General features: G+C 45.3%; 2 protein-coding genes across 2 annotated transcripts; both read left to right on the forward strand.

The window, feature by feature from the left end:
* Window positions 1-3613: 3613 nt before the first annotated feature.
* On the forward strand, window positions 3614-74144 carry slc17a8 (solute carrier family 17 member 8). Its single transcript, XM_060839211.1, has 12 exons — window positions 3614-3814; window positions 15809-16064; window positions 18964-19082; window positions 36856-36970; window positions 39877-39964; window positions 48989-49075; window positions 51973-52115; window positions 56258-56407; window positions 59524-59656; window positions 65977-66087; window positions 67702-67829; window positions 73703-74144. Exons 1-12 carry the CDS (start codon window positions 3714-3716, stop codon window positions 74054-74056), a joined length of 1785 nt encoding a protein of 594 aa, XP_060695194.1. The 5' UTR covers window positions 3614-3713; the 3' UTR covers window positions 74057-74144.
* A 47585-nt stretch (window positions 74145-121729) lies between these two features.
* nr1h4 (nuclear receptor subfamily 1, group H, member 4) lies at window positions 121730-207199 on the forward strand. The gene is made up of 9 exons (XM_060840040.1): window positions 121730-122087; window positions 150962-151102; window positions 160466-160477; window positions 163785-163918; window positions 167259-167357; window positions 169389-169488; window positions 170780-170926; window positions 189714-189827; window positions 206961-207199. Exons 1-9 carry the CDS (start codon window positions 121730-121732, stop codon window positions 207197-207199), a joined length of 1344 nt encoding a protein of 447 aa, XP_060696023.1.
* Window positions 207200-255746: the final 48547 nt, after the last annotated feature.

Raw genomic sequence — 255746 nt, forward strand, 5'->3', positions numbered from 1 at the left:
ATCTCCTTGAGTCACCTCCTGTCACACTTTGCTTGATTAGCCTCCTCTGAAGGTGTTTGGGAGGCTTCAGAAGGTTAAATGTAAGTTGTTGAAAGGTTAATACTTTCTGACTTTGTGATCTGGAGAAAATGTTGGGTTAGATCGGAGGAAAAGATACCAGTGGAAAACCTTTGATTTATTTTAATTTCTTCTTCACGTCATCAGAACTTGATTGAAATAAAGAACCTCCTTGTCAGGGTAGATACGGACAGGCTGTTTTCCTCCTGTCTGTGTCATAGAGTCATACAGCACAGAAAAAGACCCTTTGATCCAACCAGTCCATGCCGACCATAATTCCAAACTAAACTAGTCCCACTTGGCCCATATCTCTCTAAACCTTTTCTATTCTATTGGTGGGCGGCACGGTGGCACAGTGGTTAGCACTGCTGCCTCACAGCGCCTGAGACCCGGGTTCAATTCCTGACTCAGGCGACTGACTGTGTGGAGTTTGCACGTTCTCCCCGTGTCTGCGTGGGTTTCCTCCGGGTGCTCCGGTTTCCTCCCACAGTCCAAAGATGTGCGGGTCAGGTGAATTGGCCATGCTAAATTGCCCGTAGTGTTAGGTAAGGGGTAAATGTAGGGGTATGGGTGGGTTTCGCTTCGGCGGGTTGGTGTGGACTTGTTGGGCCGAAGGGCCTGTTTCCACACTGTAAGTCTAATCTAAAAAAAAATTCCTGTACTTATCCAAATGTCTTTTAAACACTGTCACTGTACCGGCATCCACCACTTCCTCTGGAAGTTAATTCCACACATGAACCACCCTTTGTATAAATATGATATCCCTTGTGTCTTTCTTAAATATCTCTCCTCTCACCTTAAGAACATGTACCCTAGCCTTGAAGTCTCCCACTTTAGGGAAGAGATACCTGCTATTCACAGTATCTGTGCCCCTCATGATCTTCGAAATCTGTAAGAGATCACCACTCAACCTTCTATGCTCCAGCGAAAAACGTCCCAGTCTAACTCCCCTTTCCTTATACCTCATATCCTCCATTCCTGGCAACATGCTGGTAAATCTCTGCTGAACCCTTACTTTAATAATATCCTTCCTGTAACAGGGAGAACTGGACACAGTATTCCAAAAGAGGCCCCACCAATGTCCTGTACAACCTCATCGTAACTTCCCAACTCCCAGACTCAAATGATTGAACAATGAAGGCGAGCATGCTAAAGCTTCTTAACCACCCTATCTATATGTGACGTAAATTTCAAAGAATTTTGTACTGAATCCCTAGGTCTCTTTGTCCTATAACACTTCCCAAGGCTCTCCTTTTCACTGTATCAATCCTGTCCTTGTTTGTTTTAACAAAAATGAAACACTCCACATTTAACCAAATTAAACTCCATTTGCTCCTCTTCAGCTCCTTGTGCCAATTGGTCAAGATTTCTTTGTAATCTTAGATAACCTTCTTCTCTGTTATATTGTTCAGCAGGCAAGTAATCCATTCCTGATGAAGGGTTCGTGCCCGATACATCGATTCTCCTGCTCCACGGATGCTGCCTGACCTGCTGCGCTTTTCCAGCAACACACTCTTGACTCTGATCTCCAGCATCTGCAGTCCTCACTTGTTCCTTTGCAAATAGTCCTGCCCAGTAGCTTTTCCAGACTCAAATTCCACTTATAGGAATCTTGAACTCATGATCACTGCTTAAAAATTAGGGGGCTGTGCATTTAAAACAGAGGTAACCTCCGTGACTACTTGGTCAGGTCAACGTCCCCTGAACAACCCACCCTCCCCTCCTGGCACCTTCCCCTGCCACCGCAGGAAATGCAAACCCTGCGCCTACACCTCCCCCCTCACCCCCATCCAAGGCCCAAAGGAGCCTTCTGCATCTATCAGAGTTTTACCTGCACATCCACCAATATCATTTACTGTATCCATTGCTCCTGGTGCGGTCTCCTCTGCATTGGAGGGACTGGACGCCTTCTTGCAGAGCGCTTTAGGGAAAATCTCCAGGGCCTCTGCACCAATCAACCCCACTGGTCAGTGGCAAACATTTCAACTCCCCCTCCCACACTGCTAGAGACATGCCTCCTCCATTGCCGCTCCCTCACCACCCGACACCTGGAGGAAGAACGCCTCATCTTCCACCTTGGAACACTTCAACCCCAGGGCATCAATGTGGACTTCACCAGTTTCCTCATTTCCCTTCCCCCCACCTTAGCCCAGTTCCAACCTGCCAGCTCAGCACCATTCTCATGACCTGTCCTACCTGTCAGTCTTCCGTCCCACCTATCGCCTCCACCCTCCTCTCTGACCTATCACCTTCATCTCCACCTCCATCCACCTATGCACTCTCAGCTACCTTCTCCCATCTCTCCACCCCGGAGACTCCCAGCCTCATTCCTGGTGAAGGGCTTTTTCCTGAAATATTGATTTTCCTGCTCCTCGGATGCTGCCTGACCTGCTGCGCTTTTCCAGCACCACTCTAATCTTGACTCTGATCTCCAGCATCTGCAGTCCTCACTTTTACCTAGTTATTTTTCTGTTCAGTCTTTGGAGCTCTCTTCCTGACAAATTGGTAGTGGCAGAGTTTTGGAATATTCATAAGGTAGAGGTAGATAGATATTCCATAAGCGAAAGGGTGGGCAAGAATATAGAGCCGAGGTTACAATCAAGTGAACCGTGATCTCATTGAATGGTGAAGCAAGCTAGAGGGGCTGAATGGCCTCCTCTCCTTGTTTATCTTTAGACAAGCTTAGAACAATCAAATGGAAATACAAATGATCAAATTCACCAGCAATGTTCACAATCCAGACAATTGCAGGCTGGTTTAGAAGTAAAGGGATAAATACCAGCAAGAATTAATTTAATAACTTTCCCGAAGATGTTCGGAAACATTTTGTTTGATAGATTTCTAAAACGGAATATATAAACGTTGTATTCTGTAGATTCAAAAGATTTTCATACAATGTTGTCGCTGGCTGAGTTTATTTTTAATAGAAATGTTGTATAAAGTAAGGGGATTTTGAGGACCGAAGCATTATCATCTAACAGTTAATTGCTGAGAGAGGCTTTGAAGTCAATGAGATTAACAATGCTCTAAGTTCTGAAAGATTCTATTTAAAAAGCTTTTTAACACAGAGTTTCCACCCTCACGATCAGTTACAGGCACAATAAGGCAAGGTTGCTCGCATTAGACCAGAGGCTGCGTCATTCAGAGTGACTACAAAGCTGTCAATTTTTAATAAACTCATCCTTCCTTCTCTCTCTCTCTTTCTCTCTCTCTCTCTCTCTCTCTCTCTGGCTTGTGAACCATTTGAACAGGTAGCTGGAGCTCCTGCTGGTCACAGCTCAGTGGAAATTGGATTGTGTGGTACACTGATGTCACTGACGGTTTGATGGTTTCGGAGAGTGCACACCCAGTCACCCTCCCTGTGTGAGGACAGCAACACATCTCCCAGGAGCACCAAGGACTGAACGATGGATGATCAAACCCACATCCGCTCTCCTCTCTAGATACGTTTGGTCGCTCAGGATTCTTACTACAAGAGAGACAGAGAGAAGAGAAAGAGCAAACTCTCTCAATAAAGACGGGGAATCTCTAACTTCTGTTCAGGGCGACCATGAACCAGGTGTGGATGGTGATGTCCCTGGTCTGATAGGTCCTGACAGAATCTAACTCGTGGAAGACAAAAACGGGGCTAGATACCCCTCTACAGCCAGAGAAAGATGCCCTTCAAAGGATTTGGCACTCTGAAGGAGACTTTCTTCCAACCAGTCAAAGAGGAAACTAAACACAGCGTGGGAGACACTCTGGGGCATATTCAAAGGTATTTTGTTTTGCATTCAATCCTTAATATTGAAATTGTGGGTGGGGATGCCGGAGGGTCTGTCATGTCAAGTTAGTACTGCCCCCAGGCTCTGGGCTGAGCAGGGAGTTCACTACAGCTGGACGGATGAAGCCTGTGTGTGACCTTACTCACTGAAAGGGGATGTGATGGAAGATTGAGTCGGGGGAACAAAACCGAGTGGGTCACAATCTGACCGGGAATGTAAAATCAACCACATTTATTAAACGTTAGTACAAAGACAAAAACGCAGACAGGTTGATCTTACCTGTGAACCTTTCTTTAAAGAAAGTGCCCTGCAATAAAAAAAACATGAGTTCTGATTAATATTATGCTTTCTTATGATTTTTATTTTTAAAACTGAATCAATCTGGGCAGGTCCCTGAGTTTATTTATTTTAAACAAGAAGTGGACGATTGGAGTTAACTTGGTTCAGTTTTACAAAATTAAATAGATTTTCTTTGAAATGAAACTAGTTTGGGAGAATATCTTCAATAATATAAAACAGTTAATCACATCCCGTTAGCATTATGGAATTGACAAGTTTGATAAGATTTCTTGAGATATCACTTGGAGACCTCCCCAACCCTCCCAGTCCCACATTGCAAACTGAAACAATATTTAACATTGTTCATCCGTCATTAATAAAATGTTAGTCCAGCACCTTCATGTTGAAAAAAAAAGGATTGCTGAGTAATGTTACAAAAGAGGAGATTTTGTTAAGATGCTGCAAGGAAGGTTTACCGTTCTGGGATGACACTGTCCATTGTTAGGCAGCAGAATCTTTAATAGATTCCTTTCAGAGAAAGATTTCAATGGCAGGAATTGTCCAGATTTTATCTCCGACCAACATGTCATTAAGCTGGAAAGACACAGTGAGACTCGATTGCAAACAGTCTCATTTAGGAAGTATGAATTAGAAATCCAGCTGAATTGAACGCTCTTTATCGCTGTCACTAACTGGAAACCATCGGCTGCCACCCGATACAGAGGGATATATAAATGCAGCCCCAGTGCAGTTTAGAATGGAACAACATCACAATAATAAAGGAACCTTAATTTGCAATGATTTGCCGAGGTGTTGGTACTTGACAGTGCTTTTGAAGTGCAGCTTTTTAAACCACGAGCGAGTGTTTACTAATTTGAGAATCTGCCATAATTAATGTTGGTTTTACAGATGTATTTATCTTACAGCTTGAATTAAACTGTTTGTGCTGTGCAAGGTAATCCTTTTCAAAAGGATGGTTTATGAATGAACAATAAATGCATTAATAAAATTGAAATGATTGCTTATTCCTAAAATATGCTCTGATATTTAAACATCTTTGACTGCTGTAATTACTGCTCCATGGCTTCGGCTATCCACATTCCCCACTTTCCTCGATTGCACTAAAGTCACATTCACCTATTACCTCTGGGGCTCATGGATCGACCCCCTGAAAGCCTGGAAGTTTAAAAATCTTCAAACAGGAACAGAAAATGCTGGAGAAACCCAGCAAGTCTGGCAACACCTTTGGAGAGAGAAACAGTTAACGTTTGGAGTCCAGAGACCATTCTTCAGAACACCCTGAGTTTCTCCAGCACACTCTGTTATTCTTTCAGATTTCCAGCATCCACAGATCTTGGCTAAATTTAAGAATTCTCACCTCCATTCTGATATCTATGGTCTCCATCCGCCCCACGACCCGCTAAGATAGCTGTACTCCTTCAAACTTGACTTCCTGAACATCCCTGACCTTAATCAGTCCACCGTTAGTGGCTGCCTCGCTCTCAGCCTCTGGATTACCCTCCCTAAATCTCTTAGCCTCCCTCCCTACTCTCTTTTATTCAGGAACCTCCCAAAAACCTATTATGGTGACTGAGCTTTCGCTCACTCACTCTCCCGTTCATCCAATGGGGGCTTGGTGTCAAATTGTGTCTGATAAAACTCACCTTGAAACATCTCGGGAAATTTTTACTGGGCTCAAGGTGCTGGGTAAATGAAGCGTGTGGTTTGTTAAGAATGTGTAAGCTGGAATGTTTTATGTCAAGTGACTGAGACTGCGCTGGAATAAATCTGGTGCAATTTCTCAATGTGATCTCTTCAATCTGGGAATGTGATACATTCTTGAAACCTGCTGCAGCCTCTGCTATTCATCATTTACACTGGGTTAGGTGTCAGCCCTCTGTGTTCTCATTCAAAAGTCGCTTTCCAACAATTTGAGCTACTCACCCAGCTTTACACCCACAGTGATCCTCCCGAGGGAGTGCTGCACAATTCAAGGTTTTTTTTTCTCTCTCTCTCAGAGCAGTTGTTAAACCGAGGCCGCGCCTGTCCTGTCAGGTATTTGTAAAAGATCCCATGACGCTATTGTCTTGGTCAATAGTTATCCCTCAATCAACATCACCTGTATCAGGAGAAACTTCTTCAGCCAGAGAGTGGTAAATCTGTGGAATTCGTTGCCACAGAAGGCCAGGTCATTGAGTGTATTTAAGACGGAGATAGATAGGTTCTTGATTGTCGAGGGGATCAAGGGTTACAGGGAGAAAGCGAGAAAATGGGGTTGAGAAACTTATCAGCCAGGATTAAATGGCGGAGCAGACCCGATGGGCTGAATTGCCTAATTTCTGCTCCTATGTCTTATGGGACTTATGGTTATCAAGTTGCTGTCTTGTGGGAGTTTGCACAATGTGGCTACCATGTGTCCTACCTCTTTGCAATGATTAAACAATAAAAATATTTCAGTGACTGCAAAGTGCTATGGAGTGGCACAACATGTTATCGAAATTCAAGTTCCTTCATTGACTGTAGCTCAGTCTTTGGAAGCGTCAAAAAGACATTGACAATAAGCACAATGCTGAACTATTACAGATCACAGAGCCATCGTTAGTTCATTGGATTAAAACTGCAGTGCCTTAAGGAGTGGGGTTCCATTTTCCTTTCACCCGCAGGTTCTGAATTTGATTACAAGATGACCCACTACAGTCAGGGAGCCTTCCCTCATCAGGGGTTAAGGACCTCCTTCCACCCCCACCACAAAATTGTTTACAGAGCCAGGGCACAGGGAAAGATATTGATCAACTGGCAAGGATTTGACGAATGAGATATAATGTACAAAAATGTGGAATTGTCCAGTTTAGCAGGAAGAGTAAAAAAGAAGCATATTATCTAAACAGAGATTGTGGAGCTCTGAGATGCAAAGGGAACTGGGTGTACAAGTGTATGAATAAAAAAAAGGTCAGTTTGCAAGTTAAGCAAGTAATTAAGAAAGCTAATAGAATGTGATTGCTCATTGCAAGGGAAATAGAATACAAAGCAGTGAGGTTTACAGTTCTACACAGCACGGGTGTGACCACATCTGGAGTACTGCACACAGTATTGATCACCATATTCAAGGAAGGATGTAAATGTGTTGAAGATAGCTCAAGGATGGTTTATTCAACTGAGACCTGGAATGTAGAGGAGAGGCTGGACAGACCAGGCTGGTATCTGCTAGAGTTTAGAAAAGTGAGGGGTGACTTGATTGAAACGTAAGATCCTGAAGAATCTTGACCAGCATTCCCTCTAAGTTGCATGGTTGCATACACATCAGTACTCTTACAGAATACTGAATGGCCTGGACAGAGTGGATGTTGGGAAGATGCTTCCATTGGTAGGAGAAACTAGGACCCGAGGGCACAGCCTTAGAGTAAAGGGAAGACCCTTTAGAATGGAGATAAGGAGAAACTTCGTCAGCCAGAGTGTGGGGAATCTGTGGAATGCATTTCCACAGAAGGCTGTGGAGGCTGGGTAATTGAGGATATTTATGAATGAGATAGATAGGTTCTTGATTGTCAAAGAGATCAAATATTACAGGGAGAAAGCAGGAGAATGGAGTTGAGAAACTTATCAGAGTCAAGAGTGTGGTGCTGGAAAAGCACAGCAGGTCAGGTAGCATCCGAGGAGCAGGAGAATCAGGAATCCCAATGAAGGGCTTACACCCGAAATGTTGATTCTCCTGCTCCTTGGATGCTGCCTGATCTGATGTGCTTTTCCAGCACCACACTCTCAACTCTGATCTCCAGCATCTGCAGCCCTGGCTTTCTCCTCCTCCCTGAGAAACTTATCAGCCAAGATTGAATGGTGGAGGAGACCTGACGGGCTGAATGGCCTAATTTCTATTCCTACGTCTTATGGTCTTATGTTCCACACACGGCGATCAGCATTGACACGTCAAACATGGAGAAGCCTTCGATTCTGGAAGTCGCTGCCATCCATGGGATTTGGAGGCCCATGCAGCTGGAGGGAATATGAGAAGGAATGTTGGTCTATACCGGGTGGATTTGGAGAAGATGTTTATTCCTGTGGGAGAAGCTAAAGCTAGAGGTCACTGTTTAAAAATAAGGGGTCACCCTTTTCAAACAGAGATAATGAGAATTTTTTTTCCTCATACAGGATTGTAAATCCTTGGATCTCTCTTTATGAAAAGGCAGTGGTAGCTGAGTCCTTGAGTCTTTCTAAGGCACAGTTCAATAGATTCTTAATGAGCAAGGGGAATAAAAGGTATCGGAAATTGGTGAGAATGCACATGAGGCTAGGATTACTGTGGTGAGTAACTCCCCTCCTGACTCCCCAAAGCCTGTCCACCATCTACAAGGCGCAAGTCAGGAGTGTGATGGAATACTCCTCACTTGCCTGGATGGGGGCAGCTCCAACAACACTCAAGAAGCTTGACACCATCTAGGACAAAGCAGCTGCTTGATTGGCACCACACATCTGCCATTGCTCAGTAGCAGCAGTGTGCACTATCTACAAGATGCATTGCAGAAATTCACCAAAGGTCCTCAGACAGCACCTTCCAAACCCACGACCGCTTCCATCTAGAAGGACAAGGGCAGCAGATACATGGGAACACCACCCCCCTGCAAGTTCCCCTCAAGGCCACTCACCACCTTGGCTTGGAAATATACCACCGTTCCTTCGCTGTCGTTAGGTCAAAATCCTGGAATTCCCTCCCTCAGGGCATTGTGGGTCTAACTACAGCACATGGACTGCAGCGGTTCAAGAAGGCAGCTCACCCCCACCTTCTCAAGGGGCAACTAGGGATGGGGCACTAAATGCTGGACCCAGGTAGTAACACCCATATGCCACGAATGAGTAAAAGAAAACTTCATCTTAACCGTGGGCCTGTGTAATTTCTCTTCACTCTGTGTCTGAATGATGGTGGCATGGTGATAATGTCACGGGATTAGTAATCCAGTCTGCTGTGCTAGAAGCTCTGGGAATATGGGATCAAATCCTATCATGGGAACTGGTGGAATTTAAAATCAATGAATAAAATGTGGAATGTAAAGCACTTCCTGTGATGATGACCATAACAGCTGTCATTGTAGTAAATATCTGCCTCACGATTGTAAGGAGATGTACGTACCCGGGTCTAGCCTTCCTGGGTCTCCAGGTATGACCAAAATTTGGAGAGCTCCTTTAAAAAGCCAACATAAGGATTTTAAAAAAGTTATTATTTATTATACACCATGTAACTGCAAGATAGAGGAGCAGAAGGAGGCCACTCGGCCCATCATGTCTGCTCCACCATTCAACCATGGCTGATATGTTTCTCAAACCCATTCTCCTGCCTTCCCCCATACCCATTAATTCCCTTACCAATCAAGAATCTCTGTCTTAAATACATTCAGTGACTCGGCCTTGGCAGCAGCGATGAGTTCCACAGATTCACTACCATCTTCATTGGATGTGGGACATGGCTGTCCAGACCAATGTTTATTGCCTGATCCTAATTTGACCAGAGGGACTGAAGAGACAGCCACATTGCTGTGGGTCTGCAGTCCCAGGTAGCGCAGATAAGGATGGCAGGTTTCCTTTGCTGAAGGATATTAGTGAGCCAGGTGGGTTTTTAGATGTTATATTGCTACCATTAGGCTCGTGTTTTTTTTTACAGAAACATTTGAACTTGATGATCTGCCATGGTGGGATTTGAACCCATGTCCCCAGAACATAAGTCTGGTGCTCTAGATGACTAGGCTGGTGACGTAACTGCTGCGCCACTACTTCCCTCCTAAGGAATAGTGGGCTGAGTGGCCTCCTTCTGTGTGGTAATGTTCCAAAAACATATTGCAATGATCAAATGGTGGTGCCCTGCTAGGTGGAAATGTGAAAGGTTGAGTGCCCTCTGTTATCTGCAATTGTCTTGTGATCTGACTTGGACATATATGGGGAGAGATATATATGTGAGGGAAAGGGGAGCATTTCCACTGAGTATTATCAAAGAGAGGGGTTTACAATTCATTACACATGAGGCATGGATGGAATTATTTCCCCAGCACAATGGAACGTAATAAAAAGTAGCTATATCACTGGGAAAAAAAAATCACTAAAACCTCTTTGAAGATATGATTTGGAGATGCCGGTGTTGGACTGGGGTGTACAAAATTAAAAATCACACAACACCAGGTTATAGTCCAACAGGTTTAATTGGAAGCACACTAGCTTTCGGAGGGACGCTCCTTCATCAGGTGATAGTGGAGGGCTCAATCGTAACACAGAATTTATAGCAAAAATTTGCTGTGTGATGTAACTGAAATTATACATCGAAAAATTGATTGTCTATTAAGCCTTTCATCTGTTAGAATACAGTGATATCACAGATGAAAGGCTTAACAGACAATCAATTTTTCAATGTATAATTTCAGTTACATCACACTGCAAATTTTTGCTATAAATTCTGTGTTACAATCGAGCCCTCCACAGTCACCTGATGAAGGAGCGTCACTCCGAAAGCTAGTGTGCTTCCAATTAAACCTGTTGGACTATAACCTGGTGTTGTGTGATTTTTAACTTTGAACATATGCATTCACACAAGATTACAAATGGCCTCAGCACAGTCCCAAAGTGCATCTCAATCAATAAATTCAGTTGTCCTTTAAAATGCTGTCACTGTTGTGATGTGAGGAAACTTGGCTGAGAATGTACATTTGATGAATTCTCACTAACATCAGTGAGGGGAATAGCTGGATCATTCCTTTTTGATAGAGGTGTAAATATTGCTGAGCACTTTAGGAAAACTTCCAGGTCAGCTGGGATCGAACTAGCAGGATTTCATTTCAACATCTCCAAAGCACAGGCACAGACTCACAGGCATTCTTCCAGAAAACTGCAGAAATCCAAGGCCAGTGTTGGAGGGGGAAGGGGGTAGAGGTGGGGGTGTCAGGGGTGGAGGGGTTTGGAAGACTGCATGCCTCAGTCTTAAATAAACCCCACGGAGAGTCTCAGGAGCATGCTCTCAAGTGATGACATGAGGACTTGTAAGAGGAAAGTGTACAAAGCATCTTTGCAAGAAATAAGAGAAGGCCGTTCAGGCCGTCAATTCAATTAGATTACCGTGGGTCTGTACTTCAGCTCCATCTAGTTGAAAGGATGTCCAGTCATGACTCACACTGAAGAGCATTAGAGCATCTCTCAAAGGATTTTGATGTGGAAGTGAATTCAGATACAGAGTTACGGGGAGATAAAAAGATTTCTTTGAAATTGTTCACTCATGAGATGTGCAAGGACCATTGTCTATTCCCATCCCTAGTTGACCCTTGAGAAGGTGGGGGTGAGCTGCCTTCTTGAACCACTGCAATCCATGTGCTGTAGGTAGCCCTTCGGGAGGGAAAGGAACTTGACCCAGTGACAGTGAAGGGACGGAGATATATTTCCACGTCAGGATGGTGAGTGGCTTGGAGGGGAATTGCAGATGAGAGTGTTCCCATTTATCTGCTGTCTTTGTCCCTTTGAAGGGAAGTGGTCGTGGGTTTGGAAGGTGATGCTGAGGATCTTTGGTGAGTTTGTGCAGTGTGTCTTGTAGATGGCACACACTGCTGCGACTGAGTGTCAGTGGTGGAGTAAAAAATGAGGTCTGCAGATGCTGGAGATCACAGCTGCAAATGTGTTGCTGGTCAAAGCACAGCAGGTTAGGCAGCATCTCAGGAATAGAGAATTCGACGTTTCGAGCATCACACTTGTGGTTGTAAATGGTGGACAGATTTTGAGGAGTCAGGAGGTGAGTTATCCACTGCAGGGCTCCCACACTCTGACCTGCTCTTGTAGCCTCTGCATTTATATGGCATGGGAGTTGAACTTCTGGCCAATGATAACTGCCAGGATGTTGATAGTGACAGATTCATTGATGGTAATGCCATTGAATGTCAAGATGCAATGGTTAGATTCCCTGTTTTTTGAGATGGGCATTGCCTTGCACTTGTGTGGCATGAATATTACTTACCACTTGTCAGCCTAAGCCTGGATGGTGTCTAGATTTTGCTGCATTTGGACATGGAATGCAAAGAAATGAAATGAAAGCAAAGACACTGGTATAGGAACAAATAGAGATGGATATAGATGGAGATAGAGATTCAGAAAGATACAGATAGGAAGAAGGAGACAGAGGCAGAAAGGAGTTCTAAGAGAAGTAAATCCTGAAAGGGAGATAGAATGTTAAAGGCAGAAGTGTAGGTGGACAATGGTGGGGAAGTGTAATTTCCAATTATTGCTGTCCCTAAAAATACTTAAAGCATTTTTAAAAATGTTTTATCTGGCATACAGGTTTATAAGTCCCCAGAGCCTGATGAGGTGTATCCGAGGTTGATATCGGAGGTAAGGGAGATTACTGGGGCCCTGATGGCGATATTTAATTCTTTACTGGCCACAGGTTAAATGCCAGATGACTGGAGGATAGCTAATGTGGCTCCTTTGTTCAAGAAGGGCAGTAGGAACAGGCCAGGTAATTACAGAGCAGGTAGTCCGACAGCAGGGGGAGGGACATTATTGGAAAATATTCTGAAGAACAGGATTAATCAGTACTTGGAAAAGCAGGGATTGATCAGGAATAGTCAGCACAGATTTGTTAGAGGGAGATCCTGTCTGACTAATTTAATTGAGTTTTTTGAAGAGGTGATTAAATATATTGGAAGCCGTGCAGTTGATGTAGTTTACATAGAGTTTCAGTAAGGCCTTGGACAAGGCCTATCAATGAAGGCTGGTCCAAAGGTAAGAGCCCATGGGATCCAAAGGAAGTTGGCAAACTGGAATCAAAATTGGCTTCCAAGTAGGAGGCAAAGGATGATGGTGGAGGGATGTTTCTGTGATTGGAAGCTGCTGACCGGTGGTGTACCACAGGGATCAGTGCTGGGACCCTTGTTGTTTGTAACAACTTGAGTGTGAATGTATAAAGTTTAATTAGTCAGTTTGCAGCTGACTCATAAATTAGTGGTGTTGCTGATAGTGAGGAGGATGAGGCTACAATCTGATGTGGATCAGCTGGTAAACTGGGCAGAGCAATGGCAGGTGGCATTTAATCCCAATTCATGTGAGGTGATGCATTACTAAGGGAGGGTGTAGGACCATTCAATGCAGCCATTTTGGCGTGAGTGATTCAGCGCAGCCATTCTGGTGCGGCCGGTTTGGCGCAGCCATTTTGGTGTGGCCATTTTGGCGCAGCCATTTTGGTGTGGCCGGTTTGGTGCAGCCCATTTAGGCGCAGGACTGTTTTGGCGCAGTTCATATTTATTCCTTTTCAGGCTTAGTTAAAAGCATTAATGAATGCAACAAAAAGAAAAATAATGTTTATCCTCTTTATTAAAAATGTCAAATAGAAAATAAAAATAAAAGAAATAAGGTAAATACGAAAAATCTAAAATATGGCATTTATTCAAAATTATGGGCAGTTTCAGCAGCCCGTTTCTTTTCTTTGAAATGATGGTATCTCTTCGCACCTTAGATGCCGAAGCTGCATGCGAATGTTCATTAATTTGTTTCACTAGGTCACCATTTATAACGTGAATGTCCTTCTTCTCACATCTCCAAAACTTTGTTATCAGCAGCATATCTATCAAATACGTATATATAGCCGTCATATGAGCACTTTTCCTTTCCACGTTTTGACAACAAAATTGTTGATGGCATTTTAATGGGTTTTATTTTAGTTTAATAATAACTACAAACTATTGAATAACTACAAAACAGTTCTGCGCCTAAATGGGTCTGCGCCAAACCAGCCACGCCAAATCACTCACGCCAAAATGGTTGCGCTGAATGGTCCCACTCTGACTAAAGGAAGGGCTTATACACACAATTGTTGGTTCCTAGAGAGTACTGAGGAACAAAGGCTGAGGGGAGAATCTGATTGAAGTAGGCCTAGATAGGTTTGATCATGAGAATCTGTTCCCCATGGCAGATATGTCTAAGATCAGAGGCGTAAGTATAAGGTGATAAGCAAGTGGTTTAGAGGAGAAAGGTTTTCCACCCAGAGGGTGGTAGTAACATGGACCATGCTGCTTGAGAGGGTGGTGAAGGCAGATACTGTCATAACATTGAAGCAGCATCTGATGAGCAATTAAACTGCCAGAGCACAGTGGGCAATGGAGCAAGTGCAGGTCAATGGGATTAGTGTAGTTTGTGGTCAGCATAGATATGATGGGCCAAAGGGCGGCTTGAACATGACTTCACGGAGAGTTTATCAACAGCGCTGGGCAAGAAGATCCCCTTCACATTGTCTCAGGAGCTGTGCAGGTGATATTCCAGAGTCGAGAGTGTGGTGCTGGAAAAGCACAGCAGATCAGGCAGCATCTGAGGAGCAAGAGAATCAGGATTCCAGATGAAGGGCTTTTTCCCGAAACATCAATTTCCCTGCTTCTCTGATGCTGCCTGACCTGCTGTGCTTTTCCAGCACCATACTCTCGACTCTGATAACTCCAGCATCTGCAGTCCTCACTGTCGCCGAGGTGATATCACAAACCCACTTTAGTCCAGTGTGTCATTACAGTTTCCAAAGCCACATCCTAACGACTGTATCACGTATCGTACTGGACAGTTACATTATTGAACAAATTAGAATTCCATGGAAAGACCAGCTTAAGACATTTGTGGGAGCAAATCGAGATATTTCTTTGCAAGCTGCCTCTCATTTCTTCATACACAGGAAGACTTCCATCTTCACAATGTGAAATTTTCCATCATTTAATTCATTCTTTCACAGAATGACCATGTCATTGACAATGGCTGGCACTTTTGCTCTTGAACAGAGTGCTTTGCTCAGCTGTTGTAGGGAGCAGTTAAGAATCAGTCACATTACCGTGGGTCTGGAGTCACGTGTAGGCCAGAACAGCAGATTTCTTTCCCTAAAGGATTTTAGTGAACCGGCTGGGTCTTTCTTACAATTGATGACCATTACCCAGATGAGTTTCCAATTTCAAATTTATTAATGGAATTGAAGGTTTCCCATCTGCCATGATGGGATTTGAACCCATGACTTCCGGGGATTAACCCTGGGTTCTGGATGACTAGTCCAGTGACATGGCCACTATGACACTGCCTCCTTCATAAGAGGGGCTGAATGACCTCCTTCTGTGTGGTATTCCCACAATGCCACTGTCTCCTCCCTATAGATGTGCTGACATTTCAAAGGTTTGTGATCTCTCTCATCCCTCTCACCGTTTGGAGTACTATGTCCGGTTCTGGTCGCCCTGCTACAGGAAGGAAGTTATTAAACTGGAGGGGGGTGCAAAAAGGAGTTACAAGGATGTTACCGAGACTGAAGGGTTTGAGTTATAGGGGGAGACTGGATAAGCTGGGACTTTCATCCCTGGACCATCAGGGGCTGTAGGATGACCTTGTAAAGGTTTATTAAATCAAGTGGGGCATTGGCCTTTTCCCTAGAGTAGGGGAGGTTTAAGGTGAGAGGGGAAAGAGGATCAACTTTTTTCAAGCAGAGAGTGGTGCATGTAGGGAACGAGCTGCCAGAGGAAGTGGCGGAGGCTGGTACAATTATAACATTTAAAAGGCATCTGGATGGGTACATGAATAGGAAGGGTTTGGAGGGATATAGGCCAAACGCAGGGAAATGGGGCTAGTTCAGTTTAAGAAACCTGGTCAGCATGGACCAGTTGGACCAAAGGATCTGTTTGCGTGCTGTATGACTCTATGACTCTCTACGACTCCCCTCTCCCCACCCCCCGTAGAGCTGTGGATGGCACAAATGTGGAGAAAGAGGAAGACATTGAGTTGAATGAAGATGGCCAGCCGGTGAAGAGGGTGGTCCTGAAGCAGCCATTGTGTGACTGCTACTGCTTCGGAATGCCCAAGCGATATATCATTGCCATCATGAGTGGACTCGGATTCTGCATCTCCTTCGGCATCCGGTGCAACCTGGGCGTGGCAATCGTGGAAATGGTCAACAACAACACAGTCTACGTGAACGGCAAGGCCGAGATTGAGGTAGGTGCTGTACAAACTGAGCTCTCCTTTTATCTATCCATTTATTCGCAAGATGTGGGCGCTGCTGACTAGTCCCACATTCATTGTCCTCCTGAAGTGGCCTTAAGAAGGTGCTGGAGAGCTGCCACTGTAGCCAGCAAAGGGAGAAGAGTGGGAAATCAGGGAATCATTGTTTTCTGGATTAGGCCATGTTTCTGTCTGGAGGAGCCTTACCCTTCAGTCAGTGTCTGTGGATCCTCAGACAGGTGCTGGGCAGGAGTTCTTTGTGTCATTGAATTTGTTTCACATCCCTCTGATTGATGGCACCCCCAACTGAGGGACAAAGAGACATCCTTCTCACAGATTGAAGAGTCATCCAGAGTTACCAGAGCAGATCAGCTACCAACAAGGAGCAGGAATAGATCATTCAACACCCCCTCCCCCCATTCAATAAGGTCCTCTTATTCCCACCAACCCTGACAACCTTTCACCCCCTTGATTAACAAGATAATCACCAGCACTGCCTTATCAAAACCCGAGAGAGTATAATTTCAGAATGGGAGATTGGCCATTTAAGACAGAAATGAGGAGGAATTAGTTCTCTGATAGGGTAGTGAATCTGTGAGAATCTTTACAGCAGAGAGCCAGAGGGGGTGGTGGGTCATTAAGTATATCCAAGGCTGAGGTAGTAAGAGTTACAAGGATAAAGCAAGAGAGTGGAGTTGATAATGATCAGATCAGCCGTGACCTCGTTGAATGCTGGAGCAGACTGATGGGCTGAATGGCCTACTTATGCTCTTATATCTCACGGTCTTATGGTCTGAAGCTTTCCACCACCTTTTCCTTGCAGGCCTTTCCAAAGACTCGTGACCCTCTGAGAGATAAAAGTTTAATTGGGAGACCCCTGAATTTTAAAGTGTGCCCCCACAACTCCAGCTAGAGATTCCCTGCGGCTACACCCGTCCCCTTCTCTCAGCGAGACTGACGTTCCTTTGACTCTCGAAGTCAAGGATACATTTAAGAGGAAGTGAGATAAGTACATGGAGGAGAAATGAAAAGAGGGATTTGCTGAGATAAACTAACATTAGCAGAGATTTGTATGAAGAATTAATCTTGATTCTCAGACATTTCAGAGAGCAGTTAAGAATTAACCACCTTGCTGTGCTTTGAGAGTCACAGTGGGTAAGGATGACAGGTTTGCTGAAGAGGACAGTAACGGATGGCTTTTAACAACCTCCTATATTGTTCACTTTTTAGTTATGGTAGTACATTAAGTTTAGAATTCCTTGGAGGTCTAGTGGGGTTTGAACTCAGATCCTTAGACTACTAGCCCAGCGATTTACCCACTAAACCATCACACCCTTGCTATACCTGTGGCAATGGAACAACAACACTTCTAAGAACACCTCACAAAACTTCCAGTGGGTTGGGAAATTGAGTTCAATGCTCTGGGCCTTGAGGACATGGCTGGCTGTGTCATACAAACAAGGAAAAACACAGGAGATAGTGAGGACTGCAGACGCTGGGGATCAGAGTCAGAATGGGTGGCGCTGGAAACGCACAGCACACCAGGCAGCACCTGAGGAGCAGGAGTCGACATTTTGAACATTCCTGATGAAGAGCTCATGCTCGAATCATCGCCTCTCCCCCCCCTCGGCTGCTGCCTGACCAGCTGTGCTTTGCCAGCACCATGCTTTTTGACAAGGATCAAGTGTAGACCCACTTTGCCCTTTGAGTCTACTCCGTGATTCAATAAAATCAGGGCTGATCTGATTTTAACCTCAACTCTACATTCCTACATACCTCAGATCATCTTTCAACCCCTTGGTCATCAAAGATCTACCATTGTCTTTCAGGGAGGGAAGACTCAGAGCACTCTGAGGGATGATGGAGACAAAGGTTCTCACTGCTTGAAGAAGGTTCCTACTCACTCATATCCTTCCCCAGCCCACACCCAGAATAGAAACAAGCTCAGCAAGTGTCCGAGAATCCAACCATCTGCAAGTTTCCCTTCGATAATTATAGTGTTTCTATATTTCTAGAGATGTTGGGAAGTGAGCTATGATCACCTTGAATGGAAAAGCAGCCTTGATGGGCTGAATGGCCTATTCCTGCCTCTATTTTCTGCTTTGCTAAGTCACCCACCATCAGACTTGGCATTACATTCCCTGTTGTTGCATCAATATCCTGGATGCCCCTCTGGGTGCAGTTACTAGACACGGGGCGAAGGGTCTATGATGTTACACTTGAAGCTCACCATCACCTTCACAAGGGAATTAGCGATGGGCATTTAATGCTGGTCTGGATCTCATCTGCAGAACAAATTAAGAAAAAGGGAATTAAATATCTTTGACAGGTTGTTTCTGGAGGATATCTGAACTCATTCTCGATGTAACATGTGTAGGAAGTGATTCAGGCAATCTAATTTGTACCCTGTAATAGTGATTTCACAAAGGGGGACTCTGTCATGCAGTAAATATGAGAAAACAGGCATATTATCTCACCACACGCTTGCAGACATTCAGAGACATTAAAACCATCTCCCCCCCCACCCCCCCATCCTGCGAAATCCCAAATATTTATGCCCAGGTGTGTGTGTAAACTGAAATGGACAGGAATAGGATTGGCAGCACCGCTTTCAAGTTGGCTAAATCTTTAATTCATTTACTTTAGCTTTAATGAGATTTGCTGAAATGTTGGAGGAATTACAGGATGCCTGTTGGGAGTTGTTGTGTTTTAACTAGAAGAGGCTGTGGATGAGCAGCTGTTTGATGGCGAAATGAAGCTCTTTGGTTCTGCTGTAGATTACGCCGACAAAAAGCCTGCTTCAAACGATGATCTAATTAAATAGAATAATATTGTGAGCTGATTTGACAAGGGCCACAGTAATTCTCTCTCATTCTGCTCTCTCTCGTTCCAGAAACCTCAATTCAACTGGAATCCTGAGACAGTGGGGCTGATTCACGGCTCCTTTTTCTGGGGTTATATTGTGACTCAAATCCCAGGGGGCTTTATCTCTAATAAGTTTGCTGCAAACAGGTAAGAACTTTAAGCACTAAAGAACTCAATAGGCCTTTCGGTCCCTCGAATCTGGTAAAAACGAGGACTGCAGATGCTGGAAACCCAAGTCTGGATTAGAGTGTTGCTGGAAAAGCACAGCAGGTTAGGCAGCATCCGAGGAGCAGGAAAATCAACATTTTGGGCAAAAGCCCTTTTTTTTTGCCCCCTGAATGCTGCCTGACCTGCTGTGCCCTTCCAGCACCACCCTAATCCAAGCCCCTCGAACCTGTTCTGTCATCCAATCAGGACATGATTGATCCACCTCATCTCTGCTACCCTGTGTCATTCTCATCCCTTGGTAAAGGAGCATTGTTCCTGCTCTAGTAATCCAGAGACACCAATAATATTCAAAATTCCCAGGTTTATATCCCATTGCAGCCAGATGGTGGAATTTGAATTAAATTTAAAAATTGGAATTGAAAGTCTAACAATAACCATTGAACCTTTATGTCATAAAACTTCAGCTGGTTCACTAATGTCCTTCAGGGAAGGAAATCTGCCATCCTTACCTGGTCTGGTCTACATGTGGCTCCAGACCCACATGTTGGGATTGAAGGGCAATTCAGGATGGACAACAATTTCAAATTCTGGCTCAACCAGCAACGCCCACATAAATGATCAACTAAAAATATCTTGGGCTTTTCAGAATGTCCAAACATCCATTAGTCCCAGGCTTGAAGCATTCAATCACTGAACATTCACAACCCACCGATGTGCATAGAATTCCAAAGGCAAAGCAAAGATGTTTCTCCCCATCTTAGCCCCTCACTGTCAGTTTCTCCCCCGTGACATACGTTATGAAATTTAATGAGTTGGAATTATTAGATTGTGCTTGCAGAAAGCTAGGAGAGAGTCAAAGGGCCAAATGGTCTCCTGTGCTGTGACCTTTGATCATTCATTTTGATGGGTAATAAGTTCAGGGCTGAAAATAGCACAATTCATGGCACATCTGAGTAAAAACAATTTGCATTTATACAGTTCCCATCATGACCACATCTAGAGCGCTGTGAGCTGTTTTGATGCAGGTAGTATCATACAGCACGGAAACAGACCCTTTAGTCCAACCAGTCCATGCCAAACATATTCTCAAACTAAACTAGTCCCATCTGCCTCCTCCTGGATTATAGCACTTCAAACTTGTCCTATTTATGAACTTGTCCAAATCTCTTTTAAATATTCTAATTGCACCCATATCCACCACTTCCTCAGGAAATTTATTCCACACACGAACAAACTTCTATGTAAAAAAAAATTGTCCCTCATGTCTTTTTTAAATCTCTCTCCTCTCACCTTAAAAATGTGCCCCGTGGTCTTGAAATCTCCCACCCTAGGGAAAAGATAACTACCGTTAACTCTATCTATACCCCCCTCAACTATTTTATAAACCTCTATCAAGTTACCTCACAACCTCCTACACTCCAGTGAAAAAAATCCAGACTTTCTTTCTAACTCAAACCTTCCAAACCCAACAACATCCTGGTCAATCTTGTCTGAGCTTAATAATATCCTTCGTATAACTGGGCGACCAGAACAATATTCCAGAAGAGGCCTCACCAATGTCCTGTACAACCCCAACATGACGTCTCAACTGCTGTACTCAAAGCACTGAGCAATGAAGGCAAGCATGCCAAACACCTTTTTAACCACCCTGTCTATATGTGACGCAAACTTCCAAAGAATTATGTGCCTGAACCCCAGGTCCCTCTGTTCTACACCACTACCCAAAGCCCTACTATTAATTGTATAAGCCCTACCCCTGTTAATTTTACCAAAATGCAATACCTCGCATTTATCCAGATTGCACTCCATCTGCCATTTTCCAGCCCATTGATCCATTTGATCAAGATCCCTTTGTAATTTTAGAAAACCTGCTTCACTGTCTACTATGCCACCCATTTTGGTGTGATTTGCAAACTTGCTAACCATGCCTTCAATATTTAAGGAACTGGTTTTTATTGTTCATTCACATGATGAGGGCGTCACTGGGTGGGCCAGCATTTATTGTCCATCCCTAATTACCCAGACAGCAATTAAGAGTCAGCCACATTGCTGTGGGTCTGGAGTCACATGTAGGCCAGACCAGGTAAGGATGGCAGTTTCCTTCCCTGAAGTGTAATAGTGAACCAGATGGATTTTTCCAGCAATTGATTCATGGTCATTGTTAGACTCTTAATTCCAGGTTTAAAAAAAATAAATTCAAATTCCACCATCTGCCATGGTGGGATTAGAACCTGGGACCCTAGATGTTACTGGGTCTATGGATTAACAGTCTAGCAATAAAGCCACTTGGTCATTGTCTACCCATTTTGTTTCAATTTGTTGGAGGCAGTTCAGAGAAATTTTACAAGGATGATCCCTGGGATGGAGGGATTGTCTTACGAACAAAGAATGAACAGGTTGGGACTGTACTCACTGGAGTTCAGAAGAATGAGAGGTAATCTCATTGGGGCTTGACAGGGTCAATGCTGAGAGGATGTTTCCCCTCCTGGGAGGGTCTAGGAGCAGGGACACAGTCTCTGAATAAAGGGGCACCAATTTCGACTGAGATGAGTTACTCAAGTTCTGTGCAACTAAATGACTATCTGATCACCCAATCACTGTCAAGTTATTGCTCATGTTGTCTACCTGAGAAGGTGATGGAGGCAGCATCTGGACGAATACTTAAAATGCCAGGGCACGGTCAGATCTGGACCATGTGCAGGTCAATGGGATTAGTATAGATTGGTATTTGATGGTCAGCACAGATATGGTGGGCTGAAGGGCCTTTCTATGCTCTATTGCTCCATGACCATATGTTTTGATTATCTGTTGGGGTTGGAGGAGAGTTTCCTCGAACTCTTTCCCTCTTGATGAGATTTTGCCTCTTTGGTGGATGCCATTTCAGTGGTTGAGGAAGTTGAGAGTGTGGAAAAACACAGCAGGTCAGGCAGCATCCGAGGAGCAGGAGAATCGATGTTTCGGGCATAAGCCCTTCATCAGGAAGTGTCTACTATTCCATTCAAATCTCAGTTCAAGCATGGCACCAACTGAATGTTACAGCAAAATCAAATTAACATCTGCAATGACAAAGTTCTGCGCTTCTTCCACGATGAATATTACCTGTGTGAGAGAAAGAGAACACTGAGAGTAGATCTGGGCACCACACCTTAGGGCGGATATATCTATCTTGGAGGGAGTACAATGTGGATTTACAAGAATGAAAGTTTGACTTCAGGGGTTAAATTATGAGGAGAGATGATAAAAATTAGGCCTGTTTTCTCTAGAATTTAAAGGTTAAGGGGTGATCTGATTGAAGACTCCAAAATATTAGCAAGAAAAGACAAGCATTTATTACAAAAGGACATGATTAGAGGAGTAAGGAAGAGTTGTTACAATTATATAAGGTGTTGGTGAGACTACATCAGGAGTCCAGTATTGGTCTCCTAACTTGAGGGAGGATGTGGTGGGCCTGGAGACAGTTCAGAGGAGGTTCACAAGGTTGATTCCAGGGATGAAAGGGCTGTGGTATGAGGAGCGGTTGAACAGCTGTGGCTTGTACTCACTGGGGTTCAGAAGAATAAGGGCGATCTGACTGAGGTATATCAAACGCTACAGGGGATTCATAAGATGAACGTTGAACAGATGTTTCCCCTATGGGACAGTCTTGAACAAGAGGTATTAAATATAGAGTGAGAGGAATTAGGTTCCATACTGAGATATGGAGAACCTACTTCCCTCAGGGGGTTGTGAATCTGTGGAACCCACTGCTCCAGAGCACAGGGGAGGCAGATTCAACCCAAAGGTACAAGAAAGAAATAGGTATATTTCTGAAGTAAAGCAGGATAAAAGGTGATGGGGAAAATGCAAGAAGGTGGAATTAAGGCCAGGACAAGATCAGCCATGACCATGTTAAATGGTGGTGCAAACTCAAAGGGCTGAACTACGGAGGCAATAGCTTACTGGTATTATCACTGGACTGTTAATCTAGAAACCCAAGGAATGTTCTAGGGGCCTGGGTTCAAATCCTACCACAGCAGATAGATGAATTCAAGTTAAAAAAAATTGGATGAAGAGTCTAATGATGACCATAAATCCATTGCTGATTATCAGGAAAATAACCCATCTGGTTCACTAATGTCTGTTAGGGAAGAAAGCTGCCATCTTTACCTGGTCTGGTCTACATGTGACTCCAGACCCACTGTAATGTGGTTGACATCTAACTGGGTGATAAGTGATGCCCACATCCTGTGAACTCTGGCTCCTCGTTCCCATGTGAAGGTCAATGTGGCATAATCCCACAAACCATGCGAATGAACACTTTGTCTGACTTTGAGTAGTGTTAATTGAATGGTAAATATTAATTAGAGTGTGGGTAAAACTTTTCTATCCTTCCTCAAAATGGTGTCTGTAAATAGTAAATACAGTTGGGGGAGGCACAGAGCACCTTGGTTGAAATGGTAGGCAACAGTGCAGCACTCCCTCAGAGTGTCAGCTGTGTTGTAAAACAGAGATGAGGAAACTTGCCTCAGAGGGTTGTGAATTTTTAGAAAATCCTTCCTCAAGGTCAGAGGTCACACAACACCAGGTTATAGTCCAACAGGTTTATTTGAAACCACAAGCTTGTGGGGCGTTGCTCCTTCGACTGGTGAAGATTCTGAAAGCTTGTGGTTTCAAATAAACCTGTTGGACTATAACCTGGTGTCGTGTGACCTCTGACCTTGTCCACCCCAATTCAACAGCGGCACCTCCACATCGTGGCCTTCCTCAAAAGATAGTGGGTAAAGAATCTTTCAATATTTTTAAGACAGAGGCAGATAGATTCATAGTGATAAAGGGGCTCAGAGAGGTGAAAGAATATCAGGGCTGTGCATGTATGTAGAGTTGAGGTCAAGATCCAATCAACCACGATCTGATTGAACAGGCTTGAAGGGCCGAATGACCTACTCTTGTTTCTTGCTCATAAGCTCAGCCACTTTTATCAGCCCAAGTCATAGGAGTGGTGCTTTCAGATTGGAAATTCACCTTGTGCTCTCATAATCGGTTTTATTATAGAGTAAGAATTCACAGCCTCGTGAATTTGAGTGAGTCTGTGCTCCATCTCTGATAATACAGACACTGAAGAAAAATCTCTCCAGCTGTCGTGTAGAAAAGACATCATTTTCCTCCAAACCAATAAACAATCTGTGAAAACATGAAAGCCTTTTGCGTCTGATCGCATATTTCACTGTAAAATATATCGCATTACTTATTTTAGTCCCTGACATGTAGAGGGGATGGCAAAACATGATATTAGCTCTTAAGGTTTTACGGTGCAGGCTATTGTTGGCAAATGGATTAAATTTTAAAGGCACATTCTTGTGCACACACACACACACAAAGAGGAGAGGAAATATCTGCACGCGTGCACAGGGATAATTTATTAACAGTGGTTTTTCTTTGTCAAGTGATACATCCATTGTAATGAGATCTGCGAGAGAGTGAGACGCGCAGTCAGTACAGTTAATTATTTATGCTGTTTCAACTGTACTCACAATATCAGATTAGGCAATATTCAGCTGCTATTCTAGGTCACTTCAAACAATGCAGAACTTGCAAATAATCTTGGGATGTCCTGAAGCTCTACATGTGCAGGCTGAGGTAAATTTTCCAAAATGTGCAAATTAAAACCCACAAAAGGTTAGAAATGATCAGCAAATCAGCGGAGAGAAAAGTCAATGAATTCAGATGGAAGCAACACGAGAGATTGGTGGCGAGACTCAGGAGTGTCTGTGGACTGAAGATTGGTTCCTTCACTAATGTGACATGTGCCTTCCCTCTTAATTATATACACCTCAATCAGGCCCTCTCTCAACCGTCACTTCCCCAAGAGAAACTACCCCAGAGTCTCCAATCTTTCCTTGTTGCTCAGATTCTCCAGCCCGGGGAGTGTCCTGGTAAATCTCCTCTGCACTCTCTCCAGTGCAGTAACATCCATCCTGTAATGTCTAGATTAGAGTGGTAATGTGCTGGCCAGAACTGCACACAGGATTCCAGATGCACTCTTACCAGCATTTTACACAGTTCAAACATAGACTCCTTGATCTTGTATTCGACTCCTGAGCTAATAGAGTTTCCCATATGTGTCTGTAACCACCTTATCTGCCAGTCCTGATATATTCAGGGATCAGAGGTTGCGCACATCAAAGCCCTTCTGATCTGAAAGCAAAAGGTGCTGCAGATCGCAGTGGTTCAGGCAGCATCCATGGGGACAGACGTGGCCACATTAGCTCTAATGAAGACACACCTAGACTTGAAACATTAGCTTGCTTTTTCTCCACGGATACTGCCTTACCTGCTGCAATCTTCAACATTGTTGGTTTCAGATCAACTTCTAGCATCTGCAGTAGTTTGCTCCAATAAAGTCCCTCTGACCTTCAGTACATTCCAGGATCCCGTTATTCAGAGTGTTGTTGACGCCCCCCGTCCCTCCAAGAGCGTCCCCTCACACCGTTCCAGGCTGAACTGTGTTTGCCACAGCTCTGTCCAGTCAGCAAGTCTGTGTTATCCTCCTGCAGTGCACAGCTGTTGTCCTCACTATTTACTGATTCTACATCATCTGGGAACTTCTTCATCGGAGCCCCTACGTTTTATGTAGGTTGTAGATACTACAGAGTAGACAGGGAACGGCTGTGTCCACTTGTAAAATAAACAAGAACAAGAGGGTGTGGATTTAAAGTGATGGGACAAAGAAAACTTTCTCACCCAGCGAGTCGCTAGGGTCTGTGATGCACAGCCTGGGAATGTGCTGGAGGCTGGTTCCGTTGAAGCATTCAAGAGGCAATAGGTTTTTTTTGGGTAGTAATGGTGTGCAGGGATATGGGGAAATGACAGCAGATTGGATAGAGTATGTGCCAGCACGATGGGCCAAATAGCCTCCCTCTGCACTGTTGTAATGTTGTGGTTCTGAGACAGTTCAGTCCGAAGCATTCAGATACACCACAAGCAGCAAGCTGTACAGAGCCACACTGGAAACACACTTCCAGTCACACTAACGTCCAAGCACTTTCCCAGCTTCACAGCGTAGATGCCTTGGGGTGAAGCTCAATATTCCACTCGCCTTTTTGATTGCTGTTTCTACCTCACTGCTGGGTTTTAATAATTTGTGCTTTCGCGAGCAAGTAATTCTGAAACTGACCCCATTAGGCCATAAGACCATCAGAAACAGGAACAGGAGTAGGCTATTCAGTCCCTCGGGCCTGCTCCACCACTCAGTAGGATCGTGGCTGATCCAACATTCCTCATGTCCACTCTCCTGCCCTTTCCCTGTAACCCGTGATTCCCCAACTGATCAGGAATCTCGCTGTCTCAGCCTTAAACGTAGACAAGGACTCTGCCCCCGCAGCTCTCTGTGGGAGGGAGTTCCAAAGACTCACAACTCTCTGAGAGAGGACATTCCTCCTCATCTCAGCCTTAAATTGGTGTCCCTTTATTCTGGACTCTGCCCTCTGGTCCTAAACTCGCCCAGGAGGAGAGACATCCTCTCAGCATTGACCCTGTCAAGCCCCTTGAGAATCTGATATGTCTCAGTGAGATCACCTCTCATTTTTCTAAACTCCAGTCAGTAAAATCCCAACCTGATTAACCTTTGCTGATAAGAAATGGCCAGTTGGTTTCACCCATTAACACTTTATTCTGTTGTCATGCTGTTTATGTTTCTTTGCCCCACCTAACATTTGTTTACTTCGACTGTCTGGGAATAATACAGCGAAAAGAAGACCATTCAGCTCATCAAATCTGTACTGGCCTTTTCAAAGAGCTGCTCCCATTCTTTACCTTTCCCCCTATCTCTGCCATTATTTTGCCGACAAACGTTTACCCTTCTAAAGGTTCCTATTGAGACTGTATTCACCACGCCACCAGGAAGCCCGTTCCAAATCCGAGATAAACGTTGCTTAGCAAAGGCTTTACCTCTAGACACCTCTTTATTTTGGAAATCACCTTAGATCTATGGCCCCCCTCGCCCATCCCTCCCCTCCCCAGTTATTGACCCTTCGAGCATTGGAAATAGGTTTTGTTTATTTATTTTGAGTTTATTTACTTGTGTTTAAACCTGAGAAGGGCTCATGCCCGAAACGTTGACTCTCCTGCTCCTTGGATGCTGCCTGACCTGATGTGCTTTTCCAGCAACACATTTTCAGTTGTGTTCAAACCCCTCATGATTGTCGACACATCCGGCAAATCTCTCCTCCGACTTTCTGTTGGGAGCAGGCCAACCCCAGTTTCTCCGGTCAACCTCAATCCAGTTCCCTCTTCCCTCAAACCTTTCCAGTGAATCCCCTCTGCACGATCGCTGAACCTTTCCTAAAGGGTACTGTGCAGGAATGAGCATGGTGATTCAGTGGTTAGCACTGTTGCCTTGCAACGCCAGGGACCTGGGTTCAATTCCAGCTTCAGGTGACTGTTTTGGTTCTGTTCGCCGAGCTGGGAATTTGTGTTGCAGACGTTTCGTCCCCTGTCTAGGTAACATCCTCAGTGCTTGGGAGCCTCCTGTGATATCACTATAAATGCCGGAGGAAAGATCACAGAAGCGCTTCACAGGAGGCTCCCAAGCACTGAGGATGTCACCTAGACAGGGGACAAAACGTCTGCAACACAAATTCCCAGCTCGGCGAACAGAACCACAACAACGAGCACCCGAGCTACAAATCTTCTCCCAAACTCCCAAACACCTTCAGGTGATAGTCTGTGTGGAGTTTGCATCTTCTTCCTGTGTCTGTGCAGGCTTCCTCTGGGTGCTCCACTTTCCTCCCACAATCCAAGGATGTGAGGGTCAGGTGAATTGGCCGTGCTAAATTGCCCGTAGTGTAGGTTATTAGTCAGGAGTAAATATGAAATAGGGAATGGGTCTGGGTGGGTTACTCTTCGGAGGTTCAGTGAGGAGGTGTTTGGCTGAAGGGCCTGTTTCCACACTGCAGGGATTCTAATCAATTTATCGTAACATTTCCCGATTTTGGAATCTCTCTGTTTATAAAATTCAGGATCCCATGTTAATGTTTTGTTCAGCCTGAAAGATGTCTAAGGTTTCTCTCAGTCGTCTCATGTAGATGTTACTTAGTCTCATTTGCACTTGTGTGGTGAATACTCATATCAACACAGACTATGAGTCAGTAAGGACTGCAGATGCTGGAAACCAGAGTCAATAGATATGGAGCTGGAAAAGCACAGTAGGTCAGGCAGCATCAGAGGAGCAGGGAAGTCAACGTTTTGGGCTGGGACCCTTTGTCAGGACTGAGTTCAACTGAAATGTCGACTCTTCTGCCCCTTGGATGCTGCCTGACCCACTGTGCTCTTCCAGCTCCACATCAATTGACACAGACTGCAATGCGCTGATAAAGAATGAAAGACTGAGAACTCATTCCGATCTCAGTTGCCCTGTGCTCTCTGACTTATACAGAGGAACCTTGATTATCCAGGCGAGATGAGCCGACACTGTTTCGTTCGGATAATTGATTATTCAGATAATCGATTTTAGCTTAAACAGGGGAAGCCATACTGATCTAATGCTGTGCTCTACTGAAGAATTTGTTTAAATCTATAATTTTAGTGGGTCTGCCATTTAAACAAACTAATCTTTGCAGTCGGCAAATTACAGGTTAAAATGAGAAGAGCTAAACCCTTACCATAAAACCCCAGCATGAAACAAGGTCCCGAATTGATTCGATGATCGCAAGACTATTGACAGTATCAGTTTCTGGGAATTCAGTCTCAGGATAGACAGACAACAGCCCCGCCTCATGTGTGCGTTTACGTTCTCAGCCTTTTTTAAAATAATAAATGGCCCGGTAACGTGCCGGGAATACTGTAAAATCCTTACTTTTACAAAGGGCTGTGTAACAACCCTTACCGTAAAAATATCCAGTCGCTGTTGCTTGAGGTGCTTGTGTGCCTTTGTTTTGCCAGTGTTTTTACATCTTCTTCAGTACAGGTAAATCAATACACTCATCTCTTTGATGTAACGTTTTTGGGGGACCTTGAAATCATCTTCAGATAATCCGATAGTCGGATAATCGATATTGGGATAATGGAGGTTCCTCAGTATTGGGTCCTGATGAATTAAGTGGTGCCAGGGGATATGGGAGCAGAGAAAGACCAGGTTTCTCTGCTGTTCACTAACCTCACGGCTGACCTGTTTGCGTTTCAGATACCACATTCCCATCAACCCTTCAATAACTCTGATTAGAACTGGTGTAGCACAGATGGGCCAAATGGCCTCCTTCAGTAACAATTCTGGGACCCTTGATTCCTCTGTCCATTGAAAATTTATCTACCTCCAATTTACAAGTATTCACATCGAATGCCTTTGAAAAAACAGTTTCAAAGTCATCACACCCTCTGACAGAAAAAAGTTCTCCTCATTTCAAGCTAATCCCTAATTTGAAAACAGTGCCCCCTTAGTTTTGTATTCATCTAGAAGAGGAAACATCCAACTTGTTAAGATTGTATTCACTTCAATCAGTTCATGCCTCAATGTCTAAACTCCAGGGGAGACAAGCCCATTGTGTCCAACCGTTCCTCATCAAACAGACCACTCATTCCAGTTATCGATCCAGTAAACCTCCCCGAACCATCTCCAATATACTTATATCCTTCACTAGTTTTGAGAAGTTTTGTAGCTCCGGTTGAGGTTCTGGATATAAGTTGAGGTTCTGGATGCAAAATACTGCTGATCCTAGAAATCAAACAAACACAGAGAATTCTGGATAAGCTCAACAGGTGGCACGGTGGCACAGTGGTTAGCACTGATGCCTCACAGCGCCTGTAGACCCGGGTTCAATTCCCGACTCAGGCGACTGACTGTGTGGAGTTTGCACGTTCTCCCCGTGTCTGCGTGGGTTTCCTCCGGGTGCTCCGGTTTCCTCCCACAGTCACAAAGATGTGCGGGTCAGGTGAATTGGCCATGCTAAATTGCCCATAGTGTTAGGTAAGGGGTAATGTAGGGGTATGGGTGGGTTACGCTTCGGCGGGTCGGTGTGGACTTGTTGGGCCGAAGGGCCTGTTTCCACACTGTAAATCTAATCTAATAATCTAATCTAAGGTCTGGCAACATCTGTGGAGAGAGGAACACAACTATCATTTTAATGTTAACTCATTCTCACCCACTTAGTCCTATTATCACATGGGTTACTCTCAGCACAGGGTCGAGAGTGTGGTGCTGGAAAAGCACAGCAGGTCAGACAGCATCCAAGTAGTAGGAGGATTGATGTTTCAGGCAAAAACCCTTCATCAGGAATGGACTTTCAGCACAGCCTACCTGCTTCCTATTAGCCTTCTTGGTAATGGGCTATACTGACATCTTGTGACTCATGCAGTAGAACAGCTCAGAATTATGCAGTCATTCTCCGTTTAAATCATGCTGTGCTTTTTCAATCTCCCTGCTCAAGTGAGTAACCTCCTTTTTCCCCACATTTTACAGTAACTGCCAGATTTTCATGAACTCACTCAACCTATCTGTACCTCAATGTCTCAATTTTAAAATCCTTATCCTTGTTTTTACAATCCCTCAGGGTCTTGTTCCTCTCTCTGTGCCCACCCCCACAACCCTCGGAATGAATAGCTCTCCTCCAATTCTCTCTCCTCTATTTCTGCTTTTAACTCCTTCCCCATCAGCGCCTGCCTCTGGAGGCTGAGGACTCTCAACTCTGTAATTCCCTTCCTAAACATCTCTGCCCACCCCCACCCTCCTCTTGTAAGACAGTCTTTAAAACCTACTGCTGACCAAGATTCTGTAGTAAAATCTTTTGAGGTTCAATATCAACTTTGATTGATGACAGGCCTATGGAGCAGCTCGGGATGTTATCATGTCAAAGGCAGTATATAAATGCAAATTGTGCAAGTTTGTTATAAATCCATTATACTCAATATCCAGAATTCAGCAACAACACTGCCCTGCTTTGGAATTTTTTGAGCTATTCAGTTACGTTGATTGTTTAAAATTTGAGGTTGATTATTTTTGCAAACGCCTGTAACATGGTGAAGCATATCTTGCCATAGCCACTAGATGGCACTGCTCACAGAGAAAGCCCAGGGAATGCACAGTTAATGGGCTCCACAATGTCTTTGAAGACACATTCATTGAGACCAGGATTAAGCAGCCCATGCCCAAGAGAAATGGTGAATGGACTCCCCCACTGACCTCATCAGATAGATTTTTGCTTGCGCTGGTGACATAATAGCTCAGTGGTCAGCACTGCTGCCTCACAGTGCCAGGGACCTGGGTTCAATCCCACTTTCAGGCAACCATGTGGAGTATGCACATTCTCCCTGAATCTGTGTGGGTTTCCTCCGGGTGCTCTGGTTTCCTTCCATAGTCCAAAGATGTGCAGGTTAGATGGATTGACCATGGGAAAGTACTGAAAATGTGATGCTGGGAAAGCGCAGCAGGTCAGGCAGCATCCAAGGAGCAGGAGAATCGATGTTTCAGGCACGAGCCCTTCCTGAAGAAGGGCTCATGCCCGAAACGTCGAATTTCCTGCTCCTTGGATGCTGCCTGACCTGCTGCGCTTTTCCAGCAACACATTTTCAGCTCTGATCTCCAGCATCTGCAGACCTCACTTTCTCCATGGGAAAGTACCCATATTGTCCAGGATATGTAAGCTAGGTAGATTAGCCTTGGGAAGTCTCTGGGTGGGATGCACTTTAAAGAGGTGGTGTGGACTGAATGGGTTGAATGGTCTGCTTCCACACTGTAGGAATTCCTTGACTTGGATTGGTTGGATTTCTGAGCCTAGATTAGAGTGGTGCCGGAAAAGCACAGCAGGTCAGGCAGCGTCCAAGGAGATTTTCCTGCTCCTCGGATGCTGCCTGACCTGCTGTGCTTTTCCAGCACCACTCTAATCTAGACTCTGGTTTCCAGCATCTGCAGTCCTTGTTTTTATCTTGGTTGGATTTATGCCAAGGTTAAAGATGATAAAGACACCATAGATCCATTCTCTCTTTAGAGAGAGAATGTAAGTCATGGTTGAACCTGAAGGTCTCCATGCCTCAGGTCTCTACTGGTAAGCAGAGAGCTTCTGGATTTGCCCCCAGGATGGTCCAAACACATATCTGTGCTCTGTTTGAAGTGCCCCCCCTCACCCCCAACCCCCACCCCATCACCGTATCCCATTCCTTTCACCTTCATGCACTTACCTGGCTTTTTGAATTCATCTTACACCCTGTGGCAGTGAATTCCACTTCCTTCCCATTCTCTGAATAAAGGATTATTTCCAGAATTCCCTATTGGAGTTATTCATCAGCATCTTCCGCCAATGAAACCTTTGTATTAGACCTTATCAAAAATAGAACTAACCTCTCAGGACCTCACTTACCAAACCCTTGTGTTACATTCACGATCTCAATCAGGTGACCCTCAGAACTTCCCCTTTCTAGTTAGAAATCAGCATTATATATTGTTAATATATCTGCTTGGGGGCTTGTGAGAACACCTCTTGAAGCCGGACCTACAGACTCCAAACAAGGGGTCCCAGTGCTGTGTGACTGCAATTATAGTGACCATAAAACCCCTCTGAAATGGGACATGGTCGTTAGAATTTCCCAGTTCCACTTCTGTGTTTAATGCCATATCTCTAACTGGGCAGGTGCTGACATAATGTAATGACCTCATTGCATATATATTTGAATTCATATCACTTCTGGGGTCCAGTTGTCAGTAGAATTATTTATTGGCAGAAAAAGCCTTATGTTTATGTCCAGGAAGGTGCTATGTTCAGTACAATGTATGAGTCCCTTATGTATTGACGGAGTTCAGAATTGGGTATAAATTTATCAATGTTAGGTAAGAGCTGCAGAATGGATACATTGGGCTTGAGTATAACTCAATCAAAACTCGTTTATCTTGGGTTAACATTAATCCCATGGTATCCATTAGATGTCCCATCAACACAGAAATGAACCCATTCCCAGAATGTGCTGGCTAGTATTAGCGAGAGTCTGACACACATTTTCACTGATGTGTGCCGAATGTATAAGTCTTACAGATGACCTTCTTAAACATATAAGATTCTAAGGGGGCTTGGCATGGTAGATACAGGGAAGGTATTTCATCTTGTGGGAGAGAATCGGAACAGACAGCATCATCCCAGAGATGGGGAGGAATGTTTTCACCCAGAGGGGAGTGGAGTTCTTTGCCACAGGGGGTGTTGAGGCTGGGTCATTACGTACATTCAGGACTGAGACAGATCGTGTTTTAATCAACAAGGGAGTCAAAGGTTAAGGGGAAAAGGGAGGAAAGCGGAGCTGAGGATGAACAGATGAGCCACAATCTCATTGAATATTGGAGCAGATATGATGGGCTGAATGGCCCACATCTTGCAGTGTAATGGTAAATATTGCTCTCTTTCTCTCAGCTGAAGGCAACATTGGAAAAGCAGCTGAGAATGAAATTTGTAATTCATTCATTCATTTCAGATTTATTTTGAACATTTTCTTAAGAGACTCTGCTCACTGTGTGCCAGATACTGTGGATGTGTGTCCTGAATCCCTCCCTGGGGGGTGTTTAAAACACGGTTCACCCTGCGATGATTTTTCATTGATGGTAAGTGGGTGTGACCTCATTTAACAGCTGGGCAAGGACAGCATGGAGCTAAGAGTTAACCCATTGTTTTCCTTCAAGTATACTTGTCACAGATGCCATTCCCTCACCTTTACTGATGGGACCTCCCTTACTGACCAGGGTCTGAAAGTGAACCAGACTGCTCACAACACTGGGCTGGTATTGGACCCTGAGGTTAATTTGGAGAAAGTGAGGACTGCAGATGCTGGACAGTCAGTCGAAAAGTGTGGTGCTGGAAAAGCATATCAGGTCAGGCATCATCCAAGGAGCAGGAGAGTCGATGTTTTGGGCATGAGCCCTGATGAAGGACTTTGACTGAAATGTCAACTCTCCCACTCTTCGGATGCTGCCTGACCTGCTGTGTTTTTCCTGTGCCACACTTTTTGACCCTGAGGTTAATTTACTGACCTATCCGTGTCATCACTGATTCCTACATCTGTAACAGTACACTGCCCTGTGCTGGCCCAGCCACTCCCTTTGATTTCTCGGGATTTGATGGTTACACATTTCTGGGGGGGAAGATTCTGAGACCAGTTTTGTGAAACTGGGAATAAACTCAAACAATGCTGGGGAAACTCTGCAGGTCTTATGAGGAAAGGCTGAGAGACTTGAACCTGGTTCTCATTGGCAAGAAGAAGGTTAAGAGGGGATTTGATACAGACATACAAGGTAATCAGAGGTTTAGGTAGGGTGGACAGTGAAAGTCTTTTTCCTAGGATGATGATGTCAGCTTGTACGCAAGGGCATAACTACAAATGGAGAGGGTGATAGATTTAAGACAGATGTCAGAGGCAGGTTCTTTACTCAGAGAGTGGTAAGGGCATGGAATGCCCTGCCTGCTAATGTAGTTGGCTCAGCCACATAGGGAGATTTAAACAATCCTTAGATAAGCCCATGGATGATTTTGGGATAGTGTAGGGGAACGAGCTGAGAATAGTTCACGCGTTGGCGCGACATTGAGGTCGAAGGGCCTGTTCTGCGCTGTATTGTTCTATGTTCTCGGTCTGGCAGTGTCTGTGGAGAGAGGAAGCAAGGTAACGTTTTGAGTGTAGTGAACCAATCTTCAGATCCTTTCTTGAAGAAGGACACTGCCGGTCAATTGGAGATTTCAAGGCTGGGTCATAGAATGTGAGATGAGGCCATTTGGCCTATTGAGTCCACACCCTCCTTCCGAAAAGTATCCCACCCAGCCCCACACCCTCACATTTTCCATGGCTACTCCACCCCAGACACTGTAAAGCAATTTCCCAAGGCCAATCCACCAAACTTGCACAAAGGGTCAGTTAGACTCACAACGTCAGCTCTTTTCTCTCCTTACAGATGCTGCCAGACCTGCTGAGATTTTCCAGCATTTTCTCTTTTGCACATCTTTGGACTGTGGGAGGAAACCCATGCAGACCATGGGAGAACATGCAAACCTAGTCACCTCAGGGTGGAATCGAACCGGGATCCCTGGTACTGTGGGTTAGCCGTGCTAACCACTGACACACCATTTTCAGCTTCCTTTTGCCTGTCAAAGCAAGGAGTCGAGTTAGAAATTAGCCATTATCTGATTGAGAGATAGAATAGGTTTGAGGGGCTGAATGGCCTCCTATGTCTGCTCCCCTTGTTCCTCCAGCTGATAGGATTCTGAGAGTGAGACCTGGAACAATCCTGGGCCCATTGTCATGGACCGAGTCCAGAGCCCAGTCCAAACCACTTGGGGTTTTAATGGAGGGGGAATGGGGAAGGGTCAGGTGACAAACCTTCTCTCAGGTTGGGGGGCGTTGGCAATTTGAATTTGACAATGATGCTGCATGTTTCCTGTTGTAACCTTTCATTCAGATTGAAGCCCAGGATGGGGATCTCTGGGGTTTTTTGCGCTGCTTGTGGGTGGAGAGAAATTGGAATGGTGCCATGCCCCCCTCTCATCCCCAGCTTCTCCCATGTCTCCCGTGAGGGAACGCCCCAGTCCAGGATCCAAGGGGCATCCCAGACACAATTGCACTGGCGATTGCACATCCCTGGCACTGTGAACCACAACCCCCCTTGTCTGAAGAGTTGGCACTGCCCTCATGCTCCAATAACACTAACTAGGCTCCTCACCTGCAGTCTCTATATAGTGTTTCCCTGCCAACTGAGTGTGGAGATCAAGGACACAGACTGTGAAGTAGAACAGAGAGGAGGGGAGGGGGATCAAATCCCCTTTTTCTTGCTCGCCAAACCTGCCCCAATCAAAATCTGGGCTTTTGGTCATTCCACCATCAGCGCACTGACCTGCAAAGCATCACTACCCTGGGGTGTGAGGAAGCTGAATTCGTATCGAGATAAAGTCACAAGCTAATTCCAGTCCCTTCAATCTGAACTAATAATACCATCAGCTTTCAACTGTTTCACCAACAATCTGCACATTAAAGTGAAAAGATCAATGAACAATGATATTGGATGGTGCTTTATATGGGGCACAGTTATTAGTGAAGCTTATACTCAGAGCGAACCTTAACAACAATGACTGATTCTGAAATCATGGACTGAGAGTAACGTGGATTTCGCAGCTGCTCCTGAGATTCAGATTTAACTCTCAATTTACTTCCAAGAGATGTTTGCAGGGATATGGACCAAGCACAGGCAGATGGGGCTAGCTTGTGGTCAGCATGAAGTGGTTGGGCTGAAGGGTCTGTTTCCAAGCTGTCTAACTCTACGGCTTTACAACCGATGTTCTCAGAAAGTGTCAGACCAGACACAAAACGTTACATCTCTTTCTGTCTCCCCAGATGCTGCCAGGTCCAGCAATTTCGGATTCTGTTTCAGATGTTCAGCATCTGTAGTGTTTTTCTTTCACGCTGACGATGATCTAACTCCTGTTACATTTGATGATTCTTCAGACACTTCCAGGATAGATGGGGAAAGGTTGTTTCTCCCTGTGGGAGAAGCACCTCAGAATATTGGGTCACCTTCTGATGACAGCAACGAGGAGGAATCGTTGCTCTCAGAGGGTAGGCAATCTGTGAAGTTCTTGACCACAGAGGTTTGGGTCATTAAGTATATTCAAGGCTGAGATAGATTTAAAATCAAGGGCTTTAGGAAAAAAGTGGATTTTCAGGTCAGCCATTGAATGGTACAGCAGACTTGATGGGCTAGATGGTCTATTTCTGCTCCTATGTCTTATGGTCTGATGGTCTTGCTTACGATTTTTAATCCTAGAGTTTTCGGAGCTGCGATCTTCCTGACATCCACATTGAACATGCTCATTCCATCCGCAGCAAGAATACACTTTGGCTGTGTCCTGTTTGTGAGGATACTCCAGGGTCTCGTGGAGGTAGGTACTCTAACTCAACTTAAAAACAGCCAGGCATTGTGATGATAAAACATTGTCCTTTCAGTGAGACAGCTCAGGGGCATGGATGACTGAGGTTTCTCTTGGTGAACTATGACTTTTCCTAGTCCCCTCCTCCTCTGCCATTTCAATTTCAAAAAAATGAGAAGCCTAGAATGAAATTTCCCTTGACTTGTGTTGACATTCAAATGCCAAACTTAGTGCCCCTTCCTGTCTGGTGCTGTTGGCGATATTCACTTACATCTCCTGGGGATATTCACTTACATCTCCAATGGATAATGGACTGAATGGAGAAAGAGTAGGGACAAGAAGACAATAATGGGTCTGTCGGAGAACTAGTACATTGCAATGGGCTGAATGGCCTCCTTTACTGTAACCTCATTGATCCAAGAACTACCCAAAGTTGGGCTTCCTCTGAAACTTACAGCTAGGTTATCAGACTGTTTGGAGGCTCCAGAGACAGGGCTCCATGTTTCAGGAGGAGCTAACTTCACATTGTGGATCATAGGATGAGCTTATAATGATATCCCACTCCCTCCCTGCCCCTCCCGAGAGCTGGGCTGAAGACCGAGCACAAACAAAATTCTGAAGAAGGGTCACTGGACTGGATACATTAACTCTGTTTCTCTCTGTCAGACTGGGCAGCACGGTGGCTCAGTGGTTAGCACCGCTGCCTCACAGCGCCAGGGCCCAGGTCCAATTCCAGCCTCGGGCGACTATCTGTGTGGAGTTTGCACATTCTTCCTGTGTATGTGTGGGTTTTCTCTGGGTGCTCCGGTTTCCTTCCACAGTCTAAAGTGTGCAGGTCAGGTGAATTGGCCGCGCTAAATTGCCCATTGTGTTAGGCGCATCATTTGGAGGGTAATGTGTCTGGGTGGGTTGCACTTTGGAGATTTGGTGTGGACTTGTTGGGCCGAAGGGCCTGTTTCCACACTGGAGGGAATCTAATCTCAAATTCATCACCTGCTGAGTTTCTCCAGCAATTTCTGTTTCTGTGTGTCACGTAGGAAGATGGTTGTGGTTGCTGGAGGTCTGTCATCTCATCTACAGGAGTTCTTCAGGGTAGTGTCCTAGGCCCAACCATCTTCAGCTGCTTCATCAATGACTTTCCCTCCATCATAAGGTGCGGGGGAGGGGTGGGTGCATAGTCACTGATGATTGCACAAAGTTCAAAAAGTAACTCACCTCCTGACTCTCCAAAGCCTGCCCACCATCTACACGGCATGAGTCAGGAGTGTGATGGGATACTCCCCACTTGCCTAGTTGAACACAGCCCCAACAACACTCAAAAGGCTTGACATGAGGATGAAGCAGCCCACTTGATTGGCACCATATCTGCCACCGTTAGTACCAGTGCACAGAGGCAACAATGCATTCTATATTCAAAATGTATTGTGGTATCTCACCAAGGCTCCTTTGATAGCACCTTCCAAATGTGCTGCCTCCACCATCTAGAATGAGAAGGGCAATAGATGCTCAGGAACAAGCGGCACTGCTGCCTCACAGCACCAAGGACCCAGGTTCGATTCCAGCCTTGGGTGACTGTTTGTATGGAGTTTGCACATTCTCCCCGTGTTTGTGTGGGTTTCCTCTGGGTGCTCCGGTTTCCTCCCACAGTCCAAAGATGTGCAGGTTAGGTGAATTGGCTGTACCTTTCCAAAATGCAGCATATTCTGTGCTTTTTAAATAAGATTCAGTCATGGGTTGTGGGTGTCAGCCAGCAGGGTCATCATTTATCGGCCATCGTTTGAGAAGGTGGTGATGAACTTCTGTGGAATTTGTTGCCTCCACACAGATGACATCCCGTCCAAGGCTTTGATTCGTTCTGGGCTGACTCAATGCCTTCTGTATGACCAGGTTTCCTTGTAGCTTAAAGTGTCAATCACACTGAAAGCTACAATCTATGCAAGTTGCAATAGTCCTTCAACAAACTACATTCAATCTTAATTCTTGGGATGTGGACATTTCAGGTCAGGCCTGCATTTATTGACCATCCTAACCATCCTTGAGTACTGAGATCCCTTCTTGAACCTTCCCGGTACATGTGACATAGTTACACGCTGTACTCTTGGGAAGGGAATTCCACGATTTTGACCCTAATTTATGTCCAATTCAGGATGGTGTGTAATTTTTCTCTGTTACTGGGAGTTCTTGTTAGTCCTCAGCTGCAGTACTGCATGTGCTGTGGGTACCACATTATAGGAAAATGTGAACACATTGGAGAAAAGGAATTTGCAGGAATGATTCCAGGGATGAGGAATTTCAGTGAAGATGATAGAGTCAAAGAGTTGTACAGCACCGAAACAGACCCTTTGGTCCAACCAGTCCTTGCTGGTCATAATCCCAAACAAAACTAGTCCCACCTGCCTGCTCCTGGCCCATATCCCTCCAAACTTTTCCTATTCATGGAAGGATTAAAGAATTTGGGACTGTTCTCCCTTGGAGAGAAGAGGAGATTTGATGGAGGTTTTCAAAATCATGAGCTGGGCTAGACAGGGCAGATAATGAAAAGCTGCTCCTGCAAGAATGAGAGGGCACGGACTTAAAGTGATGTGCAAGTGAAATAAGGGCGATGTGAGAAAATTAAAAGTTCACTCAGCGATAAGTGAGCGTCTGGAATGCACTGCCTAGGGATGTGGGGGAGGTAGGTTCACCTGAGACAGTCAGTGGGGACATTGGATGACTATTTGGATAAAAACAGTATGCTGTGGAGATAAAGCAGGAGATTGTCACAAGGTGATGCTGCCTACCTAATCAGCTGCACAGGCACAATGGGCCGAATGGCCTCCTTTTGCACTGTTCCAATTCTGCGCTTCAGTGATATTGTTCTAATGATTACTGTGCTCCATTTCCAAAAGGGATATGAATGGTCCATTGTTTCTCTACAGGGAGTCACCTACCCAGCATGTCACGGGCTTTGGAGCATGTGGGCCCCACCACTTGAACGGAGTCGATTGGCTACGACGTCATTCTGTGGTCAGTGTCAGTATTCTTACTGTCTCTGTGTCAGAAGCCAAGCTCTTGCCTCCTCATTAGCAACGGTGTACTGAATATGGCATGCTGTAACCAGTGTTAGAGAAATGGTAGGCTACGTAGGTTGTTAAATTCAGCCTCGGAAGGTTTTCCATGAGTTTTAAACTGTATAATGCTGATTCTTAATGAGAATCGAAGAATTATTTGCCAGTGATGAATATACCACAAGTTTGTGAGACTTTAGTTTGGGTTTGGAGTCTTTGTGGAGATCAGCAAAAGGGATAGACTGGCTCTGTCATTCTCGACCTTGGCTGATCTTTGATCTCAATGCCACTCTTCCCCCCCCCTACTATCCTCCTTGATATCTTTAATAGCTAGACATTTATTGGCCTTTTTCTTGAATGTGGTCAATGACTGAATGTCCAAAGCTCTTCAGGTTAGAGAATTCCAAAGTTACACAGCTTTGACTGAAGACCTTTTTAACCCATATCAGCCCGAAATGGTTAACCTTTCCTTTCAAAGTAATACCCCTCTAAACCGAGAGTCTCTCTCCTGGGGAAACAGTGTCTACTCTCTCAAGCCCTTGAAGGATTTTATTAATTTCAGTGTAGGCCAGCTGTAGACAATTCAGCTCCTCAAGCCTGCCCTCCACCTTTCTAGATCGTAGCTGATCATTGACCTCATTTTCTGCACCATCCGTACCCTCTGGAGGTGATTGGTTTAGCTCAGTTGGCTGGATTGTTGGTTTACAGTGTAGGGTGATGCCAACAGCGTGGGTTAATTTCCCATTACCAGTTTGAGGTTACCATTAAGGACTCTCCTTCTCAACCTCTTTCCTCACCTGAGGTCTGGTGGCCCTCAGGTTAAATCGCCACCAGTCACTTCTCTCTAATGAGAGAGCAGCCCCTCTGGTCTGGTATGACTATGGTAACACAACAGCACTGTAGAAGTTTATCACAGCCAGTCCCTGGGTTTTGTTTGTGAGACCATTTGCTAGCTGGATGACAATGCAGGCCAATATAAAATAGCTGTTTGTAAGTGCAGGCCACAGTTATATGTAAGACCCCCTCTGTTTGGAATTGCTTTTGCGAATGTTTGTAAGTCAGGGATTCCCCCTGTACTTTTCATCTGGCACTTACTCAATGATTGTGTGTTTATGGTACACCCCAGGGGAGAGAATTCCAAAGATTCGCTACCGTCTCATCGATTAGTCACAGAGTCATAAAGGTCTACAACGTGGAAACAGGCCATTCAGCCCAAACTGTACCTGCTGCCCAGTTTTCACAATTTAAGCTAGTCCTATTTGCCTGCGTTTGGTCAATACCTCCCCATAACTGTACCACCCATTTACCTGTCCAAATGTTTCTTAAATGTCAAAATTTATACTCGTTTCCACCACTACCCTAACAACCCATTCCTGACACTCACCACCCTCTGTAAGAAACAAATCTCCCCTCTGGACTCTTTCGGATCTCTTCCCTCTCACCATAATAACCCTATGCCCTCTAGTTTTAGACTCCCCACCATTGGGAAAAGCTGTTGGTTATCTACAAAATCTCGTGATTTTGTAGACCTCTAAAAGGTCACTACCACTTAGTCTCCTAAACTCCAGGGGAAAAACGTCCTAGCCTAACCAACCTCTCCCAAGAACTCAAACATTCCAGTCCAAATAGGATCCTTTTATATCCCTGTTATAGTAGGGCTGCCGGAGTTGCACACAGTATTCCAAATGTGGCCTCACCAATGTTTTGTACATGCTCCAACTAGACATCCCAACTACTGTACTCAGTGCTCTGACCAATGAAAGCCAGCATGCCACAACCTCTTCACCATCCTATCTAACAGGGACTCCATTTTCAAGGAGCTATGAACCTGTACCCCTGAATCTCTTTGTTCAATAACACTCCCCTAACATTGGTTTGATCCATTAAAATGCAACGCCTCACATTTACCTAAATTAACATGCCATTCTGCAGAATTCATCGACAATGCTAAAGAATGTAGGATGCAATCTCCAGGCTCCCTTGAAGAGGATTAAAATACAGAAGTTGGAGGAAGGTGGACAGTAATGAGATCATGATGTGACAGAGACATCGCCATCATGTGGTCGAGTCGGTCGTGACCGAGCTGAGAGAAAAGAAAGTCCATCCCAGAGCACAATCCACTTACCTTAAGTCAAGATGACTCTTAGAGCAGACCCTCTGACCGTGCGGCGCCCCCTCAGCACTGACCCTCCGACAGTGCGGCGTCCCCTCAGCACTGACCATCTGACAGTGTGGCGCCCCCTCAGTACTGACCCTCCGACAGTGTGGCACTCCCTCAGTACTGACCCTCTGACGGTGCGGCACTTCCTCAGTACTGACCCTCCGACAGTGTGGCACTCCCTCAGTACTGACCCTCCAACAGTGCGGCGCTCCCTCAGCACTGACCCTCTGGCAGTGTGGCACTCTCTCATTGACCCTCTGACAGTGCGGCACTCCATCAGCAATGACCCTCCGACAGTGCGGCACTCCCTCAGTACTGACCCTCCAACAGTACGGTGCTCCCTCAGTACTTGCCTCTGCTTCACTTTAGAATCATAGAAACCCTACGTGTGGAACGAGGCCATTTGGCCCATTGAAACTGCACCGACCTTTCCAAGAACATCCTACCTTGTCCCCACAGCAAGTCACGGCTGCTCCCTTAACAGTCAACTGTTGGTACTAACAGTTTGAGGGAATTATGAGGGTTAATTGCAACGGTACTCAGAGTTTACCAAAATGCAACCTGTCGGGAGGGAAGTTTAGTTTTGGAGCTTTGAGCGAAATAAGCAGCAAGCTGGTGATGTTATCAGCTCAGCCATTTTGACGCAGCAATCTCTGACAGTGAGCTGCGGTGTACGATTAATTTCCAGCCCTGCTGTCGATAGACAATGCAGAGACGCGCGGCAAATGTTCATTTAGCAACAGATATCTGATAGGAAGGAGCTCCTGTTGCTATAGCGACATATTAATGTTGCCTCATAACGGAAGTCTTTAATACAGGTCCTGCACACCCAAACAAGGAGCTCCTTCCAATCTAATCAACTCGGTCAGATTAGTGAACAATGGAGGCGCTTTGAGATTATGAAGTTACCAAATTTAAATATTTAATATTTTCCAGGGAAGTCTTGAAAGAATTCTGATGGGTATCCAGCTTGCATTAGCTCCGTTACCATCACATTTTTGCCAACAATGCTGAGGTGCTGGGGGATGAGGGGCTTCAGTTATGGAATCATAGAATCCCTACAGTGTGGAAACAGGCCACATGACCCTCTGACAAGCATCGCACCCCCTACCCTGCATTTCTCATGGCTAATTTATCGAGCCTACATACTCTTGGACACTATGGGCAATTTCCCATGGCCTATCCACCTCACTTGTAGATCTTTGAACTCTGGTAGGAAACCGGAGCACCCAGAGGAAACCAACGCAGACACAGGGGGAATGTACAGTCTCTACACCGACAGTCGCCCGAGGGTGGGATCGAATGCATGCCCCTCGTGCTGTGAGGCAGCAGTGCTAATCACTGAGCCACTGTGCCACCTCAGTATTTGGAGAGATGGGAGAAGGCAGTGCTGTTTTCCTTAGACAGTGTGTAGTGGTATCATTACAGGATAGTATCCCCTACTTGATGGGTTCAAATCCCATCACAGCTGCTGGTGAAATTTGAATTAACCGTTATTTAAAATCTGGAGTTAAATTGTTAAACCCATCTGGTTCATTAATGTCCTTTGGGAAGGGAAATCCTCTATCCTTACCTGGTCTGGCCTCCATGTATCTCTTGATATTATTGACTCTTAACTACCCATCTGAAATAGCCCAGTAAGTGACTCAGTTCAAGGGGCAATTAGGGAGAGTGCAATAAACACTGACTCAGCCAGGGAAGCCCATGAACATATCAGAAGAAGATCAGAGAAGGTTAAGGGGAGATTAGATGGAGGTGTTGCCAATACTGAATGGTTTTGATAAAACAGATGAGGAGAAGCTGGTTCCTGTAGCAGAATGGTTGGTACCAGAGGGTCAGAGACTTCAGGTAATTGGTCAGAGAGAGCACATGAAGAGGGGCACATGTTTCACTCAGTGACTTGTTTGGATCGGGTAAGTGTTGCTTGAAAGGATGGCGACGAAGATTCAATAAGAACTTTCAAAAGGGCATCGGAGAAAGACACAACAGGAAGCCATTAAAAACCTGACAGAACTGCGAATGCTGGAAATCAGAAACAATGACGGGAATTGCTGGAAAACCTCAGCAGGTCTGGCAGCATCTCTGGAGAGAAAGCAGAGTTAATGTTTCCAATGACCCTTCCTCAGACCTGATGGTAGATGGAAAAAGTTGTTTTTTATGCAGAAGATAGGGTGGGGGAGTGGGTAGGGGGTAAATGATAGATGGAGGTAGAGCCCTAAGAGAGAGGAGAGCAGTTGTTGGACAGATAAAGGAGTGGATAATGATCAGCCTGGGAGAATGAATAGCTGTTAGTGGACAATTAGTGGCTAACAATGGGTTGTGTGTAATAGCAGACCATGTGATCACAAGGCCTGGTGTGTGGAGGCTGCGGTAAAGCCATGGAAGAAGGCACCTATAGCCTTAACTGATTTTCAGAGCAACTGGAATGAACAGAGGGAGTAAGGTCAGCTGCACAGCTCTGTCAAAGGGCTGAGTACAGAAAAAATGGGCTGATTGGCCTCCTCTATCAGTCACTAATTCTAAATGGTCAGTTCATTTAATGCTGAATAGAGCACAACATTGATGAGTGATTTCAGTAATTTAGGGGATCTGTTTGGAAGTTACTCTGGTGAAAGGATTGTGTGAGAAATCGGTTCAGGCGTATGTTGGTTCTGTCACTAGGTTAGTCAATCCTCCGTAGTGCTGCTCCCTTGTGAGAGAGGTGACTGGTGATGGTTTAACCTGTGTCACCGTGCCTCAGGCAAGGGAAGAGGGTGAGAAGGAGAATCCTTTATGGTCACCTCAGCCAGGGATGGGAATTGAACCCGCACTGTTGGTATTGCAAACCAGCCCTCTGTACTCACCGACATTTGTCGGTGGGTTAGTAACACAGAGAACGTGAGTCATATCCCACTCCAGAAGTCTGAGATTTTGATTTTAGTTTTAAAACCTGGAAATAGCGAGTTTTTCTCAGTGAGAGTCACCATGAGGCAATCAGATCACCATGCTCCCACAACTCTCTGCGTAAAGAACCCACCTCGGACATGCCATCTATATTTTCCGCCAACCAGCTTAAAACCATGACCCTTTGTGTTAACAATTTCTGCCCTGGGAAAAAGTCTCTGGCTATCAACTCTATCTATGCCTCTCATTATCTTGTACACCTCAATTAGGTCCCCTCTCTTCCTTCTTTTTTCCAATGATAAAAGTCCGAGCTCAATCAACCTCTCTTCGTAAGATGAGCCCTCCATTCCAGGCAGCATCCTGGTAAACCTCCTCTGAACCCTCTCCAAAGCATCCACATCTTTCCTATAATAGAGTGACCAGAACTGGACGCAGTATTCCAAGTGTGGTCTAACCAAAGTTTTATAGAGCTGCAACAAGATCTCAAGGCCCTTAAACTCAATTCCCCCTGTTAATAAAAGCCAAAACACCATATGCTTTCTTAACAACCCTGTCCACTTGCGTGGCAATTTTAAGGGATCTATGTACCTGCACACCAAGATCCTGCTGTTCCTCTAAGAATCCTGTCTTTAATCCTGTACTCAAGTTTCAAGTTCAACCTTCCAAAATGCATCACTTTGCATTTATCCAGGTTGAACTCTATCTGCCACCTCTTAGCCCATCTCTGCATCCCTGTCAATGGCACACTGCAGCCTACAACAGCCCTCTATACTGTCAACGACACCTCCAACCTTTATGCCATCTGCAAACTTGCTGTCCCATCCTTCAATCTCCTCATCCAAGTCATTAATATAAATTACAAAGAGTATAGGCCCAAGAACAGAGCCCTGTGGAACACCACTCACCACTGACTTCCAGGCAGAATATTTTCCTTCCACTACCACTCGGTGTCTTCTGTCCACCAGCCAATTCTGTATCCAGACAGCTCAATTTCCCTGTATCCTATTCCTCCTGACCTTCTGAACGAGCCTCCCATGGGGAACCTTATCAAATGCCTTGCTGAAGTCCATATTCACCACATCCACTGCTCGACCCTCATCAACTCCTCTAGTAACATCCTCAAAGAACTCAATGAGATTTGTGGGGCATGACCTGCCCCTCACAAAGCTGTGCTGACTGCATTTAATCATGCCATGCTCTTCCAGATGGTCATAAATCCTATCCCTCAGAATCCTTTCTATCACCTTGCAGACAACAGACGTGAGACTTACTGGTCTGTGATTGCTGGGGATTTCCCTATTTCCTTTCTTGAAGAGAGGAATTACATTTGCCTCTCTCCAGTCCTCAGAAACGACTACAGTGGAGAGCGAGGATGCAAAGATCTTCACAAACGGCAATCACATTTCTCGCTTCCCAAAGCAGCCGAGAACAAATCTGGTCTGACCCTGGCGACTTGTCAATCTTAATGTTTGTCAAAATTTTCAGCACATCAGCTTCCTCAATCTCTATCCGTTCCAGCATGCTTACCTGCTCCTCAATGGTTTCATTCACTACAAGGTCCTTTTCTTTAGTAAAGACAAAAGCAAAAAACTCATTTAGGGCTTCCCCTACCTCCTCAGACTCTATACACAGGATCCCTATGCTATCCCTGATCGTCCCTACTCTTTCTTTGATCATTCTCTTATTCCTCACATATATGTAAAATGCCTTTGGATTCTCTCTAATCCTTCCTGTCAAGCCTTTTCGTGCCCCCTCCTGGCTCTCCTCAGACCATTTTTGAGCTCCTTCCTCACCTGCCTGTAATCCTCTAGAGCTGAGCAAGACCCTCGCTTCCTCCACCTTACATAAGCTGCCTTCTTTCTTTTGATGAGAAGCTCCTCCGCTCTCGTCATCCAAGGTTCCTTTATCTTACCACTTCTTGCCTGTCTCAGAGGAACACATTTGTGCATCACTCGCAACAACTGTTCCTTAAACAGTCTCCACATGTCTATAGTGCCCTTTCCATGGAACAATTGCTCCCAGTCCATGCTTCCCAACTCACGTCTGATAGCATCATAGTTTCCTTTTCCCCAATTAAATATCTTCCCATTGTGCCTGTTTCTCTCCTTCTCCATGGCTATGTAGAATGTGAGGCAGTTGTGGTCACTATCACCAAAATGCTCTCCCATTGCAAGAGCTGACACCTGCCCCGGCTCATTGCCGAGCACCAAATCCAAAATGGCCTCTCCCCTCGTCGGCCTGTCAACGTACTGGGTTAGGAAACCTTCTTGAACACACCTTACAAAAACAGCTCCTTCCAAACCATCTGCTCGAAGGAGGTTCCAATCAATATTGGGAAAGTTAAAGTCACCCATTACAACAACCCTACTACATTCACACTTTTCCAAAATCTGCTGACCTATGCTTTCTTCCATCTCCCTGATGCTATTGGGGGTCCGTAGTAAACCCCTAACGAGGTGACTGCTCCCTTACTGTTCCTAATTTCCACCCATACTGACTCAGTAGGCAGACCCTCCTCGACAATGGTTACTTCTGTAGCTGTGATACCCTCTCTGATTAGCAGTGCTACACCCCCTCCTCTTTTTCCCCCCTCCCTATTCTTTTTAAATGTTCTAAACTCTGGAACATCCAGCAACCATTCCTGTCCCTGAGAAACCCATGTCTGTGTTATTGCCACAACATCATAGCACCAGGTACTGATCCATGCTCTAAGCTCAGCACTTTTATTCCTGATACTCCTTGCATTAAAGCAAACTCACTTTAACCCATCCCTTGGTTCTTTCCCAGGAAATTCCTTCCCACTGGCTGCGTTACCTCTTGCTATTGCCTCATCTCCATCAACTCTCACCACCGGTATATAGCTCAGGTTCCCACCCCCTTGCCATACTAGTTTAAACCCTCCTGAACCACTCGAGCAAACCTCCCACCCAGGACATTGGTCCCCTTCCAGTTCAGGTACAACCCGTCCTTCATGTACAGGTCCCACCTTCCCCAGAAGGCATCCCAATTATCTACATATCTGAAGCCCTCCCTCCTACACCAGCTGCGCAGCCACGTGTTAAGCCGCGCCCGATCCCTGTTCCTCGCCTCGCTATCTCGTGGCACCGGTAGTAAACCCGAGAACACTACTCTGTTTGTCCTGCTCTGCAGCTTCCATCCTAACTCCCTGAAATCACCTTTTATATCCTCAATCCCTTTCCTGGCTATATCATTGGTGCCAATATGTAATACGATTTCTGGCTGTTCGCCCTCCCCTTTCAGAATCTTATGCACCCAATCAGAGACGTCCCGGACCCTGGCACCAGGGAGGTAACAAACCTTCCAGGAATCCCGATCCTGACCACAAAATGTCCCGTAACAATCAAGTCTCCTACCACTAGCGCTTTTCTATTCTGCCCCCTCCCCTTCTGGACCACAGTGTCAGGCTCAGTGCCAGAGAACTGACCACTATAGCTTTCCTCAGGTAGGTCATTCCCCCCCAGCAGTATCCAAAACGGTATACCTATTGCTGAGGGGAATGTCCACAGGGGAGCTCTGCACTGTCTGTCTGTCCCCTTTCCGCCCCCTAACTGTAACCCATCTATCCTTATCCTGAGCCTCAGGAGTGACCAACTGCCAGTAACTTCTCTCAATTACCCCCTCAGCTCATATGTGACTCCAGACTCAACAGTCACATGGTTGACCTGTAGTTGTCCTAAAGGATTGTCCCTTCACTCTGAGGCTGTGTCCTTGGGTCCTGGTCTCTCCAACACATGGAAGCATCTTCTCCACATCCACTCTATGCAGGCCACTCAGTATTCACTCTATGCAGGCCACTCAGTATTCCCACTCAGCATCGCTTCAGTGGGAGTGGTATTTCAACTGGCCATCAGTCTCAGTATTGAACAAGCGGTCTCTCTGGGTTGTGTGTTACTGACTCTCATTGTATGTTCTCCTCAGGTTCCTACGCTGGAGCTGTTGTGGCAATGCCACTGGCAGGGTTGTTGGTCCAGTACAAAGGCTGGCCTTCAGTCTTTTATGTCTATGGTAAGTTCAGCTAAACCAAAATGTTACCATGTTATTCCGGGTTCCAGCTGCTGCGGGAGGGGTATACGTGGGCAGTGAGGAAGCTATCCCTGGTACTTTTACAAGCCTTGCACTCTGGTATTGAGCTTCATCACAATAGAGGTGGTGTGATGCAGTCGTAGAGTCACAGAGATGTGCAGCACGGAAACAGACCCTTTGGTCCAACTCATCCATACCGACCAGATATCCCAACCCAATCTAATCCCACCTGCCTGCACCTGGTCCATATCCCTCCAAACCCTTCCTATTCATATACCCATCCAAATGCCTTTTAAATGTTGCAATTGTACCAGCCTCCATCACTTCCTCTGGCAGCTCATTCCATACACACACCAACTTCTGTGTGAAAAAGTTGCCCCTTGGATTTTTTTATATCTTTCCCCTCTCACCCTAAACCTATGCCCTCTAGTTCTGGACATCTGCACCCCAGGGAAAAGATTTTGCCTATTTACCCTATCCATGCCCCCCATGATGTTATAAACCTCTATAAGGCCTCTGACGCTCCAGGGAAAACAGCCCCAGCCTGTTCAGCATCTCCCTATAGCTCAAATCCTCCAAACCTGGCAACATCCTTGTAAATCTTTTCTGAGCCCTTTCAAGTTTCACAACATTTTTCTGATAGGAAAGAGACCAGAATTTCACCCAATATTCCAACAATGGCTTAACCAATGTCCTGTACAGGCACAACATGACCTCCCAACTCCTGTACTCAATACTCTGACCAATAAAGGAAAGCATACCAAACGCCGCCTTCGCTAAGGCAGTGGAACCCATTCTGTGAGCCACTGAGATTGGATGAAGAATTCACTACAGTGACTTACCAAAGCTCCTATAACAGCATCTCCCAAGGCCCCACCATGAAAACCCAACACAGGCCTGGAGCCGTGTAACTCCACACGGGGTAGAATGGCAGGTTTCCTCCTCACAAAAACATGTGTCAGATTATTGAAATTCTACAACAGTCTGTCACCTTGTAGTAACTCAGAGCTGAATTCAAAACCTAACCATACACAGAACATTTAGCGAGGTGAGTACTGGGGAAAGGCTCAGTCTAATAAATGCAGTCCAGATGAGCTGATCCATCTGACACAGGCTCAGTCCTACATTACGGTTGATCGTACAGCTCTGTGCTAATGGTCCATGACCTCTATACTTGGACAATATGTTGAGGGGGTTCCAATTTAATAAGCACAGCAAGTTTGGTGTCCCCACATGATGCGGCTTGGAAAGGGTGCAGAAGAGAGACACTGGGCTATTTCCCAGTTTAAAACACCATAGACACCAAAGGGTGGGGGCCACAATTTGGGCCACTACTCTTCAAAGGCATGCAGCCTTAAAGGTAAGTGATTGGCCATTAAAACAATAAGAAGATGAACTCGATTCTATCTATATTGATGGAGGAAGCTAGGGCCAATCAGGATTCAGACATTGTTTAAGAACAAAGATGGTTTGGATTTTGGGTACACCACCTTCTCTCAGAGAATAGAGAACCGCTGTGAAGCAGTTAGATATCCTTAAGGATGTTTTTATTTCTTTATTCTTTCCTGGGATGTGGGTGTCACTGGCTGGGCCAGCATTTACTCCATCAGGAAGCGAGGGGTGACTAATCCAGGCAACAGAGGCCTACAGATTAGGGCCTCCCTGTATATGGACAACATCAGTGTTTTCTGCTCAGATCTGCTGTCAGTGCGCAAACTCATGAGAATCTGTGACCAGTTTGAACTGGCCTCGGGAGCTAAGGTCAATCGAGGCAAGAGATTTACTGCCATCCTTAATTGTCCTTGAACTGAGTGGCTTGCTTGGCCATTGCAGAGGGTGGTATGGATCCACCATATTGCTATGGGTCTGAAGCTGCGTGCATGATAGAAACAGCAAGAAGAACAGAGGGACTGAATATTATTTACATGGAGAAAAACCACAGAAAGTTACAAAGCACAAAAACATTTAGGAGGCCTCAAACATCAAAGACAACAAGCAAACATCCAATTTCAGTGGGTAATAGGGAAGGCAAATAGGGTGTTGGCCTTCATTTCAGAGGGAGTATAAAAATAGGGGAGTTTTGCTAAAACTATACAAGGCACCAGCCAGACCACAGATGAGGTACTATGAACAGTTTTGGATCCCTATCTAAGGAAAGATAGACTGGCCCCAAGAACGTCCAGAGAAAGTTCACTCGGCTGATCCTGGGGATGGAGGGACTGTCTGATGTGGAGAGGTTGAATAGGTTGGGCCTATACTCATTGGAGTTTAAAAGAATGAGAGCAAACCTTATTGAAACGTGCTAGATTCTGAAAGGACTCCACAGGGGAGATGTGGAAAGGTTATTTCTGCTTGTGGAGAGAGAGGCCTTCATCTCAGGATAAGGGGTCGCCGATTGAAAACAGGGAGGAGGAGGAATGTCTTCTCTCAGAGAATAATAAATCTGTAGAATTCTTTATAGCAGAGGGCTGTAGAGGCTGAGCCATTACGTATGTTCCAGGTTTTAATCTGTAAGAGAATCAAAGGTTGTGGGAGAAAGGCAGGAAAGTGAAGTTGAAGATGATTAATCATGATCTTATTGAACGGTGGGGCAGACTTGATGGGCTGAATGGCCTACTCTGCTCCTATGTCTTTTGGTTTTTCCTTCCCTAGAGAACACAGGTGAACCAGATGGATTTTCACCACATTTGCTGATAATCTCATGGTCATCATTACTGAGATTGAAGTTATGATTCCAGATCTGACTGGCTGAGTTTAATTGTCTTAGTTGCTGTGGTGTGACATGAGCCCACATGCTCAGAGCACTGGGCCTGGTCTCTGGATTACGGCCCACTCCCACTGCTGACTGATACAGTAACACCTTGTTTGTAATGTTGCAGGAATGTTTGGAATGATATGGTACATATTCTGGCTGCTGTTTGCCTATGAGAGTCCTGCAAAGCACCCAACAATAACGAATGAGGAGAGAACGTACATCGAGACCAGTATTGGGGAAAGGTCCAGTCTAATCAACGCAGCACAGGTGAGCTGATGCATCTGACACCAAGTCAGTCACAACTGCCCTGAGATGCATTCACATAGCACCTACAACATTGTTAATTGTAAACATTCCACTGGTGTGTAAGTCTGAAAGAATTTGACACAGAGCGACATATGATGATATTGGAGTGCCTAACCAAATTCCTGCTCAAAGAGAGACAGTGAGAAGTTGTTGTTTCCTGAGATATGGGCATAACCAGCATCTGTTGCCCTTTCTTATTTTCCTGACTGGCTTACTGAACTGTTTCAAAGGGTTAACCACATTACTGTGGGTCTTCAGTCATACATAGGACACACCAGGTAAGGACGGCAGATTTCCTTTGTTCAAGGAAGATTAGAGAACCCAATGGGTTTTTAAGATGATTAATTTGAGTTTCGTGATCATCATTACTAAGGCTACTTTATACTGTAGATTCATGACTTGAATTCAAAGTTTATGAAACTGTAGTGGTGGGATTTGAACCAATAACTTCAGAACTTTTGATCTCTCGATTATTAGTCCAGTGACATTCCTATAATGCCAGCAACTCCCCTGCAGGGATAGTAACCAGTGGTGAAGCAGTGAAGATCAGAGATATACAAGAGGCCAGAACTGGAGGAGTACAGAGTTGTTCGAGTGAAGTAGTCAGGAGGAAATTACAACCCATTATTTATCCCCAAGTGACAGATTTGCTCAGTTCTTACACTCTAACCTCTGCACCCAGAGGTCGTGATGATGATGTTAACTTTGGACAATTGTGTCAAATACATGGGGAAATTGGGCAGTCAATGCACTATCTACCATAGTGATGAAAACTGAAAGTGCTGGAGAAATTCAACAGGTCTTGGAGCATCTTTGGAGAGAGAAACTAAATTAACATTTCGAGTCCAGTATAACTGTCCTTCAGAAATGAAAGGGGCTGGAAATGATGGTTAGTTTGTATTGGCAACGGGGGATGAGGTGAAGCAAGTGCAGTAGATGGTGAAGGTTTCCAGATCAAAAGGCCAAGGGAGTGTAACTGGTAGCAGAGGAAAGATTTGGATTCATAATAGGTGTTAATGGCAGATGTGAATAATCAAAAATAGCTTAACTTTGCTGGAAGCAATTCCATGCAAACAGGGCATTGGGGTGAAATGGGGGAAGGGATGGAATCAAATGGAGACAGGATTCATGTTGTGAGTTGTTGAGCTAAATGTTGAGTCCTGGAGACTGTACCATTGGGACATGTTTAAGCTGCAATTACGTAAGTTAGAATTAATTCTACAAGATTTTCAATATAGCAGATTTAGTGTTCTTGTTATTCGAAAGTCAAGGATGATGGACCCCCTATGAATTTCTGTCAAGTTGTATGACTATACAATGCGGCTAAAACTGGCCTGAAATTGGGTCTCATGAAAATAACTTGGTCACTGCTAATTCCAGTACGAAATGCAGAAGAAACCCATGAAGGGTGTAGTTCCGATGTGGAATTTGTGAACATGGGGAGTGGTTGAGGTCAGAAGTGAATGCCTTTAACAGAGAACTAGGTAGCCAATGAGGAAGAGAGAAATAAAATGACATACTGGTAACTTGAAATGCAGGAGTTCGGGAGGAAGCTTTGTTGAACATGAACGCTAGCATAGGACAGTTGGGCTGAATGGCCTGCTTTCACACATTCATCCTAAAGAACTACGGAGGCCATGAAGAACTAGGCTGGAGTGCCCAATGGATGCTTCTGGCAATAAATGCTGGAGTCAGGCTTGAAGCCAAAGTGTTTGGTTTTCAGAGGCCGGGCTGCTACTGACTGAGCCATAAGGCATCTCCTGCAGTGCCCTGAGCAGTATTACAGATGGGGTTGTGTGGTTTATGAACAGCGCTAACACCTTGACACATGTGTCTTTTGTAGCTAGTGTTATCTCCAAAAACTACTGAATAATCCTGAAGGTATGAATAACTATGCTAATAACCGACATAATCAGTCAAGCTCATAACATTGTTCAGGTACACTTTCTAGAAGTGACATGCATCTGTATACAGGGTCTTATTCTCTCAAAGCAAAGGAATGTGTTCAAGCCTTCAGCATTTTTTGAAATAGAGAACCACTTGCTTTCTCCATGGCAATAAGTCAGATCTAACCTGTCAACACTTCTCTCCTGTAGTATAAGTTGTTGGGAATGTTTGACATTTGGCATTCTTGCATTTATCCTGATGAATGAGAAACCTTCAGCAATGTGCCTTTGTTTTCAACAAGATTCAAGTTATTAATCTGAGAGATGACCTGGCCAATAAAAGGTGGCACAGTGGTTCAGTGGCTAGCACTGCTGCCTGCCAGGGACCTGGGTTCAATTCCAGCTTCGGGTGACCGTCTGTGTGGGGTTTGCACATTCTCCCTGTATCTGTGTGGGTTTCCTCCCACAGTCCAAAGGTGTACAGGTTAGGGTGACTTGGCCATGCTAAATTGCCCATAGTGGTCAGGGCTGTGTAGGCTAGGTGTATTAGTCAGGGGAAATGTAGAATAATGGGTGTGGACTTGGTGGGCCAAATGGCCTGTTTCCACACTGTAGGGATTCCATGATGACATTTATTTCTTTAGCAATATTAAATTAGATGATTTGGTCATCACAATGTGGTCTGTGGGACCTTGCTGTGCATTTATTAGCTGCCAAGTACTCAATATGACAACATAGACTGCATTATATTGCTATAAAGCACTTTGAGGTGTTGTGAGAGGTGCTATATAAATGCACAATGCTTTCTTCGGAGAATGCCTCATTTGTTTATTAAGATGTTTACGTCCTTCACCACCACACTCTGTCCAGATTGCTATTCTTCTACGCAGTGACTAATCTCTGCTGGAGATCTGAAGGCTGTCATACATATAATGAGCAGCTAATCACATGCAGACTGAAGACATTTGTACAAATTAAAGAAAAATAAAAGGTCTGATTAAGATGACGGTAAAGAAATTAGTATCTGTCATAACTTGATGAAAGTGGGTGGAGGTGGGAACAGAAAGAATATATGTTGGGGATACGATCATACACACTCCAGCTAGGAACTCGCATTCAGACACGTGGGCTTGTGGCACAGCAGGTGCTTTTCTGACTCCAGACAGAAGGTTGCCTGTTCAAATCACTTCAGGCTCACTGTGCTTAATTGAAGCTCTATTTTGGGGTGGCATGGTAGCTCAGTGGTTAGCACTGCTGCCTCACAGCACCAGGGACCCGGGTTCGATTCCAGCCTCAGGTGACTGTGTGGAGTCTGCACATTCTCCCTGTGTCTGTGTGGGTTTCCTCTGGGTGCCCTGGTTTCCTCCCACAATCCAAGGATGTGCAGGTTAGGTGAATTGGCCATGCTAAATTGCCCATAGAGTTAGATGCATTTGTTAGGGGGATTGGGTCTGGGTGGGTTACTCTCCGGAGCGTCGGTGTGGACTAGTTGGGCCGAAGGGAATCCAATCTAATCTAAAACTCCTTTGTAAAGTCAATGCATTGTGTCTTCAGTGAACAGGCATTAGATTTTTTTGTTTCACACTGCTACTCCAGTTAGATGTGAGGAAGCATATGGCTTACTGGTATTATTGCTGGGCTGTAAACTGGGGAGCTGAAAATGTGTTGCTAGAAAAGCGCAGTAGGTCAGGCAGCATCCAAGGAGCAGGAGAATCAAACGTCGATTCTCCTGCTCCTTGGATGCTGCCTGACCTGCTGTGCTTTTCCAGCAACACATTTTCAGCTCTGATCTCCAGCATCTGCAGTACTCACTTTCTCCTGTTAAACTGGGGACCCCAGTTCAAATCCTGCCATGGCAGGTGGAGGAATATGGGTTCAATAAAAAGAAATCTGGAATTAAGAGTCTGACGATGACCATGAATCATTTTCTGATTGTTGGGAAGTCTCACCTGGTACATTAATGTCCTTTAGGGAAGGAAACTGCCATCCTTACCAGGTCTGGCCTACATGTGACTCCAGACCCACAGCAATGTGGTTGACTCTCAAACTGCCCTCTGGGCAATTAGGGATGGGCAATAAATGCTGTATAGCCAGTGGCACCCTCATTCTGCGAATAAATAAAGACTTTTTAAAAATCCTTCCCTAACTGGGAACTATTCGTTGGTTCGTTGCACGGATGTATGGTCACTGACTGTAACCTCTCTAATTCTCTCCCAGAAATTCAGGACCCCCTGGTTAAAGTTCTTCACTTCCATGCCCGTTTACGCCATTGTTGTGGCCAATTTCTGCAGGAGCTGGACCTTCTACCTGCTGCTCATCAGCCAGCCTGCCTACTTTGAGGAGGTGTTTGGTTTCCCCATCAGCAAGGTGAGTGAGAGGTCAATCTTCTGTTTCATGTACACTTCAGTCTGGAGGCTGGCGTTGTCAGTAAGGGAATGCCTGATTCACATTGCCTGGCGGATTACCTGCATCTAATATCCACAAGATAGTTTGGCTACATGCTTGACAGTGAACATCTTTAATGCATTGGGGTCTGACAAGTCCCTTAGTTCAATGGAAATAAATATACTGCAAGCTGATTCTGCCCAGGTTTTGACAAGACTGGGAAAGATTTATAGTTCACAATTAGGAGTTTGGAGGGATTAGTCAGGGATTCTAGCATCCAAGGTATAAAAAGGAAACACTATGGTTGACAATCAACTTTCATAACTTTAGACACCTTGAATTTAAATCATAAATAAAGGGATAAAACCCAATCTAATGGTGACCATTATTAGTGGGTGTAAAGATCCAAAGTTGCCCACTAATGTCCTTTAGGGAAGGAAATCTGCCATCCTTACCTGGTCTGACCTACGTGTGACACCATAGTAAAGTGGTTAGCTCCTAAATGCTGCCACAAAATGGAATGACCAAGACCCTGGAAACAACGATGGCACGCATAATCCTGTTGACCCGGAATAGCACTGTGGGTGAACTGCAGGGAGGTAGCTCAGCACCATTGGTCACCGAGCTCCAGGCTGAATACTTTCCATCTACCATCACCCTCTGTTTTCTATGGACCAGCCAACTCTGTGACCAGACGGGCAGGCATCTTTGTATCCCATGCCTTCTTATTTTCTGAATGAGCCTACCAGGAGAACCTGATCAAACACATTGCTAAAATCCACATCACTGCTCTACCTTCATCAATATGTTTTGTCACATCCTCAAAGTTAGGGGCTCGTTAAGAGGAAAAATGGACTTCTTTGCAGTTTCAGTGGGGGAGACTCAATAGATTCATGTTTATCAGATAAATAACAACTTTGAATGGGGAACGTCAGCAATCTAAGGCCAGAGATTTAACTGTTTTTATTAAGTCATGGAATGTGGGTGTCACTGGCTGGGCAATTGTTTCTTGCCCATCCCTAGTTGCCCTTGAGAAGGTAGGGGTGAGCTGCTTTCTTGAACTGTTGCAGTCCATGTGCTCTCAGTAGACCATGATGCCCTTAGGGAGGGAACTTTGAGTTTTTTGAGGAAGTAACAAAGAGGATTGATGAAGGCAGAGTGGTAGATGTGATCTATCTGGATTTCAGTAAGGTATTCGACAAGATTCCCCATGTGAGACTGATTAGAAAAGTTAGATCTCACTGAAAAAGGGAGAACTCACCATTTGGATACAGAACTGGCTCAAAGGTAGAAGACAGAGGGCAGTGGTGGAGGGTTGTTTTTCAGACTGGAGGCCTGTGACCAGTGGAGTACCACAAGGATCAGTACTGGGTCGTCTACTTTTTGTCATTTACATAAATGATTTGGATGCGAGCATAAGAGGTACAGTTAGTGAGTTTGCAGATGACAACAAAATTGGAGGTGTAGTGGACAGCGAAGAGGGTTACCTCAGATTACAACAGGATCTGGACCAGATGGGCCAATGGGCTGAGAAGTGGCAGATGGAGTTTAGATAAATGCGAGGTGCTGAATTTTGGGAAAGCAAATCTTAGCAGGACTTATCCACTTAATGGTAAGGTCCTAGGGAGTGTTGCTGAACAAAGAAACCTTAGAGTGCAGGTTCATAGCTCCTTGAAAGTGGAATCGCAGGTAGATAGGATAGAGAAGAAGGTGTTTGGTATGCTTTCCTTTATTGGCCAGTGTATTGAGTACAGGAGTTGGGAGGTCATGTTGCAGCTGTACAGGACATTGGTTAGGCCACTGTGGGAATATTGCATGCAATTCTGGTCTCCTTCCTAACGGAAAGATATTGTGAAACTTGAAAGGATTCAGAAAAGATTTACAAGGATGTTGCCAGGGTTGGTGGATCTGAGCTACAGGGAGAGGCTGAACAGGCTAGTGCTGTTTTCCCTGGAGCGTCGGAGGCTGATAGATTTAGGGTGAGAGGGGAAATATATGAAAGAGACCTATGGGGCAACATTTTCACACAGAGGGTGGTAAGTGTATGGATGAGCTGCCAGAGGAAGTGGTTGAGGCTGGTATATTTGCAACATTTAAGACGCATTTGGGTGGCTATATGAATAGGAAGGGTTTGGAGGGATATGGACCGGGTGTTGGCAGGTGGGACTAGATTGGGTTGGGATATCTGGTTGGCATGGACGAATTGGACCGAAGGGTCTGTTTCAATGCTGTACATCTCTATGACTCCATGTGCTGTAGGCAGACCCACGATGCCCATAGGGAGGGGATTTTGACCCAGTGACACTAGAGGAACACCGAAATGTTTCCAAGTCGGGATGGTGAGTGATGTGGAGGGGAAATTTCAAGGGATGGTGTTCCCATGTATCTGCTGCCCTTGTCTTGGTTGGTAGTGATTGACAGTTTGGAAGGTGCTTCCCAAGGGTGATTGGGTGATGTGTTGATACACACACTAGGTGGTATACACTGCTTCCACAGAGTGAGCGTTGGCACAATTGATTGAAGAAACAGACTGGGGAGTTGAGGCAAAAAAACAGAAAGTGCTGGAGAAACTCTGCAGGTCTGGGAGCATGTATGGAGAGAGCAGCATAGTTAACATTTTGCGTCCAATATGACTCATCAATAGAACTATGTTGTTGCAGTCTGAACCTGAAGGGCAATAGAAGCAGATTAAGTAATAACTTGCAAATGGAGAGTTGGAGATATCCTAGAAGAGGAGAAGATTTGAGGGATCCACATGGGAAAGGGCAGGAAAATGGGATGTGTTAGATTGTGTTTTTTTTTAAATCAGCCAAACGGGGCCTCCTGTGCTCTACTATTCTACAATGGGGTGTGTGTAGAGATACCCTTTCCCAGGGTGAACCCTGAGTGAAGAGGGGTTGTGGAGGGAAGTCATAACTGTAACTCTATGATTAAACAAACAATTGAAAATTGTGACAATTGATTTTGGGTGTGGAGGCATCTACACAGCACACCTAACGAGAGTAAGAGTTGGAGTTACTCAACAAATCCAAATTGTTCCAACATCATTGATTCTCACAAAGTGATAAAAGTACGGTATTTAATCTTCTTCCTGGCAGGTGGGTATACTATCGGCTGTGCCTCACATGGTGATGACCATCGTTGTCCCAATCGGTGGACAAATCGCCGATTTCCTGAGGAGCAGAAATATTCTCTCCACCACAACCGTCCGGAAGATCATGAACTGTGGAGGTAATACACCAATCAGATCCTGACTTTTCAGGAGAAAGTGAGGTTTGAGATCAGAGCCGAGAGTGTGTTGCTGGAAAAGCACAGCAGGTCAAGCAATATCCGTGGAGCAAGAGAATTAATGTTCCAGGCCGGAGCCCTTCATCAGGAAACCTGATTCTCCTGCTCCTCGGATGTTACCTCGCCTGCTGTGCTTTTCCAGCAATACACTCTCGACCCCTGATTTATTCAGGCTATCTACTTTGTTTTGTTCGGGAGGAAGATGTGTTGTTGTTTGTTGAATGGTTTCAATGATGATTCTATAAATGCAACTTAAAACAAAATCAGAAACTAACAGAATCTTGGGTCTATCAGAAAATAGGTACCGGATGTCACATTCATACACTTCAATGGGATCTCGATCTGAGGAATAGATATTGTAGTGGGTGACCAGCCTAAATCATTAACTCTGTTTCTCTCTCTGCAGATGCTGCCAGACCTGCTGAGTGTTTCCCAAACATCACTGTTTTAGTTTCACTCAGTTGTTGTCTGGCTGGAGGGAAGTCAAAACTATAAAGCAGTCCCTGGAGAACCAAATGCTTTTCTCATTAAGGATGAGGAGATAATTGAGTGATATAATAGTAGTGATTATGTCCTAGAATTTTACAGCCTACAGAAAAGCCCTTTGGCCCCATCTTGTCTGTTCCAGGCACCAAACACTGATCTACCCCAATCCCACTCTCCAGTACGTGGCCTGGGAGTTTGTATTCTGTGGAGGAGCAAATTACTGCAGATGCTGAAATCTGTCCTGAAAGCCACAAACGCTGGGGATCACAGTGGGCCAGGCAGCATCCATGGAGAGAGAGCAAGCTAACATTTCGAGTCTGAGTCAGAGCTCTGATGAAGAACTTGAAATGTTAGCTTGCTCTTTCTCCATGGATACTGCTTGACCCGCCATGATTTCCAGCATTTGTTGTTTTCACATTGTCTTCTTTGGTGCTTCAAGTGCTCATTTATGCACTTCTTAAATATCTCAAGGCTTCCTGTCTCAATCACCCTTTTAAACAGCAAGTTGCAGATCCTCACCACTCTCTGGGTGTAAACATTCTTCCTTAAATACCCTCAAAACCTCCAGCCCTTTATTGTAAATCAACAACCCCTGGTCATTGATAAGTGAAAATATATCTTTCTGACTATGCCTCTCATAATTTTCTACAACTAAGATTAACAAAAGGACGTTTCACATAGTAGAACAAGAGAGATAAAAGTTTGAATGCTAGAGATTCAGAAGCAAGATCAGGGAAAAATTCCTCACACGTTGAAACGTGAGTCTGTGGGATTCTCTGCCGGAGATCAGATCAGAGTGTTGCTGGAAAAACACAGCAGGTCAGGTAGCATCCGAGAAGTAGGAAAATCGACATTACAGGCAAAAGCCCTTCATCAGGAATAGAGGCAGGGAGCCTCCAGGGTGGAGAGATAAGGGGATGGGGGTGGGGCTAGGGAGAAGGTAGCAATGAGTACACTAGGTGAATGGGGTGGGGATGGAGCTGATAGGTCAGAGAGGAGGGTGGGGGAAGGTAGCAAAGAGTACAATAGGGGAGTTGAGGCAGACATAATCAGCATTTGAGCCTGGAATGGACTGAGTTTATCAATTCAGAAGGATCAAAGGGGATCGAAAATGGAACAAACTGGTGGAGAAATGTCTGGAAGGCCGCAGGGGTTAGGGGGTATTGTGTCAGGGCAGACTGAGGTCTGTCTGTGTGACCCATCCCTTACTGATGTCAGTAAAGTACACTGTCAGGTTTGAATCAGGATTGGGAATAGTGAGTGGTGGGGGGTATGGGATGGGCCAAAGTGGGAGCAGGCAGTTTGTGAAAGAAGTGCAGCCCAGCCTTGGTGTAACCCTGGGTCTGTTTACACCCCCACAACTAGGCCCAGGATTAGCAAGTGGAGTGGGAACAGGAAGTGTGCAGAGAAGGTGGGGAACTGGGGAGAGAGTGAGAATTAGGGCTACATACAAAAACACACACACACACACACACACACACACCATGGAGCATTTGTTGATTGCTTGCTGTGGGGAGGGGTGTGAAATTTAAATCATGTTGTTTCTATATCACAACCACAGGCTATTCAGCCCTGTGGGCAATGCTAGTGTTTCTGTTCATCGTGAACTTCCTCTGGCCCCATTTTCATCTCACCTTATCAACTATCCTTCTGCCCTCTTCTTCCATCTTCCCATTAAACCTGTCATTGCTATCCAACATAGTTACAGTCTGTGGGAGCAAGTTCCACATTCTAACCATTCTCTGAGTAAGAAAGGTTTCCTCTGAATTTCCCATTGAATTTATTTGTGACTGCTATTTATGGGGGGTGGGGGGTGGGGGCAGCGGGAGGTTCTGATAAAGTTTTGGACACCCCTCAAATGGAATTATGTTCTCCACATCAATCCTACTCAGTCTACGGAATTATGAGGCAGAGATTTAGCCCAGAATATGGGGTGGGGGAGCTGCTTCCTCTTAACTGACCAGCTGTGAGATTTCCAAACCATACCGTCTCTGTGTGCCGAGTCAGCCTGTGCACTGGGAGAGGAGGAGCTTTGTAAAACTCCTCACCCTCTGACACGCTGCCCTTTCGATCTCTGAGCGATGGCCTTCTAAGTGTTTTCAAGAGGCAATGAAATGTCTGAAATGTTCTGACAAGACAATGACCATTGCTAGCTTTTGCCATGGCAACCACTGACAGACCAGTGCCGAGACAGTTGACCTTTACAACTTTCTGCAATCAGCTTTTTTCCCCTTTGTCAACTCGTGTAGGCTCACGGCACTGAAGGAGGCCATTCTACCCCTCTGGCCTGTACTGGCTCTCTAAATAAAAGCTGTTCAATTAGGCCCAATTCTGTGCTCTTTTCCGATCAAATGTTTTCCCTTCAAGTGTTTATAGAATCCCTACAGTGTGAAGCAGGCCATTTGGCCCATTGTATCCACACTGATCCCCTGAAGAGCATGGCAGCCAGACCCATCCCCTGCACCTTATCCCTGTAACCATACAGTTCCAATGGCCAACCCACCTAACCTGCACATGGAGTCAGACAGCACAGGAACAGCAACTTCGGTGTGGGAAGAAATCCACACAGATACAGGGAGAGCATGCAAGCGCCACATATACAGTCACCTGAGGGTGGAATCGAACCTGGGTCCCTGGCATTGTGAGGCAGCTATGCCCCCCCGCACCCCCCCCCCCCCCCCCCAATTACCTGATTCCTTGTTTCAAATTTCCTTTTCAATCTCTTCCCATTTCCTTTTAGGCAGATTGTTCCAGATCATGACACCTCTCTTCATTTCTGCTTCCTTCACAAGTTACCTTCAATCTCTGTTTATTGGTTACCAATGGAAAAAGTTTCTCCTCACTTGTTCTATCATTGCTCACTGAGGTTCCTCAGACAGCACCTTCCAAACCCATAACCACTTCCATCTGGAAGGACAAGGGCAGCAGACACAAGGGAACACCACTCCCTGCAAGTTCCCCTCCAAGCCACTCACCATCCTAACTTGAAAATATTGTTCCTTCAGTGTGGCTGGGTCAAAATCCTGGAACTCCCTCCCTAAGGGACATTGTGGGTCTACCCACAGCACATGGACTGCAGCAGTTCAAGAAGGCAGCTCACTCCCACCTTCTCAAGGGCTACCAATAGATACTAGCTCTGCCTGTGGGACATAAATCCCTTGAACAAATACTTTTCAAGAAGTGTGATTAAAGGCAGTCAGCATGGCTTTGGGTGGGGCAGATCATGCCTCACAAATCTTATTGAGTTCTTTAAGGAGGTGACAAGACAGGTCGACGAAGGCCGAGCAGTGGATGTGGTGTATATGGACTTCAGCAAGGCATTTGATAGAGTTCCCCATGGTAGGCTCATTCATAAAGTCAGGAAGTATGGGATACAGGGAGGTTTGGCATCTCTGGATTCAGAATTGGCTGGCTAACAGAAGGCAGAAAAAGGTTGTAGGTGGAAAGTATTCTGCCGGGAGGTCAATGTTGAGTGGGGTTCCGCAGGACTCTGTTCTTGGGCCTCTGCTCTTTGTAGTTTTTATAAATGACTTGGATGAGGAGGTTGAGGGGTGGGTTAGTAAATTTGCAGATGACACAAAGATTGGAGGTACCGTCGATAGTATCAAGGACTATTGCAGGCTGCAGTGCAACATAGACGGGATGCAGAGCTGGGCTGAGAAATGGCAGATGGAGTTCAACCTGGATCAAGGCGAAGTGATGCATTTTGGATTGTCGAACTCGAATGCTGAATATAGGACAGGATTCTTGGCAGTGTGGAGGAATAGAGGGATCTGGGTGTGCAAGTACATAGATCCCTCAAAGTTGCCACCCAAGTGGATAGGGTTGTTAAGAAAGCATGTGGTGTTTTGTCTTTCATGAACAGGGGGATCGGGTTTAAGAGCCGCAAGGTCTTGCTGCAGCTCTACAAGTCCCTGGTGAGACCACATATGGAATATTATGTCCAGTTCTGGTCGCCCTACTATAGGAAAGATATAGAGGCTTTGAAGAGGGTGCAAAGAAGGTTTACCAGGATGCTGCCTGGACTGGAGGGCTTGCCTTATGAAGAGAGGTTGAATAAGCTCAGACTTTTCTCTCTGGAGAGAAGGAGGAGGAGAGGAGACCTGATCGAGGTGTACAAGATAATGAGAGGAATAGATAGAGTCAATACCCAGAGGCATTTCCCCAAGACAGGATTGACTGGTATGAGGAGTCATAGTTTGAAGATATTAGGAGGAAGATATAAAGAAGATGTCAGAGGTAAGTTCTTTATGCAGAGAGTTGTGAATGCATGGAATGCGTTGCCAGCTGTGGTGGTGGAAGCAGAGTCATTGGGGACACTTAAGCAACTGCTGGACGTGCACATGGATAGCAATGAGTTGAGGGGTGTGTAGGTTAAGTTATTATATTTTACATTAGGATTAAATCTCGGCACAACATCGTGGGCCAAAGACCCTGTTCTGTGCTGAACTTTTCGATGTTCCATGTTCTAAGTCCCCATGATCTCTACTTTAAGGAGAACAATCCCAGCTTCTTCAGTCGCTCCACAGAGTGAAAGTCTCTCACCCCGGTCCCATTCCAATAACTCCTGTCTGCAATCTCTCCGAGGCCTGGATGTCCATCCTAAAGGGCAGCGTCCAGGAACATCAAACATGCAAAGGCTGACATAAACTACATACGGAACTAAACTAAAAGGGAAGGATTGCAAGAGCTGGATGTCTGAAAATGCATGCAGAGAATGCTGGAGAAACTCAGAAGTTTCTGTGCAGAGAGAAACAGATTCAGTGTTTCCAGTCTGGTGTGATTCTTCTTTGGAACCAGTTCTATTGATCTTTCCCACTTCACAGAAACTGTCAGACTTGCTGAGCTTCTCCAGCACTTACTGTTTTTATTACAGAGGGAATTAGAAAGCACGAAATGTTTTCCAGAAGGCGTTAAACATTGAGACATAGAGATGTACAGCACGGAAACAGACCCTTTGGTCCAACTCAGCCATGCCGACCACATATCCTGAATTAAACTGGTCCTATTTGCCAGACTTTGGCCCCTATCCCTCTAAACCCTTCCAATTCATATACCCATCCAGTTGCCTTTTAAAAGTTGCAATTGTACCAGCCTCCACCACTTCCTCTGGCAGCTCATTCCATACACGTACCACCCTCTGTGTGAAAACGTTGCCCCTAGGGTCTCTTTTATATCCCCCCCCACCGCCTCACCCTAAACCTATGCCCTTTACTTCTGGACTCCCCCACCCCAAGGAAAAAAGGCTTAACTATTTATCCCTATCCATGCTCCTCATGATTTTATAAACCTCTATAAGGTCACCCATCAGCCTCTGACACTCCCAGGGAAAACAGCTGCTAGAACTAAAGAGATCAAAGGGCAAGGGGGAGAAAAGAGGAACAGGGCACTGAGTTGGATGATCAGCCATGATTATGTTGAATGGCGGAGCAGGCTTGAAGGGCCGAATGGCCTACTCCTGCTCCTATTTCAATGTTTCTACACACTGTGTGTGGGTGATCAGAAGCTTGATGAAACACATGGTTTGTTCAGATGGCCTTAAAGAAGGAAAAATAGATGGAGAGGTTGAGGAAGGGAACTCCACAGCTTTGAACTTTGGCTGATGAAGGTTCCTCCATTAAACCAAACATGAGAGCCTTTAATTCCAAACAATGCTGCACTGGGAGCCAATGCAATTATCCAGGCAATTGGTACAGGGGACTGGGATAAACACAACATATTACACAGAGGTTGAAATGATGATTCCAGACACTAACATCACATCTTATTTTCTTCAGGATTTGGGATGGAGGCTACCTTACTGCTGGTTGTTGGTTACTCCCACACCAGAGAAGTTGCCATCTCTTTCCTGGTACTTGCTGTTGGATTTAGTGGATTCGCAATTTCTGGTGAGATTTCCTACATTCTGATCATCCCAACTTCAGGGTTCTGTTTATTGGTTCGGTTTGATGGGCTGAAAGACCAACTCTCTGAGCTGGTTTGGGACATTGGGATAGCAGGAAGACATTCAGCCCCTCAAACCAATGTCAACTTTCAGCTAGATCTTGGCTTGTTTATAACTTACCATGGCTCTGTGAGTTAAAATGTGGGATTTTAAACATTATTTCTATGGAGTTTAGGCATCTCCAGAGAGGCCAACATTGTTACCCGTCTCTAATTGCCCTCAAATTGAGTACTCTCCAAATTGGGTATGGGAAAGGGCATTGGTGAACAAGATAGGGTTTATGCTCATTAACAACGTCACCATTAGAGTAACACTTTGTTCCAAATTTACTTTAAAATTAAATTTTCACCACCAGCTTTGGTGGGATTCGAACTCAGGTCCCCAGGATGTGAGCCTGGGTTTAACATTACATTAACTAATCCAGGATTTACCAAGACGTCAGCACCTCCCCATAAACATAGCCCAATTTTAGTTTTGCTCTGGTCTGAGAAAAGCATAGACGGTTAATTGGATCGCAGGCCAGAGTGTGAAACTAAATGCAATCCTTTCCCTGTTCCAGGAATGCAGCATCATGCAGATCTGTCCTGTACACACAGATTCTCACAAATCTCAACAGACTCCCCTTACAAGTGGTCCCAGTGCTTCATTAAACCATGTCCTTCCCCCATGCATCTTAACAATATTAATAGCTTAACATTAACAAACACATCTTATACAAAAGGAGAAACTGATTCTTGGCTGGAGGTTCAGTGACCAGGGGATGTAAATTTAAGGCAATTGGTTAAAGAATCAATGGATGAGTTATTTTTTAACACAGTGACCAGTGAATTGGAAGGTGCAGCCTAAAAAAACAGTGGAAAGGGATTCAATAATAACTTGCAAAAAGTGAAAAGACTGAATTTGCAGGGCTATGTGGGAAGAGTAGGGATGGTGGGACTCATTGGCTCCAGGTTTTTACGAGGCAGGAGATTCGCTGTGAGCTCAGTGGCCTTCCTATGGTCTGCATCACTCTCCAGTTTAAGGCAACAGTTGGGCTGTGAGGGGGAGTGAATGAGCAATGGGTTCAGGCACATTCTTCTGGGCATGTGGAATTGAGGACATCCTGTTCACTACTCCCTAACTGCAGGCCACGCTGTACAAAGCGTGTATTCAGGATTCAGGGACCAGGGCACAGGCTGAGAAAAGCTAAAGGCAATTCCATGGACATGACCTTGCCTCACACTCATGTCTATTGCATCAAGGGATCATGCCCAAGTACTAGGGCAGGTCCACAGGGTGACTGTTAGGAATCCAGTACCCTTTCCATCATCATGGCTGGCCAGGAATCTCTCCTGCCCTTGTGGCATTGGAAGGATTTACAAGGTAATACTCCATCTGTGTTAGAAACTCAAACTTCCTTGGCCATCAAGTTTTGGGATGGGACTTGAATTCAAAGCTTCTAGCTCAGAGGCAAGGACATTACCCACTGTGCCTCCCGTTGGGTTGTATATGACAATGACCTAGCTCTGTAATTTATTCCTAACTGATCAGGATTGTACCGCATTGTTATTTAATCCAGGGTTCAACGTGAATCACTTGGACATTGCCCCTCGGTATGCTAGTATCCTGATGGGGATATCCAATGGTGTGGGAACACTGTCGGGAATGATTTGCCCACTAATTGTTGGAGCAATGACATCACACAAGGTAAAGCTAACATTCTCCATCTGCTCCTGAACGACAGTTTCTCACCAAAACCGAAAGAACTGCAGAACGCTGCAAATCAGAAACAAAAGCAGAAGATGCTGAAAAAGCTCAGCAGGTCTCGCAGCATCTGTGAAGAGAAATCAAAGCTAATGTTTCGGGTCCAGTGACCCTTCCTCAGAAGTTCCTCAGGACAGGAAGCATTAACTTTGGTTTCCCTTCACAGAAGCTGCCAGAACTGCTGAGCTTTTCTTGCAATTTCTGTTTTTGTGAAGATTACGGGCGGCACGGTGGCACAGTGGTTAGCACTGCTGCCTCACAGCGCCAGAGACCCGGGTTTAATTCCTGCCTCAGGAGTTGCGTGGAGTTTGCACATTCTCCCCGTGTCTGCGTGGGTTTCCTCCAGGTGCTCCAGTTTCCTCCCACAGTCCAAAAATGTGCAGGTCAGGTGAATTGGCCATGCTAAATTGCCCTTAGTGTTAGGTGAAGGGATAAATGTAGGGGAATGGGTCTGGGTGGGTTGCTCTTCGGTGGGTCGGTGTGGACTTGTTGGGCCGAAAGGCCTGTTTTCACATTGTAAATAATCTAATTTCTCAGCTGCTGGACTGTGTGGTGTGGATAAATGGCCAGGTGTGAGGGAGGCTTCAGAGGAGATTCACCCAGGACAGTGGTGAATCTGTAGGGTAGGGGAATTCAAAACTAGGGGACATAGGTTTAAACTGAGAGGAGAAAGGTTTAAAAGGGACTGAGGAGGGCAACTATTTCATGCAAGGTGGTTTGTATGTGGAACGGAATGCCTGAGGTAAACAGCAGGTGCAGGTATAATTACAACTTTTAAAAGACATTTGGTCAGGTACATGAACAGGAAAGGTTCAGAGCGATTTGAGCCAAACACAGGCAAATTGAGACTGGTTATTTTGGGGAAGATAGTCGGCATGGACGAGTTGGACCGAAGGGTCTGTTTCCATGCTGTATAACTCTATGACTACCTCAGAAAGCTGTTGAGGCCAAAACATCGAAGGTTTTCAAGAAGGACCAACATATGATTCTTAGAGCTAAGGGGATCAAAGGGTATGAGGTGAAAGCAGGAACAGGGGATGAGTTGGATGATTAGCTGTGGTCATATTGAATGGCATGATGTTTGTTAATAGTATTAGACAGCTCCATGGAGGACGGTGCAGATATCCATATCACAGCAACATACTGGTTTCAGCAGCATCTTGTGCTATTGATGTATTAATCTAATTATAATTTTAAAATATGACTTTGTCAGTCGATCCATTTGTTGTGGACCACAGTCTCTTTTTCTGTTTCACACACCATATGGTCTTAACAAATCTGCCTTAAACCACTTGGTAGCACTCTCCCTTCTATGTTTGGAAGTCTTCAGTTTTAAGATGAGCAGAAGTAGGCCATTCAGCCCATCAAAGCTGCCAGTCAGTAAACTCATGGTTGATCTGATGATCCTCACCCTTCACTCCCAATGTGGTCCAGAGGGCGTACTGTACTGTCCATGCAGCCACCTCCTCCTGACGGGATGAAGTACCCTGTCTGCTGGACAGAAATATCAAGGAAGCATAAAGACAGGGGTAATCCGAGGTGGCTTGAACAGGCTGCTCCTTTTTGAGGTATTTTAGGTGTTGGACGTGATTTACTCGCCAATCCCAGGAGCAGCAATTACTGTTTTATGTGCTGCTGCATTGTTTCGGAACATTGGAGAAAAAAAAAGTTAAAACAACAACAGTTTTAAAAGGGAGAAAAACAGACAAAGGCAGCACAAGGTGAGGTCAGTGCAGGAGAGAGAGAGAGAGAGAGAGAGAGAGAAAGAGAGAAAGAAACCCACACTGCTCCTTGACACAGCAGTGAACCTGCACAGTTACTGCCTTTGCTGTTTGAATTCATGTATCACTGGACATTGGAGTGCGTCTGGGAAAATTAGCAAACAGTGAAATTCACAACTGATCTTGGAGGAACCTGTTTGGGAGAGATCATAGCACAGAAACAGAAGTGAATATTTTAAGCGTAGCCTTACAGTAAGTCTGCAGTAGTGAGTAGAGTGGGTTCTTTCTTGATTATAAGTTTTATTGAGATATGCCTCTTGATTAAACTCAAAAATATAAGCCATAAGTATTAAGTTAGCCTGGAGGGTTTTTTTTAGAGGAATAAGACAGTGCTATTTTCTGGATCTGTAGATCGAAAGAAGCAAAAATGGCCCTTAGTAGAATGATATGCTCTTCTTGTCAGATGTGGGAGTTTAAGAAGAGTTTGCGTGTCACTGAGGATTATATCTGCAATAAATACCATTGGTTGCAAATCCTATCAGATCGAATGGATCGGTTGGAGAGACGGTTACAGGCAATGAGAGAATTACAAGAGCAAGGGGATGTAATGGATGGCAGTTATAGGAAGGGGGGAAAGTCTCAGATACAGTCACATAAATGGGTTAACTCCACGAAAGATAAGAGAAGTAGGCAGGAAGTGCAGGAGTCTTCTGTGGCTATACCCATTTCAAACAGTATGCTGTTTTGGAAAATGTAGTCATGATTTGGAGATGCCGGTGTTGGACTAGGGTGTATAAAGTTAAAAATCACACAACAACAGGTTCAATTGGAAGCACACTAGCTTTCGGAGCAACACTCCTTCACCTATCACCTGATGAAGGAACGTCGCTCCGAAAGCTAGTGTGCTTCCAATTAAACCTATTGGACTTTAACCTGGTGTTGTGTGATTTTTAACTTTGGAAAATGTAGGGGATGATGGATTCTCAGGGGAACGTAGCACGAACAACCAGGTTTTTGATATTGAGACTGGCTCTCATGCAATGAGAGGTATGTCGGGTTCCAAGAGATCAATTGTGTTAGGAGATTCTCTAGTCCAAGGCACAGATAGACGTTTCTGTGGCCAGAAGTGAAAAATCTGAATCGTATGTTGTTTCCCTGGTGCCAGGATCAAGGATGTCTCAGAGAGGGTGCAGAATGTTCTCAAAGGGGAGAGGGGCCAGCAAGAGGTCATTGTCCACATTGAAACCAACAACATAGGAAGGGTAAAGGATGAGATTCTGCAGGGAGAACACAGAGAGTTAAGCAGGAATTTAAAAAGGTCTTCAAGGGTAGTAATATCTAGATTACTCCCAGTGCTTCGAGCTAGTGAAGGTAGGAATAGAAGGATAGAGCAGATGAATACATGGCTGAAGAGCTGGTGTATGGGAGAGGGATTCACATTTTTGGATCATTAGAATCTCTTCTGGGGTAGAAGTGACCTGTACAAGAAGGATGGATTGCACCTAAATTGGAAGGGGACTAAAATACTGGCAGGGAGATTTGCTAGAGCTGCTCAGGAGGATTTAAACTAGTAAGGAGGGAGGTGGGACCGGGAGATAGTGAGGAAAGAGATCAATCTGAGACTGGTACAGTTGAGAACAGAAACGAGTTAAACAGTCAGGGCAGGCAGGACAAAGCAGAGAACAAGGTAGGACTGATAAATTAAACTGCATTTATTTCAATACACGAGGCCTAACAGGGAAAGCAGATGAACTCGAGGCATGGTTCAGAACATGGGACTGGGATATCATAGCAATTACGGAGACATGGCTCAGGAATGGGCAGGACTGGCAGCTTTATGTTCCAGGATACAAATGCTACAGGAAGGATAGAAAGGGAGGCAAGAGAGGAGGGAGAGGGGCATTTTTGATAAGGGATTGCATTACAGCTGTGCTGAGGGAGGATATTCCCTGAAATACATCCAAGGACGTTATTTGGGTGGAACTGAGAAATAAGAAAGGGATGATCACCTTATTGGGATTGTATTATAGACCCCCTAATAGAGGGAAATGGAGAAACAAATTTGTACAGAGATCTCAATTATCTGTAAGAATAATACAGTGGTTATGGTCAGGGATTTTAACTTTCCAAATATAAACTGGTACTGTCATAGCGTTAAGGGTTTAGATGGAGAGGAATTTGTTAAGTGTGTGCAAGACAGTTTTCTGACTCAGTATTTGGATGTACCTACTAGAGAAGGTGTAAAACCTGATGTACTCTAAGGCAGGGCAGGTGACTGAGGTGTCAGTGGGGGAGCACTTTGGGGCCAGCGACCATAATTCTATTAGATTTACAATAGTGATGGAAAAGGATAGTTCTAATTTGGAAGAAGGCTAATTTTGATCGTATTAGGCAAGAACTTTTAAAAGCTGATTGGGGGCAGATGTTCGCAGGTAAAGGGATGGCTGGAAAATGGGAAGCCTTGAAAAATGAGATTACAAGAATCCAGAGAAAGTATATTCCTGTCAGGGTGAAAGGGAAGGCTGGTAGGTACAGGGAATGCTGGATGACTAAAGAAATTGAGGGCTTGGTTAAGAAAAAGGAAGCATATGTAAGGTATAGACAGGATAGATCGAGTGAATCCTTGGAAGAGTATAAAGGCAATAGGAGTACACTGAAGAGGGAAATCAGGAGGGCAAAAAGGGGACATGAAATAGCTTTGGCAAATAGAATTAAGGAGAATCCAAAGGGTTTTTACAAATACATTAAGGACAAAAGGGTAACTAGGGAGAGAATAGGGCCCCTCAAAGATCAGCAAAGTGGCCTTTGTGTGGAGCCGCAGGAGATGGGGGAGATACTAAACGAGTATTTTGCATCAGTATTTACTGTGGAAAAGGACATGCAACATTTAGAATGTAGGGAAATAGATGGTGACATCTTGAAAAATGTCATATTACAGAGGAGGAAGTGCGGGATGTCTTGAAACACAGAAAAGTGGATAAATCCCCAGGACCTCATCAGACTTCCCTTTATTGGTCAGAGTATTGAGTACAGGAGTTGGGAGGTCATGTTGCGGCTGTACAGGATATTGGTTATGCCACTGTTGGAATATTGTGTGCAATTCTGGTTTCCTTCCTATCGGAAAGATGTTGTGAAACTTGAAAGGGTTTAGGAAAGATTTACAAGGATGTTGCCAGGGCTGGAGGATTTGAGGTATAGGGAGAGGCAGAACAGGATGGGGCTGTTTTCCCTGGAGCGTTGGAAGCTGAGGGGTGACCTCATAGAAGTTTATAAAATCACAAGGGACATGGATAGGCTAAATGACAAGGTATTTTCTCTGGCGTGGGTGAGTCCAGAACTAGAGGGCATAAGTTTAGGGTGAGAGGGGAAAGATACAAAAGAGACCTGAGGGGCAACCTTTTCACACAGAGGGTGGTATGGGTATGGAATGAGCTGCCAGAGGAAGTGGTCGAGGCTAGTACGAGTACAAAATTTATAAGGCATCTGGATGGGTACATGAATAGGAAGGGTTTGGAGGGATATAGGCCAGGTGCTGGCAGGTGGGACTAGATTGGGTCGGGATATTAGATTAGACTTACAGTGTGGAAACAGGCCCTTCGGCCCAACAAGTCCACACCGACCCGCCGAAGCGCAACCCACCCATACCCCTACATTTACCCCTTACCTAACACTACGGGCAATTTAGCTTGGCCAATTCACCTGACCCGCACATCTTTGGACTGTGGGAGGAAACCGGAGCACCCGGAGGAAACCCACGCAGACACGGGAGAACGTGCAAACTCCACACAGTCAGTCGCCTGAGTCGGGAATTGAACCCGGGTCTACAGGCGCTGTGAGGCAGCAGTGCTAACCACTGTGCCACCGTGCCGCCCAAACGGTCAGCATGGACGTGTTGGACTGTAGGGTCTGTTTCCGTGCTGTATGTCTCTATGACTTTATAACCAGTAATTAACCCTTAACTAACAAAGCTGGCAAAGTTGATTTCATTGCTGTTGGTGGGATCCGCCTATGTTTGAAGGATTCTGGTTTCTTTCCAAGTTCATTGAAAGCCATCAGTGTTTCCTGACACGTTTCGATTTAATTCATTGTCCTCAGACCCGGGAGGAGTGGCAGCATGTCTTTGTGATCGCCTCAGTGGTCCATTACAGCGGCGTCATATTCTACGGCATCTTTGCCTCAGGGGAGAAGCAGGACTGGGCAGATCCTGACCAGGGCAGTGAAGACAAGTGTGGCATCATCGGTCACGATGAGCTGGCAGAGGAGACTGAACTCAGTGAAGACAACTACATCAGTCCAAAGAAAAAGATGTCCTATGGTGCTACCAGCCAAATTAATGGAGCACGGATAGAGAGCTGGAGAATGAGGAGGGGAAAGGCACATGAGGAACTGGTAGATGATCAAAACAGTTATCATTGTGAGAATGGGGACTATCGAGATACATCTCAGTGAGTTCATGTGATCTGGACTAAATGCTGTGACTGAATACCAAGGTTCAAGGCGCAGTCTGTTTTATTGGCTTATAAATGTTATATTTAACAACTTCATAAAAATTGTTGGCTTTTTTTAAGATTGCCTGGTAGAAATGGCCTTCATTCAAATTATATGATTGGTTATTGGTAACTATAAACATTGTAAAATAAATTGGCCTTGGAAGAAAGTTATATGACATCGACTATGCAGAGAGAAACGGGCCGTTCAGCCCGAATGCTTCCTGCTGGTGTTTATGACCCGTGTGATTGCAGTAACCCAATCTTCATTTGTTTATCCAGCCTCTCCATCAATGCAATTCTGCTGTTCGCCTCACACTGTTCCACATTCTCACCACTCACTGGGTAAACGTTTCTCCTAAATTTCCTACTGGATTTACAGGATTAGTTGTTGATTCTCCCTTGCCCCACCCCACCACTCCTGATGAGTGGGAATGTGTATTTTTTCCAACTTATCAAGGGCACTTCATGGTGTGAACGACCTTGAGGAGGTCACCTCCCCCACCCCCGTCCCTCCGCCCCTCTGCCCCTCATTGCCTGATGACCCAGACAGGTGAATAAAACAGATAAACCTTGCCCATGTTGGAACCTGTATCCAGTAATGAAGGAAGTGTAGCACAAATGGGAATCTTCAGTCATTACTTCATTTCAGGAATGCATTCTATAAAGTTGATAGCACGTTAAGTCATGCCAGAGTTTGTATTCAGATTGGCTTACAGTGCCCCTGGTCTCTGTAAACCCCATGCATTCCATTAATAATGTTAAATGGATTGAATTTTTGATGTGAGCAACTATGGATTTATTGATCTTGGTGTGATTATAAAAATAAAGAAGCAACGTTTCATCACTGCAACAATTTGGAAATTGCATGATGTGGAGAAGGGGTGTTCTACATGTGACACAATGGTAATATCACTGCTCATTGTCATCCAGAGATCCAGGGACATGGTAAAAATCGCATCATTGGTAACTGGTGACATTTCAACTCAATTAATAACATCTGGGATGTTGGAGTAAGCCGGAGGATGACACCAGTGATTTGGGGACACAGGTTCGATTCTTGCCATAGTGGAATCTCAAATTCAATTAATAAATCTGGAATGAGGCTCAGTAATGGTGACCGTGACACCAATGTAGACTGTCATTTAAAATCCATCTGGATTGCTCACGTCTTTTATGAAGGGAAATCTGCCATCCTTGCCTAGTCTGGTCTATATGTGACTCCAGACCCACTGCAATATGGTTGACTCTTAACTGCCCCCTGAAAAAGCCTAACAAGCCACTCAGTTCAAGATCAGTTAGGGATGTGCAATAGATGCTGGCCGTGCTAGTGGTGGTCATGTCCTTTGCTAGGATATGAAAACTCCCTGACTGTCCATTCAAGGGATGTAGCCATTAACCCTGTTAAACCCTTCAGTTTCAATCAGATTACCTCTCAATGCCCGAAACGCCAGAGAATGAGGGTGTATGCCAGTCAGTAATATACAGAGGGTCCTGGGTGTCCCTGTACACTGGTCAGTGCAAGTACACAGGCAGGTACAGCAAGCAGTTAGAAAGACAAATGGAAAAATTACCTAACCAAGTTCCTAGTTTTGATGTTTCTAATAAAGGCCCAGTTGAATTAATGCCTTCTCAGGTTCTCAACCAGGATCAAACAAATCTCTGAGGTGAGGCTGGACCCAGGGCCTTCTGAGGAGCAGGAGATTCAACGTATCAGGTATAAATCCTTCATCAGGAATGAGGCTTGTGGGCCGAGGGGCTGAGAGATAAAAGGGGCGGGGGGTGGGGGGGGGGGTAGCTGGGAATACAATAGGTAGATGAAGGTGAGGGAGAAGGTGAGAGGTCAGAGAGGAGGGTGGAGTGGATGGATGGGAATGGTAATGGACGGATCAAGAGGGCAGTGTCGAGTTGGAGACTTGGGACTGGGATAATATGGGGGGAGGGGAAATGAGGAAGCTGTTGAAATCCACATTTATCTCGTGTGGTTGCAGGGTCCCAAGGTGGAATATGAGGCTTTCTTCCTCCAGGCTTTGGGTGGTTAGGGAGTGGTGATGGAGGAGGCCGAGGACCTGCATGTCCTCGTCAGAGGGGAAGGTGAAGTGTTCCGCCATGGGGCAGTGGGGTTGGTGGGTGTGGGTGTCCCAGAGATGTTCTCTGAAATGATCTGCAAGTTGGTGGCCTGTGTCCCCGATATTGAAGAGACTACATTGGGTGCAATGAATACTGTAGATGACATTGGTGGAGGTACAGGTAAATTTCTGTTGGATATGGAAGGATCGTTTGGGGCCATGGACGGAGGTGAGGAGCGTGGTGTGGGTGCAGGTTTTCCACTTGTTGCAGTGGCAGGGGTACATGCTGGGAGTGGGGTGAGGGCTGATGGGGGGCGTGGACCTGACAAGGGATTCGTGGAGGGAATGCATTCTCTGGAACGCTGATAGGGATGAGGAGGGAAAAGTATATCCGGTGGTGGGGTCTGTTTGTAGGTGGCAGAAGTGGCGGAGGATGATGCAATGTATACAGAGGTTGGTGGAGTGGAAGGTGAGGACCAGGGGGTTTCTGATCCTGCAACCACATGAGATTAATGTGGATTTCACCAGTTTCTTCATTTCCCCTTCCTCCACATTATCCCAGTCGCAAGTCTCCAACCTGGCACCGCCCTCTTGACCTGACCATTACCTATCCCATCTATCCACTCCACTCTCCTCTCTGACCTATCACTTTCTCCCCCACCTTCACCTATTGCATTCCTAGCTACCTGCTCCCCGATCCCAGCCCCCTCCCATTTATCTCTCAGCCTCCCAGCCCACAGGCCACATTCCTAATGAAGGGGTTATGCTTGAAATGTCGATTCTCCTGCTCCTTGGATGCTGCCTGACCTGCTGCGCTTTTCCAGCACCACACTCCTGACTCTGATCTCCAGCATCTGAAGTCCTCACTTTCTCCCAGGGCCTTCTGACTCGATCAGAGAGAGTCCTAGTTACTCCGACTCGGTGCAAGAAAGGGATTAGAATCATAGAGAAGGCCCTTCGACCCATCACATCCATGTCAGTCAAAAACAACCACCTGACTATTCTCATCCTATTTTCCTTGCATACCTTTGCATCACAACAGCACCCCGAAATCCTTCTTCAATATGATGAGGGTTTCTGTCTCTCCCACCATCACAGGCAGGGAGGTCCAAGTTCCCACCACCCTCTGGGGTGAGAACATTCTTCCTCACATCTCCTTTAACCTTCAGTCTATGTCCCCAGTCATTGATCCCTCCACTGAGGGAGCCATTTCTTCCTGTCTAGCCAGTCCAAGCCCCTTATAATGGACCACATTTTCTGTACAAAATGGAAGATGGTGAGACATAAATACAAGAGTAGTTTCTTGGAGGGGACAGTGTGAGTTGGACCTCACACTTCAGCCAATGTAAACAGGAGATAAGCAATCGTTTTCATCGCTGATCTCCAGTTAATTAGTGTGAAGGTTTCTGTTTCCTTTAATAGGGGCAGAATTCCCTACTCGTTTATTTAGGTCAGTCTGTTGCCATGACATCTTCTCTCCTGTTGCATGGTTAATGATGTCCCTTCCGGTTTAGAGACTGTGTATTAAGTATCCTTCTTTGATGCTCCCTGTTATTGTAATTAATTCAATTACTTTCATGGATGACAGACACCAACACTCACTGAACAAAGACGTAACACAGTTTCACAGCATTGCTCCTGCGATCCTTCTTAATACGGCTATCACAGGCATGTAAATAGTGCCAGAAGGTGGGAGTTTAAGATCAGCCATTCTCTTATTGGAAACTCAGGGTATCCCAAAGCATTTTACACTCAGTGAACTATTTATTAAAGAGTAGTTTATGCTGTATTACTCAACAAGCTCTTCCAGAAATGATCATGTTTCAAAAACACCAGATGATCTGTTTTTATTGCTGAAGGTTGGAGAAGAGGTTTCACCAGGGTACCACTGAGAACTCTCCCCTTTATTTTACTCAACATGGCAGTAGAGCCTTGGTTTAGTAAAGGCAAATTACTGCCAATGTTTGGAGATCTAGAATGAAAGCAGAGTGTTGGAGAAACTCAGCAGGTCTGGCAGCATCTATGGAGAGAGAAACTGAGTCAATGTTTCAACTGGTATGACTTTTCTGCAGAACTTGATTTAACATCTCATTGCAAACCACACAGCACCTCCAACAATACAGCAATTCCTCGGTATTGCAACCCCAAATTTTGTGCTCAAATTGCCACTCAGTCATCACGGCTCAGAAGGAGACCATTCGGCCCATTGAGTCTGTTCTGGATTTCTGTACAATAATTGATACAGTGATTGACAGGGCCCCAGCTCTAACACAACAGCCCAGTTAGGTTAGTTTGCTGTCCAATAACCTCCTCGAAACATTGATCGTCTCCACTTCCTCCTTCCTCACGGGGGTAGCAAGTTCTAGATCATTGCCACTCACCACCTAAATACATTCGTCCTCATATTCACCTGCATCTCCTGCTGAAAATCTGTGCCCCCCCCCCGTCCATGACTTGGCGATGTTGGTCTTGGACTGGGGAGGTACAAGGTTAAAGATCACACAACACCAGGTTATAGTCCAACAGGTTTAATTGGAAGCACTAGCTTTTGGAGCGCTGCTCCTTTATCAGATGGCTGTGGAGAATAAGATTGTAAGACACGGAATTTATAGTAAAAGTTATCACACTGTAAACTTTTGCTATAAATTCTGTATCTTACTGAGTGGCAATTTGGTGAAGGAGCAGTGCTCCAAAAGCTAGTGCTTCCAAATAAACCTGTTGGACTATAACCTGGTGTTGTGTGACTTTTTTTTTAACCTTTGTCCATGCTACATCTGCTAATGAGAATACTTTGGTTATTGTTGAGGTGAATAACTCTGAGTGTGAATTGCAGGAGGTACATGTGAATGGTGTGCTGCTGACTAACATCAGTTAGCAAGTGCAGGTTACCCCATCAATTTTATACCAACTAGATTTAAAACTGGAACTGCTCCTTTGGAGACTCTAAACAATCCAAACCCCAGAACATTAAACAAAAACATAGCTGTTAAAGTTCCTTAATTGGTGTGGATCCTAATCAATAGTTGTTCGTAAAACATCTGTGGCATGTGGGCATTTCAGGTGAGACCAGCATTTATTACCCATCTCCAATTTCCTCTTGAGCAGATGATGGTGAACATTTTCAATTCACATGCTATGGGCTGTTGCACAATGCTCTTAGGGTGGAAATTCCAGGATTCTGACCCAGCAACACTGAAGGAACAGCGATATAGTTCCAAACCACATGGTGGCTCAGTGGTTAGCACTGCTGCCTCACAGCACCAGGGTCCCAGGTTCAATTCCAGCCTCGGGTAAACCGTGTGGAGTTTGCACATTCTCCCCGTGTCTGTGTCAGTTTCCTCCCACAATTCAAAGATGTGCAGGTCAGGTGAATTGGCCATACTAAGTTGTTCCATAGTGTTAGGTGCATTAGTCAGAGGGAAATGGGTCTGGGTGGGTTACTCTTTGGAGGGTCACTCTTCGGAGAGTCGATGTGGGCTGAAGGGCTTGTTTGCACACTGCAGGCAATCTAATCGAATGTAAACCAGGACGGTGAATGGCTTGGAGGGGGACTTGCAGGGGCTGGTGTTCCCATTGTCGATGATACAGGTCCCAGATTTGGAAGGTGCTGCTGAAGGAGCCTCAGTGAGTTGATACAGTGCATCTTGTCGATAGTTCACACTGCTGTGACTGTGATGATAGAGGGAGTGAGTACTTCGGGTCGTGTCCAGCAAGTCTGCCGTTTCAGGTATGGAGCTGCAGCATTCCAGGCAAGTGGGGAGTATTCCATCACATTCCTGAGTCGTGGCCTGATGGTGGTGGACAGACAGTGAGGAGGCAGGTGAGTTATTCACTGCAGTAGTCCTAGCCTCTGGACTTGTCTTGCAGCTATTAAAGTTTTAAGAGCTGGGACAGCTGGGTTTATTGGTAATCAGCAGGATATTCCGGTTGGTAAATTCACTGACGATAATGCTGTGGAAGGTGAGGAGTAATGGTTCGACTCTCACTGGGGTCAGCCAATGCTCAAAATGACTCAAAAATCTCTCCATGTTTTGTCCTCCTTCTCAAAGTTTTGAAATTTACAGAAGTATATGAATCACTTTTGAGATGATTCATTGCATGAGTCTGGGCTCTTTGAAAGACATTTGATATTTTAATTTCCTCTTATCAGGCCATGTTCCTTTCTTTACCTTAAAAGAACTGCCTTAAAAGAACTGACAACCTGTTTAAAATTAGCTAGTTATTAAATAGTTCAATTATTGTGTTCAAAACACATGCAGCACATTCACGCAAATATATTAACCTCATGCTACCTGAGCCCATTAAAACCTTTGGTGATTGGATTTCATGTAACTATCAGAGCTTTGCAATCTTATCTTATCAGTTCATCAATTGTACTGACATTTGAAATCCCATCCCCAACAGTTGACCAATATTTGTTTGTGCATGGACTTTATTAGTCTATCATAGGGCTTGTTTGTCCTTTGGGTGTGGGTCAAGTTTTTGTACATTTGCCTGGATGAGTGCGGCTCAGACAACACTCAAGGTACTCGACACATTCAGGGCAAAGCAGCCTGTTTGATTGACACCACATCCACAGACATCCTCTCCCTCCACCACCATCACTCAGTAGCACGAGTGTGTACTATCTACAAGATGCACTGCAGACATTCACCAAAGATCCTCAGACAGCACCTTCCAAACCCACGACGATTTCTATCTAGAAGGACAAAGCCAACAGATAGATGGGAACACCATCCCTTGCAAGTTCCTCTTGAAGCCACTCCCCATCCTGACTTGGAAATATAATCACTGGGTCAGGATTCTGGAATTCCCTCCCTAAGGGAATTGTGAGTCAATACAGCACATGGACTGCAGCCCTTCAACAAGGCAGCTCACCCCCACCTTCTCAAGGGGCAACTAGGGATGGGCAGCAAACACCCAACCAGTGGCACCCATGTCGCATAAGTAAGGGAATAAGACCTTTCTGCATGACAACATTGAGAATTTGGAATATTGTGAGCAACCTTGGGTCCTATAACAAAGGAAGGGTGTGCTGATGTGGGCGGCACGGGATTAGCATTGCTGCCTCACAGCGCCAAAGAACCGGTTCAATTCCCGCCTCAGGGATTCTCTGTGTGGAGTTTGCACATTCTCCCCTTGTCTGTGTGGGTTTCCTCCTGGTGCTCCGGTTTCCTCCCACAGTCCAAAAATGTGCAGGCTAGGTGAATTGGCCATGCTAAATTGCCCGTGGTGTTAGGTGAAGGGGTAAATGTAGGGGAATGGATCTGGGTGGGTTGCGCTTCGGAGGGTCGGTGTGGACTTGTTGGGCCGAAGGGCCTGTTTCCACACTGTAAGTAATCTAATCTGATGTTGGAGAGGATCCAGAGGAGATTCTCAAGAATGATCCCAGGGATGAAGGGCTTGTCATATGAGGAACATTATGGACTCTGGGTCTGTACTGGATGAAAGATCCTGGAGATCTGATTGAAACTTACAGAATGCTGAGGGGCCTGGATAGGGGAGACATGGAGAAGATGTTTCCATGAGTAGGAGAGACTAGTAGGGAGGGCACAGTTTCAGAATGAAGGGATGACCCTTTAGAACTGAGATGGGGAGGAGCTTCTTCAGCCAGAGGGTGGGGGATCTGTGGAACTCATTGCTGCAGAGGATGTGGAGGCCAGGTCACTGAGTGTCTTTAAGACAGAGATAGATAGGTTCCTGATTAGTGAGGGGATCAAGGGTTATAGGACAATGAGGCTGAGAAACATTACTAGTGGGCGGCACGGTGGCACAGCAGTTAGCACTGCTGCCTCACAGCGCCAGAGACCTGGGTTCAATTCCTGCCTCAGGCAACAGACTGTGGAGTTTGCACGTTCTCCCCGTGTCTGCGTGGGGTTCCTTCGGGTGCTCCGGTTTCCTCCCAAGGTCCAAAGATGTGCGGGTCAGGTGAATTGGCCATGCTAAATTGCCCGTAGTGTTAGGTAAGGGGCAAATGTAGGGGTATGGGTGAGTTTCGCTTCAGCGGGTCGGTGTGGACTTGTTGGGCCGAAGGGCCTGTTTCCACACTGTAAGTAATCTAATCTAATCTAAATGGTGGAGCAGACCTGATGGGTCAAATGGTCTGATTCTGCTCCTGTGTCTGATAGTCTTCTAAGCTACAGTCAGACAATGAGGGACTTAAGACACATGTATCCCAGAGCAGGTAGAGAGAGGAAGCCAGCTGTGGCTCAGCAAGCAGAACCTATCCCTCTGAGTGATTGATGAACAACACCCAAAGAGCAATTGTATACATTACCACCCACAGCAGCAAGTTTAAATGTCGACACTGAATAATGGCTTTTGTTGAGTTATTTTGGAAAAACACAAATTCTGATTTGGAGAATTGGGAAATGTTCTGCTGAGCAAAATCTGATAAACTTCAAAGACCTTTTAATAATGTCACGGACTCTTGCCTGTCATGGGGCTGTGTTGGCGGCACGTCAACCAGGTTAATCCCACACGATTGTGATAACGGTTTTATTTACTGCAACACAGATCTGTCAACTTCCAGAGAGTGTGTAAAGCTACCTGGGAGGCATGAAGCAAGAATCTATCAATCATTAAACAACCTCATAACCCAATTTCTCTTTCCAAATCAGCTTGGCAAAACATTTATGTCACTGGGTCAGGTGTCCCCTTTTAGTAAACACTGAAGCCCTCCCGAGACATATCGCAGCTCCCCTGATTATTCCAGCATCTTCTAGGAGAAAGTGAGGACTGCAGATGCTGGAGATCAGAGCTGAAAATGTGTTGCTGGAAAAGCGCAGCAGGTCAGGCAGCATCCAAGGAGCAGGAGAGTCAACGTTTCGGGCATGAGCCCTTCTTCAGGAATCCTGAAGAAGGGCTCATGCCCGAAACGTCGGCTCTCCTGCTCCTTGGATGCTGCCTGACCTGCTGCACTTTTCCAGCAACACATTTTCAGCTATTCCAGCATCTTCGGCCTGCTCCATTCTGTCTACTCACCACCGACCCCTCTGCCCCACCAAAACCTCGGGCACGACAGGTGATCAGCTCACTTATTTCATTTGGTGCTTGCTATGTTAATGCGTTAACTACATCACAACGTCAACCTGACTTAGTCGGCTCAGCTGGCCGGTATGTGGTGTGCAGTGATGTTGGCGGAGTGGGCTGAAGTCACTGCACAAGTCCTGTTCCCTCACCTGGGGTATGGTGGCCTTTAGGCTAAAAGTGGTCACCCGTCATCTCTCTCTTGCCCTCGCTCTCACAATTATGTTTAATGGGAGAGTGGGACCGTGATGGCTGGTACACTTTAAAGGCCCTTCATTGATCAAAAAGCACTTCAGGAAGACCCTGGAGCTTGTGAAATGTGTTATATAAATGCAAGGTTCTTGTTTGGTGTCACCTAACTGATGGTACATAGAAACTAGGAGCAAGAGTAGACCATTCGGCCCTTCGAGCCTGCCCTGCCATTCAACATGATCATGGCTCATCATCCAACTCAGTTCCCTGTTCCTGCTTTCTCCCCAAACACTTTGATCCCTAACATCATAGAATCCCTACAGTGTAGAAACAGGCCATTTGGCCCAACGAGTCCACACCAACCCTCTGAAGAGTAAGCCACCCGTCTACATTTACCCCTGACTAATGCACCTAACCTACACATTCCTGAATATGTTGGGCAATTTAGCATGGCCAATTCATCTGACCTGGACTGTGGGAGGAAACCAGAGCAAACCCGCAGAGACATGGGGCGAATGTGCAAACTCCACACAGATCGTCGCCCGAGGCTGGAATCGAACCCAGGTCCCTGGCGCTGTAAAGCAGCAATGCTAACCACCTGAGCCACAGTGCCACCCTTAATATAAGGGCCTATGATACAACAAAGCCATCTTCCTTACCAAACTCTTTACTGTCCAGTCTCACCATACTACTTTGATATTTCACAATCACTCCGTCTCCTCTGCACTCTCGAGTGGATTTAAAAAACCCCATGGCCACTATTTGGATTATGAGTAAAGGAATTCTTCCCTCGTCCTGGACCAACATCTATCCCTCAAACAGCAAAACTGAAACAGATTCTTCTGGTACTGTTACATCGCTGTGGTGGGATAGAATAGAATAGAATCCCTGCAGTGTGGAAATAGGCAGCACAGAGGCTCACTGGTTAGCACTCCTGCCCTCTCAGTGCCAGGGGCCCAGGTTCAATTCCCACCTCAGGCGACTGACTGTGTGGCGTTTGCACATTCTCCCCGTGTCTGCGTGGGTTTCCTCCAGGTGCTCAGGTTTCCTCCCACAGTCCAAAGGTTTGCTGGTCAGGTGAGTTGGCCATGCTAAATTGCCCATTGTGTTACATGCATTAATCAGGGGAGTGGATCTGGGTGGGTTTCTCTTCAGAGAGTCGGTATGGACTTGTTGGGCCGAATGGCCTGTTTCTATACTGTAGGGAATCTAATTTAGGTGGTTGCACAGTGGTTAGCACTGCTGCGTCTCAGTGCCAGAGACCTGTGTTCAATTCGCGCCTCAGGCGACAGACTGTGTGGAGTTTACACATTCTCCCCGTGTCTGCGTGGGTTTCCTCCGGGTGCTCCGGTTTCCTCCCACTGTCCAAAAATGTGCGGGTCAGGTGAATTGGCCGTAGTGTTGGGTGAAGGGGTAAATGTAGGAAAATGGGTCTGGGTAGGTTGTGTTTCGGCGGGTCGGTGTGGACTTGTTGGGCCGAAGAGCCTGTTTCCACACTGTAAGTAATCTAAAGTCCACACAGGGTAATACACCCAGACCCACTCCCCCTATATATATCCTTGACTAATGCACCTAACCTACACATCCCTGAATACGATGGGCGATTTAACATGGATAATGCACCACTGAGTCACCATGCATCACCTTTCTGAGCCAGTACTAGGTTGAGGTCTGCACAGGACGACCCCAACAAACATCCGCTCTCTCTTACACCAATGCTCAGTCGCCGCAGTGTGCACTGTCTACACAATGCACTGCAGACATTCACAAAAGATCCTCAGGCAGCACCTTCCAAACCCACAACTACTTCCATCCAGAAGGACAAGGGGCAGCAGATACACGGGTACAGCACCCCCTGCAAGTTCCCCTCCAAGCCACACACCATCCTGACTTGGAAATATGCTGCTGTTCCTTCACTTACAGCTTGTAGTTGGTAGACAAGCTTTGAGGAGTCAGGAGGTGAGTTACTCCCTGCCTCTAACCCTATAGCCACTGCATTTATATGGCAAGTATCGTTTCATTTCTGGTCAAGTTGCTTTGGAGGAAGAGCAGAGTTGTTCACTTGAAAATAGATTGCTCAAGCTTTCTACATTATAACAGTTACCATACTTGTGACATATCTTGGGAATCTTGACAGGGTGTGTAATGAGACGTAAACTCAATGTTCTTCTTTCAAACTAAGGACAGGAGGATTATTGATAACTTTCCTGTGCGTGCAACAGCATCTCTTTCAAAGCATTAGCTCATGGGATTTTCAAAAGTGTTGTAAGATATTGACTGACTTTGTACTTGACCCTCTCAAGCAAAACATTTGAAGTGAATTTGCAAATGGGCAGCAAACTGATCTTAGCCCCGTTCCAAATACACATTGTACAATTCGTTATTTACTCAAACATCTGCAACTTTGCAGGCTGATGTTGTTGCTGATAATTGTTAGGTCTGAGTCCTGGACTTTGTTTAGAGCACAGTTTGCCAAACGCACAACATAGAAAGGGACTCCTTTTCAAATGGATTCATAATCATGGATCCCCGATATACTGCAGACATTCACCAAATATCCTCAGGCAGCACCTTCCAAACCCACAACTACTTCCATCTAGAAGAACAAGGGCAACAGATATATAGGAATATTACCTTGCAAGTTCTCCTCCAAGCCACTCATAATCCTGACTTGGAAATATATCCTCCATCTAAATCATGATAGACAGTCCATGTTGCTGAGCTTGACTCCTGCTGAAAAAAATGCATTCTGTTGAAAACCGAAAGAACTACAGGAGCTGTGAATCAGAAACAGCAATAGATGTTGCTGGAAAAACTCAGCATGTCTGGTAGCATCTGCAGAGAGAAATCAGAGTTAACATGTGGAACAGTCACGGGGCCAGAAACATGAACTCTGATTTAGATGCAGCCAGACCCGCTGACCTTTTCCAGCAGAGTTAATGTTTTGGGTCGAGTGACCCAAAGAAGGGTCTGACGAACGGTCATGACACCCAATTTTCCAGAAATTTCTGTTTTTGCTTCTGATTTCCAGATGATCCTCAATTCTTTTGTTTTTTTTTAATTTAGTATTTAACTTACTGCGAGGTGTGCCCACCTTCAAGAAATTCTGCTCTTCTCTCTGATAGGATTTCCGTTCCAATTGTTTTTCTTGTGCATCGTCATTAATTTCACTGTCGCTCCTGGTGCTTGACAAGGTACTTGCAAAAACTCATTTCCATAGCCACGTCACATCCCTCAGTGTCTGCCTGTGACTCAGACTCACTCCACATGGATTCCAACTCAAATTTCATCCTTTGTGTCTTGAATCACAAGTTCTGAGGAAGGATCACTCAACCTGAAATGTTAACTCTGATTTCTCTCTGCAGATGCTGCCAGACTTGCTGAGCTTTTCCAGAAATGTCTATTTTTGTCATATTCTGTTGAAGTTTGCCATCTTACACTCATCAGGACAATTTGCAGGAATACCAATTTGTCCCGTTCAAATTTCGAGTCCAATATGACTCTGCTTCAAAACCATTCAAGCTGAGAATGGGATAAGAGAGAGCAGGAACCAAAAGAAAGCAGCATCACAAGGAAATCAAACACAGAAAGAGCTGAGGGAAATAGAGGTGAACAGGGAGCAAGCAAGAAGCAGTGCGTGTAAGTAGAATTAGGCCATTCAGCCCATCAAGTCTGCTCAGCTATTTGATCATGGCTGATATGTTTCTCAGGGGAGAAAGTGAGGACTGCAGATGCTGGAGATTTGAGCTGAAAATGTGTTGCTGGAAAAGCGCAGCAGGTCAGGCAGCATCCAAGGAACAGGAGATTCGATGTTTCGGGCATAAGCCCTTCTTCAGTCCTCCTGAAGAAGGGCTTGTGCCCGAAACGTCGAATCTCCTCTTCCTTGGATGCTGCCTTATATGTTTCTCAGCCTCATTCTCCTGCCTTCTCCCCTAATCCTTGGTCCCCTCACTAATCAGGAACCTATCTATCTCTGTCTTAAAGACACTCAGTGACCTGGCCTTCACAGCCCTCTGCAGCAATGGGCTCCACAGATTCCCCACCCTCTGGCTGAAGAAATTCCTCCTCATCTCAGTTCTAAAGGGTTGTCCCCTGACACTGACGCTATGCCCTCAGATCCTAGTCTCTCGTACCAGAGGAAACATCTCCGCGTCTACTCTGTCCACACCCCTCAGTATTCTGTCAGTTTCAATCAGATCCCCCCCATCTTGCTAAACACCAAGTATAGACCCAGACAGACCTCAACTGTTCCTCATATGACAAGCCCTTCATCCCCAGGTTCATTCTTGTGAGTCTCCTCTGGACCCCCTCCAATGTCAGTACATCCTTCCTTAGATACGGGGTCCAAAACTGCTCACAATATTCCAAGTGTGCTCTGACCAGAGCCTTATACATCCCTGCTCTCCTTATTCTAGCCCTCTTGAAATAAACGCTACCATTGCATTTGCCGTTCTAACTGCCAACTGAATCTACATGTTAACCTAAAGAGAATTAGGATTCCTAAGTCCCTTTGTGTTTCAGATTTCCAAAGCTTTTCCCCATTTAGAAAATAGTCTAAGCCTCTATTCTTCAAGGAGAAAGTGAGGACTGCAGATGCTGGAGATCAGAGCTGAAAATGTGTTGCTGGAAAAGCGCAGCAGGTCAGGCAGCATCCAAGGAGCAGGAAATTCGACGTTTCGGGCATAAGCCTTTCCTGATGAAGGGCTTATGCCCGAAACGTCGAATTTCCTGTTCCTTGGATGCTGCCTAACCTGCTGCGCTTTTCCAGCAACACATTTTCAGCTAAGCCTCTATTCTTCCTACCAAAGTGCATCACCTCACACTTTCTCACGTTATGCTCCATCTACTACTCCTTTGCTCACTCTCCTAACCTGTCCAAGTCCTTCTGCAGCTTCCCCACTTCCTCAACACTACCTGTCGTTCCATTTGTGTTTCTGTCATCTGCAAACGGAGCAACAATACCCGCAGTTCCTTCGTCCAGACCATTAATGTATAACATGAACAGTTGTGTTCTCAACATTCACCCCAGTGGAACTCCACTAGTCCCTGACCACCATCCTGAAACAGACAGCTTTATCCCCACTCTCTGCCTTCTGCCAGTTAGCCAATCCTTTACCCATGTCAGTACCTTGTCCCAAACACCATAGGCTCTTAGCATCTTCCTGGGTGGCACCTTATCAAAGGCCTTCTGGAAATCCAAAAAGATCATGTCCACTGGCTCTCCTTTGTACAACTTGCTCATTACCTCCTGAATGAATTCTAACACATTTGCCAGGCATAACTTCTCCAGCAGCACCATCTCTGACATAACATCGGATAATGTTTTTTGCAATTGTAAAAATGCAATTCTATTTCACTCAGAGTTGGGTTCGGTTAGGGTTAGGGTTATGGGTAAGAATTAGGATTAGGGATAGGTTAGGTACTCCAGCCCTAGCCCTAACCTTGATGCAAGTTAAAGTTAGACATTCAGTAAGTATAGGAGTGTGGCTGATATTGATCCTTTGCCCTGTAGTTACCTAACATACTTTTATAACTCAAATCTTAACCTAATCACCACAGGTATGCCGCACCTTCATTCCTGAGGATATGTAGTCACCACAAGGACTGGCACTCGCTTTAAAGGAAAAGGTTTGCGATCATAATTCCAGGTCTTTGTAGAAATCTGTTTATTTTCAAGACCACATCTCCTGTTGCTCAGGAGATCAGAGGTTGTGTCAGGTCAGGCCCCTTGGTGCACTGGGTGAGGGGATTGGAGTGGATAAAGTTAGGGTGGGGGTTGAGGGGTGGGCTGTGTGCTATTGCCAAGGGGTTGGGGGCAAGTGAGGTAACCTTTAGGGTCGTGGGTTGGTGGAGTGGGGGGGTGGGGAGGGGTGTGTGAAGAAGTGGGTGGCACAGCAGTTAGCACTGCTGTCTCACAGCGCCAGAGACCCGGGTTCAATTCCCGACTCAGGCGACAGACTGTGTGGAGTTTGCACGTTCTCCCCGTGTCTGCGTGGGTTTCCTCCGGGTGCTCCGGTTTCCTCCCACATTCCAAAGGTGAATTGGCCATGCTAAATTGCCCGTAGTGTTAGGTAAGGGGTAAATGTAGGGGTATGGGTGGGTTGCGCTTCGGTGGGTCGGTGTGGACTTGTTGGGCCGAAGGGCCTGTTTCCACACTGTAAGTAATCTAATCTAAGTAAGTGTGAATCAGGTCTGGAGTTTGGAGGAGAACAGTTGACTGAATGAAAGCAAAATATTGCAGATGCTGAAAATATGAAACAAAAGCAGAAAGTGCTAGAGAAACTCAGCAGGTCTTCGAGTAAAAAGTGAGGTCTGCAGATGCTGCAGATCAGAGCTGAAAATGTGTTACTGGTTAAAGCACAGCAGGTCAGGCAGCATCCAAGGAACAGGAAATTCGACGTTTCGGGCCAGAGCCCTTCATCACATTTTCAAACTCAGCAGGTCTGTCAGTAACGGGGGAGATAGAGAGACAGAGAGAGAGAGAGAGACAGAGTTAATGTTTTGAGTCAGATATGTCTTTTTCAGAACAGAAAGGTGTTGGAAAATGAGTTTTTAAGTATTTCTGACAGAAGGAAAGGAGAAAGAGACAGATGGTGCAGAGACCAAGTAACTTTAACCCCCTTACTTCTCCTGAACTTCTATCAAAAGAATTTTCAAAAAAAATTTTTTTTATCAAAAAGAACAAAGAACAAAAGAGAAGTCCAGGACAGGATCAGGCCCTTCGGCCCTCTAAGCCTGTTCCAAACATCATGCTCTAACTAAACTAAAAAACAACTCTTCTGCCCTTATTCAGTCCATATCCGTCTGTTCTCTCTCTATTCATGTAACCGTACAGATGCCTCTTAAATATCGCCACAACGTGCCTGCTTCCACCACCTCTTCTGGTCGTACATTCCAGGCTGCTAGCACTCTCTGTGTGATAAACTTCACTCGCACATCTCCCTTAAACTTTCCCCCTCTTTCCTTGAACCTGTATCCCCTTTCGCTCCTGACCCAAAAACGTTAACTCTGATCCCTCCCTCTCAAATGCTGATCAATCACCTGATCCCAGCAAGGTACGCTGGAGTCACCTGATCAATCACCTGATCCCAGCAAGGTACGCTGGAGTCACCTGATCAATCACCTGATCCCAGCAAGGTACGCTGGAGTCACCTGCGCGTGTGTATCCCCAGGCCACCGTGTAGCTATTACAGATTTACACACACTCTCAGAACTGACTGGCTGGAGAAACCTGCAGGAGGTGACAATTCTACAGCCTGTAGATTTCTGTTTCTCAGTTGGCAAAGACACCAGTTTGTCCATTGTCCTTGGTGCACTCTGAAACAGTTTACAGCCGAAAAGAAAAATACTTTTGAAGTTTCACAGTTGTTGTATGAACGGTAGTAGCAAATCTGCACATGGTAAAAATCTCCCAAAGCATGTAGTTAGACAAATGGCCAGATAATCTACATTGTGATGTTAGTTTAGGAATAAACATGGAACAGGTTACTGCAGGAAAGAGGTCATCTTGGACATAAGTGACCTTTCACAGTCACCTGAGAGAGAGAGAGCGAGAGAGCAGACTGGGATTTGGTTTACCATTCTGTCTAAGGATGGACCCTCCAGCAGAGCTGCATTGCCTCGTCCCTGCATTGGAGCCTGTACTCGGGTCTCCCTGAGGGAACAACAACCCTGTGAGAACGGTGCACTGTCCACTTTCCTCTGGAGACATCTTTTGCAGAAACAAGGGATAAGGAGAGAAAGTGGGAACAGATTGGATTGGATGTGGATGAGCCATGCTCATATGAAATGGCAGCGCAGGCTTGAAGGGCCCAATGGCCTACAGAGGCCCCCGTCTTTCTCGAATCAAGTCCAGGTGGTCATCTGACATCTGTGCAGGATATCTATCCATGGCCTCTTCCTACAGTGTTTCTCCTTGAAAATGGTCCTCACTGTCGCATTCTGTCCCTGAATCCACTGAGAGGATGGAGATTGTCAGGTTTGTTAGATACTGGAACTAGACTTTCTCTTTCTTTTCATATTTGTTGAGGTTACGTTTTGCAGCTATTGTAGATATAAACATGCATCCAAATGTACAGATTCGGAGCAGGCACGGGCTATTTGGAGCCTGCTTCACCATTCAGTGAGGTGATGACTGATTTGATTACAACCTCAAATCTGCATCCCATCTACCCCGACAAACCTTTCACCTCCCCCCCCTCCCCCCACATACACACACACAAGTAAGTATTGAACTCTACCTTAAAAATATTCAGCTTCCACCAACTTTTGATAAAAGACAGCCCCAATTATTTAAGACCCTCAGAGAGAAACATTTCATCTTATCCCTGTCTTGGGAATCTGTTTAGTTCAGTTGGTTGGACTGTTGGTTTACAGAGCAGTGGGATGCCAACAGTGTGGGTTCAATTCCCATCACTGGTTTGAGGTTCCCATGAAGGACTCTGGTTCTCACCCTCTTCCCTCACTTGAGATCTAGTGACCCTCAGGTTAAATCATCACCAGTCACCTCTCTCTAATGAGAGACCAGCCCCTCTAGTCTGGTAAGACTATGGTGACACAATGCCAATATTCCTGATTTAAGTGGGTGACCCCTTATTTTCAAACTGTAATCCCTTGTCCTAGCTTCTCCCAGAAAAGGAAACATCCTTCCCACATTTGTGTGGTCAAGATGCTTCAGGATCCTCACTGCTTCAATCAAACCCCCTCTGCTTCCTCAAAGCACCAGTAGATACAAGCCTAACCCACCTAGTCTAGTGGGCGGCACGGTGGCTCAGTGGTTAGCACTAATGTCTCACAGCACCAAGGTCTCAGGTTCGATTCCAGCCTTGGATGACTCTCTGTGTGGACGTTTGCACATTCTCCCCATGGGTTTCCTCCGGGTGCTCTGGTTTCCTCCCACAGTCCAAAGATGTGCGGGTCAGGTGAATTGGCCTTGCTAAATTGCCCATAGTGTTAGTCAGAGGAAAATGGGATGGGGTGGGTTACTCTTCGGAGGGTCGATGTGGACTTGTTTCCACACTGTAGGTAATCTAATCTAATCAAAACCTTTCCTCATAAGACAACTGGCTCATTCCTGGTGTTAGTCTCATGAACCATGTCCAACCCATTTGTACCTTCCTTAATTAAGGAAATCAATACTATACACAATACTTCAAATGTGGTCTCATCAGTGTCCCGTAAAACAGAAGCATAACTTCCTTAGAAATTGCTGGAAAAGCTCAGCTGGTCTGGCAGCATCTGTGGAGATCCCTCCTTATCCTTGTACTCATTTCCTCACCAATGGATGATAACATTCTACTAACCTTCCTAATTACTTGCGGAATCTGCATACCAGCTAGTTCAGCACTCTAATCTATGCTTTATGTGGAATGTGTTTAAATTGTCACAAGACCCAATGGTTTCATTAGTGTATACACTCTTGTCTAGTAAATTGCTCATCATTTAATTAACAAAGCTACATCTATCTGAGCTCTTTGTTTTAATTGCTTGTCTCACATCACACACTCATCGCTATTGATTAGAATTTATGTTCTTTTTCCTGCCTTTTCCTTACAATACGTCATCCATTCCATGTCTCTCCATTTTCATGTCTAAATCACAGCCCATTGAGCATAATCAGTTGTCAGTATGGTCTTTAATTTATCGATGTCACAAGCTGGTCATGGACAAGGCATGTTTCAGAGAGTATTATGCAAACTGGTTAATGAATAATTCCCACACTTGCACTTTCATCCTGACCCATGAGTACTTGGCAAAAGAGGTTTTGATGAGTCCAGGGTGAGGAGGCCATACAATGTCAATTTGAAACGGATAGAGGATCAACAACAAGCATATTCTCTCCTGATCATCAACTGAAATCCAGGTTTCATTCAAAGCAGTGGGGTGTACGGTCCAGTTAGTGACAGTGAATCCAATGTGTAAGTATCTGTTGCTTAAAAGTGCACACCAACCTGGAGCTTTGCTTTTGGAAAGTAGCTCGGAGCCATTCCTTCTGGATGGACAGTCTGTCAGGAACACTTCTGTTCAAAGTTTGATTCTTCTACAATTAATTTAACAACAAAGGGGTTGAAGACGTCAATCAGTATAAAAGCCTTCAGCAGCATCCCATTTCTGATTTTGAGAAATTGAAGTTTTGATGATGAATGTTTGTATATCATGAGCATTTTGTGTATTTTATAAAATGCAGTTTGATGTTTGTGAAATACTTTAGGCTAATAATTGTTTACTGGCGATTGAGAGATTGGCAGAGCTTGTATGAGTTTTCACATTTACATTGAGCTTGTGGTGCAGCCTTCAAGGACAATGTTGGAAAATTTTGCATTTCTTAACTGTGCTCCCTCACTGCTTTTATCATGCAATAACTCATGAAGAAATTTGGCATTATGAAATCAAAATGATGGGTTCTATTTCTAATAACGTCAAGGCAGTTACTGTTAATGTACGTCATCAACAAAACAAGTAAAAGAGGAACTCAGAGAAATCTCTTCACACTGAGGAGGGAGAGAATGCACTGCAACCATTGTTGAAAACAAAACAGAGCACACAACCATTTTAAAAGGAGATTAGATCTAAAAGAGGAAGATTAAACAAAAGACCTGCATTCCCCACACGCTTTTCACATCCTTGCAATGTCCCATGTCACAGTTAATAAAATAACTTTGAAATATTGCTGGAATGTAAGACTGCAGAGGGAAGTTTCTTTTAACTTTCTCATTGTCCCAACTGCCATAAGAGTAAAATAAAGAAACAAGGTTTATTATGACATAGAGAATCTATACACTTACTGACACTTCATGACACAATTTCCAATGCATTCACGCATGACTTGCAGTTGTACCTGTCTGTTTCCTATTAATAATCCGGGAATATTACAATTCAGATGGAGGCTGTTTGCTCCATTATGTCTGTGTTAGGTCTTTGGTGGAACCATCCAATTTAGTCCAACACTCCAACTTGCTTCCTAGAATCCTTCTAAACTCATCACCTTCAGATGCATGCCCCAATACCTTTTGGACATCCTTATGGTATTTGATTTCACCACCAGCTGAGCTCGTTCTGAATCCTAACAATCCTCGGTGGATAGGGATTTCTCTTCAATCCAGTCTGGATAAGGGTGGTGGGAAGGATAAAGGCACTGACTGTAGTTTAAATGGAGAAAGACTGCAGATGGTTGCAGAACAGAGGGATTCGGAAGTCTTTGTACACAAACCACAGAAATCTAGCATGCAACGTTAGTTGGTAATAAGCAACAATGGAATGGAATGTTGGCTCGTATATTGGATTGGAATATGAGAACAGGGGTTTTGTTGAAATTATACAAAGCACTAGTCAGACCACACCAGAAATTCTGTGAACAGTTTTGATCATTTTAGCTAAGGGAATACACTCCAGCATTGGAGACAATCCAGAGAAGGTTCACTTGGCTAATCCCAGGTATGGAGATACTCTCTTATGAGGAGAGGTTGAGTTGTTTGGGCCTGTACTCACTGGAATATAGAAGAGTCAGAGTCGGCCTTATTGAATCACAAAAGTTTCTTTGAGAACTTGGCAGGAGAGATGTGGAAAGTTTGTTTCCCCTTTGTGGGAGAGTTTAGCACCAGGGGCCATCATCTCAGAATAGGGGGTCACTTATTTAAGACAGAGATGAGGAGGGATTTCTTTCCTTAGCAGGGAGTGAAACTGTGGAATTCTTCAATGGAGAGGGCTGTTGAGGGCAGAGATGGACAGATTTTTAATCCATAAGGGAATCAAGACAAATGGGAATAAAGTAGGCAAATGGAGATAAGCCAAAAAAAGGGATCAGGTATGATTTAACTGAATGGCTGAATAGTTTATTTCTGCTCTTATACCATATGGATACTTGGCTTGTGGTATGTGTAGTGTGTTTGCCATGTAAGCTGCCGGAACATGCTATGGGTCTGATGTTTGACGGAGCACAGAGCTGTACTGTTCATGAGCGTCCTGTGCCTCTCACTGGGATGAGTGACCTGCCTCGCCTGTTGCGCAAATGCTTTAGGAGCAACCTTACAATGATGTCACAGAACTGCATTCTACTGGGTATAAATAGCACAGTGTGGGTGGAGTTAAGATAGAAAATAGTACATGCAGATAATAGTCTTTCATAAAGGAGCAATAAGATTAGAGCTTGATCTATCACTCATTACCATGTGTTCTAGGGGCAACCTTTTCACACAGAGGGTGGTGCGCGTATGGAACGAGCTGCCAGAGGAAGTGGTGGAGGCTGTTACAATTGCAACATAATTTGCAATAAACACAATTAGATACATATGAGCATATGAATTAGCAGCAGCCTCAGGGCTGCTCCACCATTTAATTAAATCACGGCTAACTTGATTGCAATGCCAAATTCATGTTCCTGCCTTCCCCTGATAACCTTTCACTCTCTCACTTAATAAGAATCTATTTACATCCACCTTAAAAATATTCAAAGACTCCCACATTTTCTCAGGAAGTGCGTTGGAAAGAGTCACAACCCTCTGCACCTGCACTATTGGAACATGACATGCAATTCTGGTTTCCTTCCTATTGGAAAGATGTTGTAAAACTTGAAAGGGTTCAGAAAAGATTATATGGATATTGCCAAGTTTGGAAATTTTGATCTGTAGGAAGAGGATGAATAGGCTGGGGCTGTTTTCCCTAGAGAGTCGGAGGCTGGGGGGTGACCTTATAGAGGTTTATACAATCATGAAGTACAGGGATAGGATAAATAGACACGGTCTTTTCCCTGGGGTGGGGGAGACCAGAACTAGACAACAAAGCTTTAGGGTGAGGGGGGGAAAGATATAAAAGGGACCTAAGGGGCAACTTTTTCAATCAGAGGATGGTGTGGGTATGGAATGAGGAAGTGGTGGAGGCTGTTACAATTGCAACACTTAAAAGGCATCTGGATGGGTATATGAATTGGAAGAGTTTGGAGGGATATGGGCCAGGTGCTGGCAAACGGAACTAGATTAGGTTAGGATATCTAGTTGGCATGGACGAGTTGGACCAAAGGGTCTGTTTCTGAGCTATACATCTCTATGACTGTGAGAGAAAAGACTTTGCTTTATCTGTTTTAAATGAGTGACCCCTGACATTCCAAAAACAGGACCCTAATTCTAGATTCTCCCAGAAGAGGAAGCATCTCTCCACAAGTCCCCTCAGGAACGTTTACATTCCAATCAAGTCACCTTTCACTCTTCCAAAATCCAACAGATGAAGAAATGACCTGTCCAAACATTCTTCATAAGGCAACCCTTTCATTGACGTTACTCATAAAGAAGCCTCAGTCTGAAAAATGTCCTTAACTTTGTCTTCTTTTTGACAATCTGTCTTGAATACAAACTCTCCGATATGGACATAAGATATGATTCACTAATGCCCTTCAGGGAAGGAAACTGCCATCCTTACCAGGTCTGGCCTACATGTGACTCCAGACCCACAGCAATGTGGTTGACTCTTAACTGCCCTCTGGGTAATTAGGGATGGGCAATTAGGATTGCCCTAGCCAGCGAAACCCTCATCCCGTGAACGAATGAAAAAAAACACGTGACAAAAGGCAGAAAAGATTTCCCAGGATGTCACTGGGAATGAGTTCTAGGGAGAGGCTGGATAGGCTGGGACATTTTTCATTTGAGTGTAGGAGGTTCAGGGGTAACCTTATCAAGATTTATAAAATCATGACGGGCACTGAAAAGGTGAATAGCAAAGGTCTTTTCCCTGGGGTGGGGGTGATCAAAACTACAGGGCATATTTTTAAAGTGAGAGAAGAAAGTTTAAAAGGGACCTGAGGGGCAACATTTCCACACCGAGGGAGTTCGTATGTGGAATGAACTGCCAGAAGAAGAGGTAGATGCAGGTAGTTATCAGACAGTTGGTTCAGTGCATGAATAGGAAAGGTTCAGAGGGAGATGGGCCAAATGCAGGCAAATGGGGCTGGTTAGTTTGGGAAACTTGGTCAGCATGGAAGAGTTGGACCGAAGGGTCTGTTTCCATGCTGAGTGACTCTATGATTCTATGAATTTTCTCTGTCTCTCCCCTCTCTCTCTCTCACGTGTGTGAAATTGCACTGTTAACCAAAGAGACAGGCAGCATCTCAGTAAGGACAGTGTGAGTGAGTGCTCTGAAAACAAACTCAGAGCCACGATCTGCAACCCATGGTGCTGTGTGTCTCTGATGTATCCTGTGTACCTGCGCACATAAAGGGAGCTGGCAGGAGGAGTGAAATGGATGGTGTCCTGATCCCTGAGGAACCGAGCTGATTGGAGAGTTGGTTTGAGAGCAGCTGTGATGATGTGGTGGAGTTGATCAGGGTTTGCCAGTGTTAGCCAGTGTGTGTGTGTGTGTGTGTGTGTTCGTGCGTGTACAGGCTCAAGAACAATGGTGTCCATGTCCATTGGATGATGATCAGACCAAGCAAGGGGCGCTCAGGTACCTGCTCCAACCTCATGTTGGTGCCAATCTAGATTCTCGGTGCAGGAGAAGAGAATCAACTTATAAATGAGAGGAATGAGGCTCACAATGAGATACAAACATGTGGGAAATAGGCAAACAGATTCTGAAATTTCCATTTAAACACGAAAGGTGAAAATCGTGAAGCTTCTTCTTGATGTTGTGATTCTGATTTCCTGCTTTTCCAAATTTCTCATCGGTCCCCACACTACTGCTCAGAGACTGTCAGTCTCTCTGACTTACTATGCAATTTATCACAGAGTAGGGGAGAGAGGGCGAGAGAGAGAGAGAGAGAGAGAGGGAAGGAGTTTGGGGGGTTGAAAAAGAGAGGGACAGAGAGAGTGGGAGAGTGAGGGGGTGAGAGGGGGAGAGAGATGGGGAGAACGGGAAAGAGGAGGACAGAGAGGGATAGAGAGTGGAAGAAAGAGGGAGAGAGAGAAAGAGAGAAATGGAGAGAGGGAAAGAGAGAGGGAGGGAGAGAGAGGGGAAAAGAGAAAGAAAGAGAGAGGAAGAGAAATGGAGATGGGCAGAGGGAGAAAGGGGAAAAGAGATAGGGGAGAAAGGGAAAGGAGGAATGAGTGAGGGAAAGAGTGTGAGTAAGAAAGAGAGAGAGAGAGAAGGAGAAGGAGAATTTTTGTTATGTGGCTTGATGCCCACATCTAAGAGTTTAGGCTCAAGAGAGATTGGTCAAGGAGATGAAAAGTCTTCAGGCTTGGGATGAACAATAAACATTGGCTCAGCGAACATCGCCCACGTCCCACAAGTGAACGAGGGGAAAGGAACAGTCTGTTCCACTTATTCTTTCATTTCCTGCCCTTCATTCTCTTTCTCTCATTCTCCCTTTATGTCTCTTCTTGTGGGTCTTTCTCTCTCCTTTCTCCCTTCCTCCCTCTTTATTTTTCTCTGTCCCTATTGGATTAATAAAAATGTTTCTGCCCCACACTCTGCTCTGTGGCTGGATAGGAATCTCCAATAAGCAGCTTATCAGTGGCACTAACACCATACACTGCGTTGTCAGCCTCTGTTATCAGCGATAGAGGAGGGAATCTAATCTCACTCTCTTGTTAAATGGCTTCCTTTCTGTGATAACTGTGACGAAGCATACTGCTTTGGATTTGCACTGTGCCAGTGTGACTGTATAATAACACCCGATCCAGGCATGGATAGGTGCCGTAGACTCCCAGATAAAACCGATAACCCACCTTATTGATTAATGCTGTTGAACAAGGGCAGACTGAGCTCCTGCTCAGCAGCAGCAAGATAAAGATAAGCAGAGATAGAGATAATTAAATGTTTAGAGCTATAGTGCTCAGACAATTAAATTGGTGTTGTGGTAATATCACTGAGCTGGCAATACACCGACCCAGCTTCTAATGTTCTGAGATCAAATCCCATTCGAATGAAATTTGGAGTATGTAGCTAACCTCACAACAACGGAATGATTACTGGTCTTGAGGAAGGGTCACTGCACCCAAAATGTTAACTTAGATTTCTCTCCACAGATACTGCCAGACTTGCTGAGCTTTTCCAGCACTTGCTGTTCTTGTTTGTGACTGACTACTGTCAATCAGTACGGAAAAAAATGAATTTGCTTTCACAAATATCCTTTCGGGAAGGCCGACTGCCCTCCTTACCTGCTCGGGCCTACATGTAACTCCAAACTCACTGATCCTTAACTGCCCTCTGGGCAAGAAATGGGGGCCAGAAATGTTCAAATCCCATGTAATGAATTTTTTAGGAAGTTCTGAGTGAGACCTTTAGCTCATGAAGCTGAAAGTGAAGGGATTGGTTGTGGAGGGTGAGTACATTGGGAATGTGGTTCAGTGTAGGATGGTCTCCCACAGGAGGTGAAATGGTTTTGAGTCGAGTCTGCAGCATCCTCTGTGTGCCCTCACCCTGTGGGTCTAATGCCTCACCATCCTCTGGTTCGGACACTGAGTACAACAAAGGCAATCGAAGGATAGAGTAGCCATGAGGGGATGAATAGCCTCCTCCTGTCCCTGTGGGCCCAACTCCAAGTGACAGCACATTCTGTCTCTGGAGTTCCTGTCCTAAAATGCTCTCAGTGCCCTCCGCCCAGGGTGAGTCTGCTGACAGAGCGGCATTTAATCAGACAGGAGTTTGGGAGATAAATCCACTTCGGACCCAGTTAAGTCTGGGACGGGAAGGCTTGAGTCCTTTAAAGGGGTAATTAATCCTCATTTGATGGCCCTCTTCCAGCTACTCTCCTGCTGGGGTCTCACTATGGAGGGATCACAAAAGGCTAACCCTGTTGACTCCTTTGTCAGGAATTCTGAGGGATTGGATGTTGGGAATGGGGCGTTGGGGCTGGGAGAGTGGGGGAGTTTACTGACATTGTGGTTAAACCTGCTCCAGCCTGTGAACCACAGCCCAGGTCCACCCCGCCATCGCCATCACCCACCTGGAGCTTAGGCCTCTTGGTGACCCCAAGCCTCTGGCAGCGGTCAGCTCTCTCCTGGTAGAGACCCACACAGCGGCAGAGGTGGGCAGAATAATCTGTCACTACCCAATTAAATACTTGATTAAGAGGGGCAATTATTTGGAGAGAGATGGTGTGCAGGGTGATGGGGACATGGCATGAGATCGGCACTCTCTATTAGAAGCGGTGCTAGCACAATGGGCCGAATGGCCTCTTGTTTCCGCGATGAGCTCCCAGTTCAGCAGGTTTTCCTGACCAGAGCTGCCATGGAGAATTGACTGGAGATTCACCTCAACATTTATATTAAGTACTGCCACTTGTCTCTGGTTTGACCCGGAAAGCAGAATTCTTGAAGACAGAAAGTGCTGGAGAAACTCAGCGGGTAGAGTTCATGTTTTGAGTCCGATGACTGTTCTTCAGGACAAGAGGAGAATGTTGGAAAATGATGGCTTTGATGTAGTTGGCTAAGACGGAGGAGGAGAGAGTGGAACAGATGATGGAATAGATGACAAAGGACAAGGACAGTACTAACGGTGACAAAGGAATGGCTGAGCTGTAAATAGTTGTTCATTGGTACCAGAGAAACATGCATTCTCTGAGAAAGTAACGAATAAAGCACACTCAGATCACAGAATCATCAGACCATAAGATATAGGAGCAGAATTAGGCCATTCAGTCCATCGAGTCTGGTCCACCATTCAATCATTGAGTCATAGAGTCATAGAGATGTACAGCACAGACCCTTCGGTCCAACTTGTCCATACTGACCAGATATCCCAACCTCACCTAGTCCCATTTGCCACCACCCGGCCCATATCCCTCCAAACCCTTCCTATTCATATACCCATCCAGATGCCTTTTAAATGTTGTAATTGTACCAGCCTCCACCACATCCTCTGGCAGCTCATTCCATATACGTACCACCCTCTGTGGAAAACGTTGGCCCTTAGGTCCCTTTTAAAACTTTCCCCTCACCCTAAACCTAAGCCCTCCAGTTCCGGACTCCCTCACCCCAGGGTAAAAACTTTGTCTATTTGTCCTATCCACGCCCCTCATGATTTTATAAACCTCTATAAGGTCACCCCTCAGCCTCCGACACTCCAGGGAAAACAGCCCCAGCCTATTCAGCCTCTCCCTATAGCTCAAACCCTCCAACCCTGGCAACATCCTTGTAAATCTTTTCTGAACCCTTTCAAGTTTCACAACATCTTTCCGATAGGAAGGAAACCAGAATTACACGCAATATTCCAACAGTGGCCTAACCACATGGCTGATATGTTTCTCAATCTCATTTTCATACCTTCTCCCATAACTCGATGCCCTGACTAATCAAGAACCTATCCATCTCTTTCTTAAATACACTCAATAACTTGGTCTTCACAGATTCACCACCTTCTGGCAATTACAGAATTGTGACTGGTGGCTGCATGGCGGCTCAGTGGTTAGCACTGCTGTCTCACAGCGCCAGAGACCCAGGTTCGATTCCGCCCTCAGGCGACTGTGTGCGGAGTTTGCACATTCTCCCCGTGTCTGCATGGGTTGCCTCTGGGTGCTCTGGATTCCTCCCACAGTCCAAAGACATGGAGGTTAGGTGAATTGACTGTGAAATGGAGGGTTACAGGGATAGGGTTGGGAGCTGGGTTAGGAGGGTTAGTGTGGACCTGATGGGCCAAATGGCCTGCTTCCACACTGTAGAGATTCTATAAGAAGGAAGCTTAACATCCCATTGTGGATGCCCTGGCTCTTCACACAAGTGTCATCACCTGCAGTCTTTATCCCATTCCCTTACACACTATTTCTATCCAAATACCCCAAGGCCCCTCTGAATACCTCAGTTGAATATGCCTCCATCACATTTCCAGGCCGTGCATTCCAGTTCCTAATGACTCGCTGGGAGGGAGTGATCATAGAATCTCTACAGTGTAGAAACAGGCCATTCAGCGCAACACGTCCACACTGACCCTCCGAAGAGCAACCCATTCCATTATCCTATTGCTCTACATTTACCCCTGACTAATGCACCTAACCTACACATCCCTAAACACCACGGGCAATTTAGCAAGGTCAATCCAACCTAACCTGCACATCTTTGGACTGTGGCAGGAAACCAGAGCACCCAGAGGAAACTCACACAGACACAGGGAAAATGTGCAAACTCCACAATGGCACTGTGAGGCAGCAGTGCTAACTGAGTCACTGTGCCACCCGATTTGTTTTGTTCCCACTTTCCAGCATCTGCAGTTTGTTTGTTTTATTTTAGGCTGAATCATGTTTGGGATAAAATTAATCAGTTCCCAGCTCCACACCTCATTTCCTGTTTCAGGAATGCTGTCACCATAATAAACTAACAGAGCAAAACTCACATTCCCTAATCGGGAATTGAACCCAGGCTGCAGCGGTGAGAGCACTGAATCCTAACCACGAGGCGATTAGGGAATGTTTTTTCTCGCATTTTCACAGCATTTTAAAACTATACCCTCTGTTCCTTAAATCGCCATACCAGCTTCTCCCTATTGACCCTGTTCAGCTGATTCATGAGTTTGCAATCCTCAACCGTTCATGTTTTCATCTCATGTTCCAGAGATGTTAGGTGGCAACACTCAAATCTATCCAGCAATAGGGACGGGCCTTTTGATGGTCACATAGGACCGTTAGATGTCAGTGATACGCAGTTGCAGAACGATAAATAATTAGAGAAAAAGACAGAGGCTGGGGTCTGTTTCCAGATTAAATTCAGAACAGGTCCCAGAGACCTTGGATTGCAGGTTCGTAGATTCTTGAAAGTGGAGTCACAGATAGATAGGATAGTGAAGAAGGCATTTGGTGTGCTTTTCTTTATTGGTCAGAGCACTGAGTGCAGAAGTTGGGAGGTCATGTTGCAGCTGTACAGGATATTGGAAATTTGTGTGCAATTCTGGGTCTCTCTCCTATCGGAAGGATTTTGTGAAACTTGAAAGGGTTCAGAAATGATTAACAATGATGTTGCCAGGGTTGGAGGATTTGAGCTATAGGGAGAGGCTGAACAGGCTGGGGCTGTTTTCCCTGAAATGTCGGAGGCTGAGGGGTGACCTTATAGAGGTTTATAAAATCATGAGGGACATGGGGTAAATAGACAAGGTCTTTTCCCTGGGGTGGGGGAGTCCAGAACTAGAGGGCATAGGTTTAGGGGAAAGATATAAAAGGGTCCTAAGGGCTGTAGCATTCACACAGAGAGTGGTGCGTGTATTGTAGTCTTCGAGTTTTGGACTCCTCTGGCAAAAAGACCTTCCTGATGTAGGGCTTATGCCCAAACCATCGATTCTCCTGCTCCTCAGATGCTACCTGACCTGCTGTGTTTTTCCAGCACCACATTTTTTGACTAGGGAAAAGACCTTGTCTATTTATCCTAACCATGCCCTTCATGATTTTATAAATCTCTACAAAGTCACCCCTCAGCCTCCGACGCTCCAGGGATAATAGCGCCTGCCTCTCCCTATAACTCAAACCCTCCAAGCTCCGCATCATCCTTGTAAATCTTTTCTTAACTCTGAAGTTTGATGACATCTTTTCTGTAGAGAGGTGACCCCCCCCAGAATTGTATGCAGTATTCCAAAGTTGGTCTCACCAGAGTCTAAATAAAGGTTATCGGTCCTGAGCCATACGATAACACAACATTGGTGGTTTTCTCTGGGATTACAACAACAGGTAACTCTTAAATCCTGGAACCAAGGTTAAAATTCTGTGTGCTACAAAAGTATTCCAGCTGTTACCGATACCTTACCTGGTACCAAAATTCAATCATCGTGACTGAAAGTTATTGTTTTTTCCACAGTAGTTTTAAAATTTCTGTCATTATATTCCCAGTAAAATATTATGTGATGTTCTCAGTTTTCAGAAAAAAATACTTGTTTTATGAAGAATAGGCAGAGCTGAATTGCTGTGTGTTATTGATTAAATATGATAGGTGTGATGAGCAAGGTGAAACAAAATCATATCATTTTTAGGAAGCCTTAATGATATTGAGTGAATGTACCAGTAAAATATCTATCTGATAATGTATTCAAGTTTAGCTAATCCACTTGTGATTTATGGACCAAAAAGGTGACACCAGAAAACTGAGTTTGATTCAATATCACTGCATGCTAGAAAAAACATACCTACATAAACAGAGACTTCTTTGCCTTGGAGCTGAGAGGTTGGGGGGGGGGGGACCTGATAGGGATGTATATTTGATTTGGTTTGATTTATTATTGTCAAATATCCCTAATTACAGTGAAAAGTTTTGTTTTGCATACAGTACAGGAGATCAAAGACACAAAGATCATGGAGTGATTGAACAGAGTGAGGAATACAGAATTACACCTGCAAAGAAGTTGTACAAAAAGCAAGGTCAATATTAGATTTGAATTTTGAGAAGTCCATTCAGAAGTCTAATAACAGCAGGGAAGAAGCCGTTCTTGAATCTGTTGGCATGTGTGTTTAAGCTTTTGTATTTTCTGCCTAATGGAAGAGGTTGGAAGAGATTATAACTGGGGTGGGAGGGGTCTTTGATGATATATGATGATGATGATGAAATACAAAGTGGAAAGCAGCTGTTCCCCTTAGTAAAGGGTTAATAACAAGGGCCGTAATTTTAAGGTGAAAGAGATTTAGAGGGATTGTGAGGAAACCAATTGGAGAAAGGTACTTAATAGATCGTGAAACCTCACACCTTTAAAAAGTACTTGGATGAGCTTTTGAAATGTCATAGCATTCAAGCAAGTGTGGGAAAGTGGAACTAATGTAGGTAGCCATGTATTTTTGGCAGTACAGACTTGATGGGCTGAAGGGCCTTTTCTATGCTGTATGATTCTATAAGAAATAAGTCCAAGCTTTGTGTCTTAGTTTTGACATTATTGGAAGCTTGGGGAGCATTTGATTCCCGTTAGTTTCTTCATTGCAATGCCTTGGCAAATCAGAGTTGATTGGTCAACTATCAGCACGCCTTGCTCCTGGAGTAGAAACGTTTGTGATGGTTTAAGATTTGGCATTCATACATGTGTCCTGGTGAATGTGAGACGGAAAGCTTCAGTAACATGTCTCTCTTTCCAACCAACTTTCTAAATGTTCCTTATTCCGCAACACTAACGCTTGCAAAACAAATGTTCTGACACCACTCGTCCCTCTCACCCCCCAAGAGATTATGTTTTTAATCTTCCCTTAGCTTCAATTCAAGATGATGTTGATGTAACAAATCACAAGAGTTTGCAATTCTTGTCTTACAGGAGTTCCTACCAGTCGTATGAAGCAGTGGGTCATGTCTGAGGCCAATATGTTGGGACACAGTCAGTTTTCACCATCGGAGGGATTTTGTCTCACTGACTCCTCATTCTTCGGTAAGTTCTGAGGAAGGGTCTCCTGATCCAAAATGTTAACTCTGATTTTTCACCATAGATGATGCCAGACCTGCTGAGCAATTCCAGCAATTTTGGTTTTTATTTTGTGATTTTACGCACTTAGTATTAGAGCCCGTTATTGAATTTAGCCTGAAGCTGTGGGTGGCACGGGGCAGAAGTGGGTACGGCAGATCAGAGTCAAGATTAGTGTGTTGCTGGAAAAGCACAGCAGGTCAGGCAGCAACCGAGGAGCAGGAGAATCAACATTTCGGGCAAAAGCCCTTCATCAGGATTCCTGACCTGCTGTGCTTTTCCAGCATCACTCTAACCATGGCTATGGATGGCACTGCCTTGTCCTTTTAGGTAGATCACGCACGGGTTTGTTCTTATTATTATTACAAACTTACATCTGTGAAGGTGTTGGTGGAACCTCCTCGCTCTAATTATGATCGCCAAACCTTCCTTCTCTACCTGGGCGTATTTACGCTCTGCATTAATCAAAGTCCTGGATCCATATGCCTATGGGTGTTCCTCACCATTGGGCCACCTTTGAGCCAATGCTACCCTTATGCCATACGGGGAGGCATCTCACCTCAACATCTCATCTCCTTTGGGATCGTAGCTTGGCAGCACCTTCGAGGAGAATATCTGTTTCTTCACTTCCCTGAAAGCCGTAGCTTGGCTCCGTGACCTTTTCCAAGGCTGACCCATTTTTTAAGTGTTTATGCTAAGGTGCCAGGATGGAGGTCAGGTTACAGGTGAACTTTCCACAATAGTTCCCCATTCCAAAGAAAGCCCACAGCTCTGATACTCCGATACTGAGGCCTTCACTTTATCTTCCAGCCCAGTCCTGTCGACTCTGGAGCCCAATAGGTCACTGGGAATGCCTGGAACACACATCTTTCCCTTTGAAGGCATGTACCTGCCTGGGAGAAATGTCTAAGGACTATGTTCCAGTTCTCTAAGTGCTCCTTACTGGTCTTCCCTGTTACTAGAAGGTCATCCAGATAAGCAGGGCCCTGGGATAATGTTCTCCATCGTCCACTGAAAAATTGCACAAGTTGACAATACCTATTCCTTGGATGCTGCCTGACCAGCTGTGCTTTAACCAGCAACACATTTTCAACAATACCTAAAAGGCAGTCTTGTATATCAGTACAAACCCTTATGGGTATTCATTGTGGCGTACTTCTAGGAATTGTTTTGATTGGTTCTGATTTGGATGTTGCTAAGCAATGTAACTGTTTCAACCCAGATGTGGGTGGGCTTTCCAGGTATACATTCTCCTGGGTCCCGGCCTATGAGTTGTCTTACTCCATTTGGCACCAGTGGGACTGTTTTCCTGACTCGAGTCCACATGGCAGCAACAAGTACAGGCCCACATCCTGAAGAAAATTTTAACTCTTTGATTTTGAGTTAGCAGGTGAGGACCTGGAAATGAACATTTCTGGGTTCTTACCTGCCTTAGTCTCCTTTACATCAACTATTGGTGTGTTATTTGTGTCTTCCATAGTGAAGACCGACACAAAATACCTGTTCAACGCTTTGGCTATTTCCTCATTTCCCATTATTAGAAATGGTTGACACAGCGCCAGAGACCCGGGTTCAATTCCTGCCTCAGACTGTGTGGAGTTTGCACATTCTCCCTGTGTCTGCGTGGGTTTCCTCCAGGTGATCTGGTTTCCTCTCACAGTCCAAAGATGTGCAGGTCAGGTGAATTGGCCATGCTAAATTGCCTGAAGTGTTAGGTGAAGAGATAAATGTAGGGGAATGGGTCTGGGTGGGTGCGTTTCGGCGGGTTGGTGTGGACTTGTTGGGCCGAAGGGCCTGTTTCCACACTATAAGTAATCTAACCTAATGTGGGTGTAAATTAGAAACAGTGAGGGGAAAAAGTCACTGACAGGTGTAGACCATAGGCCACCAAATGATAACATCATGGTGAGGCACGTAAATAATGGATGCATGTAAATTTGGTACGGCAATCATCATTGGGGATTTTTATCTACATATTATTTGGTCAAATCAAGACAGTCAAGGCAGCCTTGAGGAGGAGTTCATTGAATGTATCTGTCATACTTTACACGAACAGTTCTGTCATGGAACCAACAAGAGAGCTAGCTATCCTAGATCTGATCCTGTGTAATGAGAGGAATAATTAATGACCTCATAGTTAGGGATCCTCTCAGAAGGAACAATCACAGTACATCTGAAGTCTGGCAGCTGCTTATGGAGAGTTGATATTTCAATCGATCTCAGACCATAAAATGATGTGAGATGACAGCATGCATTATCCCAAAACTGTACCTTTAGAAACAATGTAATTTGTGTCATTGCCAATGAGATTGTGATTGGGGTTCTATTCCCTGTGTGAAGGTGGGAATGGAATGCAATGTTTCCTAGACACCAGGACACTTCTGACGGAGAGCAATAATATTTTCCAAGCTCCCAAATGTCACTGAGTTCCTAGCATTCAGGGAGAGGCTGCGTGTGAGACATACCTACAATCAGGCGCTTTCAACTGCCTGATGTCAGCATTTCTCTGGGGGAGTTAATGTGTAAGCTTCTGTACCCTTTAGTCTCTGACCTAATCAAACGATTAACTCAAGGAAGTCATTAAATGTAGTTTGTTGGAGGAGGATTTTTGTCCGTCACAGCCTCCCATATGTAGGCATCGCCTTCCTCTTTATTTCGGAAGGAGTTGCTTCTCAGCTGTTGGTAAGGGGGTCTCTGGGATCACCCAGATGTTTGTTCAAGGCTGTGGGCATTGAAGGAGATTTTACAGTCACATCTGCCACAGAGCTGGGAGAATGAAGGCTGGGAAAGGTAGGAATAGAAACATGAATATATATGACCAGCCTGCACTAAGCACTGTGCGGTGTAAGCTGAGCCGGAAGGTAGTGATTGTTAACATGACTGAACCCTTTCAACAGTATCAGCTGCATTACCAGCTTTCAGAATGACTTCAGATTGATTTTGATTGCGTGGTAAATCCGTTTTCGAAACGCTTTCTTGTACAATACGTTCTCTCATGACAGATTGCTCCTTCATTGTCAGGGTTTATTTATTTCATAAAGGAGGGAAGTAGTGTTACAGGCAAAAAGATCCTGCCTCTAGGTGTGCTGTAGGGAGTTGGAACAAAAACAGAAAGTGCTAGAGAAACTCAGCAGGTCTGTGGAGAGAGAAACAGAGTTAATGTTTTGATTCCAGAGTGACATCTTTGGAACAGAAAGGTGTTGGCAAAGTGCTGGCTTTTATCACGTTGACAAAGGAAGGGCAAATGGAACCTATGTTGAGGGACCAGAGGTAAAGGCAAAGTGAGTGCTGCTAGCTGTGGAGGAGTGATATAGATGCAGAATGGGTGTTAATGATTGTTGTTCATAGCAGAAACTGGGTTAAATCTGCTGAAAGCAAACCCTTACAAACTCAGGCAGGTGGACGGGATGGAACCCTCACTGTCTGTCCCGCTCACACCTCCTGCTGTTTTCTCTGGACCCGAAGAAATATTACTTTTCAGCGCCCTTCAATTCTGAAGAAGAGTCACCTTGGACTCAAAACATTATCTCTGTTGCTGTCTCTGCAGATGCTCTCAGACCTGCTGAGTTTCTCCAGTATGTTCTGCTTTTATTGCCGATTTCCAGCAGCCACAGTACTTTGCTTCTACTTCAAGAAAGTTGAGGCCTATTATTTGTAAAAAGGTCAATGAAAATAAATTTCTAATCTTCGAGCCAATTGCCTTCAGAAGTAAAAATCTCAAGTTGAAGATATGGTTTTCAAGAAAATGCATTTCAAATATTTATTCAGTATACAGAGAATCTTTTACAGTTAGTTTTCAGGATATTCTGGCATTCTGTAATATCAAAGAGTAGATAGAAGATAACAGTAAAATGTAAATGGGAAGGCCGGGACGTTAACTATCTTCAAGGCAGAGATTGATAAATTCTTGATCTCGCAAGGAATTAAAGGCTATGGGGAGAGCGTGGGTAAGTGGAGTTGAAAGGTCCATCAGCCATGATTGAATGGCGGAGTGGACTCGATGGGCTGAATGGCCTTACTTCCACTCCTATGTCTTACGATCTTATGGAAATATATGCCAGAGGATGGCAGATTGATGCAGAAACATACAACCTGGGAATACACAAGTAATTAAGACCTAGATAATACAAAGGCAAGACTGTAGGCTCTGTATCTGAATGTGCATAGGATTCATAGCAAAGAAAATGAATTAATCGCATACATTTGAGTGAATAAATACACTCCTGTAACCAGTATGGTGACATGGTTGCAAGGTGACTAGATGTGAAACCTGAATATTGATTGATATATAACATGGAATTAAATAGCAAGCTCAGTAAAGGTTGACTGTTAGTCAAGGCTGGTATTTGCTCAATAGTTAGAGATTGCCTTAATTCACGAGAACAGAGCGCAGCATGGAGGTGAGGAATAATAAAGGAATGAACTCACTAATATGACTGGTCTACAGGTCCCCCAGTAGTGAACCTTACATGGGGCAAAGTCTACAAGAAGAAATTTTGCGTACTTGTGATAAAGTGATGGCAATAATCGTGGATGACTTTAATTTGGTACTGGCAGCCTAGATGAGGAGTTTGTGGAATACTTTCAAGATTGTTCCTTTGTACAGCATGATTTGAAACCAACCGGGGGAAGGTTATATCAGATTCAGTATTGTGAAATGTGACGGGGTTAATTAACAATCTCAAAGGGAAGGGTGTGCATAGATACTCATGCAGTAACTACAACTTGACTAAGTTTTACAACCAGTTTAAAAGGGAGAAGACTAGGGCCAGGACCAATGTGTTAAACTTAAATAAGGGTAACTGTGTGAGCAGGTAAGCTGAAGTGAACAGGGATACTCAATTAGGAGATTAATTAATAGAGACACAGTCATTTAAAGGGTATTTCAGAATACTCAGAAAAATATAATGCTATTGTAAAGAATAATTCTATAAAGATCCTGCCATCCATGGTTAACTAAAGAATTACAGGAAACCATTATACTTAAGGGAAAAGGCATCTAACTATGCCACATCGAATGGAAGGTCTGATAAATATAATAAAACAAAACATTGGTTGCTAGAATTGTGAGAGAAGAACAGAAATTACTGGAGAAGCGAATGCGGAGAGAGAAACAGAGTTAACGTTTTGCGTCTTCTTCGGAAAGCCTTCAGTTCGGATGAAGGATCACCAGACTCGAAGCATTAATGGTTTCTCTCTCTGCAGCAGCAGCCAGACCTGCTGAGTTTCTCCAGCCGTTTCTGTGTCAGGTCAGCTTGTTAGTCAGAATATAAGGAACAGCAAAGAATGACCACCTGGGCAATCAGATGGAAGAAATTCGTGTGTGAAAGGAATGTAAAATGGAGAGGAAGAATTTCTACAGGTATTGGAAATGGGAAAGAGTAGGTGAAGTGAGTGTTGATCGCTCAGACAGTGTGAATGGGGAGTTAATACAGATCGGGAATCCTTTATCTAGAAACTTTGGAATAAACTGCTTTTTGTGAAAGGATAGTTTCAATATTCAGATACTCTTACCCAATGGGTCTATTTGAGTCTGATCGGGTCTGATCGGGTCTGTTCTATCCCCTTTGGAAAAAGTCTTTGCTTGGCCCAAACACACCTGCAAAGACCTAGAAGTGAAGATTCTAAAGGACATGAATCCAGCCTGTCTACAGATTCATTTATGACTCTTCAGGTCAGCTTTCAAAAGGACCTTTGGTTTCTAGACATTTTCAGGTTTCAGATAAAAGATATCCATCTGGAACAGACAATAAGAAAATGGCAGTTGAAATGAATAAATATTTTGCTTCTGTCCAAAACCAAATTCCAATAATTGCTGTCAACCAGGCAGAGAAGAGCTTCGTAAAATTATAATCACATGAGATGTTTGACTAAACACACTGATGGAAAACCGGGGACTGACAGATCTCCAGGTGCAGATGGACTTTATTCTAGAGTCTGAAACATTGTAGTAAAGGTGCTGGTATTAATTTTACAAAATTCCTTCCACTCAAGGAAGGTTCCATAAGATTGGAAAGTAGCAAGAAGGGAGGGGAGGAGAAAACAGGAAACTGTCGGGCAGTTACATCTTCTTGTGGGACGTGTTAGGATTCATTACTGAAAGGATTACAGCTGTGCATGTGGAGAAATGAAGATAATCAGGATGAGTTAGAAAAGGGAAATCTTGTTTAACTAACTTATTGGAACTCTTTGAAGGAGCTGCGGTGAAACGGCTCGGAGGTACAATAGATGTATTGTACTTGGATTTCTGGAAGGCATTTGATAAGGTGCCACATCTAAGATTATTGCAAAACAAAAGCTCATATTGTAGGGGGTTACATATTAGCATGAATGGAAGATTGACTGGTCAACTGGTAGCAGAAAACAGAGATCCTGTAGAAATGGGTCTTTGTCTGAAAGTCAGGATGTAATGAATGCAATTCCTTATAATCTAAATGATGGGAACAAAGGCACCGTGGCTAAATTCCAAAGATGGGGAGAAAAGTACATTGTGAAGAAGACATAGGAGGTTGAGTGAGTGGGCAAAAATCTGGCAGATGGAGTATAATGTGAGAAGGTGAAAAGTTTGTCACCGAGATAGGAAGAATGAAAAGTCAGAGTATTGATGAAGTGAAGACCGACAGCAGGATTCTCTGAGGTACAGATGGATTGAAGTGTTCCTGTGCATGAGTTCTGAAGAGTTAGCAAACAAGTATTCATTCAGCAAGAGTGAGATTTGAACAAAATGTCCAAATCAACAACAGTTTGTATTTTTATTATCATGCTTACAATTTCACAGTGGTTAGCAGTGCTGCCTCACAGCGCCAGAGACCTGGGTTCACTTCCCGCCTCAGGCGACTGTCTGTGTGGAGTTTACACATTCTCCCCCTGTCTGCGTGGGTTTCCTCCGGGTGCTCCGGTTTCCTCCCACAGTCAAAAAATGTGCAGGTCAGGTGAATTGGCCACGCTATATTGCCCATAGTGTTAGGTGCAGGGGTAAATGTAGGGGAATGGGTCTGGGTGGGTGCACTTCGATGGGTCGGTGTGGACTTGTTGGGCTGAAGGGCCTATTTCCACACTTTAAGTAATCTAAGAAATTATTGAAAACTTTAGACATAAGGCCAGAGGTGGAGATATTAGGTCAGGTCACCAAAAGCATTGCCAAAAAGCAGGTTTTGAGGGATGTCTTAAAGGTGGAAAGCAAACCTGTGAGGTTTCGGCTGCGAATTCCAGACCATGTTGCTTCAGCAACTGTAGAATCAGCCACACAGGTGAAGTCATGATTGAACAAATCGTTGGGAGTCTCAAAGAAAATGGGTTGTCGAGGTCTCAAAGTGTATGTGGTGCAGCGAGCTAGGGATGGTCCCTGCCAGGAATTAAATCAAGGGTGAGAATTTTAAATTGAGGGATATTGACCAGGTGCTGGCAGGTGGGACTAGATTGGGTTGGGATATCTGGTCGGCATGGACGGGTTGGACTGAAGGGTCTGTTTCCATGCTGTACATCTCTATGACTGTATGACTCTAATAAGGCTAATCAGATGTTACTCTTTACTAAAAGAGGCATTTAACATAAAATTAAGGATGCTATGCTTCATTTACACAGTCATGATTTGGAGTCCAAACGGTCCATGCCGACCAGATATCCCAACCAAATCTAGTCTCGCCTGCTAGCACCTGACCAATATCCCTCAATTTACACAGGGCATTGATGAGACTACATCTCAAATACTGTGTGCATTGGTCTCATGAAGAAAGGATGTAAATGTATTGGAGGGGGTTCGGGGAGGTTTAGTGGATTGATCCCTGAAATGTTTGATGAGGAAAGATTGGACAGACTGAGCTGGTTTCCCCTGCAGTTTCAAGATGAGGGGAGTGAGCTGATTGAAGTGAATAGACTTGACTAGGTGGATATGAAAAGGATGTCTCCTCTTGGGCAGGAGTCCTGAACCTGGGGCCCTGTTTTAAAATTAGGAGTTGCATTTTCAGGATAAAGAAAATAAGATGGAGGAGCAGATGTAGGCCATTCAGCCCATCGAATCTGCTTCACATTCAGTGAGGCCATGGCTGATCTGATAATCCTCAATTCCACTTTGCTGCATTTTTTCCAGATGTGTGATTCCCTTCCTGATTAAACATCTGTCTGGCTCAGCCATAAATATACTTGAGCTACTTATTTGTAATAATTTTTTTACTTTGAAGAAGTAACAGGAATGCAGAGTACTGGGCTAATGGTAAAATTCTTCGCAGTGTAGATGAACAGAGAGACCTCGGTATCCAGATGCATAAATCCCTGAAAGTTGCCACCAGGTTGGTAGGGTTGTTAAGAAGGCATATGGTGTGTTGGCATTTATTGGTAGGGGGATTGAGTTTTAGAGCCACGAGGTCATGCTCAGCTGTACAAAACACTGGTAAGGCTGCACCTGGAGTATTGTGTACGGTTCTGATCACTGCATTATTAGAAAGGATGTGGAAGCTTTGGAAAGGGTTCAGAGGAGATTTACCAGGATGTTGCCTGGTATGGAGGGAAGATCTTATGAGAAAAGGCTGAGAGAACTGAGGCTGTTTTCGTTGGAGAGAAGAAGGTGGAGAGGTGACTGAATCAAGATGTATAAGATAATCAGAGGGTTAGGTAGGGTGGATGGGGAAAGCCTTTTTCCTTGGATGGTGAAGGCTAATGCGATTGGATATAACATTATATTGAGGGGTGATAGATTTAGGACAGATATCAGGGATAGTTTCTTCACTCAGAGAGTAGTAGTGGGTGTGGAATGGCCTGCCTGCAACAGTAGTAGACTCGCCGACATTAAGGGCAATTAAATAGGCAGTGAACATACATATGGATAATAATGGAATGATGGGCATCAGTTTAATTTCACAGGTTGGCACAACATCGAGGGCCAAAGGGCCTGTACTGCACTGTAATGTTTTATGTTCTATATTTTTCTCATTAAGTACAGAAACTTGACCCATGTTTTCTGTTAGCCTGGGGTCCATCTATCAAGCAAAATGAGGACTTTATGTGTTTTTAGAAACTTCTGTGATGGTTGCAGGAATAGTGGAGCTTGATTTCCAGTACACCCTCCCAGTGAGGTGTGGCATAATAATGAGGCTAGTCCATGCCAATCGGTCTCTCTCTGCTCATGACAGTGAATCCTATCGTAATGTTTGGGCTTTGGTTGGAGAATGAGATTCTTTGGTTTCGATGCCAAGAAGGGCCTCACTCATCCAATATTCCCAAATTTTCCACCATAACCTACACTGTTCAGGGTCTCGGAGACTTCCACTTCAACTGTAAGATGATTTTGATAGTTTGTGGTTTTATTGGGAATGGTGCATGTGTGTGACTGAATCTGTGTGTGTTTGTGTGTATGTTTGTTGTTGTTGTGTGTGTGTGTGTGTGTGTGCATCAGCGAGTATATGTGTGTGTTTGTGAGTGTATACATGACTGTTTGTGCGCTTCAGTGTGTGTGAGTACATGTGTGTGGGTATGATGGTGCATGTGTCTGTCTATGTGTGTGAATGTTTGTAGATGTGAATGTATGTGTATGTGTATATATCTCTGTATGGGTGTGTATATTTGTGTATATATGTGTATGCATGTGAATGTGTTGGGGTGTGTCTGTGTCTGTGTGTGTGTGTGTGACTGTGTCTGTGTGTGTATCTGTGTGTGGGTGTGTGTGTGTGTCTGTGTGTGTGTTTGCGTGTGTCTGTCTGTGTGTGCATGTGTGTGTGTCTGTCTGTGTGTGTTTGGGTGTCTATCTGTGTCTGTGTGTGTGTCTGTGTGTGTGTCTGTGTGTGTGTCTGTGTACGTGTTTGTGTGTGTCTGTCTCTGTGTGTGTGTGTCTGTGTGTGTGTGTCTGTGTGTGTATGTCTGTGTGTGTGTTTCTGTGTTTGTGTGTCTGTGTGTGTTTGTGTGTGTCTATCTGTGTGTCTGTGTTTGTGTATGTGTATCTGTCTGTGTGTGTGTGTGTCTGTCTGTGTGTGTCTGTGTGTATGAGTGTGTGTGTGTGTGTGTCTGTCTGTCTGTGTGTGTGTTTGTGTATGTCTGTTTTTGTATTTTTGTGTGTCTGTGTGTGTGTCTGTTTGTGTGTGTTTGTGTGTGTCTGTGTCTGTCTTTGTGTATGTGTGTCTGTCTTTGTGTATGTGTGTCTGTTTGTGTGTGTGTGTGTCTGTCTGTCTATCTGTGTGTGTGTGTTCGTGTGTCTGTCCCTGTGTGTGTGTGTGTGGGTGCTTGTTTCTGTGTGTCTGTGTGTGTGTGTTTGTGTATGTTTGTTTGTGTGTTTTTGTGTGTCTGTGTGTGTCTGTGTGTTTGTGTGTCTGTGTGTGTGTTTGTGTGTGTCTGTCTGTGTGTCTGTGTATGTGTGTCTGTCTGTGTGTGTCTATCTGTGTGTGTGTGTGTGCTTGTTTCTGTGTGTCTGTGTGTGTGTGTGCTTGTTTCTGTGTGTCTGTGTGTGTGTTTGTGTGTGCGTGTGTTTGTGTGTCTGTCTGTCTGTGTGTGTGTCTGTCTGTGTGTGTGCATGTGGGTCTGTGTATCTGTGTGTGTCTGTGCCTGCGTGTGTGTGTCTATGTGTGTGTGTGTCTGTGTCTGTGTGTCTGTGTGTGCGTCTGTGTGTGTGTGTCTGGTGTCCCACATTCTCCAGTTTAATTCTACAATGCCACTTGCTCACTCACTGTGGTCATGAATCACCAAGCAGGCTGTTTCATCACTTAGACACCAAAACGTCAAAACTGAACTTGTTATGTGACGTGCTTTGAGAGACTGTGTGCATTGGAACAATGAAGGTGCGCACGCAACATTGTTCCTTTTTTGATCTAATATCAACGTTAGGTTAGAATGATGACTGTTTGGCCACCAGCAGGTCTGAGGGCCTGACTTTAACTTGGTCTAAGCGAATGAGACTTGGATAAGCTAAAATTGGGACCTAACTGTGTTTAATTTGATAAAAAAGAGCATTATTTGTGAGTAAGATGGAGCAAGAGTAGGCCATTCAGCCCCTTAAGCCTATCCCACCATTCACCATGTTATGCTTCAACTCCTCTTTTGTGTTCTGGGGAAATGCATTCAATGGCATTTGTGGAATTTGTGAATTTAACAAAAATCTGGAATGATGACCACAAAACCATTGTTCATGGTTGGAAAACCCCACCTGGTTCACTAATGTCCTTTAGGGAAGGAGACTGCTATCCTTACCCTGGTCTGGCCTATATATGACTCCTGACCCACAGCAATGTTGATGAATCTTAACTGCCCCCGGGCAATAAATGTTGGCCTAACCAGTGACACCTGCATCTCGAGAACAAACAATAGAAAAATTACAATGATACTTCAAAAATCTAAGATATGTTGTCCTTAAAAACTTAGTGATCCAGCCTCTGCAACTCTCTGGGGAAGGGAATTCCAGATATTTACCACTCCCTTGGAGAATAAATTCCTTCACATCTCAGTTTTAAAATCCCCTTATTCTGATGACCTGTAGTTTGTGATTACCCAGTTGTAGAAACATCTTCTCAACATCCACCCTGTCAAGCCTACTCAGAATCCTGTAAGTTTCAATAAAATCACCTCTCATTCTTTGAATACAATAAGCTTTAATCTGTAGTTTGAAAGGGAGAGGGTAGAATCGGAAGTGACAATATTTCTTTTGAATAAAGGGGAACTATGGAGCTATGAGGGAGGAGCTGGCCAAAGTTCAATGGTGTAACACCCTAGCAGGGATGACAGTGGAACAACAATGGCAGGGATTTCTGGGTATATTGCAGAAGATGCAGGATCAGTTCAGTCCAAAAAGGAAGAAAGATTCTAAGAGAAGGCAGGGGTGGCCGTGGCTGACAAGGGAAGTTAAGGACCATATAAAGACAAAAGGGAAAAAGTATAACATAGCAAGGATGAGTGGGAAAATCGAAGGACTGAGCTTTTAAAGATCAACGGAGGATAAGTAAAAAGGAAATACGCAAAGAAAAAAATAAGGTACGAAGGTAAACTGGCCAAAAATATAAAGGAGGATAGTAAAGGCTTTTTTAGGTATGTGAAAAGAAAAGAAATGGTTAAGTCTAAAATTGGGCCCTTGAAGACAGAATCAGGTGAATTTATTACGGGGAACAAAGAAATGGCAGAAGAGATGAATTGGTACTTTAGATCTGTCTTCACTGGGGAAGACACCAGCAATCTCCCAGATGTAATAGTGGCTGAAGGACCTGAACTGAAGGGAATTTATATTAGGCAGGAAATGGTGTTGGAGAGACTGTTAGGTCTGAAAGCTGATAAGTCCCCGGGACCTGATGGTCTGCATCCCAGGGTACTGAAGGAGGTGGCTCTAGAAATCGTGGATGCATTGGTGATCATTTTCCAATGTTCTATAGATTTAGGATCAGTTCCTGCGGATTGGAGGGTGGCTAATGTTGTCCCACTTTTTTAATAAGGAGGGAGGGAGAAAACAGAGAATTATAGACCAGTTAGTCTGACCTCAGTGGTGGGAAAAATGCTGGAGTCAATTATAAAGGACGAAATTATGACACGTCTGGATAGCAGTAGCAGGATAGGTCAGCGTCAGCATGGATTCATGAAGGGGAAATCATGCTTGACTAATCTTCTGGATGTAACTCTGAAGATGGACAAGGGAGATCCAATGGATGTAGTGTACCTGGACTTTCAGAAAGCCTTTGATAAAGTCCCACATAGGAGGTTAGTGAGCAGAATTAGGGCATTAGAGCATAATACACATAGTATTATGGGCAAAATACTGACATGGATTGAAAATTGGTTGGCTGACAGGAAACAAAGAGTAGTGATAAAGGGCTTCCTTTCGGAATGGCAGGCGGTGACCAGTGGGGTGCCTCAGGGATCAGTGCTGGGACCGCAGCTTTTTACAATGTACATTAATGATATAGATGAAGGTGTTAAAAGTAATATTAGCAAATTTGCTGATGACACAAAGCTGGGTGGCAGGGTGAAATGTGAGGAAGATGTTAGGAGAATACAGGGTGACCTGGACAGGCTAGGTGAGTGGATGGATGCATGGCAGATGCAGTTTAATGTGGATAAATGTGTGGTTACCAACTTTGGTGGCAAGAACAGGAAGGCAGATTACTCCCTAAATGGAGTCAAGTTAGGTAAAGAGATAGTACAACAAGATCTAGGTGTTCTTGTACATCAGTCAATGGAAGCAGGCATGCAGGTAAATCAGGAAGTGAAGAAAGCTAATAGCATGCTGGCCTTTGTAACAATAGAAATTGAGTATAGAAGCAAAGAGGTCCTTCTGCAGCTGTATAGGGCCCTGGTGAGACCGCACTGGAATATTGTGCGCAGTTTTGGTCTCCAAATTTGAGGAAAGACATTCTGGCTATTGAGGGAGTGCAGCTTAGGTTCACAAGGTCAATTCCTGGAATGATGGGACTATATTACGCTGAAAGATTGGAGCGACTGGGCTTGTACATGCTTGAGTTTAGAAGGCTGAGAGGGGATCTGATTGAGATGTATAAGATTACTAAAGGATGGACACTCTGGAGGCAGGGAGCATGTTTCCATTGATGGGTGAGTCCCAAACCAGAGGACACAGTTTAAAAATAAGGGGGGTGTATGGAATGCTCTGCCCCAGAAGGCTGTGGAGGCCAAGTCTCTGGATAATTTCAAGAAAGAGTTGGATAGAGCTCTTAAGGATAGTGGAATCAAGGGTTATGGGGATATGGCAGGAACAGGATACTGATTGAGGATGATCAGCCATGATTATAATGAATGGTGGTGCTGGCTCAAAGGGCAGAATGGCCTATTCCTGTACCTATTGTCTATTGTCTGTTGCAACGCGAGTGAATAAAACCCTAACCTGCTTAGTCATTCTTGATACATCATGTCCTTCAGCCCTGGATTCTGCCTCGTGAATCTCTTAGGAACTTTCCTTTCTTAAATGTGGGGTCTGTGCCCTTTAAGAAAGGTGTGCTTTGTGCTGGTTCTCCTGCAGAGAGGGATTGCCACTGTGCTAGTGGAATGGCAGCTTCCAACAGGCAGCTGGTAAACAGCTTTTGAGTTCTCCCTCAGTGTTTATTTTTTAAAATCAGACAAAAGGATCATGAGTAGGTGGAGTCAACACTCACATAGACCCAGGAAGGTTTTTAGTTTTGCTTTCAGTTCAATGGAGGATTTGTTACTCATGCCCCCTACACATTAACAGCACAGAGGTGGAACGAGTGGAGAGTGTCAGGCTCCTGGGAGTGGTCATCCACATCAAGCTTTCTTGAACTCCTCATGTGGACACACTGGCTACAAAGGCCCAACAACATCTCCTCTTCCTCAGGCAGCTGAGGAAATTTGGCATGGTGGTGAATACCCTTGGCAACTTTTATAGGTGTGTCATCGAGAGCATTCTGTCTGGATGTATCACTACCTAGTATGGTAACTGTATCATTCAAGATCGGAGACGGTTACAGAGAGTGGTGAACTCGGCCTGGACAACCACAAAGGCCAACCTCCCATCTATAGAATCCATCCACCAGGCCCACAGTCAAGGAAAGGCCACCAGCATTCTCAACGATCCATCCCACCCTGACAATGTTTTTCTACAACCTCTACCATCGGGGAGAAGGTACACAAGCCTGAACACACGCACCAGCCGGTTTCGAAACAGTTTCTACCCGACTGGTGTTAAAATGCTGAACGGACTCGCAAAATCATAACACTCACCTGAAACTGTGTTTTTGTTTTTGCTGCTGTTTATCTATTATTACATATCTATACTACCTAACTCTGTGATCTGCCTGTATTGCTCACAAGATAAAGTTTTTCACTGTGCCTATTTACGTGTGACAATAAATTCCAATGCAATTTAATTTGGTTGGCTCTTTGAGGTGAAAGCTTGAGTCCTCTGCTGTTAGAGTGAAGTTTTAGACGGTGAGACTTTCTTTTCAAACTCAAAAGGGGCAGATTGTTTCTATCTTATAGGCTGGAGAGAGACAGCATGTGAGAGTTGAAATTGTTTTGCTGAACTGCATTTTTGCCAAGCAGTGTCTTTGTGGGATGTTGCTGATATTGGAACAGTTGATGATTAGTGATTAAATAATGCATTCTCTTGTTATGCATTTCAAAAGAACTAAATTAATGCTAATCCTTTCCTTTTGTAGTATAATTGTGTTTAAGAATAAAGCCTAACGGTGGATCAACCAAATCACATCTGGAACACAACACTTTACACTCGCCTTCAAATACATATAAAAGTTCAGGTCGAGGTTATATCTCGAGAATTTGGGAGTGGGGTGTGGGGGGGGATCTGGTCCGTAATAGTATACAGTGCACCAGGTTTGGTCTCACTAACACACAATTACAACAAGGTTATTCTGTTTTCAAACCTCAAAACCCCTCACAGTAAAGGCCAGTATTTTGGTTGCCATACCTTGGGAAGGATGTTAATGTCTTGAAGAAGGTGCAGAGACGATTTGCTAAGATGACACAATGGATGTAGGCCTTGAGGCTTGGAAAGAGACATTGGGATTCTCCTTGGAGGAGGGAAGGTTAAGGGAAGATTAAATAGACAATAGAATGAAGTGCTTAAATGACTTATTCAGGAGTTATTGCTTTCACCGGCATTGGCCATGCTAAATTGCCGATAGTGTTCAGGGATGGGTAGGCTAGGTCCATTAGTCGATGGTAAATGTAGAGTAATAGGGTGGTGGAATGGGTCTGGGTGAGATACTCTTCAGTGGGTCGGTGTAGGCTTTTGGGCCAAATGGCCCGTTTCCACACTGTAGGGATTCTATGATTCAGTGAAACCACTTGGTTTAGAGATAATTAGCAAAAGAAAATCCACAGCATAAATAAGGAGTTCCTTCTTTACAGATTGAGAAATGCACAGTCTGAAATGAAGCTAAAAACAAACTCAAGAAGTAACTTCAAAGGAGAAATTAGATAAATAGTTGAAAAGGGAAAGTTTGCAGTGTTGTGGAGAGAGAGAGAGAGGGAGAGATGAGGTTCATTGTTCTTTCCAAGGGCTGTCACTATCACAATGGGCTGAATGACCATTTTCTGTGACCGCTTTTGCTTGCATTCTAACTGACTGCATTTCTTTCTCTCTCTCACTAATGTTTTAAAATTAAGATGTGATGGCAGACCAGCCCAGTCTATCCCTGCAAGTTCCAGATGCATCTGCCTACGCTCAATATTCAAGCACATCTCTACCATCGATGCAGCTGTGCTCCATTGCCAATCCTTATTACCCCAGCAACAACTACTACACCCAGTACTCTGACGCCTGGTACTCCTCAGCCATGTACGATGCTAAGAAACTTTCCTGTGACACCATCTTTCACGAAGACATAGATGAATGTGACATCACGGTTACCAAGAAGTCCAGGCTGGGCTCTCTGTCTGGGAAGCTGAAAGGTGATGAGCTGTGTGTTGTGTGCGGTGACAAGGCTTCAGGATATCATTACAATGCACTCACCTGTGAGGGCTGCAAAGGTAAGGATAGTTTCTTATTGTGTACATTTTCAGTCCAAATATTAATAAAATGTATACTTCCAAACTGCAGAAAACCAACTCTATCCATCCAACTATTCCTCAGAAATTCTCGTGAATTCAGAAGGTTAAGGGATGATCTGATCGAAGTAAGACCATAAGACATAGGAGCAGAAATTAGACCATTCAGCCCATTGAGTCTGCTCCGCCATTCAATCCTGGCTGATATGATTCTCAATGCCGTTCTCCCGCATTCTCCCAGTAACCCTTGATCCCTTGATACTTGAACCTATCTATCTCCGTCTTAAATATACTGAATGACCTGGCCTCCACAGCCTTCTGTGGCAGTGAATTCCATAGATTCCCCACTCTCCGGCTGAAGAAGTTTCTCCTTATCTCCATTCTAAAGGGTCTTCTCTTTACTCTAAGGCTGTACCCTCAGGTCCTAGTCTCTCCTTCCAATGGAAGCATCTTCCCAACATCCACTCTGTCCAGGCCATTCAGTATTCTGTAAGTTTCGATTAGATCCCCCCTCACCCTTCTAAACTCCATCAACTATAGATCCAGAGTCCTCAACCGTTCCTCATATGTTAAGCTTCTCATTCCCGGGACCATTCTCGTGAATCTCCTCTGTACATGCTCCAGGGCCAGTCCATCCTTCCTGAGATATGGGGCCCAAAATTGCACACAATATTCCAAATGTGGTCTGACCAGAGCTTTATAGATCCTCAGAAGTACATCTCTGTTTTTATATTCAAATCCCCTCAAAATAAATGCCATCATTGCATTTGCCTTCCTAACTGACTCAACCTGCAAGTTTACCTTGAGAGAATCCTGGACCAGAACTCCCAAGGCTCTTTGCACTTCAGACTTCTGAATTTTCTCCCCATTTAGAAAATAGTCCCTGCCTCTATTCTTCCGACCAAAGTGTGTGACCTCACACATTCCCATGTTGTGCTCCATCTGCCACTTCTTTGTCCACTCTCCTAACCTGCCCAAATCCTTCTGCAGCCTCCCCACCTCCTCAATGCTACCTGTCCCTCTACATATCTTTATATCAAGAGCAAACGTAGCCAGAATGCCCTCAGTTCCTTCAGCAAGATTGTTAATGTATAAAGTGAAATGTTGTGGTCCAAGCACTGAGCCTTGCGGAACACCATTTGTCACTGGCTGCCATCCTGAGAAGGACCCTTTTATCCCCACTCTCTGCTTCCTACCAAACAGCCAAGCTTCTATCCATGCTGGCACCTTACCTCTAACACCGTGGGCCCTTATCTTACTCAGTAGTCTCCAGTGTGGCACCTTGTCAAACGCTTTCTGGAAGTCTAGGTAGACAACATCCATTGGCTCTCTTTGGTCTAACCTGCTTGCTACTTCCTCAAAGAATTCTAGCAGATTTGACAGGCATGTCCTCCCTTTGATGAAACCTTGCTGATTTTGCCCTGTTTTACCATATACTGCTAAGTGTTCAGAAATCTCATCCTTCACAATGGATTCCAGGATCTTACCCATGACCGAGGTTAGGCTAATTGGTCTATAATTCTTTTTCCTTTGCCTTGCTCCATTTTTAAACAGAGGTGTCACGTTAGTGATTTTCCAGCCCTCTGGGACCCTCCCTGATTCTAGCGATTCCTGAAAGATCACCACTAACACCTCCACTATCTCTTCAGCTATCGCCCTTAGAACTCTGGAAAGTAGTCCATCTGATCCATGTGATTTACACACCTTCAAGATATTCAAGTCTTCAAGATATTAACAGGAAAAGACAGGAACGATAAAGATAAACTATTTCCACTGATTGGGGATTCTGGAACTGGGGGCATAGGGCCAGAGCGTTCAGGAGAGATGTTAGAGAACACTTCTGCACACAAAGGATGGGAGAGGTTTGGAACTCTCTTCCACAAATGGCAGTAGATGCTAGATCAGTTGTTAATTTTAAATCTGAGGTACATAAAATTTTGTTCAACAAAAGTATTAAGGAGTATGTGCCAAAGGCAGGTATAGTAGCTTGGCCACAGATCAGCCAATGAATGGTAGAGCAGGCTTGAGGGACTGAATGGCCTACTCCTGTTCTAATATCCCTATGTTCCTAGGAAAATGTACCCCTTCTAGGTATTAGTCTAGTGAACCTTCTCTGATCTGTTTCCAACACCTTTATATTTTTCCTTAAACAAAGAGATCACACAATATACAATAGGCCATTCAGCCCCTCATGTCTGCTGTGCCATCCAATAAGATCATAGCTGATTCCCGCCCCAGTGAGAACCTATCACCCCTTGTTTTTCAAGAATCTAACCATCTCTACCATAAATACTCAAAGATTCGCCTTCCACCATTTTTGAGAAGGAAAGTTTCCAAATATTCACAGGTAGAAAAATTTCTCCTCATCTGTGTCAAAAGCAGCCACCCCTTATTTTCAAGCTGTGACATCTATTCTCCAACAAGATGAAGCGTGTTCTCCATATTTGCCCTTTCACGACCCCTCAGGATCTTATTTTTTAATCAAGACATTTCTTACTCTACTGAACTCTGGTGGATGCAGGTCTATCCAACCTTTCCAAATAAAACAACATGTTTCCAGGTATTTACCCGATGAACCTTCCCTGAGCTTTTCCAACATATTCACATCCTTCCCTATATAAGCAGGTCAGTGCTGTAAGCAATGTTCCAGATAGCTTCTGAACAATGTCCTAGATAACTGATACATCACTTTCCTCTTTTCGCATTCACATCTCCACAAAATAAACAATAAGATTCCATTAGTTTTTCTAATTATTTGCTATACCTGAACATTACCTTTTGTGATACATGCACTAGGACGCCCAGGTCCCACTGCATCTCAGAGGTCTGCCAACTCTTGCTATTTAGATGATATTAATTTCTTTCATTCTTCCTGGCAAAATGGACCATTTCACATTCATGTTTAAATGATGCTGGATTATTGTGGGGAACAAGAGAGAGCAAAGTTTAGGGCTTTCAGTGATAATTTTTCAAATTATTATTTTCAAAATAATTTTCCTAAATACCCGAAGAACAAAAATTGACAAAAGGGTCAGGACGACTTGCCTCGCACCTTGTAACAGACACTGTGTATTGTTGATTCTTTGGATATGTTATTGTGGACTAAACCAGTATTTATTGCCCATCCCAGAGGGCAGTTACGAGTCAACCACATTGGTATGGGATTGGATTTCCAATTATTTCATGGTAATCATCAGACTCTTAATTTCAGATTTTTGTTGAATTCAAATTCCCCAATCTGCCATGGTGGGATTCGAACCTGGGGCTCTGTATTAACAGTCCAGTGATGATATCACTAGGCGATTGCTTCCCCTTGAGTCACCTCCCATTATACTATATAATTAAATGTGTCTATATAGTCTAACGTTGAATCACAGACAGGTCAGAACACAGGTAGGCTTTTGGTACCACCATTGTGTGTTGGTATTTATCCTCAATGCTAGCTGTATTCTAACTCTACCCTCTTCGAGGAACAGGAGGAGAACAATTTAGCATCTCAAAGTCATTGCATCATTGAATTAGATCATAGTTCACCCATATCACAACTCCAAAATGAACCAAAGAGCTGCAAATTCTGAAGATCTGACACAAAAACAGAAATTACTGAAGAAACTCGGCCAGTCTGAGGCATCTGGGATTCTGAAGAAGAGTCACAAGACTTGAAACGTTGAGTTTTCTTTCTTTCTGCACAGACCTGCTGAGTTTCTCTAGCAATTTCCATTTTGTGTGTTGAATATAGGAGATGGGAACCCATGTTGTGGCTATACAGGACATTGGTTAGGCCACTATTGCAACACTGCATGCAATGCTGGTCTCCCTGCTATAGGAAAGACATTGCTAAACTTGAAAGGGTTCAGAAAAGATTTACAAGGATATTGTCAGTGTTTGGTGAGTGTGAGCTATAAGGAGAGACTGAATAGGCTGAAGCTATTTTACCTGGAGTGTCAGAGGCAGAGGGGGGTTCTTATAGAAGTTTATAAAATCATTAGGGGCACAAATAGGATAAATAAACAAGGTCTTTTCTCCAGGATAAGGGAGTCCAAAACTAGAGGACATAGGTTTATGGTGAGAGAGAAAAGATTTAATAGGGACCTAAGGAGCAACTTTTTCACACAGAGGGTGACACGTGTATGGAATGAGCTGCCAGAGGGAGTGGTGGAGGCTGGTACAATTACAACATTTAAAAAACATCTGATTAGGTATATGAATAGGAATGGTTGAGAGGAATATAGGCCAAGTGCTGGCAAATGGGACTATATTTAGGATATCTAGTGAGCATGGAAGCGTTGGACTGAAGGGTCTGTTTCTCTCCTGTATATCTCTATGACTCTGACTCGATTTTGTTTCCAATCTAACTCCATTTGCTTTCTTGGTTCCATAATTTTTAATAGCCTGTCTGACAAAGATTATCAATCAGAGTTTTAAATTTGCTATTGACTTGCAGTCTCCAGAAATTTTTACAAAGGACTTCACACCATATTTCCAATACCCTTTGTGTCAGGAAGTGTTTACTGATCCTCATCCTGAATGGTCTCACTGTAGGGGTAAGGTGATGGCCCCTCATTCTGGATGTCCTGATAAAAGTAATCTTTTTTCTGCGTACCTGCTCAAAAATTTGAACTTATCTAACATTTCTATTTAATGTTCTACACTCATGGGAATACAAATAAGTATCCATTATTTCTTTCTTCTTTTGTTAATGTAGTCCCATTCAGGATGACCCTAAATGTGATGATGCTATGGCTTTATGAGGTGTGCTTTGTCTTGGTTTCTTTTAGAGAGAGATTGGGGGGGGGGACAGGTAGCGACTGGGAGAAAGTGAGGACTGCAGATGCTGGAAATCAGAGTCAAAAAGTGTGGTGCTGGAAAAGCACAGCAGGTCAGGCAGCATCTGAGGGGCTGAACAGTTGCTGTTTTGGGCATAAGCCCTTCATCAGGAATAGAGATCAGTAGTGAGCAGCCTAGGAGACGATAAACAACTTGTGAAGCCTTGGGTTTTTTTCAAAGTTGGAACAATAGAAGCAGCCTGAATGGGTGGGATCTAACTCTTACAGAAAAGAATTTTTAGTTCGCTTTCAGCAATGGCTGTTGTGAGCTTGAAGAAGTGACAGTTACATTTCCCTCTCTCGATTACAGCCACAAGCTAAGGGTTCTCTTCCTGGGCTGCTGGATTCCATGTGAGACAAAATCTAATTCGTGAATTTGACTTTTTGTCACAGCATGTGTTTATGAGATGTTACTATATTGGAACAGTTAATTTGTAATAGTTACTGAATCTATTATTCTGTTAAGTTTTCTGTGCAGTTTTAAGTTAACTGTGGAGTTAAGGTATTCTATGTTCTTCTTTTTTTTGTTGTATTTTAACAATAACGTTTGAATAAATTGTGTTTTGCTTAACATCAAGTAGTTTGACCAATTGAATTGCATCTGGAATACTCCATTTTACATTTCCCTTTAAAATACGAAAAACTAAGAGTCTAGGCTACCATCTTAACATATTTTGAGGGGGTCTAGTTAGATCCCACCCATTCAGGCTGCTTCTATTGTTCCAACTTTGAAAAAACCCAAGGCCTCACAAGTTGTCTTTCTTCTCCTAGCATAAAGCATTTTATGAAGAGCAAGCACTTTTCGATTTGGAGTTTTTGTTGTAATGTAGGAGACATGACAACCAATTTTCACCCAGCAAGCTTCCAGAAGCAACAATGTAATTAGGATCCAGGAATATCCAATTTTAAAAAAAAAGTCATTTGTGTATTATTCCAAAGTGCAGGTCCAGAAATATAAGATAATCACTCATTCATCCAGCAGGGAGCACAGGAGATAGTTCTTTAGTGTTAATGTAAAACTGGCTGCTGGAGGAAAAGTTGGAGGTGAACATTATTTATTGAAGATGAGATTAGATACTAGATAAACACACAAAAGAGAATGGAACAGAAGGCAAGATTTGGGGAAGATTTATTACTGGGTCCTATGTTGGAATAAAAATATCAGCATAGACCTGTTGAGGTCAATGGCTTTGTCTGTTCTGGAACTCTATAAAATAAAACTCAGTGAAACTTCACGAGGGATCGGTGTTCCCTCATGTGAATTTAAGTTGATGGGAAGTTATCTATTTTACTTGTCAAGGATTTGCATTATAATGTAACAGGATTATCTCTTTATTGGGGCAAAAATGAGAGCGTGATGCAGTATTAATTAATGAAAAGTAATTTGCTTTTGATCAATGGCATCATTAATCATGCCTCATATAAACCATTCGGAGGAGGCACATAATCGCAGAACTAGATAAGGAACAGAATCTTTGTGATGAGGTGAGATATTTTTTCACATAAATTGAAACATTTCCATGCAAATGCTTAATGCACCTTTTATAACACAAAGAAACTGCAGATGCTACAGAGCTGAAACAAGCAGAATCAGAAACTGCTGGCTAACTTGGGAGTTCTGGCAGCAATATTTCAAGTCCGGCGACTGGTCCACAGTCCTACAGAGTTTTCCAGAATCCAGTCTGATGAAGGAATGGAGTTTGAAATATTAACTCTGTTTCTCTCTCCATAGATGCTGTCAGACTTGCTGAGTTTTTCCAGTGATTTCTGTTTTTGGTTGCAATTAACCTTTGTTTAATTTGGTCCATGATCTCACTCCCCCTTCGATATCTCTGTAAGCACCTCCAACACTGTCTTCTGACATCTCCACCCTGCTCCAACTCTGGCCTCTTGTGTATCGCTGACTTCCTTTGCCACTCATGTGCTCTCTCCCTCTCGAGTACACACACGCTGCCCCTCTTGCACACGCACACACTCTTTATCTCTTGTGCATGCACACACTATATCTCTCTCTCTGTTAGTAATCATACCTTCAACCATTCAGTCTGTAAGCTCTGGACTCTCCGCCCTGAACACCTCAATCTATGTCTCTCTCTTCTTTTGCTCCTTAAAAAACTACGCAAAGACTTCAATTTAGTCATTTCACCCACCGTCATGTTCTTTGGCTCAGTGTCAATTTCTATTTGTTAATGCTCCCATGAAACTCCTTGGGATGTAATATTACACAAAGGGCACTATTTAAATGCAAATTGTAGCAATCATGGCTGGAGTTGTTAACTCCAACTTACAACTGCTAGCTGCTTTATAACAACTTGCTTCAATTCTCAAACACGCAAGACAAATCCCTGTGAGGTTTGGAAGGTTACATGGACTGATTTATGGAATGATTCTATGATTCCATGAGACTTAGTACAGTATAGGAGGAGGCTATTTGACCCATCATGACCAGGTGGCTCCGAGAACATAGAACATAGAACAGCACGGCACAGGAATGGGCCCTGCAGCCCACGACGTTGTGCCAAACATGACAACAAACTGAACTAATCCGTTCTGCCCAGGGTCCACATCCCTCCGTTCCTTGCATATCCATGCATTTATCCGAAAGGCCCTTAAATGCCCCTATCACATCTGCCTCCACCACCACCCCAGCAGCACGTTCCAGACTCCTGCACTCTCTGAGTGAAACACCTGCCCCTCACAACTTGTTTAACCTTTCCCCTTAAATGCACATCCCCTAGTATCAGACATTGAAACTCTGGGAATAGAATTCTGACCCTCAACCCTATCTATGCATCTCATGATCTTACAGACTTCTATCAAGTCTCCCCTCAGTCTCCACCGCTCCAAACTTGTTGCTTGAAAAGTCCAAAAGCAATCCCTCTATTGTGCTCTCTCTCCCTTCAAAAGCTTCTTCATTCTTCCCACAAGTTGCAGTGGGGTCATCCTCAGCTGCTGACTCTGACAAACGTGTTCCACCGAGTCCAGCTAACCTGATGGCTGTGCTGGCCCCTGCGCCAATGGATTCCCTCCTTCGGGGAGCTATGACACAGGCTAAAGACTCTGCTTCATGGGGAGGTGACAAACATTGGCACCATTATCATACCCATCACCGCCCACCCACCACTCCACCATCTCCCCCCTCTCCCATCCAACTCCTGAATCAACAGGCTGTGATCTGTTCTGAAGTGAAGCCATGTTGATTCCAGTTCATTTTAACCATCAAAGACAAGATGTTATCTCCATCAACCAAAGAGAGATTTGTAGCCATGGGGCTACAATAGATTTATTGGTGACTAGTTGCCAAAGTATTCTCTCATGTTTGAAGTTGAAGGGCTTTTGATATCCATGGACAGATGTTGAAATGGATATTTGTTGCTGATGGCAGATAAAAACAGAGAAACATAGAGGATAGGAGCAGGGTTAGGCCATTCAGCCCTTTGAGCCTGCTCCACCATTCAGCATGATCAGGGCTGATCATCCAACTCAGTTCCCTCTTCCTGCTTTCGCCCACATACCCTTTGATCCCTTTAACCCTAAGAACGATATATAACTCCCTCTTGATAACATTCACTCTCTGGGCGGAGACATTTCTCCTCACCAGTGAAGATTGAGGACAATATTTCATCCTCACTGACACTCAACACTAGAACCCCCCCAGGGGTGTGTACTCAGCCTGGTACTATACTCACTGTATATCCATGACTGTGTCGTTAAATACCAGACTAATACCAATTACAAGTTCACTGATGACACCACCATAATCGGTCGAATCTCAGATGGCGACAAAACAGACGGGAGATGGAAGACCTGGAAAAATGGTGCACTGAGAACAACCTAGCTCTCAATGCTGGCAAAACCAAGGAACTCATTATTGACTTTCGGTGGGATGTTACTCATGCCCCCTACACATTAACAGCACAGAGGTGGAACGAGTGGAGAGGGTCAAGCTCCTGGGAGTGGTCATCCACAACAAGATTTCTTGGACTCTTCATGTGGACGCACTGGCTACAAAGGACCAACAACGTCTCTTCTTCCTCAGGCAGCTGAGGAAATTTGGCATGACGGCGAATACCCTCGCCAACTTTTATAGGTGTACCATCGAGAGCGTTCTGTCTGGATGTATCACTACCTGGTACGGCAACTGTACCACTCAAGATCAGAGAGGGTTACAGAGAACTCAGCCCGGACAATCACAAAGACCGACCTCCCATCTATAGAAACTATCTACCAGACCCGCTGTCAAGGAAAGGCCGCCAGCATTCTCAAATAGCCATCCCATCCTACAACCTCTACCTTTGGGGAAAAGGTACCGAAGCCTGAACACACGCAGCAGTTGGTTTTGAAACAGTTTCTACCCTACTGTTGTTAGAATCCTGAATGGACTCACAAACTCATAAAATTTGCCTGTACCAGTGTTTTTGTATTTACTATCTATGCTACTTAACTCTGTGATCTGCCTGTATTGCTCACAAGACCAAGATTTTCACTGGGCCTTGGTACACGTGACAATAAATTCAATTCAATTCATCTCATATCCACAAACTGTGACTCCTGCTTCTAGACTCCACGGTGATCAGGAACATCTTCCCTGTGTTGGCCCGGTCTAGTCCTAATAGAATGTTATAGGTTTCTATGGGAACCTCCCTCATTTTTCTATACCCTATAGTCCTACCTGATCCAGTCTCCCTTCATACATCAGTCCTACCATCCCAGGAATCTGTCTGGTAATCCACTATTGCAATCTCTCTAATGCCTGACCATCCTTCCACAGATAAGGAGACCAAACTACACAGTATCCCAGCTGTGGTCTCACGACGGCCCTGTACTCCTGCAGCAAGATATCCCGGCTCCTGTACTCAAATCCTCTCGCTATAAGGACCAACATCCCATTTGTCTTCTTCACCTCCTGCGGCCCCTGCAGGGGTATTTCCAATGACTGGTGTAATGGGTGCAGTTGGACAGGTAGCTGCAATGGATGTGGTTGGACAGGTAGCTGTAATGGATGTGGTTGGACAGGAAGCTGCAATGGGTGTGGTTGGACAGGTAGCTGTAATGGCTGTGGTTGGACAGGTAGCTGTAATGGCTGTGGTTGGACAGGTAGCTGTAATGGGTGTGGTTGGACAGGTAACTGTAATGGCTGTGGTTGGACAGGAAGCTGCAATGGGTGTGGTTGGACAGGTAGCTGTAATGGATGTGGTTGGACAGGAAGCTGCAATGGGTGTGGTTGGACAGGTAGCTGCAATGGATGTGGTTGGAAAGGTAGCTGTAATGGCTGTGGTTGGACAGGTAGCTTTAATGGATGTGGTTGGACAGGTAACTGTAATGGGTGCGGTTGGACAGGTAGGTTTAATGGATGTGGTTGGACAGGTAACTGTAATGGGTGCGGTTGGACAGGTAGCTTTAATGGATGTGGTTGGACAGGTAACTGTAATGGGTGCGGTTGGACAGGTAGCTTTAATGGATGTGGTTGGACAGGTAGCTGTAATGGATGTGGTTGGACAGGTAGCTGTAATGGCTGTGGTTGGACAGGTAGGTGCAATGGGTGCGGTTGGACAGGTAACTGTAATGGGTGCAGGTTGGACAGGTAGCTGTAATGGTTGTGGTTGGACAGGTAACTGTAATGGGTGTGGTTGGACAGGTTACTGCAATGGGTGTGGTTGGACAGGTAGCTGTAATGGGTGAGGTTGGACAGGTAGCTGTAATGGGTGTGGGTTGGACAGGTAGCTCAATGGATGTGGCTGGACAGGTAACTGCAATGGATGTGGTTGGACAGGTACCTGTAATGGGTGTGGGTTGGATAGGTAGCTGTAATGGATGTGGCTGGACAGGTAGCTGTAATGGGTGCGGTTGGACAGGTAACTTTAATGGGTGTACTTGGACAGGTAGCTGTAATGGGTGTACTTGGACAGGTAGCTTTAATGGGTTATTTCCAGGGGCTGGTGTACAAGGGACACCCAGGTCTCGCTGCGTCACCATCTTACCCCATCTGTTGTCATTGAAATATGGGTCTGCCTTCCTGGTTTTGCTACCGAAGTGCATTACCTCACATTTCTCCATGTTTTATTTCAGGGAGTATACTGTGAGTAAATGTGAAGTAATCCACTTTGATGGCAAGTATAAAACAAACCTACCATATAAATGCAGAGTGATTGAAGAACATGGAGATGTAGATGGATCTGGGAGTCCATGTTATGAATCACATAAAGTTAGCGTGCAGGTACAGCAAGTGATTGGGAAGGCAAATGGATTATTGCTGTGCATTGCAAGGAAAATGAAATATAAAATTAGAGATATTGTAAGGCAGTTGCATAGTGCATTAGTAAGAGCACTACTAGAGTACCACGCACAGGTTTGATCTCCTTATTTTTGAAAAATTCTCTCATGAAACAAGGGTGTGACTGGCTAGGCCAAGATTTACTGCCTGTTCCTAGTTGCCTTTGCAAAGGTGGTGGTGAGCTGCCTTCTTAAAGTACATTAAGTTAAAAATCACACAACACCAGGTTATAGCCCAACAGGTTTATTTGGAAGTACTAGCTTTCGGGGCAATGTTCCTTCATCAGGTGGCTGACAAAGAAGCAGCACTCCGAAAGTTAGTGCTTCCAAAAAAGCCTGTGGCACTATAACCTGGTGTTGTGTGATTTTTAATTTTGTCTGACACCAGCCTCTCCACATCATTGTTAAACCGCATCACTCCATGTGCTGTAGGTAGACCCACAATGTGGTTGTTAGGCCAAAGAAAAATAAATAAGGACACCAAAACTGAAAGAAAAGATATTGTTGCTTTTGATACAGTTCAGAGACTGTTCACTGGGAGAAAGGGCTTACATTATGAGGGAAGGTTGAAAACCTTCACGTGGTGTCCATGGATTTTCAAAGAATGAGTGGTGATCTTATTGAAAGGTAAGGTCTTGAGTGAGGAGGTTAAAACTCAGGGATATACTCTAAGTTAACTGGTTTCCATTTGACGACACAATGAGGAGAATTTTTTCCTCTGAGAGTCATTAGTCCGTGGCATTCTCTTTCTCATTAGCTAGTGGAGGCTAAATCACTGAATTTATTCAAGGCAGATTTTTATTCAAAACAATGTTCAAGGGTCATTGGTGAGTTTGGGAGGAGTGGTGCGTAGACAGGGAAGGGGACATGAGATGACAGTCAGATCAGCCATGATCTTATTGAATGTTGGTACAGGCTCAAAGGGCCAAATGGCCTACCTCTATGAGTTTCTCCTAATGAGCTTGATTGGAGCTGAAGGAGTGAGTATTTGAAACTCCATGTTACAAATATCTGGCAGAAATGCCTCTTAAATTTGTAACCAGGTTTGCCAACGTACCAATACATTATGCCCTGAGAAACCGGAATGGAAAATGTACTGCAATGTCTGGTGCATACAGTGATGTGGAGGTCTTGGTTTTGGAGTGGAGTGGATAAGGTCAGAGGTCATTTGACAGCAGGTTACAGTCCAACAGGCTTATTTGAAATCACAAGCCTTCAGAGCGCTGCCCCGTTGTCAGGTTAAGCCTGGCTACATACAGGTTAAATTCTCCGCAAAAAGAGAGAGAAGCAAATACACTACTCTCTATCTTTGAACAGTTGCACTGTGTATAGTGGCCTTGGGAGTTTTGCCAGAGTCCTTGTGCTAGATTTACAGTCTGATAATGGATTTTTCACTCTGACTGGGAAAGTGACCTGGGGCCAGAATTTTGCAACTCTCGTTTCAGAGAAATTAAGAGGTGTGGGACTCCTTCAGCAGATCAATTATCCACAACAAACATTAACTCTTCACAAATCACAGGCAGCAGCAGAACAAATTGCCTGTTATCGAAGGTGAAGTCACACTTTGTGTTCCTCACTGCACGGTGGCACTGTGGATAGAATTGTGCAGTGTTGTGGCAAAGGTGGAGAGCACTTGGCTTTTTGGTTTTGAATATTTCTCTTCATGACATTCCTAGTCCAATGTTCGGTTTTGATGTTTGTGGCTATTGCTGATCCACAAAATACAATATTTTCATGCCCCTCCCCACCCAATGTATTGTAACCAAGGCAGGTCCTAACGCTGGCCTTGCACTTGTGGGTTTTCTGGGCAAAGTGAATCAATTTTCCATTGCCTTCCTCACAGTTTTTATCTCTGTAAGACTGTCTTTGGGGTGGGCTCTGGTAAGGCTATATGGCCCCACGCTCAACATTTGCAATACACACCCCTTAGACACAAAACCCACCTCGGTGGGTGTTCACCGCTGGAATTCCTATCTCTCCACCATCCGTGGGTCTTGTTGGAATTGGGACCCAATCCTTTGGAAAGGGTTTCCAATGAACCTGGGGTCACTGTCTCCCAGAGAAAACCCCTCACTGAAAGTCAGTTCGGATCTGCAGTGAGAGGGATGCCTTGTAAAGAAAGGTCAGACAAGCTAGGACTGTATCCTTTGAAGTCAAAGGTGGTGTAATTGCGCAACAGGCCCTTCAGCCCAACAAGTCCACACTGACTCTCCAAAGAGTAACCCACCCAGATCCATTCCCCTACATTTACCCCTGACTAATGCACCTAACTTACACATCCCTGAACTCAATGGGCAAATTAGCAAGGCCAATTCACCCTAACCTGCATATCTTTATGACTTTTGGAGGAAAGCCACACAGACAATGGGAGAACATGCAAACTCCACACAGACATAGCCCAAGGCTGGAATCGAACCCAGGTCCCTGGCGCTGTGAGGCAGCAGTGCTAACCACTGAGCCACCATGCACTGGCTGAGATTACTGTGAAGGACTCTCTTTCTCAACCTCATCTGAGATATGGTGACCCTCTGGTTAAACCACCAACAGTTGTCTCTCTTTAGTGAGAGAGTAGCCTGGTCTGATAGGACTATAACAACTTTACCTTTCATTGAAACATATAAGATCCTGAGGGGACATGACCAGGTAGATGTGGAAAGGATGTTTCCTCTTGGGGGAGAATCCAGAATGACGGGTCACTGTTTAAAAAAATAAGGGTTTGCCCATCTAAACCGGAAATGTGGAAATACCTTTCTCTGAGAGGGTTGTGATTCTTTGGAATTCCTTTTCTCAAAGGTGCAGAATCTTTAAATATTTTAAAGACAGAGGGAGGTTAACTCTTGATGATCCTCTGTTTAAAAGATTACAGGGAGATGCAGAAATGTAGAGCTGAGGTTAAAATCAGATCAACTGCGATCTCATTGAATGGGGGAGCAGGCTCGAAGGGCCGAATGGCCTGTTTGAATGGATCTGATTCCAATCTTCACTCACCCTGGGCTCCACAAAACTTTGACATTCTCACTTGGAGGTAAAAATGATCCCAATTGGATAGAAGTTCTCTTTGCAGTGTGAGAACTCCATGCACCGATAAAAAATAACCTTATTTTGCACTTTAAATAATGTGCTCTTCCAAAGAAAAAGAAAACTCTCTGGAACGCATTGCTCGGTTAGCCTGCAGTTGTGGAGATTGGCAGTTTAATGACAGCCTTAGTGTTGTGGGAAGCGAAGGCCTGACTTTGACACTTTGACAGAGTTCTGACAGGGGGCTGTACCCCGTCTCATTTCCAGATGACCTCTGCTCCACTGTGGGCGTAAGCGGGGGTTGGGGTCGGGAGTGGGGTGGAGGGGAGGTGGCATCTGAGGCAAATGTATTTAGGCGACTGGAGGATTAACATTCAAGTGTAGATATTTCAAATAAATATTGTGTCTTTCAAGAAATGGAGGCAAGGACGCAGGAGTTTTAAGATTTAAGTTGGAACCTTGATAACCAAAAATAACCACTTGTACATAGAACACACAGAAACATAGTACATTACAGCACAGTACAGGCCCTTCAGCCCTCGATGTTGTTCTGACTGTGAAACCAATCTAAAACCCATATAACCTACACTATTCCATTTTCCTCCATATGTTTATCCAATGAGCATTTAAATGCCCTTAAAGTTGGCGAGTCTCCGACTGTTGCAGGCAGGGCATTCCAAGCCCTTACTACTCTCTGAGTAAAGAAACTATCTCTGAAATCCGACCTGTCACCCCTCAATTTAAAGCTATGTCCCCCTTGTACTAGCCATCACCATCCGAGGAAAAAGTCTCTCCTATCCACCCTATCTAATCTATGATCATCTTGCATGTCTCTATTGAGTCATTTCTTAACCTTCTTCTCTCTAATGAAAACAGTCTCAAGTCCCTCAGCTTTTCCACATAAGACCTTCCCTCCACACTAGGCAACATCCTGCTAAATCTTTTCTGCACCCTTTCGAATGCTTCCACATCCTACCTGTGAGGTGGTGACCAGAACAGTGCACAATATGCCAAGTGTGGCCACACCAGACTTTTGTACAACTGCAGCATAACTTCATGGTTCTGAAAGTCAGTCCACCTGATGCAGCACAGAGGAGGATATTCAGCCCATCCTGCTGTTATACTGATGCCTGGTTTTTGAGATAGGATGCTGCCAATCATTCATCTTCCTGGACACATCAAGGAGTTTTTTGGTAGTTTGTGGTGAAGGATGAAACATAACTAACTCCTGATAGAAGGAGCTGATAACTTATTAGGATAAGTTGAATTATGTCTTAGTGACTATACACAAGTGATAGTGTCCTGATTGTAACACGAGGTGTGGAATTCATGGCTGTCTCTGAATATAACTGTCCAAACTTCACCACCAACTTACCCCACTGGCTGTGTTCTATATCAGAGTAGGTGGAGCAACATCTTAGCTTGTGGAATTAACCTTTGTGAATCCATCATCTTACACTTCCGTTAATGCAAATTGGGTGTAACGCAATCTGTGAACAGGGAATGCTGTTTCTAAAATGCAAACTTTTAGCATGTGTGCTGGCTATAACGTGATTGCATTATAGTGTTTTGTATCATGCAGGAGTGCACAGGAACACGATTACCACATTATAGAAGAAATGGCTGAACAACATGTGTCCCTGCTTGGGGAAGCGATGACCTGGTGCTATTATCACTGGATTGTTAATCCAGATAACATTCTGGGGACTCAGGTTCAAATCCTGCCACAGCAGATGGTTGCATGTGAATTCAAGGGAAAGAATAAAGTAATCTGGAATAACAGTCTGATGATGACCACGTATTGATTGTCAGAAAAGTGCAGCTGAGTCACTGATGTCCTTCAGGGAAGGAATCTGCTGTCCTTACCCACTCTGGCCTACATGTGACTTCAGTCCCACAGCAACATGGTTGACTCTTAACTGCCCTATGGGCAATGCTCTCATCCCATGAATGAACTTTTTAAAAGTTTCTTGAAATAGTTATCCAATTAGCCTACAGTGTGCTCCAGATCACAACTTGCTGCTTAGATAGGACATATCTGCTCAACTGCCCCCTTCTGCATCCTTTGGCTAGCAACTTATCATCAAGTGCAGACAACATCTCTTATTCCCTCTGTCAAACTGGGCCTTAGGTGGTGCAACCTCTCCATCAAGCCTGCCTGAACCTTGCTTATTCTAATGGCAAGCCTTCATATTCTCCTGTCTCCCTGTGTTTTAAATCTTGCATCAATACCCAGATCTCATTATGATTCATTTCAATGTGAGAGCAAAAGAATTTTTAGCAATTTGGTTTCACAAGTCATGTTTCAAATCATCTTTTAAAACACAATCATTCTAAAATTAGACTTGATTCTTTTCAAAACATCATGCTATGGATGTAGGAAGGGCCTGTGAGAAAGTTGCGAAGTTTCATTCGAACTGTAATCACTTCAAAAATGTCACAAAAATAGGCAGTTAAAGGAACCATTAACTACGACTGTGAAAGTGGATAGATTATCTCAGTTGGAGTGATATTGTTTAGGGAAAAATCCCAGCCACATCACTGACCTTATTCAAAAATCCACTTGTAAAGAAATATCTAACGGGATGTAATGACTCGATAACTAATGACAGTCCCCGAACAGTGGCGCTCTCTCACTGCTGACCCTCCGACAGTGCAACACTGCCTCAGTACTGACCCTCTGACAGAGCAGCCCTCCCTCAGGACTGACCCTCCAACAGTGCGGCGCTCCCTCAGCACTGACTCTCCAACAGTGCGGCACTCCCTCAGTGCTGACTCTCCAACAGTGCAACACTCCTTCAGCACTGACCCTCCGACAGTGCGGCAGTCCTTCAGTTTTGACCCTCCAACAGTGCAACACTCCTTCAGCACTGACAATCTGACAGTGCAGTGCTCCCTCAGTACTGACCCGCTGAGAGTCTAGTGCTCCATCAGTACTGATCCTCCAACAATGCGGCACACCCCTAGGACTGACATTCTGGCAGTGTGGCACTTTCTCAGCACTGACCCTCCGAAAGTGCGACTCTCCCTCAGCACTGACCCTCTGACAGTGCAGCGCTCCCTAAGCACTGACCCTCCAATAGTGCAGCATTTCGTCAGTATTGACCCTCTAACAGTGTGGCTCCCCCTCAGGACTGACCCTCTGACAGTGCGGTGCCCCCTCAGTACTGAGTTTCTGACAGTGCGGCACTCCCTCAGTACTGACCCACCAACAGTGTAGCACTCCCTCAGCACTGACCCTCTGACAGTGCCCACTCCCTCAGCACTGACCATTCGACAGTGCCCGCTCCCTCAATACTGACCCTCCGACAATGCCTGCTCCCTCAATACTGACCCTCCGACAGTGCCTATTCCCTCAGTACTAACCCTGTGACAGTGCCTGTTCCCTCAGTACTGAATTTGATGCACCCATGTTTGAGTGTGGCCACCTCCTACCTGTATTACAATGGCTGCCCAGTAACAGATGGATGATGTAGGAGTTACATCTTTTACAAAACATGCAAAATGCTAAGACTAGTGCGCCCTCACTTATTAAAACAAATGTGTACATATTATATAGGCACGAGGCAGTTTGCAGATGATACGAAAGTCGGTGGAGTTGTTGACAGTGAGGAAGGATGTGGCAGGTTACAGCGGGATATAAATAAGCTGCAGAGCTGGGCAGAAAGGTGGCAAATGGAGTTCAATGTAGCTAAGTGTGAAGTGATTCACTTTGGTAAGAGTAACAAGAAGATGGAGTACTGGGCTAATGGTCAGATACTTGGTAGTGTGGATGAGCAGAGGGATCTTGGTGTCCATGTACACAGATCTCTGAAAGTTGCCACCCAGGTAAATAGTGCTATGAAGAAGGCATATGGCGTACTGGCTTTTATTGGTAGAGGAATTGAGTTCCGGAGTCCTAAGGTCATGTTGCAGTTGTGTAAGACTCTGGTGCGGCTTGCATCTGGAGTAATGTGTGCAGTTTTGGTCGCCATACTATAGGAAGAATGTGGAGACACTGGAACGGGTGCAGAGGAGGTTTACCAGGATGTTGCCTGGTATGGTAGGAAGATCGTATGAGGAAAGGCTGAGGCACTTGGGGCTGTTCTCATTGGAGAAAAGAAGGTTTAGGGGTGACTTGATAGAGGTGTACAAGATGATTAGGGGTTTAGATAGGGTTGACCATGACAACCTTTTTCCACGTATGGAGTCAGATATTACGAGAGGGCATAGCTTTAAATTAAGGCGTGGTAGGTATAGGACAGATGTTAGGGGTAGATTCTTTACTCAGCGAGTCGTGAGTTCATGGAATGCCCTGCCAGTAGCAGTGGTGGACTCTCCCTCTTTATGGGCATTTAAACGGGCATTGGATAGGCATATGGAGGATAGTGGGCTAGTGTAGGTTAGACGGGCTTGGATCAGCACAACATCGAGGGCCGAAGGGCCTATACTGCGCTGTATTTTTCTATGTTCTATGTTCTATAACATTCATTGTTCTAACAAAGCATATGAGCAGATAATGCCTGAGAAGTCAAACTCTCCACCTTATCCCAACATCTGGAATTCACTGAGGCAAATGCATATGCCCACTGCACCAAGGTGTTAGTTGATGAGAAATAAGCAGTGAGTGTTGGCCGAGCATGTGATAGCATTATGGACTCTGCTGGAGCGAGGTCCTTCGCTTGAATGGAGATTGACACCAGGTCACTGTTGCACTGTAATAAAGCAAAGCATATCAAAGATTTGGTCATTCATTCACAGTTTGGAAGTTGTCATCAGCCATGAATGGTGGAGCAGGCTTGAGGGATCGAATGGTCTACTCCAGTTCCTATTTTTTTTTGCTATTGATGTCTCGCGCAATGATAAGTTGGAGGGTTCACTGATGTTCCTTTGATAACATGAGTAAGTGATGTTGAGGGCTTTCACTGAGAGAGAGTGTAGACTTCCTGTGTGAAACAGAGACAGTGTGGTGCAGGTGAAAATGTGGTAGTTAATTTTTAAGAGAAGGATGACTTGTTAGCCAACAGCAACAATAACAACTTGTATTTATATACCTCCCTTAATATAGTAAAATGCCTCAATATACTCAACTGGAGCATTATTAGATAACAACTACCCAAAGGAAGGGTATCAGTGCAAGTGATAAAAGATTGTTCAAAATGCTAGGAATTAAAGGCCATCTTAAAGGAGAGACATATTGAGGACTGAAGAGGTTTAAAGACAGAGGTCTAGAGGAATTATAGAATTTCCTTCACAATAGTTGGTCACATTAGCTGTCCTAATTACTTGCTGTATTTGCAAATTAATGTTTTGTGATTCGTATACTAGAATTCCCAGATTCCTTTGCATCTCCAGGTGACAGGAGAAAGATTTAAAAAAGACGAGAGGTAATTTTATTTACACAGGAAATGGTGCGTGTGTGGAATGAACTTCCTGAGGAAGTGATGGATATGGCAACAGTTACAATGGTTAAAAGACATTTAGATAAGGTCATGAGTAAGAAATATTGGAGGGATATGGGCCAAGTGCAGGCAGGGGAGACTATTTAGTTTGGGATTATGGTTGGCATGGATTGGTTGGACCAAAAGATCTGTTTCTGGGCTGTATTGACTCGAAGACTCCATGACTATGACTCCGATGCTTAGAATTTAAACCGATGAAGAAAAGACCATCAATAGTGGAGTTATATTTAAATACTGACCCCAAGTTCTAGATTTTCCCAAAGAAGAAAACATATTCTCCACATCTAATGTTTCTATAAATGTTGCTCTCAAGTCACCTCTTACTTTCTGATCCTCAGTGGATATAAGCTTGGCCAGGGTCTACAACTGATACATAACCTTTCACCCCCTTCATAATAAATGGTCACCTTCTATTAGCTTTCTTAATTACTTGCTGTGCCTGTGTATTAATGTTTTGTGATTGATGTATGAGGACTTCCAGATCCTTTTGCATCTCAAAGCTCTGCAATCTCTCACTGTTTAGATAATATGACATTTTTCGTTCTTCCTATCAAAATTCACAATGCCACCTATTCTCACATTATACTCCATTTGCCAGATGTTTGCGTTGTCTTGTAAATTATCTCTATCCCTATGTAGCTTACTTATGGTCTCTTCACAACTTACTTTCCTCATGATCACTGTGTCATCAGCAAACACGCCTTTGCTTCCTTCACCTATCTCATTTATAAATAGATTGTAAAATGTTGAGGCACTAACACTGCTCCCTGGGGCACAGCACTCTCTCCATCTTGCTAACCAGAAAACAATGTATTTATGTTTACCCTCTGCTTCCTGATTGCCAGCTGAAATAACTGCACGGAGGCTGGTATCCTGTCACCAAGTCACCCTTTATTTACCTGTGCATGATACATGGGGCTGACCCGCCAGCTCAGAGCCAGTCCCTAGACTGAGGAGTCTCTGAATCTCCTATTTATCTCTGTCAGCCAGGACTCCCTGATTGGTCTAGGTTAACAACCTCAATTAGGGAACTCACAGCAAATAAGATCTACCTGGTTCTTGTTCCAATCACTACAACAGCCAATCACTACAACAGCCAATCACTACAATAGCCAATCTCTGATCCATGCTACCCTGGTACCTCTTGCACTGTGAGCTTTCATTTCCCTGAATGACCTTTGATGTGGCATAAATGCTTTCCAGAAATCTAAGGCGAAAGTGAGGCCTGCAGATGCTGGAGATAAGGAATGGCTTTTGCCTGAAACGTTGATTTTCCTGCTCCTTGGATGCTGCCTGACCTGTTGCGCTTTTCCAGAACCACACTCTCAACTGAAATCTAAGTGTTGTGCATCTACCAAAAGTTCCTCTTTGCTCACAGCACATTCAAACCCAAATAACTTGGTTAAATATAACATCTCCTTCACACCATTTCTAGTTATCAACAGACAGTAGGGCTGTCCCTAGGATCTTTTCTTACCCATTAGAATGTATTGAATCTGTGCATTTTGAAATACTCTTGTTCAATGTCTGTCACAGCATCATTAAGATCTTTTTGTTAACCAGTTGAATTTAGGCACATCTGCTTTCATGCACACATCATTTAAGTTTAAATTCTGGGCCCACTCCCTTGAAATGCAATCATGTTATAGCTGCTGCTAATTCGACACACCTTCACTGCGAGGTTACTAATTAATCCAACCTCATTGCACAATACCAGGTGCCATCTAGTCTGCTGTCTGCTTGGCTTCAGCATGGTCTCTTCTAAGAAATTATCCCAGAAACAATCTAAGCTGCCTTTGCCCAACCATATTTTCTACACAAGTTTCAGATTAAAACCCCCCCCCCCCCCTCATGATTATCACTGAATATTTCTGACAAGTTCCCATCCATTATTCCTTTATTCTCCATCTTACTGTATGGGTATTACTGAGGTGGGTAAAACCATTTGGGGCAAAGCCAGGATGAATGCATATAGTCTTTTTCCCAGGGACGGGGAATTGAAAACCAGAGGGCATAGGTTTAAGGTGAGAGGGGAAAGATTTAGGACGGACCTGAGGGGCAACTTCTTCAGGCAGAGAGTGGTGCGGATATGGAATGGGCTGCCAGAGGAAGTAGTTGAGGCAGGCACGATAACAACATTTTAAAACATTTACATGGATACATGGTTGGGAAAGGTTTAGAGAGATAGGGACCAAATGCAGGCTGAGCGGGCACCCTGGTCAGCATTGAGCAGTTTGGGCCGAAGGGCCTGTTCCCATGCTGTATTACTCTATAACTGTATGACTATTATTTGGAAGCTTGTACAACGTCTCTATCATTTACCCAAGCTACTTCTACATCCTGGCTTCCTGCGTGTGGGCCATCCTTCTGTACTGTGCTAACACCATAACTTATTAACAGAGCCAGCCCTTTGCCTTTTCCCAGCTTCCTGTCCTCCTGAGATGTCATCCTCCTTCAAAACTCAGATTCCAGTCGATGTCAACCTGTAGCCACGTCTCTGTAATGTCTATCAGGTTATACGTAATTAGTTCTATTTTCGGTCTCAGTACATTTGGTTTGTTTAGAATGCTACACGAATTCAGATACAGAGCCTTTAATTTTGTCTTTATTGTTCTGAAACCTCTGGATCTATGTTTGTTTGCTTCTAGATTTCACCTTATTCCTTCCTGTGCATCACTTCCCATTTTATTATATTTCTTTCCTTGCTTCATCTCCCACTCTTTGATTCCCACATCAACCCAAATTTGATCCTTTGTCCCTCTATTTAGTTTAGAACCCTCTCTACTTTCCTCATCCTGTGGCCAGCTGGAAGACTGATTCAGGTGTAAAGCTTCCCAATGGCACAGCCTCCATTATCCCCTGTACTGATGCCAATGCCCATGAACCAATACCCACCTCCTCCACAACTGTCTTTGAGCCACACAATCACTTCTCTAATTCTATTTCCTCCCATGCCAATTTACACATGGCTCAGGTAATTTTGTTTTATTCACGGGATGAGTGTATCGCAGACTAGGCCAGCATTTATTACCGAGAGGGCGGTTTAAGAGTCAATCACATTGCTGATGGGTCTGGAGTCACATGTAGGCCAGACAGGATGGCAGTTTCCTTCCCTAAAGGGCATGAGTGAACCAGATGGGTTTTTCCTGACAATTGATTCATAATCATCTTTAGACTCTTAATTCCAGATCTTTTCCATGAATTGAATCTAAATTGCACCATCCACTATGGCAGGATTTGAACCTGTTCCCAGATCTTTACTGGGGTCCTCTGGGCTGATAATATCTCTAGGCCATTGTCTCCCCTTAGTGAATCTAGGGAATACTAATCTTTGAAGCCCTGCTTCTTAATTTGGTGTCTAACTCCTGAAAGTGACCCCTTGTGCTGCCAATGTAGTTGTTATTTTAGTGCAGCATGTAGACTGAATGTTCCCTCTCCCACTGTAAGGTTTACTGCATGTAACTTTCTCTTCTGCTAACTATGCAATTGCCTTTTTAAAACCTCAGTCAAACCAGCCTCCACCACAGTCACTGGGCAGCACAATCCAGATCCTAATCACTCAAGTTGTGAAAGCAGTTCACCTCCTGTCACCACTGGTTCAGAATGACTGGTGAAAGAAGCAATGCTCAACGTCTCTCAATGGGAAAGGTTTTCCCTGTTAACGTTCATGTAGATCACAGAAAGAGGCCATTCAGCCCTCAATGCAGTTTGGAAAAGCTATCGAATTAGTCTCACTCACTTGCTCCAGTCCTGTACCATTGTAAATTTCTGTTTCCCAAGTACTGTACTTATCCGATTTCCTTTTGTCCAGCCTCTTCATGGTTTTAAATGCTTTAATCAAATCTCTTCTCTATTTCCTTTTCTCCAAAGAGACGTGCCTCAACCTGTCCTCATGGCTGAACCTTTTGAGACCTTCACAGGCCTTACCTCATCAACCATTTCCAAAGCTTTAACATTGCATGGTGCCCAGAACAGATTCTCCAGTTAAAACCAGGAGCAAGGACTTACAAAGGTTTATCAGAACATGCTTGCTTTTGTATTCCATGACTCTATTTCTAAAATCCTACATGCCTTATGAACGCCCTTCCCATCCCATCAACTGCGGTCAGCTCTTCTACTAATGCTCTGGTTACATTCATGTGCAACCCTGTGTTACAGAGACATTGTACTTTAGGAACAGTGCTCAAAACGTTGGCGATATAATCGCGTTACAGCGAACACAGGTTGAAAGTACAGCATCCTCAATTTGTCAATCACATTAAAGCGCATTTGCGTTAATGAAGCTCATGTTGCATCAGAATGGCCTGTATTTGAACAGATATACCCCCCGGGTCCCTTTGTTCCTACATCTCAATAATTTCTTTAACTTCATCTTTCTTAATGCCCTTCATTTCACATTGTCTAACTCCCCGGTAGTGTGGAAATCAAAGTATTTTTTATTGGCCAATTATGTCATGAAGATTAACAAATGGCATGATAAGTAAAATTTAAAGCAGTTTAAAGTTTAACAACACTTCGCACAACTCTCACAATCTTTGGAAAAGGAGCAATAATTCTCAGAGGGGCTTAACAATTGATTTAAAAGCAATATAACCTTCTGTATAAAGGACTCCTGTGGTAATGTTGATGCCTCATTAGTTAAATTGCTGGATTGAGCCAGTGAACTGCAGTTTCTTTCTGCCTTGTTTGCCTGTTAGCTGAGGCTTAGCTAATTTCAATAATATGTGTTTATTGTGATTAAAGTGTAACTACCTTCAATGTTAATCCAGCGCTGTGTATAATACCCACTGTCTGTAAACAGGAGAGGGTTGGAGGTCACCGATTGCATCAGAGAAGCACCTTCATGACCCCAAGATGTCCAAAGAGCTTTCCAGCTAATGAAACATTTGGAAAGGTCGTCCCCACTGGATTGTAGCTAATTTATACACAGCAAACTCCAAACGTCGTCAGTGTGATAAATGATAAGGTCCTCATCTGATGCTGATTGAGAGATAAATACTGGTCAATTGCTGACATCTGTGCCATTTTTCAAAACAGTGATGTGTAATCTTTGACACTCTGCTGAGAGAGCAAGGAAACCTCTGGTTTAATGAGTCAGTTCTGAAAATACGCTACATTTTCTAAAAATTCCAATGTCTGAAAATCAGATCTGCTCCCAGAAAGGGGTAAAAGCTGGATTGAAGCATTTTCCAGTGGATTCTGAAGGACAGAATCAGTGAGAGTCGTGCACACACAGGCCCTGAATCCATTGGAGAGGTGAACACGCAGCTTCTATTGTCTTATTTTGCAGGATTGAGACCTGATCTTCGAGTCTCCATCACAGCATTGCTGCAATCTCAATGTCCCTCAACAGGGGGAAACCGCCACCAACCCTCCACCCCCACTCACACTCACACTCACACTCACACTCCCCACTCACACTCACACTCCCCACTCACATTCACACTTACACTCCCACTCACATTCACACTCACACTCACACACCCCACTCCCACTCACACTCACACTCCCCACTCACATTCACACTTACACTCACACTCAAACTCACACTCCACACACTCCCCACTCATACTCAAACTCACACTCACACTCACACTCCCCACTCACACTCCCACTCCCACTCACTCACACTCCCCACTCACACTCAAACTCCCCACTCACACTCACACTTACACTCCCTACTCCCCACTCACACTCTCACTCACACTCCCCACTCACACTCACACTTCCACTCACACTCCCCACTCACACTCATGCTCCCCTCTCACACTCCCACTCACACTCCCACTCACACTCCCCACTCACACTCAAACTCACACTCACACTCACACTCCTCACACTCCCCACTCACACTCAAACTCACACTCACACTTACACTCACAGTCCCCACTCACACTCACACTCCCCACTCACACTCACACTCACACTCACACACCCCAGTCACACTCACACTCACACTCCCCACTCACACTCAAACTCACACTCACACTCAAACTCACACTCACACTTCCACTCACACTCCCCACTCACACTCACACTTATACTCACACTTACACTCACACTCCCCACTCACACTTACACTCACACTCCCCACTCACACTCCCCACTCACACTTACACTCACACTCCCCACTCACACTCCCCACTCACAATCACACTTAACACTCCCATTCCCACTCACACTCCCTACTCACACTCCCACTCACAATCACACTTAACACTCCCCACTCATACTCACACTCGCACTCCCCACTCACATGCACACTCCCCACTCACACTCACTTACACTCATACTCCTACTCCCACTTCCACTCACACTCCCGCTCCCACTCACACTCGCACTCCCCACTCACACACACTTACACTCATACTCCCACTCCTACTGAGACTCACACTCACACTCCCCACTCCCACTCCCACTCACACTCACTCACACTCCCCACTCCCACTCCCACTCACATTCACACTCACATTCACACTCTCACTCTCCACTCCCCACTCACGCTCATGCTCACACTCCCCACTCCCACTCCCCCTCCCACACACATTCCCCTTTCACACTCCCCACTCCCACACACACTCACACTCCCCACTCACACTCACTCACATTCACACTCCCCACTCACACTCGCACTCCCACACCCCACTCCCACACTCACTCACACTCACACTCCCCACTCCCACTCCCATTCACACTCACACTCCCACTCACACTCCCCATTCACACTCACACTCACACTCCCCACTCCTACTCACACTCCCCATTCACACTCCCCACTTACACTCACACTCCCCACTCACACTCACACTCCCACTCACACTCCCCACTCACACTCACACTTACACTCCCTACTCACCACTCACACTCACACTCCCACTCACACTCACACACATTCACACTCGCCACTCACACTCCCAACTTCCCACTCACACTCACACTCCCCACTCCCACTCACACTCCCCACTCGAACTCACACACTCACGCTCACACTTCCACTCCCACTCCCACTCCCACTCACACACTCACACTCCCCACTCCTACTCACACTACACTCACACTCCCCACTCACACTCACACTCACACTTCCCCTCACACTCCCACTCACACTCCCCACTCCTACTCACACTACACTCACACTCCCCACTCCTACTCACACTCACAATCACACTCCCACTCCTCACAGTCACACTCTTACTCACACTCACACCCACACTCACACTCCTACTCCTACTCTCACTCATACTCCCACTCCCCATTCACACTCCCATTCACACTCACCCTCCCACTATTACTCCCACTCACACTCCCCACTCCCCACTCATGTCCACACTCCCCATTCACAATCCTACTCACCCTCACACTCACTATAAGACCATAAGACATAGCAGTGGAAGTAAGGCCATTTGGCCCATCGAGTCCACTCCGCCATTCAATCATGGCTGATGGGCACTTCAACTCCACTTACCCGCATTCTCCCCGTAGCCCTTAATTCCTTGCGACATCAAGAATTTATCAATCTCTGCCTTGAAGACATTTAGCGTCCCGGCCTCCACTGCACTCTGCGGCAATGAATTCCACAGGCCCACCACCCTCTGGCTGAAGAAATGTCTCCGCATTTCTGTTCTGAATTTACCCCCTTTAGTTCTAAGGCTGTGTCCACGGGTCCTAGTCTCCTCACCTAATGGAAACAATTTCCTAGCGTCCACCCTTTCCAAGCCATGCATTATCTTGTAAGTTTCTATTAGATCTCCCCTTAATCTTCTAAACTCCAATGAATACAATCCCAGGATCCTCAGCTGTTCCTCATATGTTAGGCCTAACATTCCAGGGATCATCCGTGTGAATCTCCGCTGGACACGCTCCAGTGCCAGTATGTCCCTCCTGAGGTGTGGGGACCAAAACTGGACACAGTACTCCAAATGGGGCCTAACCAGAGCTTTATAAAGGCTCAGTAGCACAACAGTGCTTTTATATTCCAACCCTCTTGAGATAAATGACAACATTGCATTCGCTTTCTTAATCACGGATTCAACCTGCATGTTTACCTTTAGAGAATCCTCGACTCCCAGATCCCTTTGTACTTTGGCTTTATGAATTTTCTCACATTTTAGAAAGTAGTCCATGCTTGTATTCTTTTTTCCAAAGTGCAAGACCTCTCATTTGTTCACATTGAATTCCATCAGCCATTTCCTGGACCACTCTCCCAAACTGTCTAGATCCTTCTGCAGCCTCCCCACTTCCTCAGTACTACCTGCCTGTCCACCTAACTTCGTTTCATCGGCAAACTTCGCTAGAATGCCCCCAGTCCCTTCACCCAGATCATTAATATATAACGTGAATAGCTGCAGCCCCAACACTGAACCCTGCGGGACACCGCTCATCACCGGCTGCCATTCCGAAAAGAACCTTTTATCCCTACTCTCTGCCTTCTGTCAGACAGCCAATCCTCAATCCATACCAGTAGCTCACCTCGAACACCATGGGCCCTTACCTTACTCAGCAGCCTCCTGTGTGGAACCTTATGAAAGACCTTTTGAAAGTCTAGATAGATCACATCCACTGGGTTTCCCTGATCTAACCTACTTGTCACCTCTTCAAAGAATTCCAACAGGTTTGTCAGGCACGACCTCCCCTTACTAAATCCATGTTGACTTGTTCTAATCAGACTCTGCTCTTTCAAGAATTGAGAAACCTCATCCTTAATGATGGATTCTAGAATTTTACCAACAACCGAGGTTAGGCTAATTGGCCTATGATTTTCCAACTTTTGCCTTGATCCTTTCTTGAACAAGGGGGTTACAACAGCGATCTCCCAATCATCCGGGACTTTCCCTGACTCCAGTGACTCTTGAAAATTCTCAACCAATGCCTCCGCTATTTCCTCAGCCACCTCCCTCAGAACTCTAGGATGTATCCTATCGGGGCCTGGAGATTTATCAATTTTAAGACCTTTTAGCTTTTCTAGCACTTTCTCTTTTGTAATGGCAACCAAATTCAACTCAGCCCCCTGACTCCCTTTAATTGTTGGGATATTACTCATGTCTTCCACTGTGAAGACTTTGCTGTTGCCAGAGCACACTTCCCTCCTGCAGTATAAATTGTTGTGACTGTTTAAGATTTGTCACTCTTGCATTTATCCTGGTGAGTGTGAGATGGAAAGCTTCAGTTTCACCTCTCTTTTCAACAGAATTACTGTTCTCATTTAGTGAACTTGTGTTGACCTGAGCAGAAGTGAACTTTCACGGACTGAGCTGTGCAACATGTTTCCAAAGTTTCTTCATTTGAAATCCCCCTCCAGGATTCTTCCGTCGCAGCATCACTAAGAACGCGGTGTACAAGTGTAAGAACGGAGGGAACTGTGAGATGGATATGTACATGAGGCGGAGGTGTCAGGAGTGTCGCCTGAGGAAATGTAAGGAAGTCGGAATGCTGGCTGAATGTAAGTACCTTCCTTTCAACTCAAAACTCCAAATATCCTCAAGGTTTGTGCGAAGATTTGTAGCTCGGGTGCTCGTTGTTGTGGTTCTGTTCGCCGAGCTGGAAGTTTTTGTTGCAAACGTTTCGTCCCCTGGCTAGGCGACATCATCAGTGCTCTGGAGCCTCCTGCGAAGCGCTCCTTTGATGTTTCTTCCGGTATTTATAGTGGTCTGTCCTTGCCGCTTCCGGGTGTCAGTTTCAGCTGTCCGCTGTAGTGGTTGGTATATTGGGTCCAGGTCGATGTGTTTGTTGATGGAGTTTGTGGATGAATGCCATGCCTCTAGGAATTCCCTGGCTGTTCTCTGTCTGGCTTGCCCTATGATAGTAGTGTTTTCCCAGTCGAATTCATGTTGCTTGTTGTCTGAGTGTGTGGCTACTAGGGATAGCTGGTCGTGTCGTTTCGTGGCTAGTTGATGTTCATGTATGCGGATTGTTAGCTGTCTTCCTGTTTGTCCTATATATCCAAATGTCCAAATATCCTCTTTAGGCCAGCAACAGTCTGCATTTATGTAGTGCCTTTAACATAGCAAGAAGCCCTAGGCCATTCCATATTCGGAACACAATCTGACAAAAGAAACCGACACTCAATGGAAGAAATAGACTTTTGGACAGGTAACAAATATCCTGGCTAGAGTTAGGCTGTAGGGTGACCTTTAAAAGACAGCAATGAAATGGAGAGGTTTTTGGAAGTAATTCTAGAGTCTAGGGCGGAAACTGGAGGCACATTGAAATGGAGTGTTACAGCAGAGTGTTGACACTGTGCGAGAAGATATTAAAATAATAGACCAAGCATTGAATCAGAATTTTTTTTATTTGTTCAAAGGACATGTGTCACTGGCTGGGTCAGCATTTATTACCGTTCCCTAGTTGCCCCTTGAGAAGGTGGGGGTGAGCTGCTTTCTTGAACCGTTGCAGTCCATGTGCTGTGGGTAGACCCACAATGCCCTTAGGAGGGAATTCTAGGATTCTGACCCAGTGATATAGAAGGAACGTTGATATATTTCCAAGTCAGGATGGTGTGTGCTTGGTGGGGAACTTGCAGGGGGGTGGTGTTCCCACGTATCTGCTGTCCTTGTCCTTCGAGATGGAAGTGGTCGCGGGTTGGGAAGGTGCTGTCTGAGGATCTTTGGTGAATTTCTGTAGTGCATCTTGTAGGTGGTACACACTGCTGCTATTGAGCGTCAATGGTGGAGGGAATGGATGCTTGTGGACGTGGAGCCATTTAAGCGGGCTTCTTGAGTGTTGTTAGAGCTGCCCCCAAGCGGGGAGTATTCCATCACATTCCTGACTTGTGTCTTGTGGATAGTGGACAGGTTTTGGAGAGTCAGGAGGTGATCTACTGCATGACTCCTGAGCTGTGACCCACTCATGTAGCTACGGCATTGATATGGCTAATTCAGACTGCTTCTAGCAAATAGTAACCCTCAGGATGTTGGTCGTGGGGATTCAATTTTGGTGTTCACCTTTTATTTGTACAGAGTCTGGGGAATGGCCTATTGCACACAATCTTTTCTCATTGGACAGCCCACTAACTCCAAAATCCAGCCTGGATTGTTGTACTCCCTCTGGGGCAGGTATGACTTTCCTTGGACAGTTGGTTAGCTCAGTTGGCTGAATGGCTGTTAACAGGTTTTAATGCCCAGCCTGAATGATGTCACTTTGAACATCCTGCCTTCTCTAACTTCACCTTTCACAGGGATGGCACAGTGGCTCAGCAGTTAACACTGTTGCCTCACAGCACCAGGGTCCTGGGTTTGATTCCAGTCTCGTGTGACTGTCTGTGTGGAGTCTGCACATTCTCTCTTTGTCTGTGCGGGTTTACCTCTGTGTGCTCTGGTTTCCTCCCATAGTCCAAAGATGTGCAGGTTGGGTGAATTGGCCATGCTAAGTTTTCCATAGTGTTCAGGGATGTATAGGTTAGGTGCATTAGTCAGGGGAACTATAGAGTAACAGGATAAAGGAATGGGTCTGGGGTACTTTTCAGAGGGTCAGTGTGGACTTGTTGGGCCGAATGGCCTGTTTCCACACTGTGGGGATTCTATGAACCTGCAGCATGGTGACCCTCAGGTAAAGTTCCAACCCTTTCTCTCTAATGACGATGGGACAGTGATGAATCTACCTTTACTTGGTCAGGAGATCAAACTGCATTTGATATTGTCAATGTGGCTACTCCAATGCTCTGTATAACTGTACTGAGCTGGATTTACTCATGCACTCCCATTACTTTGTAATAAAACTCAAAGTATCATTTACCTTCCTCATTGCTCGCAGCACCTTCATGTTCACTTGTGCAAGTCGCTCTGAATGTAAACATTTCCTTGTCCTTCACCATTCAAAAGTTATGATGATTTTCTGTAAAAAATGATTTAATGTCACATAAAATAAAAACAAAGTACTGTTAGTGCTGGAGATCTGAAGGAAAACAGATAGTGCTGGAGAAACCGACAGCTTCTGTGAAGAAAGAACTAGAGATAACATTTTGAGTCTCATGTGGCTGTATTTTCGAACCAGAGAAGACCTTGGGCTTCAGGTAGACAACTCTCTGAGGTTTGTGTGGCAGAGAGACAGCGTGGTTAAGAAGGCACTTAGCACGCTCGATAAAGTGAATGGCAAGGTTCTCTTCCCTAGGGCTGGGCAGTTCAAAACGAGAGGCTATATTTTTAAGGTGGGAGGAGAAAGTTTTAAAAACTACATGAGGGGGCAACGTTTTTACGCAGTGAGTGGTTCGTGTGTGGAATGAACTGCCAGGAGAAGTGTTAGATGCAGGTACAGTTACAGAATTTGAAAGACATCTGGATAAGTTCATGAATAGGAAAAGTTTGGAGGGATATGGGTGATACACAGGCAGGTGGGATCAGCTTAGTTTGGGATTATATGATCATGGTGGACTGGTTGGATAGAAGGGTGTGTTTCTGTTCCCATGCTGTGTGACTCTATAATATTAACTCTGTTCCTTTTTCACAGCTGCCGCCAGACCTACTGAGTTCCACCCGTACCTTCTGTGGATAACCTCACAATGCCCTATACTTTATCCACCCGTCACATTCATGCCCATACTGCCAGCCTGTCTCTATCTCTCTGCAGTCTCTTTGTACTGTCCTCTTGATATCTAAACTGGGTTTTATCAGAAAATACAAGTTGCCCAATGCATGAAAATATCCCGTGGATATTCAGGACAGAATCCTATTAGATCATTTTCAGTCAATGTCTGTCTTTAAACTTTGTTTTTGTGTCTGAAAATCACCCGCAACTCACGCAGAAAGTGTGGGTCTACACCGACTCAATCATTCTGCTCTCTCTGTATACCAGGATTGGCAATATCATTTTTCCCTCCTCCTGAGAGATGAGTAAAATCCAGCCCTCAAGTTGAAATCTCTGACAGGGCCCATCCCTTCCTCTGTCATTCTGAAGTGACATTTCGTTAAAAGCTTGATAGGATCAAGATTTAATTCCCAGTGAGGTTAAAAGGTCAGTCTTAAGCAGACGGTGCAAGTGAGGTTACATTAAAGGCCGTGTCAGTGAGTGAGATGACGCTATTCTGGGCACTGAGTAGTGGAAACATTAAGCTCCAAGATGGGCTGCTCAAATTGCTCATGAATTGATCATCACTGTTATTTATAAATATTGTACGGACTTGACTATTTGTAGCACTCTTCTGGCTAGCCACCCACCTTCCCCTGTGCTCAGCTCGAAAACTTCTAACTCATGCCAGTCCCCCACAATCTCACTGACCCTCTCTAGTTTGCCTGTGAAGCAGACTGTCAGTGTTAAATGCTGTTCCTCACTGTCAAACTCCTTCCTGGCCTTGCCCCTCCCCATCCCTAGAATTCCTATTTCCCCGACATCTCTGTGAGCCTCTGATCCTGACTTGCTTAGACATCCTCACCATCCATCGCTCTCGCAGTGGTCACTGTACACTCAGATATCTGAGTCCAATGCTTTGGAATTTCCTCCTTAAACCTTTTTGTCTCTCTTCACCATACGCCTCTCACAACCTACTTTTTAAACAAGCTTTTGCTCACCTGCCCTTTGGCTCAGTACCAAAGTTTCATTTAGGGTCATTGAGTTATACAGCACAGAAACAGACCCTTTGACCAACTTGTCCATGCCAACCAGAAATCCTGATTTAATCTAGTCTCATTTCCCAGTACTTAGCCCATTTGCCTCGAAACCCTTCTTATTCATATACCCATCCAGATGTCTTTTAACAGCTTTAATTGTATCCACCACTTCCTCTGGCAGCTCAGTGCATACTCTGCGTGAAAATGTTGCCTCTTAGGTCCCTTTTATATCTTTCCCCTCTCACCCTAAACCTATGCCCTCTAGTTCTGGACTCCCCCACCCCAGGGAAAAGACTGTGTCTATTTATCCTATCCATGCCCCTCATAATTTTATGAACCTCTATAAGGTCACCCCTCAGCCTCCGATGCTCCAGGGAAAACAGCCCCAGCCTGTTCAGCCTCTCCTTATAGCTCAAACCCTCCAACCCTGGCAACCTGGTTAACACTCCTGTGAATGTATTTAGTGCATCAAAGACACGATATAAATGCAAGTTGTTATCATCCCGCAGCCTCAACCAGTTTGTTCTATTTGTTCAGTAGACGTCAGTGCTGCTGGCATGGTGGCGCAGTGGCTAGCACTGCTGCCAGAGACCCAGGTTCCATTCCCACCTTGGTCGACTGTCTGTGTGGAGTTTGCACATTCTCCCTGTGTCTGCGTGGGTTTCCTCCGGGTGCTCTGGTTTCCTCCCACAGCCCATAAAATGTGCAGGTTAGGGTGGATTGGCCATGCTAAATTGCCTGTAGTGTTAGGTGCTGGGGTAAATGTAGGGGAATGGGTCTGGGTGGGTTGCACTTCGGAGGGTCGGTGTGGACTTGTTGGGCCGAAGGGCCTGTTTACACACTGTAAGTAATCTAATCTAATCTTATTGTCCATTCTTAACTGCCCCTTGATCTAAATGTCTTGATCAGCCATTGCAGAGGGTGGTTAAGATGTGGCTCTGGAGTCACATAAAGGTTAGACTAGGTGAGGATGGCAGATTTCTTTCCCAAAGGGTCCCCAGTGAACCAGATGGGTTTTTACAGCAATCGGCAGTTATTATTCTGGTCGCCATTACCGAGATAACATTTCCATTCCTGATTGACAAACTCAATCTAAATTCCATCTGTTTCTATGGCAGGATTTGAACTTGTGTCCCTGGAACATTAGCCTGGAATTCTGGATTGCTTAGTGGCATTTTTGGTACAATGTGGAAAAATATGAGGATACCCACTTGGGTTGGAGGAATGGATGTGCAGAATATTTTTTAAATGGTAAGAGGTTGGAAGGTGGAGATGTACAAAGAGACTTAGATGTCCTTGTCGATAAGAGACTGAAGACTAACAGACAGGTGTAATCAGCTATTAGGAAGACCAATAGAAATGTAGCCTTTATCGCAAGAGAATATGAGTACCCAAGTAGTGAAGTCTTGCGTCAGTTGTACAGGAGATTGGTTAGACCACACCTGCAATATTAAACATGGTTTTGGTCTCCTTATCTCAGAGAAAGTGAGGATTGCAGATGCTGGAGAGTCGAAGACTGTGGTGCTGGAAAAGCACAGCCAGTCAGGCAGCATCCGAGGAGCAGGAGAGTTGACACATTCCTGACACATTATGCCAGAAACATCGACTCTCCTGCTCCTCGTATGCTGCCTGACCTGCTGTGTTTTTCCAGCACCACACTTTTCAACTCTCCTTATCTCAGGAAGGAGATAATTTCCATAGAGAGAGTGCAACAAAGATTCACCAGAATTGTTCCCAGAGTGGTGGCACTGTCCGATAGAGAGGGATTGGGAAAACTAGGCCTATTTTCTCCCAATTTTCAAAAGAATGGGAAATGATCTCACTGAAACCTACAAACTACTCAAAGGAGTAGAAAGGGTAGGTGCAGCTAAGGGGTTTCCCCTGCTAGAGGAACTTTGAACCAGAGGTGGAATACAGGTAAAGCCACTGAAGACGGGGGTGAGGAGAATATGTTTCAGTCAGAAGGTGGTGAAGCTTTAGAATTCTGTGTTCTAGAGGGCTGTAGGAACTCAGTCTCTGAGTATGTTTAGAGGTTGCTTCATTTCCAAATAGACAATAGGTGCAGGAGTAGGCCATTCTGCCCTTCGAACTGCACCACCATTCAATATGATCATGGCTGATCATCCTCAATCAGTATCCTGTTCCTGCCTTATCCCCATAACCCTTGATTCCACTATCCTTGAGAACTCTATCCAACTCTTTCTTAAGTGATTCAAGAGACTGGGCCTCCACTGCCCTCTGGGGCAGAGCATTCCACACGGCCACCACTCTCTGGGTGAAGAAGTTTCTCCTCATCTCTGTCCTAAATGGTCTACCTTGTATTTTTAAGCTGTATCCTCTGGTTCGGCACTCACCCATCAGCGGAAATATGTTTCCTGCCTCCAGAGTGTCCAATCCTTTCATAATCTTACATGTCTCAATCAGATCCCCTCTCAGTCTTCTAAACCCAAGGGTATACAAGCCCAGTCACTCCAATCTTTCAGCATAAGGTAGTCCTGCCATTCCAGGAATTGACCTCGTGAACCTACTCTGCACTCCCTCAATAGCAAGAATGTCTTTCCTCAAATTTGGAGACCAGAACTGCACGCAGAACTCCAGGTGTGGTCTCACCAGGGCCCTGTACATCTGCAGAAGAACCTCTTTGCTTCTATACTCAATCCCTCTTGTTATGAAGGCCAGCATGCTATTAGCCTTCTTCACTACCTGCTGTACCTGCATGCTTACCTTCATTGACTGGTGTACAAGAACACCCAGATCTCTCTGTACTGCCCCTTTACCTAAATTAATTCCATTTAGGTAGTAATCTGCCTTCCTGTTCTTGCCACCAAAGTGGATAACCATACATTTATCCACATTAAACTGCATCTGCCTTGCATCTGATCACTCACCTAACCTGTCCAGGTAACCCTGTAATCTCCTAACATCCTCCTCACATTTCACCCTGCCACCCAGCTTAGTGTCATCAGCAAATTTGTAATGTTATTACTAATACCATCTTCTATATCATTCACATATATTGTAAAAAGCTACGGTCCCAATACTGATCCCTGCGGTACCCCACTGGTCACTGCCTGCCATTCCGAAATGGAGCCATTTATCACTACTCTTTGTTTCCTATCAGCCAACCAACTTTCAATCCAAGTTAGTACTTTGCCCCCAATACCATGCACCCTAATTTTACTCACTAACCTCCTATGTGGGACTTTATCAAAAGCTTTCTGAAAGTCCAGGTACACTACATCTACTGGATCTCCCTCGTCCATCTTCAGAGTTAAATCCTCAAAAGATTCCAGAAAATTAGTCCAGCATGATTTCCCCTTCATAAATCCATGCTGACTCTGACCTATCCTGTTACTACTATCCAGATGTGTCGTAATTTCATCCTTTATAATAGACTCCAGCATCTTTCCCACCACTGAAGTCAGACTAACTGGTCTATAATTTCCTGCTTTCTCTCTCCCACCTTCCTTAAAAAGTGGTACAACATTAGCCACCCTCCAATCCGCAGGAACTGATCCCGAATCTATCGAACTCTGGAAAATAATCACCAATGCATCCACGATATTTCAAGCCATCTCCTTCAGTACCCTGGGATGTAGATCATCAGGCCCCGGGGACTTATCAACCTTCAGACCTAACAGTCTCTCCAACACCAATTCCTGGCAAATATAAATTCTCTTAAGTTCAGGTCCTTCAGCCACTGTTACCTCAGGGAGATTGCTTGTGTCTTCCCCAGTGAACACAGATCTGAAGTACCAATTCAATTCTTCTGCCATTTCTTTGTTTCCTGTAATATATTCCCCTGTTTCTGTCTTCAAGGGCCAAATTTTAGTCTTAACCATTTTTTTCCTTTCACATACTTAAAAAAGCTTTTACTATCCTCCTTTATATTTTTGGTCAGTTTACCTTCATACCTCATTTTTCCTCTGCGTATTTCCTTCTTAGTAATCCTCTGTTGTTCTTTTAAAGCTTCCCAGTCCTCAGTTTTCCCACTTATCTTTGCTATGTTATATTTTTTCTCTTTTAACTTTATATGTTTCTTAACTTCCCTCGTCAGCCACGGCAACCCCTGCCTCCTCCTAGGATCTTTCTTCCTTTTTGGAATGAACTGATCCTGCAACTTCTGCATTATACACAGAAGTATCCGCCATTGTTCCTCCACTGTCATCCCTGCTAAGGTATTGCACCATTGAACTTTGGCCAGCTCCTCCCTCATATCTCCATAGTTCCCTTTATTCAACAGAAATATTGTCACTTCCGATTGTACCCTCTCCCTCTCAAATTGCAGACTGAAGCTTATTGTATTATGGTCACTACTTCCCAATGGCTCCTTCACTTCGAGGTCCCTGATTAATTCTGGTTTGTTGCACAATACCAGATCCAGAATTGCCTTCTCCCTGGTTGGCTCCAGCACCAGCTGTTCTAAGAATCCATCTCTGAGGCACTCCACAAAGTCTCTTTTTTGAGGTCCAATACCATCCTGATTCTCCCAGTCTACCTGCGTGTTGAAATCCCCCATAACAAATGTAGTAACATCTTTGCGACAGGCCAATTTCAGCTCCTGATTCAACTTACATCCGGCATCCGGACTAATGTTTGGGGGCCTGTAGATAACTCCCAAGAAGGTCTTTTTACCCTTAGAATTTCTCAGCTCCATCCACACTGGCTCTACATCCCCTGATTCTAGGTTCCCCCGCGCAAGGGACTGAATATCATCCCTTACCAACATGGCCACCCCACCCCCTCTGCCTGTCAGTCTGTGATGGAAAGGAATAATACAGGGAAATGACATTGAATTTGGACAATTGGTCATGCTCTTATTGACTCAATCATTGCAGAATCCCTACAGTGTGGAAGCAGGCCATTTGGTCCATCAAGTCCACACTGACCCTCTGAAGAACATCCCATTTTTTGTGATTGGAAGCCTCTGTTGGTAGTGTACCATGGGATCGGTGTTAGGACCCTTGCTGTTTGTTGTATACATTAACAACTTGGGTGTGAATGTAGAAGGTTTAATTAGTAAGTTCGTAGATGTAGCAAAATTGGTGGTGCAGTTGATAGTGAGGAGGATCAGGCTACAGTCTGATATTGATCAGCTGGTAAACTGGGCAGAGCAATGGCAGATGGAATTTAATCCTGATAAGTGGGAGGTGATACATTTTGGGAGGTTTAATAGGGGAAGGACATACACTATGAAAGGTAGGTCCCTAGGGAGTGCTGAGGAATGAAGGGACCTTGGTGTACATGTCCATATATCCCTGAAGGTGTCAGCACGGGTAGGCAGGTGGGGAAGGAGGGATATGGGGGCTTGCCTTTATTACCAAGGACTTAGAATATAGGAGAAAGTGAGGACTGCAGATGCTGGAGATCAGAGCTGAAAATGTATTGCTGGAAAAGCGCAGCAGGTCAGGCAACATCCAAGGAGCACGAGAATCGACGTTTCGGACATGAGCCCTTCTTCAGGAATGAGGAAAGTGTGCCAAGCAGGCTAAGATAAAAGGTAGGGAGGAGGGACTTGGGAGAGGGGCGTTGGTAATGCGAGAGGTAGAAGGAGGTCAAGGTGAGGGTGATAGGCCGGAGTGGGGGTGGGGGCGGAGAGGTCAGGAAGAAGATTGCAGGTTAGGAGGGCGGTGCTGAGTTCAAGGGATTTGACTGAGACAAGGTGGGGGGAGGGGAAATGAGGAAACTGGAGAAATCTGAGTTCATCCCTTGTGGTTGGAGGAAGATGAGGTGCTCTTCCTCCAGCCGTCGTGTTGCTATGGTCTGGCGATGGAGGAGTCCAAGGACCTGCATGTCCTTGGTGGAGTGGGAAGGGAAGTTGAAGTGTTGAGTCACGGGCTGGTTGGGTTGGTTGGTTCGGGCGTCCCAGAGGTGTTCTCTGAAATGTTCCGCAAGTAGGCGGCCTGTCTCCTCAATATAGAGGAGGCCACATCGAGTGCAGCGGATGCAGTAAATGATGTGTGTGGAGGTGCAGGTGAATTTGTGGTGGATATGGAAGGATCCCTTGGGGCCTTGGAGGGAAGTGAGGGAGGAGGTGTGGGCGCAAGTTTTGCATTTCTTGCGGTTGCAGGGGAAGGTGCCGGGAGTGGAGGTTGGGTTGGTGGGGTGTGTGGACCTGACAAGGGAGTCACGGAGGGAGTGGTCTTTTCAGAACGCTGATAGGGATGGGGAAGGAAATATATCCCTGGTGGTGGGGTCCGTTTGGAGGTGGCGGAAATGTCGACGGATGATACGATGTATATGGAGGTTGGTGGGGTGGTAGGTGAGGACCAGTGAGGTTCTGTCCTGGTGGCGATTGGAGGGGCGGGGCTCAAGGGCGGAGGAGCGGGAAGTGGAGGCGATGCGGTGGAGAGCATCGTCGATCACGTCTGAGGGGAATTGCGGTCTTTGAAGGAGGCCATCTGGGTTCTTTGGTATTGGAACTGGTTCTCCTGGAAGCAGATGCGGCGGAGACAAAGGAATTGGGAATATGGGATGGCATTTTTACAGGGGGCAGGGTGGGAGGAGGTGTAGTCTAGGTAGCTGTGGGAGTTCGGTCGGTTTATAGTAAATGCCTGTGTTGATTCGGTCGCCTGAGATCCTGACCTCTCCGCCCCACCCCCACTCCGGCCTATCACCCTCACCTTATCACCCTCACCTTAACCTCCTTCCACCTACTGCATTTCCAACGCCCCTTCCCCAAGTCCCTCCTCCCTACCTTTTATCTTAGCCTGCTTGGCACCCTCTCCTCATTCCTGAAGAAGGGCTCATGCCCGAAATGTCGATTCGCCTGCTCCTTGGATGCTACCTGACCTGCTGCGCTTAGAATATAGGACACAATCCACTCCACCAGACCACCGGACCACTCCAATGTAATAAACCGGCTAGGAAACCTGGTAAGCATGCCGACCTGCTAGTAAGACTGAGACTACACAGTTTCAAGATCCCCCTTCCTAGCTTCCTCGGAGCAAATGTGCAATCTCCGGACGAACTCAGATCACGGCTCAGCTTCCAGCAGGAACGGTGACACTGCTGTGCACTCTGCCTCACGGAAACCTGGCTCAATCTATTCATTCCCAACTGTGCACTTAAGGCCGATGGTTTTTCTAGCCCCATGACAGGTGTGTCTAAGACCAGAGGGTATAGGTTTAAGTGAGGTGCAGGTGGTTTAGAGGAAATCTGAGAAAGAGGATTTCCACCCAGAGGGTGGTAGAAATATAGACTGTGCTGCCTGAGAGGGTGATGGAGGCAGGGACTCTCACAACATTCCAGAAGCTTCGTGGGGCAGCATGGTGGCTCAATGGTTAGCACTGCTGCCTCACAGTGCCAGGGAACCGGGTTCGATTCCAGCCTTGGGTGATTGTCTGTGTGGATTTTGCACATTCTCCCCTGTGTCTGCGTGGGTTTCCTCCCACAGTCCAAAGATGTGCTGGTCAGGTGAATTGGCCATGCTAAATTGCCTGCAGTGTTAGGTACATTAGTCAGAGGGAAATGGGTCTGGGTGGGTTACTCTTCGGAGGGTCGGTGTGGACTTGATGGGCCGAAGGGCCTGTTTCCACACTCTAGGGAATCTAATCTAATCTAATCTTCTGTATGAGCGATTAAAATACCAGGGCACATTAGGCTGTGGATCAAGTGCAGGTCAATGGGATTAGTGTAGATCGGTGTTTGTTGGTCAGCACAGGTATGGTGGGCCGAAGGGCCTGTTTCTACACTATGTGACTCTATGACTCAATGGCATTTACATAGCACCATACTAACATGTCTCAAGGCCATTTACAAGAATATAATCAGACAAAATTTGAACTGAGCCACATAAGGAGTATTAGGTCAGATAGGCAAAGGCCCTGATCAAAGTGACAGGCTTAAAGGAGACCTGAGAGGCAGAGAGGTTCAGTCATACAATCCCTCCAGCGTGGAAGCTGGCCATTTGGCCCATCAGGTTCACACTGACCCTCTAAAAGGTATCCCACTCAGACTCACTCCCCCCCATGGCTAACCCATCTAACCTGAATATCTTGGGACTGTGGGGGGAAACCAGAGCACCCGGAGGAAACCCACGCAGACACAGGGAGAATGTACAAACTCTACACAGACAGTCACTCATGGTTGGATTAAAACCTGGGTTCCTGGCCGTGTGAGGCAGCAGTGCTAACCACTGACCAGAGCTGCCATTAAGGAGAGAACCCCAGCTGAAGCAAATGGAGGTTTGACTGATGGCTCTACCAATCAGAGCCCATTTCCCAACCAATCAGCTCACTCATCTCCTGAGGTGTAAATTGTTGTTTCCTTGGCGACTGGTAATCTGGTGAGTCTCCTCTCAAGAAGGTCAAAAAGCCTCAACAGAATATCCTTCCTTTAATAGTAACACAGTTGGGGGATGTTCAAGAGGCCAGATTTAGATGGGTGTACAGATCTCAGAGGATGCTAGGTTCGGAGGAGGTGACAGAGGTAAGGATGAGCAAGGCCTCATGAGATCTTTTTTTTTGAAAAATTGATGCGTTGGTGATGATTGGGTTCTACAGCACTGGAGACATTGAATTGTACCTAGAAATCTTTGAAATGAAGCCAATTTAATCTAGCAACATCATTCTATGCTTCCAGGTCTATTAACTGAAATTCAGTGCAAATCAAAACGACTGAGGAAAGCCCCAACACTGCCTTCAGTGGAGCCCAGCCAAGAGACTGCTGATGGAGTCGATTCCAAACTAGTGACCTCCACAACAAGACACAACAAAGTAAAAATGTTCACCTTTTTCCCTTTGGACCGTGCCATTCAGATTTCCTTTTCCTGAGGAAGTGTAAAAATGGTCCTGATTTCCAACAGGGATGGGGTTACCAGGAGGGGCAAGTGTGGCGGGACCTTCAGCAGCAGGTGGCAATAGTGAGGGAGGACACCGAGCGGGGCAACTCGAGCAGCCTAGCGGCCACTCTCTGGGGGAAAAGGGAGTCTTTGGCAGAGGGAGGCCTGACCTCATGTGAAAGGTGAAGATAGACAAAGGATCTCCTCAACCAACGATGAACTACGGGAAAACCAACAAACTGCAGATGCTGGAAATCAGAACCAAAAATAGGAAGTGCTGGAAAAACTCAGCAGGTCTGTGGAGGGAAAGCAGACTTAACATTTCAGGCCCAGTGACCCTTCTTCAAAAGTGATTGTAGCTCAGAAAAGGTTGGTATCTATGCTGAAGGTGGGGCGGGGAGAAGGGATGGAGGAGTAAATGATCGGTAGAGAGTGAGCCCAGAGAGAGAGAAAAGCAGTTGAGCAGATCTTTTCCCATTCTTTTCTCTGCCCAACTGTTTTTGTCTCTGAGCTGCATCTCCTATCGTTTACTCCTTTCCTCCCCCCAACATGCCTTCTCTAGCGGATATACCAACCTTTTCCGAAACATTACCTGTGATTTCTCTCCATAGATGCTGCCAGACCTGCTGAGTTTTTCCAGCAATTGCTCTGTGTTTGATATAAACCACAGGCTTAATTCACTTTTGGAATATCATGCTGCAAAGATGCTGTGAAACTTAAAAGAGTTCAGAAAAGATCTACAAGGATGTTGCCAGGGTTGGAGGATCTGAGCTATAGGGAGAGGTTGAATAGGCTGGGGCTGTTTTCCCTGGAGCGTTGGAGGCTGAGGGGTGACCTTACAGAGGTTTATAAAATCATGAGGGACATGGATAGGGTAAATAGACAAAGTCTGTTCCCTGAGGTGAGGGAGCCAGAACTAGAGGGCATAGGTTTCGGGTGAGACGGGAAAGATTTAAACGTGACCTAAGGGGCAACTTTTTCACGCAGGGGGTGGTGCGTGTATGGAATGAGGTGCCAGAGGAAGTGGTGGAGACTGGTACAATTACAGCATTTTTAGATTAGATTACCTACAGTGTGGAAACAGGCCCTTCGGCCCAACAAGTCCACACCGACCCGCTGAAGCGCAACCCACCCATACCCCTACATTTACCCCTTACCTAACACTATGGGCAATTTAGCATGGCCAATTCACCTGACCCGCACATCTTTGGACTGTGGGAGGAAACCGGAGCACCCGGAGGGAATCCACGCAGAGAACGTGCAAACTCCACACAGTCAGTCGCCTGAGGCGGGAATTGAACCCGGTCTCTGGCACTGTGAGACAGCAGTGCTAACCACTGTGCCACCATGCCGCCCACTAATATTAGATTAGATTTAAAAGGCATTTGGATGGGTATATGAATAGGAAGGGTTTGGAGGGATATGGGCCAAATGTTGGCAAATGGGACTAGATTAATGGAGAATATCTCGTCAGCATGGATGAGTTGGATTGAAGGGTCTGTTTCTCTGCTGTACAACTCGATAACTCAGTACAGCAGTTTTCCAGATAACCTTAATTTCTTGTCATATTTGGAAAGGCCTGAGGTTGGTGGAATTTCCTGCTTCATGTCCATTGGGCTGTCCACGTGTCTAAACCTTTGACTGTGCAATAGAAGAAACGGGTCCCTTAGGTCCCTTTTAAACCTTCCCCCTCTCACCTTAAACCTATGCCTTCTAGTTTTGGACTCCCCTACCCTGGGGAAAAGGTTTTGACTATTCACCTTTGACCTCACCAGCCTGTTCCGGCATTCAGTCTGACAGTGGCTGACCAGCTTCCTGCCTGTTCGCTGTAACCCTTGACACTCCAAGAGGTCAAACTTCCCTGCAAGCCATGGATATATTGAACAAACAAGTTTTCAGAACCTTTGGAGGTAGAGAATTCCAAAGGTTCGCAACTCTCCAAGGAAAGGCACCTCCATTGTTGGTCTGAAATGGTTGAGGAGAAAGTGAGGACTGCAGATGCTGAAGATTAGAGTTGAGGGGGTGCTGCTGGAAGAGCACAGCAAGTCAGGCAGCATCCCAGGAGCAGGACAGTCAGCGTTTTGGGCATAAGCCCTTCATCAGGAATGAGGGGGTAGCCTCTCTGCAGAGAGATAAATGGGAGGGAGAGTGGGGCTGGGGGGAAGGTAGCTGCAAACGTGATAGGTAAATGGATGTGGGGGGGAGGGGGTGAGAGTGATAGGTCGGAGGGCAGGGTGGGGCGGATAGGTGGGAAGGAAGATGAACAGGTAGGACAGGTCATGAGAGGGCGGTAAGAGCTTCAGTGCAAAGGGGATGACCAAGGGGGTGCAGTGAGAGAGAGACTTCCTGAGATCCTTGTACAGGGCGGGGGAGAACTTCTGCAAGGTAGGCATCCTTGGAAGAGGCTTGGAAATGAGTGAGCCCTTATCCAGAGTCTTTGACCCCGTGTTCGATGTCCAGGAGATCCCACCATGCTCTGAGTACTTGGGAAAAGTGAAATCCCAGTTAACGAGAACGTCAGCATGTCACATTGTGATTGGAATTCCTGGAACTTCCCATAAGCCTGGTCCAATGCCAAACTGAATCCAAAGTGGGTGTCTGGGATCAGGAGGGCACAGCCAACTTTGGTAACTGAGTGTGTATAAATGATTGTGATTAGCAGATGACTGGGGAAAGGCTAGAGCAACAGTAAAGGTGATGAAACTATTGTCAAACTTGCATTAAACCTCATCTGGCTCACTAATTTCCTTTTGGGGAAGGAAATCTGCCATCCTTACCTGGTCTGGCCTACATGTGACTCCAGACCCACAGTTGACACTCTGAAATAACTGAGAAGGCCACTCAGTTCAAGGTTATTTTGGGATGGCATCAAATTCCAGTAACATCACACGACAGAGCATAAGAAAAACAGCAATTGCTGGAGAAACTCAGCAGGTCTGGCTGTATCTGTGGAGAGAGAAAAACAACTTTGGGTCCGGAGAGCCTTATTCAGAATGAAGAAAGCTCTAAGGTTAACAACTTTTGACAGGACTATGTAACCAACTCTTCATGTTGATCAGTCCTGGTCGCTGCTGTCACAGCCCTAACTCAGTCAGGTTGACCCCACAGCTGGAGTTTCACAGTCTCCCTCGGAGTGGGTATGGAGGGGATTTCTGCAGGAGAGCAGCAGGAGAAGACTCTGCATTAGTGATACGGGATGATTGTTCAGTCGAACCACAATTATTCTTTGTTTCACATTTGAGTTAAGGTTTTGATCGTGTTTCTGATACTTCCAGCACAAAATAGAGTTCACCCAGAAGCAACAAGATCTACTGAGGCATATCCTCGATGCTTTTTCCAAGTATCGAATCCCTCAGGAAGTCACCAAGAAGCTAGTAAGTAACGGGAGGAAGAGTGTGCCTTTATTTAGTGTTATTTTACATCCCAAAAGCAAATGAATTAATCTTTTCCCTTTCAAATTTGCTTAAACTTTGTAATATTGATGAGACCAATACGCAGCCAATGTTTACGGAGTAAACTTCAAGAGCAATTGAATGAATAATGACAGAAATGTAAGTTTTAGCGCATTCAGCTGATGGGAAGATATTGGCCAGGCCAGAGATCCCCAACATTTCCTCACTGAGGGACACTTTTCAATTTCTCTCTCCTTTGGGACCAGGGCGAGGAAATTTCAGAAAGATGTGGATCTACAAAGCAATGAAATGTATATTTCATAAAATAAATCCAAAGCAATAAATCGATCATTTAAATCAATGAGCATTAAATAAAAATGACCATTAGAAAGTGTCAAGCAACTGCACATTTCATAATGTATAATTCATTTGTGTCTCTTAACTTGAAGGCTGCATTGAAATGGCATGCCATCATTGTGTTCTGTTTGTGTTCTCAATTTAATCAGTCACCATTGCAATGATGAGTCTAATAACGTTACTGCCACTCCCTACTCTGTGTGCTGAATGGTCTCATAGTCCTATAGCCCCGAATCTGGGTTACAGAATGATTAACTCTCCTCCTGACTCCCCAAAGCATGCCTGGACTTCAACAGCTTCCTCATTTCCCCTTCCCCCACCTCACCATAGTTCCAAACTTCCAGCTCAGCACTGTCCCCATGACTTGTCTGGACTTGTCCTACCTGCCTAGTTCCTTTTCCACCTATCCACTCCACCCTCTCCTCCCTGAACTATCACTTTCATCTCCTCCCCCACTCACCCATTGTACTCTATGCTACTCTCTCCCCACCCCCACCCTCCTCTAGTTTCTCTCTCCACGCTTCAGGCTCACTGCCTTTATTCCTGATGAAGGGATTTTGCCCGAAACGTCGATTTCACTGCACTTTGGATGCTGCCTGAACTGCTGTGCTCTTCCAGCACCACTAATCCAGAATCTGGTTTCCAGCATCTGCAGTCATTGTTTTTACCTCTACAAGGCACAAGTCAGGAGTGTGATGGAATACTCCCTGGTTGCCTGGATGAGTGCAGTCCCAACAATACTCCAGTAACACAACACTACCCAGATCAAGCTAGGCTGCTTGATTGGCAACACACTCACAAATATGCTCCACCACCAAAGCTCAGTAGCAGCAGTGTGTATTATCCACAAGATGCCCTCCAGAAATTCACCAAAGATCCTCAGAAAGCACCTTCCAAACCCATGACCACTTCCATCTAGAAGGACAAGGGCAGCAGTTATATGAGAACACCACCCCCTGCAAGCTCCCCTTCAAACCACTCACCACCCTGATTTGGAAATATATCGCTGTTCCTTCATTGTTGTTGAATCGAAATCCTGGAATTTCCTCCCTAATGGCAAAGTGTGTGTCTAATTTCAAAAGGGTACTCTACCACACCTTCCCGAGGGCAATTAGGGATGGACAAAATGTGATGTTGCTAGGGATGCCCAGTCAAGTCACCATAGTCTTACCTGACCATAGGGGTACTCTCTCATTAGAGAGAGGTGACTAATGGTGGTCTAACCTGAGGGTCACCATGCTTCAGGCAAGGGGAAGGGGTTGAGAAGGAGAGTCCTTCCTGGTAGCCTCAGCAGTTGATGGGGATTGAACTCACCAGTACACACTACTTCACACACACACACACACACACACACACACACACACACACACTAGAAAGTGGTAGAAGTGTGTTCAATTACAACAGTTAAAGGTTATTTCATGAAGTACACAAGTAGGAAAGGTTTAGAGGGATTTGGGCCAAATGCAGGGAAATGGGACTAATTCAGTTTTGGAAATCTGGTCAGCATGGACTAGTTGGGCCAAAGGGCCTGATTCCATCCTGTATACCTCTTTGACTCTATATCTGAGCTATTCTTAGAATTTCTTGGGAAAGTGGAGTAAGAATGACCTACACAACGGAGGGTGTTGACTGCTCGGTGTGTGTGTCTCTCTCCAGCTACAACAGAGAAGCAGCACTGAGGAGAACTTCCTCCTGCTCACTGAAACAGCCACCAGCCATGTACAGGTGCTTGTTGAATTCACAAAGAAGTTGCCCGGTAAGTGACATGACTTGTCATTTCTTTCATTCATTCCTGGAGAGGGGAGGCCTGGACGTTTTGCTAAAAGGCCGACATTTCTTACCTCGTCCCTCAGGGCCCCTCGAGAGGGTGCTAGGGGGCTGCTTTGTGAAGATTCAATGCAGTCGAGGATCTCGCCTCAGTGAGTTGGGGAATGGGTAGTGGTAAGGAGGTAGCCATGTGGTGCCACAAACAGACTCAGACAGGGGAAGGCCTGTGGGATATCTTCTCTCAAGAGACTATACTGAACTAATTGGGGATTTCAATAAGGAAAGCTTCTGTAGCTTAGGAGTAGACTTAAACTCTAATAATTTGAGTAGAGGAAATACTGGAGGGCACAGCACCATCCCATAATGTTTTGAATCCTTCCCCCAGAGGAAACAGACACATTAAATAGGAGCATTTATCAAACAAATGGCAGTTGGGAGGTGAAATTCTTAGTTATTATCTTCATACAACTGCATTCATCTCAGCCACTCCCTCTCCTCCTGAGGGACACACTCTCACACTGCAAATGTCCGGGTAAAGACATTTCCCTTCAAATCCCATTTGGAATGATTAATGACATTCTTATAACGATGGGGCCTAGTTTTGGAAATTCGATAATACACGAATTGGGCTCCCATTGGAGTGACCGTAGGAAGTCTTGGTGAAATGGGTGTTTCTGGATTACCTGTTTCTTTTCTAATGACATCATCACTAAACCACTACACCTCACTGCCCAGATCTCCAGAGGTTCCTCTCCACGTAGGCAGACACAGACGATGAAATTCAGCATCACGTCCAGTTGGACAATTGGACAATTGAGGAAAAGAGGATTAAAGATGAAGGATTCAAACCTCAGTCTAAGATTCTGGTTTTCCAGGTCGTAATGGTACCTGACTTCCTAAAGACTTTGGGATATTTGGACAATCTACCACAGCACCTCAAAGTGCTGGATGAGTAACACCAGAGGACTTGAGAAGATCCTTCAAATCTGGTGCTAAGAAAGATGGTCCCACAGGAAGGTCCCATCCCAAGCCAATCCTTCCGGCTTTAAGACCTGAATCAATCACGAGCAATGTAGCGGAGCTGGTGTTGGACTGGGGTGGACCCAAGAGTTGAACCACCACCAATCATCTCTCTCTGTCTCTTTCTCACTCCCTCTCTCTCTCTAGTAAGAGAGAAGCTTGATGGCCCTCTGGGACTATGATGAGGGAGTATTCCCAGTGAAATAAGGAGCATTGGCTGGAGGTGAGGTGGCTAATTCTGCTTCTGCTTTATTCTGCAGGGTTCCAGATGTTGGACCATGAGGATCAGATAGCCCTGCTGAAAGGCTCTGCTGTTGAGGCCATGTTCCTTCGGTCTGCTCAGATATTCAGCAGGAAGATTCCTTCTCAGCAGAGTGAGTTGCTGGAGGATCGAATCCGTCACAGTGGTAAGTCTGAAGAACCCATTTAGAATATGTGTGTGTGTGTGTGTGTGTGTGTGTGTCTGTCTGTCTGTGTGTGTGTATGTGTCTGTTTGTGTGTGTGTCTCTGTGTTTGTGTGTGTGAGTGTGTGTGTGTCTGTGTGTGTATGTGTCTGTTTGTGTGAGTGTGTGTGTGTCTGTGTGTGTGTCTGTGTGTGTATGTGCCTGTGTATGTGTGCGTGTGTCTGTTTGTGTGAGTGTGTGTGTGTCTGTTTGTGTGTGTGTCTGTTTGTGTGAGTGTCTGTTTGTGTGTGTGTGAGTGTGTGTGTGAATGTGTCTGTTTGTGTGAGTGTGTGTGTGCATCTGTTTGTGTGTGTGTGTGTGTGTGCCTGTGTGTGTGTGTGTGTGTGTGTGTGTGTCTGTTTGTGTGAGTGTGTGAGTGTGTATGTTTGTGTGTGTGTGTGTGTGTGTGTGTGTGTGTGTGAGACTGTGTGTGTGTGTGTGTGTGACTGCAGATGCTGGAGACCAGAGTGGAGAGTGTGGTTCTGGAAAAGCACAGCAGGTCAGGCAGTGTCCGAGGAGCAAGAAAATCGACATTTTGGACAAAAGCCTTTCATCAGGAATGAGGCTTGTGGGTTGGAGGGCTAAGGGATAAATGGGACGGGGGTGGGGTTTGGGGGAAGGTAGCTGGGAAAGCAATAAGTGGATGAAGGTGAGGGAGAAGGTGATAGGTCAGGGGGAGGGAGTGACGGACAGGTCCGAAGGGCTGTGCCAAGTTGGAGGGGAAATGAGGAAGCTGTTGAAATCCACATTTATCCTGCGTCGTTGCAGGGTACCAAGGTGGAATATTATGCATTCCCCTCCAGGCGTTGGATGGTAACGGTTGGCGGTGGAGGAGGCCCAGTGGGAGTTGAAGTGTTTAGCCAAGGGGCGTTGAGGTTAGTGGGCATGAGTGTCCCTGAGATGTTCTCTGAAATGATCCGCGAGAAGGCGGCACGGTGGCACAGTGGTTAGCACTGCTGCCTCACAGCGCCTGAGACCCGGGTTCAATTTCCGCCTCAGGCGACTGACTGTGTGCAGTTTGCACATTCTCCCAGTGTCTGCATGGGTTTCCTCCGGGTGCTCCGGTTTCCTCCCACAGTCCAAAGATGTGTGGGTCAGGTGAATTGGCCAGGCTTTTTTTGTCACAACTTAAACTTAAAGACATTCAGAAGTTGATCTGTCAGAATCTGAGGAAATTTGATTCCAGTTTCAGCCGGTCTGTTTTAATCAGCCAGTGTATGGCTAAACTGGCGTGGGCTTTTTTTTAGCTGAAAGTGACGACTGCAGATGCTGGAGATCAGAGGTGAGAGTGCGGTGCTGGATAAACACAGCAGGTCAGGTAGCATCTGAGAAGCAGGAGAGTTGACGTTTCGGGTTTGATCTTCATCAGGAATGAAAGGGTGGCCCAAGGGGGCTGAGAGATAATTGGGAGGGGGGGGGGCGGGTCTGGGAGAAAGCTTCTTCAAGGGGATGGCGTTTTTACAGGGGGCAGGGAGGGAGGAGGTGTAGTCTAGGTAGCTGTGGGAGTCGGTCGGTTTATAGTAAATGTCCGTGTTGAAATGTTCTGCAAGAAGAAGGGCTCATGCCCGAAACGTCGATTCTCCTGCTCCTTGGATGCTGCCTGACCTGCTGCGCTTTTCCTGCAACACATTTTCAACTGGGAGAAAGCTGACTGGGAAGGCGATAGGTAGATGGAGGGGGGCGCGATGGTGATAGGCAGATGGGGAGTGGATAGATGGGAAGGAAGATGGACAGGTAGGACGGTTCAAGAGAGCACTGTTGATTTGGAAGGTTGGCTCTGGGATAAGGTGGGAGGGAGGGTAGTGAGGAAACCGGTGAAATTGACATTGATGCCGTGTGGTTGGAGGGTCCCAAGGTGGAAGATGAGTTGTACTTCCTCCAGGCATCAGGTGACTAGGATTTGGCAGTGGAGGTAGCCCAAGACTTGCATGTCCTTGGCGGACTGGGAGGGGGATTTGAAGCGTTTGACCACAGGACAGTGGGATTGTTTAGTGCGTGTTCCCCAGGGATGATCTCTGAAATGTTCTGCGAGTTGACGTCCTGTCTCCCCAATGTAGTGGAGACCACATCGAGAGCAATGGACACAGTAGATGAGGTGTATGGAGGTGCAGGTAAATCTCTGTTGGATGTCGAAAAATCCTTTGGAGCCTTGGATGGAGGTGAGGGGGTGGGAGTGTGGGCACATGTTTTGCACTTCTTATGGTGCTAGGGATAGGTGCTGGGAGTGGAGTGTGGGTTGGTGGGGGGTGTGAGCCTAACAAGGGATTGCAGAGGGAATGGTCTCTGCAGAACGAATTAGAGGTGGGGTCTGTTTGTAGGTGGTGGAAATGGCGGAGGATGATGTGCTATATTCAGAGGTTGGTGGGGTGGAAGGTGAGGCCTGGGGAGTGTCCATCCTTGTTGCGATTGGAGGGGTGGGGTTCAAGGTGGAGTGCGGGAAGTCGAAGAGATGCACTGAAGAGCATCATCAACCATGTGGGAGGGGAAGTTGCGGTCTTTGAAGAAGGAGGCTATCTGGTGGGTTCTGTGGTGGAACTGGTCCTCCTGGGAGCAGAGGAATTGGGAATAAAAGATAGCATTCTTACAGGAGGCAGGGTGGGAGAAGGTATAGTCCAGGTAGCTGTGGGAGTCGGTGGGTTTGTAGTAGATATCCGTGTTGATTTGGTCACTGGAAATGGAGATGAAGAGGTCCAGGAAGGGGAAGGAGGTGTCAGAGATGGTCCAGGTGAATTTAAGGTCGGGGTGGAAGATGTTGGTGAAGTTGATGAGCTGTTCAACCTCCTCGTGGGAGCCTGAGGTGGCGCCGACACAGTCATCGATGTAGCGGAGGAAAAGGTGGGGGATAGTGCCTGTGTAGTTGCAGAGGATGGAATGTTCCATGTACCCAATGAAGAGGCAGGCATAGCTGGGGCCCATATGTCTGCCCATGGCTACCCCTTTGATCTGGAGGAATTGGGAGGATTCAAAGAAGAAATTGTTGAGGGTGAGGGCCAGTTCAGCCAATCAAATGAGAATGTCAGTGGAAGGCTACTGGTTGGGTCAGCATGAGAGGAAGAAACAGAGGGCTTGCAGCCTTTGTCATGGTGGGTTAGTGTGTCCAGGGAGTGGATGTCCATGGTAAAGATAAGGCTTTGGGGACCAAGCGAATGAAAGTCATGGTGGCGGTGGAGGGCGTGGGTGGTGTCACGAACGTAGATGGGGAGTTTCTGGACAAAGGGGGACAGGATGGTTTCAAGATATTCAAGATAAGTTCAGTGGGGCAGGAGCAGGCAGAGACGATGGGTCGGCCGGGGTAGTCAGGCTTGTGGATTTTAGGTAGGAGGTGCAGGGTTCATGGACTATGAGGTTGGAGGTTATGGGTGGGAGATTCCTGAGGTGATGAGGTTGTGTACAGTCTGGAAGATGATGGTTTGGTGATGGGAGGGGTGGTGGGGTCATGGTCAAGGGGGCAGTAGGGTTTTGTTTTGCCTATTTAAAATACTCGCCTTAAAGGCACAGGCCTACTTAGCAACCAGAGATCAGAATCAAATCGTTGATATAGAGTTTTTTTGCAAGGTTTGTGAAGGTTTGTAGCTCAGGTTGAGGTTTAGGGTGTAGGTTTGCTCGCTGAGCTGTAGGTTTGATATCCAGACGTTTCATTACCTGGCTAGGTAACATCATCAGTGGTGACCTCCAAGTGAAGTGAAGCTGTTGTCTCCTGCTTTCTATTTATATGTTTGTCCTGGATGGGGTTCCTGGGTTGTTGATGTCATTTCCTGTTTATTTTCTGAGGGGTTGATAAATTGTATCTAGATCTATGTGTTTGTTTATGGCGTTGTGGTTGAAGTGCCAGGCCTCTAGGAATTCTCTGGCATGTCTTTGCTTAGACTGTCCCAGGATAGATGTGTTGTCCCAGTCGAAATGGTGTTTTTTTTGTACAGATGTACAGCATGGAAACAGACCCTAAACAAATCTAGTTCCTTTTGCCAACACTTGACCCATATCCTTCCTAGCCCTTTCTATCCATCTACCCATCCAGATGCCTATCAAGTGTTGTAATCGTCTCCACCACTTTCCCTGGCAGCTCATTCCATACACGTACCAGTTGCTGTGGTGGAATTTGAATCCCCACAATCTGGGCCCTTGGGGTCTCTATCCCAGGGACCACTTCTCCATCACCTCCCTCCAACACTTGCCACTAAATTATAAACAATATCTTTGTATTCCGGAGTTTTCCAGAATCTAGGCCGTAAATGAATCAATCCCGCTGAATTTGCAGCAAGCTGCTGGATCAATTGTATGATGAGAGAAGAAATTTCTTCAATGTATTGAGTTTTTATTTGCATGGGGAGGGTTTGAAAGGAATGAAAGAATTAGACAGAGTCTTTCTACCACCATCAGGAGAGTCCGGGACACAGGAGATCACAGTTAAAGTTTGAGCTTGGTCATTCAGAGGCGAAGTTGGGAAGTGTGAAGGTAGCAGAGATCGGAGCTTAATTTTCATAGAATCATAGAATGCCTACAGTGCGGAACAGGCCATTCAGCCTGTCAAAGCTATACTGGCCCCCTGAAGAGCATCCCACCCAGACCCACCAGCCTCCCATCCTATCCTTATAACCCTGCATTCCACCTAACCTGCACATCTTTGGACTGTGGGAAGATACCAGGGCCTTTACAAATGAGATTGACAGAGATCTGTTGGCCAAGGATTCTGGGAGTTATGAAAGCAGGCTAGCATGAACACAAAGGGCTGATGTCCCCCTTTCGGTGCTGTTTAATTCTACAATTCCACTGGCAGCCAAGGTGGGAGGCTGACATTAAAATTCTGCTCAGCCATGATCTTATTGAATGGCTGAAGGGGCTAAAGGGGCTGAATGGCCTTCTCCTATTCCACAACCTAGGACATACTCCAAGGCCCATCCTTTGAAAACTTTCAGACTTTTTCACAAGGAAGGAGAGCAATGTTTTGTGACAGATGCTGCAGCGTTATTGAGTACAATTCATTGTGGCTGGTGTAAATTTGTTACCAGTTCCACACTTTATATGGCTGCCTTGGAGTTTGGAATGGCCAGAAGTAACTATATCTAGCAACTGGCCTTTGGTCAAACAAAGACATGAATAATGTATGTTGTAGCTTGAAACCAGGTCTCAGAGACAATAAATATTTCAGTGTGCAGTATTGTGTGCATTGTACTGTTCTGTGTTTATATCAATGGCACAGAGCGAGGGGGGGGGGGGAGAGAGAGAGAGAGAGAGACAGAGACAGAGACAGAGAGACAGAGAGAGAGAGAATCCATTTCAGGTTGTTTGAAGATGGGGTTTATGTTTGCTGTCCTTACAGCTGTGAGTGAAACATCTGCTCAAGCAGAGTTAAAACAAACCCCCCTCACAGATGCTCCTTCATGGAGTTGTGCAGGTTGAGTGCAGACACACTGGATGTTGAGGCAATGACTCTTTTGGTGACACAGTGACCTTTGTGACATCCTGCACCCCTTCAGTTCGAACAGGACCTTCCTATCCCCATGGAAATGGCTCAGCAAATGTTCCCAATGCAGCCGCACTGGCCTGAGCAGTAAATACACTGGTGATTCCAAAATCCCACTCACAACACATCCTTCCCCTAAAAGCATTCAAGTTGGATAAGAGGTGACAAAAAATGACTGATGAAGGCAGAGCAGTAGATGTGGTCTATATAGACTTCAGCAAAACGTTCGACAATGTTCCACATGGTATGCTGGTTAGCGAGGTTAGATCACATGGGATCCAGAGGGGGCTAGCCAACTGGATACACAATAGGCTTGAAGGTAGGAAATGGTGGGTGGTAAAAGGTTGCTTTCCAGGCTGGGGGCCTGTGACCAGCAGTGGCCACCAGGATTGGTGCTGGGTCCACTGCTTTTTGCTATTTATACCAATGGTTTGGATGTGAATATAGGAGGTATGGTTAGTAAGTTTTCAGATGAAATCAGTAGCATAAGGGACAGTTATGATGGTTATCTCAGAGTACAACAGGATCTTGATCAGATGGGCCAATGGGCTGAGGAGTGGCAGATGGAGTTTAATTTAGATAAATGAGAGGTGCTACATTTTGGAAAGGCAAATCAGGGCAGGATTTATACACTGAATGGTAAGATCCTAGGGAATGTTGCCGAATGAAGAGTCCTTGGAGTGTTGATTCATAGTTTTTTGAAAGTGGAGTTGCAGGTAGATAGGATAGTGAAGAAGATGTTTGGTATGCTTTCCTTTATTGGTCAGAGTATTGATTACAGGAGTTGGGAGGTCATGTTGCGGCTGTACAGGACATTGGTTTGGCCACTTTTAGAATACTGCTATAGGTTTCCAAGTTGTTGACTCTGAGACTGCCTGAGTGAGGGTTAAATGTTTTCTATTTGAGATAGTTTTTGCATTTGAGATTATTGAGCTCAATTTTAAGAGCAGAAGACTGGAAAGTTTAAGTGAAAGATGAGGTGCTGCTCCAATGAAGGTTAAAATAATGATGATGAAGGGTATAGCGGTCAATAGCAAAGAGGCCAGAGTAGGGTTGGAATTGGAAACAGGAAGCCAGCACCTTGCCTTTACAGTGAGCGAAGATGTTCTACACAAGAGTTTGTGTTTGGTCTCTGAAATGGAGAGAAACTCATTACTCTGAGGGGTGTTAACCTTTGGAATTCTCTAACACAGTGGGCAGTGAAAGCTCTGTCTTTGAGTCTGTTTGAGGTTGAAGCTGATCAGGGTCAGAGGTGTGGAAATGTTTGATCAGCTATGATCATATTAAATGGTGAGGCAGGCTCTATGGGCTGCTGAATGACCTCTTCCAGTACCTATAATTACAGCTTTCATTGCTATCCCACCAATGACCAATGTTTTGTGATGCCTCATGATGTTTGGGAATACAATCTTTAAATTCCAAATGCAAGACAGCATTACGAAAAAAGACACTTTCCTGAACACCCCATCCCTCAACGGAATTCATCTTTGATTGTAAGAAAGAAAAGACTTGCATTACGACAGCAGCATCAATGACCTCTGAATATCCGAAAATATATTTGATCAATGAGGTATTTTGAAGTATGTTTGGAGTGGAACACAGCAATAAGGTTGTACAGAGAGATATCCCAAAAACAACAAGGTCAAAAACAGAAATTGCTGGAAAAACTCAGCAGGTCTGGCAGCATCTGTGGAGAGAAATCAGAGTTAATGTTTCAGGTCCCGTGGCCCTTCCTCAGAACTGACTGGCTCATCCATATTATAGACGTTGATTGAGGGGTAAACACTGGGCTAAACTTTTCCTGGATGTTTTCAAAACATACTCTCCGACGGTGCGGTACTCCCTCAGCACTGACCCTCTGACAGTGCGGTACTCCCTCAGCACTGACCCTCCGACAGTGCTGCACTCCCTCAGCACTGACCCTCCGACAGTGCGGCACTCCCTCAGCACTGACTCTCTGACAGTGCGGCACTCCCTCAGCACTGACCCTCTGACAGTGCAGCACTCCCTCAGTACTGACCCTCCGACAGTGCGGCACTCCCTCAGCACTGACCCTCCGAGAGTGCGGTGCTCCCTCAGCACTGACCCTCTGACAGTGCGGCACTCCCTCAGTGCTGACCCTCTGACAGTGCAGCACTCCCTCAGTGCTGACCCTCTGACAGTGCAGCACTCCCTCAGCACTGACCCTCCAAGAGTGCGGCACTCCCTCAGCACTGACCCTCTGACAGTGCGGCACTCCCTTAGTACTGACCCTCCGACAGTGCGGCACTCCTTAGTACTAACCCTCCTATAGTGCAGCACTTCCTCAGTACTGACTCTCCAACAGTGCGACACTCCGTCAGCACTGACCCTCCAACAGCGTGGCACTCCGTTAGTACTGACTCTCTGACAGTGTGGCACTCCCTCAGTACTGACCCTCTGATAGTGTGGCACTCCCTCAGTACTGACCCTCCAACAGCGCAGCACTCCCTCAGCACTGACCCTCTGATAGTGTGGCACTCCCTCAGTACTGACCCTCCAACAGCGCAGCACTCCCTCAGCACTGACCCTCTGACAGTGTGGCACTCCCTCAAAAGGATGTCTTTCCCTTTGCAATGCAGAATATTATAATATTTCCGCCCACATGGGGATTGAAACATGAGGAGCTTGAAAGGTTTTCAAAACATGAAATTTCTATTCATTCCTCGTTATTCGGGTGGCTGGATCCTGATGATATTCTCTCAGCTACATGTCAAGCTTCCAAATTAATCCTTCCTCCAACAGCGCAGCACTCCCTCAGCACTGGCCCTCTGACAGTGTGACACTCCCTCAGCACTGACCCTCCAACAGTGCAGCACTCCCTCAGTACTGACCCTCTGAGAGTGCGGCACTCCCTCAGCACTGACCCCCCGACAGTGCGGACTCCCTCAGCACTGACCCCCCGACAGTGCGGCACTCCCTCAGTACTGACCCTCTGAGAGTGCGGCACTCCCTCAGCACTGACCCCCCGACAGTGCGGCATTCCCTCAGCACTGACCCCCCGACAGTGCGGCACTCCCTCAGTACTGACCCTCTGAGAGTGCGGCACTCCCTCAGCACTGACCCTCTGACAGTGTGACACTCCCTCAGCACTGACCCTCCAACAGTGCAGCACTCCCTCAGTACTGACCCTCTGACAGTGTGACACTCCCTCAGCACTGACCCTCCAACAGCAAAGCACTCCCTCAGCACTGACCCTCCGACAGTGTGGCACTCCCTCAGTGCAGCCTCTGGTCTACGTGCTAGTCCCTCTAAAATTCATTTTATTCATCAGGTGTGGTAAGCAATGGCTCTTTTATCCAGTATCAGCTGATCTGTCCTGCTTCACAGAATTGATTTCTCAGCTTATCAGCCGCTGATGTGTGTCCCTAGTTTCCGTACAGAGACGCTTTTCTTACAGAAACCTGCTTAAAATGTCAGTGCTGAGGGGGTGACATGCCCAGGTGGAGTGGGAAGATAATTCTGTCTTAACTCGGACGCTGGAGAGCAAAATGATAATCTGGAGCTTTTGTCTGGGGGAGACAGACTGGGTGTGATAAGTGACACATTCCTGCCTGAACTGCCCAGATAGGTCCTTCACAGTGTCCCCTCTCAACTTTATAACTTAAGGTCACTCTAATGAAAAATTCATGTGTGTGCCTCAGATTCTGCGTGAATCCATAATGAATTCTTAATATTCTGTTGGATGAATAGAGTTGTATCTGGAGCTGCCCTTGTGACAGAAGGGTTTATTCATATGGAGATGGATGAGTTCTTTCTTCAAAAAAAGGACACTTTTTTTTAAACTCTGAGGACAATATTAAAGGATATCGTTCCCTTTGCAATGCAGAATATTATAATATTTACGCCCACATGGGGATTCAAACATGAGGAGCTTGAAAGGTTTTCAAAACATGAAATTTCTATTCATTCCTCATTATTCGGGTGGCAGGAACCTGATGATATTCTCTCAGCTACATGTCAAGCTTCCAAATTAATCCTTCAACTTACCTGAGCCTCGTTCACCTGTGCACGCACCGTGTCGTTCTGTCATCCAGAGATTCGGTCCCGTTAACACTTTCCAGCCAAGTTTGTAATATTAGGGGGAGGGTGCACAGGAGCTGGGCAAAGCTGCTACCATCACTGGAGAATTTCAGTTCACGTGTAATATTGTGGATGCTGTCGAGCTGCAATTCAAAGACAAAATGCTGGAGAAACTCAGCAAGGCTTTGTTCTTGAGAAGAAGTGAGGGGAGATCTATTTGCAGTGCCCGCGATGGTAGGGGGGCTAATTGGCTTGGACAGTTGGTTTGCAGCGTGGGTCCCGTTCCTGCGCTGGCTGAGGTTACCAGGAAAGGATTCTCCTTCTCAGTGTCTTCCCTTGTCTGTGATGTGGTGACCCTCAAGTTAAACTACCACCCAGCATCTCTCCTTCTCTCTCTGTTTCTAATGAGACTGCAGTCCTATGGCCGGGTAAGACTGGTAATGTTGCTTTTGTCAGACGCTAAAGGGGATTGACTAAGGCAACATTGAGAGGATGTTTCCCCATGTGAGTGATCTAGACCAAGGAGGGGATGGAGGGTGGGAGGCAGGTTTAAGATAGAGAGGAAGAGGAATTACTTCTCTCCAAGGGTGAGGCAGATCCTGGGGACATTGAGTAAATGTAAGGAAACAGTCAGGTGTTGAATGAGTAACGGGTTGAAGGGTTATGCAGAGCGGGCAGGAGGGTGGAGTTGAGGCCAAGGGGAGACCCACCAGGATTTTGTTAAATGTCAGAGCAGGCTCAAGGGGCTGAATGGCCTCCTCCTGTCCCTTGCTCTTGTGCTCTTACGTTTATGGAGCGTCTGTGGAGTTTAGAAGAAGGGTCTTATCGGACCCGAAACATTAACTCTGCTTCTCTCCTTCTGCCTTTTCCCACAAAACACTGATTCCCTTCATCCCCATCTTCCAGGGCTCCCATCAACAAACCCTGACTTTTCCCAACGGATCAAAGTTTACAGGGAGAAGGCAGGAGAATGGGGTTGAGAAACATATCAGCTGTGATTGAATGGCGGGGCAGACTCAATGGGCCGAACGGCCCCAATCTGCTCCCATACCTTATGATCTTATGGCTTCTCTTGCTGAGCATTGCCGGCAAGGCCGGGCCTGAATACACTGACAAGATGGTGGTACAACTGAGAGAACGGAGGAGCCAATACCTCGCTGAGGAGACTGGAGTCACGTATAGGTTCAGACCAGGAGGGAAGAGCTGGTTTCCCTCTCTAAAGGGACAGTAGTGAACCAATCAGAGGCTGAATGGCCCTTTCCTGTACCATTATAATCCTGTTGATTACAGATTTGACTAAGATAAGAATTGACCAGGCTTAGGGTGGCACGGTGGCTCAGTGGTTAGCACTGCTGCCTTGCCAGCGCCAGGACCCGGGTTCGAATCCAGCCTCAGGGGACCATCTGTGTGGAGTTTGCACATTCTCCCTGTGTCCGTGTGGGTTTCCTCCGGGTGCTCCAGTTTCCTCCCACAGTCCAAGATGTGCTGGTTAGGTGAATTGCCCATAGTGTTAGGTGCATTAGTGTGGAATGGGTCTGGGTTGGTTACTGTTTGGAGGGTCACAGTGGACTAGTTGGGCCAAAGGGCCTGTTTCCACACTGTAGGGAATCTACTCTCATCAAGAACACTCCAGGATAGGTTCCACTCCCTCTCCATTGGTAGAAGTGGTGCCAAATCCAAGCCTCAGAATGGTCCTGTCACAAGTCAACCAATCCCAGTGAGGGGGTTACAGATCGGCCAACCAGATTCAAGGCCACACCTGACAATAAAGTGAGGGATTTGGAGTGATTCTGGAGTGAGGGATTTGGAGTGAGACTGAATTGAGCCGTGCTGGGGTTTGAACCAAGGGAAAAAGTGAGGACTGCAGATGCTGGAGATCAGAGCTGAAAATGTGTTGCTGGAAAAGCGCAGCAGGTCAGGCAGCATCCAAGGAGCATGAGCCCTTCTTCAGGAATGAGGCAGGGCTCATGCCTGAAACGTCGACTCTCCTGCTCCTTGGATGCTGCCTGACCTGCTGTGCTTTTCCAGCAACACATTTTCAGCTTTGTATGAAGGGAGCATGGTGCTCCGTGCTGGGGTCGTGCTGGGGTCGAGTGGGTGTGAGAACTGGGTTCCCAAATCTCCCGGACTGTTTGTGATTCAAATTAAAATCAGATTGCTCTGGCTGCAGTCTCAGTGTAGTGAGGGAACTGAGATCATAAACTCTTTTATTGTTTAATTTATTCATAATTAACAGATCCTGGTCTCTCTAACCATTTTCAACTGTAGACAATAATTGAACAATGTGAGATATTTGATTTGGTCATGAGAACGAGGTGGTCATGAAATTTACCCTCAAAACGGGGTTATGCAAACAACATATTTAATCAGATGCTTATTAAAATAATCCATTTACATAATCTAATTTAATGGAAGTACAGATTTGGAGGGGCTGAATGGCCTCGTCCTGTTTGTGTGAATGAACTTCTGTGGGACTGTCAGCTGGAGTCAGATAAATTTCCTTCCAGTGTTTTTAGCAGTTTCCTTTCATAGGAACCTGTGACAATTTACTTCACCAAAGGAATGCATTTGAGCTAATGTCAACAAAGGGATTTTCTTTATGCATTCAGGGAATGTGGGCATTGCTGGCTGGGACAGCATTTACCACCCGTCCCTAGTTGCCCCTTGAGAAGATATTGCCCTTGAGAAGGTGGGGGTGAGCTGCCTTCTTGAACCTCTTCTCATTCCTGAGGAGGGCTCTGGCCCGAAACGTTGACTTTCCTGCTCCTCGGATGCTGCCTGACCTGCTGTGCTTTTCCAGCATCATACTCTCCAATGCCAATTTTGGGCTCAGTCGCTCAATTTGTGTGTCCCATTGTATTCTCTTTCCTACCTCACTGCCTTGGGGCCATCAGCTTCTGCTGCCATTAGTTACCATGCATTCATCCAATTCCACAGTGAAAGGTTTTTTAATGATTCCTCTTCTTCAAGGAAATAACTTTTGAAAATGTCAAAACGAACACCCTTGGAACACAGTGAAATGACAGGAGACACCTCCATCTAGTGGTAGCTACCTTGAACTGCGAGTGGTGCCAAATTGTGGGATGTTACATTTTACACTTCATGGTCTTTCAATGTTAATGATTCTCATCAGCTTCCTGACACTCCTAGGGGGTTTCACAGTTGCCTAGTATAGGCAGTCCGCAATTTGTAGCAGTCTATTATGTTGAGAAACAGTAATTTCGATATGCTGTTATGATACTAGACATCAGACAGGCTGTCAGAGCAGAATGTGTTGGGCTTGTTGAAGTTCTAGGACAGCATCCTGCTCTCCAGCTGAGATATTCGGGGACTCATTCTTTAATCTTTCTTGTCCTCCTTTTCTGGTTAGATCTTCCATCTGAGAAAACAGCTCTTGATGTGAAAACCCCTCAGCTCCGAGCGCTTCCTGTTATCTCATATTTCCAGGGGCAGGTATCTTACTCTGTGTCAATTATCTGAGCCCTTTCAACCACTAGCCATGGGACAGCCATTCATAAGAATGGGGAGCAGGAGTAGGCCATTCAGCCCCTCTCGCCTGCTCCATCATTTAATACCATCATTATGACCTCAACCCCACTTTCCTGCCTGCTCCCTTTAACCCTTTGACCCATTACGAACCAAAAATCCTGCTTCAATTTACTCGATGTCCACCACACTCTGGGGAAGTGAATTCCACAGATTGATGATGCTTTGAGGAAAGTAATTTCTCCTCATCACTGTTGGAACATTGTGTGAAATTCTGGTCTCCTTCCTATCGGAAAGATGTTGTGAAACTTGAAAGGATTCAGAAAAGATTTACAAGGATGTTGCCAGGGTTGGAGGATTTGAGCTACAGGGAGAGGCTGAACAGGCTGGGGCTGTTTTCCCGGGAGCGTTGGAGGCTGAGGGGTGACCTTATAGAGGTTTACAAAATTATGAGGGGCATGGATAGGATAAATAGAGAAAGTTTTTTCCCTGGGGTCGGGGAGTCCAGAACTAGAGAGCATAGGTTTAGGGTGAGAGGGGAAAAATATAAAAGAGACCTAAGGGGCAACTTTTTCAAACAGAGAGTGGTACGTGTATGGAATGGGCTGCCAGATGATGTGGTGGAGGCTGGTACAATTGCAACATTTAAAAGGCATCTGGATGGGTATATGAATAGGAAGGGTTTGGAGGGATATGGGTCGGGTGCTGGCAGGTAGGACCAGGTTAGGTTAGGATATCTGGTCGGCATGGATGTGTTTGACTGAAGGGTCTGTTTCTGTGCTGTACATCTCTATGACTCTATGACTCTGTTTTAAATCAGTCACCCTTTATCCTAAAGCCATGACCTCTTACTCTAGATTGCCTCTCGGGGGAAACATTCTCTCTCTGCCTGTGATTTGGAGATGCCGGTATTGTCTCTGCCGACTTTGTCAGTTCCCTTTAGCTTCTTCCATACCTCAATTCGATCTTCTTTCGTTCTTCCAACCTCCAGGGAATATAGACCTAAAATGCTCGACCTCTCTTCACGATGTTTAATGAGCATTGTCCCTTTGCCCACCTCCGAGTGAAGGTTAGTTTTTATTCCTTCTGAGAACTAAATCTTCTTTTCAAAAACAACACATTGATAATAGCGTACGTTCGGCACCAGGTAGATTGTTGGCACTAGTTGATTGTGCGTCGTGACCTCTGTGTCTCTTGTAATCCTTCACTTTCATTTCCCATGCTAGAATTTTGGGGAATTTGTGGGCGGCACGGTGGCACAGTGGTTAGCACTGCTGCCTCACAGCGCCTGAGACCCGGGTTCAATTCCCGATTCAGGCGACTGTCTGTGTGGAGTTTGCACATTCTCCCTGTGTCTGCGTGGGTTTCCACCGGGTGCTCCGGTTTCCTCCCACAGTCCAAAGATGTGCGGATCAGGTGAATTGGCCATGCTAAATTGCCCGTAGTGTTAGGTAAGGGGTTAATGTAGGGGTATGGGTGGGTTGCGCTTCGGTGGGTCGGTGTGGACTTGTTGGGCCGAAGGGCCTGTTTCCACACTGTAAGTAATCTAATCTAATTCCTGCTGTAGTAGATGTTAAATGAAATCTCATGCTGCACAGTAATAATTGGCAAATTTGAATCCCTATTTCCAACTTCTTTCTCCTTCTGTCGGTGTGGGTTTCCTTTGAGTGCTTCGGTTTCCTAAGATGTGCAGGTTAGTTGGATTAGCCATGGGCAATGCAGGTTACAGGGATGGGGGGAGAAGGTGGATGTTCTTTGGAGGGTCAGTGTGGACTCAATGGGCTGAATGGCCTGCTTCTTCTACGCTGTGTGATTCTATAAATCTCCTAACCAGCAGATTCCACTCTTGCTTCACCTCAGCCAGTCCTTGTGACAGTAAGTTCCTGGTTAAGAAAGTTTCCCTCTGAGTTCCCCATTGGATTTATCTGTGACTGTCATCTATTTAAGATCGTTAGCTTTGACTGAGATCTGTTTCATTAATTTCTGATTAGTGAATAAGGAAAAGAGGAAAGGACTGTGTGATCTCATTTCACAAATTCATGAAGGTTGTGAATGTGAACTTTAATATTTATGAAACTATTTACTGGGGGTGACTGAAAGGTAACGAGAGTGCAGCAAAGGGCTTGAACTACAAACGCTGGTGTATAACATGACATAAAGAGAAAGCAGGTCAGTGGGATTAGACAGAGTGCCACAGAAAACCCTCTGGTTTTCCTACCGATGATGGTCCAGCAGTTCTGGGAAATGGATTTGACCAGATGCACATTGTACATCCTGTCAGTCTTGAGCAGCAACTCACATTTATTTATTTGTTACGTGTTCATGGGGTGTGGGTGTCAGTGACTGGGCCAGTGTTTATTGTTTTTACCCTGGGGAAGGCGGGGGTGAGCTGTTCTGTCAGCTCACTGCAGGCTGTAGGTAGCTCGACTATACTGCGGTAGTGACTGCGCTGGGAATTATCTGAAGAAGGATGTACTGCTGTTGCAGCTAGTCCGGAGAAGATTCTGGTTAATCTCGGGTTTGGAGAGACTGTCGTATCGGCAGAGGTTGAGCACGTTGGCCTGTATTCTCAGGAAGTTAGAAGAATGTGTGGTGATCTTATTGGGACACACTGATTCAGGGACTTGACGGGAAGTTGTTGCCCCTTCTGGAAGAGACACTACCAAAGAGAATAACCTCAGAAGGAGGGACCACACATTTATGATGAGTAGATGAGAGATGAGGAGGAATTTCTTCTCTCAGAGAGGAGAGAATCTGCCTTTACTGCTGTCGAGGCTGAATCATTAAGTAGATTTAAGTCGGACAGATCTCTAATTGGTTCGGGAATATAAAGTTGTGGACAGAAGGCAGGAAAGTGGTGTTGAGGATTGTCAGACCAGCTGTGATCTCATTGAATGGCAGAGCAGATTTGATGGGCAGAGTGGCCTTCTTTTCTCCTATACCTTATGGCCTTAAAGAAAGGCAATACAATTCCAAGTCAGGATTGATTGTGACATACAGCATACCAAAGTGGTTCCACTGCAGTGTTCCAGTTCCAAACTGGGGCCAAGAAGGAGATATAAGGGCAAGGGGCCTAGTTTTAACAAACATCTAGATAAGGAAGAGACAGAGGTTCAGGGAGAGAGAGCTTCAGAAACAGAGAGAAAGAAGGATAGAGAAAGAGATTCAGGAGAGAGAGAAAGAGAGAGAGATTCAAGGGAATGAAAGAGAGGGGTTCAGAGAGAGAGAGAAAGAGAGCAAGGAGTTTAGGGAGAGAGAGGGGGGGGGTTCAGGGCGAGAGGGAGGTTCAGGAGAGAGAGAAAGATAGAGAGAGAGATGCAGGCAGTGAAAGAGAGAAGGGAGATAGATTCAGGGAGAGAGAAAAAGAGAGACAGAGGGGTTCAGGGAGAGAGAGAGAGAAAGAGAGGGGGGTTTAAGGAGATAGAGGGTTCCAGGGAAAGAGAGAAAGAGAGAGGCGTTCAGAGAGAGAGACAGAGACAGAGACAGAGAGGAGGTGCAGGAAGCGAGAGAAAGAGGGATGGAGGGGTTCAGGGAGAGAATTCCAGAGCGTGGGGGTCAGGTAGCTGAAAACACGCCCACCAATCATGGAGTGATTAAACTCCGGGAATAGTCAAAAATAAGAGCTGGGAGAGTGTAGAGATCTTAGTGGGTTTGGGGTGGGAGGAGATTACATGGAGAGGCAGACAACTTGAGACGACGGACAGATTTGAAAACAAGAAAGAAGATTTTAAAAGAGAGAAGCCACATGATCAGTGAGTGTGGGGGCTATTGGCCACACAAGACTTGATGTGAATTCTTAAAATTATACTGAATTGAATTGAATTGAATTTATTGTCACATATACCGAGGCACAATGAAAAGCTTTGTCTTGTGAGTAATACAGGCAGGTCACAGGGTTAAGTAGCATAGAGTGGTTAGCACTGCTGCCTCACAGCGCCAGAGACCCGGGTTCAATTCCCGCCTCTGGTGACTGACTGTGTGGAGTTTGCACATTCTCCCCGTGTCTGCGTGGGCTTCCTCCGGGTGTTCCGGTTTCCTCCCACAGTCCAAAGATGTGCGGATCAAGTGAATTGGCCATGCTAAATTGCCCGTAGTGTTAGGTGAGTGTAGGGGTTTGGGTGGGTTGCGCTTCGGCGGGTCGGTGTGGACTTGTTGGGCCGAAGGGCCTGTTTCTACACTGTAAGTAATCTAATCTAATCTAATAAGTAAATAATAAGTAAACAGCGGCAAAAACAAACACACAGGTACAGTCAAATGCTAAGAGTTTGTGAGTCCATTCACTATTCTAACAACAATAGGGTAGAAACTGTTTCAAAACCGGCTAAAAGTGACATAAAGTTTCGATCAGCAAAAGTGACCCTGAGCTTCCAATTTCCTGCTTCTTCAACAAACTGCCGTGTTCCCATGGCAACATCTCTGTCTCGGGCCTACTGCAGTACTTCAGCAAGCTCAGCACCAGCTCAAAGAACAGAACCTCATTTTCTTTTTATATTATTCATTTTGTGGGACGTGTGTGTCATTGGCTGGGCCCAGTGTTTATTGCCTGACCCTAGTTGCCCCCTGAGAAGGTGGGGGTGAGCTGCCTTCTTGAACCACTGCAGTCTATCTGCTGTGGGTAGATTCACAATGCTGGGAGGGAGGGAATTCCAAGAGTTTGACCAATGACACTGAAGGAATAGGGATAAATTTCCAAGTCAGGATGGTGAGTAGCTTGGGGGGGAGCTTGCAGGGGGTGGTGTTCCCATGTATCTGCTGCCCTTGTCCTTCTGGAAATAGTCATGGGTTTGGAAGGTGCTGTCTGAGGATCTTTGGTGAATTTCTGCAGTGTGTCTTGTAGATAGTACACACTGTTGCTACTGAGCATCAGTGGCGGAGGGAGGGGATGTTTGTGGATGTGGTACCAATCAAGTGGGGGCTGCTTTGTCTGGATGGTGTTAAGCTTCTTGAGTGTTGTTGGAGCTGCCCCCATCCAGTCAAATGGGGAGTATTCCATCGTATTCCACTTGCAGTCTCTAGGACTCAACATTGCATTTAATAACTTTTGAGCCTGATTCTGTCATTTAATGTCTTTTTTTAACTCATCATACACGCAGTCCTGTTATGAAATGGGTTCCTTTTAGTATTGTTACCCATTCACACCTATTCCTGGGCCCATTCTTACACTGTATGGGTTGTACAGAGGAACCTCGATTATCCAAAGGGCACGGGTGGGGAGTATTTTGTTCAGTTAATTGTATTCTGGATAATTGAATGCTGGATAACATAGGTTAGCCAATCTTCATGACCATGCAATCTTGTCTGGATAATCCAATATTCAGATAATCGAATGCCAGATAATCGAGGTTCCTCTGTATTCATTTTCTCCTACTCATAGCTCTTAATATCAAATATTTAGCATTTCTACTGTGCTGGTCTGCTGTCCATGATCTCCTTGTTTACCTACCGCCTTCATCTCTCTCTCTCTCTCTCTTCCTCCCCCCACCGGCTTTCTCAAACTCTCATCTTCAGTACAAACACCACTTTTTTCCCAGCTGCTGACAGTTCTGATGAAGAGTCACCAAACCTGAAAAGTTACGTGTGCTTTCTCTCTCCACGGATGCTGTCAGACCTGCTGAGTTTCTCCAGCAATTTCTGGTTTTGTTTCAGATTTCCAGCGCCTACAGTTTTTAGTTTTATTGTGTTAATGAAAGTGACGTACTTTCGTATCTAATGAAGTGGTGGTGATGGATTATAATCGAGCGTTACTTTTATTTTGAGCAGGTATAGCCGAGGAGTACATCACTCCCATGTTTAACTTCTATCGAAGTATCGGGGAGTTGAAGATGACACAAGAGGAATTTAGTCTATTAACAGCCATCATCATTCTGTCACCAGGTAGGTGCTGGTCCCAGCGGTGTGGAGTGTTCAGCCTGTTTCGATGCCTTCCCACTAAGACAGCTGTGGCACAGTGAAGCCCCCTCTCACTTCAGAAATGTAGATTTAAAGAGCAAAGATCAGTATAGCACAGGAACAGGCCCTTCAGCTCAACAAGACTATACAAACACATGATGCCTTTCCAAAGCAAAAACCTCCTGCCTCTATGCGGTCTCTACCCCTCTCTTCCCCGCCATTTTGTGTACCTGCCATGATGCCTTTTAAACATTGCTGTTATCTCTGCCTCCAGCACCTCCTCCACCTTCCAGGCACTTACTGCTCTCTGTGTAAAAACCCACCTCTCCTGTCTCCTTTACACTTTCCGCCTTTCACTTTAAACCTTTGTTCCCGAGTTACTGACACATTTCTACCTTGGGGAAAATGCTCCAATTTTGTAAACCTCTATCAGGTCACCCCCGCCCCCACAAAACAGACAACATCCAGGTAAACCGTCTCTGCACCCTCTCCGAAGCCTCCACATCCTTCTGCCAGAGGGACAACCGGAACTGTAGACAATATCCCAAATGTGGCCTCATTGAAGTTCTATACAGCTGCAAATGACTTGCCAATTACTCTATTCCCTGACCAATGAAGGTAAACATGCAATATGCCTTCTTGATTACCTTATCCTGTTGTGTTGCTGCTTTCAGGGAATTGTGGGCCTGTGCACCTAGATCCCTCTGTATGGTGATGTTTTTAAGGGGTCTATCATTTACTGTGTACTTCCCTCATGCATTAGATCTTTCAAAAGCCATCATTTTGTATTTGTATGGATTAAATTCCATCTGCCATTCCTTTGTCCAAGTCTCCAGCGTACCTATGTCCTGCTGTATCCTCTGGCAATCCTCCTCACTATCTGCAGTTCCCCCAGTCTTTGTGTCAACCACCTCCTTCCTCATCAGACAACCTGCCTTTTCCTCCAAGCCATTTCTATATATTACAAACAACAGGGGTCCCAGCATTGATCCCTGTAGAACTCCATGGTCATAGATCTCCACAGAAAAACACCCTTCCACTGCTACTCTCCACCTTCTATGACTAAGCCAGTTCTGTATCCATCTTACCAGATCACTGTGGATCCCATGTAGCTTCACCGTCTGTATCAGCCTGCTATGAAGGACCTTGCCAAAGCTTTCTTCACATAGACAACATCTACCACCCTGCCCTCATCAATCATCTTTGTCACTGCCTCAAAAAACTCAAATCAAGATTTTGAGTGTGCCCTTGCCCCACACAAAGCCATCCTGCCTGTCGCTAATAAGCTCATATTTTTCCAAATATGAGTAAACCCTATCCCTAAGAATCTTCTCCAATAGTTTCCCTACCACTGACCTAAGGCCCACTGACCTGTAATTTCCCGGATTATCCCTGTTGCCCTTTTTAAACAAAGCAGCAATGTTGACTATTCTCTGGTCCTCTTTGATCTTCCCTCTGACTAAAAAGGATACAAAGACTTCATGTAAGACCCCAATAATTTCCTCCCTTGCCTCTCTCAGCATTCTAGGATGGATTCCATCAAGTCCCGGGTATTTTCCACTTTCCCATTTTTCAATACACCCAACACCTCCTCCCGTGCCCCAGGATATCAACATATCCTTCCTGAGACTCACCATCTACCATGTCCTTCTCCTTGGAGAATACTGATGCAAAGTATTTGTTAAGGACCTCACCCACTTCCTCTGGCTCCACACGTACATTCCTTCCTTGTCTTGAAGTGGACCTACCCTTCCCCGAGCCACTCTCTTGCTCCTTATGTACACCTTAAACACCTCAGGATTTTCCCTCATCCTGTTTGCCAAGGTCATTTCATTGCCCCCTTTAGTGCTCCGAACCCCTTGGTTCTGTTCCTAAGTCACTGGGTCTATGAGCTGGCGGATCTGTGTAAAGTTTGTCCTTCCTTCAATTAGGAGGGAAGAGAGGAACAAGGGAGGGAGAATTTCGAGTTCCCTGTCGCTTAGCCTGGGACAAAATTGTGCGGTCACATTGTGTGGGACAGAGGGTGTGAGACAAGAGGGAGACATCAGCTGGCTATTTCAGGGCACAATTTTCCCATCTCCAACACCCCCTGCCTCCAACCCCTCCCACTACTCCCCAGTTAGTGGCTGCACACCCATCCTCATAATTCTCTCCCTGTGGTCCATTAGAAATTCTGCACTTCTGCAGCACACAAATTAAAATCCTGAACAAACACAGGAGCAAGTCAGATTAGGATCCAAACATAACCAGTGTCCAACATGGAGACATTGAAACAGGAGCAGGAGTAGGCCATTCGGCCCTTCCAGCCTGCTCCGCCATTCAATGTGACCACGGCTCATCATCCAACTCAGTCCCCTGTTCCTGCTTTCTCCCCCATACCATTTGATCCATTTAAGAACAATATCTAATTCTTCCTTAAAAACATTCAATGTTTTGGCCTTAAGCACTTTCTGTGTCAGAGAATTCCACAGGATCCCCACTCTCTGGGTGCAGAAAGTTTCTAAATGGCCTACCCAATATCCTTAAACTGTGACACTTGGTTCTGGACCCCCTGGTCATCAGGAACATCCCTCCTGTGTATACTCTGTCAGAATTTTGTAGATTTCTGTGAGATGTCCTTCACTCTTCTAGATCTCAGTGAATCTAGCCTTGACCATCCCAGGAATCAGTCTGGAATACCGTTATTGTGCTCCCTCCATCACCCAGAACACCGTTCCTCTGACAAGGGGACCACAACGGTACACAATATTCTAGGGGTGGTCTCACCAAGGCACTGTACAATTGCAGCAAGAAAGTTGAAAAGAAATCTTGCTGTTAAGATTCAAATTGCGAATGTCAACGTGTCACACAATAGCTCTGTGTTCATCCATTTTACTCATTGTTCTGGAGAACGCAGGAATAGATTAGGAGGGATATTTGGGACATTCCCACACTGACTGAGAAAGAAATATTTCATAAAGGGATAAAAACAACTCAAAACACAGTCCCATTCACCACTGGAGCTGATGAGGGGTTAAAAAGGCACTATTAATATGTTTGGTATCATTATTCCACTCTGTATAAGTCTCCTCCATCTCATGTGGATGATACTTTTGAGATTCAATGTGATTTAAATAAGAGGCTGGTGGGAATTTGAGCTCACTGCCTGTCAGAATAACGTGTCAGAAATCCTCATCACATGTAATACATGTTGATGTGCACTGGCATTGCCAAGGCTATGGGATTTTAATAGTTAGGTGGCTGTTGTTTACTGGAATGGATGCAATGGGCCGAAGGGCCATTTTCTGTGCTGTAGGTCTCTGTGACTGAGTGGAGCAAGAATCAGTCATCTGTCCCCTGAGCCTGCTCCATCAAACAATAATGACCCCACTGATCTTTTCCATTATCTCCTCCTCCTCTTCCATTCCTATCATCATAACGCGCTTCAGTGCCCACAAATCTATTTAGATTTTTTTTAACTGATGTGCAAAAGAAGAAAGGGTGATGTGAGAAATAACGTCTTTCACATAGGGTCTGGGATGCACTATCTGGAAATGTGGGGGAGGCAGGTTCAATTGAGGGCATTCAAGAGGGCATTAGATAGTTATCTCAATAGGAATGGTACACATAAGGAAGTCAGGTAAAGGCAGAAGATTGGCATTAAGTAATGATACTCATTTGAAGAGCCAGTGCAGACACAGTGGGCTGAATGGCCTCCTCTGTGATTCTGTGTAGTGTCATAACGCAGGAACATGTCCCACAGTGTTTCACTGAGATGAAGTGGAGAAGACACCAAGGTCATGGGGTGGGGAAGAGGGACGGTATTGTTTTGAGACTCACTGTTTCGGGGCTTTCACACAACGTTCTGCCCCTGCCTCCCCCACAAACGTTTATAATTTTTATAAAGCTACAGCTTCTAAGACAAGGTGCTGCTGATCAGATAGAATAAACGAGGTTCGTCAACAGCAGTTCCACAACCTGACTGTGGAGACCACTCTGCCGAGCCCATGATTCCACCAACAACAGCAGCTTGTGTTTGTATGGCACCTTTTTACACGTTGAACTTTCACAAGGCTTCACACAAGAATGTTCTCAACCCTCGCAAGACATCGAGACACAGGCTAATGACTAAAAGCTCGGGTTGCGGAGGTAGATGTTAAGGACCATCTGAAAGAAAGTGTGGGGTGGGGAGAATTTGGGGGAGGGAATCCCAGGGCCTGAGATTCAGGAAGCTGATAGTAGGGCAGCCAATGACGGAATGATTAATATCGGGACAGCACAGGAGTTGAACGACTGAATGTAGTATGTAGTCAAGAAAGAGGTAGATTTCAATAATGGATCCTCGGGGAATGTGGCACTGGGGGCAAAGGTGTGGGTTTGGAAGATTATGTCATTCCAGGTGAATCTCGGGCTTTGATGAGATTGGAACCAGGTGAGGGCAGGTCCAAATAGTTGGACAACAACCAATTGATTTTGGAGGATGGTGGTGTGCCACAGGTCAAAAGGACATCACTGAAAACTCATTTTGCCATTGTAACATGGATTGAAACTTGATTGGAGGGATCCCATCATGGAATTCTGGGAAAGATGACCCTGGGTTTGGGAAGACCACTATCTCATGGTTCAAGGATTTCGAAGTAGACGCAGGCAGGTAGGAAATGATCATCTGTCAGGGTGGAGGAGCAAGAGTTAACTTGTCATTTTATGAAGAGGAATGATGACAATTGTAAGGAGAGAAGGACACTTCCTGAGGTGATAGAACCCTTAATAACACCAGCTAAGAGAGCAGGAGGGTCAGCAAGGGTTGTCTGCAGTATAGTGGGAATAGTGATTAGTCACCAAGGTCTAACAGTGAATGTGAAGGAAGTTTTTGATTGACCAGAACTGGCTTTTAGATTTAGCATTTTAGAGTTTTATCCAATAAATTTTATCTTCTCTGTTTGCTACACCAGAGTTGAAAGATTAATGGATTTAACCATTTGAGCCTTCTTACCAAATTTGTATTTGAAAAATAAGGTCTATAAATTCATTCATAGTTACTATAATCCATGTTAATCAGCCTACTGTACAAACTGCTGAGAATGCTAGAAATCTGAAGCAAGAACAGAAAGTGCTGGAGAAACTCAGCAGGTCTGGGCGGCACGGTGGCACAGTGGTTAGCACTGCTGCCTCACAGCACCAGAGACCTGGGTTCAATTCCCGCCTCAGGCGACTGACTGTGTGGAGTTTGCACGTTCTCCCCGTGTCTGCTTGGGTTTCCTCCTGGTGCTCCGGTTTCCTCCCACAGTCCAAAGATGTGCGGGTCAGGTGAATTGGCCATGCTAAATTGCCCGTAGTGTTAGGTAAGGAGTAAATGTACGGGTATGGGTGGGTTGTACTTTGGCGGGTCGGTGTGGACTTGTTGGGCCGAAGGGCCTGTTTCCACACTGTACGTAATCTAATCTAGTCTGCCAGCACCTATGGAAAGAGAAACCAAGTTAATGTTTTGAGTCCAGTGATCCTTTTTCCAAAGTAAACTAATGGTGGACTCAATGTTAACTCTGTTTTCTCTCTCTCCACAGATGCTGCCAGACCTCCTGAGTTTTGCTAATGCTGTCTGCTTTAGTTACTCCACATTCCTCTCTGCGTCTGTTTCTAGCATGGCTACAATTCAGGCTTCTGCCTAGTACCCCAATTCTTTTTTCTCTGGCTCCGTCCACAACATGCTACCTGCACTCACTAAAGATTGGCATCATGACATCGTTGTAAGATTGCTTCAGGGTCTTAAACATAACACACGGATCATGGGGATGGCAAGCTACTGCATTGCTCAGTTTCAGTTAAAAAGCTTTGTGCTTACCCCATCTCATGTCCAACACTTCCTCCTGCAATCACTAAGTAGCTGACAGCTGATATAAAAATCCAACAGTCTTACTTAATGAGTATTCAATAATCCATTGTTGGGTTGTGTGTGTGGGCCCATTGACAGATTGTAAGTGCTCAGTCCTCCACGTTGGGATAAGCTGTTGTATAGCTGACCTGGCCACAAGAACTCCAACATGTCCACTCAATGCACATGGGCACTGGGTTTTCCCAAGAGACTGGGAGATAGGGAACAGCTGAGAGGTCAGAACTGAGGGTCAGGGGTCAGGGGAAGAGATGGTTTCCAAGCCAACAGAGAGAGGCCATACTACACAAGAGTAGTCCTTCAGGTCCATTCTGCCATTCAATGAGATCATGGCTGATCTGATAATCCCAGCACCACTTTCTTGCCTTTACCCAATAATCCTTGGTTGCCTTGTTAATTAGAAATATGTTTAGTGTGTTATTGTGCTTCCTGTGTCCAGTGTCACCTGTTTCTCTGATCATCGTCCACATGAGAAAGAGGATATATTGCCATTTGCGATTTTGATTTTTAAAAAATTCTAAGAACTGTGCATGCTGGAAATCAGCCTTTACGTAGAGTCATAGAGGTGTACAGCACGGAAACAGATCCTTTGACCCAACCCATCCATGCCGACCAGATATCCTCAACTAATTTAGTCCCATTTACCAGCACTTGGCCCATATCCCTCTAAACCCTTCCTATTCATATTCCCATCCAAGTGCCTTTTAAATGTTGCAATTGTACCAGCCTCCACCACATCCTCTGGGAGCTCATTCCATACACGCAGCATTCTCTGCTTAAAAAGTTGCCTCTTAGGTCTCTTTTATATCTTTCCCCTTTCCCCCTAAGCTCCCTAGTTCTGGACTTCCCGACCCCAGGGAAAAGACTTTGTCTATTTACCCTATCCATGCCCCTCATGATTTCATAAACCTCTATAAGGTCATCCCTCAGACTCTGATGCTGCAGGAAAACAGCTCTAGCCTGTTCAGCCTCTCCCCATAGCTCAAATCCTCCAACCCTGGCACTATCCTTGAAAATCTTTTCTAAACATTTTCAAGTTTATCCTTCCTATAGCAGGGAGACCAGAATTGCACACAATATTCCAACAGTGGTCTAACTCATGTCCTGTACAACCTCAATATGACCTCCCAACTCCTGTACTCAATACTCTGACCAATAAAGGAAAGCATACCAAACACCACCTTAACTATCCTATCTACCTGTGACTCTAATTTCAAGGAGCTATGAACCTGCTCTCCAAGGTCTCTTTGTTCAGCAACAGTCCCCAGAACCTTACTATTAAGTGTATAAGTCCGGCTAAGATTTGCCTTTCCAAAATGCAGCACCTCGCATTTATCTGAATTAAACTCTAGATTAAACAAATATATGTAATTACCCAACCTCGACGGGCCCTTTGAGGTAAAGACTTCCACATATTCACCACCATCTGAGAGGAAGATACCGTGTGGTCTGGGACTCTCCTACAAGGGGAAGCAACCTCTCCACATCTCCCCAGTCAATTCCCCTCAGAATCTTGTTTGTCTCAATAAAAGAGTTGCTTCTCATTGACCTGAACTCTAGCCCATGTAACCCCTGTCCATAAGGAAATCCTTCCACACCTAGGATCAACCAAGTGAGTCCCCATTCCACTCTCTCCAATGCCAGTGTATCTCTTCTTAGGTGAGGAGAATAAAACAGTCCATTGTATTCAGACTGTTCTTCACAAGCCTTATTGTCACTGAGGACCAATGTATTGGGACGATCTCAGGCTCCTAGAATCTGATACCTTTGCTCTGTTAGCCACCCCTGAATTGCTATAACCTGTTTCAGAATTGGCTGTAGTTATGGAGATCATGAAGTGTTTGGCTGAGTGTGAGTTGCAAAGAGTCACAGAAGGCAGTTTGGCCCATCTATGGTCAATGTTGATGTTGATGTTTCACCTGATCCACCTCCTATCCCTTTTCATCTAACCCTACATCCTGTGTGTGTGTGTGTGTGTGTGTGTGTGTGTGTGTACATATGTATATGTGTGTGTATATGTGGGTGTGTATATGTGTGAGTGTGGGTGTGTATATGTGAGTGTGCATGTGCGTGTGTATGTGTCTGCATGTGTATGTGTGTATACGTGTGTGTGTGTGTATATGTGGATGTGTGAGTGTGCATATGTGTGCGTGGGGGGTGTGTGTATATGTGTGGGGGGGGGTGGGGGTGTGTGTGTGTGTGTGTGTGTGTGTGTGTGTTGGGGGTGTGTGTGGTTGTGTGAGTCTTCAAATTCCCTTTAAATCCTCTAATGCTTCTTCTTACTTCAGTCACTCAGTGTGACAGTAAGTCCCACATTCTCCAGATAATAAATTCACTCCTGAATTCCCTATGGGATTCTTCCAGGGCTTTTAAAAAATGTTTATTGCCTCTAGTTTTTAATTAAATTGTTTATGGGATGTGGGTGTTGCTGGCTCGACCATCCCTAGATGCCAGTTAAGAGTTGACTACATTGCTGTGGGTCTGGAGTCACATGTAAGAACTGATTCGGGATAGTCAACATGGCTTTGTGCGTGGGAAATCATGTCTCACAAACTTGATTGAGTTTTTTGAAGAAGTAACAAAGAAGATTGATGAGGGCAGAACAGTGGATGTGATCTGTATGGACTTCACTAAGGCGTTCGACAAGGTTCCCCGTGGGAGACTGATTAGCAAGGTTAGATCTCATGGAATACAGGGGGAACTGGCCATTTGGATACAGAATTGGCTCAAAGGTAGAAGAAAGAGGGTGGTGGTGGGGGGTTGTTTTTCAGACTGGAGGCCTGTGACCAGTGGAGTGCCACAAGGATCGGTGCTGGGTCCTCTACTTTTTCTGAGGGCACCTCCGCCCTCAGACCCCATCCCTCCAAACGTAACAAGGCCACCCCTGGTGCTCACCTTCCACCCCACCAACCTTTGCATAAACCAAAATCATCCGCCGACATTACCGCCACCTCCAAACGGACCCCACCACCAGGGAAATATTTCCCTCTCCACCCCTTTCCACCTTCCGGAAAGACCGTTCCCTCCGTGACTACCTGGTCAGGTCCACACCGCCCTACAATCCACTCTCCCATCCTGGCACTTTCCCCTGCCATCGCAGGAACTGTAAAATCTGTGCCCACACCTCCTCCCTCACCTCTATCCAAGGCCCTAAAGGAGCCTTCCACATCCATCAAAGTTTTACCTGCACATCCACTAATATTATTTATTGTATCCGTTGCTCCCGATGCGGTCTCCTCTACATTGGGGAGACTGGGCACCTCCTAGCAGAGCGCTTTAGGGAACATCTCTGGGACACCCACACCAATCAACCACACCGCCCTGTGGCCCAACATTTCAACTCTCCCTCCCACTCTGCCGAGGACATGGAGGTCATGGGCCTCCTTCACCGCCGCTCCCTCACCACCAGACGCCTGGAGGAAGAACGCCTCATCTTCCGCCTCGGAACACTTCAACCCCAGGGCATCAATGTGGACTTCAACAGTTTCCTCATTTCTCCTTCCCCCACCTCACCCTAGTTCCAAACTTCCAGCTCAGCACTGTCCCCATGACCTGTCCTACCTGCCTATCTTCTTTTCCACCTATCCACTCCACCCTCTCCTCCCTGACCTATCACCTTCATCCCCTCCCCCACTCACCCATTGTACTCTATGCTACTTTCTCCCCACCCTCATCCTCCTCTCATTTATCTCTCCACCCTTCAGGCTCTCTGCCTTTATTCCTGATGAAGGGCTTTTGCCCGAAACGTAGATTTTACTGCTCCTCGGATGCTGCCTGAACTGCTGTGCTCTTCCAGCACCACTAATCCAGAATCTGGTTTCTAGCATCTGCAGTCATTGTTTTTACTTTTCCTCTACCTTTTGTTATTTACATAAATGATTTGGATGTGAGCATAAGAGGTACAGTCAGTAAGTTTGCAAATGACACCAAAATTGGAGGTGTCATGGACAGTGAAGAGGGTTACCTCAGATTACAACAGGATCTGGACCAGATGGACCAATGGGCTGAGAAGTGGCAGATGGAGTTTAATTCAGATAAATGTGAGGTGCTGCATTTTGGGAAAGCAAAACTTAGCAGTATTTATACACTTAATGATAAGGTCCTAGGGAGTGTTGCTGAGCAAAGAGACCTTGGAGTGCAGGTTCATAGCTCCTTGAAAGTGGAGGTGCAGGTAGATAGGATAGTGAAGAAGGCGTTTGGTATGCTTTCCTTTATTGCTCAGAATATTGAGTTCAGGAGTTGGGAGGTCAAGTTGCGGCTGTACAGGACATTGGTTAGGCCACTATTGGAATATTGCGTGCAATTCTGGTCTCCTTCCTATCGGAATGATGTTGTGAAACTTGAAAGGGTTCACAAAAGATTTACAGGGATGTTGCCAGGGTTGGAGGATCTGAGCTACAGGGAGAGGCTGAACAGGCTGGGGCTGTTTTCCCTGGAGGGTTGGAAGCTGAGGGGTGACCTTATAGACGTTTACAAAATTATGAGGGGCATGGATAGGATAAATAGACAAAGTCTTTTACCTGGGCTCGGGGAGTCCAGAACTAAAGGGTATAGGTTTAGGGTGAGAGGGAAAAATATGAAAGAGACCCAAGGGGCAACATTTTAAGCAGAGGGTGTTACGTGTATGGAATAAGCTGCTAGAGGAAGCGGTGGAGGCTGGTACAATTGTAACATTAAAAGGCATTTGGATGGGTATATGAATAGGAAGGGTTTGGAGGGATATGGGTTGTATGCTGGCAGGTGGGACTAGATTGGGTTGGGATATCTGGTTGGCATGGACAGGTTGATCGGAAGGGTCTGTTCCATGCTGTAAATCTCGATGACTGTGTGACTTTATGTAGACCAGACTGGGTAAAGATGGCAGTTCCCTTCCCTAAAAGACATGATTAGATTAGATTACTTACAGTGTGGAAACAGGCCCTTCAGCCCAACAAGTCCACACCGACCCGCCGAAGCACAACCCACCCATACCCCTACATTTACCCCTTACCTAACACTATGGGCAATTTAGCATGGCCAATTCACCTGACCCGCACATCTTTGGACTGTGGGAGGAAACCAGAGCACCCGGAGGAAACCCACGCAGACACGGGGAGAACGTGCAAACTCCACATAGTCAATCAGGTAGTTTCTACAATGAAAAGAAACAGTGGTTACATGATCACCATAAGATCAGCATTTTCAGATTTTAACAGAATTCAAATTCTTCCCTTCTGCGTGGATTTGAAACCAGTTCCCCAGGACTTTGTGGCACAGTGGCTCGGAGGTTAGCACTGCTGCCTCACCGCACTGAGGACCCGAGTTCGATTCCTACCTCAGGTGGATGTCAGTGTGGATTTCCTCTGGGAGATCCAGTTTTCACCTACAGTCCGGAGATGTGCGGGTTTGGATGGACTGGCCATGGGAAGTTGTCCCAGAGTGCCCAGAGCTCTGCAGGCTACTGGGGGGTTAGCCATGGGAAATGCGAGGGTAAGACTGGGGGGACGAGGGTCTCTGGGTTGAATGCTGTTTGGAGAGTCAGTGTGGACGAGATGGGAAGAGTCCCGTCCACACTGTAGGGAGTCTATGACTGCTGGATTATTAAGGAGGTTAAAACAATGATTGCAGATGCTGGAAACCAGATTCTGGATCAATGGTGCTGGAAGAGCACAGCAGTTCAGGCAGCATCCAACGAGAAGCGAAATCGACGTTTTGGGCTTTTGCCTGAAACGTTGATTTCGCTGCTCGTTGGATGCTGCCTGAACTGCTGTGCTCTTCCAGCACTACTGATCCAGATGCTGGATTATTAGTCCAGTGACATTCACACTGCTATATCTAGCTGCCTTATTTTAGATATTGTCACTCGACTTTTTGAGCTGGATGCTGCCTGACCTGCTGCGCTTTTCCAGCACCACACTCTCGACTCTGATCTGCAGCATCTGCAGTCCTCACCTTCTCCTCCATGATGCACAGGCAATGAACAGTGTGGGTCTGACGGGACAAGCTCTTTAAGAAGTTGGGAGCATCATTTCGCCTGGCCACTGCGCCCAAATGAACGGGCACCTGCCCCTCCCTGATGATTTGGCCCTCATGGCGAATGGTGCTTTTGAGGATACGGAGTCATATCTGCAATCCCTGTCAGACACTGGTCAGGTTGCTGGTTTACTGTCACTGTGTTTCCTGTGTCTGGTGTCACGTTTCGCTCTCTGACCATCAGTCCTGTGAGTTCCCACAATAGAAAGAGGAAGTAATGCTGTGTGTGATGTGGGTTTTAAAGAGAACTAAGGGAACTTCAAATGCTGTAAATATGAAACAATAACAGAAATGGCTGGAAAAGCTCAGCAGGTCTGAAACATACAGAATACAGAACGACCTGGACAGAGTGGATGTTGGGAAGATGTTTTCATTGGCAGGAGAGTTTAGGACCCAAGGGCAGAGCCTTACAGTAAAGGGAAAACCCTTTAAAATGGAGATAAGGAGAAACTTGTGGGTGGCACGGTGGCACAGTGGTTAGCACTGCTGCCTCACGGTGCCAGAGACCCGGGTTCAATTCCCGCCTCAGGCAACTGACTGTGTGGAGTTTGCACGTTCTCCCCGTGTCTGCGTGGGTTTCCTCCAGGTGCTTCGGTTTCCTCCCACAGTCCAAAGATGTGCGGGTCAGGTGAATTGGCCATGCTAAATTGCCCGTAGTGTTAGATAAGGGGTAAATGTAGGGGTATGGGTGGGTTGCGCTTCTGCAGGTCGGTGTGGACTTGTTGGGCCGAAGGGCCTGTTTCCACACTGTACGTAATCTAATCAAAAAACTTCTCCAGCCAGAGAATAGGGAATCTATGGAATTCATTGTCACAGCAGGCCAGGCCACTGAGTATATTTAAAATGGAGATAGGCAGATTTTTGATTGCCAAGGGACTCAAGGGTTATGGGGAGAAAGTGGGATCAGCCATGATCAAATGGTAGAGCAGACGTCTTGGGCTGAATGGCCTAATTTCTGTTCCTATGGTCTTATGATCTTACGGTCTGACAGCATGTGTGGAGGGAAGATTCAGAGTTAATGTTTCAGTTCAAGTGACCCTTCGTCAGAACGGAGACACACCGCTCCCCCTCCCCCTCCCCTTCCCTGTTCGGCCACTCCCACCCCAACCCTGTTTGACAGATCCTATCTCCCAAGCCCTATCCCTTTTAAGTATTCCCCACCCTCCCTGTATTCTCAGTCCTCACTGAGGGTTCCCCATCATGATTGACCCTCAGGATGGAGGTCACTGTGGGAATGAGTTTGGGAATTGTCATTTTAAGGAGTATCTTGAGAAGGAGGGGCCAGAAAGCTCTCAGAAGTTTATTCCAAGGGCCTGCACAGACAGGAACATGAGAACTAGGAGCAGGATGGGGCCATTCAGCCCTTCAAATCTGCTCCCCCATTTAATACAATCATGGCTGATTTCATCTCGGTCCCCGGTCCACTTTCCTGCCAGGTCCCCCACAACGCTTAGACCCGTTACTAAATAAATAAAACTGTGTCTACCTCCTTCTTAAATTTACTCAATGTCCCAGCATCCACCACACGCTGGGGTGGCGAACTCCACAGATTCCAGATGTGTCACGAGTTCAAGGTGAGAGGGCAAAAGTTTCAGGGAGATATGCGTGGAAAGTTCTTCATGCAGATGGCAGTAGGTGCCAGGAATGTAGGTGCCAGTGGAGGTGGGCACGATGGCGTCATTTAAGATATACCTAGACAGATACAAAGATACATGCAGAGGGATACAGAAGCTTAGAAAATAGGCAACAGGTTTAAATAGAGGAGCTGGATCAGCACAGGCTTGGAGGGCCGAAGGGCCTGTTCCAGTGCTGTAATTTTCTTTGTTCTTTGTTTATTGTGTCAAACTGCTTGGAAGGTGCTGTTTGAAGGTACTGTGTAATGAAGGAAAAGTGGCAGACAATTTGTATGCAGCCAACTCCTACAAACAGAAAGGCAGGGAGCGTGTTTTCTGTGGCACTAGGGAATAGCTCCGATATTGAGCGGTGCCAAATTTTACATTCTCCACACTAATCGGCTGGGGACTGAGTTAACCATCTCATCTTAAAGATGGCTGTTCTGACAGTGCTGCATTCCCTCAGTACAGGACTGCAGTGTTGGCTGTGAGTTTTATGCCCAGACCCTGAGATGTGGGACTTGGAGCCAGAACCTTGTGAGTGGGAGGTGAGAGTGTGACCAACTGACGCACAAGGGGAGACCATTTGCAGGATAATGCAGAATGGTCAGGGAAGGGAGAGCTATGAGGATAGGTTGTTGAGATAGCCTGAATGGCCTCCATTTGCACAAGGCGAATCCATCACCATAAATGAACTCAGAAAGACAATGTACCTCAACTCCTCCTAGAAAGTGGAAGTGTAACTAATTTAGTGGATCTTTGATTTATTCATTATGTTGGTACCTGCACATATGTGGGTGATCTCAGTTCTGGTTGCTGTGCTATATGAAAGAAATGATTAAACTGGAGAGGGCTCAGAAAAGATTTACCAGGATGTTGCCAGGGCTGGAATGTCAGAGTTAGAAAAATAGGCTGGATAGGGAGGGACTTGTATCAGTGGAGCGTAGGAGGTTGAGGGGTTACCTTATAGAGGTTGATAGAATCATGAGGAGCATGGATAAGGTGAATGACAGGGGTCTTTTCCCCCCAGTGTGGGGACACTACAAAACTAGGGGCACATTTTACAGTGAGAGGAGAAAGATTTTAAAAAGAGAACATGAGGGGAAACATTTTTTACACAGAGTAGTTTGTATGTGGATATGTTCATGAATAGGAAAGGTTTGGAGGACTATGGGCCAAGTACAGACAGGTGGGACTGGTTTAGTTTGGGAACATGGTCAGCATGGACTAATTGGACCGAAGGGTCTGTTTCCCTGCTGCATGACTCTATGTCTCTATGTGTTGCTCCTGAATACCCAATATGATTAATTGGAATTTCTACATATTTCCCCCAGCCACATACAGCCTGTGATCTTGGTCATGTTGGTAGTGGGGACACTGGGTTGGGAATGTGACTGAAGGTGAAGGTGACTGATTTCAGTTTGGTGTCCACGCGTCTTTGAGGATCAATGTCGATTTCCGATCATCATTCTGAGCTCAGCTCATCATTCGTTCAACACTGCTGTCAGAACAGCTCCCTCAGACTTTACTGACATGCAGAGCTGGGAGAAGGTACCACTCCACTTTCCCAACTGCACTGGTGCACACATCTCCACCCATCTCCCCTCTGCTCCCAGCTACCAATCACTCATCTCCTCTCCCCTGCCACTGATGCCCACCTTCATCACTCCTCTTGGGGTTGGTGGGTGGTATTGACACTATTGGCAATTCAGGGCCCAATCCCCTGAGACACTTTGTAGGAAAGCTATCTCATAGTCCCCACAGGGACTCTCAAAGACAGAGTTCCAAAACCCATTAGAGAAACCTACGCAGGAGGACAGGTCAGGATTGGAAGGAGGGGTGTTCTGTATGGTGAGGTGACTACTGCAAGCCAATCAGGAAGGCACTCAAAGTTCTGTTTGCAAGAACGACACAAAAGCCTTGAATATGAACATCTACACGCTAGGAATTATGAGCCAGCAATTGAGGAAAATGGTATCTCTCTCACTGGGCTGGAATGTGCCACCATGGTGACCAGTTACTATAGTGACTGGGCAAAAGGTGCCTGCACCAGGAACACCAACAGCACACCAATTCTTCGAGGTTCCTTGTTTGGCACTAATGGCAGAGCCTGCTTTGACAGAACTGGCCTTTCTGACCATCAGAGAAGGTTCATGAAATGATGATTCCCCCCATCCCCACCCACACCCACCCCTACCCCCATCCCCACCCACACCCACCCCTACCCCCATCCCCACCCACACCCACCCCTACCCCCATCCCCACCCACACCCACCCCTACCCCACTGCCACTTCACCCACCCCAACCCTCATCCACTCATGCACAACCCACCACCACACATCCCCACCCACACCCACTTCTACCCCACTGCCACCTCACCCACCCCCACCCTCATCCACAACCTACCACCACACATCCCCACCCACACCCACTTCTACCCCACTGCCACTTCACCCACCCCCACCCTCATCCACAACCCACCACCATACATCCCCACCCACACCCACCCCTACCCCACTGCCACTTCACCCACCCTCATCCACAACCTACCGCCATACATCCCCACCCACACCCACCCCTACCCCACTGCCACTTCACCCACCCCCACCCTCATGCACAACCCACTACTACCCATCCCCTACCCCACTGCCACCTCACCCACCCCCACCCTCATCCTACCCACACCCACCGCTGGAAGAATCTTTAGAGACCAACAACTTTGTGGAAATCGGGTTGGGGTAGATGTTGATTGGTTGGTGGGGGTGGGGGTGGATTCCAATACTGCTGGACTGTACCATTTAGTCCATTCCTGATTAAAGGTTTTTACCTGAATCATAGACTCTCCTGCTCCTCACATGCTGCCTTGCTGTGCTTTTCCAGCATCTTCAGTACCCACTTTATCCCATTTAGCACAGGGACCTTGCAATGTCCATTTCCGAGAATCGCGGAATTGTTCTGGTGCAGAAGGAGGCCATTTGGCCCATTATGGCCGCATCTGCATACAGCCTGGCTCTATTATTTAGTTCCAATTACCTGCATTTTCCCCAAGTCCAAGCACCCAATTTCTATCCAAATAGCCAGCTGATGCCCCTCTTGAACACCTCAATCGAACATGCCTTCCCCACGTTACCAGGGTGTGCATTCCAAACCCCAACTATTCGCTGTGTGGGGAAGAAATATTCCTCCCATCACCCTTGCTTCATTTGCGCATCGCTTTAAATCTATGGCTTCTCATTCCTTGTTTCCTTTTACGAGTGGGAACAGTTCCTCCCAATCTCCTCTGTCTGGCCCCCTCATGATGCTGTGAATCTCAACCAGATCTCCCTCTCAACTGCCTTCTCTCCAGAAGAACCGTCCCAAAGTCTTCAATCTATCCACATCGCTGCAGTTCCTGATCCCTGGAAACATTGTAGTAATTTGTTCCAACGTCCACACAACCTCCAACCCAACTGTCCGGGTGCGTACAGCCAGGATAGTGAGCTCCGTCAGAGGAGACCTGAGAGGGGAATCTCTCGGAGTGTAGAGTGTGTGTGTGTGTGTGTGTGAGAAAGAGAGAGACACTTTGGTCTAGCTGGTTGGATAATCTGACACCTGTGGGTTTCTTTAATGATCCACTTCTCCTGTAGATCGTTCTTTCGTGAAGAATCGGGAAGCCATCGACAGACTTCAGGAGCCATTGTTAGAGATCCTGCAGAAATACTGCAAGCTGAACCACCCGCAGGACCCCCAGCATTTTGCCCGGTTGCTGGGGAGACTCACCGAGCTCAGGACATTTAACCACCATCACTCGGATATGCTGATGTCCTGGAAGATCAATGATCAGAAGTTCACGCCTCTTCTCTGTGAGATCTGGGACGTGCAGTGATTGTCCCCCTTCCTCGCAAGCCATCTACAGGACCCAATAATTACAAATAGCCAGGAAACCGGAGCTGCCAATTCCGGAACATTCTGAACTGGCTCCTGAGGGATGTAAGCATGTTCCTGTCATCCAATTACCAGGACACAGGTGAATGACAGGGAGATGGTATCTCTGCTCCATCTCACTTACCCCGGCCCACCAACAACAAGGGTCTACAGGGGCAGCACAGTCTGGAGAAACGACCCCCTATGTCTCCTTGAATGAAGTTTGGCATTTTTTAAATGTTCTTTGTGATGTAAGGTTATTTGTAGTCCATTTGAGTATTTTGTCTTTTGTGAATTCTACTTCCACAGAATGGAGGATGGATATTCAGGGTGAGCTACTGCAATATCGAGGATCACAAGATTGGGGAAGCGTGCAGGAAATTAAGACTCACTCTTCCTGAAGTCATGACAGATGTGAACAGATTTAGTTAGACAATCAAAATTTCTCTGAAGGAAAATGCTCCTCAGGATTCTATACTTAACAAGAAATAAACAAGAAAATAGCCTTTAACTAACAGCAAACAGGAAGTAGGAATTGTTAACTTTAACTTAAACTCTATCTTTCTTAAATTAGCCCCTTCTCAGACAGGCAAGACAGGATGTGGAGGTGCCAGTGTTGGTCTGAGGTGGACAAAGTCAAGAGTCGCATCACACCAGGTTATAGTCCAATGGGTTTATTTGAAAGTGCAAGCTTTCGGAGTGTTATGTGTTCACCTGATGAAGGGGCAGTGCTCTAAAAGCTTGTGATTTCAAATAAACCTGTTGGACTATAACCTGGTGTCCTGTGACCGCTGACTTTGACCTGCAAGAAGCAACACTATTCACAGCTCACAGTATGCTCCAGTCAATGTGATGTTAAAACTTTCTCTGCATATTCTCCTTGGTTTAAAGTACTACCTTTTTTGTTTTAAAAATGTACAGCCCAACGGTAAAGGAGGAAAACTAAACATGTAGTCTTTCCAAAAGCTTTGCCTTTCCCTTCCTGCATACCTGAAGAGAAAGATTACAGGATATAAGATGATGGATTTAATTCAGCGGCGGGCTTGTCAGCTAGTTTCAAATGCAGACTGATGGGAAAAGATGTGAAGAAATGCTAATAATGGATGGAGTGTTTAATAAATGATCAAGGTCTATTCAATTCTCAATAGACAGAAAAAGACCTGTACATGTTCCTTAGATTCTCAGCTCAGAGGTGAATCCAAAACTGTCTGACCTCAAACGTAAGAAGAATCATAGAAATTAGGAGCAAGAGTAGGCCATTCGGCCCTTCGAGCCTGCTCCACCATTCAATACTATCATGGCTGATCATCCAACTCAGTCCCCCTGTTCCTGCTTTCTCCCAGGACCCTTTAGCCATAAAACTCCTGTTTGAAAATACTCAATGTTTTGCCTCAACTGCTTTCAATGGCTGAGAATTCCACAGCTCCCCACTCTCTGGGTGAAGACATTGTTCTGCAGCTCAGTCCTTAAAGACCTACTCCCTAGATTGTAAAAGATCCCATTGCCTCTATTTTAAGAAACATTGTGGAGCGTATGAACATACAAGCCCTTTGAGCCTGGTTACCCATTCAATAGGTTCATGGCTGATTTGACCATTCCACTCTACCCCCAGGGAACCTTTCACATCTCTGCTCATCAAACATCTATCTACCTCAGCCCCCAAAATAGTCAAGGACTCTGCTTCCACCACATTTCAGGAAGAGAGTTCCAAAGGTCTGGGATTCTCTAAGAAAAGGTTTTTTCTCCTCTCTGTCATGCCTCTTCCAAATCCTCTCTGCATTCACCCTGTCAAGGCTTGGTAAGATCTTTAATCACGTTGTCTCTTATTGTTTCTGAACTCCAGTGGATACAAGCCCAGTCTATCCAACCCTTCCCCATCAGAAAACTCCTCATTCCAGGGACTAGTCTGATAAACTTTCACTGGACTATCTCCATTACATTTACATCCTACCTGTAACTTCACCCGATGCCTTTTGCAATATACATTTCTCATCAGTTAAAATCTGCTTAAACTGACTTGGAGAAGCTTATAAAAAAGGTCCCCACTAATTTAACTTTAACTCCAATGCTTGTCCAGGCTGGTAAATGAGTTTGTTGCTAAATTAGTTCTTGGGCACACATTGTATGTTGAAACAGTGGTCAGATCACACGCTAATGTCCACTGCAATGACTACTTCAGTGTGTCTGACATTATCACAATGGTTATACTTCCAAAAGAACTTTCATCGGCTGTGAAGCATTTGGAGAGATATAGAGGATGTCTAAGGCGCTATGGAAATGTAAGTTCTTGCCTTGTTCTTAAAAGCATTTTAGCTGTTTGGTGAAACTAAACCGGACCTGGACCACTTCTGTGATTTGGTATTTAAGGCAAATTGAAAAGTCTTCCACATTATTTTACTGTGAATAGAAAGTTCAGAAATGTTCCCACGTGACGACTTGTTTCTTCGATATGGCAATCAATCAGGTGTTAAATTGTGACTTGGGATAGCAGCTCACTTTAAAAAAGAAAATAAATTGCATTGTATACGAACACGAGTAGGCTATTCAGCCCTACTCGTGTTCGTATTCACCCCATTCAATAAGATCATGGCTGATCTGATTTTTAATCCGAACTCTACATTACATTCCTCATTTCCCTGATTATCTTTCACACTCGCAGTAACTAAGAATCAATCTCACTCTGTCTCAAATATAGTAAAGATTCTGCAACCACTGGTTTTTTTTAAGGACAGACATTCCAAAGTTTCACAACTCTCTGAAAGAAAAAAATTTCCAAATCTCTGTCTTAAATGAGTGTCCCTTGATCTTAAATGAGGCACATCCCTTCCCCACCAATACCAGCAGCAATTCTCAATTTTCTCACAAAAGGAAACATTCCTTTAAGATCTGCCCGGCCAAGTCCCTTAAGTTCATATGATTAAAATAGATCACCTTTTACCCTTGTAAACTCTGGAAGATCTAGCCTTTCTTCAATCCACTTATTACAGTGTGACCATTGTGAAATTTTGGCAGGATAAAACACTACTTTAAAACTGAAGGCATTGCAGTTCACATTCATAACATGTTGTACATTGATGCTATTAAGGAATTCTACATTATATAACAATTAGTTTAATGTGTGATACCATGCGTGTTTTGATCACTTGATCAGAAAAGTATTTGTGAAGTATGTACATAGTACTGAATAAAAGATGAATTAATAGTATTTCTTGATGTAACCTAAAACTGAGTCTACCATTTTTTAACTGTCGAAACATATGCAGTGACACAGGCACACACAGAGAGACAGACATACAAACACAGTTTCACAGACAGACACACACAGAGAGACAGGCACACACAGAGAGACAGATAAACGTACACATAGAGACAGACACACAGTCTCACGAACAGACACATAGACAAACGAACCAACCAATGTGGCTGGGTAAGTTTACCCAGAACATTACCGAGTGGTGACCATGTATCTGATGTCAATATCCCCTAAAGAGTAACACAGCCTCTCCAGAACCTTCTCTCTTTATATCCCTTGCCAGCTGCAGTGAACATGACATTTAAAACAGCAGCCTTTCTCTTTCCATAGGGCTCTTAATTCAAAGCGATACTTTTAAAGTCTTGGTCCATCAAGAAGATAGTTGAAGGCAGAATGAACACAATGTCAATGTGGATTTTAGCAATGTGTTCGACATGTTCTGGATGGTAGGCGAAAGTGAGGTCTGCAGATGCTGGAAATCAGAGTCTAAATTAGAGCGGTGCTGGAAAAGCACAGCCAGTCAGGCAGCATCTGAGGAGCAGGAGAATCGAGATCCTGATGGAGGGCTTTTGCCCGAAATATTGATTTTCCTGCTCCTCAGATGCTGCCTGACCGGCTGTGCTTTTCCAGAACCACACTAATCTAAGTTCTGGATGGTAGGCTGGTTAACTGGAGTTAGAATGCAGGGGATTCCAGGAAGAGCTAGCCAACTGGATACGAAATTGAAGTTGGAAGATGGTGGTGGAGGGTTGTTGTTCAGACTGGAGGCCTCTGACCAGTGTGCCATAAGGATCGGTGCTGGGTCCATGGCCTTTTGTCATTGATATAAATGATATGGATGAGAATCCAGGAGACCTGGTTAGTAAGTTTGTGGATGACACCAAAATTGGAGGTGTGGTGGACAATGAAGAAGTTTTATCTAAGAGTACAACGGGATTTTGATCGGCTGGGCCAATAGGCTAAGGAGTTTAATGCAGATAAATATGAGGTGTTGCATTTTGGTAAGACAAGCTAGGACAGGAGTTATGCAGTTAATGGTAGGGTGCTGGAGAGTGTTGTCAAACAGAGGGACCTAGGGCTGCAGATACATAGTTCCCTAAAATTGGCATCATAGGCAGGCAGGGTGGTGAAAAATGTGGTTGGCACTTTTGCCTTTATTGGTGAGACCATTGAGTACACGAGTTGGGATGTCATGTTAAGGTTGTACAGGATGTTGGTGAGGCTACTTTTGGAGTTCTGTGTATAGTTCTGGTTGCCCTGATAATGGAAGGATAGTGTTAAATTGGAGGGGCTGCAGAAAAGATTTACAAGAATGTAACTGGGACTGGAGGGTTTGAAATATAGGGAGAAGCTGCATGGGCTGGGTCTATTTTCCCTGGAGCGACAGACCTACAGGGTGACTCAAAGTTTTGGAGAAGATTTGTAGCTCGGGCGCTCGTTATTGTGGTTCTGTTCGCCGAGCTGGGAATTTGTGTTGCAAATGTTTCGTTCCCTGTCTAGGTGACATCCTCAGTGCTTGGGAGCCTCCTGTGAAGTGCTTCTGTGATGTTTCCTCCAGCATTTATAGTGGTTTGTCTCTGCCGCTTCCGGTTGTCAGTTGCTGTCCTCTGCAGTGGCCGGTATGTTGAGTCCAGGTCAATGTGTTTGTTGATAGAATCTGTGGATGAGTGCCATGCCTCTAGGAATTCCCTGGCTGTTCTCTGTTTGACTTGTCCTATAATAGTAGTGTTGTCCCAGTCGAATTCATGTTGCTTGTCATCTGCGTGTGTGGCTACTAAGGATAGCTGGTGGTGTCGTTTCGTGGCTAGTTGAACACCAACAGGGGAAGTGACAGGGGCTGGTACAGTTAGAACATTTAAAAGGCACCTCAATGCTGATATGACTAGAAGGGTTTAGAGGGATATGGACCAAATGCTGGCAAGTGGGACTAGATTAATTTAAGATATCTAGTCGGCATGGACAGGTTGGATTGAAGGGTTTGTTTCTGTGCTGTACAGCTCTATGACAATGACTTTATAGTTTGATTAAAGATGAGTTTCCACAAAGAGAGAGAAATTAAATACTTGCATTTATGTAGCATCTTTCTTGTGATCGAGAGATTCGAAAGCGTTTTACAGCCAATGAAGTGCAGCCATTCTAATTTCAGAATATTACATGGGATTTCCATAGTATGGAAACCTTTATATTTACTTGTAAATTGGTGTTTAGTCTCCAGGAATGTTCCTACCAATTACTTCATTTTAGCCCATAAACAGATCCTTTCATTCCTCTCGCTCACAAAACAAACATTTTACCTTGGACTTAAACATAAACTTTAGATCATCTTTCATTCCTGGTGATTCATTCGAAAAAGTTTAGATGAAGTCTAGCTCAAAAGACAAAATAAATATTGCTGCTTTAATATTATGTGATTGCAGAGACGTGTTATCTGTACTCCCTGACCTTCAGTAACAGCATCTGACATTTCTTTGCCTTGACTTTGTTTAACCAATGAAGCTCTGACTCATTCTCATAACTCACTCTCTGCCAACTCATGCTTCATTGGAAAAACTAATTTTCGGCCCTTACAGATGAACGTAAAATATCCCACAGCCGGGTTTTTAAGGAGAGCGCAGGAGTTATCCAATGTGTCCTGGCAATCTTTATCCCACCACCGACATCACACAAACAGACTATCTACTCAATATCACGTTGCTCTCTGTTGGAGGGTTGTTTTGTCTGCAGGTTGGTGACAATCCTACATTACAATAGTGATGTTGGTTTGAAAGTATTCCATTGGTTATAGAGTCATAGAAGCATAGAGATGTACAGCATGGAAACAGACCCTTCGGTCCAACCCATGCCGACCAGATATCCCAACCCAATCTAGTCCCTCCTGCCAACACCCGCCCCATATCCCTCCAAACCCTTCCTATTCATATACCCATCCAAATGCCTCTTAAATGTTCCAATTGTACCAGCCTCCACCACTTCCTCTGGCAGCTCAGTCCATACACCACCCTCTGCATGAAAAAGTTGCCCCTTAGGTCTTTTTTATATCTTTGCCCTCTCACACAAACCTATGCCCTCTAATTCTGGACTCCACGATCCCAGGGAAAAGACTTTGTCTATTTATCCTATCCATGTCCCTCATAATTTTGTAAACCTCTATAAGGTCACCCCTCAGCCTCCAATGCTCCAGGGCAAAGAGCCCCAGCCTGTTCAGCCTCTCCCTGTAGTTCAGATCTTCCAACCCTGGCAACATCCTTGTAAATCTTTTCTGAACCCTTTCAAGTTTCACAACATCTTTCCGATAGAAAGGAGACCAGAACTGCACACAATATTCCAACAGTGGCCTAACCAATGTCCTGTACAGCCGCAACATGACCTCCCAACTTCTGTTAAAAATCACACAACACCAGGTCATAGTCCAATAGGTTTAATTGGAAGCATTAGCTTTCGGAGCGATGCTCCTTCATCAGGTGATAGTAGAGGGCTCAATCCTAACACAGAATTTATAGCAAAAACTTACAGTGTGATGTAACTGAAATTATACATTGAAAAATTGATTGTCTGTCTAACATCACACTGTAAGTTTTTGCTATAAATTCTGTGCTAGGATTGAACCTCCACTATCACCTGATGAAGGAGCGTCGCTCCGAAAGCTAATGCTTCCAATTAAACCTGTTGGATTATAATCTGGTGTTGTGTGATTTTTAACTTTGTACACCCCAGTCCAACACCGGCATCTCCAAATCATCCCAGCTCCTGTACTCAGTACTCTGACCAATAAAGGAAAGCATACCAAACGTCTTCTTCACTATCCTATCTACCTGCGACTCCACTTTCGAGGAGCTATGAACCTGCACTCCAAGGTCTCTTTGTTCAGCAACACTCCCTAGGACCTTACCATTAAGTCTACAAGTCCTGCTAAGATTTGCTTTCCCAAAATGCAGCACCTCGCACTTATCTGAATTAAACTCCATCTGCCACTTCTCAGCCCATTGGCCCATCTGGTCAAGATCCTGTTGTAATCTGAGGTAACCCTCTTCGCTGTCCAGTACACCTCCAATTTTGGTGTCATCTGCAAACTTACTGACTGTACCTCTTATGCTTGCATCCAAATCATTTATGTAAATGACAAAAAGTAGAGGGCCCAGCACCGATCCTTGTGGCACTCCACTGATCACAGGCCTCCAGTCTGAAAAACAACCCTCCACCACCACCCTCTGTCTTCTACCTTTGAGCCAGTTCTGTATCCAAATGGCTAGTTCTCCCTGTATTCCATGAGATCTAACCTTGCTAATCAGTCTCCCATGGGGAACCTTGTCGAACACCTTACTGAAGTCCATATAGATCACATCTACTGCTCTGCCCTCATCAATCTTCTTTGTTACTTCTTCAAAAAACTCAACCAAGTTTGTGAGACATGATTTCCCACACGTAAAGCCATGTTGACTATCCCGAATCAGTCCTTGCCTTTCCAAATACATGTACATCCTGTCCCTCATGATTCCCTCCAACAACTTGCCCACCACCGAGGTCAGGCTCACTGGTCTATAGTTCCCTGGCTTGTCCTTACCACCCTTCTTAAACAGTGGCACCACGTTTGCAAATCTCCAGTCTTCTGGCACCTCACCTGTGACTATCGATGATACAAATGTCTCACCAAGTGGCCCAGCAATCACTTCTCTAGCTTCCCACAGAGTTCTCGGGTACACCTGTTCAGGTCCTGGGGATTTATCCATCTTTAACCGTTTCAAGACATCCAGCACTTCCTCCTCTGCAATCTGGACATTTTGCAAGGTGTCACCATCTATTTCCCTACAGTCTGTATCTTCCATATCCTTTACCACAGTAAATACTGATGCAAAATATACATTTAGTATCTCCCCCATTTTCTGTGGCTCCACACAAAGGCCGCCTTGCTGATCTTTGAGGGGCCCTATTCTCTCCCTAGTTACCCTTTTGTACTTAATATATTTGTAAAAACCCTTTGGATTCTCCTTAATTGTATTTGCCAAAGCTATCTCATGTCCCCATTTTGCCCTCCTGATTTCCTTCTTCAGTATATGCTTACTTTCTTTTAAGGATTCACTCTTTTAAGGATACTCTTCTAAGGATTCACCTGATCTATCCTGTCTATACCTGGCATATGCTTCCTTCTTTTTCTAAACCGAACCCTCAATTTCTTTATTCATCCAGCATTCCCTCTACCTACCAGCCTTCCCTTTCACCCTGACAGGAATATACTTTCTCTGGATTCTTGTTATCTCATTTCTGAAGGATTCCCATTTTCCAGCCGTCCCTTTACCTGCAAACATCTGCATCCAATCAGCTTTCGAAAGTTCTTGCCTAATACCATCAAAATTGGCCTTTCTTCGATTTAGAACTTCAACTTTTATATCTGGTCTATCCTTTCCATCACGATTTTAAAACGAATAGAATTATGGTGGCTGGCCCCAAAGTGCTCCCACACTGACACCTCAGTCACCTGCCCTGCCTTATTTCCCAAGAGTAGGTCAAGTTTTGCACCTTCTCTAGTAGGTACATCCACATACTGAATCAGAAAATTGTCTTGTACACACTTAACAACTTCCTCTCCATCTAAAGCTTTAACACTATGGCAGTCCCAGTCGATGTTTGGAAAGTTAATATCCCCTACTATAACGACCCTATTATTCTTACAAATAGCTGAGATCTCCTTACAAGTTTGTTTCTCAATTTCCCTTTGACTATTAAGGGGTCTTTAATACAATCCCAATAAGGTGATCATCACTTTCTTATTTCTCAGTTCCACCCAAATAACTTCCCTGGATGTAATTCCAGGAATATCCTCCCTCAGCACAGCTGTAAAATACTTTGGGACATCTTGTGTCATATAATAGTTATGAAAAGCAGTATAAAAATAAGGGTTCTGTTTTCTTCTTTTCTTATCTCTTCTATAACACTGAATCATCTAGGCAAGAGGGTTCGGATGCTGCCTGACCTGCCATGCTTTTCCACTCTGATCTAAAAACCGGGCATATCAGCCAAAGATTTGTTGATACAGCAAACATTGTTTTAACCAGAACCTTACGAACTGGCCCTGTCAATAAACCAGTAAAAAATATCTACCTCAAATTATGCAAAGATTACTGTAATATTCTGTCAAATTATTACCATTTCTTAAAACATCTATTTACCTCAGATAAATATATTTGTTGTTCAATTGAATGACCACATGAAATATCAACAGTTGATTCCATTTCGAGTCAATTTCTCCTCAAATGCCATCAGACGAGGGTGTGAGTGAAAGGGCTTTTTGTCAGCAAGCTTTATTATTAATTTTATTATTTATGTGATTCATGCTGGAAATAAAATACACAATGATGTGTATACCCCTGCATTAAATTGCTGTTAATGAATGTTTTTACATTGAATAAATGGACCTTTTGATCAACCAGAATATTTGATCAACTGGTATATCTGATCCCATAGCTGCCAGATGATAAAATGTTTATTGATCCTTTTTTTATATATTTACTGATAAGATGTGGGTGTTATTGACTGGGTCAGAATTTATTACCAAACCTTAGTTATAGATTCATAGAGTTCTACAGCATGGAAACCCTTCGGTCTAATGTGTCCATGCTGACCAAGCATCCCAACCTGACCTAGTCCCATTTGCCAGCATTTGACCCATATCCCTTTAAACCCTTCCTAGTCATGTACCCATCCAGATGCCTTTAAACGTCGCAATTGTATCAGCCTCCACCACTTCCTCTGGCAGCTCATTCCATACACACACCACCGTCTGCATGAAAAAGTTACCCTGATGTCTTTTTTAAATCTTTCCCGTCTCACCCTAAACTTATGCCATCTAGTTCTGGACTCACCCAGCCCCAGGGAAAAGACCTTGTCTATTTATACTATCCATGCCTCTCATGATTTCATAAACCTTTTTAATGTCACCCCTCAGCCTCTGATGCTCCAGGGAAAACAGCCTCAGCCTATTCAGCCTCTCCCTGTAAATCATACCCACTCACCCCAGCAACACCCTTGCAAGCCCTTTTGGCACCCTCTCAAGTTTAACAGCATCTTTCCTATAGAAAGAAGACCAGAATTGAATGCTATGTTGTAAAATTGACCTCAACAACGTCCTTGAAAGGTGGGGATGAGCTGCTTTCTTGAACCACTGCAGTCCACATGCTGTGGGTAGACCCACAATGACATTCATGAGGGAATTCCAGGATTTTGACTCAAGTCACATAACTGACTTCTTCCCAACACAACGTGTTTGTATGGAAACCATAGATAACAGATTATTTGATTTAATTGCTTGCAAACATCATAACTGGTAAAATTCTCGTAGATCTGCTCTTTATCTCTCTGAAACCATGCTTGATAAAATATTTCATCTATACAGACCACAGTGCAACAACCTAGTGACTGCTTCCTCAGTATTCTGGTAAACTGGTCCATTGTACCAGACTCCTGCTAAACGGAGTCTCCCGTTTCGAATGTTGAAGGGAAAGGATCCCAGTTGCTGAACTGCTGCCATGCACAAAACAGAGAGCAGCATGGGAAAATATTCCCCCAGGACAATGCTTCATAATCTAAACGTTTTGCAACAATATTTGCTGCTGTAAATTCTGTTTTCTCCTAATCTCTCAGTATCAACAAACCAAAATATACCTTCATAGCTAACATGAATGGTGTGTTAGAGAATCAGTAATTACCGTGTGTAGACACAGGACGGTAGATGTGGATCATTGAACCACTCAAACGTACATATTCAATTTAAGCTGATGTATAAGGAGTGGTACAGTGGCTCAGTGGTTAGCACTGCTGCCTCACAGTGCCAGGGACTTGGGTTTGATTCTACCCTCAGGAGTGGAGTTTGCACATTCTCCCCATGTCCGTGTGGGTTTCCTCTGGGTGCTCCGGTTTCTCACACAATCCAAAGATCATTCAGGTGAATTGGCCATGCTATATTGCCCATAGTGTTGGGTGCATCAGTCAGGAGTAAAAATAAGATAGGGGACTGGGTCTGGGTGGGTTACTCTTTAGAGGGTTAGTGTGGACTTGTTGGGCAGAAGGGCCAGTTTCCATACTGTAGGGAATACAGTATGGATTAGATTAGGGGATCTAATCTAATATGTAACTCCAGTGATCCAAATAGCTTAATCCTCGAGTCATGTAAATAAAAACAAAATGCTGTGGATGCTGGAAATCTGATATCAAAACAGAAAAGGCTGGAGAACTTCAACAGGTCTGGTAGCTTCAAGTGGACAAAGAAACAAAATTTATGTCTCAAGTCTGATATGACTTTTCTTCTACAGAAGAATCTAAATGGACTCAAAACATTAATTTTGTTTCTCTCTCCATAAGTTGTTGCCAGACCTGTTGAGTTCTCTTGTCTAGACAAGCAGAAGGACCTGAAGAGTCCTGAAGAAGGGATAGACCTGAAATATCGACTTCTCCACCTCCTGATGCTGCCTGCCTTGCTGTGTTCTTCCAGCCTCCTGCCTGTCTACTGTAGATTCCAGCATTTGCAGTATTTTTGTCTCTAACTGAGTTCGCTTGTCTAGCAATGAACTCAGGCATTAAAATGTCAATGGCCTGGGCATTCAGAGGCTTTTATTGGAGAGAATTATGGAACTCAACTACACTTTGTGTGCAAAAATGCTTCCTGACTTCACTTTAAGTGACATTTCTCCATGTTCAGGATTCCCATGTACATCCTACTTATTGTTGGCCTGTAAAGCATTGGTTGGCCACTAGGTGGCAGGGTCATTAGTGGCTGGGGACGACAGGAGATAGTGGTTCACTCAAAGCTGAAGATGAAAGACTGAGCCTGATATTTATTCATGTATGTAAGTTGTGTCGAGTTTTTTTGGAGGGTTTTCTGCTGTGAGGCGTAGCGAGATTTCTCATCAAGGGACGAGAGTGTGGTGCTGGAAAAGCACAGCAGGTCAGGCAGCATCTGAGGAGCAGGAGAATTGGGATCTCATCAGGAATGAGTCTTGTGGGTCAGGGCTGAGAGATAAATGGGGTGAGGGGGGTGGGGTTGGGGGGAATGTAGCAGAGAAAGCGATAGGTGGATGGAGGTGAGGGAGAAGGTGATAGGTCAGAGGGGGAAGTGATGGACAGGTCCAGAGAGCAGTGCCGATTTGGAGGCTTGGGACTGAGATAATGTGGGGGAGAGGAAATGAGGGGGCCATTGAAACCCACATTTGTCCCGTGTGGTCGTAGGGTCCCAAGGCGGATTATGAGGTGTTCTTCCTCCAGGCGTCGGGTGTTGACGGTTTGGCGGTGGAGGAGGCCCAGAATCTGCATGTCCTTGACAGAGTGGGAGGGGGAATTGAAGTGTCCAGCCACTGGGGGGGGGGGGGGGGGGGGGGGGTGTTGGTGGGTGCAGATATCCCAGAGATGTTCTCTGAAACAGTCCACAAGAAAGCGTCCTGTCTCCCCTATGTAGAGGAGACCACACCAAGTGCAACGGGTGCAGCAGTTGACACTGGGAGAGGTACAGGTAAATTTCTGACGGATGTGGAAGGATCCCTCGGGGCCTTGGAAGGAAGTGAGGGGAGCGGTGTGGGCGCAGCTTCTGCACTTCCTGTGGTGGCAGGGGGAGGTGCAGGGAGTGGGTTGTGGGCTGGTGGGGGGCGTGAACCCGGCAAGGAATTCGAGGAGGGAATGGTCTCATCAAGGGAGACAAGGTCCCCGTGGTATTATCACTATCTTATTAATCCAGAGACTCAATTAATGTTCTTGGTATCTGGTTCAAATCCCGCCAGGGCAGATAGTGGCAGTTTAATGTTAAAAAAATCTGGAATTAAGATTCAAATGCTGACCGTGAATCGATTGTTGGAAAAACCCATCTGGTTCACGCATATCCTTTAGTTAAGGAAACTATCATCCTTCCCTGGCCTGGTCTATGTGTGACCCAGACCCACAGCAAAGTGGTTGACTCATAACTGCCCTCTGGGTAATTTAGGGATGGGCAATAAATGTTGGCCTAGCTACTGATACCCACATGCCTTGAATAAAAAAAATTAACTCAACAAGCCCATCTTATGAATAACTTATATCCCACAAATGTTGGCAATCTGATGTTGCCTGTCACTGCCAATGGGATGGTACTGCACATTGCCTACAACACAGAGCTGGTATGGCTGACACTCCCTCACACACAATCCCTTCCATTCACCCTAGTTACTGTTTAACCAGCAGGTCACACAGTTTAGCCTGCCCTTAACCGCATCCTGTCCAAACTCCCTCTCTCAGCCACCACAATCCATCCCCAGTGCCCACTGACACCTGCATCTTAGAATCATAGAATCCCTACAGTGTGGAAACAGGCCCTTCAGCCCAACAAGTCCACACCGACCCTCCAAAGGGTAACCCACCCAGACCCATTCCCCCACACTATATTAACCCCTGACTAATGCACCTAACCTACACATACCTGGACACTGTGAGCAATTTAGCACTGCCAATCCACCCTAACCTGCACATCTTTGGACTGTATCACCCGGAGGAAACCCATGCAGACACGGGGAGAATGTGCAAACTCCACACAGACCGTCTGCCCAAGGCTGGAATCAAACCCAGGTCCCTGGCGCTGTGAGGCAGCAGTGCTAACCACTGAGACCTGCATCTTGTTATTGCCCGGGAGGGGATCATCACAGACAGGCCACCAATTCCAAACACCCACCTTTAGTTCCAGCCACAGGAAACAAACACCAACAAATCAAACAGAGGTGGAGCTCACCCTCACAATACAAACCAAACACTGGCTCCTTCGGCAACAGCAGGACACTCCATGATGGTTTGCTGCAGCCAGTTCCCATCGATAGCAATGGGGCATCAATCAGGTTGATGTGTGAAAACACTGCACACGGGACTGGGGGTAATATATTGACATGGATAGAAAGCTGGTTAGCAGGCAGGAAACACCGAGCAACAATAAGCTGGTCTCCTCCCATTGGGAGCCAGTGAGTGGTGGGCTACCTTAGGGATCAGTGCTTGAACCCAGCTTTCACAATGAATCACACTCCCCCATGTGATGAGGATGTTAGGAGATTACAGGGTGACCTGGACAAGTTAGGTGAGTGGGCAGATGCATGGCAGATGCAGTTTAATGTGGATAAATGTCATGTAAGAACAGGAAGGCAGATTACTACCTCAATGGAATCCAGTTAGGTAAAGGGGCAGTACAAAGAGATCTGGGTGTTCTTGTACACCAGTCAATGAAGGCAAGCATGCAGGTACAGCAGGTAGTGAAGAAGGCTAATAGCATGCTGGCCTTCATAACAAGAGGAATTGAATATAGAAGCAAAGAGGTGCTTCTGCAGCTGTACAGGGCCCTGGTGAAACCACACCTGGAGTACTGTGTGCAATTCTGGTCTCCAAATTTGAGGAAAGACATTCTGGCTATTGAGGGAGTGCAGTGTAGGTTCACGAGGTCAATTCCTGGAATGGTGGGATTACCTTACACTGAAAGACTGAAGCGACTGGGCTTGTATACCCTTGAGTTTAGAAGACTGAGAGGGGATCAGATTGAGACGTATAAGATTATGAAAGGATTGGACACTCTGGCAGCAGGAAACATGTTTCCGCTGATGGGTGAGTGCCGAACCAGAGGACACAGCTTAAAAATACGGGGTAGACCATTTAGGACAGAGATGAGGAGAAACTTCTTCACCCAGAGAGTGGTGGCTGTGTGGAATGCTCTGCCCCAGAGAGCAGTGGAGGCCCAGTCTCTGGATTCATTTAAGAAAGAGTTGGATAGAGCTCTCAAAGATAGTGGGATCAAGGGTTATGGAGATAAGGCAGGAACAGGATACTGATTAAGGATGATCAGCCATGATCATATTGAATGGCGGTGCAGGCTCGAAGGGCTGAATGGCCTACTCCTGCACCTATTGTCTACTGTCTATAGCCTCCACAATCTTCCCAACATTCTACCCTCTCCACATTCTCGCCCTCCACACTCTCCCCCCTCCACACTCTTCCCCTCCACACTCTTCCGCCTCCACACTCTCCCCCCTCCACACTCTGAGCCCCCACACTCTCCCCCTCCACACTCTCCCCCTCCACACTCCCCCCTCCACACTCTCCCCCTTCCACACTCTCCCCCTCCACACACTCCCCCTCCACACTCCCCCCTCCACACTCTCCCCCCTCCACACACTCCCCACTCCACACTCTCCCCCTCCACACACTCCCCTCCACATTCTCCCCCCTCCACACACTCCCCCCTCCACACTCTCCCCCTCCACACTCTCCCCCTCCACACACTCCGCCCTCCACACACTCCCCCTCCACACTCTCCCCCTCCACACTCTCCCCCTCCACACTCCCCCCTCCACACACTCCCCCTCCACACTCCCCCCTCCACACTCTCCCCCCTCCACACACTCCCCACTCCACACTCTCCCCCTCCACACACTCCCCTCCACATTCTCCCCCCTCCACACACTCCCCCTCCACACTCCCCCCTCCACACACTCCGCCCTCCACACACTCCCCCTCCACACTCTCCCCCTCCACACTCTCCCCCTCCACACTATCCCCTCCACACACTCTCCCCCTCCATACACTCCCACCTCCACACACTCCCCCTCCACACTCTCCCCTCCACACTCTCCCCCTCCACACACACCCCCCCACACTCTCCCCTCCACACTCTCACCCTCCACACTCCCCCCTCCACACACTCTCCCCCTCCACACACTCCCCCTCCACACTCTCCCCCTCCACACATTCCCCCCTCCACACACTCCCCCCTCCACACACTCCCCCCTCCACACTCTCCCCCCTCCACACTCCCCCTCCACACTCTCCCCCCTCCACACTCTCCCCCTCCACACTCCCCCTCCACACACTCCCCCTCCACACTCTTCCCCTCCACACTCTCCCCCTCCACACACTCCCCCTCCACACTCTCCCCCTCCACACTCTCCCCCTCCACACTCTCCCCCCTCCACACTCCCCCTCCACACTCTCCCCCTCCACACACTCCCCCCTCCACACACTCCCCCTCCACACTCCCCCCTCCACACACTCCCCCCTCCGCACACTCCCCCCTCCACACTCTCCCCCTCCACACACTCCCCCCTCCACACTCTCCCCCTCCACATTCCCCCCTCCACACACTCCCCCTCCGCACACTCCCCCCTCCACACTCCTCCTCCACACACTCCCTCCTCCACAGTCTCCCCCTCCACATTCCCCACTCCATACTCTCCCCCTCCACACACTCCCCCTCCACACTCCCCCCTCCACACACTCCCCCTCCACACTCTCCCCCTCCACACTCTCCCCCTCCACACACTCCCCCTTCCACACTCTCCCCCCTCCACATTCATCCCTCCACACACTCCCCCTCCACACACTCCCCCTCCACACTCCCCCCTCCACACACTCCCCCTCCACACTCTCCCCCCTCCACATTCCCCCCTCCACACTCTCCCCCTCCACACTCTCCTCCACACTCTCCCCCTCCACACACTCCCCCTCCACACTCTCCCCCTCCACACTCTCCCCCCTCCACATACTCCCCCTCCACACTCTCCCCCTCCACACTCTCCCCCTCCACACACTCCCCCCTCCACACTCTCCCCCCTCCACACTCTCCCCCTCCACATTCCCCCCTCCACACACTCCCCCTCCACACTCTCCCCCCTCCACACCCCCCCTCCACACTCTCCCCCTCCACACTCTCCCCCCTCCACACTCTCCCCTCCACACTCCCCCTCCACACTCTCCCACCTCCACACACTCCCCCTCCACACACTCCCCCTCCACACTCTCCCCCTCCACACACTCCTCCCTCTACATTCTCCCCCTCCACGCTCCCCCTCCACACACTCCCCCTCCACACTCTCCCCCTCCACACTCTCCCCGCCACACACTCTCCCCTCCACACACTCCCCCTCCACACACTCCCATCTCCACACTTTCCCCCCTCCACACTCTCCCCCGCCACGCATTCTCCCCCTCCACACTCCTCCTCCACACAATCTCCCTCCACACTCTACCCTCCACACTCTCCCCCTCCACACTCTCCCCCCTCCACACACTCCCCCCTCCACACTCTCCCCCCTCCATACTCTCCCCCTCCATACTCTCCCCCTCCACACACTCCCACCTCCACACTCTCCCCCCTCTACACTCCCCCTCCACACTCTCCCCCCTCCACACTCTCCCCCTCCACACACTCCCACCTCCACACTCTCCCCCCTCCACACTCTCCCCCATGTGATGAGGATGTTAGGAGATTACAGGGTGACCTGGACAAGTTAGGTGAGTGGGCAGATGCAGTTTAATGTGGATAAATGTCATGTAAGGACAGGAAGGCAGATTACTACCTCAATGGAATCCCGTTAGGTAAAGGGGCAGTACAAAGAGATCTGGGTGTTCTTGTACACCAGCCAATGAAGGCAAGCATGCAGGTACAGCAGGTAGTGAAGAAGGCTAATAGCATGCTGGCCTTCTTAACAAGAGGAATTGAATGTAGAAGCAAAGAGGTGCTTCTGCAGCAGTACAGGGCCCTGGTGAGACCACACCTGGAGTACTGTGTGCAATTCTGGTCTCCAAATTTGAGGAAAGACATTCTGGCTATTGAGGGAGTGCAGTGTAGGTTCACAAGGTCAATTCCTGGAATGGCGGGATTACCTTACACTGAAAGACTGAAGCGACTGGGCTTGTATACCCTTGAGTTTAGAAGACTGAGAGGGGATCGGATTGAGACATATAAGATTATGAAAGGATTGGACACTCTGGCAGCAGGAAACATGTTTCCGCTGATGGGTGAGTGCCGAACCAGAGGACACAGCTTAAAAATACGGGGTAGACCATTTAGGACAGAGATGAGGAGAAACTTCTTCACCCAGAGAGTGGTGGCTGTGTGGAATGCTCTGCCCCAGAGGGCAGTGGAGGCCCAGTCTCTGGATTCATTTAAGAAAGAGTTTGATAGAACTCTCAAAGATAGTGGAATCAAGGGTTATGGAGATAAGGCAGGAAGAGGATACTAATTAGGAATGATCAGCCATGATCATATTGAATGGTGGTGCAGGCTCGAAGGGCTGAATGGCCTACTCCTGCACCTATTATCTATTGTCTATAGTCTCCACACTCTTCCCAACATTCTACCCTCTCCACACTCTCCCCCTCCACATTCTCGCCCCTCCACCCTCTTCCCCTCCACACTCTCCCCCCTCCACACTCTCCCCCATACTCTACCCCTCCACACTCTCCCCCCTCCACACTCTCCCCCACACTCTACCTCCTCTACACTCTACCCCCTCCACACTCTACCCCCTCCACACTCTCCCCCTCCACACTCTCCCCCACTGTCCCCCGCTCCACACTGCACCACCCCCAGACGTCCACCCACTCCCCGTGGTGTGTGGGTTAGCTCAGTTGGCTGGGCGGCTAGCCGGTGTTGTTGAGTATGGGTTCACATCCTGCACCAGCTGAGGTCACGGTGAAGGTCACGTCTGGTTGACCCCTCCCCTCGCTGAGATGCGGTGACCCTCACGTTAAACAACCATCAGTCGTCTCTCTTCGATGAGAGAGTAAGGCGACAGTGAGTTTACCTTTTACTGTTCTGTCACTGGCACCATGTCTCCAAGAATGAGAAGCATTCAATCCAAGCCCAGCACCTCCCTCGGAAAAGGTCTCTGACGGTGGGAATGATTTGCGAAAGTCTCCCTGGTGCTTCCATGGCCGAATGATGAACATTCAACCCATTGCTTTAACCTGAGGATCATTTCATCTTGGTTTTTCCTCCATCTGCTCAGGCAGACACAGGAGTCTCCCGATCCCAGGGCTATAATTATCACCAACATGAAGTGAAAGTAAATTTGACACAAGATTGATCATTCAGAGGCATTTGATTTGGTAGTTACTTTTTATAGCGTATAATTTTGCAAATGTGTAAGTGCATAATTTAGGTTAATGTTTCTTGGCTTTCCTTGAATTATCATGCACCAAACCTTACTAAATACCGACATGGTGTTTGAACGACATTTGAACTAATAATGCTTCATTTCCTACAGAGGAAATGCTTCAAATGTAAGCCACAAGATTTATAAACGATGTACTTACACTTACTCATGTCCATGAGTAACATGAAGTGGATTGTGTATTGGGAGTTAAAGGCTGGTTATCTATTAGTTATCCAAAAATGGACTGGTATTGCTTCATATACATAGATCTGCACACTGTTCTCAATCACTACAGCAGTATAAAAATTGCCATTTTGGCTAATGTATCCCCTGCTTATTGGTGGTTAACTCGATAATTTCTTTTACTCTTTCTGTAACTAGAACTTGCCTGTTACAGAATAAAAGGCCACTTATTCCACGCAACGTGCACTAACCTCCATGGATTAAAATTAAATAACACTAATAATCATTGTCGGGGTCATTGGCTTTCTTTAAAATTCACTTGTGGGGACGTGTGCATCGCTGGCTGGGCCTAAGATTTATTGACCGTCCCTAGTCGCCCCTTGAGAAGGTGGGGGGTGAGCTGCCTTCTTGAACCGCTGCAGTCCATGTGCTGTGGGTAGACCCACAATGCCCTTAGAGAGGGAATATCCAGGATTCTGATCCAGTGACAGTGAAGGAACGGCGATATATTTCCAAGTCAGGATGGGGAGTGACTTGGTGGGGAACTTGCAGGTGGTGGGGTTCCCATGTATCTGCTGCTCTTGTCCTTCTAGATGGAAGTGGCCATGGGTTTGGAAGGTGCTGTCTGAGGATATTTGGTGAATTCCTGCAGTGCATCTTGTAGATATTACACATTGTAGCTACTGAGGGTCAGTGATGGAGGGAGAGGATGCTTAGGGCTGTAGTGCCAAATAGGCAGACTGCGTTGTGATGGATGGTATCAAGCTTCTAGAGTATTGTTGGGGCTGCATCCATCCAGGCAAGAACATAGATCATAGAACAGTACAACATAGGAACAGGCCCTTCGGCCAGCATGTCTGTGCTGACCATGACACTCTTCTGTATTAATGGTCTGTATGGTCTGTATCCATCTATTCGATGCCTGTTCAAGTGTTTGTCTAAATACTTCTTCAACTTTGCCAATGTGACAACTTCTACCACGTCCCCTGGCAGTGAATTTAAGGCATGAACAACACTCTGCATCCAAAAGTCTGGTTTATACAATCTCCTTTCAACTTTACCCTTCTCACCTTAATCCATTATCCTGGTGGTTGATGTTTACACTCTGGGAGAAAAAGACTCAGATTATCACCCTATCTATGCCTTTCAGAAGTTTAAATGCTTCTATTGAAGACTTTGAGCCCCCGAGAGGGGTCTCTCGGTTCCGCGATCGGTCAAATGAACATGAGGAGTTCAGTCTGCTTCAGCAAGATTTCACACTTTAATTCAGTATTTTAATTTTAATTCTTTAATTCGGCCGGGCACAGGTTGTCCTGCAACACCGAGGTTAAAAGCTTCTGTGTTCCTTGGAGAAACTGCGCAAAATCGCTTGAAGCAAAGACAATTTTTGCATAGTTCTTAAGAAATAGTACAGCCTGAATTACAGAGTAAATCCAATAAAGTGTAATAAAATGACATTATGGACAGCAGGTTAACCCAACAGTATTTCCTGGGAACCAAGGTTGTTTTGAACATGTTATCTCTCTGCATCTGCATCTCCAAGGTTAACTAGGATGGTTGGTAATGTCCTATCTAGCTAGGTTAATTCCACACTATGAAGGGAGCATTGTCTGCTAATCTTTGATTAAGTTAGTTCAGGAATGTAGCTTTTAGCAGCATGAAAAGCCATTTTATACATTTTGCTAATTTGCAGCCTAAAAGCCATTTTATTATGTTACTTGCAGAAGCCATTTTGTAGTTGGTAAAAGTATGCATTAAATGGTTGCTCCTGACAACAGCCTAAATCCAGATTTATGGATCCTCACTATCAGGTTGCCCCTCAACCTCCTAAGTTCCAGTGAAAACAATCCAAGTTTGTCCAACCTCTCCTTATTGCTAATACACTCTGAGCCAAGCAACATCTTGGTAAACCTCTTTTGCACCCTCTCCAAAGCCTCCACATCCTTCCTGTACTGCAGCAAATACTGCAGCAAATGGAACTGCACACAATGTTCTGATGGTAGTGTGCCAACCTCTATGCCTGACCGATGAAGGCAAGCATGCCGTATGGCTTTGTTGCCACCGTATCTGCTCCTCTTTCAGGGTGCTGTGAAAGTGTGAGTGAGAAACGAGATTTTTAGCAAAGTACGCACAGACCTAAGCCCAAAAAAAAACAAAGCAACAAAGACACGTGGATCCAATACAATAGCGAGTGATTCTGGGAAAAAACCAACTCATGCCAGTCAAAAAACCACACAAGAAGCAGGAGGGTATCTGATCACATGACATCCTTTGGTATCTGATCACATGACATCCTTTGTCATGTGCCAGCTCTATATCCTTTAATTTATAGTTTAAATGAACAGACAACAATGATCCACCCCAAACATATTTCTAACTACATTACTTTAGGAAATGGTTGAGATAATGTTGTTTGCGTCTTTTAAGGATTTCACAAAGCCTACATTGTTACCATCACTGTCGGCCTTCATACTGACGTCAATATTTCTTTGTTAATTGTCAAATACCTGCATTCATTGCTCAACAGATGTCATGTGTCCCCTCATCAGTATCAATAACCAACTCTGTTCCTACTCCAGATTCAATTTGGCACTGCTTCCTGTTAACAGTATAATGTTCCAGCTGTACACTCATTGCTCAGAAATATCACCTGGGTAGTAATACAGAGCAATGGCCATATGTGCCAGAGGTAGAACGAATGGCCTCAACCACCACCAGCAACTACTGGGAGACCATTCCTAGAAGCATCTGCTGTTCTTTGGGGGTCACACCGACGCAGTAACTCACCGTTCTATTGGAGGTGTGACACTAACAGAGGACATCCTGCCCTCAGGATTAGGGAACTGCAGCTAAAATTGCATCTTAATTTGATTTGATTTATTAGTGTCACACGTACCGAGGTACAGTGAAAAGTTTTGTTTCGTGTGCAGTACAGGCAGATCATATTATACAAGGTGCAGTAGGGAAATAGAACAGAGCGAGGGTTACAGTGTTACGCTGCAGAGAAGGTGCACAAGGAGTGAGATCAACATTAGGTTTAACATTTGAGAGGTCTATTCAGAAGTCTAATAGAACACGGAAGAAGCTGTTCTTGAATCTATTAGAACAAGTATACAAACTTTAATATCTTTTGTATCAGAACGTGTGGCACTGGAATAGCACAGCAGGTCAGGCAGCATCCAAGGAACAGGAGAGTCGGTGGTTTGGGCATAATCTCTTCATGAGGAATGTGGTTGGGGGAGTGAAGGGAGCTGAGAGATAAATAAAGGGATGGGAGTGGAGCTGGGGGGAAGGTAGCTGGGTAAATGCAGGTGGGTGTGATGGTGATAGGCCAGACAGGAAGGTGGCGCAGATAGGTGGGAAGGAAGATGGACAGATAGGACAGCTCAAGAGGGCGGTGCCAAGTTAGAGGGTTGGATCTGGTATGAGGAGGGGGGAGGGGCAATGAGGAAACTGATGAAATCGACATTGATACATTGTGGTTGGAGGGTCCCAGGGTGGAAGCTGAGGCGTTCTTCCTCTAGGCATCCAGTGGCTAGGATTTGGTGGTGGAGGAGGCCCAGGACTTGTATGTCCTTGGTGGAGCCGGAGGGGAGTTGAAATAATCGGCCAGAGGGGGGGGTTGGTGTGTGTGTCCCAGAGATGTTCCTTGAAACATTCCACAATTTGGCTTCCTGTCTCCCCAACGTAGAGGAGACTTCATCAAAAGTAGTAGATGAGGTGGGTATACGTGTAGGAAAATCTCCGCTGGATGTGAAAGGATCCTTTGGGGCCTTGGACAGGGGTGCAGGGGGAGGTGTGGGCACAGGATTTAAACCTCTTATGGTGGCAAAGGAAGGTGCAGGGAGTGAGGGTGGGTTGGTGGGGGTATGAACCCAATGAGGGAGTCAGGGAGGGAGCAGTATCTACGGAATGCTAATGGGTTTGTGGAGGGAAATACATCTTTGGTGGTGGGATCTGACTGTAGGTGGTGGAAATGGTGGAGGATGATATATTGTATCCGGAGGTTGGTGGGTTGGAGGGTGAGGACCAGGACTCCCACAAGTCCAAAGATGTGCGGGTTAGGTGAATTGGCCATGCTAAATTGCCCGTAGTGTTAGTTAAGGGGTAAATGTAGGGGTATGGGTGGGTTGCGCTTCGGCGGGTCGGTGTGGACTTGTTGGTGTGACTGAGGAACCAATGCTGATTGTACTGCAAGATTCAAAGTTGTCCCATCCAGTGAGCTCAGTAGCATTTCTCACAAAACAGCAGGAACTCTGGGATTGAGATTTTCAATCAGTTGGTCCCTGGCCATGATCAAATTTCAGAAGTGATTCGGGACTCATCACTTTGTCCTGGGTCAGACAGTATTGGCACTGAATAACAGCTTTGTGTCTCTCTGTGAAGCTAACATAGTGGACAGTATTTAAACCTCGAAATGCAAGAAGGTGTGCAGGTGTTCTGGGGTTCAGCCCCAAAAGGTGAGAATAGGTGAAGCACCAGATGTGATTGAGGGTGATATAAGGAGATGGCTGAAGATTGAGGAACAGCAGCAAATGTGTTGGGTTTAGGGATGTCACACGCAGACGGTGGGAAAGTCAGAGTGTGAGGTTTGCACCTGAATTATGGATTCCAATCAGGCTGCTAACCTCTTGAGAACTTCATGATCCCTGTGTCCAGGTCTGAGGGATCACAAACCTGCTGCTCACTTCCTCAAACTATTCCACTCTCAAATCTCCTCGAAACCACATGTCCCTTATCTTAAACCTATGACCCATACTTTTACTGTCTACATACAATGAAAGTGTGCTTTCTGTAGAATTGCAGATAATTCTCACACGGTAAGGTCCCACAAATAATGGCTGGTGGAGGACCAGATAATGTGATTTTTAACGGTTATGGTTAACTTTAGTCACGCCAACAGGATAAACCTCATGTCTTTATTGAAATTATGTCAACTCAGAGAGATGACAGGGCTTTGTGAAAACATCGCAATAGCAATATAGTTCCTCTCAAAATGCAGCACTTTCTCAATATTGTTCAGAAGTGCCAGTTCCGAATTTGGACTGAACACTTAGGGCAGAGTGCCTCAAACTCATACCCTACTGACTCAGAGTGAGAGGGCTGATGCTGAAAGTCATGAGGAAGGAAGGACTCAATATTTTCCACGTGCGTTTCATCTCAAAAGATCCCAAAGTGCTTTACTAGCAATGACGGACTTATGTGTGTAATCAATGAAAGAAACAAAGCAGCCAATTGCACACCAACCAAAGATCAGTGCATTCTCTGTGAATTCAAGAACAAACTAGACAAAGGTTGTTCTCTACCTATTCCAGAACCAGATCGAGAAAGGTGTATTCTCTACCCACTCTGGAACCAACCAGAGAAACGTGCATGCCATACCCATTCTCGAACCAACTTTCGAGATGCATTCTCTAAACATTCTGGAGCCAACCAGAGAAAAGTACATTCACTAACCCTTCTGGAACTAACCAATGATCAGTGCATTCTCTGTGAATTCAAGAACAAACCAGACAAAGGTGCATTCCTGACACATCCTGGAACCAACGAGAGAAAGGTGCATTCTCTACCCATTCTGGAAACAATTAGAGAAAGGTGCATTCTCTACCTATTCTGGAACAAAATAGAGAATGGCGTATTCCATATCCATTCTTGAACCAAGCAGAGAAATTTGCATTTTATACCCACTCTGGAACCAACTCATCAGAGGTGCATTCTTCAACCATTCTGGAAACAACTAGAGAAAGGTGCATCCTCTAACCACTCTGGAACCATTTAGAAAAGGTGCAATCTCTACTCATTCTGGAAACAAGTGGAGACACATTCTGGAACCAGGTAGAGTCAGGTGCATTCTCTATCCCTACTGGAACGAATGAGAGTAAGATGCATTCTTTACCCATTCTGGAACCAACCAGACAAAGCTGCATTCTCTGTCCCTTCTGGAACCAAACAAAGAAACACACATTCTCAGTGAGTTCTGGAACCAATTAGAGAAAGATGCATTCTCTACACACTCTGGAACCAACCAGAGAAAGGTGCATTCTCTACCTATCCTGGAAACAACTAGAGAAAAATGCATTCCACAACCATGCCAGAAACAACAAAAGAAAGATGCATTCTCTACCCATTCTGGAATGAACCAGAGAAAGGTGCATTCTCTACCCATTCTTGAACCAACTCGAGAAAGGTGCATTCTCCACCGATTCAGGAACTAACTGTAGAAAGGTACATTCTCTACCCATTCTGAAACCAACAAGAGAAAAATATATTCTCTAACCATTTTGGAGGCAACTTGGGAAAGAAGTGTTCTCTACACATTCTGGAGCCAACTAGAGACGGGCGCAATTCCCGCACATTCTGGAACCAAATACAGTCAGGTGCATTCTCTATCCCTTCTGGAACCTACTAGAGAAAGGTACATTTGAAACCAATTCTGCAAACAACTAGAGTAAAATGCATTCTCTATGTATTCTGGAACCAACTAGAGAAAGGTACATTCTCTACCCATCCTGGAATGAACCAGAGAAAGATGCATTCTCATCCCATTTTGGAACCAACCAGAGAAAGTTACATTCTCGCCCCATTCTGGAACCAACCAGAGAAAGGTACATTCTCCACCCATTCTGAAACTGAGAGAAATGTGCATTCTCCACCCTTTCTGGAACCAATTAGAGAAAGTTGTATTCCTGCCCATTCTGGAACCAACTCAAGAAAGGTGCATTCTCTACCCATTCTGGAACAAACCAAAGAAAGATGCATTCTCTCCCCATTTTGGAACCAACTAGAGAAAGGTGCATGCGCTAACCATTCTTGAACCATTTAGAGAAGGTATGATCTCTACCCATTCTGTAACCAACTTGAGAAAGGTGCATTCTCTACCCATTCTGCAACCAATAAGAAAAAGGTACGATCTCTAACCATTCTGGAGACAACTAGAGAAAGGTGCATTTTCTGCACATTCTGGAACCAACTAGAGAAAGGTACATTCTTGACCCAGTCTGCAACCAAATAGAGTCAGGTGCATTCTCTATCCCTTCTGAAACCAACCTGAGAAAGGTGCATTCTCTACCTGCTCTAGAAACAACCCAGAAAAGGTGCATTCTCTATTCTTCCTGGAACCAACGAGAGAAAGGTGCATTCTCTATCCATTCTGGAACCTACCAGAGAAAGGTGCATTCACTAACCACTCTGGAACAAGCCAGAGCAATGTGCATTCCACAGCTATTCTGTAACAAACTATAGATGGGTATATTCTCTACCCAGTCTAGGACCATCCAGTGAAAGGTGCATTCCCTATTCCTTTCGGAACTAATGAACAAATGGTGCATTCTGTGTGAATTCTGGAACCAGCTACAGAAAGGTGCATTCTGTAACCATTCTGGAAACAACTAGAGAAATGTACATTCCAAACACATTCTGGAATCAACTCGAGAAAGGTGCATTCTCTATCTATTCTGGAACCATCCAGCGAAAGATGCACTTTCTACCCACTCTGAAACCAACCAGAGAAAGGTTCATTCTCTAACCAGTCCAGAACCAGCTATAGAAATGTGCATCCTCTAACCATTCTGGAACCAATTATAGAAAGGTGCATTCACCATCCATTCTGGAACCAGCTAAACAAAGGTGCATTCTCTGCTCATTCTGGAACCAATTAGGAAAAGGTGCACTCTCAAACAATTCTGGAACCAACCAGAGTAAGGTGCATTCTCTACTCATTCTGGAACCAACTAGAGAAAGGTGCATTTCCCAAACATTCAAGAAACAACTAGAGAAAGGTGAATTCTTTACCCATTCTGAAAACAACTAGAGAAAGGTGCATTCCAAACCATTCTGGAACAAACCAGAGAACAGTGCATTCTCTAGACATTCTGAAACCAACTAGAGAAAGGTGCATTTCCCAATCATTCAAGAAACAACTAGAGAAAGATGCATTCTTTACCCATCCTGGAACCAACTAGAGAAAGGTGCATTCTCTACCCATTCTGGAACTAACCAAAGAATGGTGCATTCTCAGTGAATTCTGGAACCAATTAGAGAAAGGTGCATTTGCCAACCATTCTGGAACCTGGTTCCAGAATGTGTCTCTAGTTGTTTCCAGAATGAGTAGAGATTGCACCTTTCTCTAGTTCATCCCAGAATGGGTAGAGAATGCACCTTTCACTAGTAGGCTCCAGAATGTGTTGAGAATGCATCTTTCTCTGGTTTGTTCCAGGATGGGTATAGAACCATTCTGGAACCAACTAGAGAAAGGTACATTGTCTACCCATTCTGGAACTAATGGGAGAAAGGTGCATTCTCTACCCATTCTGAAACTAACCAGGGAAAGGTGCATTCTATAACAATTCTGCACACAACTAGAGAAAAATGCATTCTCTATTTAATCTGGAACCAACTAGAGAAAGGTGCATTCTCTACCCATTCTGGAATGAACCAGAGAAAGTTGCATTCTCGCCCCATTGTGGAACCAACCAGAGAAAGATACATTTTCTAACATGCTGAAACTGAGAGAAAGGTGCATCCTCCACACATTCTGGGATGAACTAGAGAATGTGCATTCTCTATGCATTCTGGAACCAATTATAGAAAGGTGTATTCCTGCCCATTCTGGAACCATCTCAAGAAAGGTGCATTTACTATCCATTCTGGAACTAACCAAAGAAAGATGCATTCTCTACCCATTCTGGAACCAACTAGAGAAAGGTGCATTTGCTAACCATTCTTGAATCATTTAGAGAAGGTGTAATCTCTACCCATTCTGGAACCAAGTGGAGAAAGATGCAGTTTTGATACGTTCTGCAACCAAGTAGAGTCAGGTGCATTGTCTATCCCTCCTTGAACAAATTGGAGAAAGACACATTTCATATCCAGTCTTTGAACAAACCAGAGAAAGGTGCATTCTCTACCAATTCTGGAACCGACTGGAGAAATCTGTATTCCCCAACCTTTCCAGAAACAACCAGAGAAAGGTACATTCTTTACCCATTCTGGAAACAACTAGAGAAAGGTGCATTCTCAACCATTCCAGAACCAACCATTCACGGTCCAACTAGAGAACAGTGCATTCTCTACACATTCTGAAACCAACTAGAGAAAGATGCATCCTTTAACCATCCTGGAACCAACTAGAGAGAGGTACATTCTCTACCCATTTTGTAACCAACTGGAGAACAGTGCAGTTTTGATACTTTCTGCAACCAAATAGAGTCAGGTGCATTCTCTATCCCTTCTGGAACCAATGGTAGAAGGGCGCATTCCATATCCAGTCCATTCCATAACCAATTTTAGAAAGGTGCATTCTCTACCCATTCTGGAACCTGGCTCCAGAATGTGTCTCTAGTTGTTTCCAGAATGAGTAGAGATTGCACCTTTCTCTAATTCATCCCAGAATGGGTAGAGAATGTACCTTTCTCTAGAAGGTTCCAGAATGGGGTGAGAATGCATCTTTCTCTGGTTCATCCCAGGATGGGTATAGAACCATTCTGGAAACAACTAGAAAAAGGTGCATTCTCGACCCATTCTGGAACCAACTCGGAAAAGGTGAATTCTCCACCGATTCTGGAACTAACTGTAGAAAGGTACATTCTCTACCCATTCGCAACCAACAAGAGAAAAGTACATTCTCTAACCATTCTGGAGGCAACTTGGGAAAGAAGCATTCTCTACACATTCTGGAACCAACTACAGAAAGGTGCATTCTCTATCCATTCTGGAACCAACCAGAGAAAGGTGCATTCGCTACCCATTCTGCAACCAACTACAGAAAGGTGCATTCTCAACCCATTCTGGAACCAACTACAGAAAGGTGCATTCTCTACCCAATGTTGTGGTTCTGTTCGCCGAGCTGGGAGTTTTTGTTGCAAACGTTTCGTCCCCTTTCTAAGTGACATCTTCAGTGCTTTGGAGCCTCCTGTGAAGCGCTTCTGTGCTGATTCCTCCGGCATTTATACTGGTTTGAATCTGCCGCTTCCAGTTGTCAGTTGCTGTCCGCTGCAGTGGTTGGTATATAGGGTCTAGTTCGATGTGTCTGTTGATAGAATTTGTGGATGAGTACCATGCCTCTAGGAATTCCCTGGCTGTTCTCTGTTTGGCCTGCTCTATAATAGTAGTGTTGTTCCAATCGAATTCGTGTTGTTTGTCATCTGAGTGTATGGCTACTAGGGATAGTTGGTCGTGTCGTTTTGTGGCTAGTTGGTGTTCATGGATGCGGGTTGTTAGCTGTCTTCATGTTTGTCCTATGTAGTGTTTTGTGCAGTCCTTGCATGGGATTTTGTACACTACGTTGGTTTTGCTCATGCTGGGTATTGGGTCCTTTGTCCTGGTGAGTTGTTGTCTAAGAGTGGCTGTTGGGTTGTGTGCTATTATGAGTCCTAGTGGTCGCAGCAGTCTGGCTGTCAGTTCAGAAATGCTCCTGATGTATGGGAGTGTGGCCAGTCCTTTGGGTTGTGGCATGTCCTCATTCCGTTGTCTTTCCCTGAGGCATCTGTTGATGAAATTGCGCGGGTATCCATTTTTGGTGAATACCTTTTATAGGTGAATATTCACCAAATACTTTGTATAGGTGAATATTCACCAAAAATGGATACCCACGCAATTTCATCAACAGATGCCTTAGGGAAAGACAACGAAATGAGGACATGCCACAACCCAGAGGACTGGCCACACTACCGTACATCAGGAGCATTTCTGAACTGACAGCCAGACTGCTGCGACCACTAGGACTCATAACAGCACACAAACCAACAGCCACTCTCAGACAACAACTCACCAGGACAAAGGACCCAATACCCAGCATGAGCAAAACCAACGTAGTGTACAAAATCCCATGCAAGGACAGCACAAAACACTACATAGGACAAACAGGAAGACAGCTAACAACCCGCATCCATGAACACCAACTAGCCACAAAATGACACGACCAGCTATCCCTAGTAGCCATACACTCAGATGACAAACAACACGAATTCGATTGGAACAACACTACTATTATAGAGCAGGCCAAACAGAGAACAGCCAGGGAATTTCTAGAGGCATGGTACTCATCCACAAATTCTATCAACAGACACATCGAACTAGACCCTATATACCAACCACTGCAGCAGACAGCAACTGACAACTGGAAGTGGCAGATTCAAACCAGTATAAATGCCGGAGGAATCAGCACAGAAGCGCTTCACAGGAGGCTCCAAAGCACTGAAGATGTCACTTAGAAAGGGGACGAAATGTTTGCAACAAAAACTCCCAGCTCGGCGAACAGAACCACAACAACGAGCACCCGAGCTACAAATCTTCTCACAAACTTTGAATTCTCTACCCATTCTAGTACCAACTTGAGAAAGATGCATCCCGAAACCAACAAGAGTACAGTACATTCTCTAACCATTCTGAAACCAACTAGAGAAACAGTCAATCTTCACCCAATCTGAAACCAACTGGAGAAAGGTGCATTCTCTACCCATTCTGGAACCAACTCAAGAAAGGTGTATTCTGCACCGATTCTGGAACTAACTGTAGAAAGGTACATTCACTACCCATTCTGAATCCAACAAGAGAAAAATACATTCTCTAACCATACTGGAGGCAACTTGGGAAAGAAGGGTTCTCTACACATTCTGGAACCAACTAGAGACAGGTGCAATTCCTGCACACTCTGGAACCAACTACAGAAAGGTGCATTTATGATCCATTCTGGAACCAAATACAGTCAGGTGCATTCTCTATCCCTTCTGGAACCTACTAGAGAAAGGTGCATTCACTAACCACTCTGGAACAAGCCAGAGCAATGTCCATTCCACAGCTATTCTGTAACAAACTATAGATGGGTACATTCTCTACCCAGTCTAGGACCAACCAGTGAAAGGTGCATTCCCTATTCCTTCTGGAACTAATGAACAAATGGTGCATTCTGTGTGAAATCTGGAACCAACTACAGAAATGTGCACTCTGTAACCATTCTGCAACCAACTAGAGAAATGTACATTCCAAACACATTCTGGAATCAACTCGAGAAAGGTGCATTCTCTACCTATTCTGGAACCATCCAGAGAAAGATGCACTTCTACCCACTCTGAAACCAACCAGAGAAAGGTTCATTCTCTAACCAGTCCAGAACCAGCTATAGAAATGTGCATCCTCTAACCATTCTGGAACCAATTATAGAAAGGTGCATTCACCATCCATTCTGGAACCAGCTAAACAAAGGTGCATTTTCTGCCCATTCTGGAACCAATTAGGAAAAGCTGCACTCTCAAACAATTCTGGAACCAACTAGAGAAAGGTGCATTTCCCAATCATTCAAGAAACAACTAGAGAAAAGTGAATTCTTTACCCATTCTGGAAACAACTAGAGAAAGGTGCATTCCCCAACCATTCCAGAACCAACTAGAGAACAGTGCATTCTCTAGACATTCTGAAACCAACTAGAGAAAGATGCATTCTTTACCCATCCTGGAACCAACTAGAGAAAGGTGCATTCTCTACCCATTCTGGAACCAACCAGAGAATGTTGCATTCTCTGTCCCTTCAGGAACTAACCAAAGAATGGTGCATTCTCAGTGATTTCTGGAACCAAATAGGGAAAGTTGCATTCTCACCCCATGCTGGAACCAACCAGAGAAAGGTACGTTCTCTACCCATTCTGAAACTGCGAGAAAGGTGCATCCTCCACACATTCTGGGATGAACTAGAGAAGGTGTATTCTCCATGCATTCTGGAACCAATTAGAGAAAAGTGTATTCCTGCCCATTCTGTAACCAACTCAAGAAAGGTGCATTCTCTATCCATTCTGGAACTAACCAAAGAAAGATGCATTCTCTACCCATTCTGGAACCAACTGGAGAAAGATGCAGTTTTGATACTTTCTGCAACCTAATAGAGTCAGGTGCATTCTCTATCCCTTCTGGAACCAATTGAAGAAAGATGCATTCCATATCCAGTCTTTGAACAAACCAGAGAAAGGTGCATTCTCTACCTATTCTGGAACAAAATAGAGAATGACATTTCCACATCTATTCTGAAACCCAACCCAACCTGGAACCAACTCATCAGAGGTGCATTCTTTGCCCATTCTGGAAGCGACTAGAGAAAGATGCATTCTCTAACCATTCTGGAACCAACTTGAGAAAGATGCATTCTGGAACTAATAAGAGAACAGTACATTCTCTAACCATTCTGAAATGTACTAGAGAAACATTCAATCTTTACCCATTCTTGAACCAACTGGAGAAAGGCACGTTTGCTCCCAATTCTGGAAACAGCAAGAGATCGGTACATTTCAAAACCATTACAGAACCAACCAGGGAAAGGTGCATTCTCTACCCATTCCGAAACCAACTAGAGAAAGGTGCATTCTCGAGCCATTCTGGAACAATTCGAGAAAGGTGCATTCTCCACCAATTCTGGAGGCAACTTTGGAAAGAAGCATTCTCTACACATTCTGGAACCAGCTATAGAAAGGTGCATTCTCTACCCATTCTGGAACCAACCAGAGAAAGGTGCATTCCCATCCCATTCTGGAACCAATTACGGAAAGGTGCATTCAACATCCATTCTGGAAACAGCTAAAGAAAGGTGCATTCTCTGCCCATTCTGGAACTATTTAGAAAAAGCTGCACCCTCTAACCATTCTGGAACCAACAGAGAAAGGTGCATTCTTTACAAATTCTGGAATTATACTATTATAGGACAAGCCAAACAGAGAACAGCCAGGGAATTCCTAGAGGCATGGCACTCATTCACAGATTCTATCAACAAACACATCCACCTGGACTCAATATACCGGCCATTGCAGCGGACAGCAACTGACAACCGGAAGGGGCAGAGACAAACCACTATAAATGCCAAAGGAAACATCACAGAAGTGCTTCACAGGAGGCTCCCAAGCACTGAGGATGTCACCTAGACAGGGGACGAAATGTCTGCAACACAAATTCCCAGCTCGGCAAACAGAACCACAACAGAGAAAGGTATATTCCCACCCATTCTGGAACCAACTCAAGGAAGGTACATTCTCTATCTTTTCTGGAACTAACCAAAGAAAGACGCATTCTCTACCCATTCTGGAACCAACTAGAGAAAGATGTAATCTCTACCTATTCTGGAACCAACTGGAGAAAGATGCAGTTTCGATACATTCTGCAACCAAATAGAGTCAGGTGCATTCTCTATCCCTTCTGGAACCAACTGGAGAAAGATGCATTCCATATCCAGTCTGGAACAAACTGGAGAAAGGTGCATTCCATACCCATTTGAGATGAATTATAGAAGGGTGCATTCTTTACCCATTCAGGAGCCAACCAGGGAAAGGTGCATTCTCTATCCCTTCTGGAACCAATGGGAGAAAAGTGCATTCTCTACCTATTCGGGATCCAACTAGGAAAAGGTACATTCTCTACACATTCTGGAACCAACTAGAGAAAGGTACATTCACCAACCTTTCTGGAAGCAAGTAGATAAAGATGTATTCTCTACCCATTCTGGAGCCAATTACAGAAAGGTGCATTCACCATACATTCTGGAACCAGCTCGAGAAATGTACATTCCTGACCCATTCTGGAACCAACTTGAGAAAGGTGCATTCTGTACTAATTCTGGAACCAACTATGAAAGGTGCATTCTCCACCCATTCTGCAAACAATAAGAGAAAAGTATGGTCTCCAACCATTCTGGAGACAACTAGAGAAAGATGCATTTTCTGCACATTCTGAAACCAACTAGAGAACGGTGCAATCTCTACCCATTCTGGAACCAGCAAGAAAAAGGTACATTCTTGACCCAGTCTGCAAACAAATAGAGTCAGGTGCATTCTCGCTCCCTTCTGAAACCAACCTGAGAAAGGTGCATTCTCTACCCACTCTAGAACCAACCCGGGAAAGGTGCATTCTCTATTCTTTCTGGAACCAATGAGAGAAAGGTGCATTCATGAACCACTCTGGAACTAGCCAGAGAAATGTGCATTCTACTGCCATTCTGTAACAGACTATAGATGGGTGCATTCTCTACCCAGGAGAAAGTGAGGTCTGCTGATGCAGGAGATCAGAGCTGAAAATGTGTTGCTGGAAAAGCGCAGCAGGTCAGGCAGCATCCAAGGAACAGGAGATTCGATGTTTCGGGCATAAGCCCTTCAAGGGCTTATGCCCGAAATGTCGAATCTCCTGTTCCTTGGATGCTGCCTGACCTGCTGCGCTTTTCCAGCAACACATTTTCAGCGCTGCATTCTCTACCCAGTCTAGAACACCCAGAGAAAGGTGCATTCCTTACTCCTTCTGGAACTAACAAAGAGATGGTTCATTCTGTGTGAATTCTGGAACCAACTACACAAAGGTGCATTCTTTACCCATTCTGGAATCAACCAGAGAAAGGTACATTTTCTACCCACTCTGCAACCAATCAGAGAAAGGTTCATTCTCTAACCAGTCTAGAACCAATTATAGAAAGGTGCATTCTCTAACCATTCCACAACCAACTAGAGAAAGGTACGTTCACCAACCTTTCTGGAAGCAAGTAGATAATGATGTATTCTCTACCCATTCTGGAACCAATTACAGAAAGGTTCATTCACCATCCATTCTGGAACCAGCTAGAGAAAGGTGCATTCTCTGCTCATTCTGGAACCAATTAGAAATTGGTGCACTCTCCAATCATTCTGGAACCTACTAGAGAAAGGTGCATTCACCACCCACTCTGGAGCCAACCAGAGAAAGGTGTATTCTCCACCCATTCTAGGACCAGCTAGAGAAAGGTGCACTCTCTGCTCATTCTGGAACCAACTTGAAAAAGGTGCACTCTCCAACCATTCTGGAACCAACTAGAGAAAAGTGCATTCACTACCCACTCTGGAACCAACCAGAGAAAGGTGCATTCCATACCCAAGCTGGAACCAACCAGAGCATGGTGCATTCTCTATTCCTTCCAGAACCAATGAAAGAATGGTGCGTTCTCTGTCAATTCTGAATCTACTCAAGAAAGGTGCATTGTCTACCCATTCTGGAACCAACCAGAGAAATTTACATTTTCTAGCCATTCTGGAACCAACCAGAGCAAGGTGCATCCTCTACCTGTTCTGGAACCAACCAGAGAAAGGTGCATTCTCTACATATTCTGGAACCAACTAGAGAAATGTGCATTTTCTACCCAGTCTGGAACCAACCAGAGAAAGTGCCATTCTCTACCCATTCTGGAAACAACCAGACAAAGTTGCATCCTCTATCCCTTCTGGAACCAACCAAAGAACGGGGCATTCTCTGTCAATTCTGGAACCAATTAGAGAAATGTGCATTCTCCACAATTCTGGAACCAACTAGGAAAAAGGTGCATTCTTCAACAATTCTGGAACCAATTAGAAAAAGGTGCACTATCCAACCATTCTGGAACCAACTAGAGAAAGGTGCATTCATCACCCACTCTGGAGCCAACCCGAGAAAGGTGTGTTCCATACACAGACTGGAACCAACCAGAGAAAGTTATATTCTCTACTCAGTCTGGAACTAACTAGACAAAGATACATTCTCCATACTTCCTGGAAGCAATTGGAGAAGGATGTATTCTCTACACATTCTGGAACCAATGAGAGAAAGGTACATTTTCCAACCATTCTGCAACCAGCTAGAGAAAGATGCATTCTCTACCCGTTCTGGAACCATCTAGAGAACGGTGCATTTTTCCCCATTCTGAAACTATCTAGAGAAAGGTTCATTCTCTACCCATTCTGGAAACAACCAGACAAAGTTGCATCCTCTATCCGTTCTGGAACCAACCAAAGAACGGTGCATTCTCTGTGAATTCTGGAACCAATTAGAGAAAGGTACATTCTCCACCCATTCTGGGACCAACTAGAGAACAGCACATTCTCTACCATTCTGGGACAAACTAGAGAACTGTGCATTCTCCATCCATTCTGGAACAAACTAGAAAAAGGTGCACTCTCCAACCTTTCTGGAACCACCTAGAGAAAGATGCATTCTCTACCTATTCTGGAAGCAACTAGACAAAGGTGTATTTTCTACCCAGTATGGAAACAACTGCAGATAGGTGCATTCTCTACCAATTCTGGGACCAACCAGAGAAAGGTGCATTCCCTACCCATTCTGGAACCAACTAGAGAACGGTAAATTCTCTACCAATTTTGGAATCAACTGGAGAAGTGTGCATTCTCTATCCATTCTGAAACCAACCAGGGGAAGGTGCATTCTCTATCAATTCTGGACCCAACTAGAGAAAGGTTCATTCTCTCCCAATTCTGGAACTGAGAAGAGAAAGGTGCATTCTCTAACTATTCTGGAACCAACCAGAGAAAGATGCATTCTCTACACATTATGGGAGCAACCAGAGAAAGGCACATTCTCTACTCATTTCAGAACCAACTAGAGCAAGGTGTATTCCTACACATTCTGGAACCAAATAGAGAAAGCTGCTATCTCTACCGATTCTGGAACCGACTGGAGAAAAGTGCATTCTGTAATAGTTGGTTTTACCAACTTTGACTCAGAATGTTCTCATGGCTGGGTAAAGTAAGATTGAGGTTGATTATCCAAACTGAGTAAGAAATATGGGAGTTGAAAAGTGTGGGGCTGGAAAAACACAGCAGGCCAGGCAGCATCCGAGGAACAGGAGAGATTTTCCTGTGTGTTTTTCCAGCACCACATTTTTCAACTCTGGTACTCCAGCATCTGCAGTCCTCACTTTCTCCTGAGTAAGAAATATACTCAGACCTGATGCGTGAAGACAGTATATTATAGTCCTCCAAACATGGGAGACTATTCAGACCGTCATTCCCATGTGGGCCTTGTGCATGAGCAGCCCTGCTCCTCCCTCCATTCTCTGTCCACCTGTAGATTTTGTTCTTCAGCTGCTTACCTGATAGACTCATATTGGATGAACAAAAGTTGTGGACAATGCTGCTTTGCCCATATCCAGTATCCAGGCAACAGAAGGTAGTCAGGGGTCCTGGAAACAAATCGCAAACACAAAAGTGCCTCCACAGCAGCGAGAGGCAGGGACCTGCATTGTGACCAGCATCAGAATGAGGCAATAATAATGTGTGATAAACCCAGACCCTCCAAATAGAAACCGACTTCCACATGAAATAGGGAAACCACTTTCTGTTCATAACTGTAGTAGACAGGTTTGTTTACCTTCGATGTCACTGAATTATATCGATAAGTGAAAAGCAGAATTTGAAACCACACCATAAAATGATGCACAGTAAACTCAAGACAAAGAAAAAATGCTTTACCTTCTTCAGATTACTGCAGACAAAGGTATGTGTTGAACCAAAGGCTGTTTTGCGGCTCAACAGTAATATTTTTCTGAACCAGCAGCAAAAGCTAAGAAACAGAAACAGAAATTGCTGGAAAAGCCCCAAAGGTCTGGCAGTAGAGAAATCAGAGTTAACATTTCGGATTGAGTGAACCTTCCTCTGAATGGACAAAGTTTGTTTCTGATTTGCAGCACCCGCGGTTCTTTTCGTTTTTAAATGGCCAAAAGGTAAGTCCTGCTCTGAAGGACATTTTGCATCTGCCATCTTCTAGCAAGACACAAGAGATCATTCACAGATGTTAAAGTAACTAAAAAAGCAATGACGATGATAATGGGTGGCACGGTAGCTAGCACTGCTGTCTCACAGCGCCAGAGACCCAGGTTCAATTCCTGCCTCAGGTGACTCACTGTGTGGAGTTTGCACATTCTCCCCATGTCTGCGTGGGTTTCCTCCGGGTGCTCCGGTTTCCTCCCACAGTCCAAAAATGTGCAGGTTAGATGAATTGGCCATGCTAAATTGCCTGTAGTATTAGGTGAAGGGGTAAATGTAGGGGAATGGGTCTGGGTGAGTTGAGCTTCGGCGGGTCGGTGTGGATTAGTTGGGCCAAAGGGCCTGTTTCCACACGGTAAGTAATCTAATCTAAATTGATTCTTTATTTAAAGAATAAAGAAGAGATATTAATGATAATCCAGAGCATGTCATTTTGTGCTTCCACATTAGCAAGACAAGTGGAATCTTTGTCTGAAAATGTCTTTCAGCAACTACAGCAGGACCTGAAGGACTGTGAATGCTTCTCAATGCAGTTTGATGAGTCAATCAATATGCCCAGCATGGAACAGCTGATTATTTGTATGCGCACAGTTTTTAAGGACTCAACAGCTATAAGAGGATCTTCCCACTCTTTACCCCTTAGATAGAGGTCAACGGGTGAGGACATCTCCAACAACATCGAAAACAAGAGGTGAGGGTATCTGCAAAAAATTTAAAAGGTATGTGCTCAATAAAAAACAACTGATGCTGCAATAGACATTTGACACCAATGCAGGCTGGCATTTATTGCCAATTCCTAATTGGCCAGAGGGCATTTAAGAGTCAACCACATTGCAGGATTCTCTATTCCTGATGAAGGGCTTTTGCCCGAAACGTCAATTTTCCTGCTCCTCGGATGCTGCCTGACCTGCTGTGCTTTTCCAGCACTACTCTAATCTAGACTCTGGTTTCCAGCATCTGCAGTCCTTGTTTTTACCTAGGATTCAAATGTAGGCCAGATTCGGTAAGGGTGGTAGGTTCCTTCCCTAAAGGACATTAGTGATCCAGATGGATTTTTCCAGCAATCGACAATGAAATTGTGGTCATCATTAAATTGTCAATTCCAGATTTTGTTTTTTTTTTAAACTGAATTCCACCCTCTGCCGTGGCCAGATTCGAACCTGCAAACCTCAGGCATTATTTGGACCTTTAGATTAACAATGCCGTGATAATATCACTAGGTGATTGCTTCCCCTATAACAAATAGCTGGGGTCCTAGCGCTGATTGCTGTGAAACCCAACTGGCCACTGCTTTCATTGTGGAAATAAGACCCATTAATTCCAACCCACGTTTATTTTCTGTCAACCACATCTTGACGATCCATGCCAATATGTTACCTCCTTCCTCATGTGATTTAACTTTGTCCACAGCCTTTTATGAAGGACCTTAACAAAGTGCGTTCTGAAGATCAGAGTATACCCCACCCACTTATCTAATATCAATTCTACTACTTACATCTGTCAAAGTCCTCTGTTTATCTTAAGAATGATTCACCTTTCTGAACTCATTCCAGCTTTGTCCAATTCTCTTGATGTTTTCTAAATGTTGTGCTATCATGTCTTTTATAACAGAATGTAGCATTTCCCGTCTCCCCCCACCAACTCCCACACTGATGTCAGGCTAACTGGTCGGTAATTATCGGTTTGTCCTCTCCCACCTTTTTTTTAAATAGCGGGTTTCCATATGCCAATCTTCAGCAACTGCTTCAGAATCTATAGTATTTTGGAAGATGACCTCCAATGCATCCAACATAATTAAACTCAATATCAAACACACAAGTAAATATCGTCATGCAGCTTAAGAAAGGGAGAGTGGTTGGTATAAAATTGAAGATAAATGGATACACAATTTTAAAAATGTTTAGGTCCCTTGCTTTGTCAGAACTGAACCTAAGAGCACAACTATTTAGTCTTGTATCCTCCACAGTACAATTCTTGAGTACTTGGTGAGTGGATGTATCTCTGATTTGTTTTATCATCAGTGCTGGCTTTCAAGAGGAAAGTTTCCAGTCCATACTGTTACCAATCCATTTACATTCTCTCTGCTGCTCTGCCACGCACCTATTGAAATATGTTTAACTGTTGTATTCCTGAGCTTGGCTTCATTGTCTTTCTAATCTGAGTAGTTGCTGTCAACCATCCATGTCCAATTTGTATGCCTTATTATCCAAGTGTAAATTATAACTGGAGATGAGAGTTTCTTTATACCTGACTCAGTTGTCTGGTTTGAATCACTTTAAAGCACAGCAGGTTAGGCAGCATCCAAGGAACAGGAAATTTGACATTTCGGGCCAGAGCCCTTCATCAGGAATGAGGAGAGGGTGCCAGGCAGGCTTAGCCTGCCTGGCACCCTCTCCTCATTCCTGATGAAGGGCTCTGGCCCGAAACGTCAAATTTCCTGTTCCTTGGATGCTGCCTAACCTGCTGTGCTTTAACCAGCAACACATTTTCAGCTCTGCAGACCTCACTTTTTACTTGAATCACTTTAACTAAATGGTGACTTCATTTAAAACCAATGACTAAAACAGAAATTGCTGTAAAAGCTCGGCAGGTCTGGCAGGTCTATGGAAAGAAATCAGAGTTAACATTTTGGATTGAGTGGCCCTTCCTTCATTTATTCTGCTCTGGTGTCCAGAGATCAGCTGAGTCTATGATCATCAATTCAGTCAGGTTATAGCCATGTTTCATCCATTTTAAAATTGCAGATATTAAAGTCAGGTGATGACATTGATACTGTGCTACAAGAGTTCTTGAGCAGAAACAGTCTTCTAATCAATCTGTTCAGTGATATCATTACACACTCTGGTGGAGATGGGGTTTGAACCCTCGCTCAGGGATGTAAGGCCATTACCACCGCCCAGCAAGGACCCTTGAACTGAATGGAAAGCATCTTTGCCCTTTGCTGCAGGCAGCTAAGTAAAATGCTTGCACGCACAAGAGATCCGCTGAACTATAACTTCATCTAGATGCTGCCATTGCAAAAATGAGTTTCATTTCTTCATTCGACAGCTGTCATTTGGTGTCACCAACAGTGTGTTGAAGCGTTTGCTACTTTTTCAAGAACATAATTGTTCTTACCAAATATGGAGCTACATGAGAGAAGGTTGCATGAGGAAACACATGATCGTGACTCATGTCAAAATATAAAAGTACCAGAACATTCACAAGGATAGATAGTTTGAAGTAAACAGCAGCTTCCCTGTTCTTGAAAGAATGAACATAAGGATAATAAAACGGCCATTGAAAAGTATGAATGATTTTTTAATGCACTAGATATGGGAAGAGTAAATGCATAACAGGGAAAAGGAAAGGGAGACTAGACATAAGAGGTTGAAGAGTTGACATAGAGGAGGAGCACATTTGTCAATATTGGGAGTCATGAGTGGGAGTGGAGTTAGATTCATGACCAGAATCCAGAGAGTGAAAGACCAAATTTGGCATTAATTACTAATTTAGAACAGACTGCAGCAAAGGAGAGATGCCATTGGAGAACTCCTTCATGAGATAAAAGCATTCTGCTGATGATAGACCTCTCACTTTGTCAAGAAATTTCAACAATGTTGTGCAAAGTGTATTATTTCATAATTTGTGTACTTACACATTTCTATCATTTCTCTTTGGAATCTCTTGTCAAATGAAAACACTAAGACCATACAATTACAAGTGGTATATTATACACAATTGGTGTCAATTGATAGTTTATATATTTATTAAACTATCTTACATGAGTTTTGAAAATATGATTTTACAAAGGGTTCAGAAAGGATTTACAAGGATGGAGGATTTGAGCTATAGGGAAAGGCTGAACAGGCTGGAGCTGTTTTCCCTGAAGCGTCAGAGGCGCAGGGGTGACCTAATAGAGGTTTACAAAATTATGAGGGGCAAGGATAGGATAAATAGACAAAGTCTTTTCCCTGGGGTCAGGGAGTCCGGAACTAGAGGGCATAGGTTTAGCGTGAGAGGGGAAAGATATAAAAGAGACCTAGGGGGCAACTTTTTCATGCAGAGGGTGGTACGTGTATGGAATGAGCTGCCAGAGGAAGCGGTGGAGGCTGGTACAATTGCAACTTTTAAAAGGCATTTGGATGGGTATATATATAGGAAGGTTTTGGAGGGATATGGGCTGGGTGCTGGCAGGTGGGCCTAGATTGGGTTGGGATATCTAGTCGGTGTGGACAGGTTGGACTTAAGGGTCTGTTTCCATGATGTACATCTCTATGGCTTTTATTCTATGACTCCTTGGATCTCAATTGTAGAACGCTTGGCTTTGAGTTAGATGATTGGGGTCTGAGAGACTTTAGTGTATAATGTCAGTAGGCTCCTCAGGGCAGTACTGAGATGTTAAACCCGTTTGCCCCTCAGGTGTAAAGAATCCTTCAGACACTTGTCAAAGAAGTGCTGTGGATGTCTTCCGCCCAGCCAATCCCTCAACCAAAGCCAGCATGTTTTCAGGTATCTCATTGTTGTTTTGTGGAATTTCACTATGCACACTTTCCTTCGTTACAATAATGACTGCATATTTTGATAGAAGTGAAATTCTTTGAGACATCTCATGTTGTGAAAGGTCTGACGTAAATATAAACTCTTTTGTTCTAAATAAATCTTTGAAAAATTTTGCTGACATTACATAGAAAGTTCATACGGATTTGTTCCTTAAAAGTGATGGTATCAAGTTTGTGGAAACATTTTCAAATTTTATTGCTGTGCTTTTGCATGGTTTTGTGCAGGGAAGGTCATGTCTTACAAACCTAATGGAATTCTTTGAAGAGGTGAAAAAGTTGGTTTATGAGAGAAGGGCTGTGGATGTCATATACATGGACTTCAGTAAGGCGTTTGATAAGGTTCCCCATGGTAGGCTGATGGAGAATGTGAAGTCGCATGAGGTCCAGGGTGTACGAGCGAGATGGATAGAGAAATGGTTGAGCAACAGGAGACAGAGAATAGTGGTGGAAGGGAACTTCTCAAAATGGAGACCGGTGACCAGTGGTGGTCCACACGGATCTGTGCCGGGACCACTGTTGTTTGTGATATACATAAATGATTTGGAGGAAGACATAGGTGGTCTGATTAGTAAGTTTGCAGATGATACTAAGGTTGGTGGAGTAGCAGGTAGGGAAGGGGATTATCAGAGAATACAGCAGAATGCAGATAGATTGGAGAGTTGGGCAGAGAAATGGCAGACAGAGTTCAATCCAGACAAATGCGACGTGATGCGTTTTGGAAGATCCAGTTCAAGATCAAACTATACAGTAAATGGAAAAGTCCTGGGGAAATTGATGTACAGAGAGATCAGGGTGTTCGGGTCCATTGTTCCCTGAAAGTGGCGACGCAGGTCAGTAGAGTAGTCAAGAAGGCATACGGCATGCTTTCCTTCATCAGTCAGGGTATTGAGTGCAAGAGTTGGCAGGTCATGTTCCAGTTTATAACATTTTGATGGGTTACATTTGGAATACTGTGGATAGTTCTGGTTGCCACATTACCAAAAGGATGTGGATGTTTTGGAGAGGGTGCAGAGGAGGTTCATCAGGATGTTGCCTGGTATGGAGGGTGTTAGCTATGAGGAGAGGTTGAGTAGATTAGGATTATTTTCATTGGAAAGAAGGAGGTTGAGAGGGGACCTGATTGTGACCTACAAAATCATGAAAGGTGTAGATAGGTGGATAGCAAGAAACTTTTTCCCCGAGTGTGGGACTTGATTACTAGGGGTCACGAGTTCAAAGTGAGAGAGAAGAAGTTTAGGGGAGATATATGTGGAAGGTTCTTTATGGTGAAGGTGGTGGGTGCCTGGAATGTGCTGCCAGCGGAGGTGGTAGGGTTGGGAACGATAGTGTCACTTAAGATGTATCTAGACAGATACATGAGTGGGCAGGGAGTGAAGGGATACAGACGCTTAGAAAGTAGGCAGCAGGTTCAGATAGAGGATCTGGATCGACACAGGCTTGGAGGGCCGAAGGGCCTGTTCCCTTGCTGTATCGCTCTTTGTTCTTTAATTGTGAAACCCGAGCATTCTGATCAGTTTCCCAGACTTTTTCACTTCATCCATAACACCAATGTGTTTTGGTCTGTCTGTGTGTATTTGGGAGTTTTGGAAGGGGTTGTCAGAGTTTTAACGAGCAGAGTTACATGTTAATAATTCATAATTGTTTACCTTCCATTCAAATCTATATATTGTAATAATACTATTTCTTGTTAAGTACAGAAACCTGGTCTGTGTTTCCGGTTAGCCTGGGTCTGTCTGACAGGTAAATTAAAGACTTTGCATCCTTTGAGAACATTTTTAACCTTTGTGAAGACCTTGGGAATAACAGAACCCAATTTCCAGAACCTGTGGCAATATATTAGAAGGAAAAGATTGGTCGAGAGACTTCCATTTGGAGGGTTACAACAGTGCACTAGGTGTGACCATCAGCCCTCAGTTCTGGCCAAGATTTAAAAATATACCATTTCTTTCTAATCTAGTCAAACGGTTTCAGCACTTGTCCTAAGGACCTTACTATTTCGATACAAAAAAGAAGATCTTGCACCTGTCATGTCTTTCACAGCCACTGGGCATCTCAGTATTTATGGCCAATTAAGTATTTTTGAGGTGTAGTCATGGTTGTAATGTCAGACACACAGCTCCAATTTGTAGACAGCAAGCTCCCAAAAACAGCGATGTAATAGTGGCCAGGAAATGTGTTTGAATGATGTTGATTGAGGGGCAAACATTGGTCGAATTCCATTTCTCTTAAAATGCCATGTGATGATCAGCCACCACTATCTGACGGGCATATGAGACCACACTTTAACATCTCAGCTGAGGAGCACTTGTGGCATGGGGGTAGTCTCCCTGCCTTTGAGCCAGAAGGCCCCAGTTGAAGTCTCACTTATTCTAGACATGCCGAATGAGATCTAGGTCGAGGATATCTGTCACTTAGCAGGATCTCTGGCTGCACAGATCTCTCTGCCTATTGTGCTGGAGTCTCAGTGTTGGTTTTGGTGCTCTGGTCCTAGAGGTACAAAGTTACAAATCACACAACACCGGGTTAGAGTCCAACAGGTTTAATTGGAAGCACGAGCTTTCAGAGCACCGCTCCTTCATCAGGTGGTTGTGAAGTGCACAATTTATAGCAAAAGTCTGTGTCTGACAATTGTGCACTCCAAAACCACCTGATGAAGGAGCGGCGCTCTGAAAGCTCGTGCTTCCAATTAAACTGTTGGACTCTAACCTGGCGTTGTGTGATTTGTAATTTTGTCCACCCCAGTCCAACACCAGCATCTTCAAATCAAGATCCTAGGGGGATCTTAAACCTCGAACATAATGACTGAGGAAGGAACACTGACAAACTGATCTGCAGTTGACAAACAAGATTTTGATCAATTTGGATCTCCAATTGAAAGGTCCCTGAAGGTCTCCAATGAATATCCCACCATCCTACTCTGATTCTGCTTGTACCAGAAATCCAGACATCTACGTAATATGGAGGGTATTGGATGGCTATGAGGAATTGTACTTGGTTCAGTTCAACTTCCACAATCCAGGAACAACAGTGGCCAGTTGCTATGTCAACATGATTCAGTGAAGAGTACACTACCCACTGAGTCAGCTGGTTGTGGGTCTGAAAGTTATGACATGCCAGAAATCACAAGTCATTCTCCGTATGAAGTATTTGTGATGTCAATCAGTCTGTTTAGTTGCAAGTTAAATATCCATGCTACTGGGGGTGACCATTCTCTCCTTCATCCACCCTCAGCTAACCTGCTCCAAACCCACCGTGAACACCCCTCCCCCCGAAATTATTGATGCTCTTCCCTCTCTTGCTTGTCTGACATTACTGTCTCACCATGAACTCAACCGAAACCAGATTATAATTCATTGTGCTGTGCTGTGATGTGAGCTAAGTCAGTATTAAAAAGCATTGTATTCATATGAATATTATCCTGCAAATCCTGGGTTGAATGCCAGAATATGTCTTATTTAGAACACTTCATATGGGAAACGTTCCCGCAGACATGGAGAGGAAGATTAAAGGTTTTTTTCTTATATTGTCTCAATGACTATTAAGGACCCTGATTACCTTAACAGAAACAAGCGGGTTAATATTAGAAAATAACATTTCTTCAGAAGATTGTAATAAAACGCATGGACAAAGGACTGAGTAGATAGTTCTCACAGGAGGCTAGCCTAGGTGTTAAGGGCCAAATGTATTGTATACTCTATGATTTAATTATCTGATATCAACAACCTCAGAGACACACCTAGAATGATTATCTAAGGAAAGATATCCTAGTGTTAGAGACAGTCCAGAGAAGGTGGACAATGTGGAGATTTTAAGCCTGTAGTCATTGGAGTTTAGAAGGTTGAGACATGACCTTATTGAAACATTTTGAATATTTAGTGAGTTTGACAAGGTAGGCTGGAGAGGTAGTTTCTGTTTCTGTATAAAATCAGAGGGTATAATCTCAGATTAAACAGAGATGAGGATAGATTTTGTTTTCTCTCTGAGGGCCATGAATCTACGGAATTCTTTACCTCAGAGGGTCTTTATCTCAGAGGGTTGTTGAAGCTGAGTTATTAACAATAACAGGTTTGGGGGAAAAGCAGGAAAGTGGAGTTGAAAATTGTTAGATCAGGTATGACTTGATTGAATGGCACAGCAGACTTAGTGGGCTGAGTGGCCTACTTCTGCTCCTGTGTCTTTTGGGTTTTATAGATTTCTGCTTCCGAATGGATGACCAGATTATGTGGATAGTGTGGATATAAGTATTTGATCAGCCGTGATCATATTAAACAGCGGAGTAGACTTGACGGGCTGGATCCTCTGATGCTCCTCAACTGTGAGAAAAACATAAAGAGATAGCAACAGATTAATGAATTGAGTAATAGGGTTGAAGATATAAAATATCGTGGGGAGGTTTGACGTTATTCGCTTGGGGGGGGTAAGAAGCAGTATTTTTTTTAACGGTGTGAGGCCTGTGATTATTAATGTTCGGAGGGACTTGGGTGCAGTTCCACAAGGATCACTAGAAGTTAGCAGGCAGATCCAGTAAGCAATTAGGAAGCAAATGGGTAGTTATTGCAAGGAGATTTGCCTATAAAAATAACCAATGGTACAATATTATAATGGTACAAGGTTTGTTGAGTTCATACTGGTATACACAGCACAGTTTCCATATCTAACGTAGGATACATGTGCCTCTGAAATGGTACAACATGGGGTCACTCAAAAAGCTTGACACCATCCAGGACAAAGCAGCCCACTTGATTGGCACCACATCCTCAAACATCCACTCCCTCCATCACCGATGTTCAGTAACAGCAGTCTGTATTATCTACACAATGAACTGCAGAAATTCACCAAAAATCTTAGACATCACCTTACAAACCCAAGATCAGTACTGTCTTGGATAAGGGCAGCAGATACATCCCCTGTAAATTCCCCTCCAAGCCACTCACTATCCTGAGTTGAAATATATTATTATTCATTCACTGTTGCTGGGTCAAAATCCTGGAATTCCCTCCCTAAGGGCATTGTGGGTCTACCTACAGCACATGGACTGCAGCGGTTCAAGAAGGCAGTTCAACCCCACCTTCTCAAGGGGCAACTAGGGACAGGCAACAAATGCTGGGCCCAGCCAGCAACACCCACATTCCCTGCGTGAATAAATTAAAAACAAAAATCCTTGGATTGTCACCCCTGGTTCTAGACTTCCCGAACTTGGAAACATCCACTTGCATCTATCCTGTCTATCCTGAGACCCCTCTTAATGGTCTGAATGCCAGCGAATACAATCCTAACTGATCTCATGTGTCAATCCCGCATCCCAAGAATCAGTCTGATAAACTTTCGCTGAACTCCCTGCATTGCAAGTACACCCGTCCTTCGATATGATTAGATTCCCTACAGTGTGGAAAGAGGCCCTTCGGCCCAACCGGTCCACACTGACCCTCCGAAGAGTAACCCACCCACACCCATTTCCCTAACACTATTGGCAATTTAGCATGGCCAATTCACCTAACATGCACATCTTTGGACCATGGGAGGAAACCGGAGCACCTGGAGGAAACCCACACAGACACTGGGAGAATGTGCAAACTCCACACAGACAGTCACCCAAGGCTGGAATCGAACCTGGGACCCTGGTGCTGTGAGGCAGCAGTGCTAACTATGCTGCCCCAAATGGAACCCAACATTGTACACAATGTTCCAGGCATGGTCTTTGGGTATAACTGCAGCAAAACCATCCCTGTCCCTGTACTCAAATCCTCCTGCTATGAAGACCAACATATTGTTTGCTTTCTTGACCACCTGTTACACCTTCAAAGGTTGTGAGAAGATTTGTAGCTTGGGTGCTCGTTGTTGTGGTTCTGTTCGCCGAGCTGGGAATTTGTGTTGTAGATGTTTCGTCCCCTGTCTAGGTAACATCCTCCGTGCTTGGGAGCCTCCTGTGAAGCGCTTCTGTGATCTTTCCTCCGGCATTTGTAGTGATTTGAATCTGCCGCTTCCGGTTGTCAGTTCCAGCTGTCTGTTGCAGTGGCCGGTATATTGGGTCCAGGTCGATGTGCTTATTGATAGAATCTGTGGATGAGTGCCAGGTTATGGTCCAA

This window comes from Hemiscyllium ocellatum, chromosome 19, assembly GCF_020745735.1.
Source record: "Hemiscyllium ocellatum isolate sHemOce1 chromosome 19, sHemOce1.pat.X.cur, whole genome shotgun sequence".
Lineage (NCBI taxonomy): Eukaryota > Metazoa > Chordata > Chondrichthyes > Orectolobiformes > Hemiscylliidae > Hemiscyllium > Hemiscyllium ocellatum.

Excerpts from the sequence above, each read along its gene's own strand:
- slc17a8 (XM_060839211.1), top strand. The coding sequence starts at position 3,714 with ATGCCCTTCAAAGGATTTGGCACTCTGAAGGAGACTTTCTTCCAACCA. Across the intron at positions 39,965-48,988 it reads GGCTACGACGTCATTCTGTG|GTTCCTACGCTGGAGCTGTT; the intron begins GTCAGTGTCAGT and ends TGTTCTCCTCAG. Across the intron at positions 56,408-59,523 it reads TTGGTTTCCCCATCAGCAAG|GTGGGTATACTATCGGCTGT; the intron begins GTGAGTGAGAGG and ends TCTTCCTGGCAG.
- nr1h4 (XM_060840040.1), top strand. The coding sequence starts at position 121,730 with ATGGCAGACCAGCCCAGTCTATCCCTGCAAGTTCCAGATGCATCTGCC. Across the intron at positions 163,919-167,258 it reads CCACAACAAGACACAACAAA|CACAAAATAGAGTTCACCCA; the intron begins GTAAAAATGTTC and ends TGATACTTCCAG. Across the intron at positions 169,489-170,779 it reads ATTCACAAAGAAGTTGCCCG|GGTTCCAGATGTTGGACCAT; the intron begins GTAAGTGACATG and ends TTTATTCTGCAG.